The sequence below is a fragment of the Hemitrygon akajei genome, chromosome 4, assembly GCF_048418815.1.
Source record: "Hemitrygon akajei chromosome 4, sHemAka1.3, whole genome shotgun sequence".
Taxonomy (NCBI): Eukaryota; Metazoa; Chordata; class Chondrichthyes; order Myliobatiformes; family Dasyatidae; genus Hemitrygon; species Hemitrygon akajei.
The window spans coordinates 119,205,170-119,493,527 of record NC_133127.1 but is presented as its reverse complement, the minus strand read 5'-3'; the positions used below and the strand labels follow the sequence as shown (position 1 = coordinate 119,493,527).

The 288,358-nt window shown below is 42.9% G+C and overlaps 1 pseudogene; it reads right to left on the bottom strand.

Moving 5' to 3' along the window:
* Window positions 1-107,798: 107,798 nt before the first annotated feature.
* LOC140726012 (uncharacterized) lies at window positions 107,799-242,794 on the bottom strand (annotated as a pseudogene).
* Between the last annotated feature and the right edge of the window lie 45,564 nt (window positions 242,795-288,358).

Here is a 288,358-nt window from a genome sequence, read left to right as displayed (position 1 = left end):
CCTCCAACCTGACAAACAGTTATCCACCACTACTCTCTGGCATCTCCCATCCAGCCACTGTTGAATCCATTTTACTACTTTAATATCAATACCTAACGATTGAACCTTCCTAATTAACCTTCCGTGCGGAACCTTGACAAAAGCCTTAATGAAGTCCATATAGAGAACATCCACTGCTTTACCCTCGTCAACTTTCCTCGTAACTTCTTCAAAAAATTCAATAAGATTTGTCAAACATGACCTTCCACGCACAAATCCATGTTGACTGTTCCTAATCAGACCCTGTCTATCCAGATAATTATATATACCATCTCTAAGAATACTTTCCATTAATTTACCCACCACTGACGTCAAACTGACCGGCCTATAATTGCTAGATTTACTCTTAGAACCCTTTTAAACAATGGAAGGTTCATAAACAATGGAGCATCTCATTTTCCATCTGAGGATGTTGCAGCTTTAGAATGCAATCTTTAACCTCTATATTTCCAGTCTTGATGAAAGGTCTCAGCCTGATACATTGAATGTTCATTTCCCTCTATAGATTCTGCCTGATTTTCTGAGTTTCTCCAACATTTTGTGCATGTTGCCTTTTATTTCAAGTTCTTTTTACACTTTTGTGTCTTTCCATTTGCTTCAAATTGTTTTTTCTCACTTTTCCTCCAAATCCCAGTTTGTAAAATTAAATGTTTGCTTGAAAAATCTCCCCACCGTCACTGTCTGTACAGTTTAAGTGTGCCTGCTCTATCACTTTTCCAGTTTGAATGAATGGTCCATCCTGAAATGGTGGTCTTACTTCTCTCTTTACCAAAGTTGCCTGGCCAGCAGAATGATTCCAGCATTTCCTGCTTTGTTTTGGTTCTTAACTTCCCTGCCACAGCATGTTTTCAAGTGGCTTCAACAGATCTCTGACACATCACCCAGCCATTGCTCACAGCTTCGTCAGACAAGTCACCCTGGCACCTTGTTCATGAAGAAACCATTTCACTGACTTTGATTTCAGTGAGGGACAGGTGGCTGGTCAGGCAGTGGGACAGCAGCAGTTATTGACTGAACTCATCTGGATCCCCATAATAACTCAGATCTTTTTTATAAATGTGAGAGGCTTCAACTCCCTCACTGTGAACCACAAGATGAATTTTCTCATGGTGAATGTCATGTTTCCAAGAACCATACATGTCTCTTTCAACCTGAAGGAGACTGCACGATATGTTCTGTGGGATGGGTCCTGGATTAAGGTCACATTCCACTTTCCTGCATCCACACCCCAGTGTTCTTTTCAGTAACTGCAGTTGAGTGTGAATACAAGAGTAAACACACTCCAGAATAAAGAAGTGGAAAATATAACAAAGATCTCCTAAAGATGAAATTTTCTTTCCAGCATTAGCCCAGAAGCATTTTGTAACTACACTGAAAAACTCCTTCATCATCTATTGCATGCTGTGCAACCTTGCCAATTGGGAACAAAAGTACTGCCAATGACTGAGGGCCATGAAGTCAAACTGGAGGAAGAGCAGGAGGAGGGGGAGACCTGTTCAGAAATCACAGGCTTATTTTCCAGCTAAGCAGTGGAAGCAAGCATTGGCCACACAAAACTTACTAGACAACTAATCAAAAGACAATCTATATGAGGAGCTGATTAAATAAAATTCTCCGATGCATACCAAGTGCTCCTCTCCACCATACAATGCCTAATATTGACTGGACAAAGCATCCAAGGGAGCTCAGATGATGCATAAATCCTCCATATTGGTTGTTCAGGTCCACCTGCATGAATGTAAGACGAAAGTGAGCCAGCACCGCCATTCACTGTGATCATGGCTGATCATCCACAATCGGTACCCCGTTCCTGCCTTCTCCCCATATCCCTTGACTCCACTATCTTTAAGAGCTCTATTTAACTCTTTCTTGAAAGCATCCAGAGAATTGGGCTTCACTGCCTTCTGAGGCAGAGCATTCCATAGATCCACAACTCTCTGGGTGAAAAAGTTTTTCCTCAACGCTGTTCTAAATGGCCAACCCCTTATTCTTAAACTGTGGCCTCTGGTTCTGGACTCCCCCAACATCAGAAACATGTTTCCTGCCTCTAGCGTGTCCAATCCCTTAATAATCTTATATGTTTCAATCAGATTACCTCTCATCCTTCTAAATTCCAGTGTATACAAGCCCAGTCGCTCCAATCTTTCAACATATGACAGTCTTGCCATCCCGGAAATTAACCTCGTGAACCTACTCTGCACTCCCTCAATAGCAAGAATGACCTTCCTCAGATTTGGAGACCAGAACTGAACACAATACTCCAGGTGTGGTCTCACCAGGGCCCTGTACAACTGCAGAAGGACCTCTTTGCTCCTATACTCAACTTCCCTTGTTATGAAGGCCAACATGCCATTAGCTTTCTTCATTGCCTGCTGTACCTGCATGCTTACTTTCAGTGACTGATGTACAAGAACATCTAGATCTCGTTGTACTTCCCCTTTTCCTAACTTGACACCATTCAGATAGTAACCTGCCTTCCTGTGTTTGCCACCAAAGTGGATAACCTCACATTTATTCACATTAAACTGCATCTGCCATGCATCTGCCCACTCACCCAACCTGTCCAAGTCACCCTGCATTCTCCTAACATCCTCCTCATATTTCACACTGCCACCCAACTTTGTGTCATCTGCAAATTTGCTAATGTTACTTTTAATCCCTTCATCTAAATCATTAATGTATATTGTAAATAGCTGTTGTCCCAGCACCGAGCCTTACGGTACCCCACTAGTCACTGCCTGCCATTCTGAAAAGGACCCTTTAATCCCTACTCTTTGTTTCCTGTTTGCCAACCAATTTTCTATCCATGTTAGTACCCTACCCCCAATACCATGTGCTCTAATTTTGCCCACTAATCTCCTATGTGGGACCTTATCAAAGGCTTTCTGAAAGTCCAGGTACACTACATCCACTGGCTCTCCCTTGTCCATTTTCATAGTTACATTCTCAAAACATTCCAGAAGATAGTCAAACATGATTCCCCCTTCGTAAATCCATGCTGACTCAGACCCATCCTGTTACTGCTATCCAAATGTGCCGCTATTTCATCTTTTATAATTGACTCCAGCATCTTCCTACCACTGATGTCAGGCTAACTGGTCTATAATTCCCTGTTTTCTCTCTCCCTCCTTTCTTAAAATGTGGGATAACATTAGCTACCCTCCAATCCTCAGGAACTGGTCCTGAATCTATTGAACATTGGAAATTGATTACCAATGCATCCACGATATCTAGAGTCACCTCCTTAAGTATCCTGTGATGCAGACCATCAGGCCCTGGGGATTTATCAGCCTTCAGTCCCATCAGTCTACCCAACACCATTTTCTGCCTAATGTGAATTTCGTTCAGTTCCTCCTTTACCCTAGGTCCTCTGGGCACTATTACATCCGGGAGATTGTCTGTGTCTTCTCTAGTGAAGACAGATCCAAAGTACCTGTTCAACTCATCTGCCATTTCCTTGTTCCCCATAATAAACTCACACGTTTCTGCCTTCAAGGGCCCAACTTCGGTCTTAACTAATTTTTTCCTCTTCACATACCTAAAGAAGCTTTTACTACCCTCCTTTATATTCTTGGCTAGCTTACCTTTGTACCTCATCTTTTCTCCCCATATAGCCTTTTTAGTTATCTTCTGTTGCTCTTTAAAATTTTCCCAATCCTCTGGCTTCCCGCTCATCTTTGCTATGTTATACTTCTCTTTTATTTTTATACTGTCCTTGACTTCCCTTGTTAGCCACGGTCGCCCCCTACTCTCCTTAGAATCTTTCTTCCTCTTTGGAATGAACTGATCCTGCACCTTCTGTATTATTCCCAGAAACACCTACCATTGTTGTTCCACTGTTATCCCTGCTAGGGTATCCTTCCAGTCAACTTTGGCTAGTTCCTCTCTCATGGCTCCATAGTCCCCTTTGTTCAACTGTAATACTGACACTTCCAATTTTCCCTTCTCTCTCTCAAATTGTAGATTAAAACTTATCATATTATGGTCACTACCTCCTAATGGCTCCTTTACCTCGAGTTCCCTTATCAAATCTGATTCATTACACAACACTAGATCCAGAATTGCCTTCTCCCTGGAAGGCTCCAGTACAAGCTACTCTAAGAATCCATCTCGGAGGCACTCCACAAACTCCTTTTCTTGGGGTCCAACAGGCAGACCCTTCAGTCCGACTCATCTATGCTAAACAAGTTGCCTCTCTCAGTTAATCCCTTTTCCCTGCACTTGGCCAAAATCTCTCTAAAACTTTTCTATCCATGAACCTGCACTTAAAAATATGTTATACCTTCACAGTAACATAACTCACGCTTCAGCTAACAACCTAATATAGGGGGTGATAACCCCCAGCCTGGCTAAACTTAAGAAATCTCGTTTGGGCGGATGCTGTGTGATGTGACCCCTGTTACAAATCAGTACCCTGAAATAACAAACAGTACACAATATGCGATTAAACGATTGTGCCTTTTAATTCTTATTTTGACTATATGGTTAGTAAAGAAACAAAATAAAAGAAAAAAAGGGCCCAATCTTATTAAACAGTCTGTTGTGCAAAGTTGGAGCTCACCGATAAGCCAATCGTTCACCATTGACCTCCTCCAATTGTCGCTGCCCTTCGGACCCTCACTCCAAGTCCACCCCATCCGGCGGTCTACCAACTCTCTCCATTCCCATCTTCTCTCCTCATCTCTCTGGCAAAAGCCTGTGAAAAAACTCCTTACAGATTCACGAGACAGGACAACAAATTCCTGATTGGCTAACATGCATACCACAGTCTGTTATCTCCAGCCATAACCCAAACATTGCTGCTACAGAGAAACCATTACCTCAGCAGTGAAACATTACAGAGAAGCCATTACAGCATGTTGCACTAAGAAATACTGAAGTGATACAATTCTCAGTGTATTTTGTGAACTTCCAGTCAAAACGGCACCAGTATACAATGCTCCCTCATCAACATCTCCCAGGTAGCTCAGGAAAATGTTTTTTTTAACTTCTTTTATGTCTGTTTTTCAACTTACATGTGTTACTGGGACTATTATAGCCCACGCTTTACAGTTTGGAAATCGTTTGAGTGGTTCAGCACTTGGCTGGTGTTGAGAAGATTCTGGGAAGCAAGAATGTACTCAGATAGCCTTGATATGAAGAAACTTCAAGATGGGGTGTGAGCCAATGTTTGACTCCATTTTGTTGGCTAAAGCATCCATTAAAGCTTCGAGACAATACCCTTCTTCAGGACTGGAAAGGAAGGGGGAATATGCCAGAATAAAAGGATCGGGAGAGGGGAAGAAGGATAGCTAGAAGGTGATAGGTGAAGCCAGGTAAGTGGGAAAGGTAAAGGGATGGAGAGGAAGGAATCTGGTAGGAGAGGAGAGTGGGTCATAGGAGAAAGGGAAGGAGAAGGGGATCCAGGAGGGGATGATAGGCAGGTGAGAAGAGGTAAGAGGACAGAGTGGGAGATAGAAGAATAGGGGAGGGGGAGGGAGAAACTTTTTTTACCACAAGGAGAAATTGGCACAAAGGAAGTCCTGGACAAACATGTCGGAATGGGAATGGGAATCGTAATCAAAATGTTTGGCCACTGGGGAACTCCGCTTTTGGTGGATAGAGTGGGGGTACTCAATGGAGTGTATCACATTTACGAAAGATCTCACCTATGCAGGAGAGGTGGAGCGAAGTGATGTTGGCGCTAAACGTAACTCCTTTGCTTGCATCTTCAGAAGCAGCTCTTTTTCATTGTTAATAGTTTTCCTTTTCAGGGTTCTTTTGAAGACCCTGACCTGGAGTTACACGCTGTCTGGGACCCGCTCTCAGGGTTTCAGCACGCCAAGGGCTCGGGGTAAGAGTTCAGCTCAGTATTGGAGGCCTAGGATCTCGGGGCTCTGGAGACGAGTGGATCGAAGGTCGGTGTCTTGGATCGGTGTGTCGTGGGAGCTGGAACTTCCTTGGCTGTGTGGCCAGACCTGAGATCTTTGGGCACAGAGCTCAAAGAAAGCAAGACAACGGACTTTTAACATCATAAACCAGTGAGTTGTTTGTTATGTCTCCCCTCTCGCTGTGAAACAGAGACACCTCTTTCTCTGTTACTAAGGAGAGAGAGCGCCTGTGGTATGTTGAATGCCGGGTGAACACTGTAGTCTTTGGAGTGTTGCTTTTGCTGCACGCTTGAGTGTTTGGTGATTGGTGCCGACACTTTTTTTGCCTGGGGGGGGGGGGGGGGGTGAGGGGAATCATGCTTGCTGCTGCTTACACACGGGAGGGAGGGGAGCTGGGGGGGGGAATTTTAAGGTTCTAACATTCAACTGTCGTTCATTCTTTAGGGGCACTCCTCTGTTTTCATGGATGGTTGTGAAGAAAAAGCATTTCAGGATGTATATTGTATACATTTCTCTGACATTAAATGTACCTATGTAGAGGAGAACACAACAGGAGCATCAGACACAGCATATTCAGTACCCAGAATGGAGGGGTGAGGGAGGAGGTGAATGAGCAGGTGCAGTACTTTGGCTGCTTGCAAGGATAAGTGCCAGGAGGGAGTTAGTGGAGAGAGACAAATGGATAAGGGAATGACAGATCCCTGGAGAAAGTGGTAGGAGAGTGTGTGGGGAGTAAAGATATGTTTGGTAATAGGATCTCTTCCAAGGTGGCAGAAGTTAGAGAGGATAATGTGTTGAATGCAAAGGCTGAAGGGGTGGTAAGTATGGTCAAGAGGAACTCTATCATTATTAAGGCTGTGGGAAGATGGGCTGAGCACAGATGTTCAGGAAATGGGGAGATGCGAGTGAAGGCAGCATCTATGGTGGAGGAAGAGAACTCCCGTTCTTTGAAGAAGGAGGACATCTTGCAAAGAGGTATAGTCGAGATAACTGTGGGAATCAGTAAGTTTATATAAGATGCTGTTTTGCAGACAGAGAGATTGAGAATGGGGAGAGATGGGTCAGAAATGGACCAAGTGAATTTAAGGGCAGGGTTGAAGTTGATGAAATTCACAAGCTCAAGATAGGTGCATGAAACAGCACTGATGTAGTGGAGGAAGAGCTGGGCAGCATTACCAGGGACGGTTTGAAACATGGACTGTTCTATACAGCCAACAAAGAGGCAGACATTGCTGGGGTTCATCCAGATGCCCATGGCTACCCCTTGAGTCTGGAGAAAGTGGAACGAACTAAAGGAAAATGATTTTAACTCTGATTCCCATTCTGACATGTCAATCCATGGCCTCCTCTTGTGTAAAATGAGGCCACTCTCAGGGTGCAGGAAGTACACCTTTTACTCCCTTTGGCTAGTCTCCAACCTGGTAGCATGAACATTGATTACTTCTTCCAGTTAAAAAGAATTCACTCCACCTGAATTCTTTTTCTATTCCCCACTCTTGCCTCTTGCCTCTTCTCACCTACTTGTCCCCTCCTCCTTCCCTTTCTCCTGTTGGTCCACTCCCCTCTCCTATCAGATTCCTTCCTCTCCAGCCCGTTATCTTTCCTACCCACCCAGCTTCACCTATCACCTAGTTTTCTCTTTCCTCTTCCCCCCACCTTTTTGTTCCGGCATATTCCCCCTTCCTTTCCAGTCCTGAAGAAAGAGTTCAACCAAAACATCAACTATTTTATTCATTTCCATAGGTGCTGTTTGATCTGCTGAGTTCCTCCAGCATTTTGTGCTTGTTGCTTTTAATTAGTTAATCTGTAACATTAATTGTCCAGTTGAGCCACTGAACAGAAAGGCATTTACACCTTCTTTAAAACATGGAGAAATGAATATACACATTTGAAAACCACTGACAGAATCAGTGCAGTTTCTCTGCAAACCACTTGCTTTTTGGACGTGAATTGTCTCTGTTTGCCTAAAATACGGTGATAGTTACTATCATCATCTTCTTTGTCAAAACCAATTGTTTAAGAAAGTATAACACAAAATCATCTAGCTAACTATCAAACAATCAATCAGAGAACATGAGTTGTAGCGTCTTTGAAAGTGAATCCATAGGTAGTGGATTCAGTTCAGAGTTGAGGTGAGTGAAGTAATCCACACTGGTTCAGGAGCTTGGTGATTGAAGAATAATAACTGTTCTTCAACTTGGTGGTGTGGGGCCTGAGGCTCCTCTATCTTCTTCCCGATGACAGCATGGCCTGGATGGTGGAGGTACTTGATGATGGATCCTGCTTTCTTGTGGCTGTGCTCCTTGTGGATATTCTCCATAGTGGGCATAGCATTTTCTGTGATGGACTTGGCTGCATCGATTTTTGTAGGCTTTTCCATTCAAGGTCACTGGTGTCTCCATACCGGGCCCTGATGCCACCAGTTAGGGTACTCCATGGTGTCATCAGAAACCTTAAATAGGGCAATGCAGCATTAGTTAGCCACAGAGACATGGGCACTGGGGGGGCCTGTTGTAGAGAAGCACATGCGGGGGAGAGGGGAGAGAGGCAGGAGAGGGGGGACAGGGGGAGAGGGATAGGAGAGGGGGAGGGGGAAGGGAGGAGGAGGGGGAGGGGAGACTCTCAGAATCCTAACATACTTGATTGGGAAGTATGTATTTCACTAATATTCTGTACTGGTAAATGTATGTTTATATTGTACAAATATTATGACAATTCATTTCCTGATTTACATACTGTCACACCTCACTATATGTGGGTAACTGCGCCTGACGAGGCTCGCTACATGAAAAAAACACAGAGGATAAGCCGGAACAACACGTTAGTACAAGGGGTTTGATTCAGTGTCAGCTGAAAAAAGTACAAAAGCTGCCCAAAAATTGTGAAAAAAAAGTATTTACAAAAAGCCAATAAAAACAAACATGTATGTACAACATGTCTGTACAAAAGTTTGTAAATATACAGAGACTTTCTTTGTGACATACTTTGACTTTAATTTTCTGATATAACTATTCACCAACGATCAAATCCAACCACATCTCTCCAGCAAAGCCCTCGCCTGGCCAAGAAGGTCCAGGAAATTCTACTGTTGGTCTGGTGAGGGGGATAACCTTGTGACCAGACCATAATAATTATTTCAGGTGCAGAACTGAAGCATTTTAAACAGGGGTTCTAACATCCTAATAGTTTAATTCCAGAACAAATTCCTTAGTTAAACCCATAGTCCAGCCCCCCACCAGTGGTGTTCCCTGTGTAGCGTGGAGTGCACCTGCTCCCACTAACCCAGGCATTATTGTAGGACACCTCAAACTGTCCCTCGGGTCTTTTGGGGCCGTTCTGCTGTCTACAAACTGATGTAATGGGCTGAGAGCACGTTAACTGAAGGGATTGCTTTGATTAGCCAAGCTAACGATTGTTTTACTGTTGAGGTGTGTAAGTGGTGAACTCCTAGGAACTACAGAACAGGAAGGCAAAGTGTGTGAACTACTGGGGAAACTAGGCCGGGTTTAGCACATGGAGGAATAACTAACAGAGCAAAGGGGCAAGGTTAGCGGGAGAATCAGTGTTACCAACCTGTTCTGTCTCATCACCCCCTACCTCCTCCGGATTGCACAAGGAGGGCAATCGGGAGAGATACTCTGCCATGCCGTTGTGCTGCCGTGCCTTATGACGGATGTTGAAATGGAGCATTTGTAGAGCCAGGTATCATCTCATGATGCATGCATTCCAGTCTTTCATGGAGTGAATCCAGGTGAGTGAACATAAGAAATAGGAGCAGGAGTAGGCCATCGAGCCTGCTCCACCATTCAATAAGATCATGGCTGATCTGGCCATGGATTCATCTCCACCTACCTGCCTTTTCCCCATAACCCTTAATTCCCCTACTATGCAAAAATCTATCCAACCTCTTCCGAGGTAATTTACTGAGGTAGCCTCCACGGCTTCATTAGGCAGAAAATTCGACAGATGCATCACTCTTTGGGAAAAGTAGTTCCTCCTCATCTCTGTCCTAAATTTATTCCCCCAAATCTTAAGGCTATGTCTCCTAGCTCTAGTCTCACCCACCAGTGGGAACAACTTTCCTGCCTGTCTTACCTATCTTTTTCATAATCTTGCAGACTAGACAGCATCTATGGAAAAAAGTTTGGTTGGCATTTTGGGCTGAGACCCTTTGACAGGACTTGTACTTCTTTCCATAGATGCTGAGTTCCTCCAACATTTTATGTGCATTGCTTGGATTTCCAGCATCTGCAGATTCTCTAGTTTGCCTTTCATAATTTTATGTACCTATATGATCTATCATTCATCTGAATTCCAACAAGTACAGTCCCTGTAAACTCAATCTCTCCTCATAGTCTAACCCCCTCATCTCTGGAACTGACCTGGTGAATGTCCTCTGCACAGCCTCCAAAGCCAGTACATTCTTCCTCAAATATGGAGACCAGAACTGCACACAGTACTCCAGATGCAGCCTCACAAGTACCATGTACACTTGCAGTATAATCTCCCTGCTCTTAAATTCAATCTCTCTAGCAATGAAGGCCAGCATTCCATTTGCCTTCATGATAACCTGCTGCACCTGCAAACCAACCTTTTGTGATTCATGTACAAGCACTCCCAAATCCCTCTGTACAGCAGCATACTGCAATCTTTCACTATTTAAATAATAATCTGCCCTTTCATTGTTCCTTCCAAAGTGGATGACCTCGCATTTACCAACATTATACTTCATCTGCCAGGCCCTTACCCACTCACTTAACCTATCTATACTGTATCTCTCTGTAGACTCTCCGTATCCTCTGCATAATTTTCTTTTCCACTCAGTTTAGTATGATCAGCAAATTTAGATACACTATACACCTTCCGCTCTTCCAGATCATTAATATATATCATGAACAGTTGCAGGCCCAGCACCGACCCCTGCGACACACCTTTCGCCAGAGAAACACTCACGTATCCCTACTCTCTGCATTCTATTAGTAACCAATCCTCTATCCATACTAACACATCACACCCAAATCTACGCATCCTTATGTGACTTCTAGTGAGTGCTCTCTGCCCAGCAGGTAATACCAGAGGCTCTCCAAGGCCCATTTTATAGGAAGAGTTTCTTTCTTAACAGTTGAATGTCTTGTCTCCCATGGTAAAAACTTCTAACTAAGGTACAAAACCAGCTGTTCTTCTCCTTCTTTCCCCTGGGCCCATCCCCACTACTAAGGCGTCGACTAGGATGGTGAAGTTTGGGCAGCTGAGGACCGGCTGGGAACACAAAGCCTCCTTCAGAGGCACCAAGGCTTTCTCACATTCTTTAGTTCACTGGACCAGATTCTTTGCAAACTTTAGCATCAGTTCTGTTTTTGGGACTGCCAAGGGGGCAAACTGAGGGATAAAATGGTGATACCACCTGATTAACCCCAGGAAGGACCAGACCTGTCTCTTCGTGCAGGGCTGGGGACTATTTCTGATGCCCTCAACCTTGTCGACCAGTGGCTAAACTTGTCCTTTCCCTAGCTGATAGCCCAGGTATCGTGCTTCAGTGCAGGGCCACTGTCACATACCCCGTGACTGAGTTACCAAACCAGCAGAAATGGAATGATACGTTGGACTCTGGTGGTACTGTAACTAAGGGTGTTTATTAGTAAACTAAGTAATACAGTATCAAAATGCAAATATACATATAAAACAGGTTAGCAACGATATATACAGAAGTGTAGGAATAAGAATCAAAACCGAGCTCATCGTAGTCTAGGGGTAAATGAATAGTCTTAAGATAATGCAGAGTTCAGTTCAATTCAGTTTGGGTTGAGGTAGTTGCTGTTGTGACATTGGGGGGGGTGGAGAGAGAGAGAGAGAGAGAGAGAGAGAGAGAGAGATGAGCAGCTGCAGTAGGCAAACCTTCCATTGTCTTCTTGTTCCGTTGTACTGTTGTGGTCATCGATTATGACCCTTCCGTTCCCGGCTAGACAGTTCTTCAGTGGTGGACTCATCACCCAGACGAGGATGGATACACACACAAGCCCCCACCGGCCTGCCTTCACACACTGTGAGCCTCGGACAGGTTTCCCCGAATCGATCCTCCAAGCCCCCACCTTCCTGTGGGTGCACAACACTCATTCAGTGTCCAGTGGCGTGTCTGCCTGTGTCTCAGCAGACTCGTCTTTTATCTCCCCAGCCGGGGTACCAGCCATCCATTAACTGAACATGTCCATCAAACTGGGCCACTCCCTCCTGTCTCAGCAGGCACCTGGCACCCACTCTGCTGTGTCAGCAAGGATTCACACAAGCAGGCAGAGTCCTTGGAAGTAAAGTCAACAATCAACGAAGAAGCCATAATTTTAAATCCTTGTGTCTCTCTCATTATCAGTATGTGCAGCATGGCGCCTCTCCCCTCTTTATCTCTCTCTCTCGTTAGCAGCATAGTTCAACTCTGGACCTCATCCCCCCATGGTTTTCTCATCACACATAACACCACTCACACTTCGGCATGTTCAATGTCAAGCCAGTGGCTGAAAACTTCCTCCAGGTGCTTCAGGTGGTGCTGAGGATGACTACATCATCCAGGTCGGCTGCACAATGCTTCCTACATCCCCTCGGCACATGGTCAATCAGCCGTTGGAAGGTTGCTGGGGCTCAATGCAGCCCAAACGGCATGGCAGTGAAATGGAAGAGGTCAAGGGGAATGCTGAATGTAGTGTACTCATAAGGGTCCTTTGCCAGCAGGATTTCCCAATAACCCTTGAAGAGGACAAGGGTTGTTATAAACTTGGCTGGCCAAACCTTTCCAGCAGCTCATCAATCCACAGCCTGGAGATGGCATTGATTTTTCAGAAGTCCTCAGGGACCCATCAGGCTTTGGCACACTCACCACAGGGCTGCGCCACTCACTCTCAGAGGGCTCAATCACTCCCAGGTCCAGCATGGTGCGGATCCCAGCGTTGAGTGTTTCCACCAACCTCCCTGGACTCTAATGTCACTGCCAGATGCGGGCGTTGTCCTTCAAGTGAATGGTGTGCGCTGCCATTGTCATTCGGCCAGGACGGGACTGGAATAGAGAGGGGGTACTGCTGGAAGACTTGGTTCAGCCGCTCCTGTTGTTGAGGGGTCAGATGGCCCAGGTTGGGGTTTGGAGAAGCACTGCAAGACAGCAGGTCTTCAGTCATCTCTCCCCCATTATCCTCCACCTGTTGGACCATCAAGGAAAGCTTTGGGCCCTGCTTTTCCTTCCACTCCCTCAGCAGGTTGATATGATATATCTGAGAAACCTTTGCTTTCCCTGGATGGAGCACTTCATGGGTGACTGGGCCTTGCTTCCTAAAGACCTCAAAGGCCCCTTTTGCTTGGCCACAAGCTTGTTGCTGTAAGTGGGAAGTAGCAGAAGGACCTTCTGACCCAGGATGAACACATTGCCATGCCTTACGGTCATACCAACTCTTCTGGTTCTGCTGAGCCCCCTCCAGATGACACCCAGCCTCATCATATGATAATGTAGAAAAAAATAAATAAGTATATCAATTGGAGTAAATATAATATATGTATATTCAATAGTTAAATTTAAGAAGCGAAGCGCAAAACAGACATAATAAAAGCGAGGTGGTGTTTATGGGTTCAATGTCCATTTAGGAATCAGATGGCTGAACGGAAGAAGCTGTTCCTGAATCACTGAGTGAGTGCCTTCAGGCTTCCGTACCCCTTTCCTCATGGTACCAATGAGAAGAGGGCATGCCCTGGGAGCTGGGGATCCTTAATGTTGGACACCTCCACTCCTTGAAAATGTCTAGAATATTATGGAGACTTATACCCAAGATGGAGCTAACTAATTCTACAACCTTCTGTAGCTTCTTTCGATCATAAATCATAGCGAGATCATAGATCAGTTAATTACGAATTAGATTCAGTTTGACCAGAACTAGAAATATCAAAGGACAAAATAACAGTTATTGTTAATTTTTATGGGCACCCAGATGATAATGTTAATGTGAGGGCATAATATAATTCAGGAAATTAGAAGAGCATGTAACAAGGGTAATATATTGAGCTATCAACACTTAGACTTGGTAAATCAAAGAACTGTTTGTAGCACAGAAGGGCATTTGAAGAAATTAAATGAAATAGTGTCCTTCATTAGCATACTGAGGAACACATAAGAGAAAAAGGATATTTTAAATATTCTAATGTACAGTAGGAAAAGGTTAATTAGTAAACTGTACATAAGAGGCCTTAAGGAAAGAATGATCATAATATAATACAATTTTACCCAGAGATTGAAAATGATTTAGTTCATTCCATTCCACACTCTCACAGCCCTCCGAGTGAAGAAATTTCCTCTCATGTTCCCCTTAAACTTTTCACCTTTCACCCTTAAGCCATGACCTCTGGTTGTAGTCCCACCCAACTTCAGTGGAAAAAGCCTGCTTGCATTTACCCTAACTGTACCCTTCATAATTCTGTATAACTCTATCAAATCTCCCTTCAGTCTTCTATGTTCCAATGAATAAAGTCTTTCAATCTTTCCTTATTACTCAGTTCTTCCAGTCCTAGCAACAGCCTTGTAAATTTTCTCTGTACTCTTTCAACCTTATTTACATCTTTCTTGTAGGTAGGTGACCAAAACCGTACACAATACTCCAAATTATGCCTTAATACAACTTCAAAAAAATCATCCCATCTCCAATACTCAATACTTTGATTTATGAAGGCCAATATGCCAAAAGCTTTCTTTATGACCCTATCCACCAGTGCTGCCACTTACAACAAATTATGGACTTGTATTCCCAGATCCCTTTGTTCTACAATACTCTATACTACCCTACCGTTCACTGTGTAAGACCTACCCTGGTTGACCCACTTAAATGCAACACTTGTTACTTTCCATCTGTCATTTTTCAGCCCATTTTTCCAGCTGGTCCGGATCCCGCTGGAAGCTCTGATAGTCTTCCTCACTGTCCACTACACACCTGATCTTGGTTTAATCTGCAAATTTGCTGATTCAGTTAACCACATTATCATCCAGATCATTAATATAGATGACAAACAACAGGACCCAGCACCGCGGTATCCCTGTGGCACTCCACTCGTCACGGGCCTCCAGTCAGAAAGTGACTGCTCTTAGATCAAAATGAGACATGAATGGTCCATTGTGGTTTAGAAAACTAATTTAAAAGGATACAAGCTAAAAGTAATGACCAACATTGAAGACCTAATACATTGTTTACACCTTTAATGCATAGAGGCCCTACAGGAAAAGCAGTCCAGCCACATCTATCAAGGGAATTAGAACAAAGGGAAAGGATTATAATGTTGCCAAAAAAGCAATAAGCCTGAGGGCTCAGAGCATTTCAGAATTCAGCAAAAGACAAGTGATACATTGATGCAGAAAGAAAATGTAGAATATCTCTACAGAGAAATATAAAAAGCAACATAAAATCTTCTAAACCTATGTTAAAACAAAAAGGTTAACTGAAGTTAATGTGCCTTATGGACTGAGGCACGAAAAATACTTAAGAAAAAAAAGCGAAGACATTAAACAAATATTTTGCAGGTTTTAAGAGACCAGAACACAAAAACCTTCCCAGAAATTCTCCTTAGTGAAAGAGTGGCTGAAAGAAATCAGAATTAGAGGAAAGGAATATTGAAGACATTATTGGACTGAAAGCTGAAAAATCCCTTGAATGTGATAATCTGCATTCCAAAGTTTTCAAAGGGAGGACAATGGAGAATTGCAATGTTCTGCTTATCATCCAAAATTCTGTAGATTTTAGAGTGGTTCCCATAGGGTTGAAGGAAACAAATTCAAAGATGAATTTGAGTAACTATGAACTAGTCAGCCTGACATCAATAGTAGGGAAACTACTAGAATCTGTTATTAACAAAGTGGTAACAGGTATTTAGAAAGTAACGGCACAATTGGGCACAATGTGAAAGGAAAAACATGTTTACCAAAGTGATTTCTGAATAATAGTGATGAGAGCTACAATAAATGAGATAAATAGGATTAGTGTAGATAGATATGGATGAGGTGTGACATAACAGTTACAGTATATGGTTTTGTGAAAGTTCCACACAAGAGGTAATTAAACCAAGCTACACTGCATGGGATTGGGAGAATTTGATTGAGAATTAGTTCACAGAAAGCAGAGAAGGGATAAACGCGTCCTCGGTCTTAAATGGGAGATGGTGACTATTTAAGTTCTGCAGTGATTATCGAGTCCCTGCTGGCCTCTATCCATATCAATGATTTGCATGATGAGATTACGTGTATTATCTCTCTGTTGATGATACACTGTTGGACAAAAATTTGGTTCTGAGAAGGGAACAGAGAGGATTCAGGAAAATATAAATTGGCTAAATCGATTGCCAAAGACAAGGCAAATGGAACAATATGTGAAAAAATGTGAAGCCAGCACATTTACAAAAAAGTAGAAGAATGGAGTATTTTATTTTAAATGGTAATAGTTTGAAAGGAGAATCCAGATGAACTTAGTTATCCTTTTACACCAATCACTGAACATTAACATGTAAGTTCTGCCAGCAGTTAAGAAAGGAAATGACATGTTCATATTTACCAGAGAAGAATTTAAGTAGAAAAGTTAAATCATCTTACTAAAAATGGAACATGCCTGAATCAGGCTGCACATTGAATACTTTGTACGTCAAGTCTTCTGACCTGAGGAGGGGTATGCTTGTGATAGAAGTACAACGAAGGTCCATTGATTTCATTAAAACAAGTACAATTCTTAATAGGAATTGACAGCTAGATGTGAGGATCATGTTTCTCCTGGCTCTGATAGCCAGGATTCACAGTCCCAATATAATAATATCCTGACGAAGGGTCTTGATCCAAAACGTTGACTGCTTCTTTCAATGGATGCTGCCCAACCTGCTGAGTTCATCCAGCTTTTAGAACTGAGGTGAGAGGAAAGTTCTTACCAAGTAAGTAGTGAATCTTTGGAACTTACTACATACAAGGGATGTAAAAGCTCAGTAGCTGAATAGCCTAATGGCTAGTACATCATTTTACAGGACTATTCTTCACCAATCATGGTTCAGTTTCTGCTGCTGCCCGGAACAGAGTTTACATGTTCTTCCTGCCACCCAGTGGCTTTCCACCCTCATTCCCAAAGATATACTGCTTGAGTTAGTGAGTTGTGGGTATGCTACATTGGTGCTGGAAACATGGCAGTGCTTGCAGTCTGCCCAGCACAATCTTTGCTGATTTGATCTGATGCAATTTCACTGCATGTTTCGATGTTTCGACATACGTGTGACAAACAAAACTAATGAAGTTAATCTCTTCATATTCAATCAGAGTCATTTGGATATTAAAAAGAATGAGAAGGTATGAGCTTTGTGCAGGAAGGTTACCCTGAGATAGAAGTTTAGCCGTGGTCTTACCAGACGTTAATATGGGACATGCAGAGCTGATTGCCCTACTCAAACATCTATTATTATGTTCTCACTCAATGCCTTATAATTCTTTTCATGTAGCCGATTATTCTTATTTGTCTTCAAGTGCACCAAGAAACTATATGGAAAATTCTCTTCTGGGAAATTTGAATCATCGTCTCATCCATATTTTTTTTGTCATTCACTTATGCCTTCAGCCTTGCAACAAGCATTAGATAGATACAGAGCAAGGCTAGAACCAAGTGAAGGATCTATCCCAAACAAATGGAACAAGTCAAATGAAAGAGTTAGGGAGCTGCTAATCCAATTTGAGGTACTACCTGACATTTTGGAAATCCTGCAGTTTGCTAATTGACTCATTGGGTGCTGATTCTTACACTTACTTTAAACTCACTTGGACTCTGTTCCCTCATTCCCTCTACACTGATGCTCCAGTTCCCCTGCACCCTTTAAATTCATCAAGCCCTGGTTCTAGCACTCACTGGAAACTCATCAGGCCCCAGTTAACTTGAAGCTGGTATGAGAACCAGGTTTTGTTTCTGAGTTCAGAATTAATCAATTTGCAATTAGCTTTTTGAAAAGTTTTGAGGTTGTGCAAGAAGCTACACAATGGAAGATCTTTCATTAAATATTATCTTCCAAAGCCAACTCCTAACGTTTAGTAACCGATTAATGTAGCTGCAGGAAAAAAGAAACTGGTAGAGGATCTCGGTGGTTCATGCACCACCTATGGAGGCGACGGAATCGTCAACCCTTCAGCTCTTGAAATATCGACTATCCCATTGCCTCCACAGATGCTGCTCTACCCACTGAGTTTCTCCACCGGTTTGATTTTTGCTGACTCCTGACTTGCTAATTTACGTGTCTGTTTTATTCAATAAACTGTGCTGACCTTGCTGTATATTTTAATGTTGTATTTGTACACAAAGCATGCCACTTATGTCGATTGAATTCACCTTTTAAGTAATCCTAAAATGTTGCTTACATTTCAAGTTAAAAAGGTTATTTTGTTTTTTGGGAATACATTGGCGTCTGAGTTTAGTTCCAGCTATTTACCATTGTCACGCTGCAGGACATGCTGTAGAGCTGATAACACAGGAGGATTTCAGTGGAGCCTGATTGGTTCAATCCTGACCTCCAGTGTAAAGGAACAGATGCTTTCTCCTCCCCAGCTGGCAACAGGGGCTGCATTCTGCTGGGCGAAAGCAGACACAAACTGCTACCTGTCATTATCTACTTCGGTCTCCAATCCACTCCATTCTTCAATGGCAGAGTGAGACCTGCTGATTGCCTGCACCTCGACAGCACACAGATCAATGCATACCAAACGGATCCATAAGCAGACTCGTCTACTAAGTGAGAGCAGTTCAGTACAATCTGCAAACATACGTCTAAATGGTTAGAAAGGAGAAGAATTTGCTGCAAAAAGGTAGTATCTATTATGTACTATATAATATAATATTATGTACTATATTATAGTATCTATTACGTGCAATAGGGTAACATTATATGGTCGCAATGATTTTCAAAGTTTATATTCATGTTTCTGAGGGAGTTATTCCAAAATTTGCAGAAAACTCAACAAATGTTTAAATATAAGAAATAAAAGAATTTGTAATTAATAGAAATTCCATCGAACTGAAATAAGTGGTATCAAAGTAGCTAAAGACACCCTAAGTAATACATCCTTCCCTTACCTATCAGACAATCAGTCTGAAGTCTTTGCCACAGTTAATCACGTTCTCCTTCAACATCACACCTTTCAAAATTCAAAGTAAATTTATTATCAGAGTACAGATATGTCATCATATTCTCTCTTGAGATTCTTTTTTTTAGAAACATAGAAAACCTACAGCACAATACAGGCCCTTCGGCCCACAAAGCTGTTATGAACATTTCCTTACCTTAGAACTACCTAGGCTTTACCCATAGCCTTCTATTTTTCTGAGCTCCATGTACCTATCCAGGAGCCTCTTAAAAGACCCTATTGTATCCACCTCCACCACTGCCGGCAGCCCATTCCATGCAATCATCACTCTCTGCGTAAAAACTTTACCCCTGACATCTCCTCTGTACCTACTTCCAAGCATCTTAAAACTATGCCCTCTTGTTCTAGCCATTACAGCCCTGGGAAAAAGCTTCTGACTGTCCACACAATCAATGCGTCTCATTATCTTGTACATCTCTATCAGGTCACCTCTCATCCTCCATCACTCCAAGGAGAAAACACCGAGTTCACTCAACTTATTCTCATAAGGCATGCTCCCCAATCCAGGCAACATCATTGTAAATCTCCTCTGCACCCTGTCTATGGCTTCCATGTCCTTCCTGTAGTGAGGCGACCAGAATTGAGCACAGTACTCCAAGTGGGGTCTGACCAGCGTCTTATGTAGCTGCAACATTACCTCTCAGCTCTTAAACTCAATCCCACGATTGATGAAGGCCAATGTACCATATGCCTTCTTAACCACAAAGTCAACCTGCTTTGTCAGAGTCAACAGCTGCTTTGAGTGTCCTATGGACTCGGACCCCAAGATCCCTCGGATCCTCCACACTGCCAGGAGTCTTACCATTAATATTATATTCTGCCATCATATTTGACCTACCAAAATAAACCACCACACACTTATCTGGGTTGAACTCCACCTGCCACTTCTCAGCCAGTTTTGCATTCTATCAATGTCACACTGTAACCTCTGATAGACCTCCACACTATCCACAACACCTCTAACCTTGGTGTCATCAGCAAATTTACTAACCCATCCCTCCACTTCATCATCCAGGTCATTTATAAAAATCACAAAGAGTAAGGATCCCAGAACATTCACAGCAGAACAGAGAAATCCAACAGAATCAGTGAGAAACTACACACACCGAAGAATGACAAACAACTAATGTGTAAAAGATAGATGGACAGATACTTTATTCATTCTGAAGGAACTTACTGTGTCACAGTAGCATTACAAGTGCACAGATACATAAATATTACAAGAGATGTAAGAAAGAATTTAAAATAAGTTACTTCAAGCAGTTCAACAGGAGGGAGCCATCACTTCCCCAGCTATAGGTTGACTCATTATAGAGCCTAATGGCCAAGGGTAGGAATGACCTCATATGGTACTCCTTGGAGCAGCACAGTTGTCTTAGGATACGTATTACTAAAAGTGCTCCTCTGTTCAGCCAAGTTGGCATGCAGAGGGTGAGAAACATTGTCCAGAATTGCCAGGATTTTTTGTAGGCTCCTTTGTTCTGCCACAGTCTCCAGTGTGTCCAGTTTGACTCCTATAACAGAGCCAGCCTTTCTAATCAGTTTATTGAGCCTGTTGGCATCAAACATGTTGATACCATTACCAAAACACACCACCACATAGACGATTCTACTGGTGACAGCAGACTGGTGGCACATGTGAAGGAGAGGCCTGTATACTCCAAAGGACCTCAGTCTCCTCAGGAAGTAGAGGCAACTCTGGCCCTTCTTGTACACAGCCTCTGTGTTGGTGCTTCACTCAAGTCTGTCATCCAGGTACACCCCTAGGTACTTAGAGGTCCTCACCGCATTCACGTCCTCACCATCAATAGTGACAGGGAGCAATGCAGGCTTAGTCTTCCTAAAGTCCATCACCATCTTCTTTGTCTTACTGATGTTGAGCTGCAGATGATTCAGTCTGCACCATTTGACAAAGTCCTGCACCAGGGCCCTGTATTCATATTTTCATCCTCTTTTTATACACCCAACTATTGCTGAGTCTTCAGAGAATTTCTGCAGATGGCATGACTCAGTGTTATAGAAGACAAACTGTACAAATAAAACAAATAAATAAATAATACATGAGCTGTAGATTTCTTGCAAGTGAGTCCATAAGTTGTAGAATCCATTCGGTGTTGAGGTGAGTGAAGTTATCTACAATGATTCAGGAGCCTGTTGGTTGAAGGGTAATAACTATTCCTGAACTTGGTAGTGTGGGACATATGGGTTCTATGCCTCCTTCCTGATGGCAGCAGCAAGAAGTGAGTATGACCTGAATGGTGAGGGTCCTTGATGATGGATGTTGCTTTCTTCTGACAGCACTTTCAGACGTGCTTAATGGTGGGAGGTTTTTGCCTGTGATGGATTGGTTGGGTGTTGACCACTCTCTGTAGGCTTTTCCACTCATGAGCATTTGTGTTCATATCAGGCCGTGATGCAACCCGTCAGGATACTCTCCACTATAGAAGTTCATCAATGTTATAGATGACATGCCAAATCTGTGCAAACTGCTCAGATAGTAGAAGTGTTATTGTGCCTTCTTTATGTTGGTACTTCGGTCCCAGGGCAGATCCTCCAATATGATCCTCTGATATGCACATCCAGCATGTTAGAAAACAAACTTCTGATTTCATTTTAACTAATCATAGCATGTGTGCTGAACCCTTATCCTGTGATTCTATCATCCCTATTCTGATTTTCAGTAACATCATCTGAAAACACACTTTATTGTGATATCCAGCTCTGTTTCATCATTATCCATGTCGCTGTGCCCATTGACTTGCAGCATGAATGGGTAATAAGGTTGGATATATTGTAGTACTGGGATGAGCAAAATTCGTTTCATTGACATGTCAAATTCCAATCCTTATTCAAATTCATTGATCCTTATCACAGATTAACTTTATCTCTCTTCCTGCCAATAGTCTATGTACGCTTGTAAATAAGGGTGTATGCAGTCTTTGGTGAGTTATTTTGTGCTGTGAAATGTCTTTGATAACATACCCATGAGGATTTCTATCTCCATTAGATTGCCTGATCCTGCTACTGAAACTCCCATTTGATTTTCTTACTTCCAAACCGCTTTAATCAATTGCAGCCTTGATTTGCTACCCATGTTCTACCCGCAACAAATTTCAACTGCTCCAAAACATCTCTGACTGTGTCCATAGGGAACAGGACAAAAATAATCTGGCTATTTACTGCCCAATTTGTCAGTTGTCAATTATCAGAAAATTAAATGTAAAACAAAAGCACTTGTTCACCAGTAACATGCTCATTGTTTCTTTGTTTAGATTACAAAAGAAACCAACCTGCTTCAGGAGAACACAGCTTTGATCTAAATGTGGATAAAAGATCTAAAATGTACAGGAGATGTGAGAACAACCGTTCATGACATTAGCACAGCAGTTAACCCAGTGAGACATTAAGGACATCCGGCAAAGCTGAAGTTAATGGGCAGCAAGAGGTGAAATGAGAGGTTTTAAAATTTATTCTTCAGGATAAGAGTAGTGCTGGGAAGGCCATTTTTTCTGTTTTGGTCAACAAGTTGGTGACAAGTTCTTCTGGCGAAGTCACTTCAACAGTGTTGCTACATGGTGAGTTCCTGGGCTTAGACTTGATAACAATGAGGGATTATGAAATATTGTTCTTTTTGTTGCCAAAGTTTGCCGGTTTTGGAGTTGTTGGAATGGTCTAGATGAGAAGTAAGTGAAAGTTTAGAGCAGTGTATGGCCAGAGAAGACAGAAAAAAGTCTAACTTGGATGGTGTTGAGTTTTTTGAGGGATGTCGTAGCTACATTCATCCATGTGAGTGGAAAGTATTCCATCACTGCTGCTTTGAAAATGGCAGAATGATGTTCTAAGGAGTAGAGATGGCAGGTTCTGGTGTGGATACTACAGTTGCCCCTCCCTGATGGGAGTGGGGCAAGTAGTGCATGAGCAGGGTGGGTGGGATCCTTCATGATGTTTCTGGCACTTTTCTGTATACACGCCCTTGATAGCTAGTGCTGGTGATGCGCCAGGCAGTTTTGACACTCCTGTCTGCTGCATTGCTGCTTCTGTACCAAGCCATGATGCAGCGTATCAGGATGCTCTGTACTGTGCATCTGTAGAATGATGCTGTCCTGAAGATGATAGCCTTCGTCTTGTCGAGGCTATCCGCTGTTCAAAGCACTACATGATGATTGGCATCAGTACCACTGTGTCTTAGATGATACAGGAGACGACTCCAAAGGATCCGCAGGTGAAGTGATGCCTCACCTGGAAGGATTGCTCAGGGCCTTGAATGGAGGTGAGGGAGGAGTTGAAAGGGCAGGTGTAGTACTTCCACTTGCACACACATTTCACTTGCAGTGCTAAGTGCCAGGAGGGAGATTAGTGGGGAGGGATGAATGGACAAGGGAGTCGTGGAGAGAGTGATCCCTGCAGAAAGTAGATAGTGGGGGAGGGGGGAGGTAAACATGTGCTTCATGGGAGGGTCCTTTTTGAAGATGGCGGAAGTTGTCGAGAATGATGTGTTGGATGCGAAGCCATAAGGGGTGGTAGGTAAAGAGAAGAGGAACTCTATTCCAGCGGGAAGATGGGGTGAGGATGGTTGTTCAGGAAATGGAAAAGATGTGGGATGAAGAAACACTTGAAGAAAAGTATAACCTGTATTATGTCATTGAATGGTCCCAGTCATGATTCAAATGATAGATAGATTTAGAATTTCCAGCAAAGACCTGAATCAAAGATGGAAAGACACATTGATGAAGTTTTCCCCAAACGGACATGTATGGACATGCCTTCAGTTATTCCCAAATTGCATGGTATTATCATCAACAGACAAAAAAAAATCAGCCCTTAACAATGTTCATGATATTTTCAAAAATATTAAAGTAGATCTTTATTGACAGTGTTTACTCTCTCACAGATGACGCTACTGAAGAGTACGTACACAACGCTGGAAGAACTCAGCAGGCCAGGCAGCATCCATGAGAAAAGAGTAGCCAATGTTTCGGGCCGAGACCCTTCATTAGGAATGGGGGGGGGGAAGAGAGGGCCGAAGCCCAGTAATAGAGATAGGGGAGGGGGTAGGGCCTAGAGGCGCCAGGTGGAAAACCAATCAGAGGAAAGATAAAGGGGGAGGGGGAGGGGATAAGCATGAAAGAACTGTAGAGATAAAGAAGCAGAAAGTTGAAAGGGAGAGAGGCAGAGAGGGACATGGGATAGGGGAAGGGGGAGGGGGAGGGAATTACCGGAAATTGGAGAATTCAATGTTCATACCACCAGGCTGGAGGCTACCCAGATGGTAGATGAGTTGTTGCTCCTCCAACCTGAGTTTGGCCTCATCATGGCAGTAAAGGAGGCCATGTATGGACATATCTAGATGGGAATGAGAGGCAGAGTTGAAGTGGGTGGCAACCGGAAGATCCTGTCTGTTGTGACGGACGGAGCGTAGGTGCTCGACGAAGCAGTCCCCCAATCTGCGTCGGGTCTTGCCGATGTAGAGGAGGCTGCACCGGGAGCACCGGATGCAATAGACGACTCCAGCAGACTCGCAGGTGAAGTGTTGCCTCACCTGGAAGGACTGTCTGGGGCCCAGAATAGTGGTAAGGGGGGGAGGTGTGGGGACTGGTGTAACATTTGCGCTTGCAGGGATAAGTGCCAGATGGGAGTTCTGTAGGGAGGGACGTGTGGACCAGGTAGTTGCAGAGGGAACGATCCCTCGAAAAGCTGAGAGAGGTAGGGAGGGAAAGATGTGCTGGGTGGTGGGGTCCTGTTGAAGGTGGCGGAAGTTGCAGAGGATAATGTGTTGGATCCGGAGGCTGGTGGGGTGGTAGGTGAGGACAAGGGGAACCCTGTCCCTGTTGTGGTGACGGGAGGATGGGTTAAGGGCTGATGTGTCGGAAGTGGAGGAGATGCGGTTGAGGGCATCTTTGATGACGCCAGAAGGGAAACCACGATCCTGAAAGAAAGAGACATTTGAGAAGTCCTGGAACGGAAAGCCTCAGCCTGGGAGCAGATGCGGCGGAGACGGAGGAACTGGGAATAGGGAATGACATTTTTGCATTGGGCAGGGTGGGAAGAGGTATAGTCAAGATAGTTATGGGAGTCAGTGGGTTTGTAGAAGATGTCGGTGGATAGTCTGTCTCCAGAGATGGAGACCAAGAGATCAAGAAAGGAGAGAGAAGTGTCCGAGATGGACCAAGTGAATTTAAGGGCTGGATGAAAGTTAGAAGCAAAATTGATGAAGTTGACGAGCTCAGCATGGGTGCAGGAAGCAGCACCAATGTAGTCGTCAATGTAGCGGAGGAAAAGTTGGGGAGTGGTGCCAGTATAGATTTGGAGCATAGACTGTTCCACATAACCCACAAAGAGGCAGGCATAGTTGGGGCCCATGCGAGTGCCCATGGCTACGCCCTTGATCTGGAGAAAGTGGGAAGAACCAAAGGAGAAGTTATTGAGGGTTAGAACAAGCTCCGCCAACCGGAGGAGTGTGGTGGTGCTGGGGAACTGGTGGAATCTGTTATCCAAAAAGTAGCGGAGGGCTTTGAGGCCTTCTTGATGGGGGATGGAAGTGTATAAGGATTGAACATCCATGGTAAAAATGAAGTGGTCGGGGCCAGGGAATTGGAAGTTATTGAAGAGGTGAAGGGCATGGGATGTATCCTGGATGTAGATGGGGAGAGACTGAACTATGGGGGATAAAATGGAGTCCAGGTAGGCAGACACAAGTTCAGTGGGGCAGGAGCAGGCTGAAACTATGGGTCTGCCGGGACAGTCAGGCTTGTGGATCTTGGGGAGGAGGTAAAACTGAGCTGTGCAGGGTGTGGGAATTATGAGTTTTTTGGCTGAGGGAGGAAGGTGTCTGGAGATGGTGCAGGAGACGGTGGATTGATGTTTTTTGGTGGGGTCCTGTGGCAGGGGTAAGTACGAGGAGGTGTCGGAGAGCTGCCGTTTGGCCTCAGTGAGGTAGAGGTCCGTCCGCTAGACTACTACGGCACCACCTTTGTCTGCAGGTTTGATGGTGAGGTTGGGGTTAGTGCGGAGAGGGTGGAGGATGCTACTGAATATCTGTTTCAGCTTCTGGTAGTCAAAACGCTAAGAAATCTGACCAAAAACATCACTAAAATACCTTTTCTGAGGTAAATTGTGTTAAATTATCACCACAAATGGCAAGGCGAATTCGGGGGATGAGCTGAGAAACTGTGTTGCAGAATCACTGCAGATGGAGTTCTGATGCCCGTACAGTTGGATGGATGGATCACTCTGGATGCTGAAAGAAGAAATCGCAGCCCGGGCAGAGAAGTTCCAATGCACATTCAAATAGCCCGGGTGCCAAGGTTGGCTCACTCTGGGCACCGAAAGGAGAAGTTGGGGCCCGGGTGCAAGGCTGGCTCACTCTGGGCACCGAAAGGAGAAGTTGGGGCCCGGGTGCAAGGCTGGCTCACTCTGGGCACCGAAAGGAGAAGTTGGGGCCCGGGTGTGAGCTTGGATAAGTCTGGGCGCCCAAAAGCGAAGTTGGGACCCAGGCAGAGGAGATTCAGTGCCCGTACAACTGGCCCTGGTGCAAGGTTAATCGCTCTGGGCACCGAGCTGATATGAAGAGCTTGAGAATGGCTTTGGTCTGGGCCTAGAGCAATTTGCTGGGCAGCATGGTCTAGGCTCGAAGATTTTCACACTGGCTGGGTCCTAGTGCAAGGTTCAATTCTTGTTTAGGCAATTTAAATGCTGGCCCAAATCACAGGTGAGAGACGATTTTGCTCGCTCTCTGTTATCTCCACTCATCTCTTCAGGGTAGTGGAACATTTTGCTGTTCCGTTGTTTGCTTAATTTAAATGCCAACCCAGATAGACTGAAAAGTCAGGGTGTCGGTTGGGACGACAGCCGACTTCGCTCGTTTTCCGCGATGGTCTCCATGGCACTGAGGCTACGAAGACTGCCCCGGTTGCTGTGCTCTATGCCCACTAATACAGTGAAATGATCAGTAAGGCTTTGGGCCTAGTCTGGGCTGCTCTGGAGTTTGGATCTGAGGGCTCAGTCTTGGTTCAGAATGTTGTTCGCTTCAATTGTTTGCATGATTTTTATTTTTTATTCTTTTTTATCTTATTTTATTCTTTTTGGGTTTCTTGCTTTATGGCTCCCTTTGAGCAAGCAAATCTCAAGGTTGTATATTTTATACATTCTTTTAAAATAAATGTACTTGGATGTATGAAGTTGTCCTTCAGTTCACTCAGAAAGTTGAACTAGCTACACCATTAAACAAGCTCCAGTACAGTTATAACACTAACATTTATCTAGCATTGTGGAAAATGGTCTGGTATGTTCCATTTGCAAACAAAATACAAATCCAATCTGATGGATAATAAACCCACTCCCTAATCAGTTTATTCTCACTCAATCTAAAAATGATGAAAGGTGTTGTTGATGATGTAATCAAGTGGCATCAACTTTCCAATAACCTGCTTACTGTTATCTGTATTGTGTTCTTCCAGGATTCACATGCCACAGACTCAATACCGGAGATAAGATGAATGTTACTGCTCTTGGCAGCAAAGCAGCATTTGACCTGGAGTTGCATGGCGAAGCTGGAATTGATGTTCAATGAAGGGAAAGCATCTCAGTATTCACTGTCATCCTTTGCAGAAAGCAGATGGTTGTGATTGTTCTCTCAATCCGTCATGTCGCAGGACATCATTAAAGAAGTTCATCAGTCCAGTGTTCTGCGAGTCTTCTGAGAAGATTGCTTTGTTGGACAATTGAAGACTCTAGAAGATTAAAGAGATGAGTTATAAGTCCCCAAGTTAGAACATTTTGGATTGTCTTTATGCACTAACGATTTACAAATGAGCAATCACCGACTTCTATCATCTTTGTGCCATATCATCTGTGGGCCCCAATCATCCATCTCATTTATGCTACTTGTCTGGTTTTCCTCAGTGCCTCTTTGCAGCTCTGACAGCAGGATAACGTTTCTCTGTCTCCTGCTGCTGTCTCCTTCTCACTTTCTCCTACAAGATGGGAAGCAAGAGAGACAAGAGTGAGCACGGAGGAACGTGCTGGAACAGTGTGCAGTATGCTGAGAGTAACTAAAATGGAACAGAGATAGAGGGAGTGTACAGTGGTAAATGAACTGGTCAAATGTGTGGAAGTGCAAACATAATGTTTTACGTAAACTTGAAAGATGAGTTGCTGTGAGTAGAATTAAGTGAGAAGTTTCAGGGAGTTGGAGTAGTTTGCAGATGATATTTGAGTGTACGAGTCAGTGATTTTACTGACTTTATTGGCCTAATTAATTATTAGACCACTCTCAGCATGAATATACAAATGTGGTAATTCAGAACCCCTTGTTAATCTTCGACACCTTCTCAAGTCACAATTTATTGATCATTACAGAATGCCTCTCTGGTGCTTCCCGCTCCCTCCTCTCTGCCTTGCCCTTTTTTTAACCATAATACCTCTTTCCCTGCCTCTTCCCACTCTCAGTCCACAATTCCAATAAGAAATATATACATAGAATTTAATTAAGTAAGTAGTTCAAAAAGAGCAAAACAAAGTGAAGTAGTGTTCATGGGTTCTTTGGCCAACATGCAGACCAGATGCAGTTGCATCAGTTGTTGGTTTGGTTATAGTATGAATTCTGTAGGAAACATCCAGTAGTCCTATTAGTCCTCCAAGTTTAGTACAACCTTGGGCAAGCTATTGTAAAGACTCTACAGCTACTTCTATTGTTTGTTTAATCCTGTATATCTGCAGGACGTCAGGATGCTCCCTCCTGCACATCTGTAGAATGCTGTGAAAGTAGATGAGCACATCAGGAAATAGAGGTGTTGGCCATCTTGCTTGACTGTGTAGATTGAGTTCTGAGACAATGAAAGGTTGTGTGTGAGGTGCACTCCCAGGAGTTTGAAATTGCTTACAGATTCCACTGCTGTGCAGCTGACAGAAAGAGAGGTGTGAGTGCTGTGAGTTCTCCTGAGGTCGAGAACCATCTCCTTTGCGTTTTTGTCATTAAGGAAAAGGTTATTTGTCTGGCATCAGGCCTCGAGCTCTTGTACCTCCTCTTTGTAGGCCATCTCATTGTTGGTTAGTGATGAGCCCCACCACTGTCATATCGTTGCTGAACTTGATGATGTGATTGCTTGGGTGCTTGGCTCTGCAAGTATATGTGCTTTAACTCCTGAGGTTACCACTTGGTGCACATTTAATTAATTCATTCTCCTGTTTATAATACATTATGTTATTAATTCAAGTTCAGTTAAATTTGCGATAACTGGCTGAGAATGTGGAATATAATATGCTACTCAAGAGAGAGTAGTGTTTGTATTGTGAAATATCACACAAATGGGGTGTTTGGGGTATTCAGGGAGGTGTAGCACCTCTGGTGAAGGGGGTGTATCATGTCCATTCCAGGACAGCTCACTCATCTTTGGTTCCCACTGGACACTCAGCTCTCACCTGTGGCTCCAAGTAGCTGTTTGCATGCGGCAGCGGCCATATGCTGGTGCACTGCTCTGGCAGGCAGCTGAGGGTAGCTGGTGGCCTTATACCCCAGTAAGATAGGGACACGCCTGTCCTAGCATGCAAAGTCAGCTCCGGCGGACTGGGCAGATGAGATCTACAGTGAAGCCCATTGGCCAGGAAGGAGGTTCTGCAACACTCCGTGGAGAGTGAAGGGCAGGGCAGGGCAAGGCACAGAAGATGCCATGGTCATCCACTACAAACCAAGCAATACTATGATGCCTGATCGTACCACTGAAGCCAGACTTCTAAGGTTGAGAGTGTGTAACTGCCCCAGTCCAACTAATACTTTTGGTATAACATGACCATTTTGAGCGCCAACTGTGATGGTTATTGGGTTTGCTGACTGCAAAGTTCTAAACTCAATTGAATATATTAAACACTAACCAATATAGATAGCTAAGGCAGGTTATACTGTAAATACCCAAACTTCAAAGGCTTCCCTGCTTAGCCTCCAAGGTGAGTTTAGCTGCCAGTACCCACTATTTGATTTGTGAGTCCTTCCTCCCTACCAAAGTGAAGATACTTACAGCTAACAAAGTGGTTTAAACACAGTCCATTTATTTTTAGTAATGCATGTTTAAATCCAGATAAAATTCTTAAAACATATTTAAAACTCTCAGTAATTTTCTATCTTATAATAAATGTCCAAATTACACACAGTTTCTAAACATACAGTAAAGGATATCTTCAGTGTCCTGCCTAAATGACTACCATCCCATTACACTTACATCCATCATCATGAAGTGTTTCGAGAGGCTCGTCATGAGGCATATCAAGACCCTGCTGCCCCCCTCACTGGACCCCCTGCAGTTTGCGTACCATCCCAACCGCTCAACAGATGATGCCATTGCCATCACCCTCCACCTGGCCTTAACCCACCTGGACAAAAAAGACACATACGTTCGGATGCTGTTCATAGACCTCAGTTCAGCATTCAACACAATCATCCCTCAGAAACTGATTGGAAAGCTGATCCTATTGGGCCTGAACACCCCCCTCTGCAACTGGATCCTAGACCTCCTGACTGGGAGACCTCAGTCAGTCCGGATCGGGAGCAGCATCTCCAACACCATCACAGTGAGCACAGGGGCCCCCCAGGGCTGTGTGCTCTGTCCACTGCTGTTCACTCTGCTGACCTACGACTGTGCTGCAACACACAGCTCGAACCACATCATCAAGTTTGCCGATGACACGACCGTGGTGGGTCTCATCAGCAAGAACGACGAGTCAGCTTACAAAGAGGAGGTGCAGTGGCTAACGGACTGGTGCAGAGCCAACAACCTGTCTCTTAATGTGAACAAAACAAAAGAGATGGCTGTTGACTTCAGGAGGACACGGAGCAACCACTCCCCGCTGAACATCGACGGCTCCTCGGTAGAGATCGTTAAGAGCACCAAATTTCTTGGTGTTTACCTGGTGGAGAATCTCACCTGGTCCCTCAACACCAGCTCCATAGCAAAGAAAGCCCAGCAGCGTCTCTACTTTCTGCGAAGGCTGAGGGAAGTCCATCTCCCACCCTCCATCCTCATCACATTCTATAGGGGTTGTATTGAGAGCATCCTGAGCAACTGCATCACTGCCTGGTTTGGAAATTGCACCATCTCGGATCGCAAGACCCTGCAGCGGATAGTGAGGTCAGCTGAGAAGATCATCGGGGTCTCTCTTCCTGCCATCAAGGATATTTACACTACATGCTGCATCCGCAAAGGAAACAGCATTATGAAGGACCCCATGCACCCCTCATACAATCTCTTCTCCCTCCTGCCGTCTGGGAAAAAGCACCAAAGCATTTGGGCTCTCACGACCAGACTATGTAACAGTTTCTTCCCCCAAGCTATCAGACTCCTCAATACCCAGAGCCTGGACTGACACCTTGCCCTATTGTCCTGTTTATTATTTACTGTAATGCCTGCACTGTTTTTGTGCACTTTACGCAGTCCTGTGTAGGTCTGTAGTCTAGTGTAGCTTTCTCTGTGTTGTTTTTTTTACGTAGTTCAGTCTCGTTTTTGTACTGTGTCATGTAACACCATGGTCCTGAAAAATGTTGTCTCATTTTTACTATGTACTGTACCAGCAGTTATGGTCGAAATGACAATAAAAGTGACTCGACTTGACTTGATATCCAAAATACAGGTACAATTCCTATAAGTGAAAAAGACATACCAATGAATAAATCATCCATCATAGAAATCAGAGACAGAAGAGTGGATTTTAGTTCACCTGGTGTTTCTGTCACTCTTCTCAACTTGGGTGACTTTGCATGCATATGTTATTTTTCCAGATACCTTTTTAAACAAGTGGTCTAACAGCTTCTGGAGACAGAGTTCCCAAGCACCCACAATTAATGCTGTGAAGTAACTCCCTGAGTATAGAAGCATTCCAACTATTAAGACATCAGCTATTTGATGTGCTAACTGACATTATCAATCTGGCCTCCAAGCTTCCTTGAACTAAATAACATAACCACATTGTCTGGTTTGAAAGAAGCCCAATTAAATAACCACATTGTCTTACACTGCATCTCCGCGGGCCTCCAATCTGCTCTATAGACTGTGCTTGTTTGCACAGATGTTGTTTTAACTTCAAACTTGTTATTGCTTGCAATTTACATTAAAAATGAAAACTAGCTCCCGTTTATGACAAGAAGCTCAACAAAGAGTACTAATTGGAAGTTTATCTCACTCAAAAGCAAACCTTTGATCTCTAGACATTTTAGTTGCTATATTAGAAAGCAAAGCTTGCAAGAAAGAAAGGAGCCCTAATCCTGGAGAGTGAATATCCATTGAAATATTAAGCTATAATTTATTTATAACAGCACTTAGGGAAATACAATCATGGAAACATTTTAATATTTTTCATTCACATGCCACATCAGTCATTTCAATATGCATTTTAGGTCCTATTAGAAAAATAAAACAACACAATATGAGACATAAGGTGTACTGTAACATGCGTCAAAATCAATATCAGACAACAATTTGTTCCTTTTATGTTTACACCCCATTAGGATAATTTCTTCTTACTAACTGTTGGCTAATGTTGCAAAAGGTTTTAGGGAGTTAGATCTTCTGGAATCTGTTGGAAAGCAAAGATGGCAGCTGGATTCTTGAATGATGTGGCCTTCAGTTTAAATTGCCAATTTTTTATAATATCTTGGATTGTGAATGAGGAAGCTACTAAGACACAATGTCAGAAATGATAAAATTCTGAAATTTTAGGTGAATGAGAATACTAAATGCCCTGGCATGATTCCCCTCACTGTGATAAGGCATTGTTGTGCACTGAGAGATGGTGAGCTGTTTAATTCAATTAGGTTTGGGGTAACTGAAAGTGTCCCAGCCAGTGGATATCCACAATGAGACATAAGGCTATGGACAAAAGACTTTGAGTATTGAGCTATGGTAGATAAACCAGAGCAGATGAAAGGAGAGATATTAGTTTACCTAATTGCACACAAAAGAAATCACATGCCCTATAAAAGAAAATGCTAACCTTGGTCAGTTCTTCAAAGCTAAGCAGGGCAATGCCTTCATAGTATGACTAAGGGATGTTTGCAGATTATTGCAATTTTGTACATTTGAAAGACTCACTCATCAGAGACTGAATTACAATAGACAATAGACAATAGGTGCAGGAGTAAGCCATTTGGCCCTTCTAGCCAGCACTGCCATTCACTGTGATCATGGCTGATCATACACAATCAGTACCCCATTCCTGCCCTTTCCCCATATCCCTTGACCCCATAATTATGTGCAGAATTTAAGAGACCAGATGGAAGAAACAACTGCATGCAAGACCAAATTAACTACAGTAAAGTGTTAGTAGATTTGCTGAATTGCAGAGCTAGCCAGAGGCAGATTGGACACATTGAATCACCAACAGAAGGAAGTGTAAGTAGTCACGAGTACACCAAGAGACAGAAAGGAAAAAGGGATTCAAAGTGTCCGAGAATTTGCAATGTTTGTGTTTGGCAACATGAGTAGCCAAGCATTAAATGTCTTGACAATGAGAAAGAATTTGCACAAAATTTCTATGAGCAGTACAAGAGAAGTAAACATTAAAAGACTTTTTTTTTAGCTGAAGTGCACTATGGTCATATACAGAACAAGAATTGTCAAACAATGTAACTTGGGTTACATCAGGTCAATTTTACGAAAGGAATACCCATCAGGTGCATCTCTACCAAAATGTTGAGTGTGGACAGTCAATGACATACAACCAAGACTGGACCAACATATACTGTCCTCCTGAACTGACCTATCAATCTTGGGGTGGTGTTGTTGGAATTGATGAGTCATGTATCTTTGCAATACAGCAGGTTATTGGGAGATGTTCACTGAAGGGGGTGAACCCAAGGATGTAGATGTTACGTTGGACTAGAAAATGTCTCATCTATACTCAGAAATTGGACAGTGCAGTGGATCGGGTTATGTTGAACTTAAAATTTTAGGTTAAGTTCCCAATGAACTCACAACTAACACTCTTTCAGCAAATTCTTGTAAAATGCATCTTCATATGGATGCAAAGCTGTGATAATAAACTCAAGGGTTTGCTCTGAATTTTGTTCAATCAGTGGAAAGGATAGAAAAAGATAGAATGCAAAATGGGAACATACACATCTTTTGGTGACATTTCCCAAAAGTCATTCCATGATTATTTTGTACTGTGCGTATGCCTGTGCTTCTAAATAAGATTCCAGAAAGTTCTGGTCTGTTATATTTATAAGTTTCTCTAACAAGGAAGCATTTATAAAGAAGATGTGACAGCCAGTTCATCTCTTTCTCCCTCACTCCCCAAATGTATTAATAATCTGGTGGATAAATTAACACATTCCCAGAGCTTTGTCAGAGAAGATGTGCAGTTGTAACTTGATGAAATTCAGAGGGAAATAGTTGTCAATTGTGATAATGTGTGAATGAATATATCTGAAAATTAGGTTTTCCCAAAATTGACATGGTTGCTTCTCTGTGGATTAGTGCTGCTTGTTTCTGCTCTTACTTGCTGTAAGGACCAAGGGCGACGCATCAGCAGAGCCAAGCCTAGAAAATCCTGACAGCTTGGTTTCCTTACTTACTTAGTGATACTGCATGGAGTAGGCCCTTCTGCCCCTTTAAGCCATGTTGCCCCAGAAACCCCTGACAACCCTGATTTAACCCTAAACTAGTCACGGGACAATTTACAATGACCAATTAACCTATCCAGTGCATCTTTGGAGGAAACGGGAGGATTCAGGGAAAACCTACACATTTCACAGTCTGGATGTACAGAGACTCCTTACAGAACGGTGCCAGAATTGAACACTGAACTCTGGAACACCCTGAGCTGTAATAGCATCATGCTAACTGCTATACTACCATGGTATATGTTTCATCAGCCACTCTGGGCCTTTTACTTCAGCACTAGAAGCGAACAATGTACTTCTATGTGATGATTTATACATAACAAAATTCATATCCCTCATTACCACCTGAACAACTGTACTTTAAATTAAGTATCTTCTCACATAATCTCCTGTCCAGTTAGCTGGGGCAAAATTCTTTTCCTTTTCTTTGTTTTTGATTTCACCATCATCATTTTTGGAACGCATACCGAAACATTTTATTCATTTGATAGTCTTTCTAGAATTTGGAGGAAGTGCCTTCTCCTGTTTACTTTCACTATTTTGTTATACTTGTGGGAACTTCTACAAATTGTTTATAAGTTCCTCTTTAGCTCACTCTCATGCTCAGTTTTCTCCCTCACTATAAGCTCATTTTTTTCTCCAATTGCCTTCAATTCCCACCCTCCATCCCTACTTACCTCCACCCCCAATACAACACTGCCTCAAAGCCACTGCTCATTTAACCTGCTGTTGTGCCGAACTGCTTAGAAATTCATCCCTGCTTGCTAGTGTTAAATGTATCACATGGTAGCAGCATTGCATTGTCCTCTATATCTTCAAAATATAGTTCCCTCAACCTCAATGGTGTTAAATTTCAGAAATTAAATACAACAAAATGACACTGTTACCCAGCAGATATACCGAATAGGGTTGAATTTCTAAGGAAACAACTCTGTACAATTATGCAACTGAAAAAATACTCCTCAGATCTAAGTAAAGCTTTTTTGGGCTTACTTCATCAAGCACCTTCATTCTGTTTGCTTCAAAAGGTAGGCTGTCTGGTGGCCACCCATTTCAACTTGACTTCCCATTCCCACACCAAAAATTCTGTCCATGGTTTCCTCTTCTGCCACAAAGAGGCCAAATGCAGGTTGGAGGAACAATATCTCAAATTCCATCTGGGAAGGCTCCAACCTAATGGTATGAACATCCATTTCTCTAACTCACAGTAACCACTGTCCTTTTTACCCCCACCCCAACTTTTAGTTTCTCCATTCTAGTGTTCCTCTCACCCCTTTTCCCTCACCCACATTCTTACCTGACCATCACCACTCTTTGGTTCCTCTCCTCCTTCCCTTTACTCCGTTATCCTCTTCTATCAGATACCTTCTTCCTCAGTCCTCTAACACTTGTCTTGTCACATCATTCCCCTCCTCCTCTACACACACACCTTCTCCATTTTAGTGAACCTCCTTTGAACTCTCTCCAATATCAGCAGATAGTTCAAAGGAGGTTCACTAAAATGATTCTGGAATTGAAAGGCTTACCACATGAGGAGTGTTTGATGGCTCTGGGCATGTATTCACTAGAATTCAGAAAAATGAGGGGTGACCGCATTGAAATCTATCAAATGGTGAAAGGCCTTGATAGAGTGGATCTGGAGAGGATGTTCCCCATGATGGGAGAGTCTAAGACTAGAGGATACAGTCTCAAAATAGAGGGATGCCATTTTAGAGTGGAGGTAAGGAGGAATTTCTTTCACCAGAGAGTAGTGAATCTGTGGAATTTGTTGGCACAGACAGCTGTGGAGGCCAAGTTATTTAAAGCAGAGGTTGATAGATTCTTGATTAGTCCGGGATACGGGGAGAAGACAAGAGATTGGGACTGAGAGGGAAAATGGATCAGTCATGATGAAAAGATGGAACAGACTCAAAGGGCACAATGGCCTAATTATGCTCCTATATCTCATGGTCCAATATTTCAAATGAAAATTGAAAAATCACGTATTTTTTATTTTATTTATTAATTGAAAAGTATAATGGAATACAACAATTGAAATCTCTTGTAAATCTTGTAAACTTTTTGTTGTCTTTTTTTTACAAATCTATTGCCTATTAACACTGTACAGATCTATTTTGCATACAGATGAAAGGTACATTTTATTCCTCATTAGATCATCCAGGTGTTCTATTTTAGTCTGTTTCTGGGATTACGTGATTGGATTCATAAGACTGAATCCACATTCGCAGTCAGAACTAGAAATCTGAAATGTTCCAATGATGTCAACAAGAATTGCCAGTTCTTCAAATTTTTTGTTTCTAAGCATGTAGTTGAACATATCAGTGAATGTCTTAATTGAACCAATCTTAACTTTTCAGAAATAACAAATTTGAAATCACTGTGTTGCTGCAATACTTTTGAGGCAATGCTTTCGTTGTAGTTCATAACAGTAGCTGAGTATTTTTTTTGTCAGTCATATATCATTCTCTTCACCAAATTCATAACTTGTTGTGTTTGCAATAGTAACAAGATCAAAAGCTTGTCATTCTCTCATCATCAGGGAACCTATCATCCAAGTGATTACACACATGTTGAATGGATCACAGACTAAGCACAGTAACAACGTTAAAAATTATAGATGCAGTAAGACCTTTCACTTTGTCACTCTAAGAAATGGTATTGCCAAGGTACTGTGAACATACCATGTTAATTTTTGCTTTTACATTCTGCAGTACTTTAATTGTATTCAAACAGCCTTTCTGATGGAAGATTTGGCAGATGGCAGATTTTCTAAACCTTCATTAATGCTACTCGATATTGTAGATTGGTTAAGATCTTCAACCAGCTGTTGCTGATTGGATCACTACATTCATTAACATGGTCTTTGCAATATGGGATCAAAACTTTGTAGTTCCTCATTAAAGCAGTAACGTCAAAATGACTTGCCAGCCATCTTACTTTGTTTAGTAGTCTAAATGACACATCACATTCTGTGATATTAGCTACAGTAATTCTTCTAGCTTTCAATTTTAACCAGTGACCTGCTGAACATTGTATATACATCACTACAGTGTTTCTTTATCAATAGACAATAGGCGCAGGAGGAGGCCATTCGGCCCTTGGAGCCAGCAGCACCATTCAATGTAATCATGGCTGATCATCCACAATCAGTACCCCGTTCCTGCCCTCTCCCCATATCCCTTGACTCTGCTATCTTTAAGAGCTCTATCTAACTCTTTCTTGAAAGCATCCAGAGAATTGGCCTCCACTGCCTTCTGAGGCAGAGCATTCCAATGATCCACAACTCTCTGGATGAAAAAGTTTTTCCTGAACTCCGTTCTAAATGGCCTAACCCTTATTCTTAAACTGTGGCCTCTGGTTCTGGACTCCCCCAACATCGGGAACATGTTTCTTGCCTCTAGCATGTCCAATCCCTTAATTATCTTACATGTTTCAATCAGATCCCCTCTCATCCTTCTAAATTCCAGTGTATACAAGCCCAATCGCTCCAATCTTTCAACATATGTCAATCCTGCCATCCCAGAAATTAACCTCGTGAACCTATGCTGCACTTCTTCAATAGCAAGAAAGTCCTTCCTCAAATTTGGAGACCAAAACTGAACACAATACTCCAGGTGTGGCCTCACCAGGGCCCTGTACAACTGCAGAAGGACCTCTTTGCTCCTATACTCAACTCCCCTTGTTATGAAGGCCAACATGCCATTAGCTTTCTTCATTGCCTGCTGTACCTGCATGCTTACTTTCAGTGACTGATGTACAAGAACATCTAGATCTCATTGTACTTCCCCTTTTCCTAACTTGACACCATTCAGATAGTAATCTGCCTTCCTGTGTTTGCCACCAAAGTGGATAATCTCACATTTATCCACATTAAACTGCATCTGCCATGCATCTGCCCACTCACCCAACCTGTCCAAGTCACCCTGCATTCTCCTAACATCCTCCTCATATTTCACACTGCCACCCAACTTTGTGTCATCTGCAAATTTGCTAATGTTACTATAAATCCCTTCATCTAAATCATTAATGTATATTGTAAATAGCTGCGGTCCCAGCACCGAGCCTTGCAGTACCCACTAGTCACTGCCTGCCATTCTGAAAAGGACCCTTTAATCCCTACTCTTTGTTTCCTGTCTGCCAACCAATTTTCTATCCATGTTAGTACCCTACCCCCAATACCATGTGCTCTAATTTTGCCCACTAATCTCCTATGTGGGACCTTATCAAAGGCTTTCTGAAAGTCCAGGTACACTACATCCACTGGCTCTCCCTTATCCATTTTCATAGTTACATCCTCAAAACATTGTAGAAGATTAGTCAAACATGATTTCCCCTTCATAAATCCATGCTGACTCAGACCCATCCTGTTACTGCTATCCAAATGTGCTGCTATTTTATCTTTTATAATTGACTCCAGCATCTTCCCCACCGCTGATGTTAGGCTAACTGGTCTATAATTCCCTGTTTTCTCTATCATGCATAATGGATACTTTTTTTCATATAAAAAACACAAAATGCTGGCAGAACTCAGCAGGCCTGTCAGCATCAATGGGAGGAGGTAATAACGAAGTTTCAGGCCGAAACCCTTCATTGGGAGGGTTCTCCTAATGAAGGGTTTCGGCTCGAAACGTCGTTATTATCTCCTCCCATAGATGCTGTCTGGCCTGCTGAGTTCTGCCAGCAATTTGTGTTTTTTATTTATTTCCAGCATCTGCAGATTCACTCGTATTGACTTTTTTTCATATGTTGTCTAATTTCAGATGCTTTACTTCTCATCGAAGAATTGCTGCCACACCAGCATTCTTTCCAAGATTAAAGTTTGGCCCATCTGATGTAAATATCACCATCTTTGAATATCAAGGTTATTCTTGATACAAGTTTCATTTTACCTTATCAATAGTGATACTGTCACATGCATTTAGTTTCAAAATACCCAGATAGTCTTACAAGAAGTTCATTTTCCAGTCAAAACTTAAAATACAAGATTAACATTTTCTGTACAGAAGTGCATATATTTTCATCAGTATTTAGTGTATGAAAGCAGATTGTCCACATTTCTTTCATTTTCTTTCTCTGTAGCACAAAGCTGATGTACTTAATGGATTCAAATGCAGAGTTCTTGCTGCGCCAACTCTCCGGTATATTTACATATTTGGCCACATACGCATGAATTTTTTTGCACGGAATGCACAGAAGCATAAATTATAATTGCTAAGACAATGTTATCAATTACCACTTTGACCATATCAGAGTTAGACTTCTTTCATGCGTCTTGTTTCACTCTTGCTTCACGTTTATTTTTTAGAGTTTCAGTTAACATGAGTAAAATTCCACATTTCTTCTGTTTGTGTCATTTGGTAACTGCATTTATACAAATTCTCTGGTTAAATGGTGATTTAGGTTATCTAACTTATGTTCCCCATTTTCTCCCCACTACTGAACTTGCTCCAACTTTTGCTTGTGCACAAATGGTACATACAACATCACCAGTATCTTGAAAAGTAAAAATATTGCAAATATTTAATTTTTGTTTTGGATGCGAAGATGGTAGTTCAGAATCTGAGTTACAAAATCTATTCTACTTTAAATTTTGTACAAGCTTTGTTCTTCAAAGCATTCAACTCTTCTGCTTTTCTTTTTCACATCCTTAGGATACTAAAGATAAATTATTATTATTTGCAAAATTTAACAAGGTTAAGTCAAAAATTATAATTTTAATAAAATAACCAGTCTTGCAAACCAACTTAATAGAAACAAATTTTTACCTTATTCTAACACTTTTAATTTAAAAAATCTTGTTAGATTATGATTCTTTGAAAGGTTACTTACCAAGAGTTCAAATACAAAGGTTTTCACATCAAACACAAACTACAACTGACCTCACAAGTAAATGATGCCATGCCATTAAAACAACCGACAGGCACAAAGGTGAAAATAAAATGTTTTGACTAGATGAAATCAGCACTCACTGGGCCAGTGGTTAGTAACAATGAACTACCAACTTCCATTCTGTACTTACTGTTATAATTTGTAACAGGGTTATAACGTGAAGCACTGACAGTGTAAATACATTGAAGCTCTAAAATGTTTCAAAGCAAAGGTTACGGTACATTTATTATTTAGAAAATGAATAGATTACATTTATTAACAGAATTATGGGGTATTACACAATTATATTAAAATATAATTCAAAATTAAATTAACATTCTATAAAAGAAAATTCCAGTTATGCGGCAACAAAGGCTATGTACATGGGAGCATTTCATTAACCACGTGGTCATGCACCCGCATAGCTTAGAGGGAACAGTGGTTGAGGCATTTGAATTTTCCCATCATCCCACCTTATGTAAGTAGGGCATGGGAACGTTTTCACCTGACTACATGCTGCTTCCACCAACCTCAGAGTTGGTGAAGGCTCAGTGGAGATGCTGTTGTTGAGAAGATGTCAAGGTCAGCTTGGAAATGCACCTTCTGTAATTTTTTTTTGGCTGGAGTAAGGACGCCCATTCAAGCTTGTAAATGAGTCGAAGATGGATAAAGACAGGATATCCCCCCACTTTTACGGAATCCTTGAGGGCATGTGCATGAGTATTACCCTCCAGGCCTCATAAACCAGTAGAATGCACCTTCCAGACTTGGTGGAGTTCTCAGATGAGTTGCTTCCACTCCAGCAGTGTGGATCATGGAGGTGGCTGATGAACCCAACGTGAAGGCCACCAACTTTGCCACAAGAGGGGTAGGTGGGGTTTTGTGGGGCAAAATGTATAGTAAGTAATGAACCTTGTCCAGTGTTTATGTGACCTTCTTCATTTCCCCAAAGAATAAAAAGGACTATTGGTGTCATAATGAGGAGGAGGCAAAAAGAGGATATTAAAATGATCAGCCATCACTGTACCAAATGGTAGAATAGGTTCCAGGGCTAAATCACCTATTCCTGATGCTATTTTCTAGTTTCTACTTTTCATCCTGGATGCTTCTTTATCATGGACCTAAGTTTACCATGAGTTTGTGATAGTGTTACATTTTTCAAACAAGTTTGAGAATGTGTCTGTCCACAGTTTCCTCTACAGCCAAGTTAAGGCTAGATGAAGATTAGAGGTAGATACATCTTTGTTGGTCATGGCAGTCACCAACCTAACAGCATTAATACCAATTTCTTTAGCTTCCAGTAACCATGTCTCTCTGTTCTTTCCCTCCCCTTTGTTTCCCCCTTAGCTCATGTCCCCATTATTCTTCTCTTTCCCCTCTTCTGCCATCACAAGCTGCCCATCATCCACACCTTCCTCCCTCTCGTTCCCCAGCTCCTACACTTTATTCCACGGTCTGCTGTCCTCTCCCACCAGATGCCATCTTGTTCAGTCCTTTGTCTCTTTCACTTATCACCTACCAGCTTAACTCATTCCCACTTCCACCTTCCTCCATCTATCTACTTTCCCCCTGACTTGGATTCATCTACCATCTGCCAGTTTTTACTCCTCCCCTCCCCCTGCCCTTTTATTCTAGCTTCTGCCCTCTTTGTTCCAGTCCTAAGATGGTCTTTACCCAAAATATTGACTCTTCTTTTCCCTCTATAGATGCTGCCTGACCTATTGAGTTTCTTCAGCATTTTATGTGTTTTGTTCAACAGCAACCTGTCTTCCTACTGAGCTCTTACCATGATGAAGTTGGAAGCACAGAAGCAATTACAGGAGTCTGACAGTGAGCATGCAAGTCATGTGATTGCACCAACAGCAGCCTCGATGCTGGGGATACTGGCCTGCAAGGAACTACTGAAACTGGTTTTCGTATTCCACCAAAGGACTTCTCAAATTTTGCAGGTGTAGCAGATCTCACTAATATTGTAGGTAATCCGTATTTCAAAAGCACACAGGAATGAGGTGATCACTGTTACTTGGTGGAGAATAGACTTGATGTCATGTTTAATCTTTTCATCTTCAAATGCACTCTTCCTCTGCTAGGCAAGGGTTAGCAAACTGGAGTCAGTAGTTGATTTCATCAGTAATGCCTACCTTACCTGGTGGGTGGCTCTCAACATGTTTTGGATTCCAGTGAAGGACATTTGTTGTTGGGGTTTGGGGTGAATAATTGTCATCTGGAGTGCAATCATTGTAGTCTTGAATGTACTCAACCTTTGAACATCCTTTGCCCCTTAGAGGTGGAAGCTTCCAAAGTTTTTCCACCTTTTGGGTGAAGAAATTTCTTCCTAGCCCAGCTGTAAATGGTTGACTTGTAACCCTGAGGCTGTGTAGTCTAATTGCTCTGCTTTAAGAAAAAGAGTCTTGGAATTTCCTTTGTCAGTCCTTATTTCAAAGATGTCACTTCTTATTCTCCCAAACTTCAGTGACATTGGACAATCTTTTTCAATCTTTCTTCACAGGACTTCTCATGCCCCAAAGCAATCTGGGGAATTTATTCTGCAGTGACTCCAAGATCAGTATCTCCTTTTTACGTGCATGGTTCAATGGTAGGGCATTGATGAATGCAGTAGAACAGAGTGATCTAGGAATAATGGTGCATCGTTCCCTGAAGGTGGAATCTCATGTGGACAGGGTGGTGAAGAAAGCTTTCAGTATGCTGGCCTTTATAAATCAGAGCATTGAGTATAGGAGTTGGTATGTAATGTTAAAATTGTACAAGGCATTGGGGAGGCCAAATTTGGAGTATTGTGTACAGTTCTGGTCACCAAATTATAGGAAAGTTGTCAACAAAATAAAGAGTACAGAGAAGATTTACAGACAGACAGACAGACTTTATTGATCCCGAGGGAAATTGGGTTTCGTTACAGTCGCACCAACCAAGAATAGTGTAGAAATATAGCAATATAAAACCATAAATAATTAAATAATAATAAGTAAATTATGCCAAGTGGAAATTAGTCCAGGACCAGCCTATTGGTTCAGGGTGTCTGACACTCCGAGGGAGGAGTTGTAAAGTTTGATGGCCACAGGCAGGAATGACTTCCTATGACGCTCAGTGTTGCATCTCGGTGGAATGAGTCTCTGGCTGAATGTACTCCTGTGCCTAACCAGTACATTATGGAGTGGATGGGAGTCATTGTCCAAGATGACATGCAACTTGGACAGCATCCTCTTTTCAGACACCACCGTCAGAGAGTCCAGTTCCACCCCCACAACATCACTGGCCTTACGAATGAGTTTGTTGATTCTGTTGGTGTCTGCTACCCTCAGCCTGCTGCCCCAGCACATAACAGCAAACATGATAGCACTGGCCATCACAAACTCGTAGAACATCCTTAGCATCGTCCAGCAGATGTTAAAGGACCTCAGTCTCCTCAGGAAATAGAGACGGCTCTGACCCTTCTTGTAGACAGCCTCAGTGTACTTTGACATGTCCAGTTTATTGTCAATTCATATCCCTAGGTATTTGTAATCCTCCACCATGTCCACACTGACCCCTTGGATGGAAACAGGGGTCACCGGTGCCTTAGCCCTCCTCAGGTCCACCACCAGCTCCTTAGTCTTTTTCACATTAAGCTGCAGATGATTCTGCTCACACCATGTGACAAAGTTTCCCACCGTAGCCCTGTACTCAGCCTCATCTCCCTTGCTGATGCATCCAACTATGGCAGAGTCATCAGAAAACTTCTGAAGGTGGCAAGACTCTGTGTTGTTGTTGAAGTCCGAGGTGTAGATGGTGAAGAGAAAGGGAGACAGGACAGTCCCCTGTGGAGCCCCAGTGCTGCTGACCACTCTGTCTGACACACAGTGTTGCAAGCACACGTACTGTGGTCTGCCAGTCAGGTAATCAATAATCCATGACACCAGGGAAGCATCCACCTGCATCACTGTCAGCTTCTCACCCAGCAGAGCAGGGCGGATGGTGTTGAACGCACTGGAGAAGTCAAAAAACATGACCCTCACAGTGCTCGCCGGCTTGTCCAGGTGGGCATAGACACGGTTCAGCAGGTAGACAATGGCATCCTCAACTCCTTGTTGGGGCTGATAGGCGAACTGGAGGGGGTCTAAGTGTGGCCTAACCATAGGCCAGAGCGTCTCTAGAACAAGTCTCTCCAGGGTCTTCATGATGTGGGAGGTCAATGCCACTGGTCTGTAGTCATTGGAGCCACTGGGGCGCGGCGTCTTCGGTACAGGGACGAGGCAGGACGTCTTCCACAGCACAGGAACCCTCTGGAGACTCAAGCTCATGTTGAAGACATGGTGAAGTACTCCATATAGCTGGGGGGGGGGGGGCTCAGACTTTGAGCACCCTGGGGCTGACACCATCTGGCCCTGCAGCCTTGCTTGGGTGGAGATGTTTCAGCTGTCTTCTCACCTGTTCAGCTATGAAGCCCACCATGGTGGTTTCAGGTGGGGGAGGGGTGTAGTCATGAGAGCAGCGTGGGGGGGCTGTGAGGAGGGGTAGGAGGGGAGAGTGGAGTATGTGTTGGTTGGGGGCTGACAACAAATGAATCATGTGGGGGATGGGCAGGGGCCACAGTGTCAAATCTGTTGAAGAACAGGTTAAGTTCGTTGGCCCTATCCACACTGCTTTCAGCTCCTCTGTTGCTAGTTTGCCGGAACCCAGTGATGGTCCTTATCACACTCCAGACCTCTCTCATGTTGTTCTGCTGGAGTTTCCACTCAAGCTTCCTCCTATACCTGTCTTTAGCCTCCCTGATCTTGGCTTTCAGGTCCCTCTGTATTGTCCTCAGCTCCTCCCTATTTCCATCTCTAAACACCCTCTTTTAGCGTTCAGGATGTCCTTAATGTCCTTTGTTACCCATGGCTTGTTATTTGAATAACAAAGGACAGTTCTTGCTGGAACATTGCAGTCCACACAGAAGTTGATGTAACCAGTGATGCACTCAGTGAGCCCATCAATGTCCTCTCCATGTGGCTTACAGAGTGCCTGCCAGTCTGTCAGCTCAAAACAACCCTGGAGTGCCTCATAAGCCTTCCCCGACCATTCCTCACTGTCCTCGAGGTTGCAGGTTTACTCTTCACCAGAGGCACGTAGCAGGGTTTGGGATGCACCAGGTTGTGATCTGACCTTCCCAGTGGGGGGAGGGGAGAGGAGCTGTATGCATCCTTAACGTTAGCATACATCAAGTCCAGGATGTTACCTGGGACTAGAATGATACCTGGGTTTCAGCACCTAAGTTACAGAGGAAGGTTGAACAAGTTAAGTCTTTATTCTTTAGAGTGTAGAAGGTTGAGGGGGGACTTGATAGAGGTATTTAAAATTATGAGGGGGATAGATAGAGTCGACGTTGATAGGCTTTTTCCATTGAGAGTAGGGGAGATTCAAGCAAGAGGACATGAGTTGAGAGTTTGTGGTGAACTACATATACCTGTCTGGACACGCCCCCCCCGCCCCCCCCGCTGACTGCTCCTGTGGCTCCTCCCACGGACCCCGGTATAAAGCCGATTGGAGACACCGCCCTGGCCTCAGTCTTCAGGATGCAGTGTGGTGGTCAATTGCTGCTTGTTCTTTCTTCCAGCCAATAAAAGCCTATATCTTGCCTCACGTCTCCGAGAGTTATTGATGGTGCATCAGAGTTAGGGGGCAAAAGTTTAGGGGTAACACAAGGGGACATTTCTTTACTCAGAGAGTGGTAGCTGTGTGGAACGAGCTTCCAGTAGAAGTGCTAGAGGCAGGTTCGATATTGTCATTTAAGGTAAAATTGGATAGATATATGGACAGGAAAGGAATGGAGGGTTACAGGATGAGTGCAGGTTGGTGGGACTAGGTGAGAGTAAGCGTTCGGCATGGACTAGAAGGGCCGAGATGGCCTGTTTCCGTGCTGTAATTGTTATATGGTTATATAGACCAAAATTTCAAGCATACTTCTGAATGATATTGTGTCAACATTATATAATTTTTTGCAAGAATGTTACATTATTACAATTAGGATAAACATATTATTTAGCTTCCTAATTACTTCCCTTTATGCTATTTATTTTTTGTATACAAAACATTTTAAACAGTATGGAATTTTGGAAGATGCACTCAACATCAGAGTCCCTATTTCATGAACCATTAAAAACCAAAATCCATTTATACACTGATATTTGCAAGTGCTTGTTGTTTCAAGCACAATCTGTTTTTCTATTCTTCCTGTCAAGCAAACATCTCATAATATTGCAAAGGATGTTTTCAAAGATTGATTGTTTTACACAGGTCCCATTCTTGAGGAATGACCTGTAAATTCTAAATTAAAATGTTAGAAAATAAATTGAGACTGTGTTTAACTATACCATTTAATTTCAAACCAAATCCAAAAATCAAAAAAGTGAACAGATTTTCTGCATTTAGGAAGACTGAACTTCACATTTTAAATCTGAGCCAGTTACTGTAAATGAGCATATTCCCCCAATTTGATCCAAACACATTTTGTGTCATAGCTCTTGAGCATTAATACAAAACAATGTTTATTTAATTTGTTAGGATCTGTGATCACTCTAGTTCTGCTTCAGAATGGCATACTAACAAGAGATTAGTGTTTTTTTAAATAAATTGAGCGTTGTGGGATTTAGGAGGTGCTGTCTGCAGCAATGGAATATCCTGGTGTTTTATCATTAGCTTTCTTCCCATGCATTTTGTCTCTCTCTGTCTGCAAGTACCACCTCAGTTCCCGCTGCTCACCATGGTAACAAGGGCAACTAGGGAAGTGAGTCTTCAATTACAGGAAACCAATCACATTTCATCTAAAAATTTTCTGGGAGGGTGCAATGAATTCTACTAGAAAGATGAAAGAGGCAGAACATCATGCTTAAGCAAATTGGTGATTAGATGTGAGAAGTTCCAGGTATTTGTTATTATGTAAAATTAAACTTGTGAGATTAAAAAACAACTCTCAATTTCTTGCATTGCAAACTGATATGTTGTTTAAAGCCATTCTTATGGTTGAATCTTTTTTTTCTTACAGGCTTTTTTCAGGAATAATGGATGTTTGGAAATGGTTGAAATTTAGACATTGAATTTACTGATGGTTTATTACATTTCCGGAGATTGTTTTGAACACTGTCAACCTATTACCAGCTGGATATCTTGCTAGAGATTTCCACCATTAATATAATGACATAGAACAGGAGAAATTCTCAAAATGGTTACAGTGAGGTAGAGGGGAGAAGAGTGGGAAGGGGCTGTAATGTGGAATGGAGTGTGATGGTAGATAAGATGTTTAGTTTTCTGTGATTTAGTTTATTATTGCCACATACAAGGTACAGTGAAAAGATTTTGATTGTATGCCACAGTCTGATTATTCCATACATACTGTAAGTACATCAAAGTAGTAAAAGAAACAGAATGCAGAATGTACTGTAGTGTCTGCAAAACATGGTGCAGGTAAACAAATAAAGCACAAAATTTGGAGATCAAGAATTCATCTTTAACATATTAGCAGTCTGTTCAAGTGTTCAATAGCAACAGGATAGAAGCCAAACACAAGAGTTTCTGCAGATGCTGGAAATCCAGAGCAACACACACAAAATACTGGAGGAACTCAGCAAGTCAAGCAGCATCTATGGAAATGAATAAACCATTGAAGTTTCAGACCAAGACCCTTCAAAAGATAGAAGTTGTCTTTGATTCTGGTGGTATGTGCTTCTAATCTTCTGCCTGACAAGTGGAATCACTGGAGGGGACATTGGTTTGAGTGATGGATTTAGCTACATTCCCAACTCTGCAATTTTTTGCAGTTTTAGGCAGAGCAGTTGCCATACTAAGCTGTGGTGTATTTGAATAGGATGGTTTCTATGATGCATCTGTAAAAATTTGTAATAGTCAAAGGACACATGCCAATTTTTTTTAGCCTTCAGAGGAAGTAGAGGTGTTGCTTCGGTCTAACCACAGTGTCAACTTGGATGGACAAAGACAAATGATTGGTAATATATACTGTACCTCCGAGCTTGAAGCTTTCCGTCATCTCCACTTCAATACTGATACTTGCAGGGCATATACTCCACTCTGCTTCCTGAAGTCAATAACCATTTCCTTAAAGTTTGGAATTTGTAACCCTCCTAGATCAAATTTCCATGTCAATTTTTCCAACGATATTCTTGACATCTTACCTTTCCAAAGGAACTTCCTCACATATTTATTTAACTCTTGAAAAAACTTCTGGGGTAGTTGTATTGGTAGTGATTGGAATAAGTATTGTAATCTAAGGAATATATTCATTTTTACGGCATTTACTCTACCTACTAATGTTATTGGTAATATCATCCATTTATCAAGATCTTCTTGAATTTTTTTCAATAATGGTAAATAACTTAATTTATATAAGTTCTTTATATCATTATCAACTCTTATACCTAAATATTTTATACCATTTATCGGCCATCTAAATTGAGTTATTAATCGACATTGACTATAATCCCCTTTAGTAAGAGGTAGAATTTCACTTTTATCCCAATTTATTTTGTAGCATGATATTTTCCCATATTCTTCCAATCTAGAAGATAATTTACGCAGCGAGTACAATGGGTTTGTTAAATAAAGCAGAACATCATCAGCAAATAAGTTAATCTTGTATTCCTCCTGGTTAACTCTGAAACCCTTAATATCTGGGTCCAGTCTAATTAATTCAGCTAATGGTTCTATCGCCAACACAAATAAAGCAGGTGATAATGGACAACCTTGCCTAGTTGACCTTGTTAACTGAAATGGTGTTGAAATTTGACCATTTGTCACTACTTTAGCTTTGGGATTAGTATTTAAGGTTTTAATCCATTTTATAAAGGATACTCCTAATCCATATTTTTCCAATACCTTAAATAAAACATCCCATTCCAATCTATCAAATGTTTTTTCTGCATCTAAAGCAACTGCCACACTCATTTCCTCCCTCTTTTGTGCCAAATGAATTATGCTAAGTAACCGGGTTACATTATCTGCCGATTGTCTGTTTTTGATAAATCCTGTTTGATCCATATGTATTAATTTTGGTAAGTATTTAGATAATCTGCTAGATAAAATTTTTGCTATTATTTTATAGTCAGTGTTTAACAAAGAAATAGGTCTATATGATGTTGGCTTTAAAAGATCTCTATCTTTTTTTGGCAATACTATTAAGATAGCTGTCGAAAAAGATTCTGTAAGTCTATGCGTTCTTTCTGCTTGATATATTAACTCCATAAAAGGAGGAATTAGTAAATCTTTAAACTTTTTGTAAAATTCAGGCGGAAAACCATCTTCTCCTGGGGATTTATTACTTTGAAGTGATCCTAGAGCTTCTTCGACCTCTTTTAATGTAAAAGGCATATCTAATCCCTTCTGTTCTTCCAAATTCAATTTTGGAAGAGTTATTTGTGATAAAAACCTTTCTATCTTGACATTATCATTTTGTGATTCTGATTGATACAGTTCAGAATAAAAATTCTTAAAAGTTTCATTAATTTCTGAAGGTTTGTAAGTAATTTTATTTACTCTTGTTCTAATTGCATTTATCGTTTTAGAAGTCTGGTCTGTTTTTAACTGCCAAGCAAGAGCCTTATGTGATCTTTCACCTAGTTCATAATATCTCTGTTTAGTTCTCATAATTGCTTTTTCTGTTCGATATGTCTGAAATGTATAACCCAACATTATTTTTACTAGGCGATATTGAAGGGATAAAACCGAAACCCAAATTGAATAAATATCAGAAAGAATTCATAAAAATTGCATTGGCAGTAGCCAAAAAGGCTATTGCAGTTACTTGGAAATCGAATTCATACTTAAGTATAGATCGTTGGAAGAACGAAATTTTCAGCTGTATTCCACTTGAAAAAATTACTTATAATTTAAGAGATAAATATGAAACATTTCTGAAAATTTGGCGCCCTTATTTACAAAAGACAGGATTAAATATATAGGTGCTCTGAAGATAAAATAATTGGTTATTTGGGGAAAGAAATAAATATATATACTAAGGTTATTATGAACTCCGTGGAGCATGTGGAGATCTTCTGATATCCAGGCTTTCTTTCTTTCTTTCTTTCTTTCTTTCTTTCTTTCTTTCTTTCTTTCTTTCTTTCTTTCTTTCTTTCTTTCTTTCTTTCTTTCTTTCTTCCTTCCTTCCTTCCTTCCTTCCTTCCTTCCTTTCTTCCTTTCTTTCTTTCTTTCTTTCTTTCTTTCTTTCTTTCTTTCTTTCTTTCTTTCTTTCTTTCTTTCTTCCTTTCTTTCTTCTTTCTTTCTTTCTTTCTTTCTTTCTTTCTTTCTTTCTTTCTTTCTTTCTTTCTTTCTTTCTTCCTTTCTTTCTTTCTTCTTTTCTTTCTTTTTCTTTCCTTCTATAGGGATATGTTAGGGGAGGGGTTAAGGGGGGGGGGAGGGTTGATAATTTTTTTTCTTCTTTCTGTAATCATTTGAAAACTCAATAAAAAATAAATAAATAACCATTTCCTGTATTTTATTGACATCAGGTGAAGGTTGTTGTTTTAACACTCTGCCACTATGCTCTTTATCTCCTTTCCATACACTGTCTCAGTCTTGTTTAAGATCAACTTGTAAAACTTCTAAAAAGTTAGAGCAGAATTTGGCCACACAGTCATACAAATATGGCAAGTCTGAAAAAGCAGTTTTGTGGGGCATTGGAAAAGGTGGTTTTGCCTATACTTACTGATTGCAGTTTGTTGGTCAAGAAGTCAGTGATCCAGTTGCAGAGGCAGGTGTAGTGTCCTATATCTTGCACTTTGGAGCTGAGTTTGTTAGGAAATGTAGTGTTAAAGGAAATGATCTAGTCAATAAATAGGAGACTGATACAGGCGTCTTTCGTATCCAAATGTTCATCAGATGACTGAAAAGACAAGGAGGTGGTATCCGCTATGGAGTTGTTTCAGAAGTAAATGAATTACAGATATCGAGGTTGTCTGGGATCCTAGAGTTAATATGTGTCTCTTCAGCTTTGTGATCTTCTGTGGAGAGGAAGGAGGTGGAGATATACAACAAGATATTTGAAAGAGCAGCATTTGTAAACTAGTCTGGGCATGTAAGAAAGATATTGATTTTCATGTCACTGCATTGAGGAACATTCAGTAAGAGGAAAGTCAGCAAGGATGCAGAATACAATTGAGCTCTACTTAGTGCAGGATGTGGTTGCCAGAGGTTATGGTATTGGAATTGAGAGTGACGGAGCCCTAATGAATAGAAAAGGGAATAGTGAAGTTCAATCCTTGAAGTGATGAACACAGAAGAGTGGCTTTCAGTGGGTCTAGATTGAAGGTAAGGGCCAAGGTGGATGATATAAGGTAAGGACGAGTGCAGAGAGTATAGATTACATAAATGATTCAAAGGTCAGTAATACACCCCGAAGGATACCAAGACAACACAGCATTCATTTAATGGTGACATTAGGAGCTAAAATATGAAGTTTATGAAAGAATGTGAGGTGACGATTTTGATCTCAGTGAAATTGCTAGGATACTAATGACTGATAAGAAAAAAAAAAGATCAGGGAAGTGGGTCTGTTAAAATGATTAGTTGTCATTTCAGAAAGAGAAATGATATTGAGATCAAAGGTACTGGAAGCTGTGTAAAAGTCAAGGAAGGCAAAAACAAAATTAACAAAGTGATACGTTTCTCCATTCTCCATGGCCACTTTATTAGATACACTGTATGGTAATTCAAATATCTATCACCAATCATGTGGCAGCAACTCAATGCATAAAAACATCATCAAAGAGTTCAGTTGGGGAAGAAATGTGATCTACAAATCTTTTACTGTGGAATGATTGTTCATGCCAAACAGATTTGAGTACCTCAGAAACTGCTGATCTCCTGGAAAGTTCATGTGTAACAGTCTCCAGAACTTACAGAGTGTGAAGTGAGAAACAAAAAAAAAACAGTCCAGTGAGCAGCAGGTCTGCAGGTGAAAACACTTTGTTAATGAGCGGTGTTCGAGAATGACCCGACTGGTTCAAGCTGAGAAGAAGGCAAGAGTAGCTCAAATAGCCATGCATAGGTAGATCAGGTGGAGGGGCAGGCAGTGCTGAGGAAGCAGGGAGTCTACAGAAGGACTTAGACAGATTGAAAGAAGGGACAAAGTAGTGGCAGATGAAATATAGTGTAGGGAAGTGTATGGTCATGCACTTTGGTAGAAGGGCTAATGGCATAGAATATTTTGTAAACAGGGAGAAAATTCAAAAATCAGAGGTGCAAGGGGACTTGGGAATACTTAAGCAAAATTTTCCAAAGTTTAACTTGCAGGTTGAGTTTAACTTGCTAAGGAAGGCAAATGCAATGTTAGCATTCATTTTGAGAGAACTCAAATATAAGAGAAAGGATGTAATGCTGAGTCTTGTAAGGCATTGGACAGACTACACTTGGAGTACTGTGAATATAGTTTTGCGCCCCATCTAAGAAGAGAGGTGCTGGCATTGGAAAGGGTCTAAAGGAGGTTCATGAAAATGATTCTGGAAATGAAAGGGTTCACGTAGGAGCACCATTGGGTAGCTCTGGGCCTCTACTCACTGGAATTTAGAAGAATGAGGTGGGGGAGAATCTCGTTGAAACATATTGCACGTTGAAAGACATAGATAGAGCAGATGTGGGGAGGATATTTCCTATGGTGGGCATTACACACCTACAGTGTTGTAATGATATATTATAACAGTGGTGTGCAGAAGAGCATCTCTGAATGCACATATCGAACCTTAAAGTGGATGGGCAACAGGAACAGAAGACCACAAACACAGGCTCAGTGGCCACTTCATTAAGTTCAGCAGGTGGCCACTGAGTATTTTCCTTCAGCAATTTGATTACTAAACCAGCTGGCAAAGCTCTAATCACTATAGTTTAACAACTAAAATGGACTTTGTTTTTGTTTGTTTTCTTGTAAATTTTATGTTTGTTTTTTTCTTTTGAAAACTGCTTTTAATATTACCCTATGTGCCCACGATCCTGCTGAAATTAAGTTTTTCGTTGCTCCTGAGCATACTTGTGCTTATGGCAATAAATTTGACTTTGAAATATTACAGTGATATATATGTTGAATATACGATTTAGGAACAGAAGTTGCTCACAATATTTCCCCACAAGAGGAAACATCTTTCACTATATTATAGTGAAAACTCCTGAAAGTTGTATGCATTTCAATCAAATTCACTCTCACAAATCTAAACTGCAATATCCAACCTTTGTTCAGAATACAACCTGCTCAATCCAGGTACTAGTTGATTAACCCTTCTGTCATCTGCTTCCAATGTACCTCCTTGAATGTTCATTTATATGCACTTGCCCTAATCCAGAGGTTCCCAATCTTTTTTTAATGCCATGGACATTTAAGCAAGGTATCTGTGAACCCCAGGCTGGGAACCCCTGCCCTTATAGAAGTTCAATGGCCTGCACCATTAATAATCTTGCAAGAGAAAATTGCTGACATTTTCTCAAGAGAAAATCAGAACGAATGCTACAAGATGTATAGCTACCATGCAGTCAAATAGGCCAGCTTAATCCTGATTCAACATTTTGACTTGAAACATCAACAATTGCTTCCCCCCTACAGTGGCTACTTGACCATCTGAGTTCCTGTTGCAGATTGATCACAGCATTTGCAGTCTTGTGTGTCCTTTTATTTGCGCTTCATTTCATTAATTTCACACTTAGCAGTTCAAACAGTCACTTAGTCACGTTGTTTGAAATGTGATGTGATTCATATGTGATGCTCGGTGTCTGGAGATTCTTGGTGGAGCGATTAAAATCAGTGATGGGGGCATATTGAGAGGAGCAGTGATATTTTAAGAAGTTATAAGCAGATTGGAGAAATAGGTAGGAAGGCTTTCAAAACAGGGGTGAACATTTAAAAATTGAGATGTTTCTTAGTCGGGTAAGTGTTTGTAATTGAGTGGACGGGGAAGGATACTATTTCAGGTATGGACAGAGTGACCGATGAGCAGACACTAACACTGGATGGAAGGCATTAAGAACCATCTGGAATGCATTGGAATAATTGTCACTGATGTTAAAGATTCAGAAATATGAAGTACAAATGTAGATATATGGTCAGAACTCTTCAGAACAATACAATGTAATTATCTCTTTCACTCTGAAATGATTGCCAGAAAGAGGGACAAAATCAATGGCTAGGGCATTGCATCTGTGGTGGGATTGAAAGCAAAAGCTTTTTACTTAACCATTACTGGATGTCAGACAGTGTGATAATTTGGAGATAACAGAGGGGTTTAGTTTTGGTTGTGTTAATATAAATGAAATTTAGTGTATTTTCAGAAAAAGTAACTGAAGTTTAAGTGAGCCAAGGTAGAGACTCATTGTCTTAATGTGCACTAAATCACAAAACACAAACCAGAATGAATTGCAGCAGTGATATAAATGATCAAATGTTTAATTTGTTCATAGATCATTCTTGATTGTTTGACTTTATCACAGAAACCAAAGTGTTATACTTTGTGTAACAGTGAGTGTCATCACTTAATTTTTTGGATTTTTTTCCACATTGTCTGTCAGGCTATTTATTGGCTTTGTCTCTTTGCTATTTTTCACAATGTTTGACAAATACTGTTTTAACAAGTGTCACATTGAATGAACTGCTTATACCTCCATAAAAATTTGTGAAATGCAGCAGCAAACATCACCGTAGCTATAGCTTAATGGTAATACTCTCATCCTTAAACTGAAGATCGGGAGCGGGTGGGGGGGGGGGGGTGGAATTAAATTCCTTTACAACTAGACTATCGTATAATGAAGTATTTAAAAAAGTTGCATTGTCATAAGTGCTGAGTTTTCAACAAGATTTTAAAATGAATATCACCAGTAAAAGAGTTTATGACACCAAATAGGTGAGTTCATATCAATTTTCTTTATTCATTCAGGCAACATCTCTAAAGCAGATTAATTAATTACTCATAATTTATTTGTGGTTTTTTGGTAAATATTTGACTAATAAACAATATTGCTTCTGCCCTGAAACTAACACATTATTTTGAAAACATTTGACTACAGGAGTGTAATATTGCCATATAAGCACAGTCTTTGTATAATCGTCATCTTAATGTGCAGAGTGAGACAATTGGTCATTTATGACTGTGCCTAACATGCCTATAGATGTTGCCTAGACTGCTGTGTTCCTCCAGCATTTTGTGTGTATTGCTCAAGATTTCCAGCTTCTGCAGAATCTCTGGTGTATCTGAAAAGTCTAGTTAATTCATCTTACACACCTATTTACCAAAACAACCATTCCATAGTTTCTTCAGCAAGTTATACAGCTTCTTTTCATTAGTCCTGTTGTATGTACATAACAAAACTATTATATTCCACCTCCTCTGCACTAATTTGATGAAAGGCATTTGATTTGACACATTAACTGAAGATGTATCTGGTGGTGACATCATTGAGAAAGAATCAGAAGTTATAGAATATTGTTGAATGTGGAGACAAAAACTCATTTTTACCAAAATCTATTGTTTTCTCCCCATATTTTAATTAACCTCCACTCCAAATGCTATCACACTAGGAACAATTTACAGTGGCTATCTAACCCGTCAATTCATGTTTGACATGTGGGAGGAAACCAACGCTGTTATGGTCCAGTCCGGAGCCCGCATTCCGGGTCTTCATCTGGTCCGTGGACTCTGGACTCCGGGTCTTGCAGCCATCCCTCCTGTCACCCTTAAGCCAATGTTACGTACCCCGTAACTGGGTGTCTAACCAGCAGAGAAAGAAGAATCCGTTGGAGTCTGGTGGTACCAAACTAAAGGTGTTTATTAATAAAAATAAGCAAAACCATATCAATAATGCAAATATACATATAAAACAACTTAGCAGTAATAAACCTAAAAGTGTAGGGATAATAATAATCAATAATAAACAAGCTCTATCGATGTCTAGGGGTAAATGAATTGTCATAGAAAAGTATAAAGTTCAGTTCAGTTCATGAGTGCTGATGTAGTTATGGTTGTTGTATTGTAATTGTTGGAGAGAGAGAGAGAGAGAGAGAGCGAGCGAGATGTAACAGCTACAGCAGCCAAACCTTCCTTTGCTTTCTTAATCCGTCATATCGTTGTTGTCATTCAGTTATGACCTCTCCGTCTGCTAGACCGTTCTGCTAGACCGTTCTTCTGTGGTGGACTTGTCACTCTGGCATGAGTGGACACGCACACTAGCCCCCACTGGCCCTGCTTTTACACTGATAGCCTTACTGACCGACCTCCTGGTTCGGTCTTCGAATCCCCCACCTTTCTTGTGGGTTCCAACACACAACCAGTGTCCACTGACGTCTCTGGAGGGTGTCTCTCCAGACCTGTCTTTTTATCCCTACTAACGGGGTCTCAGCTATCCATCAATTCTGAATGACTGTGTCCATAAAATCAGGCCACTCCTGCAGTCCACTGAGGAATGTTATTGAGCAAACTATTGTCTTTGCCACGAAACAGTAAATAATTCAAAAGGAGTCACAATACAGTTAATCAGCAATTTCCCCCTCTCTCTTATCTGTCGCAGATGTTCTTACCGGTTTTTCGTCTCTCTTTCTCATGGTCAGCATAACAACAGTAATAGTTCGTGGTTCTCAGGAGGGGGAGTTGGGAATGGTTAACCCTTCACCCCATTGTTCATCAGGTCTGTTCATCACTCATAACACCAAATAAGATCATCTTGGCTTAAGAAGGTGCACCTGTTGCTTATCAGCTGGCAGGTGGATATAAGGGACTCTGGGACTGAGCCTAGTTGGGGGGTTGTCCTGCTCTGAACATGTTTTGTCCTGTTTGCCTTGTATGAGCTGGTTTGCCATGTTCTGAGGTGTTTCATCTGATTGGCTCTGTTTGTTCTGGTCGTCCTGGCTTGGAGGGCCCATGGCTTCGTCCCCAAGTTCTGTGAGTCAGCTTTGGAGTCACCCCGGACCAAGTTTCCTCCCGTTCCCTTGCCTCTGTTGGGTAGCAGGCCGGACTGCTGTTACCTGGTGGGGGGACTCTATCCCCTTCCTACCCCTCACCTCTGATGGGTTGTGCCCGCTACCTGCCCAGGTGTCCCGTGTCTTGCCCGGGCCTCTGTGTTCCCGCCTGGGAGGCGGCCCTGACCAGGAGATATGCGGCCGCCCAGGGGGCTCTCCAGCTGAGCAATGGACTCCGGGATCCAGTCAAGCCACGAACTCTCTCTGAACCCCAGGATTACCTAGCACGCCCTGGTCTCCACATCTGGTTCTATCCTTTAGTTATTCCTGTCCTGCCCCTAGTACTTCAGTGCCTGTGTCCTGCACTTGGGTCCAGTCTCCTGTCCCCTTGTGACAAATGCAGTCTCAGGAAAAACATGCAACTGCACACAGACGGCACTGAAGGTCAGTATTGGAGTTGTGTGGAAGCAACCACACCACTCTGCTGTTTGCTAAAGATAATCAGAAGTAATATCAATACAGTCAAATATATGTGGGGAAAAAGATGTCCAAAATCAAAGTAAATTTATTATCACAGTACATATATCTTAGGATTCATTTTCTTGCAGGCATTTACAGAAAAATGAAGAAATACAATGGAATTTATTAAAATTATACATAAAGACTGATAAACAGCCAATGTGCTAAAGAAGAAAGTGCATATAAAAATAATTACAATATTAATGTAATAAATAATACTGAGAAAATGAATTAAGAGTCCTTGAAAGTGAGTCTGTAGATTATGGAATTAGTTCATTGTCGAGATGATTTAAACTATCCATGCTGGTTCAGCAGCTTCCTGAACCTAGTAGTGTGGGAGCCAAGGTTTCTGTCCCTCCTTCCTGAAGGCAGCAGTTATAAGAGAGCACAGCCTGGATGGTAGGGGCCCTTTCTGATGATTGCTGCTTTCTTGTGACAGTGCTCCTTCCAATGTGTCCAATGGTGGGGTTGCTTGTGATGGTCTGGGTTGTATCCAAACCCACCACCTTCTGCAAATGTTTCCATTCCATGGGTTAGTGGAAAGATCAGGGTGGCAAAAAATGTGTTCAATGTGACAGCAAGTTCAGCTACTGTTTATATTGCCTGTCAGCACTTGCTGAAAATTCCTAACTTCACCATTTGGTTCCTCTCCAATATCTGGTTTGGGGGGGGGGGGGGGGGGGGGAGAAGATGTGACAACTTAAACAACTGACAACTTGTATTTTCATAGACTTGTGGGTGGGGTGGGGGGGGGTGGGGGGGGGGGTAGGAATTACAAGCTGTTTGCCAGTGTGGAAGTTGGGTCAGATATCAAAATGAGAATTACAGACAATGATATAAAGGATTTATCCTTTTCAAAGCACCTGTATTTTGACAATTGGGTTAATTCAGTTCTACTTGTAACTTGCTGGAAAGTTATGTTTAAAAAGTTTTTTATTCTTTGGATTGTTACTCAGTGACAAAACATAGCAGCAAGACACGTCAAAAAACACATTCCAAAACTTCCTGCTTAGAGACTTGGATGTTGTGTAAAATAAAATTATAACAGAGAAACAAGCGAATAACTTGTATGACAGAGCAGGTTAGCAATGCTAATTCTGTCGCTAAGCTTGCCCCTTTGCCCGGGTAGTCACTCCTCCTTGTCCTGTCCCCGGTTGTTCACACTTCAGCCTCCCTGGGAGTTCCCCATCTACACACCCCACAGTAAAACAACCGTTAATCAATACAATCCCTTCAGTTACCGTGCTCTATGGGTTTATAACATAAAAATGAGGATCTAGACACCAACTTTCCCAACACTTCCATTTATTTTCACTCACCCCTTTACATCGGTTTGCAGACAGAACGGCCCCGAAAGACCCAAGGGACAGTTTGAGATGTCCTAAAATAATGCCTGAATTGGTGGGAGCAGGCGCACCACAGCCTACACAGGTAACACCACTGGTGGGGGGGACATCATTCTGTTATATTCATCTGAGCATGTGGGCACTGATCTATGGGTTTAACTAAGGCACTTGGTGTGGAACAAAAGTATAGCATATTAGAATCCCAATTTAAAATATTCCAATTCTGCATAATTATTATGGTCTGGTCATGTGATTATTCTCCCCCTCCCCCCCCAGACCAATAGCAGAATGCCCCGGTCCCTCTGGGCTGGGTGGAGGCAGATTTAATCCCTCAGTATGGCTGGAGAGGCGTGGAGGTTGGATTTAACGGTTGGTGAATGGTCATAGTGGGAAATTAAAGCCAAAGTGTGTCGTGAAGAAAGTGTCTGTATATTTGTAATTATTTGTACGTTCATGTTTGTTTTCATTTGTCTATTTGTAAATATTTTTCTTCACAACCTTTGGGCAGCTTTTGTGTTTTATTTTCACCTGGTACTGAACTAAACCCCCTATAACAGATGAGCAGAATTAGGCCATTCAGCCCATCGAGTCCGTTCTGCTATTTCCTCATGGCTGATCCCGGATCCCATTCAAATCCATACACCTGCCCTGTCACCATATCTCTTGATGTCCCGACCAATCAGGAAGCTATCAACATCCGCTTTGAATATACCCACGGACTTGGCCTCTTGTACTAACGTGCTGCTGCGGCTTACCATCAGGCACACTTACTCGCATCTGATAGCGAGGTGTGACATAGGGCTTTGATAACCTCATGATATCTCAATATAATTATAGACAGCTAGGCAATTTTGTTGCATTTACTGCTATGTAGGAGATGTGGCAACCAAGGTTTGTCTGCAATATACTGCAACATTTATACAATAACCTGTTGGCTGCGGGACTGATGGGAAACTTCTTGCCATTGTTTTGTTCATTTATTTTAAGAATGCAAGCATTATCGAGAAGACCAACATTTATTGCCTATCCATAATTACCCTTTGCTGGTTGTGGGATGTCTTCTTGTACTGCTGCAGTCCCTTGTTCAAGTTATCAGTCCCATAATGCTGCAAGACAATTCTAGATGGAGGCTCAGCAGCCCTGCCCTGCATTTTATCTCATCTTTGCTGCATGCATACATGGACTGCTTTTTTTAATGAGGAACTGTGAATAAAATTTAATTTATAAAGAAAATTTTAAAGAGAGAACTGAATCTAGCATTACAATCTTTATTTATGAGGAAGTAGATATATAATTTGCATAATGATAGCAATGGCAAGAACAATAGCAAAGGCCACTGTTAATAGAAACATAGAAAACCACAAAGCTGTGTCGAACATGTCCTTACCTGAGAAATTACCCAGGGTTATTTTCCTGAGCTGTACGTACCTGTCCAGGAGCCTCTTAAAAGACCCTATTGTATCCGCCTCCAACATTGTTGCCAGCAGCCCATTCCACGCACTCACCACTCTCTGCATCAAAAAACTTACCCCTGATATCTCCTCTGTACCTACTTCCAAGCACCTTAATGAAAAATACTAAAGATATCCACTTGATGCAGGTATTAAACCTCAACAATAATGATCAGTTAGGCACAGAGAGAATCTGTATGAACCGACAAATATTGTTTTTGGTTCAGTTAAAATCAAACAAAGAAACTTGACACTCCTTGAATAGTCAAAGAATAGAAAAGTTAATACCTAGGAACAGGACTCTAGTCAGGTATTCCTCCTGAACCTGATGAAAACACTCTTTAAGGAAGGAGGAATGCAGCAGAAAGGATACAGACCAGTTAGCCTGACCTTAGTAGTTGGGAAGATGTTAGAATCAATTGTTAAGGAAGAGGTGATGGAGTATTTGGTGACACATGACAAGATAGTACGAAGTCACCATGGTGTCCTTCAGGGAAAATCCTGCCTGACAAACCTGTTGGAATTACAAGTAGGATAGATAAAGGGGATGCAGTGGATGTTGTACAAGGTGCCACACAAGAGGCTGCTTACCAAGTTAAGAGCCCATGGTATTACAGGAAAATTACTAACATGGTTTGAGCGTTGGCTGATTGGTAGGAGGCAGTGAGTAGGAATAAAAGGATCCTTTTCTGGTTGGCTGCCAATAATGAGTGGTGTTTCGCAGGGTTTGATGTTGGGACCACTTCTTTTTATGCTGTATATAAATGATTTGGATGATGGAATAGATGGCTTTGTTGTCAAGTTTGCAGATGATGCAAAGATTGGTGGAGGGGCAGCTAATGTTGAGGAAACAGGTAGGATGCAGAAGGCCTTAGACAGATTAGGAGAATAGGCAAGAAAGTGGCAAATCTCTCTTCTTGATCATTGTCTCCATCTCTGGAGACAAACTGTCCACTGACATCTTTTATAAACCTGCCAATTCCCATGGCTATCTTGATTATACCTCTCCTTATCCTGTCTCCTGTAAAAATGCCATTCACTTTCCTCTGTTCCTTTGTCTCCACTGCATCTGTTCCTATGATGAAGCTTTCCTTTCCAGGACATCAGAGATGTTCTCCTTCTTCAGAAACAGGGTTTTTCTTCCTCCGTTGATGCTGCCCTTACCTACATTTTCTCCATTTCCCAGATATCTGCACTCACTCCATCTTCCCACTGCCTTAACAGGAAAAGAATTCCATTTGTCCTCACCATTCCATGAACATTTGCATCCAACATATCATTGTCCTCAACTTCAGCTAACTTTAACAGAGCCTTACCACCAAACACATCCTTATCTCCCCAAACCTACTCTCCGCTTTCTGCAGGGAAGCTTCTATGTTGTCTATGCTGCTCCCATTAACTGTGGTGATCGAATCCAAGAGCTGGGACAACAGAAGTGCCCTTTCTTGCTCAGCACATCAGCTAATAGGGCTCACTCTTTGATTCTCTTGTCCAATCGTCTCTCCCATTAATGTCCCTCCTGACACCTATCCCTGCAAGTGGCAAAAGTGCTACTCCTGTCCATTCACCTCCTCCCTCACCTCCATTCAGAGCCCCAAACAGTCCTTCCAGGTGAGTCAACACTTCAGCTGCAAACCTGTTGGGGCCATCTTCGGTATCCGTTGCTCCCGATGTGGCATCCTCTACAAGTGTAGGTTGAGGGACCACTTTGCCAAATACCTCAGCTCCATTCACAAAAAGTGGTATTTCCTGATGGTCAACCAATTTAATTCATATCCTCATTCCCATTCTGACATGTTGGTTTGTTCTTCTTCTACAAAGATGAGGCTATTCTCAGGTTAGGTGGGCAACACCTCATATTCCTTCTTTGTAGCCTCCAACCTGATGGTATGAACATAAATTTCTCTAATTCCCCCTTCCCTCTTCTCCATATCCCTATTCTGGTCTCTAGGCTCTTCTCCTCACGTGGCTATCACCTCCCCTTGGTGCTCCTTCTCCTTCTCTTTCCCCATGACCATTCTCCTCTCCTTTCACATTATTTTTTCTCTAGCCCTTTGCCTTTTCCACTTACTAACTCCCAGTTTCTTATTCTATCCATCCCCCACCTACTTGGCTACATCTATCACCTTCCAGCTTGTCCTCCTCCCTCCTCCCCCCAACCTTCTTATTCTGGCATCTTCCCCCTTCATTTCCAGTCCTGATAAAGGATTTCGGCCTGACTCGTCGACTAATAATTTATTTCCATAGATGCTGGCTGCCTTGCTGAGTTCCTCCAACATTTTTTGTGTGTTGAACTTGTTGAGGGTGAGGACCAGTTCTGCCAGATGGAGGAGGGTGGTAGTGTAATGGAACTGGACAGGTCTGTTGTCAAGAAAGAAGCAGAGAGCTTTAGGACTTTCTTGATGAGGTATAAAGTCTACAGGATTAGACATTCATGTTGAAAATGAGGCGATCAGGGTATAAATAAAACGAATGGTCTCCTTTTCCCAGGACAGAGTCTAAACAGAGAAGACATAGATCTAAAGAGAGGGAGGAGAGATTTAAAATGAAAATGACAGGTACATTTTTCACATGGAGGATAGTAGGTACAAGCTGCCAGAGGTAATGATAGAGGTGAGTACAATTATGGTGGTGAAAGTCTTCTGGACAGGTACATGCAGAGGAAAGGTTTAGAAAGAAATGGACCAAAAACAAACAAATGAAAGTAAACATTTTGGTTGGCATAACCCAATCAGGCAGAAGAGCCTATATAACTTTATACAGGTTACATAGTTTATGTTGATTATATAAAGTTATACAATGCTATATGATTTTATGACTCTATACTATGGCCTTGTTAGACAAAGCCCCAAAATTAAACCACTCAGCCAATTGGGTCTGCTCCAGCGTTCAATCATGGCTGATTTATTATCCCTCTCAACCCCATTCTCCTGCCTTCTCCCCGCAACCTTTCATGCCCTGACTAACCAAGAACCTATCAACCTCCAATTTAAATATACTCAATGACTTGGCCTCCACTGCTATCTGTGGCAATGAAATTTACAGATTCACCATCCTCTAGCTAAAGATAGTCCTTCTTTAAAGAAATGGATGTCACTGTATTCTGAATCTGCCCTCTGGTCCTTGTCTCACTCATTATAGGAAATATCCTCTCCACGTCCAAACTATCGAGACCTTTCAATATTTAAAAGTTTTCATTGAGATACCCCATTCTTCTAAACACCAGTGAATACAGACCCAGAGCCATCAAAGTCTCCTCATACTTTTAACCCTTTCATTCCCAGCATCATTCTAGTGAACGTCATCTGGACCCTCTCCAATGCCAGCACATCTTTTCTTAGACAAAGAGTCCAAAACTGCTCGCAGTACTCCAAGTGCTCTCTGACCAATGCCTTAAAAAGACTCAGCATCACATCCTTGCTTTTAGATTCTAGTCCTCTTGAAATGAAAGCAAACATTGTATTTGCCTTCCTTACCACTAACTCAACCTGCAATATAATCTTAAAAGAATCCTGTACAAGGACTCCCAAATACTTTTGGACCTCCGATTTTTGAGTTTTCTCCTTGTTTAGAAAGCAGTTTTTTTTCCTTCTACCAAAGTACATGGCCATACATTTCCTTATATTCCATCAGCTGCTTCTTTGCCCATTTTCCCAACCTCTCTCTTATGCCTCTGTAGTTCCCTTTACTCCATTGTAATACCTATACAGCTGCCTTTGGCTTCTTCCTCTAAAACTGTAGGGTGAATGTCTCCTAAAGGTTCCTTTACCTTAAGCTCCCTTATCAAATCTGGTTAATTCCATAATACCCAGTCTGAAGATGCCTTTCTCCTATTGGGCTCAACAACAAGCCATCTCATAGACATTCTACGAATTCCCTCCCTAGGCACTAACCCAATTTTCCCAATTTACCTGCATATTGAAGTCACCCATATCTATAGTAACATAGCCCTTATTACATGTCTTTTCTATTTCCTGTTCAAATTTATATCTCACATTCTGGCTACTGTTCGGGGGTCAGTATAGCACTCCCATCAGGGATTTTTTTTTTACCATTGCGGTTCCTCAACTCAACCCACAGGGATTCTACACCTGATCCTATGTCACTTTTTTCTAAAGATGTAATTTCATTTTTTACCAAGACAGCTACCCACCTTCTTTGCTTACCTGCCTGTCCTTTAGATGCAAGGTGTATCCTTAGACATTAAGCTCCCAACTATGATCTTCTTTCAGCCATAAGTTAGTGATGCCCACAACATCATACCTAGCAATCTCTAACTGTGCTACAAGATCATCTACCTTACTCTATATACTTTGTGCAGTCAAATATAACACCTTCAGTTCTGTATTCATCACTCTTTACAATTTTGCCCCCATTTTATACTTCAACTCATCCTACTAACTGTAGTTGTGCTCTATCACCTGTCTGTTCTACCTTCCAGTCTCACTACACAATGCATCGACTTGTATCATCCTCAGCCATATCACTCCGGTTCCCATCCCTCTGTCAGTTTAGTTTAATCCCTCCACAACAGTTTTCGTAAACCTGCCTGCAAGGATATTAGTCCCCATTAGGTTCAGTTATAATCTATTCTTTTTGAACATGTCATACCTTCCCCAGGAGAAATCCTAGTGATTCAGAAATGCACAGAACTTCTTTCCCTCTTTTGCCTTGCTCCCTACTGCCAATATGTACCATGACCTCTGGCCACTCACCCTCCCTCTTGAGTATCTTCTGCAGCTGCTTTGAGACATCTTGGATCCTAGCAACTGGAAGATAATACCATCTTCATGATGTACCTTTAACTGGAAGAAGATAATGCTCTGTCATTTCTGTGTCATCCTTCTGGGATGTAAACGTCTTATGATCTTATAGCTGTCTCTGAAGCAGACCAAACCTAAGTTCAAAGTAAATTTATTATCAGAGTGCATACATGTCACCACATACAACCCTGCAATTCTTTTCGTGCGATCATACTTAGTATTTCTATAGAACAGTAACTGTAAACATCAGGAACTAAACTGTAAACAAACTGTGCAAATGCAGATATAAATAAATAGCAATAAATAATGAGCATGAAATAACAATATAACAGGGTCCTTAAATAGGTGTAGCTATCTCCTTTTGCGTGACTCATCTTCCGGTGTCATTCTCATATATCTCTGGTTACTTTTATTCATAGGGTTTTCTTGGCAAATTACTGGAGAAGGTTGTCATTTCCTTCTCCAGAGGAATGCTGGTCTAGAGGACTTAAACATTGGAATCAAAATTGCTGGACAAAATATTAACAACCTCAGTATTGCAGGTGATACTACTCTAATGGCTGAAAGTGAGGAGGATCTGAGGAAGCTTCTAATCAAAGTGAAAGAAGAAAGCCCTACTAACTCCATGGTGATAAATGGAAAGGAAGTGGAAGCAGTGACGGATATTGTCTTCCTCAGTTCAAAGATTTCTATAGATGGTAATTGCAGCCACAAAATTAAACAGCGCTTACTTCTGAGGAGGGCAGAAATGGCAAATTTAGATAAAATACTGAAGAGCAGAGACATAACATTGTCTACGAAGATCCGTATAGTCAAGTCTATGGTATTTCCAGTTGTGATGTATGGCTGTGAGAGCTGGACTGTTAGTAAGGTTGAATACAAAAGAATCGATGCCTTTGAACTTGGATGCTGGAGGAAAGTGTTAAAGAGTTTGTTGGACAGCAAGAAGATCCATCAAGACAATACTTGAAGAAATACAGCCAGACTGCTCAGTAGGAGGCTTGATTATGAGACAAAAGCTCAAATATTTTGGCCACATCATGAGAAGACAGGATTCCTTGGAGAAGACTCTCACGTTAGGTTGGGGCAGTTTTACCTGTGATGTACTGGGCCGAATCCACTACCTTTTGTAGGATTTTCTGCTCAAAGGTGTTCCCATACCAGGCTGTAATGCAGCCAGTCAGCACACTTTCCACCACACATCTATAGACATTTGCCAAGGTTCTCGATGGTATGCTGAACCTCCACAGACTCTTGAGGAAGTGAAGACACTGTTATACTTCCTTCACAATGATATTTATATGTGTCCAGGACAGGTCCTCTGATAGTGGCATTCAGGAATTTAAAGTTACTGACCATCTCCACCTCTGATCCTCCGATGATTACTGGCTCATGCACTTCTGATTTCCCTCTCCTTAAGCCAACAATCAGCTCCTTGGTCTTATTGACATTGAGTGAGAGGTTGTTGCTATTACACTACTCAGAAAAAATTTTTAATCTCTAGTATAACACCATAAGAACATAAGATATAGGAGCAGAATTAGGCCATTTGGCCCATCGAGTCTGCTCTTCTATTTCATCATGACTGATCCAATTTTCCTCTCAGACCCAATCTCCTGCCCTCTCCCTGTATCCCATCATGCTCTGACCAATCAAGAATCTATCAGCCTCTGCCTTAAACATACATAAAGACTTGACTTCCACAGCTGCCTGTGGCAAAGAATTCCACAGATTCACCACCCTCTGGCTAAAGAAATTCCTCCTCATCTCTATTCTAAAGGATGTCCCTCTATTCTGAGGCTGTGTCCTCTTGTTTTAGACTGTCTCACCATAGGAAACATCCTCTCCACATTCACTCTATCAAAGCCTTTCACTGTTTGATAGATTTCAATGAGGTCATGCCTCATTCTTCTGAATCCTACTGTATACAGGCCCAGAGCCATCAGATGCTCTTCATATGACAAACGACTCAACCCTGGAATTATTTTTGTGATCTTCTTTTGAACCTTCTCCAGTTTCTAAGATAACGGGCCCAACCCTGCTCACAATACCCCAGGAGAGGCCTCACCACTGCTTTATAAAGTTTCAACATTATATCTTTGCTTTTATATTCTATTCCTCTTGAAATGAATGCCAACGTTGCATTTGCCTTCCTCACCATGGACTCAACCTGCAAAATAACCTTTAGAGAATCCTGCATAAGTACTCCCACATCCCTTTGTGTCTCAGTTTTTTGTATTTTCTCTCCATTTAGAAAATAGTCAACCCTTTCATTTCTTCTACCAAAATGCATGACCATGCACTTCCCTACACTGTATTCTATCTGTTATTTCTTTGCCCATTCTCCTAATCTGTCTAAGTCCTTCTGTAGCCTCTCTACTTCCTCAAAACTACCTCTTCTTCCACCCATCTTCATATCATCTGCAAACTTTTTATCAAAGCCATCAATTCCACCATCCAAATTATTGACATATAACATAAAAAGAATCAGTGCAAACACAGATCCCTGTGGAACACCACTAGTGTCCAGCAGCCAGTCAGATAAGGATCCCATTATTCCCAACCTTTGCCTCCTGCCAATCAACCACTGTTAGAATCCTTCCTGTAGTCCCATGGGCTCGTAGCTTGTTAAGCAGCCTCATGTGTAGCACCTCGTCAAAAGTATTCTGAAAATCCAAGAACACAACGTCAAGCAAATTCTCCTTAGTCTATCCTGCTTGTTACTTCTTCAAAGAATTCCAACAGATTTGTCAGGCAAGATCTTTCCTTGAAGAAACCATGCTGACTATGGCCTATTTTATCATGTGCCTCCAAATACCTTGAGACCTCATCCTTAATAATTGACTCCAACATCATCACTGAGGTCAGACTAATTGGCCTGTAGTTTCCTTTCTTCCGTCTCTTTCCTTTCTTGAAGAGTGGAGTGACATTTGCAATTTTACTGTTTTCCTGAACCATTGCAGAATCTAGTGATTCTTGAAAGATTATGATCTTTTCAGCCACCTCTTTCAGAACTCTAGGCTGTACACCGTCTGGTCCAGGTGAGTTATCTACCTTCAGACCTTTCAGTTTCCCTTCTCTCTAGTTATAGAAACTTCACACAGCCCAGCGCATCTGTAGTTGTGAACTTCCCATGATTCAGGATATTTACAGAGACAATACGAGGAAATCTGTAGAAGCTGGAAATTCAAACAACACACACAAAATACTGGTGGAACACAGCAGGCCAGGCAGCAGCTATAAGGAGAAGCACTGTCGACGTTTCAGTCCGAGACCCTTCGTAGGACCTGACGAAGGGTCTCGGCCCGAAACGTCGACAGTGCTTCTCCTTATAGATGCTGCCTGGCCTGCTGTGTTCCACCAGCATTTTGTGTGTGTTATTTACAGAGACAGGTGTGTAAAAAGGGCCCTTAGGATCACTGGGGACCCAAGTCATCCCAACTGCAATCTATTCTAGCTGCACCATCTGCTACCAGGACCAACAGGCTCCGGGACAGCTTCTTCCACCAGGCCATCAGACTGATGAACTCACACTGATTTGAGTGTACTCTATATTACATTGACTGTTCTATTTTTTATAAATTACAATGATTGCACATGAAACATTTAGATGGAGACATAACATAAAGATTTTTACTCCTCATGTATGTGAAGGATGTAAGAAATAAAGTCAATTCAGTTCAATTCATGTCCCCTGACACCTGGAACTTCTACCATACTGCTAGTGTCTTCAACAGTGAAGACTGATTCAAAATACTTATTCAGTTTGTCTGCTATTCATTGCCCCCATTACTATCTCTCCAGCATCATTTTCCAGTGGTCCAATATCTATCTTTTACACTTTATGTATCTTAAGAAGCTTCTGGTATACTTTTTAATATTATTGTCTAGCTTACTTCTGTATTCTATTTTTTTCCTTCTTAATGAGTTAATTAGTTGCCTTCTGTTGTTTTTTGAAAGCTTCCCAATCCTCTAACTTTGCACTAATCCTTGCTCTATCATATGCCTGCTCTTTGGCTTTTATGTTGGCTTTTACTTCTCTTGTTAGCCACAGTTGTGTCATCTTTCCTTTAGAATATTTCTTCCTCTTTGGGATGTATATATGCTGTGCCTTCCAAATTGCTTCCAGAAATTCCAGCCATTGCTGCTCTGCCGTCATCCCTGTCGGTGTTCCTTTCCAATCAATTCTAGCCAGCTCCTCTCTCATGTCCCTATAATTCCCTTTGTCACAGTGTGTCACTGTAATACTGACACATCTAACTTTATGCTGATTTGTCACCGCTCTTGATACAGCCCACAGAAGTTATGTTGTTAGCAAACTTGTATCTGGTTTTGGAGCTGTACTTAGCCACACAGTCATAGGTGTAAAGCGAGTAGAGCAGAGAGATAAGTACACATCCCTGTGGCGCTCCTGTGCTGATAAAGATTGTGGAGGAGATGTTTTTGCCAATCTGAACTGACTGGGGTCTACAAATGAGGAAATTAAGGACCCAATTGCACAAGAGGGTATTGAGGCACAGGTCTTGGAGTTCACTGATTAGTTTTGAGGGGATGATAGTGTTAAATACTGAGCTGTAATTGATACAGAGCATCCTATGTATGCATATTTGCTGTCCAGATATTCCAGGGTTGTGTGAAGAGCCAATGAGGTGGCATCTGCTGTGAACAAGAGCAGATATGCTTTAACACCGGTCTCTCAAAACACATCATCACTGTAGATGTAAGTGCCACTGGGTGATAGTCATTTAGACTGGTTATCACGCTCTTCTTGGGCACTAGTAAAATTGAAGCAAGTTTGAAGCAGGTGGGGTTTGCGCTATTCACACTGCCAGAGTAAGAGGTTGAAGATATCCATGAACACACCAGCTAGTTGGTCAGCACAGGTCTTCAGTACTCAGTCAGGTACTCCATCCAGACCAAATTCTTTCCTTGGATTCACTCACTTGAGGGCAGCCTGCACGTCATTTTCAGATACTGAGACCAAAGGATCATCCGGAGACATGGGGTGCACGATGGTTCCTCCCTGTTCTGGTGGTCAAAGTGAGCATAGAAAGCATTGAGCTGATCTGGAAGCAAAGCTCTGCTGTCCCCTTTGTCACAAGATTTAATTTTGTAGGAGGTTATGGCATTCAAACCCTGCCACAGCTGTTGAGCATCCCTGGTTGATTCCAGTCTCGTCTGGAATCTCCATTTTGCACAAGAGATGGCTTTCCTGAGATCATAACTGCACCTCTTGTAGCATTCTTGATCTCCAGACTTGAATGCCTTTCATCTGGCTCTCAGCAGGTTCTGGATTTCCACCTTCAGAATACATTACAGTTACTCACCTGCACCACTGCAAATGCACCACTCTACTCCATGTATTCCATCTGTAAGAAGACAAAGCTGACAGGCAAATGGGAATGCCACCACCTACAGGACTTCCTGCAACTCTCTGGGCATCCCAATGTGCAAATTTACTTAGTTCCTTGATCACTGGTGAGTCAATTCTAGAACTTCCCACTAGGTAGCTCAGTCAGTGTACAGTCAACAGAGAGCGGCAGAAACCCTCATCTCTTTTTATTGGCAATTAGGGATGAGAAATAAATACTGGCCTGGCCTTTGCATTCCCTTATCCAAAAAAATAAATAAACAAATCTGATACAGGTGCAGTTTCTTTGATCCTCTTAACCTATCAATATTATAGTATTTGTCTTACAATATTTGGTATTGAATATAAATGTTGATATGTACTGAGCTATATGATTTTTTTTAGGACTTAATGTACTGAGCCCTCTGATAATGTAACAGCACACACTGAGTGCCATTTAAGTTCAATTTTTAGCAGCAGGATATGTCAGTTAATCACATTATCTCTTTTCTTAGTTGGTATCATTGTCTTCTCTGTGTCAGAAAGTTGTAGGTTGAAACCTTATTATCAATGTCTTTTTTGGACACTACTCTGAGGCTATGCATCATAATATTACATGTTACTACCAGAGTGCTAATTGAGAAAGATTCACTACAAATGTAGCATTTGAAAAATGATCTCTCATAACACATCATGGGACATCAACATCATAAGAATTCTGGGCTTGTAACATGGCTATGTTATGATACCAGCCCCCTCCTTCCTGAGAATCACCAGATCGCTATTAATTCGGGCCTTGGACTCAGGAAATGAGAGACAATGCAACGGATTTTGACCATTGTTCTTAGAGACACCTGTGTGGATTGCGACTCTATACTACGTGCCAGCTATCATGGCTACATGGACACCCTCGGGCACTGTGGGGTGGGGATTGTATCACCCTACCTTGATTGACATCTACAACTCTGCAAGTCATGATAAAAAGGGGACTGCAGGAGGCAGTACCCCAGCGACGCACCAGAAGAAGACACCATTGCTCATCACTCCCGTGATGACGGGAAGCTGTTCGGGAGCCACGTGTGGTTCGGTTCCCCTAGCCTGGGGAACCAGTGGCTGATAACACCGAAAAGGACTTTGAACTTACAACGGGGAACCCACGTTCCCGATCCAACGATTTGAGTCCAAAAGGCTGGCAAGTTTATTTTCTCACCAAAATTCTTTCTCTCTCCAACCAGTGAAAACCCAGCGGTCCCCAAACGGCTAAAAGCCTGTATGAACTGGCGAGACTTTTATATTTCCATCAGACAATATTTTTACCCCTAGACAAAACGATAGAGCCACTTCTTATGGTTGATTATTACTATACCCGCGCTTTAGATTGAGTATTGACGACGTATATTATCTGAATGTTTGTATTAACCTTACTTTTGTGCCCCTTTATAAATAAAAACGTTTAAAAATAGTACCATCAGACTTCAGCGGACCTCCCTATCTTTGCTGGTAAGTGACCCAGTTACGGGGATCGTAACAGCTATAAGCCAGGAGATGAACACTGGTTCTAAGAAGGATGTATTGGATCACAGAGCAGCAAGAGCTGATTTCCCTAAAGGTGACGAGGCAACCCACTGTAGTTACATCACAACACCACATGCAATATAAACATTAGAAGCAATTTGTGCAAAGAATTCCCATAACCCATCGATCATTTCACAGCTCTGGAATCCAGCCATCTCCATTTATCAAAGTGGAGGCAGAGGCAGCAATTATAACCAATTGATAGTAGAATGCTGTGTTGATGATCTTACTTGAGCTTCTCCTGAAGTCGTCAGCATCACTGATGCCAGGCTTCAGGGAACCCTATTCATACCATGCAATATGATGCAATTGCAGAGTTCAGTAGATCAAAAATGAGCTACACAATTTGGCAATATCCCAGTGGCCCATGGCATTGATAAGCCATTTCTCTGAAGGCTATGATAGAAGTTGGAAAGAAGGAGAAGGAGGACCTCCTCTTGCTGGAAACAGATCTGCCAATCTTTAAGTGAAGAGGATGGTGACCCATCAAGATCTCAGCAAATACCTGTATTGGCAACAAGGGCTATCTTGAAGGGTTGGAGCAGTAGATGCAACACAGGAATGGCAAGGAGACACCTGCATGGGTTGTGTTTTATTTGCAGGTAGCCTGGCTGCTGGGCTCAAAGATGCCCTTGGTGCCAAGGCAACTTTGAAAACAGTCAGCTCCCGCCTCCACCACCACCTGTGCAGTGGACTACACAGTTTACTGTAAATCATCCACTTGGGCAACATTCCCGGCCTCCACAGCAGAGGTGCCATGACAAAATCCGACCACTTGTAAAGATTTCTGAGCCTGCTATTCCTTTGACTGTAGATCGATGACAATTAGACTCCTTGATTGATATTGAGCCACTCTTTCTATAATCTGTGCTTCCAATCGGCCACAAGCACCTCTAAGTGATGAATCAGTAAATGTTGTAGTACACATGGAACAGCAAGTTTCTCTACCCCTTTCCTGTAAGGTCACTTCTCAGCTTCTGGACATGAAGGGGAATGAACATCAGTTCTATTAGCACCAGAATTACCTATTAATTTATTTGTCTGGGCCCTTCTTTGTAAGTTGGGATGAATATTAGTATGGTCCCTAAGAAGGCTTATCCAATTGTTTGTTCTTTATTGGAAGACTCTTCGAAAATGACCAGAGGTCTGATAGTGGAATTTCACTGATTAATTCTTTGATTGTTAATACATTAAGCAACTGTTGGAACTTTCAAAGGCCCATACAGTACTAGAGAAATATCTACACATGACATCAGAGTGGAGCACACCTGTCTGCTGTGTGGCACATTATTCCACAGAGGGTGCAGACCAACTATACGAGAAAATAGCGATACAATTGCTCCAAGATGGTAACAGCAATCTATCGCTTGCTCACTCAAGTATCAGAAACACTGCTAGCAAAATGAAGTAATGATGCCCTCCCATGCAAGCCTCGGTATCCCTTGAACCCAGAGGCAGAGAAAGGCATTAAGCCTGTATTAGAAGTAGTCCTATAAAAGAGAATTGTCATTGCAACAGTAAGGCCATGTGATAAGCTTATATTGCCAGTGCAGAAGCCAGGAAATGACACCTGATTTTTTTATCCAAGATCTGGGGGCTGTTAACAAATCTGTAACCAACCTATCCCAGAGTTCTGAACTCAGCTACGATCTTCAGTGTAGTCCCACAAACACTGTATATTATACCTTTGTTAATTTATGTGGGGCGGTTTTTCAATCCCAATTCATCCAGATTCCAATATTTGTTCACTTTTACCTACCAAGGCAAACAACAGCACACAACAACCTGCCTACTTTCTGACAGGAGGTTGAGAGTCATTGTCAGTTTTCCTAAACCAGTCATCAAGAAGGACTTGCCCACTTCCAGGGTATGACGGGGCATTGCCGAGTGGATTCAGAACCTCATTTCACCATCAGCTCCAGAACAATTGAAGTAGTTGACTGAAGCCAACATGTCTTTTACAGCTCTCAAGATAGCTCTCATGTCTGTACCAACTCTTGGACTCCCAGATTATGGTAAGCCTTTCCATCTGTTTGTACACAAAATCAGAAGTTTTTCACAAGTGATACTTATTCAATGACATGGTCGTGCCTATTGCCCAGTAGCTTATTACAGTACTCACCTGAACCCTACAGTCAAAATTATCTTGATTGCCTGAAAGCTGCAGCTGACTATGCAATAAATTTATCTCACAATCTGCTCTTGGGTTACCTAGTTGTGCTACATGTGCCTCATGTTGTCTCCACTTCTCTTAATCATTCAACTACCTGGTATTTAAGAACTGCCTGAGTGACTCGTTACAAGACTGCTTTGCTGTCTGACCACTCTATTACTATCGTCTGTTGTGCAATGTTGAACCTGGCCACAGTCTTGCTGACTGAAGATGATGAGGAAACCCACAATTGTGAAGCAGTGATGAAAATCACCACCCTCTCTATGAGTGGAAATGAATCTGAAACCTCAGAGTCTTTATGAATTTGTAACTTTTTAAAATGTGATGTGACAAAATGGAACCTGTGAGATCCCAGAGTGCTTTGCTGGTTTGGATGGAGGCTTATAGAAACCTCTGTGTGTGTGCTCTATCATGGTGTGTTTTGTGATGGGGGTGTGTGTTTATGGCAGGAATGTTTTGAGAACAGAGGAAAACAGGACTGTTCTCTGTAAAACATATAAAAGTGGTCTGTAAGATAATGTGTGAATGCAGTTTCCCTTGTAAGTAAAATAATTCATTTCATAGCATGTCGCACCAGGCAGTCAGCCATTCTTGTCTGGCATGTAGTGTCAGGATTGGTCTCCATTCAGATTAACCGGGTCACGGTATGAACGTTCCTGACTCGACCCTTGTTTTTTATGAGGCCAGGTGGCTAGCTCAACACTCAACCCAGCACGGATGGAAAGTAATAAAATGTGTCCATAATTTGATCCGCTCTGAATTTGTTGTTGTTTGTTACTGTATATTAGAAGACCGAGCTGAAGAGCACTTGACAGAATTTGGAGATTCCACAGAGATTCACGTGTCTAGATGTGACAGCGACACAGGGAATTCTGAAGACAGAACTGCCTAGGGGAATCTCCTTGTGAGTAGTGGTTGCCAAAGAAAAAGTAAGTTTCTTGTTTCTGTGGATTTTCATCCCTGGCAGTAAGAATTCAGTTTTGTCTTGATTTCACCCAATACACTGCAGTCAGAGCTGGGGGGTGGGGGGGGGGGGAGGGAGGGAGAGAGAGAGGGAGAGTGAGAGTGATTTGATGCAATCAGAGTTTTGTTATGTAAATTGCAAATGGAAGAAGGGCGCTACTTTAATACAGCACCTAGATCACCTCTTGGTGACCTTCCCAAGCAAGAAATCTTGTGAGCAGGACTCCCTCTAACTTTTATATAAACTAGGTGAAAAGGTTCAGAGAGTATCAAAACAGAAACTATAGTTCATATAACCAGAACAAACTTATCTGGGACACACCCTATCCCAGGATACAATGACTTGGATTGAAGCAATAGTTAAAGTCCCACAGCTAACAACACTGAGGTGAAAGGAAGCATTTCCTGGGGCTGACTAGGTATTGTGGGCAGTGGATTTTAGATCATGCAGTTATTGTTAGGCCCTTCCTGAATACATCTCTTCCCAGTCAACCATATCTGTTATGCTGGACCCTGGAAGCTGAGAAGGCATTTGAATGTAATAAAGAACCACAGATAACCCCCAACTTTGGGTCATCCAGACTATAGTAAGGAATTTCACCTTTTCGTTCACCACGAATGGTTTTGTTCAGATCGTTTTGACTTTGGACCACAGGGAAAGACAAAGACTGGTTGTTTATTTCCATTCTCAGTTAGACCCTGGGTTGCCTTCCAGTAGCAGCAGTCTCTTGCCTTACTGTTCACACACACTGTTCTGACTCTTAATCATTTTACTCATGGCCATGTCCCACATTCAGTGGAAATGATACTGACTCACTGTATCACGTAACACCTTACCCCTGCTAGACAAACTAAGTACAAAATTGAGTCTTTAGTAAACCTGAACGTTGGAATTACTCACTTTGCAACTTTTAATCCGGACACTCTTCATCGCATAGAGGAAGATGGCAATCCATACTGCCAAGAAACTATTACACAAGAATTAATAAAAGCCCGTGTGGACTTACTGATACTCCAACTGCTTAATTTTCTTTGTTGACGGTTCGGCTTCACGTAATGATATGGGAAAACTCTGAGCAGGACTTGCAATTGTTTCCCTCACTCATGTTGTGGAGGTAGTGGCACTCCCCATGCGGAATTCAGCACAACAAGTGAGCTCTTTGAGCTTATTAGATTTTATATACTTGCTAAAGGCCAGCCAGCCAATATTTATACTGACTCACACTAGGCCTTTGAAGTAGCGCATGGTTACGAACAGACTGGGAAATTATGGTTATTTTTCACATTGGGGCAGCAATTAGGCCCACTCTTGTGCCAGAAACACAGTCCCTGAAGCAGCTGGCCTGGATGATAACTCCCACTTTGGAGGGTGTTCGAGTATACTAGTCCGCTGCTCCATGGACCGAAAGGGTGAAGTGGAAAGGCTGGGTTGTAAGCCACACGGTGGTATGTGGCTTCACCCTAATGGACGCACTGTGGCCCCAGGTAAACTGGTATTGTGGATTGCCTGACGTGTTCACAAGTTCACACGTGCAGGCAAGAGGAGAATGATTAATTAAATACACCAAACTTGGTATGACCCTGGAGTATCTCAAGTTGCAGAACAAATCTGTAGACAATGCATGATCTGTGTCCTACAGAACCTGGGAAAACTAGTGCAAGTAACTGGGGTTCATACGCTGCCGTGATATGGGCCTTTTGTATGATTACAGATGGACATTAGTGAATTGTCTTAATGTAAAGGGTATAAATATGTGTTATCATTTCCTTGTAGAAAGAATGATGCAGCTACAGTAGCAAAACGTTTGTTGAAGGAAGTACTCCTGCAATTTGGGATCCACTAGAAAATATCTAGCAACTACGGTACCCGATTCACTGGTAGAGTAACTGAAAAAGTATGCACAACCTTACAGGTGGATCATCATTTCCATTGTAGCTACCACCTTCAGCCAGCAGGCCTAGTGGAAAGGATGAACGGAACAATTCAAGAGAAAACCTAGCAAAATGTGTGAGGAAACTGGACGAAAGTGGAAACAGGCTCTTCTTTTGGTTCTGATGAATATTTAAGCCACCGCTAATAGAACCATTGGCTTGTCCCTACATGAAATCATAATGGGACGGCCCCTGCATGTTCCATCAGATGCGCCACTGGGAGTTAAGCAGATGGGTGTACATACCCTGGGTGAGAGTATTCTGAACCATTGTAGTGCCCTAAAAACAAAAGCACGACCAAATATCATCAGCAGGTAAAGGAAGCCCAGCAACGAGCAGTAGACACTAAGTGCCACAACATCGAGCCCGGAGATTATGTGGTGGTGCGGACATTTAACAGAAAATATTGTTTGGAACTCAATTTGAAGGACCATTTCAGGTATTGCTGGTTACTAATACAGCCATCAAGGTAAGAGAAAAGCCTTCGAGGGTTCACGCCTCTCACTGTAAGTAGGTGCCTAAATGACATGAAAAAAATAAAACCACTGGGAGTCCCAATGACAGTGCTTGCATTAGCCCTTGACTTTTCGCAGACAGATGTAACTGCCACAAACAGTTTCTTATGAATGACTTATGAACATGCAAACAGCACCAATGTCACAAGCTGCAGAATTTGTATGGCTGTCCAGGCACATGCATGTTCCTTTCACCCGTACCCTTTAATGATGAGTCTAAGAAACATAAAACCCCTTCCACCCTTTATCAGAATAGCCAGAATATCACTGGGGAAAGATGGGAATATAAATTTGGAAACAATAAATGTTTTGAAGGATGGTATATACCTCTGTAAGATAATACTAACCCCAGAGTAAAATCCCTTAGTGTTGTCCTTGCCGAAGGTAACACTTGCCAATGGAACTGGTAAAGCAGCACGGGAAGTGATTAACATGACATCTGCATTGGAAAAGTTAGCAAATGAAACTGCATATAGTTTTGATCAAACCCAAGAAGCAATATAGTGCCTATAAAATGTATTCACCCCCTTTTGGAAGTTTTCCTGTTTTATTGTTTTACAACATTGAATCATAGCGGATTTAATTTGGCTTTTTTGACACTGATGAACTGAAAAAGACTCTTTTGTGTCAAAGTCAAAATAGATCTCTACAAATTGCTTTAAATTAATTAAAAATATAAACACATAATAATTGATAACATAAGTATCCACCCCCTTTAATACGACTCCCATTAATACAACACACCAAATCATTACAACCAGCCAATTAGATTTACAAGTCACATAATTAGTTAAATGGAGATCTGTTTTTGTAGACCTCTATACAGTCAAGGTGTTTCAATTTTCTGGACTAACAATACACCTGTATCTGGAAGGTCCAACTGCTGATGAATCAGTATCCTGACAAAAACCACACCAGGAAGACAAAAGAACAGTCCAAGCAATTCTACGAAAAGGTTATTGAAAAGCATAAGTCAGGAGATGGATACAAGAAAATTTCAAAGTCACTGAATATCCCTTGGAGTACAGTTAAGTTAGTCATCACGAAATGGAGACAATATGGCACAGCTGTAAATCTGCCTGGAGCAGGCTGTCCTCAAAAACGGAGTGTCCGTGCATGAAGGTAACCAGTGAGGGAGGCCACCAGGAGACCTATGACAACTCTGGAGGAGTTACAAGCTTCATTGGCTGAGATGGGAGAGACTGCGCATACAACAACTGTTGCCCGGATGCTTCACCAGTCACAGCTTTATGGGAGAGTGGCAAAGAGAAAGCCACTGTTGAAAAAACTGACAGGAAATCTCAGCCAGAGTTTACTAGAAGACATTTTGGAGACTCTGAAGTTAGCTGGAAGAAGGTTCGATGATCTGATGAAAGCAAATTTGAGCTTTTTGCCATCAGACTAAACACTACGTTAGGGTTAAGTCAAACACTGTACATTATCAAAAACACACCATCCCTACCCTGAAGCATGGTGGTGGCTGCATCATGCTGTGGGGCTGCTTCACTGCAGCAGGCCCTGGAAGGCTTGTGAAGGCAGAGGGTAAAATGAATGCAGCAAGATACAGGGAAATCCTGGAGGAAATTCTGCAAGACAACTGTGAATTGAGAGATTTGTTTTCCAGCAAGACAATGATCCTAAGCATAAAGCCAAAGCTACACAGGAATGGCTTAAAAACAACAAAGTTTACATCCTGGAATGGCCAAATGAGAATTTGTGGCTGGACTTGAAAGGGCTGTTCACTCACAATCCTTGTGCAATCTGACAGATCTTGAGCAATTTTGTAAAGAACGATGGGGGAAAACTGCAGTATCCAGATGTGCAAAGCTGATAGAGACCTATCCACACAGACTCAAGGCTGTAATTGCTGCCAAAGGTGCATCTACTGTACTTGATGGGGGTGAATACTTATGCAATCAATTATTTTAAGTTTTATATTTGTAATTAATTTAGATAATTTTGTAGAGACATATTTTCATTTTGACGCGAAAGAGTCTTTTTCTGTTGATCAGTAACAAGATATATATAGGCACTGTATCTAAATTATTAGCAGAATTTGTGGTAGTTGGTACGGTAGCATTGTAAAACCAAATGGTTTTGGACTTTGTTTTATCCAAGAAAGGAGGTGTATGTGCCCTGACTGGCCAAGAATGTTGTATTTACAAACCCGATGAATCCAAAGACATAACTTGATTTGCGCATCATATCTGAGAGGCCACCAGAAAGATTAAGCAAGTGGGAGATCAATTTCACAATTATAACACTCCAGGAAGAGGATGTTCAGCGCCAATCCTACATCACAGTATAATAATTAGCTTAATAATGATAATAATAGCTGTTATGATTTTACAATTTTTGTTCAGTATAGTAGAGCCAAGAAGAAGGTATTGAAAATCAGTATCTGTTGATACAGAGTAGAAAAAAAGAGGATATTGTTCAACAAAAGTTCTGAAACTCAATCATTGTTTGAAATCACTTTGAATATTATTCTTATACCTTTAACAATTGTGTTTTGATAATAATGGTGTTGTCATGAAATGACAAAAAGGAGGGAATGTGGAAATATATTAGTAACCCTGAAGAGTGCCATACTGACCAGCAGGGAGATTGGGTACAGTGTACAACTGTAGAGTGCCTTACCGACCAGAAGGGAGATTGGGTACAGTGTACAACTGCAGAGTGCCAGACTGACCAGCAGGGAGATTGGGTACAGTGTACAACTATAGAGTGCCTTACCGACCAGAAGGGAGATTGGGTACAGTGTACAACTGCAGAGTGTCATACCGACCAGCAGGGAGATTCGGTACAGTGTACAACTATAGAGTGTCATACCGACCAGAAGGGAGATTGGGTACAGTGTACAACTATAGAGTGCCATACTGACCAGCAGGGAGATTGGGTACAGTGTACATCTGCAGAGTGTCATACTGTCCAGCAGGGAGATTGGGTACAGTGTACAACTATAGAGTGCCATACTGACCAGCAGGGAGATTGGGTACAGTGTACAACTATAGGATGCTATACCGACCAGCAGGGAGACTGGGTACAGTGTACAACTATAGAGTGCCATACTGACCAGCAGGGAGATTGGGTACAGTGTCCAACTATAGAGTGCCATACTGACCAGCAGGGAGATTGGGTACAGTGTCCAACTATAGAGTGCCTTACCGACCAGCAGGGAGATTGGGTACAGTGTACAACTGCAGAGTGCCATACTGACCAGCAGGGAGATTGGGTACAGTGTACAACTGCAGAGTGTCATACTGACCAGCAGGGAGATTGGGTACAGTGTACAACTATAGAGTGCCTTACCGACCAGCAGGGAGATTGGGTATAGTGTACAATTATAGAGTGTCATACGGACCAGCAGGGAGATTGGGTACAGTGTACAACTATAGAGTGCCATACTGACCAGCAGGGAGATTGGGTACAGTGTACAACTATAGAGTGTCATATTGACCAGCAGGGAGATTGGGTACAGTGTACAACTGTAGAGTGCCATACTGACCAGCAGGGAGATTGGGTACAGTGTCCAACTATAGAGTGCCTTACCGACCAGCAGGGAGATTGGGTACAGTGTACAACTATAGAGTGTCATACTGACCAGCAGGGAGATTGGGTACAGTGTCCAACTATAGATTGACTTAACGACCAGCAGGGAGATTGGGTACAGTGTACAATTGTAGAGTGCCTTACCGACCAGCAGGGAGATTGGGTACAGTGCACAACTGTAGAGTGTCATACTGACCAGCAGGGAGATTGGGTACAGTGTCCAACTATAGAGTGCCTTACCGACCAGCAGGGAGATTGGGTACAGTGTACAACTATAGAGTGTCATACTGACCAGCAGGGAGATTGGGTACAGTCTCCAACTATAGAGTGCCTTACCGACCAGCAGGGAGATTGGGTACAGTGTCCAACTATAGAGTGCCATACTGACCAGCAGGGAGATTGGGTACAGTGTCCAACTATAGAGTGCCATACTGGCCAGCAGGGAGATTGGGTACAGTGTCCAACTATAGAGTGCCTTACCGACCAGCAGGGAGATTGGGTACAGTGTACAACTATAGAGTGCCTTACCGACCAGAAGGGAGATTGGGTAAAGTGTACAACTATAGAGTGTCATACTGACCAGCAGGGAGATTGGGTACAGTGTCCAACTATAGAGTGTCATACTGACCAGCAGGGACATTGGGTACAGTGTACAACTGCAGAGTGCCATACTGACCAGCAGGGAGACTGGGTACAGTGTCCAACTATAGAGTGCCATACTGACCAGCAGGGGGACTGGGTACAGTGTCCAACTATAGAGTGCCTTACCGACCAGCAGGGAGATTGTGTACAGTGTACAACTGTAGAGTGCCATACTGACCAGCAGGGAGATTGGGTACAGTGTACAACTGTAGAGTGCCATACTGACCAGCAGGGAGATTGGCTACAGTGTCCAACTATAGAGTGCCTTACCGACCAGCAGGGAGATTGGGTACAGTGTACAACTATAGAGTGTCATACTGACCAGCAGGGAGATTGGGTACAGTGTCCAACTATAGAGTGCCATACTGACCAGCAGGGAGATTGGGTACAGTGTCCAACTATAGAGTGCCTTACCGACCAGCAGGGAGATTGGGTACAGTGTACAACTATAGAGTGTCATACTGACCAGCAGGGAGATTGGGTACAGTGTCCAACTATAGAGTGCCATACTGACCAGCAGGGAGATTGGGTACAGTGTCCAACTATAGAGTGCCATACTGACCAGCAGGGAGATTGGGTACAGTCTTCAATTGTAGAGTGCCTTACCGACCAGCAGTGAGATTGGGTACAGTGTACAACTGTAGAGTGTCATACCGACCAGCAGGGAGATTGGGTACAGTGTACAACTGCAGAGTGCCATACTGACCAGCAGGGAGATTGGGTACAGTGTACAACTGTAGAGTGTCATACCGACCAGAAGGGAGATTGGGTACACTGTACAACTGTAGAGTGCCATACTGACCAGCAGGGAGATTGGGTACAGTGTACAACTGCAGAGTGCCTTATCGACCAGCAGGGAGTTTGGGTACAGTGCCCAACTATAGATTGCCTTACCGACCAGCAGGGAGATTGGGTACAGTGTACAACTGTAGAGTGCCTTACCGACCAGCAGGGAGATTGGGTACAGTGTACAACTGTAGAGTGCCTTACCGACCAGCAGGGAGATTGGGTACAGTGTCCAACTATAGAGTGCCATAGTGACCAGCAGGGAGAATGGGTACAGTGTACAACTATAGAGTGCCTTACCGACCAGCAGGGAGATTGGGTACAGTGTACAACTATAGAGTGCCTTACCGACCAGCAGGGAGATTGGGTACAGTGTACAACTACAGAGTGCAATACCGACCAGCAGGGAGATTGGGTACAGTGTCCAACTGTAGAGTGCCATACCTACCAGCAGGGAGATTGCGTACAGTGTACAACTATAGAGTGCCATACCGACCAGCAGGGAGATTGGGTACAGTGTACAACTATAGAGTGCCATACCGACCAGCAGGGAGATTGGGTACAGTGTCCAACTGTAGAGTGCCATACCGACCAGCAGGGAGATTGCGTACAGTGTACAACTATAGAGTGCCATACTGACCAGCAGGGAGATTGCGTACAGTGTACAACTATAGAGTGCCATACCGACCAGCAGGGAGATTGGGTACAGTGTCCAACTGTAGAGTGCCATACCTACCAGCAGGGAGATTGGGTACAGTGTACAACTGCAGAGTGCCAGACTGACCAGCAGGGAGATTGGGTACAGTGTACAACTGCAGAGTGCCATACTGACCAGCAGGGAGATTGGGTACAGTGTCCAACTATAGAGTGCCTTACCGACCAGCAGGGAGATTGTGTATAATGTACAACTATAGAGTGTCATATTGACCAGCAGGGAGATTGGGTACAGTGTCCAACTATAGAGTGCCTTACCGACCAGCAGTGAGATTGGGTACAGTGTACAACTGCAGAGTGTCATACTGACCAGCAGGGAGATTGGGTACAGTGTCCAACTATAGAGTGCCTTACCGACCAGCAGGGAGATTGTGTATAATGTACAACTATAGAGTGTCATATTGACCAGCAGGGAGATTGGGTACAGTGTCCAACTAGAGAGTGCCTTACCAACCAGCAGGGAGATTGGGTACAGTGTACAACTATAGGATGCTATACCGACCAGCAGGGAGACTGGGTACAGTGTACAACTATAGAGTGTCATACTGACCAGCAGGGAGATTGGGTACAGTGTCCAACTATAGAGTGTCATACTGACCAGCAGGGAGATTGGGTACAGTGTACAACTATAGAGTGTCATACTGACCAGCAGGGAGACTGGGTACAGTGTACAACTATAGAGTGTCATACTGACCAGCAGGGAGATTGGGTACAGTGTCCAACTATAGAGTGTCATACTGACCAGCAGGGAGATTGGGTACAGTGTACAACTATAGAGTGCCATACTGACCAGCAGGGAGACTGGGTACAGTGTGCAACTATAGAGTGCCATACCGACCAGCAGGGAGATTGCGTACAGTGTACAACTATAGAGTGCCTTACCGACCAGCAGGGAGATTGTGTATAATGTACAACTATAGAGTGTCATATTGACCAGCAGGGAGATTGGGTACAGTGTACAACTATAGAGTGCCTTACCGACCAGCAGGGAGATTGTGTATAATGTACAACTATAGAGTGTCATATTGACCAGCAGGGAGATTGGGTACAGTGTACAATTATAGAGTGCCTTACCGACCAGCAGGGAGATTGTGTATAATGTACAACTATAGAGTGTCATATTGACCAGCAGGGAGATTGGGTACAGTGTACAACTATAGAGTGCCTTACCGACCAGCAGGGAGATTGTGTATAATGTACAACTATAGAGTGTCATACTGACCAGCAGGGAGATTGGGTACAGTGTCCAACTATAGAGTGCCTTACCAACCAGCAGGAAGATTGTGTATAATGTACAACTATAGAGTGTCATATTGACCAGCAGGGAGATTGGGTACAGTGTACAACTATAGAGTGCCTTACCGACCAGCAGGGTGATTGTGTATAATGTACAACTATAGAGTGTCATACTGACCAGCAGGGAGATTGGGTACAGTGTCCAACTATAGAGTGCCTTACCGACCAGCAGGGAGATTGTGTATAATGTACAACTATAGAGTGTCATATTGACCAGCAGGGAGATTGGGTACAGTGTACAACTATAGAGTGCCTTACCGACCAGCAGGGAGATTGTGTATAATGTACAACTATAGTGTGTCATATTGACCAGCAGGGAGATTGGGTACAGTGTACAACTATAGAGTGCCTTACCGACCAGCAGGGAGATTGTGTATAATGTACAACTATAGAGTGTCATAATGACCAGCAGGGAGATTGGGTACAGTGTCCAACTATAGAGTGCCTTACCAACCAGCAGGAAGATTGTGTATAATGTACAACTATAGAGTGTCATATTGACCAGCAGGGAGATTGGGTACAGTGTACAACTATAGAGTGCCTTACCGACCAGCAGGGAGATTGTGTATAATGTACAACTATAGAGTGTCATACTGACCAGCAGGGAGATTGGGTACAGTGTCCAACTATAGAGTGTCATATTGACCAGCAGGGAGATTGGGTACAGTGTCCAACTATAGGGTGCCTTACCGACCAGCAGGGAGATTGGGTACAGTGTACAACTGCAGAGTGTCATACTGACCAGCAGGGAGATTGGATACAGTGTCCAACTATAGAGTGCCTTATCGACCAGCAGGGAGATTGTGTATAATGTACAACTATAGAGTGTCATATTGACCAGCAGGGAGATTGGGTACAGTGTCCAACTATAGAGTGCCTTACCAACCAGCAGGGAGATTGGGTACAGTGTACAACTATAGGATGCTATACCGACCAGCAGGGAGACTGGGTACAGTGTACAACTATAGAGTGTCATATTGACCAGCAGGGAGATTGGGTACAGTGTCCAACTATAGGGTGCCATACTGACCAGCAGGGAGATTGGGTACAGTGTCCAACTATAGAGTGCCTTACCGACCAGCAGGGAGATTGTGTATAATGTACAACTATAGAGTGTCATATTGACCAGCAGGGAGATTGGGTACAGTGTCCAACTATAGAGTGCCTTACCAACCAGCAGGGAGATTGGGTACAGTGTACAACTATAGGATGCTATACCGACCAGCAGGGAGACTGGGTACAGTGTACAACTATAGAGTGTCATACTGACCAGCAGGGAGATTGGGTACAGTGTCCAACTATAGAGTGTCATACTGACCAGCAGGGAGATTGGGTACAGTGTACAACTATAGAGTGTCATACTGACCAGCAGGGAGACTGGGTACAGTGTACAACTATAGAGTGTCATACTGACCAGCAGGGAGATTGGGTACAGTGTCCAACTATAGAGTGTCATACTGACCAGCAGGGAGATTGGGTACAGTGTACAACTATAGAGTGCCATACTGACCAGCAGGGAGACTGGGTACAGTGTCCAACTATAGAGTGCCATACTGACCAGCAGGGAGATTGGGTACAGTGTCCAACTATAGAGTGCCTTACCGACCAGCAGGGAGATTGGGTACAGTGTCCAACTAAAGTGTGCCTTACCGACCAGCAGGGAGATTGTGTATAATGTACAACTATAGAGTGTCTTATTGACCAGCAGGGAGATTGGGTACCGTGTCCAACTATAGAGTGCCTTACCAACCAGCAGGGAGATTGGGTACAGTGTACAACTATAGAGTGTCATACTGACCAGCAGGGAGATTGGGTACAGTGTCCAACTATAGAGTGTCATACTGACCAGCAGGGAGATTGGGTACAGTGTCCAACTATAGAGTGTCATACTGACCAGCAGGGAGATTGGGTACAGTGTCCAACTATAGAGTGTCATACTGACCAGCAGGGAGATTGGGTACAGTGTACAACTATAGAGTGCCATACTGACCAGCAGGGAGACTGGGTACAGTGTCCAACTATAGAGTGCCATACTGACCAGCAGGGAGATTGGGTACAGTGTCCAACTATAGAGTGCCTTACCGACCAGCAGGGAGATTGGGTACAGTGTCCAACTAAAGTGTGCCTTACCGACCAGCAGGGAGATTGTGTATAATGTACAACTATAGAGTGTCTTATTGACCAGCAGGGAGATTGGGTACCGTGTCCAACTATAGAGTGCCTTACCAACCAGCAGGGAGATTGGGTACAGTGTACAACTATAGAGTGTCATACTGACCAGCAGGGAGATTGGGTACAGTGTCCAACTATAGAGTGTAATACTGACCAGCAGGGAGATTGGGTACAGTGTCCAACTATAGAGTGTCATACTGACCAGCAGGGAGATTGGGTACAGTGTACAACTATAGAGTGCCATACTGACCAGCAGGGAGATTGGGTACAGTGTACAACTGCAGAGTGCCAGACTGACCAGCAGGGAGACTGGGTACAGTGTACAACTATAGAGTGCCTTACTGACCAGCAGGGAGATTGGGTACAGTGTACATCTGCAGAGTGCCAGACTGACCAGCAGGGAGATTGGGTACAGTGTACAACTATAGGATGCTATACCGACCAGCAGGGAGACTGGGTACAGTGTACAACTATAGAGTGCCTTACTGACCAGCAGGGAGATTGGGTACAGTGTCCAACTATAGAGTGCCTTACCGTCCAGCAGGGAGATTGGGTACAGTGTACAAATGCAGAGTGCCATACTGACCAGCAGGGAGATTGGGTACAGTGTACAACTATAGAGTGCCATACTGACCAGCAGGGAGATTGGGTACAGTGTCCAACTATAGAGTGCCTTACCGTCCAGCAGGGAGATTGGGTACAGTGTACAAATGCAGAGTGTCATACTGACCAGCAGGGAGACTGGGTACAGTGTACAACTATAGACTGTCATATTGACCAGCAGGGAGATTGGGTACAGTGTACAACTGCAGAGTGCCATACTGACCAGCAGGGACATTGGGTACAGTGTCCAACTATAGAGTGCCTTACCGACCAGCAGGGAGATTGTGTATAATGTACAACTATAGAGTGTCATATTGACCAGCAGGGAGATTGGGTACAGTGTCCAACTATAGAGTGCCTTACCAACCAGCAGGGAGATTGGGTACAGTGTACAACTATAGGATGCTATACCGACCAGCAGGGAGACTGGGTACAGTGTACAACTATAGAGTGTCATACTGACCAGCAGGGAGATTGGGTACAGTGTCCAACTATAGAGTGCCTTACCAACCAGCAGGGAGATTGGGTACAGTGTACAACTATAGGATGCTATACCGACCAGCAGGGAGACTGGGTACAGTGTACAACTATAGAGTGTCATACTGACCAGCAGGGAGATTGGGTACAGTGTCCAACTATAGAGTGCCTTACCGACCAGCAGGGAGATTGGGTACAGTGTCCAACTATAGAGTGCCTTACCGACCAGCAGGGAGATTGTGTATAATGTACAACTATAGAGTGTCATATTGACCAGCAGGGAGATTGGGTACCGTGTCCAACTATAGAGTGCCTTACCAACCAGCAGGGAGATTGGGTACAGTGTACAACTATAGGATGCTATACCGACCAGCAGGGAGACTGGGTACAGTGTACAACTATAGAGTGTCATACTGACCAGCAGGGAGATTGTGTACAGTGTCCAACTATAGAGTGTCATACTGACCAGCAGGGAGATTGGGTACAGTGTACAACTATAGGTTGTCATACTGACCAGCAGGGAGATTGGGTACAGTGTACAACTGCAGAGTGCCATACTGACCAGCAGGGAGATTGGGTACAGTGTCCAACTATAGAGTGCCTTACCGACCAGCAGGGAGATTGTGTATAATGTACAACTATAGAGTGTCATATTGACCAGCAGGGAGATTGGGTACAGTGTCCAACTATAGAGTGCCTTACCAACCAGCAGGGAGATTGGGTACAGTGTACAACTATAGGATGCTATACCGACCAGCAGGGAGACTGGGTACAGAATACAACTATAGAGTGTCATACTGACCAGCAGGGAGATTGGGTACAGTGTCCAACTATAGAGTGCCTTACCAACCAGCAGGGAGATTGGGTACAGTGTACAACTATAGGATGCTATACCGACCAGCAGGGAGACTGGGTACAGTGTACAACTATAGAGTGTCATACTGACCAGCAGGGAGATTGGGTACAGTGTACAACTGCAGAGTGCCATACTGACCAGCAGGGAGATTGGGTACAGTGTCCAACTATAGAGTGCCTTACCGACCAGCAGGGAGATTGTGTATAATGTACAACTATAGAGTGTCATATTGACCAGCAGGGAGATTGGGTACAGTGTCCAACTATAGGGTGCCTTACCGACCAGCAGGGAGATTGGGTACAGTGTACAACTGCAGAGTGTCATACTGACCAGCAGGGAGATTGGGTACAGTGTCCAACTATAGAGTGCCTTATCGACCAGCAGGGAGATTGTGTATAATGTACAACTATAGAGTGTCATATTGACCAGCAGGGAGATTGGGTACAGTGTCCAACTATAGAGTGCCTTACCAACCAGCAGGGAGATTGGGTACAGTGTACAACTATAGGATGCCTTACCAACCAGCAGGGAGATTGGGTACAGTGTACAACTATAGGATGCTATACCGACCAGCAGGGAGACTGGGTACAGTGTACAACTATAGAGTGTCATACTGACCAGCAGGGAGATTGGGTACAGTGTCCAACTATAGAGTGTCATACTGGCCAGCAGGGAGATTGGGTACAGTGTACAAATGCAGAGTGTCATACTGACCAGCAGGGAGACTGGGTACAGTGTACAACTATAGGTTGTCATACTGACCAGCAGGGAGACTGGGTACAGTGTACAACTATAGGTTGTCATACTGACCAGCAGGGAGATTGGGTACAGTGTCCAACTATAGAGTGTCATACTGACCAGCAGGGAGATTGGGTACAGTGTACAACTATAGAGTGCCTTACCGACCAGCAGGGAGATTGGGTACAGTGTACAACTATAGAGTGCCATACCGACCAGCAGGGAGATTGGGTACAGTGTACAACTGTAGAGTGCCATACTGACCAGCAGGGAGATTGGGTACAGTGTACAACTATAGAGTGCCATACCGACCAGCAGGGAGATTGGGTACAGTGTACAACTGTAGAGTGCCATACTGACCAGCAGGGAGATTGCGTACAGTGTACAACTATAGAGTGCCATACCGACCAGCAGGGAGATTGCGTACAGTGTACAACTATAGAGTGTCATACCGACCAGCAGGGAGATTGGGTACAGTGTACATCTGCAGAGTGCCAGACTGACCAGCAGGGAGATTGGGTACAGTGTACAACTATAGGATGCTATACCGACCAGCAGGGAGATTGGGTACAGTGTACAACTATAGGATGCTATACCGACCAGCAGGGAGATTGGGTACAGTGTACAACTATAGAGTGCCATACCGACCAGCAGGGAGATTGGGTACAGTGTACAACTATAGAGTGCCATACCGACCAGCAGGGAGATTGGGTACAGTGTACAACTATAGGATGCTATACCAACCAGCAGGGAGATTGGGTACAGTGTACAACTATAGAGTGCCATACCGACCAGCAGGGAGATTGGGTACAGTGTACAACTATAGAGTGCCATACCGACCAGCAGGGAGATTGGGTACAGTGTACAACTATAGGATGCTATACCGACCAGCAGGGAGATTGGGTACAGTGTACAACTATAGAGTGCCATACCGACCAGCAGGGAGATTGGGTACAGTGTACAACTATAGGATGCTATACCGACCAGCAGGGAGACTGGGTACAGTGTACAACTATAGAGTGCCTTACCGTCCAGCAGGGAGATTGGGTACAGTGTACAAATGCAGAGTGTCATACTGACCAGCAGGGAGACTGGGTACAGTGTCCAACTATAGAGTGCCTTACCGTCCAGCAGGGAGATTGGGTACAGTGTACAAATGCAGAGTGTCATACTGACCAGCAGGGAGACTGGGTACAGTGTACAACTATAGAGTGTCATACTGACCAGCAGGGAGATTGGGTACAGTGTACAAATGCAGAGTGTCATACTGACCAGCAGGGAGACTGGGTACAGTGTACAACTATAGACTGTCATACTGACCAGCAGGGAGATTGGGTACAGTGTCCAACTATAGAGTGCCTTACCGACCAGCAGGGAGATTGTGTATAATGTACAACTATAGAGTGTCATATTGACCAGCAGGGAGATTGGGTACAGTGTCCAACTATAGAGTGCCTTACCAACCAGCAGGGAGATTGGGTACAGTGTACAACTATAGGATGCTATACCGACCAGCAGGGAGACTGGGTACAGTGTACAACTATAGAGTGTCATACTGACCAGCAGGGAGATTGGGTACAGTGTCCAACTATAGAGTGCCATACTGACCAGCAGGGAGATTGCGTACAGTGTACAACTATAGAGTGTCATATTGACCAGCAGGGAGATTGGGTACAGTGTACAACTATAGAGTGCCATACCGACCAGCAGGGAGATTGGGTACAGTGTACAACTGCAGAGTGCCATACTGACCAGCAGGGAGATTGGGTACAGTGTCCAACTATAGAGTGCCTTACCGTCCAGCAGGGAGATTGGGTACAGTGTACAAATGCAGAGTGTCATACTGACCAGCAGGGAGACTGGGTACAGTGTACAACTATAGACTGTCATACTGACCAGCAGGGAGATTGGGTACAGTGTACAACTGCAGAGTGCCATACTGACCAGCAGGGAGATTGGGTACAGTGTCCAGCTATAGAGTGCCTTACCGACCAGCAGGGAGATTGTGTATAATGTACAACTATAGAGTGTCATATTGACCAGCAGGGAGATTGGGTACAGTGTCCAACTATAGAGTGCCTTACCAACCAGCAGGGAGATTGGGTACAGTGTACAACTATAGGATGCTATACCGACCAGCAGGGAGACTGGGTACAGTGTACAACTATAGAGTGTCATACTGACCAGCAGGGAGATAGGGTACAGTGTCCAACTATAGAGTGTCATACTGACCAGCAGGGAGATTGGGTACAGTGTACAACTATAGAGTGTCATACTGACCAGCAGGGAGACTGGGTACAGTGTACAACTATAGAGTGTCATACTGACCAGCAGGGAGATTGGGTACAGTGTCCAACTATAGAGTGTCATACTGACCAGCAGGGAGATTGGGTACAGTGTACAACTATAGAGTGCCATACTGACCAGCAGGGAGACTGGGTACAGTGTCCAACTATAGAGTGCCTTTCCGACCAGCAGGGAGATTGGGTACAGTGTACAACTGCAGAGTGCCATACTGACCAGCAGGGAGATTGGGTACAGTGTCCAACTATAGAGTGCCTTACCGACCAGCAGGGAGATTGTGTACAATGTACAACTATAGAGTGTCATATTGACCAGCAGGGAGATTGGGTACAGTGTCCAACTATAGAGTGCCTTACCGACCAGCAGGGAGATTGGGTACAATGTACAACTATAGAGTGTCATATTGACCAGCAGGGAGATTGGGTACAGTGTACAACTGCAGTGTGCCATACTGACCAGCAGGGAGATTGGGTACAGTGTCAGGACCTACTGACAAAAGAACTGCCTGAAGCCTCACTGGGAACATCCATTCCAAGTGTTGCTGACTGCATATACCACTTTAAAGGTCTAAGGAATGCCAACATATCTTACACGTCCTGCCAGTGCGCCTACTGACCAGGGAACAAGTGGCTAAAACAGGGGTTCTCAACCTGGGGTCCATGGTCCTCTTGCTTAATGGTATTGGTCCATGGCATAAAAAAGTTTGTTAACCCCTGGGCTAGAAGAACCTTGATGATAAGGACTCTTCAATAAGATGGCGACAAGTTGGATGCAATAGCTTCATGGGGACAGCCAAAGATGTTATTGTCCTTTTTACAATTGCAAGACCCTGCTTGAATTTAAGAACTTAATGTACTGCATGTCTACTCCATCACCAAGATTCTCATTGGCAGAGAAACTGAAGGAGCTGCACTTGGTATAGACCATAATGCTTCCTGTGACAGAGGCATTGGTGTGCAAAGGAATTGTGCAGCCAGTAATCGTCTTAGTCTCTTTTCTGGTGATCTCAATAACCTGTTGGACATTGCTGGTGTGAAATGCTACAAGTCCAGTTCTTTATTTATTAGTGAATTGCGTGGGAGCTCCGTGGTCTCAATCATTGTGAAGCCTGGGCCTCTAGCTGTGAGATCAATTGTTTGCAGCCGCCCAGATGGGGGCGTTGGAGTCAGGCTTCCCACTGGAGTGCTGAAGGTGTATGGAGCAGCGTCCATGCTGGAGTCAGTGCTGCCCCCAGTGTTCACTTAGCAGAAGACAATCTATATTGTGTTTGACTGCAGACTACTGCAACATTCAATAACTCAGAGACCTAAACGACGTTTTTTTTTGTGTGACAGTATTTTACTGATATCTTACATGTGCTATATGTGTCTTGTGCTGTGTATGATTGTAGTATATTGCACCTTGACCCTGGAGTAATACTGTTTCATTTGGCTGTATGCATGGGTGTTCATGTATGGTTGAATGAGAATTAAACTTGAATTTGAACTTGAAGGACAGAAGGACTGAACTCTTGATCTTTGCTATTTTCCACCTTATGTATCCAGTATGCAGTATAAATTTTTGGAACTGTGAACTTATATTTTCTGTCTAAATGCAGATGTATCCCATGACAGTAATAACCCTAACACTTTTGCTTGCCTTACTTATGAATAGGCATTGTGTACTAACCAATGAGGTTCTTGGGTGTGCTCTAGAGATCCATTCAGAAGGTGACTTGCCAGTGCAGCCTATCCCCTTCAATCATACTGAGTATGTTTTACTTTGATAACAGTATTAAAACTGTAAAGAGACCAGAGGAATGATTCTTGCCAATGCAACTGTTTTGAGGGTTGCTATCAACCTGTTTAAAATGGAGAGTGTATCTCTCCCCCCCCCCCCCCCATGCTGAAGTTGCTTCATCTGGGGATTGGGGTGAAATATATTACTGTAACCAGCAGGGATGGGTCTAGACTTAACAGTACTGTATAAGCAACACCTATACCACAGGTGACCCTCCAAATCCTGTTAATGGAACTTCCTGAGTGTGTGGCAATTGATCTTGTGAGTAAGGAATTCAAACAAACAATTTACAATATCCTTAACTGATAAGCCAATTCTGTATAAAAATATAGCAGTTTTCTATACAGACTTCAGAACAGTGTGGATGACAGTGGCCCATGCTGTTCTCCTTGTACACAAGTAAAATAAAGTATGCTTGAGACATGTGATCTGAGCCCAGTTATTTTAGTTAATTTTATTATCAGTGACTGTTACTTTGACACAGAGATTTGTGAAATAAGGAGAAACAGAATGAGACTAATGAGATTCTTCTGCTGTAAACCAACATGGAGCCAATGGATCAAATGGATTCCTTTGCTGTTGTATGTAGAATTGGGTATGTTCCACGTGAAAAGTATAAAGACAGGACTATCACTTTGGTTAGTAGGAATTACTCTCTGAAATTGACATTACACCATTTTTCTAAGAACACATGGAAGCTTTATTCTATGTTCAGCCACTTATTAGAGTTAAAATACAGATCACCCAGAAGAAAAGTGAATGCAGAACAGACCTGGGTGTGGAGAATGGCTCCTGTTTTGCTGTTATCTGGTTGGAAATTCCATAGCATGGATAAACAGATTGAAAAGGATTCAAATTCATCAAATCACCTTGCTTTAAACTGAAGGGCAAAGCACATCTTCACAAAGTAAAGCAGTGTTTACATTAATAGCCACAGAATGTCTACGCAGCAATTGATTTATTTATTTAGTGATACAGTGCAGGATAGGCCAAGCTGCCCCAGCAACCCCACAACCCAAATTAATCCTAACTTTATCACCAGAATTGAATTCCAAACTTGAAATGCCCTGAGCTTTAATAGCGTGGTGCTAACCTCTATGCTACCATGATGCCCATGGAGGTGAATTTCTTCACCAAAATATGTTAAGCTTACCTCAGTGTTCTCCAGTAGAGATTTTATTGTATTGATTATAATTTTTGAATAAACTCAATGTTATGTAATTGTAATATCATTGAAAGGTGGCTGAGTATTAGGAATTTTATTAACACAAAAGTACAAAGCTAAAATAATTTAAGGCTCTAGAACTTATGCTGTTCACTGAGACAGGCAGGATGGGCTTCAGTTGTGCAACCTTGACTCCTTTTGAAGTACTGGAATAATTATTTGGAATATTTGATAAACATTTAAACCATTTTTACCCTCCGTCCACACTAAAACAGCGTTTTCATCCCCCGAAACCGGAGCTTTTCAGTAACGCTCTCCAGGGTGTGTAATTTTGAAAATGCTGCTCGGGCAGATCAGTGTGGACTGGGTAACTGGAGAAATCTGAAAACGCTGTCATGACAGATGGTGACGGCAGCACGCCATTTCATTGTTTTCTTGAACGCAAGCTAACAATTTCAGAACAGACGGCGAGACTGAAGCCAGAAGAGTTAGAAATGTACTCACCAAATACTTTGCCCCATAACTTACTGAATAAATAAGTATACTCACTTTGCCCTATTTTCTGTCCCTGCTTGTATGAAGGTGGTTTACCTATTTATGCAAGTACTTCTCTGACAATAGATATGTAACAGCCTAATGTAAATTTGTATAGAAATACAAGATAATACTGATGCAGACATGTTTTATACATTTAACAAGGGGCTTTATTAATGCAACAGAGTTAGTCAGTTTTTCAATGTGCATTGTCAGCCGGGTCATACTGTCCGAGAACTCCCTGTCTGTTGCCTCCATATGCTTCAGTATTTGTTTTTTTAAAAACTTTTATGTCCTCCTGCGCGAGAGCCAACAGCTTTCCGTCGTTTAAGTTTTTCTAGTCTGTAACTGCACAAACATGCACTGTCTTTCACAGCGAGATTCGACACCAAACATGTCGCTTGTTTTCGGTAGATGTGTCCTGCACATGCGCAGTAGGAGATTCGCCAAAATACCCGTTTCAATGCGGACAGAGATATTTTCAAAATTGCATAGTGTGGACGCCGATTGTTTTTAAGCGAAACTGGCATTTTCAAAATTATCCGGTCTAGTGTGGATGTAGCCTTAGTGTCTAAGCAAATTTTATTCATTTGCATTCAAACAAAAGAACACAGCAGGATAAATTCCTCAGTCGTTAACAATTAGGAACTAATAAACAATTTTACAATACTGTAGAAGAACTGATAGTGTTCTAATTTGTTCTGTATTTAATTTAAATGTGTAATTTGCTACTCAGTTAAATGGTACTTAGTCTTTTTTCTATCTTTTTAACTATTTCCATGAAATTTCAGCTAATTGGAGCAGCTGTTTAATTGGGCCAAAACATACTGGTCTCACTGTGTCCCAATTAACTAGATTCTACTGTATATGCAATTGCTTATATTTGTCCTTAACTGGGGCAAGCTAACTGACACTGTATGTGTATTATTAAAATTTATATACGACAATCTGTAACTTTACTGTACCGCTTCTTTTTAATCAGACTGCTCTTCCTTAAGGGCATCTATTTACTGCTTTTTAAATGATATTTGGTTGTCATCTATGACTCAGTGCTGGCAATGTCAGTTATGCATCATGGATGAAATACATATTCTGGAGATCTGAACATGTTTTCTACACTGGCACTTCAATCCAATACACTGTAAGAATGCTGCCCTGTTGGAGATGCCGATTTTTCTTGTTAAATTAAACACCCTGGGGACTTCCGGTAAGATGGCGATTGCTTAGCTTCTCCGAACTTTTGTTCCGTTATTGTCGTTATCTTTGCACTAAATGTCTCCATTTTTTAAACCTTAGTCAGGAACTTTTTTGGTTTCTTTTTCTTGCCTGTGAACACATCTACCTTACAATGTCTAGCAAGAGTTCTAAATCCGGGAGAAAGGAAGCTCCGGCTCTCTCGGCTGAGACTCTAGCTGCGCTCGAACAGCTCCAAGATGATATTTTAAAGGAATTTAGAACCGCTTTCAAGCAGTTGGAAGCCAAACTGGATCGGATCAACCATAGAGTGGACAAACATGCTGAACACTTATCTTGCATCGATTCGACTTCTGAAGATTTAGAAAGTCGTGTTCGATACTTGGAGACTCTCTGTTCCAGCTTAGAGGAAAAATGTAACAAACTCCTTTCCAAAATGGTGGATCTCAAAAATCACAGCAGACGCTGCAATCTCCGAATTCTTGGGTTGCCAGAGGCCACCGAACAGGGATCAACCGTGAAGTTTTTCGCCGAGTTTCTCTGTGAGATATTCGGGAAAGATTTGCTTCCGAACCCGCCTGAGCTCGAGAGGGCACACAGGGTCTACGTTCCCCCCGGAATTCTGGGCTCTCGCCTGCGACCGGTAATTCTGTGCTTTCATCAATACCAGGTAAAACATCGTCTGATTATGGAGGCACGTCGCAGAGGTACTTTTTCTTTCCAAAATACAATCATTCGCTTTGTGGAAGATTTTGCACCCCAGACCTTAAAGGTGCGCGCTGGGTTTAAAGGCGCAATGAAAGTGCTTTTTGATCGTGGTTTTAAACCCTCTCTTCGCACTCCTGCCGATCTACGAATCAAGCTTAATACTAGAAAATATAAGTGGTTTAAGTCAGTGAAGGAAGCTGAAGCATTTGTGGCAAGTCTTCCGGCTATCCAGTCATCTTCGGAACCCGATTGGACCTCCTAAAATGGTGGATAAGTACTTCTCGTAGTAAAATTACTTTTTCTGGACTCAGACTTTACTTGAATCACTCAGACATTATTCATTGAAACTCTAAGGGCTGTTGACAATCTCTCCCTGGATTTGGTGTGTCTTTTTTAAATAGACATTCTGTGCTTAATGTTTCCCTATGGACATTTAAATAGTACTTGTGTAATCCATTTTATTCTTGTATAACTTTATCTATAGAGTTCTACAACTGACTCTAACTTGTTTTGGAGGTTTGAAGTCTCTAGTGAAGACCTCCCTGTTTGTTGGTTCACAGTTTAATTGTTGATTTATTTTTTCTTTTTTTATATATATTTATTTATTTTTTCTCTTTTCTTCACCCTTTTTTCTAATCTCTGATTTTTTTGTCTCCCCTCTGTAAATGGTTGATAAGTACTCTTCTTGAATTTATAATTTTCCCCTTCCTCCCCTTTTTTTCCATTTCTCTTACTTCATTCTTCTATAATTTTTCGCGGGTAGGTTAGTTTTGGTTTTCTTCCGATTTTCTCTGTATTAAGTTTTAGATAGATAGATAGATAGATAGATAGAAAGATAGACAGATAGATACTTTATTCATCCCCATGGGGAAATTCAACTTTTTTCCAATGTCCCATACACTTGTTGTAGCAAAACTAATTACATACAATACTTAACTCAGTAAAAAATATGATATGCATCTAAATCACTATCTCAAAAAGCATTAATAATAGCTTTTAAAAAGTTCTTAAGTCCTGGCAGTAGAATTGTAAAGCCTAATGGCATTGGGGAGTATTGACCTCTTCATCCTATCTGAGGAGCATTGCATCGATAGTAACCTGTCGCTGAAACTGCTTCTCTGTCTCTGGATGGTGCTATGTAGAGGATGTTCAGAGTTATCCATAATTGACCGTAGCCTACTCAGCGCCCTTCGCTCAGCTACCGATGTTAAACTCTCCAGTACTTTGCCCACGACAGAGCCCGCCTTCCTTACCAGCTTATTAAGACGTGAGGCATCCCTCTTCTTAATGCTTCCTCCCCAACACGCCACCACAAAGAAGAGGGCGCTCTCCACAACTGACCTATAGAACATCTTCAGCATCTCACTACAGACATTGAATGACGCCAACCTTCTTAGGAAGTACAGTCGACTCTGTGCCTTCCTGCACAAGGCATCTGTGTTGGCAGTCCAGTCTAGCTTCTCGTCTAACTGTACTCCCAGATACTTGTAGGTCTTAACCTGCTCCACACATTCTCCATTAATGATCACTGGCTCCATATGAGGCCTAGATCTCCTAAAGTTCACCACCATCTTTCTGATATTTCTGCAGAAGATGTTCTAATTTGTAGTTATGTTTTCTAGTGCATAAACTAGTTACTATTTGCTATAGTATTTATACGGAACTGCTGTTAATGACACAGATCTGGAAGTTGTATTTGGGTTAATTTTTTTGGTAGAGCTAGCTGCTTTTTTTGGTAGCTGTCTAGTTTTGGGTAGTGTGAATGGGGTGGGTTTTCCAGTTCCAACATCACTCACTGTATTTATTGTTTTTCTCTATTGTTCAGGACATGTTTATGTTTTGATTTTACGAATCTATGTTTACATCTCTGCTCCCAGACTGCTATTGTACTGCCTGCTTGACTTTTTATATGCCTGCTGCCTTTTATGCATTAGTAATTGATAATGGCTAGTGCACTTAAATTCGTGAGCTGGAATGTAAAGGGATTGAATCACCCTGTTAAAAGGAGGAAGGTATTCTCACATATCAAACAACTCAAAGCTGACATTGCTTTCCTTCAAGAAACTCATATTCATTGTTTTGATAACTCCCGGCTTCTGTCAAAGTGGGCGGGTCAGCATTTTCATTCATCCTTTGCCGCTAAAGCTAGGGGAGTCTCCATTCTTATTAACTCAAATATTCCTTTTGAACTCCATAATAAAATATCTGATACAAATGGCCGCTTTATTATTGTTTCTGGTAAACTATATAACACTAAAGTTGCACTAGCAAACCTGTATGCTCCCAACTTTGATGATGTTAACTTTTTTGAACGTTTTTTTTCCTCACTACCAGACTTAAACTCATACTCTCTTATACTGGGTGGTGACTTCAACTGTTGGTTGGATCCTAATCTGGATCGATCGTCCTCTGTTACCAGATCACCTACTAAATCTGCCTTAGCTATCCAATCGTTTCTCTCTAATTTTGGTATCTCTGATATATGGCGTTTCCTTCATCCTACTGAGAGAGATTATTCTTTTTTCTCACATGTTCACCATACCTCCACTAAAATTGACTATTTCTTACTCGATAACCAACTTATTCTATTTGCCCACTCTTGTGACTATCAGAGTATACTGATTTCTGACCATGTCCCAATTACTCTCTCTCTGAACTTTCCTGGTCCCCCTCAGTGGAATAAACACTGGCGGTTTGATTCAACTTTATTATCGGATGATGATTTTTAAAAATTTATTAAGGATCAGATAACCTTTTATTTTAACACTAATACATCACCTGAAGTGCCATCCCAGATTGTCTGGGATGCCATGAAAGCATATCTGAGGGGTCAAATAATCTCTTACACAGCAAATCTCAACAGAAGATCCTGTGCAGATCGATTAGACCTCATTAACCAGATTAAAGAATTGGATCAACTATATGCTCAAACTAAGAACCCTGAACTATACAAGAAGTGTTGAACTCCAAACTAAATTTAATCTTCTGTCTACTCAACCTGTCGAACGGCAACTTCTCGAAAGCAAGAGTCGTTTTTACATTCATGGGGATAAGTCTGGTAAATTCCTAGCCAATCAGCTGAGGCGTTCCAAAGCCAAACAACATATTACAAAGATCCAGAAGGAGAATGGAGACTTTACATCGGATCATTTAGAAATTAATGACGCATTTAAACATTTTTTATTCTCGGCTTTATTCCTCTGAATCTTTGAATGACAATATCTCTGTTGATCAATTTTTACAGAATCTGAATATCCCTTCACTTTCATCTGATTTTAAAGCCAAACTCAATGAGCCTATATCATCAGATGAAATATCTTTTGCAATTTCTGCACTGTCCTCAGGGAAATCTCCTGGACCTGATGGGTTCCCTGTAGAATTTTATAAATCATTCTCTTCACTTCTCTCTCCTCAGCTACTTTCAGTATTATCTGACTTGTTTAATTATGGCAAATTGCCACCCTCTTTCAATGAGGCATCTATTATTCTTCTATTAAAAAAGGGCAAAGACCCAACAGAGTGTTCCTCGTATAGGCCGATTTCTTTGCTCAATGTTGATGTAAAGCTCTTAGCTAAAGTTTTGGCTCATAGATTAGAAACCAATATTTCCCTCCATTATCTCTGATGACCAAACAGGTTTTATTAAAAACCGTCTCCCTTTTTTTAACATTCGGCATTTATTTAATATCTTATACTCACCTCCAACTGGGATTCCTGAATGTGTTATTTCCCTCGATGCGGAGAAAGCATTTGATCATATAGAGTGGAACTACCTTTTTGCAGTCTTAGAAAAATTTGACCTCGGTCAAAGTTTCATCTCTTGGATCAAATTGCTGTACATGTGTCCTACTGCTTCTGTTTTAACTAATTTTCAGAAATCCCAAGTATTTAATCTCAAATGTGGCACCTGTCAGGGATGCCCCTTAAGTTCCTTTTTCTTTGATTTGGCTATAGAACCTTTGGCGATTGCATTTCGAAATTGTCCTGAATTGACCGGGATTTGGAGAGGGGGTGTTGAGCATAAAGTTTCTCTTTATGCTGATGACTTATTACTCTTTCTCTCAAATCCGTCTACATCCTTACCGCTAACGTTTTCACTTCTTGACCAGTTTAGCCAGATCTCTGGCTATAAACTTAGTTTACATAAGAGTGAACTTTTCCCAATTAATAAAGAAGCACAAGAACTAACATTTCATGATCTCCCTTTTAAAGTCGTCCATAATCAATTTACTTATCTTGGAATTACAGTCACAAAGAAGTTTAAAGATCTCTTTCGTGAAAACTTTGCCAATCTTTCACCTCTATCTATGTCTTTGGTAGGTCGTATTAATGTTGTTAAAATGTATGTTCTCCCCAAATTTTTATACTTATTTCAATCTATCCCAATTTTTATTCCTATATCTTTTTTTTGATTCCTTAGATTCTATTATTTTGTCATATCTGTGGAAGAATAAGCGCTCTAGAATTAATAAAATCCATCTCCAAAAATCTAAAAAAGAGGGTGGCATGGCTTTACCTAACTTTCGTTTATATTATTGGGCAGCTAATATACGTTGTGCTACCTTTTGGTCTTTCTTCCATGGCCAACCCGAGTGCCCTAATTGGGTGGCAATGGAGCTGAGCTCCACTAAAGAATTATCTATCTCTGTACTTCTTGGCTCTGCACTCCCTAGTAGTCTGTCCAGATCAATAGCTAATCCTCTTATTAGACACACTTTGCGTATATGGGCTCAGTTTAGGAAATGCTATGGTTCCCATGGGTTTTCCGTTTCCAGCCCTGTCGCACACAATAAATCACCTTTTTTTACCTACTACGTATGATTCAGCATTCCATGTTTGGTATAGGAAGGGCATTAGACACTTTGAAGATCTTTTCATTGATAATCGCTTCGCTTCTTTTCAGCAGCTCTCTGTTAAGTTCAATCTGCCCAATGCTCATTTTTTTAGATATCTCCAAATCAGACACTTTATTGCTTCTTTAATTCCTAACTTTCCTGAAATGCCTGCGAAAAATGCTATGGACCTATTTCTTTCCATTAATCCACTAGGTAAAGGTTTAATATCAATTATTCGAGATAAATTAGCAGCCTTACGACGGGCTCCTGTGGATAAAATTAAAATGGCCTGGGAGCAGGATTTAAATACCTCCTTATCCAATGAGAGCAGGGACTCAATTCTCAAATCGGTTAACTCAACCTCTCTTTGTGCTCGCCATTGCCTTTTACAGTTTAAGATTGTTCATAGAGCCCATATGTCTAAATCTAAACTATCTCGATTCTACCCTAACATTAGTCCGCTCTGTGATAAATGCAAAAGGGGCGTTGCCTCTCTGATCCATATGTACTGGTTCTGTCCTAGCTTGGAGAAATTTTGGAAAGATGTCTTCACTACGTTATCGTGTATTCTGAATCAGCACCCAGAACCAAACCCCTTAATTGCTTTGTTCGGTTTTTGGGGCGAGACAGATTTACGTCTGGGTCCAACCAAATGCTGAATATTATCCTTTTCCTCTCTCCTGGCTAGACGCTTGATCCTCCTTAGATGGAGAGATGTTGCCCCGCCCACTCATGCGCAATGGCTTAACGACATTATGGCCTGCTTGGACCTCGAAAAAATTCATTACTCAGTTCTTAATTTGGATCTAAAGTTCCATAAGGTCTGGGGACCTTTTATCGAGTACTTTCATAACCTTCCTCTTGACTAGGGTTTTTTTTTCAGTCCCTTGCTTTCAGCTCCCTTTTTTTTCTGGTAGTAGGCATTATTATCCTCTGTTGCTAAGTGTATTCACAGTCTTGGAGTTTGATTGTCCTGATTTATACTCTCTATATTGTGTTGTGGTTGGTCTGGAGTTGTTGTTGTTTTTTTCTTGCATTGTGGGGCTTGGGGAGGATACTAAGTTTACTTGTCTTCAATTTAGGTGCTTTTTTGTCAAATTCTCTTCCTTTGTAGCATATTGTCATTGTATGCTAATTTTGCACTGTATTAATGTTCCTCATTGGGATTTGGGGTTTTTAATTTGTAAAATGTATAGAAAAAACTAATAAAAAAATAATTAAAAAAAAATTAAACACCCTTCTTCCCTCCAGATTCTGTGAAGATGTACAGGGGAATTTTCCATTTGCAAGCTGACACTTATCCTTCAACAGCAGTACGATAATGCATCACTTGGTGAGTTTCATACTGTAGTTTGTAGAAGCTCAGTATATGTAAAATACATCATTGTCAGCCTTTCATTTGTTATGACCATGATCACAGTTTAAAAATATGAATATGGACAGAACAAGCTGGAAGAGTTGTCAACCAGGCAATATTTGTGGAGAGAGAAATGAGAGTGCTGCAGGTAAAATTACCCGTCATCAGAACAAGCAAATATTAGATATAAAGATGCAGAGAATGAGGGCAGTAAAGAAGGTAGACTGTGATATAATGAAAAGGAGAAATTAGAACACAAGAAAAGAGAATCAGGTGAAGGCCATTTGGCCCTCAGGCCTGCTCTGCCATTCAATAAAACCCCGGCTTTTTTGTACCTCAGAATCACTTTCCTATATCAACTGTATCCCTTGATTTTCTTCAATTGAATACAAAAATAAATTTGAAGCAAGTCAAAAGGAAGTGGGAATGGGGTGAGTATAAAATAGGAGAGATGGGTCCACAGAAGCTGGCAAGGACAGCAGCTGGACCAGACTGATGAAACATTAACTATTTTTTCTCTCTACACACACAGTCTAATTTCCAGCATTTTCTATTTCTAAATCAGATTTCCATCACCTGCAGTATTTTGCAATGGCATTACAGCATTATTCACAGAAATTACTAAATGTAGACTAGGGATTGGAAGGTTGTAGTCTGCCTAGTTGAAATATGAATGTTTTTACCAGGCTGCCTTGAAATATTGGGGAAAAGATGAGGATAGCAAGGTCAGAGTGGGAATTTGATAGAGAAGCAAATCTGAATCAGAATCAGGTTTAAGACTAGCGGTATATGTTGTGAAATTTGTTGGCTTTGTGGCAGCAGTACAATGCAATGCAGAATTGAGAAAAAAATGTGAATTACTGCAAGTATATAAATAAAATAGTTACACTAAGTAGAGCAAAAATAAAATTAAAAAAGTAGTGAGGTAGTCTTTAGATCAGAGCTACGCATAAACTGAACACAGGTGTTTCATAAAGCAGTCCCCTATATATATTTGGTCTCTCTGATGTAAAATTTACCACATTATGAATAGTCAATACAGTGTACTAGAGTAAAGTGCAAGCTAATTGCTACTTCATACCCTTTGGTGCCAGGCATAATGGGAAGACAAGAGGTAACAAAACAGATGTTTCACCTCATGTAGCTGCCTGAGGAATATCTATGGAAAGAAAAATGAACCAGACAACCACAAAGGGAATCGACTCTTTGGAACAATGAAATGAATATAGATTGGTGATGGCATCATGATGGAAGAAACTTAAGTTGAATATAGAGTCTTCATATTGAAGGGGGTATGACTTAATTGTCTATAAAATATCTTGGATAGTCCCAGAATATGGAAGGTATGACATAAATTTGTGGATTTATTGTTTCTTTCATCCGACACTAAGCACTTGAACCTAACAATTATCCATTAGCAGCATCACTAAAATGGATCACCTGCTCAGTTTCCCTGCTTGGGTTGTTTGTTGGACCTTGATGCTCACAGAATTCTTTCTCCTATCAGGTTAGATCTCTGTTTTTGTCCATCGAGAAATGGATTCACAATATTCATAAAATAAACAAGATACAATTACAGGGGTAGATTTCAATTGTCAAACTTACCACTCATTTTGCACGTTATTGTAATTGTTTTAAGTACAATAAATACTCAAATGTATCATATCCTCAAATGCCCAAGTAGAAATTTAGGTTGCTAAGTTGTCATGAAATACTTCAGCCCAAAAATGATAAATGTGCAATATGAATGCTAATTACATAGTGAAAATAATGAAAAACAATGATGATACCGCAGAGATTTAAATCATATTGAGAAGCAGAAAATCAAAGAATGATGTACGTGTGAGTTTCTTCAAAGCAAAAATATACTTCAGCTGAGAACACAGAGAGAAGTGGCTGTCAACCATCGTGATGCATATAGCATACAAACCACTGATAGAAAATCAACAAAATCTTTGCCTTGTTCTTAAGAAACACTGAGGTTATGGCCCAATCCAAGGACATGAATAATCTAACTACAAGTTAGCTGTAGAATCTCAGTTATTTCTGGTAAGTATTCCTTAAATCATTGTAACAATAAGGAGTTATTAACAAGTGAGAATTCATCTAGCACTTCAGACCTTCTCCCTCATTCAAGTGAATGTCAGCTGTGCCTCAATTGTTGGAAGCTCTTGCTATCAGTTAGTTGATTATACGATCGATCTGCACTGTACAATTGTACATGTAATAAAACAGGAACTTTGTTGCGATATTGAGAGAGTGCTATAACATGGCTGTCTTTCTGACATGTCAGACTGATACTATATTAGTCTTTTAAAACAGATGTAGAGGACCCTATAACACTAACTGAGCAAGAGTTCTTGCCAGGGTTCTGGTCAACATGTACTGGTAAACTGAATTATGCCCTCAGGGAAATACTAGCTAGATTTGTGAAAGAGGGAGAGAGAGGGGGGGGGGCAATGTCGATGTATGGAACGCACAGGTCAGGTGTTAAACAACTGATCTCTCAATCTACACTTGACTCAACACTGAGTCCAGGATTTTTCCTCGTCTTACTAAGTGGAGGTACTGGCTTACTTCATGTGGAGGACTATGGCCGGCTGGCTCTGGTTAACACCTTTGTGAAACTATAGAATTGTGTGTCTGTGTTGCTTAATGCTGGGATCAGAAGAAGATCATGGTGCTGCCCTTGGATCTACTGCTGCAACAGCGAGGTTATCCCTGGATTTGCGCTTTAGCCTACTGCACCAGACACAAGATCATGTGGTGTTGCCCTTTAGCCTACTGCTGTTCACCACAAGGCGACGTGGCCTAGCTGTTTTCCCCTCTAGCTTGCTTAGGACACCAAATATGGAAAAGTTGAACAAACCATACCCATTAAAATCAAACATTAAGAGGGTGCATGTACTGACCATAAGCGGAGTCGTTGCTGTTCAGATGGACGGCTCCCTGGTCGCGTAAAGAATCTTCTAACGAATGCCTGGGTCTGAGTCTTGTGTAGGAATGGAAATTCCCTAACAATGTGGCGATGAGGATGGGATCCCTATTTCCGGGATCCAACTGAGCTCCGACCGAGTAATTGGCCCCTCGGAAAGGAATCAAACTGTTTCCCGTGAGACTTCCCTTAAAGACAGGAATCAAGACCAGGGCGAGGGCAAGGCGTGAGGATGGTCGTCCCTGACCGGGCAGGTGACCAGTTCCTGAGTTCTGGTAGGAACAAGAGGGAAACTAGGACAGGGAGCTCTGACCTAATAGGCAAGATATTTTTGTGAAATTTAACGGGACCCAGCTATTCGTATATGGTAATCAGCTGATTAGGAAGCGTAGTTAGTATAGAAAACATAGAATACTAACAAATAAAAATAAAAGTGTATGTTAAAATGGAAAACCAGGCCGGCAAGTCCCTGGTCAAATCAACACGCACAAACACGCTGGATGTCAAGCCATTCCGATCGGAAAAGAACAAGCGTCCTCCCCAGGAACGATGCCCGGCTAATCCGATTACGAAGTCCCCAATGATTAAGGACACGGAGAAGAACACTACGAAATATAAGAGAATAAAGCAATTGTTGGGTTAGTTCCCTCCTATAAGGTTTAGTTGGAAACTGGGGACAGCAGGTACTATGTTACATTTCCCAGTGATGTATATGGAGGTTATTGAAGCGGCAGTGAGATTACAACGAAGACCCCAGGACGGGCAGCCAGCCCAGGCGGTGGCGGCAACGGCTGCTCCCCAGGATTCTTCCGGAACCCCGCCCCTGTGCTCGATGTTTCCGCAGCTTACAGGCTCCGCTCCAGGAGGATCGACTTTCCACCAGACAGAGGAGAAGGGCTACCCGATAGCACCACAAGAGAAGGGACCTCTCAATTCCCCCGGATAATATGTTCTATTTTAAAACCCTGGACCCTGGCTGAGGAACGCAATATGATCGGCGACGCCCGATTCACTAAGAAAATCTTTAGCGTTTCATAACTGGCTTACTCAGACCTGTCAAATACTTAGCCAGCTGCCTGGCGATTTACGGGCGCTCCTCAGTATCCTACACGGAACTTCATGGACTGGGGCGAATGCTCGCCAATGCTGCTCCCGAGGGAGACTGACGACCGGCAATCGGCGCGGATGTCCGACAGGCTATGGGAACGGGGAGCGCGAAATTAAAGCCCTATCGTTGCCGCAACCTGACAACATGGGGACTTCAGAGAAGTTATCGCCACTGACTTGGTAGCTCGATTCAAAGAAACCTGGGAATCAAATGCGGGATTACTCCTGGACCAGCAAAATGCCCGGTTGGCTGAACAAACCTTCCTTAACTGCCTCCGACCTGAGGCCTCCCACGCCTTTAAATCTGAACTGGCAACCCCAACCCTGAACGAAATGGGCTGTTTAAGATCTCGGGAGAAAAGGGACAGTATATACAAAAAGACGGGTAGAGGAATCGTTTGTGATAGACAATAGCTCTCCGGTTAGCCCACTAGGACGCCAGGCTTTGTGAAAACTGAACGCCATAATCCATTGCACTCCCGACGGATTGTACCTCGAGCAGTCCAGTGAAACGGTGTCCGAGCTTCGCTCTATGATGCTCCAAAAAAAAACTCGACCAACAGAAACGCAGACGGCTTTATACGCCCGGGATATAGAGGGGCTCCCCTGGGGAAATTGGCTGTGGCAGGAATACTGGTGATAGTAGGGGATCGGGGATTCTTTGGAGATTTTGCCTGAAAACTGGCAACTGCATTGCACTGTCCCGCCACCTTCCGAGACCCCGATCCCAATAGTGATTGTCGTAAAACGGCTTCCGAATATGGGGGCACATTACGGTCTATTTCCTTTAGTGGGGACATAGGTTTTGACCCAAGGGATGAGCTGCCGAAGTCCATTTAGACCCTGGCCTTCCCGTGTCTCTTGAACTCTGAATCCTCCTTTCACGCAGAAGGACTTGGGGCCCCTGGTGAAGAGTGTAGTGGTCGAGCTGCCCGTATGCCAGGAACCCGGGGTACACTTCCTGAACCCCAAAACAGGCATTATTATGATTAACCCCATGCGAGCTGAAGGGACATTTCCTCCTCATCATCCTCCACCCCAGCCCCAATGGTCAGTGTAATGTATTGTGTGAGTATTCGTAGGTCAGAGTGCATATGACGTCAGAAGGGGGGGGTTAAAGAAAACAACACACACAAAATGCTGGTGGAACACAGCAGGCCAGGCAGCATCTATAGGGAGAAGCGCTGTCGACGTTTCGGGCCGAGACCCTTCGTCAGGACTAAATGAAATGGTGGTCTGTTGAATAAACGTGGTTGTTCAATCTACAGCGGTGTCCGAGTCACATCATCAATACTACAGTCAGGATCTGCCGACATCCACCAAGTGAACCCAGAATTATGGGTTCAGCATAAAAATCACGTTGGCTTTGTCAAGCCAAACCCCGCCCCCCATTAGATGACTTTGAAGCAGACTAGCCCCCTACCTTCCGTTCGACAGATCCGCCTATCGCCAGATGTCCTGCAGGGCACCAGGCCAGTGATCGGGATCCAACTACAACAAGGGGTTCCTCGGCTCACTCAGAGTCCTTGCAAAACACCTATATTGCCAGTCCCTAAACCGAGAAGTCCCGAGGAATGGTGGTTCCTACAGGACTTACGGGCCATTAATCAAATCATCCAACTGACTTCACCTGCTGTGCCGGTCACCGATGTTATACTGGCTTCCATTCGCTCCCAAAGCTGCAGGTGCACGGTAGTCGACCTGTGCTCTATCTGCCCCTGCACGAAGACAGCCTTTACTGACAATTGCCAACAATATCGTCTTGCCCGGGGTACACGGAAACCCCGGCTGTGTATGTCGCTGCGGTCAGAGACGATCTGGCTGATGTACCCCTCTCCGGAGAGCGCTCTGTTCCATCCCACCGGCGACTTCCTCGCGGATACATGGAAAACCCTGCTACAGTTGCAAAGTAAACATAATCTTTCTTTTAGAGAGGGCCAGCCCTAAATCCTTCCACCTCAATGCCACTCCCTGATCCTCCCAAATCCCATGATTGCCTGAAAGTAGCCGAGATAGTCACGCTGCCCCGGCCGGATCTGCTCGCTACCTCCTGGATAATCCCAATTCTACTCTCTTCACGGACGGCTTCTCCTGCAAGCCAAATGCTCATATGATCCAGGCAGACTTTGCGATTGTCACACCCTTCCAGACACTGGAGGTAGCGGCCCTTCTCCTCGGCACACCTGCTCAAGGCAGCTGAGCTATTCGGGTGAATCCGGGCCTATGTCTTGGTCACCGGGAAGAAAGACTACTAATATTTATGCCGTCTCTCATTACACCTTGGGGGAGGGGGCGGTACGCAATTTCAGGGCCCCGTGCAAATATAGGGGATTTATTTCATCTGGGAATCCTATCCAACAGGTCAGTGCCAGTTTGATTGCTAACCTGCTACAGTTGCCAAATAGTGTGTGATGCGCCGCGGATCCCGTATCACAGCGCAACGCGGCAGCAGAGTGGGAAACGTGCACCTGCAGTTTCCCGTCCAAGCTGTGGCTAAGGTTACACCTCCCACGGGACCCACCTTAGAGGGACTAGTAGCGCCCGAAAATCTGCCCCGCCACTGGAAAAAAACTTGAGTGGGACAAGGGCAGATGTGTTCCCGACTCCAAAGTCATTAGAAGTATTTGGAGACCGTGGTAAAAGTATAAAGATGAAGGCCTCGCGCTCGTCAGCGCATTCCACTTTGTGAGCAACGCAGCATGTCAGGCAGCAACTGTGGAGGGAAATATTTTCGTTAATGTTCTGTACCAAGACCCCTCATCAGGACCGGAAAGAAAGGAAATAGAAGCAAGAATGTGTGTGTGTGTGGGGGTGGGGGGGACAGGGGAATGCGCACAAGCTTGCAAATTATAGGCAAGACCAGGTGTGGAGGAAAGTGGGTGGGTGGCAGAGAAGGGCATGAATCAAGAAGCTGGCAGGGGATAGATGGAAGAAATAAAGGGCAGAAAAGAGAAAAAAGGTCATTTTGAAGAAAAGCATGGAAGAAAGGGAAGGAGGCGGGGAACCAGAGGGAGATGATGTCCAAGTGTGGAGAAGAGATCGAGTGAGAGGGTGACCAGAATGGAGAAAGGGTAAAGAGGGAAGGGTGGGGAGGGTAGTAATTACCAGTGGTTAGAGAAATTAATGATCATGCCATTAGATTAGAGGCTACCCAGACAGAATGAGGTGTTGCCTGGTTTGTACTTATTGTGACAGTAGAGGAAGCCATAAACAGATATGTCAGAATGGGAATGGCAGAACTACTCTGTAGTGCACTTTTGCTCTGCCTGCCACAGAGGGCAGAATAGGCCAGTGGCCATCCTGTTAAAGTTTGAGTCCCTGTGTTCTGATGGAATTCAGCACCACCTTTAATCCTCCAGCACAACCCTTTGTGAATCAATCTCAGAACTGTCACAAAACCTATGATCTACCAGGTAGAATTATTTCTGCTCTCTTATCTGCTTCTCAGACGTGAACTGCCCACAGCAGGCATCTGAAGGTACTGGAAGAATGCCACCATAAATTCAAAGGAAGGCCAAGTGAACTGTCGCTGTACCCTCCATGGTCATGATCCCCAGTGATTACCTTAATCACATGCTTGACAGCACACTCCTATAGCAGACCCTGTTTTGAAATCCGTCGTGGGAAGTGATTAGAAGGGAGACAGAGTAAAAGATTCAAGGATATACTCTGTGCCTCTGAGAACTGTAGCACCTCCTCAAATCTGCCCCATAACCTCTCACAGTAGAGAAGGAAGGAGCGCTCAGGATGGTATTGCAAATCTTGAGGCTATGCATTTGGAGTACACTGAGACTCCAAAGACATTCTCATACAAAGCTATTTGCGGAAATGTCTCTGCTTCCCACATTAGTCTTAAAGATACCTTAGAATGAAACAAGTCAACCTTCATCTCAAGAAATTGTCTAAGATGATGAACTTGTGATCTGAAATATCAGTCGAAATTCTGAATTTCCACTCTTCAAACCAGTAAATGGCCATATTTGAATGCCATGCTAAAATTAAATAATTTTAGATGCTCTGTGCTTGGGTATCTCGGCATCTTATGGTAGTTTTATTCAGTGATGAAGTTGGCGATGCTTGGAAACTGAATACCAAAAGTAAGAACCAGTAGAAAAATTTGAATTTGCCATCATTTTTAGTAATTAAGGAATCCTACCTCTAAATAATATCAAACTGAGCATTACTCAACTTCAAACACAGCATGCCAGCGGAAAAAGATTTGCCTAGTTCACAAAAAGAAATTAATTGTTAGAGGCAGGCTGAGAATGACAATGGAATGCTTATAATTTGAACACAGTCTTTTTGCAAGAGTTATTTAAAACAATCATGGTAGCATATACAGGCAGAACTCAAGTCCTCACGTTGCAAAAACTTATATGAAGCTTTACAGAGTAAATCAGAAGTAGTATGTTAATTTCTGGTAACTATACCACACAAAATTATAAATCAAATGGAAAGGGTTTGCATTTATTTAGCACCATTTATGACAGGACAATTCCCTGAAGCGATTTAAAGTCAATAATGTCCATTTTTAAGATATAATGGTTCCTGTAATAAAAAAGAAACATCAAAAGACTGCAGTGAAAACCAAACAAATTGATCCAAATGTAAAAGCAATAAACTTTAAGCAAGAATCACAAAACTATGGGGCAATTTTTAAATACACATGAAATATTAAATGTTATTGATGAAGTAGCTCCATTCCATTATTTCAAAGTATTACCAAAGGGCATTTTAAATCAGTGAAAAGTAAATTTTAAACAAGTATTCAGAATAATGGCTCAAAGGCTCATAAACATTGGGACTAATCTATCAAGAAATATATGAGAATGAATTACCGAGGGAATTCAAAGTGCAGTTGAATACTATCCTGAAGGATTTGGAATCTTGAGCCTTGTCACTGGGTTCGGATATAGCCCAAGTGCCGAGCGAAAGACACTGAAGCGGGTCAATAGTTCACAGACTTTAATGCGACCAGAGTTAGAGGGAAAAGAAAACAATAAATGCTAGGCCAAACAGGGTTGTTAACTAAAACTTTCAAATGGAAAATGAAGTCTTCACTGCGGCTGAAGGGAATAACTAAATATAAAACAAATACTGCTAGTCTTCAGTCAGTTGACTTGACAGTCCAATTTCTCATGCAAGGCCGAATGCAAGCAGGCAGAGAAATGTTGCTGTGCTGTGTCCAAGTCTTGACAAGCACTGCGACGAAAAGAAAGTTAAATACTATCACAATGAAATAATAATTAGCTGACATGTGCACATTCATGAGTGCAATTACCGTATCTGCTGCGCTGCTGAATCCGTGATTATGACAAGCCTATCTTAATAAGTTGATTGGCTCTTTTTGCACCTACCTTTTATACTTCCTTGAATTAACTTGTCTACAGCGATGGACAAACTTATTCAGGTTTTCTCCCTGCTAATTTAGCAAGTATTTCAGACATTTTAATAAAAATGCCTCCATTGTATTCAGGAATTTCGTCAGAGCAGTAGAAGAGTCCTAGTCCTGATTAAAAGGTCTTGGTCCAAAACGAACACTGTTTATGCCCCTCCATAGATGCTGCCTGACATACAGAGTTCCTCCAGCATGTTGTGTGTGTTTCTCCAGATTTCTAGCATCTGCAAAATCTCATGTGTTTATGCCATGCTCATCTATACCTGATGGGGTGAGTATCAGTAAATGAATACTCAGGGCATTTGGAGAGTTTGTAGGTTGGGATGTGATAGTGAATAAGCCTTTCTTCCTCCTGGAGGTGTAAGATATTTGAAAATAAACACCTTCCAAGTCCCAAAAATGGTCGTATGTGAATGATATCATGCTGGACAACACCCTAAACATCTAGTCTTGCCTTGCTCTCACTTGAATTTTAAGAAATCTTCAAAATTTTGAGAACCAGGCAATTACCCCTCTCTGTTGTATTGTTCTTAGAATGATAGAGTCACAGTGAAGTACAGCACAGAAGCAGACCCTTCAGCCCATCTAGTCCATGCTGAACCATTTAAATTGCCTACTGCCATCGACCTACACTGGGACCACAGTGGTGCAGGTCGATGGGAGTAGGCAATTCAAATGGTTCAGCATGGACTAGATGGGCCGAAGGATCTGTTTCTGTGCTTTGCCTCTACCATCCACGTACTTATTCAAACTTTGGTCAAATGTTGAAATTGAGCTCGCATGCACCACTTGTGCTAGCAGCTCTTTCCACACTCTCATAATCCTCTGAGTGATGCAGTAACCCCTCATGCTACCCTTAAACTTTTCACTTTTCACCCTTATCCCATGACCTCTGGTTATAGTCCCACCCAAGCTCAGTGGAAAAAGCCTGCTTCTACTAACCCTATCTATACCCCTCATAATTTTGTAAACCTCATTCTAATCTTCTCTCAATCTTCTACATTCTCAGGAATAAAGTCCTAACCTATTCAATCTTTCCTTATCTCTCAGTTTCTCCAGACCTGGCAAAATCCTAGTAAATTTTATCTGTACTCTTTTGACCTGATTTACTTCTTTCCTGCAGGTAGGTGACCAAAACTGCACACAATACTCCAAATTAGGCCACACCAATGTCTTATACAACTTCAATTTAACTTCCCATCTCCTGTACTCAATATATTGATTTATGAAGGTCAATGTGTCAAAGCTTTCTTTACAACATTGTCTGCCACTTTCAAAGAATTATGTACCTGTATTCCCAGATTCCTTTGTTCTACCACACTCCTCAGTGCTCTGCCATTCACTGTGTAAGACCTTCCCTGCTTGGTCTGCGTGAAATTCCACCTGCCATTTTTCAGCTCATTTTTCCAGCTGATGCAGAGCCCTCTGCAAGCCACGATAGCCTTCCTCACTCGCCACTACAGCCCAATCTTGGTGTCATCCACAAACTTACTGATACAGATGCAGAAAGTTTATTCCAGATCATTGATATAGATGACAAAGAACAAAGGATGAGTCCTAATCCCTGTAGCACTCCACTAGTCACAGGCTTCCTGTCAGAGAAGTAACTGTCTACAACCACTCTCTGGCTTCTCCAACAAAGCCGACTTTCTCATCCAATTTACTATCCCATTTTGAATGCCGAGCATCTGAACTTCCGACCAATCTCCCACGTGGGACCTTATCAAGTGCCATGCTGAAGTCCATGTGGACAACATCCACTGACTTGCCTTCATCCACTTTCCGGGTAACTTCCTCAAAATACTCTGTAAGATTGGTTAAACATGACCTACCATGTGCAAACCCATGCTGACAATCCCCAATCAGTCCATGTCTATCCAAATATTTATATATCTGGTCTCTAAGAATACCTTCCAGTAAATTTCACACTACTGATGTCAAACTCACCAGTCTGCAATTTCCCGGTTTATGTTTAGAGCCTTTCTTAAACAGTGAAACAACATTGGCTGTCCTTTGGTATGTCTCCCGTCGCTAAGGATGGTTTAAATAATCTCTGCTAGGGCCCTGGCAATTTCTGCACTACCCTCCTGAAGGATTCAAGAGGACACCTGGTCAGGCTCTGGGGATTTATCTACTTTGATTTGCCACAGGATAGCAAACACTTCCTCCTCTGTAATCTGTACAGTTCCATGATGTCGCTTTGCTTCTATGTACTCCATATGCATCTACTGAGTAAATACAGATGCAGAAAGTTTATTTCAGATCCCCACATCTGTTTTGACTCCACATATGGATTATCATTCTAATCTTCCAGAGGACCAACTTTGACCCTTGCAATCCTTTTGCTCTAAACATATCTGTAGAAACCCTTTGTTACGAACCCCATAACTGGGGCACTTACCAGCAAAGATAGAGAGGTCCGTTGAAATCTGATGGTACTACCTTTAACAGTATTTATTGGTAAAAATACACAAAAATAATATCAATGCAAACATACAGATAATATACGTTGTCAATACTAAATCTAAAAGTGCGGGTATAATAATAATCAATAAGAAATAAGCTCTATCGTTGTCTAGGGGATAATGTATTGTCCGATGGAAATATAAAAGTCACTCAGTTCATGCAGGCTTCAGCCTTTGGTTGGAGTCAAGAGAGAGATTTTAGAAACTTAGATAGATAGATAGATAGATAGATAGATACTTTATTCATCCCCATGGGGAAATTCAACTTTTTTTCCAATGTCCCATACACTTGTTGTAGCAAAACTAATTACATACAATACTTAACTCAGTAAAAAATATGATATGCATCTAAATCACTATCTCAAAAAGCATTAATAATAGCTTTTAAAAAGTTCTTAAGTCCTGGCGGTAGAATTGTAAAGCCTAATGGCATTGGGGAGTATTGACCTCTTCATCCTGTCTGAGGAGCCAGCTTTTGCTTTTTATGATGTCGATCCTTCGAAATTTCGTTGGTGGCCTCTTCTTTAGCTAAGCCGTTCTTCCGTGGCGAGCCTGCCAATTCCCAGGCGAGGGAAAAGGATGCACGTGAGCCCCACTGGCTGTCGCTATTAAATGCTGTCACGGGATTTCTAGCGTTTCTCCTGGTGCGTCTAAAGGGGTTGTTCCCCAGACCCTCTTTTATCCTTACTCACGGGGTCTCAGATGTCAATCAGGTTGGGATGATGCAATCCCTCAACCAGCCCACTCTGGTCACCCCCTGAGGGCTTCAATGAATAGTACAGTACTCAATACACAATTCCGTCTCCAAGAGACAATGGCCGTTATCAATGGTTCCGCCTTTCTGGGGCCAGGACACATTCCAAAACCTGTGTATTCTGGACGTCTCTCTCTCATTTCCTGGGTCCCAGACCCGAATTAATAGCGATCTTGCGATTCTCGAAAGGAGGGGGCTACTTTGTACCCTTCGGCCCCTCAGAGTTGTGGCACATTCGTAACACCCCCTTCCTTCAAAGCGTGTTTTTAACCATCGGTAAAAACGAAGTAATACAGAGTCTTACAGGATTTTAAATCTAACACAATGCAAAAGGTTTTTTTTCACTCTAGAGTAATACAGTTATATATTCAATTCAGCATCTAAACAGTTAACGATTACATTGTCACTTCCTTTAATATCTTAACATCTTGTACCTTACTAAAGTCTTGTAGCATCAGACTCCAATTTAATAACCACCTATTTTTATTTCTTTCCTTCAGCAAACAAAAACTAAAGAGTTGTGATCTTAGCTTATGTGTATACTACAAAAGTTCATGCAAATACTAATCTTCATTTTACTTTCAACTGAACAGTCAAACTTCTTGGGGGTTGTCTTTATTATTCACATGCTTTGTCGAAATCCCTTCAAACCGGATCTGGTTAGTTAAAATGGCATCCCATCAACCCTCGCCCCTTTTCCAGTTAACTCCCACGTGGTGAGCTTCTTTCATAGGAGTTATTTTATCAACAATGTGTTCCAAACTTAGACCATTTTCCGAATTTCCACACAATTCTTTAATTTTAAGCAAATTGCTAGTTTTCTCTTCAGGACCCTTCAGGCTATTAGTTTTCAGTTTAAACTCTTTGTTCAAACAGCATTTCGAATTCTGCTTTTTCACACCACATTCTTCAATAACAATAGCGTGTGGGGCACCTTTACATTCCAACTCAACCTGTAATTGATTCGCAGGCACCGTGTTACCAAGCCATTGTCTCTGTAGCCTGGTTGCTGCTTCTGACATCAATCCAGACTTTAAAATTTCTTCATTCAATTTAGGAACTACACTTTTCTCTTTTCCTTCAATAATAAGATTCACATCACCACCTTTTATCTCCTCACTAACTTTTAACACACCTTCGAACACAAACAACTGGGAATTCTCATTTCCCACTATTACCAAGGTTAACCCTTTCTTCACTGAACCAAGTCCATCTGACCCATTCCTTTTCAACTGAATCAAATACCTCAGACTTTTTCTGAGCTCCATTACTAGGTTCAGTACCTCGTGCATCTTCATCTTGAACACACTCAAACAGGACATTTGCCTCTTCCAGGCTTTCAATACCCGTACCCTTTTCAAATTCTAAATTCCCCTGATCCTCCCAGCTACTCTCTGGGCAACTCCCTTCCGCAGTAAACTCAACCCCGCGGGCTGAAACAACCTCATCTGCCAACCCAGCAGACTTCTTCAAGGTAATGGCATCCTTTTCATCTAGGACTGCCCTCATTTCATTATTGGGAACACCTTTAGAATTTTCAACTTCTTCAAACAGTTCTGCCAAATTAGACAGATCATCCATGTCCAACTCTGGACCTTTTAACAGCCTTATCTGTTTCTCATCTTTACTTCGTGCCTCTATAAATTTTCTCCTCGCTAAGGGAGATCTACCTCCTTGCCCTTACTCTCTTTCACTTTACTACTCTTCATTTTACCACCCTCTAAACCCTCTTGGTACAGGGTCGGTAAAAACGTCTCGGCCAAATCGATACTGGCCTGATTTAAACTGGTCTCTTTCTCAGCTGCCTTTCTCGACATGCTGCGAGTGATTACGCATGCGGGATAGATCTTGGAATCTAGGGGTGGGACCTCAACATTCACAGGCTGGCTCGTCAGCTTCATTGCTGACCAAACCTTACCACTAGCTAAATCGTTACCCAGAAAGACGTCCACGTCAGTTCTCGGGAATTCTGATCGCACCCCTATTTCAACTGGTCCAGATACCCGATCACAATTCAGATTGATCCTATGCAAGGGCACCACTTCGGTCCCTTTTCCTATTCCTCTCAAAGCTGCCTCTGCAGTCTTACGACCAAAATCCAGTACCTTACTGCTAATCAATGACAGTTCAGTTCCCGTGTCTCTCCAGATCCGCACTGGAACTGGTGTGTCTCCCTCTCTCACAGACACGGTTCCTTTTGAAATACATGTCTCAGACCCTTATCATACTCTGTCTACCTGGGGCTCTCTCATCGATTTTCTGATCACTACAGCACATCCTATAGGGACTGCTGCATTCCATTTTCCTGTCTCCTTCCTAGATGCAATATGTCCCCCCTTTCCACGATTAAAACAGGTCAAGCCAGGACCTCTCCTGCCGTCTTGCCTCTCCTCCTCAATCTTACCACTAGCTCCCAGCGGGATCTCTGCCTCGGCTGGCGGGCTTTCTCTACCATTCCCACGGTCTTTCTGGTAACTCTTATTTGAGGAAAACTTTGTCTTGTGGGTTAGGGCATATTCATCTGCGAACCTAGCAAATTCAGAGATGGACTTATTCGGCTTCTCATTCAAATACATCCAGATATCCTCCGAAACACAACCTTTAAATTCCTCAATCAGAATTAACTCCCTGAGATGCCAAAAATCTTCTTCCACTATTTCTGCTGCACACCAGTGATCCAAGAGCACACCCTTCTCATAGGCAAACTTGGTATACGTCTGATTCCATCCTTTCTTTAAATTTCTGAACTTTTGTCTATAGGCTTCAGGTACCAATTCATAGGTCCAAAGAATGGCCTCCTTTACTTTTTCATAATTCTCAGACTCTTCCTCCTCCATGGACAATGCCGCATATGCCCGTTGTGCCTTCCCTTTTAACACACTTTGTAACAATGCCACCCACTGCTCTTTGGGCCACTTCTGATTCACTGCCACCTTTTCAAAAAGTAAGAAATAACTATCAACATCCGTCTCCTCGAACGGAGGTACTACCCTCAACTCCCGACCAACATTAAACCGCTCCTCTCGGTCTGACCCTTGAACTTTTCGCTCTTGCCTTAACTTCTCCATATCCAAGTCATGTTGCCTCTGTTTCTCCGCCTCCCTCTCCTTCTCGGCTCTTTCCTTTTCTTTCTCAGCTCTGTCCTGCTCTTTTTCAGCTCTTTCCTGCTCTCTTTTCACCTCTAACTCCTTTAGCTGGAGCTCATGCTCCCTCTTCCTCTGTTCTGCGTCCAGCCTCAATTTCTCCAACTCTAACTGAGCCGTCCCACTAACTGGTACCTTTTCAGGGATATTTTCCAATACCTCAGCAGAAAACACATTCTTCACAATATAATACTGAGTTATGGCCCTCTGCACCTCCCACTTTTTCATTGACAACCTCACCTCTGCGAGGTTTAGTCCTTTTGCAATATTTATCAATTCCGACTTTGTGGCCGCCTCTAGCGCCTCCAGAGTCGGGTTTACTATAAATTCATCTACGTCCATCTTTGCTGGTTTCCCATCTGGCTACCCGCGCAACCAGATCCAGGTTTGGACTTACAAGCCCGATTCACTGGCCTTCCAATTTGGTATCAAATCCCAGATGAGCCCCCAAGTTGTTACGAACCCCGTAACTGGGTCACTTACCAGCAAAGATAGAGAGGTCCATTGAAGTCTGATGGTACTATCTTTAACAGTATTTATTGGTAAAAATACCCAAAAGTAATATCAATGCAAACATATAGAAAATATATGTTGTCAATACTAACTCTAAAAGTGTGGGTATAATAATAATCAATAAGAAATAAGCTCTATCGTTGTCTAGGGGATAATGTATTGTCCAATGGAAATATAAAAGTCACTCAGTTCATGCAGGCTTCAGCCTTTGGTTGGAGTCAAGAGAGAGATTTTAGAAACTTGCCAGCTTTTTCCTTTTTATGATGTCGATCCTTCGAAATTTCGTTGGTGGCCTCTTCTTTAGCTAAGCCGTTCTTCCGTGGTGAGCCCGCCAATTCCCAGGTGAGGGGAAAGGATGCACGCGAGCCCCAGTGGCTGTCGCTATTAAACGCTGTCACGGGATTTCTAGCGTTTCTCCTGGTGCGTCTAAAGGGGTTGTTCCCCAGACCCTCTTTTATCCTTACTCATGGGGTCTCAGATTTCAATCAGGTTGGGATGATGCAATCCCTCAACCAGCCCACTCTGGTCATCCCCTGAGGGCTTCAATGAATAGTACAGTACTCAGTATACAATTCCGTCTCCAAGAGACAATGGCCGTTATCAATGGTTCTGCTTTTCTGGGGCCAGGACACATTCCAAAACCTGTGTATTCTGGACGTCTCTCTCTCATTTCCTGGGTCCCAGACCCGAATTAATAGCGATCTTGCGATTCTCGAAAGGAGGGGGCTACTTTGTACCCTTCGGCCCCTCAGAGTTGTGGCACATTCGTAACACCTTAGAATTCTCTTTCTCCTTGTCTGCTAGAGCAACTTTATGCTTTTTTCAGCCTTCCTAATGTCTTCCTTAAGTGTTCTCTTGCATTTCTTAAACTCCATAAGCACCTCATTTGTACCTACCTACCTATACTTGCTATGCATCTCCTTTTTTCTGTTAATCAGGGCCTCAATATCTCTTGAAACCAGGATTCCCTACACTTGTTATCTTTATATCTGATAGGCACATACAAGCTATGTGCTCTCAATTGTTTTTGGAGGCCTCCCACTTTCCAAGTACACCTTTGTCAGATAACAGCCTGTCCCAATCTACACTTGCCAGATCATTTCTGATACTATCAAAATTGGCCTTTCTGCATTTTAGAATCTCAACCCGTGGACTAGACATATCTTTTTTGCATATTTATTTAAAAACCAATGTCATTGGTTTTTTTGCACTGGATGCAAAGTGTTCCCCTACACAAACTTCTGTCACCTGCCCTGTCTCATTCTCTAATAGCAGATCCTGTATTGTATGTCCATCATTGGGACTTCTACATACTGATGAAGGAGTTAAAGTCATTTACTATAACAACTTTATGCCTCTTGCAACAATTAGTGATCTCTCTACAAATTTCTTCCTCTAAATCCCTCGGACAATTGGATGGTCTGTAATATACCCTCATTATCATGGTCATACCTTTCTTATTTCTCAGTTCTACCCATAATGCCTCACTAGATGAGTTTTCCAGCCTGTCCAGACAGCACTGCTGGGACATTTTCCCTGATTAGTAATGCAACTCTCCCCCCCCCCCCCCCCTTTAATCCCTCCACTCTGTCATGTCTAAAACAATGGAACCCTGGAATATTGAGCTGCTAGTCTTGCCCCCTTGCAACCAAGTTTCACTAACGGCTACCATACCATAATTCCAGGTGTTGGTCCATGCCCTGAGCTCATCTGCCTCTCCTACGATACTTCCTGCATTGAAATACATGTAGCTCAGGACACCAGTTGCAGCATGCTCAACCTTTTGATTCCTGACTTTGTCCGATGTCCTACCAACATCTGTCTCCACAACCTCTCCACAAACTTCTGGCACTCTGATTCCCATCCCTGGCAACTCGTGTAGCATTAAGAAACTGTCCCACTTGGATATTAGTCCCCTCCAGTTCAGGTGCAAACTGTCCCTTCTGAACTGGTCCCACCTTTCCTGGAAGAGAGCCCAATGATCCAAAAATCTTATGCCTTCCCCTCCTACACCAACTCATTAGCCACATATTAAACTGTATAATCTTCCTAGTTCTAGTCTCACTAGCATATGGCACAGTAGCAATTCTGAGATCACAACACTGGAGGTCCTGCTCTTTAACTTAACACCCAACTCCCTAAATTCCCTATGCAGAACCTTATCATTTGTCCTGACCATGTGATTGGTACCTACATGGACCACGAGTTTTGGCTGTTTACCCTCCCACTTGAGAATGATGAGGACTCAATTCGAGATGTCCCAAACCCTGGCACCTGGGAGGCAACGTACTGTCTGGGAATCTAGTTCTCATCCACAGAACTGTCCGTTCCCCTGACTAATGAATCCCCTATCACCACAGCTCACCTCTTCTCTCTCCTTCCTGCCTGAGTCACAGAGACAGACCCAGTGCCAGAGACCTAACCACTGTGACTTTCCTATGTTATGTCTTCCCCCCCACAGTATTCAAAGTGATAGACTTGTTGTTAAGGGGGGTGGCAACAGGGATACTCTGCACTGGCTCCTTAACCCTTTCCCCTTCTTGACGGTCACCCAGTTTCCTGTGTTCTACACCTTGGATGTAACTACCTTTCCATATGTCCTATCTATTACCCCCTCAGCCTCCAGATGATCCAGAGTTCATCCAGTTCCAGCTCCAACTCCTTAACGTGGATTGTTAGACGCTGTGGCTGGATGCACTTCTTGCAGTTGTAGTTGCTATGGAGGTGGTCTTCATGCCTTCTCACATCCTGCAACAGGAACATTGCACTATCCTGCCTGGCATTACTACTGTCCAACTGAGCAAATGTAACAAAGGGTGGGGGGAATCCCTCTATGACGAGCTTTTTGTTTTTGCCTTCCCTGACTGAATCCTCAAAGAGCTAAAGCCTCAGAATCTCCACTCTGACTGTCCACTCCAACAAAGGCCGCTCCACTTGCTCATCATGCCTGGGAAGGCAGTCCATCAAAGAGAGGGAAAACTCTGATTTCAAACCTCCGCCGCCTTGCGGCCATACCCACTCATGGCTTGGAGAATAAACCCTGAGGACAAATCTGGAGCTGGAGTCCCTAAGGCAGTCCGACTTTGCCTTCAACCTCATTCTGACAACTCCTTGGATCTGTCTTCACTAGGGAAGACACAAACAATCTCCCAGATGTAATAGTGGCCAAAGGAACTAGGGTAAAGGATGAACTGAAGGAAATTTATATTAGGCTAGAAACGGTGTTGGATAGACTGTTGAGTCTGAAGGCTGATAAGTCCCTGGGACCTGATGGTCTGAATCCCAGGGTACTGAAAGAGGTGGCTCTAGAAATCGTGGATGCATTGGTAATCATTTTCCAATGTTCTATAGATTCAGGAACAGTTCCTGCTGATTGGAGGGTGGCTAATGTTGTCCCACTTTTCAAGAAAGGAGGGAGAGAGAAAACAGGGAATTATAGACCGGTTAGCCTGACGTCAGAGGTGGGAAAGATGCTGGAGTCAATTATAAAAGAGGAAATTACAACACATTTGGATAGCAGTAGAAGGATCAGTCCGAGTCAGCATGGATTTATGAAGGGAAAATCATCCTTGACTAATCTTCTGGAGTTTTTTGAGGATGTAACTATGAAAATGGACAAGGGAGAGCCAGTGGATGTAGTGTACCTGGACTTCCAGAAAGCTTTTGATAAAGTCCCACATAGGAGACTAGTGGGCAAAATTAGGGCACATGGTATTGGGGGCAGAGTACTGACATGGATTGAAAATTAGCTGGCTGACAGGAAACAAAGAGTAGTGATTAACGGGTCCCTTTCGGAATGGCAGGCTGTGACCAGTGGGGTACTGCAAGGTTCGGTGTTGGGACCGCAGCTGTTTACAATATACATTAATGATTTAGATGAAGGGATTAAAAGTAACATTAACAAATTTGCTGATGACACAAAGCTGGGTGGCAGTATGAAATGTCAGGAGGATGTTATGAGAATGCAGGGTGACTTGGACAGTTTGGGTGAGTGAGCAGATGCATGGCAGATGCAGTTTAATGTGGATAAATCAGAATCAGACTTTAATCGCCAAGTAACTATGCACATACAAGGAATTTACTTCCGGCAGATGTTGTCTCTCTGCTCATAACAATAATAATGATAGATATAAATGAAAATATAAATTATACATACAGGTAGTGCAATCCAAGTAATAGTTAGCCGACAGTTAACCGGCAGTTAACTGTTCAGCAAAGTGACCGTAGTAGGGAAAAAACTTCTCCAGTGCCTATTAGTCTTAGTCTGGAGGGATCTGAAGTGCCTACCAGACGGAAGCAGATCAAACAGTCTGTGCGCAGTGTAACGGGGTTTTTTTTCTTTTTCTTTGTTACTGTGTATGTAATCAAAATGGCGTCTTTGTTTTGTTAAAAGTAGGAATGCTGGCGCCTGTGTTAATAGTAGGAATGCTAGCGTCTTTGTTATGATAAGTGCTGGAAGCTTGTTTGGGACTGTAAACTGATTGTTGGCGGGGATTTTGGGGAGTCGGGGCGATGGAGTGAGAGAGAGAGGACGGGATGCTGGAAACTGGGCGACGGTCCCCGGCCCAAGGTTTTCGGTGATGAGACGAGACGGAGACAGAGGAGTGTGGAGCGTCTGGTCGACCACTGTGGGAGGTCCCAGGAGGCGGGTCGAGGAAGTCGGAGGGGATCGAATAGCAGAAGACTTCAGTAATTGAGCTCCAACGGTTGTGCACGAAGTGGTTTGGACTTTGATAAGTTTGGCGCCTTTTCTTTTTTTCTCTTATTCATATATACTGTATCATTAGTAATCGCTTAGTTATAGTAATCTTTATAAATTGTACTCATTTAATCGCATAAGGTGTACTGTCTGTTTTTGGGCGAGGCAGGGACATCACACAGCATCCACACCAGCTGATTACCCAGCTTGGCGGGGCCGAAGGCTGCTCCCCCTAGACGAGAACGAGTTTGAGCGATGCCTGAGGCGACCCAGGGGTTACATTGTGGGGTGCTGGTCCGGGATTGATTTCTGCGGAAGCTGTGTGATCGCCCTCTTTGAATTGTGTCTGCGGCGAAGAGCTGGTGTGCCTTTGTGGGTGTGCGATTGCCGGTTGTCTCTGCATGTGTGTTGGGTGGGGTGGCTGCTGTTGGTAGCCCAGAGGTCGTTGTTCGAGTTCCGACTAGCGCTGACGAAATGGTGGTGGTACCATGGGTTGTCCGTACTGTTTGGAGAGTGAGGAGTGACAGGTTGGGATGTTTCAGCTATGGTGGGCTCCGCCCGGTTGTTGGAATAATGTCCAGCCCTAAAGGGGCGGAGACGTGGGCGGAGCAGACCTCTCAGTTGTTGGGTGAGTGGCAGTGCTTGGCTGAGGGAAAGCGACAGGGATTGGTTGAAAGTTTGAGTAAGCGGGCTGGTAGCGTTGTTAGAACTGTCGGGCGCAATTATCTCGAAGTGACAGCTGCCAGTTCTGGGAAAGTGTGGGAAAATGCATGTGGTTCGACTGGAAGTCAAATGCCGCAGCTGGGGGGCTTATCATATCCGTGGCAGGAGATTGGTGGGAAGTTTTTAGGGTATCCCTTTTGGTTAGGAGGGCAGATAAATTGCTTGCGGAGACAGGGGGATTTGTCGAGGGGATCAGTTGTTCCGTTGATCCGAGAGGTGTCGGGAAACTTAGAGGAGGCCCAGTGGGGGAACGGCTTGGGGTCTCTGGGGGAGCACGTTCCCAGCAATGTACCAAGGAACTCCTGCAAGGAACAGACCCTATTCCTGAAGGCTTAGAGGGACCACGCACTCAGGTGTTGTTACGGATGGATGGAAGTCAAGTTAAAGCCATCCTCGGCACCGGGGCACCGGTTAAGTTGCTGTCCAGTTTGTGTTATAACCGTTTTTGGAAGCCTTTACCCTTGATGACATTGACGGCACTGGAGATTTGGGGTACCAGTGCCGGTGATTATAAAGACGACGGTTGTTGGTCAGTGAAAATGGAGTTCTTAGAGGCAAATGTGGAGGTGACTGAGGTTCGTGAATCGTTAATGCTGATGTGTCCGGACACTGTTGAGACGGGCAGCGTTTCGGTTATGGAGAGAACCAATATCCTGTTGGTGTGCTTGGGGGCCTGCCCGGAGGAGGCGGGTGAGAGCTGTTTGGAGGCATTGTTGATGCACTGAGAGTTTCAAGCTGCTTGTGCGGACGTGTGTAGCAGCATTGGGCCGATACCGAATTCAAACAAGAGCCGTTGGTGGTATGGCCTGGAGGAGTATCTGAGAGTGAGACCCTCTTAGTGGACGCTGCGAAATACCACCAGGGAGGGGAGTTGACTGCTGAAGACACCTCGGTGAGGCAGAGGTTGCGGCGACTGGCCCCTACAGCGTGGCAGACGTAGGCAGCGTGTGTGTGGATTATATTGGGCCGTAGAGGCGATGGCCTATCTGAGTGTTGCGAAGAGGTTTAAGGTGCTGGATCTGAGGAGTGGATGTTGCCAGATCCCGATGAATGAGGCCGCCAAGGAGAAGACGGCGGTTAAAAGTTTCCTAGGAGTCTTTCCGGTCCGAAAAGATACCACAGGGTATCGCCGGAGCCCTTGCAACCTTCCTGCAGGGCATGTGGAAGACCATGGGGGTGTGGAGGCGTTTGGAATTTTGACGTATGTGGATGATCTCCTGGTATTTGGATTTGCCTCAGGAGAATATGAAGTGAGGTCGTTGCAGGAGCGGCTGAGAACTACAGAGTTAAAGTGTTTTCTGGACACGTGCCAGAGCTGGCGAAGGTCGCAGCTCGTGAGTGTCTGTCTCTACGGAATCAAGTTTGAAATGAAGACTGAGAGACCGGAGAGAGTGATCTGGAACCATTTGAAAGACTTACAAGTTGGAGAGAACGAAGAAAGTTGTTTGACTGAGGGCCACAGCAAACAGAGCCTGGAGAAGGGATTTTGCGGAGGTGAAGAAATTGCGGACAAATCTCGGAAGGGGGAAGCGGTAGCTTGAAGGGAACCTGAAGATGACCATCGACAGTTCAAATTAAGTGCAAAACCTGAAGGTTGATCTGGAAGAAGTCATGAGGAGAAAAAAAGCTGGAGAGAAGTGCAGTGAATACTGAACTGGAGGGTGACCAATTTTTAACTGCTGCTTTTCAGGTCGGGGTGGAAGAAGCTGTTGGAGTAACTGCATTCCAGATTGAGATGGCCGGGATGCAGGAGTCCGAACTGCTGAGCCAGGGGTCAGAGAAGATGGCAATCTCAATTGCAGGAAGCTGAAGAGACTGCAGGAGCAGTGCAGGTCACGTGTTTCCGTTTGGAGAAGATCAAACGGCAGCTACCGATCAAAGAAATGAGGAAGAATATGGATTCAAAGGCTGATGTGCTGGATGTGTGGTACATGCTGCCTTTTGCTGACTTTCCCTCGATTGAGGAAGAGACCTTTGGCCCTTCTTCCACTGAGTCAGGTGTAGTGGGGAGGGTTAGCTGTGTGCAGTGTGGGGCATGAGTGAGAGGTTGAAAGAGGAGTTGGTAGTGGACCCAAGGTATCCCCAGCTGTGTCCTAGCCTAAGGGTTTAGGTGAGGGGGGTACGGAGGTCTCAGAAAGGTTTGGGAACGCCCAGATAGTTGGCCTATATAGCGCCTAAGGAACAGGGCGTGATGTTTACTGTGTGGGGAGGAGATGTCACTGCTGGTGTTTGGGTTACGGTGTGTTGGCAGGAAAGGTGACGAGTTATCTAATAGTCATGAGGACATGACTTTTATTTGGTGGGGGGAGAGTATAACGGGGTTTTTTTTCTTTTTCTTTGTTACTGTGTATGTAATCAAAATGGCGTCTTTGTTTTGTTAAAAGTAGGAATGCTGGCGCCTGTGTTAATAGTAGGAATGCTAGCGTCTTTATGATAAGTGCTGGAAGCTTGTTTGGGACTGTAAACTGATTGTTGGCGGGATTTTGGGGAGTCGGGGCGATGGAGTGAGAGAGAGAGGACGGGATGCTGGAAACTGGGCAACGGTCCCCGGCCCAAGGTGTTCGGTGATGAGAGGAGACGGAGACAGAGGAGTGTGGAGCGTCTGGTCGACCACTGTGGGAGGTCCCAGGAGGCGGGTCGAGGAAGTCGGAGGGGATCGAATAGCAGAAGACTTCAGTAATTGAGCTCCAACGGTTGTGCACGAAGTGGTTTGGACTTTGATAAGTTTGGCGCCTTTTCTTTTTTTCTCTTATTCATATATACTGTATCATTAGTAATCGCTTAGTTATAGTAATCTTTATAAATTGTACTCATTTAATCGCATAAGGTGTACTGTCTGTTTGTTGGGCGAGGCGGGGACATCACACAGCATCCACACCAGCTGATTACCCAGTTTGGCGGGGCCGAAGGCTGCTCCCCCTAGACTAGAACGAGTTTGAGCGATGCCTGAGGCGACCCAGGGGTTACAGCAGGATGGGAGGAGTCCTTTATGATGTTCCCCGCCCTCTTCTTCAACCTGGAAGAGTACAGGTCCACAATAGAGGGCAGGGAGGCTCCAATAATGCGCTCGGCAGTCCTCACTGTGCGCTGTAGTCTGGTTCTATCCTGCTTGGTGGCAGCTCCAAACCACACAATGATGGAGGTTATCCACTTTGGTGGCAAGAACAGGAAGGCAGATTACTATCTAAATGGAGTCAAGTTAGGAAAAGGGGAAGTACAACGAGATCTAGGTGTTTTTGTACATCAGTCAATGAAAGCAAGCATGCAGGTACAGCAGGCAGTGAAGAAAGCTAATGGCATGCTGGCTTTTATAACAAGAGGAATTGAGTATAGGAGTAAAGAGGTCCTTCTGCAGCTGTACAGGGCCCTGGTGAGACCACACCTGGAGTATTGTGTGCAGTTTTGATCTCCAAATTTGAGGAAGGACATTCTTGCTATTGAGGGAGTGCAGCATAGGTTCCCAAGTGTAAAGGGGGTTTCTTCTTTTTTCTTTGTTACTGTGTATGTAATCAAAATGGCTTCTTTGTTTTGTTAAAAGCAGGAATGCTTCTTTGTTGTGAGAGAGTGCTGGAAGCTTGTTTGGGTTAAAATTTACTGATAACGAGAATTGTATTCCTTTGTAAACCAATTGGGATTAATGTTGTTCTTTCTTCTGAGTCTGTAAGCTATTGTTGGCGGGCTTTTGGGGAGATCGGCGCGAGGGGTTGAGAGAGAGAGGACGCGATGCTGTAAGCTGGGCGAGGAACGGACCCCAAGCGGGGGTCCAAGGCCAGGAGGTACTCCGAGGAGAGGAGATGAAGATAGATGTGCTTGGTTGACCACTTCGGGTGGTCCTGAGCTGCGAGTCGAGGAGTTCAGAGGGGATTGAATGGTGGCCAGAAGACTTCAGTAATTGAGCTCCAACGGTTGTGCACGAAGTGGTTTGGACTTTGATAAGTTTGGCGCCTTTTCTTTATTGTTTTTTCCTTCATATATACTGTATCGTTATTAATCACTTAGTTATAGTAACCTTTATAAATTGTACTCATTTAATCGCATATGGTGTACTGTCTGTTTGTTGGGTGAGGCGGGGACATCACACAGTATCCACACCAGCTGATTACCCAGTTTGGCAGGGCCGAAGGCTGCTCCCCCTAGACGAGAACGAGCTGAGCGAGCCTGAGGCGACCCAGGGGGTTACACAAGGTTAATTCCCGGAATGGCGGGACTGTCATATGTTGAAAGATTGGAGTGACTGGGCTTGTATACACTGGAATTTAGAAGGATGAGAGGGGATCTGATTGAAACATATAAGATTATTAAGGGATTGGACACACTGGAGGCAGGAAGCATGTTCCCGCTGATGGGTGAGTCCAGAACTAGAGGCCACAGTTTAAGAATAAGGGGTAGGCCATTTAGAACAGAGATGCAGAAAAACATTTTCACCCAGAGAGTGGTGGATATGTGGAATGCTCTGCCCCAAAGGCAGTGGAGGCCAAGTCTCTGGATGCATTCAAGAGAGAGTTAGATAGAGCTCTTATAGATAGCGGGGTCAAGGGATATGGGGAGAGGGCAGGAACGGGGTACTGATTGTGTATGATCACAGTGAATGGCGGTGCTGGCTAGAAGGGCCGAATGGCCTACTCCTGCACCTACTGTCTATTGTCTATCGTCTATTGACCTTGGTGCCGAGCTGTATCAGCTCTCGCCCTTCCCTTGGACAACATCAGTGTTGTGGAGAGGGGAGACTTGTAGCTTGGGCAACTGCTGGTCTTCCAATACAACCTTGCCCAGGCCTGCACCCTGGAGAGGACACTCCAGCATCGCCTCACTGCGATGGCATGACTGAAGCAAGACTTTCCAGGCGCAGATCCACGGTCTCATGAGACTAACGGAATGCACCACATGCCCTCACCTTACTTTAATTTGTTTTTGCTAATCAATCCCAAACACTGATTGGCCACCTGTCAAAGCTCCAGATAACTGGCATGAGTTGTTGCCTTTAATAGTCAATCAGCGAACCTGAGTGAATTCTGTCTTCTCAAGCTTCTGATGACTCCAATAGGTTGCTGGTCAAAAGCTCCAACAAAAATGCAAACTATGAGTTCAAGTTATAAACAATAGTCACTTGATTGAATCTTTTTTTTTTAACAATAACCTTTTTACCTCACCAATTAAACCTCTGTTTGAAATTTATTTGGTTCTGTGGTCTTGAATTCATGCTCTTTGAAACCGTTAGGTTAGGTATATTCTGGTTTTAAAACACCCTGTGATTTACTTTATCTAGTTGCTTTGAAATCATTAAGCAACAATCATTTTACCTTTTAGCCTTCTGTATTTATTGAAAAAATTCCTCAATTCACATTTTCATACCTCAGAATTCCATCACTCCTCGCAATCAATCATCATCCCAGTCGTTCCCATTTATATCCCTTGTTGTGGCAATCAGAATTGCATGCAATATCTTTTGCACCAATAAGTAGTAAAGTGACCAAATTATTACATAGTCTTGTGTGAGTCTTGATAGTTTTATGACATCCTACATGACCATAGATGTTCAGGTATGTTTCCAGTGGCAACACCCTTCCAGCTACCTGAACTGAGTGAGTTGACAACACATCCTCCGACAGTGAATTGAGGAAGCACAGTCTTCAACAACAAGGTAAGTGAAGAAAACTAGGACCGGAACAAACCCATCGTGTGTGATAAAAAAAAACGCAATTATTGAACAGTGTCTCCTTGGCTGGTGAATCACAGGACAGGTGGTGTCTCAGACAGACTTATCAAGAAGCAGCTTGGAAAAGCTGTCTAATTTTGAGCTTCTCACCATGTTCCTAAGATTTTGTGCTGTTTTTAATTTGTCGGCATGGTAGTTGAACAAACCATATGGTTGAGTCCAGAGGGATGCCTGAAAACATGGTCAATAATCTTGTAGAGGAATAAATAGAAGCAACAGAGGCAATCTTAACTGATGGTCTTTGAAAGGTGGTTAATCAACAGAATATGCGTTTACTTCCATGTACATGTCTTGTGAACTGCTGGCAGCAGTCTGGGGGAGCTACTTGTAGACCACATTAGTAAATGTACAAATGCTTTAGATTCCAAAATTCAAAGGAATGTTTTGTAAAAATAATTCTCATCATTTCAATTAGCAGGTTAACATTGAAACCAAGAATTCCTGCGTTTTAATAGTGTGCTTTCATATTGGAAATATAGAAGCACAGAAAACTGCACCGACCTTTTCAAGTCTGCTCCAGAGTTCAGTGAAAGTATTGCTGACCCGCTCTCTCAATACCATGATCCTCTTCTTTCATCATTCTTCTAATCTTTCATGATGCCCTTAATTCTTTCCCTCCTTCTCAAATATATTTGGTGACTTGATCTCCACTGTTTTCTGTGATAGCCAATTCCACAGGTTCACACTCTTCCACGTGATCTTTCTTTCTTCTCAGTCTTAAATTTCTTATCCTGCATCTTGAGACTGTAACCCCTGGCAGAATCTGTATATTTCAAAAGATTCACATTCATTTTTCTAAATTTCAGTGAATATAACAGTTCCAATTTCTCCCGAGCCAGCAATCAGTCTGGTGATCCCCTGCTGCATTCCATCTATGTCATTCATTACTTAGCTAAGGAAACCAAAGCTGTAAACAGTACTCCTGGTGTGGTCTCCAGGCTATGATCAACTGTAACTAAGCATCCTTCTGGTAAGATTGCAGGGGCTTTTATGGGATCAATCAAAGGGGTTATTGGCTTTATTAAACACTTTTTTACAATCACAAGACACCGCTAAACACGAAGAACTTAAAGTACTGCAGGTCTAACCCATCAGCGAGTTACTCATGGGTGGAGAAACTGAAGGATCTGGACGATGTGGATGTGCTGCTGCCTGTGTTAGAGAAGCATCGGAGGAATTGATGCATGAAGGCGGTGTGGAGTCTAACAGCGAGTGATTGTTACTTGTGATGGCTACACCCTGTTGGACATTGTCAGTGTGGGATGCTGCAGGTCCGAGTCATAGCAGGTGAGCTGTGTGGCCTTGGCTGTAGTAAGGACTGGGCCTCAGGCTGCGCAGTTGCCCACTTACAGCCGTAAAGGAGAGAGGAGCCAGAGTCGGTGTTGAGCGGCATCCGTGCTGGAGTCGGTGCTGCCCCCCAGTGTTCACATAGCAGAAAACAAGTTGCACTTGTTTCAACTTGTTTTCACTATTTCTGTTGTTCCTTTTACAACTTTTACAAGAGTTCACAGTCTAGATTTATGTCCTTTTCATCGTTTTACCTGCATATTCAATTTTACCTATTAATTAAATTCATAACCCTTTATAACAACCTCAATCTAATCAACGATCCTGCCACAATTTCAACAATTTTACATATATGCCTCGTCTTTGTATCTGATGCTATACTTTACAATTGGTACTGTTACCTTGTTGCAGGGGAAAGGTAACATTACATTCAGGAGAATTAATACCTTCAGACTGAGCCTTGCTCAGAACCAGTGAGAAGTACTAAACACCAGAGGAACACAGGAGGTCAGGCAACATCTATGGAGGAGGTTAAGCAGTCGATGTTCCAGGCCATAACACTTCACCAGGACTGGAAAGGAAGGGGGAGAAAGCTAGAATAAGAAAGTGGGAGGGAAGGAGGGGGATTGGGAAGGAGTACAAGCTGGCAAGTGACAGATACAACCAAGTGAATAGGAAGATAGCTAGGTTGGGGGGGGGGGTCCGAATTTAAATGAGAAGCTGGGAGGTGATAGGTGGAAGAGGTAAAGGGCTGAAGAACAAATCTGATAGGAGAGGAAAGTAGACCATAGGAAAATGGGAAGGAGTAGGGGCATCAGAGGGAGGCAATGGACAGGTGAGGAGAAGAGCTTCTTTCCCCTTTACAGCTCTGATGAAGGAACTCAGCTGCATAGATGCTGCCTGACCAGCTGAGTTCCTCCAGAATTTTGTGTTTGTTGCTCTGTATTTCCATCATCTGCAGAATTTCATGTGTTTTGGAGAAGTATTGATTTCAGTTCAAAGCAGAGTGGCCCAACAATTGGCATTGGACAATTATATGACAATTCTGCAGTTTGATTTTGGCAAATAAGGGCTTAAGTTATGAGAAAAGTTTACACGAGGTTGGATTTATTCATTTGAATACAGAAGTCAGAGATAAAATTGGAACAATTGTGAAAAAAAATGATCTAGTGCTTTCCCGGTGTATATGATGAATTAACTCTTCTCGGGATTCCTGCCAGGTACTGGTAATGATTTTAAACAACAGTTCGATGATAAACTCTGTCATCTTCACCAGGGGTGATGCCTGAACATGTCTAGTCTGGTGATATATATACCACCATTGTACATCCCTCCTGATTGGTTAGTCCTCATCCAATCAGGTTTCCGCTCTCCCACCTTGTTTACAATTGAATTCCAGTTCTTACTTGGAGCAAGACCTTTGGTTTTGTTAAAATTATTTGCCTCTAGCTTTATTTCAATGACTTCCTTTACCAGGTGGTTCCAAAAGCCAGTGGCATGGCACAATAATTCTGTGCCATTGAAGTCAATCCTATGGCCACTGAGAATGCAATGTTCTGCTACCGCCGATTTCTCTGGGTAACCCGAATGGAGAGACCTGCTGTGCTCCTTGATGTTGGTTTGCAATTCAATTGTCATCAATGTGGGGCTGCAGAAACCTGATTGGATGAGGTCTAAGCAATCAGGAGGGACGGATGACGGGGGTATACCTACCACTGGAGTAGACACGCCCAGGCATCATCCCTGATGAAGATGGCAGAACTTGTCACCGAAAAGCCGGTTAAAATCAATACTGTACCTGGCTGGAAGCCCGAGAAGAGTTCTTTCATGAACAATTGTAACTTTAGAATTCTGATCTGGCCACTGAGGAGTCGATTTGAGGAATTATTTTATGTATAAATCTAGAAATCTCTAACCTGCCAGGCCCTGGATGTTCAGAAATCTTTCCAGGCAGTTATAGGCAGAATCGTGTTGCTGAGAAGTACAAAGGCTACAATACTTTTTTAGTGGTAGAGATTATGTATTTTGGAAGTGTTACTACAATAACTGCATGGGTAACTGCAGTGCAAAGGAAGCAAAAGGCCTCAATTCCAGCATTTTGATGTTATTTCAGAAGCAGGTTTATTATCACTGTCTTATGTTTGTGAAATTTGTAGCTTCGCTGCAGCAATATAGTACAAGACATAAAAATTATAGAAGATGCAAAAATAAGTAAACAGTACAAAATATGAATAGTGATGTAATGTTCATGACTGTAGAGAAGTCTGACGGTGGAGGGGAAGAAGCCATTCCTAAAACATTGAGTGTGAATCTTCAGGTTTCTGTACCTCCTCCCAATGGTAGTAACATGAAGAGAGCATGTACTGGATGGTGTGAGACTTTAAAATAGAGTTCAGCTTCTTGAGTCACTGCCTCTTGAAGATGTCATCAATGGCTGGGTGGGTTGTCTCCATGATGGACCTGTTTGTGTCAACAACCCTCTGCAGCCTCTTGGATTCAATGCAGTGGAAGCTTCGTGCCAGGCTGTGATAAAACTGTCAGAATGCTCTTCACCGTACATCTGCAGAAATTTGCGAGAGTCTTTGGAGACATCTCGTCTCCTCAAAGTCCTAATGAAGTAGAGCCATTGGCATGTCTTCTTTGTGATTACATCAATATGTCAGGTCTAATGTAGATCTTCTGGGGTGTTGACACCCATCTTTAATATCCGTATTTTTCCCTTTCTTTTGGAGACCCTGACCTGGAGTTACACGCTGGCTCTTTGCGGGAATGGGACCCACTTTCAGGGTTTCACAACCGGCCGTTGTCGTTCAGCATACCAAGGGCTTGGCCTAAGTGTCAGGCCTGGCTTTAGAAGCCTAGGATCTTGGGGCTCTGGAGATGGGTGGATCAAAGGTTGGTGTCAGGGCAGGAGACCCACGTGTTGGAATATCTATGACTGCATGCCCAGATCTTTGGGCGCAGAACTAAAAAAAAGCGATGTGGTGGACTTTTAACATTGTAAACCACTGAGTTGTTTGTTATGTCTCCCTGCTTGCTGGGAAAACGGAGACACTCCCTTCTCCATTATTAGGGAGCTTGGTGGCAGGTGCCGGTGCTCTCTCTGCTGGTGGGGGTTGTTGCTTGCTGCCAGTTATGCGCGGGAGGGAGGGGAACTAGGGGAGACTTTGGGGTCCTAACTTTAACTGCCATTCATTCTTTGGAGCACTCCTCTGTTTTCATGGAGGGTTGCAAAGAAAAAGCATTTCAGGATGTATGTTTTATACATTTGTATGACATTAAATGTACCTTTGAAACTTGAAGCTGCAAAACACTTTCCACTACTCATCCCTCAATAAAGATTGGTATGTGTTCTCCTAACTTCCGCTTCCTAAAGTCCACAATCAAATTTGTTTTTGTCTTGTTGATTCTGAGTGTGAGGTTGTTCTTGGGACACCATTCGACCAAGCAAACCATCTCCCTCCTGTACAATGCTCCTTATAAATGTGCTCATTGATGGAGAAGGCTGTACCTGAAATGGATTGGCCTGTGTCCACTGCTTTGTGTAAGCTTTTCTGTTCCTGAGCATTGGTGCTTCCATATTAGGTCATGATGTAAGTAGTCAGGATACTCTCCTCTGTGTACCTTCAGAACTTGTCAATGTTTTTGCAAACTTTTCAGAAAGTAGAAAGGCTGCCATGCCCTCTTTCTAATGGCACAGGGCAGCTCCTCTGTAGTGCTGAGGGATTGAAAGTTACTGCCCATCTCCACCTCAAAGTTCACAGTAAAATTCATTATCAGAGTAAATAATAAATTTATTATGTCACCACGTACAACCCTGAGATTCTTTTTCTGTGGGCATACTTAGCAAATCTATAGGGCAGTAATGGTAAACAGGATCCATAAACTGTAAACATCAGGAACTATGAACTGTAAACAAACTGTGCAAATGCAGATAATAAATAAATAGCAATAAATAATGAGCATGAAATAACAATATAACAGAGTCCTTAAATGAATGTAGTTATCCCCCTTTGTTCAAGAGCCTGATGGTTGAGGGGTAGTAACTGTTCTTGAACCTGGTGGTGTGAGTTCTGATGAGGACCTTGTCACGGACCTCTGGTTTTCCTTCCCTGTAGTCAATAATCGGGTCTTTGGTTTACTAACTTTGAGTAAGATGTTCTTGTTGTGGTACCATTCAGCCAGATTTTCAATGTCTCTCGATATGCTGATTTGTCGCTATCTTTATTTTAGCCAACAACAGTAGCATTGTCAGCAAACTCAAGTATGGCATTGGAGCCGCACATAGACTCAGAATCATAGGTATAAAGTGAGTAGAGCAGGGGGGCTAATCATACAGATTGTGGTGCACCTGTGCTGATGGAGACTGTGATGTTGTTGCCAATCCGAAATGACTGGGGCTTGCAAGTGAGGAAATCGAGGATCCAATTGCACAAGGAGATACCGAAGCCTAGGTCTTGGAGCTTCTGGATTCATCTTGATGGGATAATAGTGTTGAATGCAGAGCTGTAATTGATGAAGAACATATTGATGTATTTATTTTACTGAGATACAGTGTAGAGTATGTCCTTCCATCCCTTTGAGCCATGCTGCCAAGCAAACCCCGATTTAACCCAAACCTAATCATGGGACAATTTACAAAGGCCGATTAACTTACCAACTGGTATATCTTTGGACTGTGGGAGGAAACTGGAGCACTCAGAGGTAACCCACGTGATCGGGAATAATGTACCAACTCCTTACTGGTAGTGGCGGGAATTGAACCCCTGTTGCTGGTACTGTAAAGTGTTGTGCTAACCACTACACTACCATGCCGCCCACCTTCATTAGCCATATGTTCCAGAGTTGAGTGAAGAGCCTATAAAATGGCATCTGCTGTTATCAGTGGTGTCATCAACAAATTTATAGATGACACTTGTGCTGTTTCTAGCCACACAGTCATGGACATAGAGACAGTAGAGCAGTGGACACACCACACACCCTTGAGGTGTGACTGTGTTGATAATCAGCAAGGAGGAGATGCTATTACCAACCATACTGATGGTGGTGTCCCAATCTGAAATTTGAGGATCCAGCAGCAAAGGAATGTATTGATGCGTGTTATTAGTACCGAGGGTTGTTATTGAACACAAAGCTGTAATCAATAAACAACAGCTTGTCATATGTTTTGTTTTATCTAGGTGGTACAAATCTGAGTGCAGAGTAAGTAATATTGTGTCTGCTCTAGCCTTCCACTGCTCCCAATATTGTTCAAATTCAATTCAGTATTTTCAAAATGTACTTTTTGATTTATTTTGGTACACAGAGCAGACAATTTCATAAGAAATGGCAATAAAACATTGGGGAATACTCCCTTTATCTTCAAATAGGTTCATGAAACATTTATGTCTGCTTAAAAGGACAGGTTAAGCATCTTTTTCATATCTTATTTGAAAACTCCATTGTTCTACACTCTGCCTACATGATGTGATCACATAAACCAGCCTCCCTTCTAGGGACTCATCCTCACACCGATCTGACTGCCCTTTAAGGACTCTGTCACTGAGTGCATTTAAGACAGAGATAGATAGGTTCTTGATTAGCCAGGGCATCAAAGAGTATGGAGAGAAGGCAGGGGAGTGGGGATGACTGAAAGAATTGGATCAGGGTGTATCATATTCGGCCCTGGGGATTTATCAATCTTAATGTTTTTAAGAAGATCCAGCACTTCATCTTCTGTAATCACATTGTCCAGCACACAGGCCTGCTCTACTTCGACCTCATCCTGATCAAGATCCTTTTCACTTGTGAATACTGAAGCAAAGTATTCATTTAGGACCTCCCCAACCTCCTCCGCTTCCAAGCACATGTTGCCCTCTTTATCCTTTAGCGGTCCCACCTTCATTCTCGTCACCCTCCTATTCTTCACATATGCATAGAACGCCTTGGGGTTCTCCTTAATCCTACATGCCTAGGCCTTCTCATGCCCCCTTCGAGCTCTCCTAAGTCCTTTCTTTAGCTCCTTCCTGGCTACCCTATATTTCTCATAAGCCCCTCCTACTTCCTGCTTCTTATATCTAACATATGCTTCCTTTTTCCTCTTGATGAGCTGCCTCACATGTTTCGTCAGCCACGGTTCCCCTTTCCTACCATTTTTTCCTTGCCTCAGTGGGACAAACCTATCCTGAACCCAGCTGAAGTGGTCCCTAAACTTCTCCCACATTACTTCTGTGCTTTCCCCTTTGAACATCTGTTTCCAATTTACTCTCACTAGTTCCTGCCTCATCCCTTCAAAGTTAGCCCTTCCCCAGTTAAGCATTTTACCATTTTGTCTGATTTTATCCCTTTCCATAGCTATGCTGAAGCTAAGGGTGTTGTGGTCACTCTCACCAAAATGCTCCCCCACCAAGAGGTCTGTGCAGGTTCATTACCCAGAACTAGATCCAGTATAGCCTCTCCTCTCATCAGCCAGTCCACATACTGTGTCAGGAATCCTTCTTGAACACACCTGACAAATTCAGCCCCATCTATCCCCCTTGCACTCAGGAGGTGCCAGTCAATATGAGGGAAGTTGAAATCACCCATAACGACTACCCTGTATTTCCTGCACCATTCTAAAATCTGCCTGCTTATCTGCTCCTCGGTGTCCCGAGGGCTATTCAGGGGCCTATAGACTACTCCCAGCAGTGATTGATCCCTTCCTTTTTCTGACTTCCACCCAGAATGACTCCGTGGACACTCCTTCTGTAGCGTCCTCCCTTTCTATAGCTGTGATACTATCCCTGACCAGCAATGCCACTTCCCCCCCCCCCCCCCTTTTCTACCTCCCATCCTATTCCTTTTAAAACACCTGAACCCCGGGACCTGCATCATCCAATCCTGCCCTTCCTCCAACCAAGTTTCAGTAACGGCCACAACATCGTAGTTCCATGTACTAATCCATGCTCTAAGTTCATCCTCCTTGTTCCTAATACTCCTAGCATTGAAATAAACACATTTCAACCCCTTTAACTGGCTACAATTATGTTCTGTTCCCTGCCTGTCCTTCCTCATCAACTCAGAACTCTTAGCATCATGCCCTTGTCCTTCTACCTTAATCCCTGCACTCACATTCTGATTCCCATCCCCCTGCCAAACTAGTTTAAACCCTCCCCAACAGCTCTATCAAACCTGCCCGCCAGGATATTGGTCCCCCTGGGATTCAAGTGCAACCCATCCTTTTTGTACAGGTCACCCCTGCCCCAAAAGAGGTCCCAATGATCCAGAAGCCTGAATCCCTGCCCCCCTGCTCCAATCCCTCAGCCACACATTTATCCTCCACCTCATTCTATCCCTATTCTCACTGTTGTGTGGCACAGGCAGTAATCCCGAGATTACTACCTTTGAGGTCCTGCTTTTCAACTTCCTTCCTAACTCCCTGTAGTCTTCTTTCAGGACCTCTTCCTTTTCCTACCTATGTCATTGGTACCAATATGTACCACAACCTCTTGCTGTTCTCCCTCCCACCACAGGATATCTTGGACGTGATCTGATGCACCATCAATAACTCACGCCGAGACTTAGGAAGTGAGATATCGGCTTTTATTGACTGAAGAACAACACTACATCCTGGGAAATGAGGGAGAGCAGCAGGCCACAGTCGCCTTTATACAGGGGTCTGTGGGAGGAGCCACAGGGGCAGTCAGCAGGGTCTTGGGAGGAGCCACAGGAGCAGTCAGACAGGTATATCTAGTTCACCACATGATCAGAAACATCCCGGACCCTGGCACCTGGGAGACAAACTACCATCCAAATTTCTTTCCTGCGTCCACAGAATCACCTGTCTGAACCCCTGACTATAGAGTTCCCTATCACTACTGCCTTCCTCTTCCTTTCCCTACCCTTCTGAGCCACAGGGCCAGACTCTGTGCCAGAGGCACGGCCACTGTCGCTTCCCCCAGGTAGACTGTCCCCCCCAACAGTACTCAAACAGGAGTACTTATTGTCAAGGGGTACAGCCACAGGGGTATTCTCTAGTACCTGACTCTTCCCCTTCCCCTTTCTGACTGTGACCCACTTGTCTGTCTCCTGTGGCCCCGGTGTGACCACCTGCCTATAACTCCTCTCTATCACCTCCTCACTTTCCCTGACCAGAGGAAGGTCATCGAGCTGCAGCTCCAGTTCCTTAACACGGTCCCTTACGAGTTGCATCTCGATGCACCGGGTGCAGATGTGGCCATCCGGGACGCCGGGGGACTCCAGGACCTCCCACATCTGACACCGCCCACAGAAAACACATACTACCTCCTTTTGCAATCAATAACTGCCTTACCTCGTCCCATTACCGCCGAAGCCCGTGGAGCCAAAGCCGTTTCACTCTACTGCCTCTCACTCCACTGCCCACTCCCAACGCTGCCCGCTGGATATGGCTGCCTTCTTTTTAAACTGTTCGCGCTCAACTGGCTGACGTCACACGTCTGCGCAGTCTGGCCTCTCTCTTCCCCTTCCCCTTCCACTTCTTAACAACACTGCCAAACCTTACAGCAATTTTGAATGTCCTAAGGATACAGACCCCAAGATCTCTCAGATCCTCCACACTGCCAAGAATCTTACCATTAATACTATACTCTGTCTTCAAATTTGACCTACCAAAATGAACCACTTCACACGTATCTGATTTGAACTCTATCTGCCACTTCTCAGCCCAGTTCTGCATACTATCAATGTCCCACTGTAACCTCTGACTACCTTCTAGACTATCCACAACACCCCCAACCTTTGGGTCATCAGCAAATTTACTAACCCATCCCTCCACTTCCTCATCCAGGTCATTTATAAAAATCACAAAGAGTAGGGGTCCCAGAACAGATCCCTGAGGCACACCACTGGTGACCGACCTCCATGCAGAATGTGAACCATCTACAACCACCCTTTTCCTTCTGTGGGCAAGCCAATTCTGGATGCAAAAAGCAAGGTCTTCTTGGATCTCATGCCTCAGTACTTTCTGAATGAGCTTTGCATGGGGAACCTTATCAAATGCCTTACTGAAATCCATATACACTGCATCAACTGCTCTACCTTCATCAATGTGTTTTGTTACATCCTCAAAGAATTCAAACAGATTCATAAAGCACAGCCTGCCCTTGACAAAGCAATGCTGACTATCTCTAATTAGATTATGTTTCTCCAAATGTTCATAAATCCTGCTTCTCAGGATCATCTCCAACAACTTTCCCACCACTGCTCTATAAGTTCCTGAGTTATCTCTACTCCCTTTCTTGAACAAGGGAACAACATTTGCAACCCTCCAATCCTCCAATACTTCTCCCATTCCTATTGATGAAACAAAGATCATGGCCAGAGGCTCAGCAATCTCCTCCCTCACTTCCCACAGTAGCTTGGGGTACATCTTGTCTGGTCCTGGCAACTTATCTAACTTCTAGGGGAGGTGGGATCATTACCGTCTGGACGGACTACAACTGGGCAGGGCCAGGATCAATGTCCTAGGGAGATTGTTTGCTAGTGCTGTTGGGGAGGTTTTAAACTAATATGGCAGGGGGATGGGAACCCACACTGAAAAGAAGAGGGAAGTGATGCAGAGACCAAAGCTAGAGTTAGTGAAGAAAAAAGTAAGAGTGTAGTGCATAAAAGTAAAAAGCAAAAATCGCATACGTCACTAGATTCTAAAAGCACAATGAGTATGAGGGCACTTTATCTAAATGCCCGTAGTATTAGAAACAAGGTTAGTGAACTTGTGGCATGGATCTGTACATATGATTTAGTGGCCATTACAGAAACCTGATTGCAAGGAGTAGATGACTGGGAATTAAATATCCAAGGGTATCGGGTAATACAGAAAGATAGGCAGGAAGGCAGAGGAGGTGGGATGGTGCTCTTGATTAGGATGAGATTAGGGCAATTGTGAGAGATGATATAAATCTGCAGAGCAGAATGTTGAGTCCATCTGGGTAGATATTAAGAATAGTAAAGGGAAAGAAATCACTGATGGGAGTTGTCTATAGGCCACTTAATAAAAATATTGCAGTGGCAGAGGTGATTAACCAAAAAATAACTGAGGCTTGTAAGAACGGAACAGCTTTGTCATGGGGAATTTTAACTTCCGCATAGATTGGGTGAATCAGGTTGGTCAAGGAAGGCTTGAGGAGGACTTCATAGAATGTATCCATGATGACTTTCTTGAGCAGCATGTTAGTGAACCTACAAGGGAAAATGCTATCTTAGATCTCGTCCTGTTCAATGACACAGGTAAGATTAATGATCTTGTAGTCAGGGATCCTCTTGGAAAGAGTGATCATGGTATGATTGAGATGGAGGATGAAATAGTTAGATCTAAAACTAGTGTATTACGTTTGAACAAGGGAAACTACAATGGGATGAGGGAGGAGTTGGCTAATGTGGATTGGGAGCACAGGCTGTTCGGTAGGACAGTTCAGGAACAGTGGAATACTTTCAAAGAGCTTTTTCACAGTGCTCAACAAAAGTATATTCCAGTCAAAAGTAAGGACAGTAAGTTTGGGGAGAGCCAGCTTTGGATAACTAAAGAAATAAAGGATAGCATCAAATTAAATACTCATGTGTACGAAGTCGCAAAGAGTAGTGGGAGACTGGAGGATTGGGAAAACTTTAAAAAGCAACAAAGAACAACTAAACAGGAAATAAGGAAAGGGAAGATAGAGTATGAAAGTAAATTAGCACAAATATAAAAACAAATGGCAAGTTTTTATAAATATCTGAAGCAGAAAAGGGTGGCTAAAGTCAACATAGGTCCCTTGAAAGACAAGAAGGGGAAATTGATATTGGGAGATAAGGAAATGGCTGAGGCATTGAATGACTATTTTGTGTCGGTCTTCATGGTGGAAGACACGTCTAATATGCCAAAGAAGGATGTTATGGACAAAATGGGAGGTGAGGACTGTGATAAAATCACTGTTAATAAAGAGATAGTGATGAGCAAACTAAAGGGTCTGAAGGTAGATAAGTCCCTAGTCCTGACGGGATGCATCCCAGGGTGCTGAGGGAATTGGTGGAGGTTATAGTAGACGTGTTGATAATCATTTACCAAAACTCTCTAGACTCTGGGCAGGTACCGGTGGATTGGAAGACAGCAAATGTCACGCCACTATTTAAAAAAGAATGCAGGCAAAAGACGGGCAACTATAGGCCAATTAGCTTAACATCTGTGGTCGGGAAAATGCTTGAAGCTGTCATTAAGGAAGAAATAGCAGAGCAGGTCCTGTTTGACAAACTTACTGGAGTTCTTTGAGGACGTAATGAGTGCAGTGGATAGAGGGGAACAGGTGGATGTTGTACACTTGGATTTCCAGAAGGTGTTTGATAAGGTTCTGCACAAGGGACTTATAAATAGGATACGGATGCATGGAGTCGGAGGAAGTGTATTGGTATGGATAGTGGATTGGTTAACCAGTAGAAGGCAGAGAGTTGGTATAAATGGGTATTTCTCTGGATGGCAGTCAGTGGTGAGTGGGGAGCTGCAGAGGTTGGTGCTGGGCCCGCAGCTGTTTATCATTTACATTGATGATGTGGAAGAAGGGATTGAGTGTAGCGTAGCAAAATTTGCTGACGACACTAAACTGAGTAGAAAAGCAAATTGTACAGAGGATGCAGAGTATCTGCAGAGGGATATAGATAGGTTAAGTGAGTGGGTCAAGGTCTGGCAGAAGGATTACAACATTGGTAAATGAGATCATCCACTTTGGAAGGATTAATAGAAGAGCAGATTATTATTTAAATGGTGAAAGATTGCAGCATGATGTTGTGCAGAGGGACTTGGGAGTGCTTGCTCATGAATCACAAAAAGTTGGCTTGCAGGTACAACAGGTTACTAAGGCGACAAACAGAATGTTGGCCTTCATTGCAAGAAGGATTGAATTCAAGAGCAGGGAGGTCATGCTGCAACTATACAGGGTACTGGTGAGGCCGCACCTGGAGTACTGTGTGCAGTTCTGGTCTCCATACTTGAGGAAGGATATAGTGGCTTTGGAGGCAGTGCAGAGGAGGTTGACCAGGTTGATTCCAGGGATGAAGAGGTTAACCGATGAGGAGAGATTGAGTCACCTGGGACTATACTCTCTGGAATTCAGAGGAATGAGAGGGGATCTTATAGAAGCATACAAAATTTTGAAAGGGATAGTTAAGATAGAAGTAAGAAAGTTGTTTCCATTGGTAGGTGAGACTAGAACTAGGGGACATTGCCTCAAGATTCGGGGAGAAGATTTAGGACAGGGATGAGGAGAAACTGTTTTTCCCAGAGAGTGGTGAATCTGTGGAATTCTCTGCCCAGAGAAGCAGTTGAGGCTTCTTCACTAAATATTTTTAAGAAACAGTTAGATAAGTTTTTACATAGTAGGGAAATTACAGGTTATGGAGAAAAGGCAGGTAGATGGAGCTGAGTTTACGGACAGATCAGCCACGATCTTATTGAATGGCGGGGCAGGCTCAATTGGCCTGACGCCCTACTCCTGTTCCTATTTCATATGTTCTTATGTTCTTATTAATGGTTTTCAAAAGCTCCAGCGCATCCTCTTTCTTAATGTCTATATCCTCAAGCATTTCAGTCTGCTGTAAGTTACCCTTAGAATTGCTAAGGTCCTTTTGCCTGGTGAATACTGAAGCAAAGTATTCATTAAGTACCTCTTCTACATTCTTTGACACACTTTCCTGAGAAGAGGTCCCAAAGATCCAGTAATTTGAATCTCTGCCCTCAGCCACACATTTATCCACTGCCTCACTCTATTCCTATGCTCACTGTTGTATGGGACAGGCAGCAATCCCGAGATTACTACCCTTGAGGTCCTGCTTCTCAGTTTCCTTCCTAGCTTCCCGTATTCTGCATTCAGGACCTCTTCCCGTTTGCTACCTATGTTGTAGTAACAAATATGTACCATGACTTCAGGCTGATCACCCTCCCATCTCAGAAATATCATGAGCCCTGGCACCTGGGAGACAGACTACCATCTATGTTTCTTTCACACACCCACAGAATCGCCTATCTGTCCCCCTAACTATAGTGTCCCCTATTACTGCTGCCATCCTCTTCCGTTCCCTACCCTTCTGAGCTGCAGGGCCAGTCTCAGTGCCAGAGGCTCAGCCACTGTTGCTTTCCCCAGGTAGGTTACCCTCCCCCCAAACAGTACTCAGAATTAAGTACATTCTTAAGTGGGACAGCCACAAGGGTGCTCTCCATTATCTGGCACTCTCCCTTCCCTCTCCTAATGGTCACTCATCTGCCTCTTGTGGCCATGGTGTGACTACCTGCCTGTCACTCCTCTCTATTACCTCCTTACTTCCCCTAACAAGCCGAAGGTCATCGAGCTACAACTCTATTTCCCTAACTTGGTCTCTAAGGAGCTGCAGCTCAATGCACCTGGTGCAGATGTGGCCACCAGAGAGGCTCAAAGTCTCCTGGATATCCCACGTCTGGCACCCAAAGCAGAAAACTGGCCTTGTAGTTATACCTGCTATTCTTAAGTCAGAGGAAAAAGGAGATATGAAAGTAACTTACCTCCTTACCTCACCTAGGCCTGTCCTCACTAAAGCCCTGATAAGCCAAAGCCCCACTACTCTGACTCGTGCTACTCCGATTACCACTCCTTCGATGGCCGCCCAACTAGGCAGTGTCTACCTTTTATCCTGGAACCTGCTCAGCAGCCTTGCACGATGATGAACTACTGTGTCTGCGCAATTGAATCTCGTGGTGAAAGAAACTCCTTGCTATAAGGCATTGCTTCTCCAACCTGAATGTGATCTCATCACAACAGTAAAGGATCTCTCACTTTTCATTCACTATTTCATAGTACTGCTCAATTTATTCAGTATACAATAAGTTATAGAACCATAGAACCATAGAACATTACAGCTCAGAAACAGACCTTTTGGCCCTTCTTGGCTGTTCTGAACCATTTTTCTGCCTAGTCCCACTGACCTGCACCTGGGCCATATCCCTCCATACACCTCTCATCCATGTACCTGTCCAAGTTTTTCATAAATATTAAAAGTGAGCCTGCATTCACCACTTCAACTGGCAGCTCATTCCACACTCCCACTACTCTCTGTGTGAAGAAGCTCCCCCTAATGTTCCCTTTAAACTTGTCCCCCTTCACCCTTAACCCATGTCCTCTGGTTTGTTTTCTCCCCTGGCCTCAGTGGAAAATGCCTACTTGCATTCACTCTATCTGTACCCATCATAATTTTATACACCTCTATCAAATCTCCCCTCATTCTTCTACACTCCAGGGAATAAAGTCCTAACCTATTCAACCTTTCTCTATAACTCAGTTTCTCAAGTCCCAGCAACATTCTTGTAAACGTTCTCTGCACTCTTTCAACCTTATTAATATCCTTCCTGTAATTAGGTGACCAAAACTGCACACAATACTCCAAATTCGGCCTCACCAATGCTTTATACAACCTCACCATAACATTCCAACTCTTATACTCAATACTTTGATTTATAAAGGACAATGTGCCAAAAGCTCTCATTACAAGCCTATCTACCTGTGACGCCACATTTAGATAATTATGTATCTGTACTCCCAGATCCCTCTGTTCTACTGCACTCCTCAGTGTCCTACCATTTACCTTGTATGTTCTACCTTGGTTTTTCCTTCCAAAGTGCAATATCTCGCACTTGTCTGCATTAAACTCCATCTGCCATTTGTCCGCCCATTTTTCGAGCTGGTTCAAATCCCTCTGCAAGCTTTGAAAACCTTCCTCACTGTCCACTACACCTCCAATCTTTGTATCATCAGCAAATTTGCTAATCCAATTTACCATATTATCATCCTGATCATTGATATAGATGACAAATAACAATGGACCCAGCACTGATCCCTGTGGCAACCATTAGTCACAGGCCTCCACTCAGAGAAGCAATCTTCCACTACCGCTCTCTGACTTCTCCCTTTGAGCCAAAGTTTAATCCAATTTACTACCACACCATGTATACCTAGCGACTGAATCTTCCTAACTAACCTCCCATGCGAGACCTTGTCAAAGGCCTTACTGAAGTCCATGTAGACAACATCCACTGCCTTCCCTTCATCCACTTTCCTGGTAACCTCCTTGAAAAACCCTAATAGATTGGTTAAACATGACCTACCACGCACAAAGCCGTGTTGATTCTCCCTAATAAGTCCCTGTCTATCCAAATACTTTTAGATCCTATCTCTTAGTACTCCTTCCAATAAATTACCTACTGCTGACGTCAAACTTACCGGCCTTTAATTTCCCAGATTACTTATAGAGCCTTTTTTAAACAACGGAACAACATGAGCTATCCTCCAATCCTCCAGCACCTCACCCATGAATACTGACATTTTAAATTTATCTGCCAGGACCCCTGCAATTTCAACACTGGTCTCCTTCAAGGTCCAAGGGAATACTCTATCAGGTCTTGGGGATTTATCTACTCTGATTTGCCTCAAGACAGCAAGCACCTCCTCCTCTTTAATCTGCTTAGGTTCCATGACCTCACTACTTGTTTGCCTTATTTCTATAGACTCCTTGCCAGTTTCCTAGTGAATGCAGATGCAAAAAACTTATTTAAGATCTCCCCCATTTCTTTTGGTTCCATACATAGCTGACCACTCTGATCTTCAAGAGGACCAATTTTATTCGTTACTATCCTTTTGCTCTTAATATATCTGTAGAAACTCTTGGGATTATCCTTCACCTTGACTGCCAAAGCAACCTCATGTCTTCTTTTAGCCCTCCTGATTTCTTTCTTAAGTATTTTTTTGCACTTTTTATACTCCTCAAGCACCTTATTTGCTCCTTGTTGTCTATACCTGTCATACATCTCCCTCTTCTTCTTTATCAGATTTCCAATATCCCTCGAAAAATAAGGTTCCTTATTCTTATTCACTTTGCCTTTAATCCTGACAGGAACATACAAACTCTGCACTCTCAAAATTTCTCCTTTGAAGGCCTCCACTTACAAATCACATCCTTGCCAGAGAACAACCTGTCCCAATCCATGCTTTTTGGATCCTTTCTCATTTCTTCAAATTTAGCCTTTTCCAGTTTAGAACCTCAACCCAAGGACCAGATCTATCTTTATCCATGACCAAGTTGAAACTAATGGAGTTATGATCACTAGACCCAAAGTGTTCCCCTGCACACACTTCTGTCACCTGTCCTAACTCATTTCCTAATAGGAGATCTAATAAGCAAACAACAGGCTTACACAGTTTAGCAACTACTGGACTCTCATTGTGTTTGTTGCAAGATACAGTATCACTTAGACTGGGAAGACTATGGCCCAGAGGAAAGATGCTGTGTTCCCTCTCAATTAATCATAGATGTTGATGACAGCCTGATTGCCCTGGGCCTTCAGTTTCTGGCCATGGGAGCGGGTCCTGTCACGAACCCTTTGGACCAGCAGGCAGTGGCAGGTGTCGACACACCTGAACGTCATTTATTTGAGAGTATCAGAGTTATTTAATGGCTACTTTTATCATTAAGCTGTCACGGTGTTTTTGTGATGTTCGTTAAGTGAATTCAGTTTTCTTCTGCTTCTTATTCTTAGAGTGATTAATTTTTGATTTTTTCCTGCATGAATTTCCTGTGTTTTATGTTCTATTTAATGTTACTCTGGACCAGCGCTCATCGCTGAGTCCTGTGTTTGAGCTCTGTGTGAACTACTGTTCTGTGTGCTCGTGTCCTGAGTGAGTGAGCTCAAACATTTGATTATTCCCTGTGTTATTCCCCAAATAAATCTTCATCGTTAATTTCTACTATCTCATTCTGAGTCTACTCCACACCTGGGTCCACTCATTTGAAGATCATTAAAAGGTGAAAGGAGGAGGTAAACCATTTGGAATCAAATGGAACGTGGGTTGGTGTAAATTCTATGTGTGAAGTTGATGGATGGAGTAGGGAGTAAGGAACAAAGATGGGTGAAGGGGTTCTGGGGGGGGGCACGTAACAAAATGTGAGGACCAGAAGATCAGAATGTGTAAGTAGAATAACAGGAAAGAAAAAGGAAAACAAGCAGTGTTATCTAAAATTTTTAAACTTAATATTCATGCTGTATTCAAGGAAGTTGTCATTTACCTTGGTGGGATATAAGATGTTGCTCATCCAGTTTGTGTTGAGCTTCAAACTGGCAGTAGAGAGGCTCGGTGGAGAAGATGGATACATCAGTGGATAGGAGGGGAACTGAAATGGCCTACAAGTGGAGAGCAGGGTAGGCATTATGGACTGAGCCGAATGTAGATGCTCCCGGAAATGGTCGCTGAGTCTGCATTTGGTCTCGCTGGCATAGAGGAGACCACAAACAGGCCAGCTGAAAGTCTTGTGGATGAAATGGAAAGAGGGAGAGTTGCATTGCTATGTCTAAATAATTTTTCTTTTTCAATACTTGGCCATGCAGTGCAGAGGCAGAAAGAAGAAAGTAATAATAAAGTAACCTTATCATTTAATTCAACGTGCAAGCTGCAGTCCAAAGCAGCATGTGTTTTAGCACTCAGTTGCATATGGAGAGACTCCTGTCATATGTTGCCTATAAACGGAACAGGGTGAATGATAGAACAAGTGCCAGATCATCGGAGGGGAAGTTTTCTCCAAAGGTCTCACCCGAGATCTTTGATGAAACAACATGCCAAATAAGGCTTTAGAATATTCATATTAAAATGATTGGGGGGATATGCTGATGCCACTGCCTGAAAATATTGAACTCTACACTTACTTAGACATAAATAACTGTTGGATTGCGGTGATTCAAAAGGCTAGCTCACCACCGTCCCCTTAAAGGAAATTGGGCTTGCTTAGTAAAAGTTGGGCTTGCTTGTGGTCTTATAGTTATGACTAATAATTAAAAAAAACAGCAAAATGTTCCCAATTCCCAGAATCCTTCTCATGAACCTCCTCTGTAACCTTTCCAAAGCACATCCTTTCTTAGATAAGGGGCTCAGAATTGCTCACAATACTCCAAGTGCAGTCTGACCAATGTCTTATAAAGCCTCAGTATTACATCTTTGTTTTTATATTCCATCCCTCTTGAAATGAATGCAAAACATCACACATGCATTCCTTACGACCTGACTCAACCTGCAGATTAACCTTATTCCTGCACAAGGACTTTCAAGTCCTTTGCAACACTGATTCTTGAATATCATATATGTCAAACTCAAGGCCCGCGGTGGAATTATCTTTGGCCCGCGAGATTATATCTAATTACTATTAAAGCTGGCCCCAGTAATCGAAGCGCCTATGGTGTATGATATGACTAATGCTGAGTTTATTCAGGTACCAGGTTTTCAGGGTTTTTAGTGTTTATTCGGCAGTCTTGCTCGGGAGTCTTCTTCATAAGAAACGGAATTTGTAAAGTGAAACACTTTGTAGTTATAGCAGAGACTGAGACACATGAGAGCAGGCTGAAAAAACGGAGGCAACGAAAGCTGCGTTCGCACGCGTCCGACTGATCCGGCCCGCATGAAGCTGCATTTTGCTCAATCCGGCCCGTGACCTAAAATGAGTTTGACACCCCTGTTGAATATGATCTCCATTTAAAAATAGTCTAAGGCGTTTCATTCTACTAAAGTGCATTACGATACTCTTCCCTACACTATATTCCACCTGACTCTTCTTTGCTCATTCATCAAATCTGTCCAAGTCTTTCACAATCAGATTTAATATAGCTGGCATATGTAGTAAAAATTTTCATTTTGCAGCATCAATATATTGTTAGTAAAAAAACAATAAATTACAATAAGATGTGAATATATAAGAAGTTAACTTAGTGCAAAAAGAGCAAAAAATAACATAAAATATTGAGGTAGTGTTCATGGGTCAGTTGACCATTCAGAAAACTGATGGCAGAGGAGAAGAAGCTGTTCCAGAAACACAGAGTGTGTATATTCAGGATGCTGTACCTCCTCCTTGATGGTAGCAATGAGAAGAGTGCATGCCCTGGATGATTTGGGGGGTCCTTAGTAATGGATGCCACATTTTGAGACATCAGCTTTTGAAAATGTCCTCGATGCTGTGGAGAGTAGAACCCATGATGGAGCTGGCTGAGTTTACAACTTTCTGTGGCTTTATTGGATCCTGGGCAGTGGCCCCTCCGTGCTCGATGGTGATGCAACCAGTTAGAATGCTCTCCACGGTACAGCTGCAGAAATTTACAAGTGTCTTTGGTGATATAACAATTCTCCTCGAACATCTTATGAAATACAGCCGTGGTCATGCCTCTTTGTATTTGCATCAATATAGGCATGACAGCAACTATATCTCATTAGGAGTTTGAGGAGACTTGGTATATCACCAAAAACACAGGCAAATTTCCACAGCTTTACTGTGGACAGCGTTCCAACTGGTTGCTTCACCATCTGGTATGAAGAGGCCACTGCACAGGATCCAACAAAGCCCCCCAGGATAGATCTTCAGAGATATTGACACCCATGAACTTGAAACTGCTCACCCTTTCCACTGCTGACTCCCTCAAAGAGGACTAGTGTGTGTTCCCTCGAATTCCCCTTCCCAAAGTCCTCAATCAATTCCTTGGTCTTACAGATGTTAACTGCAAGATTGTAGTTGTGACACCTCTCAACCAGCTGATCTATCTTTTGTCTGTACTCCTTCTTGTCACCATTTGAAATTCTGCCAACAATAGTTGTGTCATTGGGAAATTTATAGATGGTGTTTGAGCTGTGGCTAGCCACACAGTCGTGAGTGTAGAGAGAGTAGATCAGTGAGCTAAGCACACATTCTTCAGGTGCACCAGTGTTGTTTGTCAGTGAGGAGATGTTATTCCCAATCTGCACTGATTGAGGTGTCCCAGTGAGGAAGTCAAGGATCCAGTTGCAGAGGGATGTACAGAGGCCCCAGTTTTGGAGCCTGATTATTAGAACTGAGGGTATGATTGTGTTGAAATTGGGCTGAAATCAATAAACTGTGGCCTATCGTAAATGCTGCTATTATCCAAGTGATCCAAGGCTGAGTGGAGATCCTCTGATTCTGGCCATCACCAATCTCTCAAAGCAGTTCATCACAGTAGATGTGAGTGCAACTGGACAATAGTGATTGAGGCAGCTCACCCTCCTCTTCTTCTACACTGGTATGATTGTTGCCCTTTTGAAACAGGTGTGAACCATCAACCACAGCAGTAGGAAATTGCTGATGTCTGTGAACACTCCTGCCAGTTGGTTGTCACAGGTTTTCAGTACACCATCAGGGTCTGTTGACTTGCGAGCATTCACCCTCTTGAAAGATATTCTGAAATCAGCCTCTGAGACAGAGGTCGCCAGATGCTACAAGATTTTGAACAGGTTGAGTTTTATTCTCCCTTTCAAAGCATGCAAAAAAAGGCACTGAGCTCATCTGGGATGGAAGAATCACAGATGTTAGATTTCACTTTATAGCCTACAAACCCTGTCAGAGCTGGTGTGCATCCAATTCCATCTCTAACTTCTATTAAAATGTTTGTTACACTCTTAAAATAGGCTTCCATAGATTGTCCCTAAACTTCTTGTATAGTTCTAGATCCCCTCCAATGATAGGGAAGGCATTAGGGTGCGCTATTTCATGACAGCTGATGTATTTCTCAGCTCCTCCAGTGCCTGCCTGAGGTGGAATGTACACCGCTACCGGGATGATGGTGGAAAACTCCTTTGGCAGATGAAATGGACGACATTTGATCACAACATGTACCAGGTCAGGTGAGGGGGATTGAGACATGCCTGTGTACCATGATGAGTTAATCATAAAGCATACTCCACCTCCACTACCTTTAAAAGAGCTGTCCTGTCTTTGTGGAGAAGGCTTCAGGTTATACCCCTGCATCTGAAATGACGGGTGTGAGCCACGTATCCATGAAGCAAAGTACACTCAGTCTCTGATGTCCCTCTGGTATTGCAATCTTGCTCTGAGGTCTTCAGTTTTATTTTTATGCACTGTACATTCATTAGTAGGCTAAGCGGGACTGGGGGTCTAAAGTCTCTGCATTTCCATTGTACCATAGACAGGCACGCCTTCCACATTTCTCTGTAAAGAGGAACTGCACTCGCAACTTGAGTCTGCCATCTGGAATCTACTGATATCAATAGAATCTTTAAATATTTGAAATCAGCTGCATAGTGAGCCACCCATGGCTGTGACTATGGATTTCAGCTGTAATGGTCCTAAATAGGAATATTTGATGACTCCTACCAGAGCTGCACACAGAGTTACCACTTATCGGTGCCACCTTGAGGTCAACGCAGGCTCCCTGCTGCCTCAATACTGAATGCCCCTCCACCTACCTTTGTATTATCCACAAGCATGGCCACAAAGCTGTGAATTCTGTCTTCTAGATCAACGACATATAATGTGAAAGTGGACCCAACACTAACCACTGTGGAATACAGCTAATCACCAGCAGCCAACCAAAAAAGGCCCTATTGTCTCACTACTTATTCAAACTCTTTGACTCCTGCCAGTCAGCCAATTTTTTGTCCATGCTGATATTGGTCCTGTAATGCCATGGGCTCTTTTCTTGTTTAAAAGCCTTTTATGCAATACTTTACCAAAAGCCTTCTGAAAATCTAAGTTAACAATATCCACTGACTCTCCTTTCTCTATCCTGCCTATTACTTTCTCAAAGAATTTCAATATATTAGTCTGGCAAGATTTTCCATGAAGGAAACCATGCTGACTTCAGCCTATTTTGTCATGTGCCTCCAAGTTCACAGAAATCTCATCTTTAATAATGGACTCTAACATCTTATGGACAGGAAAGGAATGGAGGGTTATGGGCTGAGGGCGGGTCAGTGGGGCTAGGTGAGAGTAAGCATTCTGCACGGACTAGAAGGGCCGAGATGGCCTGTTTCCGTGCTGTAATTGTTATATGGTTATATAGTTATATCTTGCCAACCACTGAAGTCAGGCTAACTGGCCTACAATTTCCTGTCCTTTGCCACCCTTCCTTCTTAAGGAATAGAGAGACATTTGGAATTTACAATCCTTTAGAATCATTCCAAAATATAGTGCTTTTGAAGGAACATTACTAATGCCTCCACAATCTCTAAAGCTCCTACTTTCAGAACCCTGGGGTGTAGTCCATCTAGTCTAGGTGACTAATTTACTTTCAGTCTTTTTTTTCCTCTCCAGCACTATCTTAGTAATGGCCACAATACTCACTTCTACACTGTGACATTGAATTTTTGACATACGGCTGGTGTCTTCCACAGTGAAGACTGCATCAAAATACCCTTTCAGCATTGTTTTCCAATAGTCCAATATCCACTTTCTCTTTTTCTTTTACTCTTTATATATCTGAAAAAAGACTTCTGGTATCTCTGATACTATATTTTGGCCAGCTTACCCTCGTATTTAATTTTTTTCTAGTTGCTTTTTTAGTTGACTTCTGTTGGTTTTTTAAAAGTTTGCGATCCTCTAGCTTCGCACTGGTTTTTGCTATACTATATGCCCTCTCTTTTGTCTTTATGCTGACTTTGTCACATGGTGTGAGCAGAATCATCTGCAGCTTAATGTGAAAAAGACTAAGGAGCTGGTGATGGACCTGAGGAGGGCTAAGGCACCGGTGACCCCTGTTTCCATCCAAGGGGTCAGTGTGGACATGGTGGAGGATTACAAATACCTGGGGATACGAATGGACAATAAACTAGACTGGTCAAAGAACACTGAGGCTGTCTACAAGAAGGGTCAGAGCCGTCTCTACTTCCTGAGAAGACTGAGGTCCTTTAATATCTGCCGGACGATGCTGAGGATGTTCTACGAGTCTGTGGTGGCCAGTGCTATCATGTTTGCTGTTGTGTGCTGGGGCAGCAGGCTGAGGGTAGCAGAAACCAACAGAATCAACAAACTCATTCGTAAGGCCAGTGATGTTGTGGGGGTGGAGCTGGACTCTCTGACGGTGGTATCGGAAAAGAGGATGCTGTCCATGTTGAATGCCATCTTGGACAATGACTCCCATCCACTCCATAATGTACTGGTTAGGCACAGAAGTACATTAAGCCAGAGACACATTCCACCGAGATGCAATACTGAGTGTCATATGAAGTCATTCCTGCCTGTGGCCATCGAACTTTACAACTCCTCCCTTTAAGGGTCAGACACCCTGAGCTAATAGGCTGGTCCTGGACTTATTTCCACTTGGCATGATTTACTTATGATGATGATGATGAGTATTATTTATTTATTTATTTATTTATTTATTTATTTATTTATTTATTTATTTATTTATTTATTTATTTATTTATGGTTTTATATTGCTATATCTCTACACTATTCTTGGTTGGTGCGACTGTAACGAAACCCAATTTCCCTCGGGATCAATAAAGTATGTCTGTCTGTCTTTAACTTGCCTTGTCAGCCGTGGTTGCCTCATCCGCCCTTTTGAATGCTTCTTTAGGATGAACCAATGCTGCATCTTCCAAATTGCTCCCAGAAACTCTAGCCATTGCCCCTCTTCTGTCATCCCTGCTAGTGTCCCCTTCCAATCAACTTGGCCAACTCCTCTCTCATGCCTCTGTAGTTCACTTTACTCCACTGTAATATTAATGTATCTAATTTTAGCTTTGAGCTCTCAGACTGCAGGGGGAATTTTATCATATTATGATCACTGCTTCTTGAATGTTTCATTACCTTAAGCTCCCTGCACAACCACAGAATGACTGCTGGATGATGGAGGCCATTTGTACATGCTCTGTATAACAAGTGTCCATCCTCCCCACACAACACCCAATCCAAAATTGCCTTTTTAATTGGGCTCGACTGCAAACTGCTCTAAAAAGCAATTTTGTAAGCATTCTTTAAATTCCTTTATTTGGGATCCAACACCAACCTATTTTTCCCAATCTACTTTCATATTGAAATCTACCATGCCGTTCGTAACATAACCATGCCATTTTCTATCTCCCATTGTAAGTTGTAACCTACATCCTGGCTACTGTTTGAAGACCTGTAAGTAACTCCCATCATGGTCATTTTACCCTTGAAGTTTCTTAACTCGGCCTACAAGAATTTTGTATCTTCTTGTCCTATGTCACTTCCATCTAAGGATTTAACTTAATTTTTTACCAAAAGAGCCATTCCACTGCCTCTGCCTACTTGCCTGTCCTTTCAATACCATGTGTATCCTTGGATGTTAAGCTTCTAGCTATGATCTTCTCTCAGCCATCACTCAGTGATGCCCACAACATCATATCTGTCAATTTCTAAATGTGCTACAAGTTTATCTACCTTATTACATATACTACATGTATCCAGGTATAGCACCTTCAGTCCTGCAGTCATAACCATTTTCAATTTGGTTTGCATGTCATCTAAAGTTGAATTATTATCCCTTTCTAAATTTTTGTCTTAATTTTTATTTTGGAGACTTCCATAACATCTCCTGCAGTCTCCTTCCCTTTTACTTTATCCATATTTTTCCAAGCTGTTGAAGTTCCCCCACCTTCACTATTTAGTTTAAAGAGCTGTCCACACCTACGTATGTGATTCACAGGACTCTGGTCTTAGCATGGTCCTCCTCCTTCCCCAGTACTGGTGCCAATGTCCCACCAACTCAGACCCACATCTCCCACTCCAAACTCTGAGCCACATACTTAGCTCTCAGATTGTGTCATTCATGTGCCAATTTGCTCATGGCTCAGGAAATAATCCAGAGATTATTAGCTTTTTGGTTCTATATTTCAATCTAGTCCCTAGCTGCTTATATTCCCCCAGAAGAGAGTCCTTCCTTGTTCATGACAAGTGGATGTTTCCCCATCTACATAAATTCCTCTGCAGATCAGATGAGATGTCCGAAACATGAGTACCAGGCAGACAGCACATCCTTTGAGACCCTTGATCCTTGCCACAGAGAATTGCCTCTATTTCCATGACTATAAAATATTATCCCCAGCTGCATTTCTCTTCTCTCCCACCTCCCTGAAACTCAATCGGGTTGCTTATCCTTCCTGTGCCTCAATTCTCATCCTCACAGGGAGCAACACTCTTAGAGCTGTTGGGCAAGCTCAAGGGCTGAGGCTTCTACAACCCTACCATTTGGATTTCAGGGCCAGCCTGACTCACAGCCACACTCTCTTGTCCTTAGCAACAGATTGAATTTGAAGTAGTTATTCTAATTGAATTTGAGCTAGTTAATTAAAACTGTAGTTAATCTTTGGCAAAGCTAAACAAAAGAAAGACCATCAGTGTGATTTATTTTGTTGGTAATAACACTAAAAAGGACAGTAGTAAACTGACAGCCCATTTTTCAATACGACTGACTTTCTTTTCCAATGGATTCACTGAGACACAAAACAACATGGGTGATACATGGATGGTCACCCATTTTGTGTGACTATCCAATTTCCCTCCTGACAAATACTGAGGACCCACTTTCCGAAATATATATAAAGTACAATGTACTGTGTACTGTGTATGTTAATCAAAATTGCTTCTTTGTTTTGTTAAGAGTAGGAATGCTTCTTTGTATGATAAGTGCTTTCTCTCGCAGTTGTTTAGCTTTAGACTTGCTGATATCGGGATTGCATTCATTTGTTGACCAATGGGGAATGTTATTTTGTCTTGTGAGGCTGGGAGCTTGGGGGCTTTCGCGGTCTTTTCAGGGGAGTTGGGAAGAAGATGCCAAGGAAGGTGGACGTGTGCTGCACAGCTCGGTCGATCACCAGGGTGGTCCCAGGTGCGAGGACGTGGAGGTCGGAGGAAAGTGACGAGGGGTCGAATGGTTCGATGGTTGAGCTCCAACGATGTGCACTAAACTGACTGAACTTTGATAAGTTGGCGCCTTTTACTTTATTTTCTTTTCCTTCATACATACTGTATTGCATAGTACTCTTTTAGTTTTAGTAAAATCTTTAAAGTGTATTCCATATCGGTATCTGGTGTGAGTTTGATATTGTGTGTGTGTGCACGGCATAAACTTGATTCCCACAGCACCTGCGTGTACGGGAGGTGGGGTTGGTATGTGGCTGGATCTCCTTTTCCCCTAGACATATACCAGCCTGTTGGGTAAGTGTTACATTTGTGGGGGCCCGTCCGGGATTGGATTGTCAGGGGCTGTGGAATCGCGCAGGCAGCAGTGCGGAGATGGACAGAGATAAGATTGTTAACTGGTGCGAGTTGGAAGATGTACCGGTGCAGTATGCCTGTGTAGTGAGCCAAGTGGATTTTCGAGTTTCGGGAGACGCGTTAGTGTGGGGGTTAAATTTGGTAAAAGGTATAGGGCAGGTAGAATTGGTAGCTAGACGGTGGGGTAAAGAGGTAGAGTCTAGTAGGGTGTTGGTTCATATGAGTTCTTAGCGGAAATGAGACCCGCTCTTAGGGCCTCGCCTCACGACCGGCAGCTGTTTAATATCTCAAGGACACGGCCTGGAAGACGAGCACGCCTTCAGAGTGCTGGATTTTCGTGGCTCCAGAGACGGGCTGATTCAAGACCGGTGCTGCCGCCTGATGTGTTGTGGGAGACAGAAGATCGTAAGCAGCGAGCTGGCTGCTGGCTGTGGGCCCAGGGCCAAGTTCTTTGAGCACAAAACTTGGAAAAAGCTACGCAACAGATTTTTAACATAATAAATCAGCGAGTTGCTTTGTTAGGTCTCCCCTCTCACTGTGAAATGGGGATATCTTCTTTTGCCTTATTAGGGAGAGAGAGAGAGAGCCTGTGATAATGTTGAATTACCGGGTGAATGAGTAGTCTTTGGGATACTGCAAGTCTGTGTCTTTATTGATGCTTTGCTGCACTCTTGAGTGCTCAGTGGCGGGGGTGGGGGGAGGGCTGCCGATGTGATTTGCTGGTGGGAGAGCAGGGAATCATTGCTTTGCTGCTGCTTGCATGTGAGAGGGGGGAGTTGGGGGGGCTTTGGGGTTCTAACATTTAACTGTCATTCATTCTTGGGGCACTCCTCTGCTTTTGCGGCTGTTTGCGAGAAAATGAATTTCAGGATGTATGTTGTATACATTTCTCTGACATTAAATGCACCCATTGAAACCTATTGAAATGGCACAATTGTTCTTTCCTGTGATTGTAGCTCATGGATAGACATCAACTGGGATGTCGGGTGAGCTTCATTTTTCCTCTTCGACAAAAGGAATGAACAACAGGCCCCTAATTTATCATTTCAATTAGAAGCAAACTGAAATCTTGCATCTTAAACGTTCTGAAATTTCCGTTATCACAGTGATATTTTCTTCTCAATCAAGCCTCAGTCCACAAGTAGGGATGGCATCCTTTCCTCCTGCACTAAATCTGATATTTTAACTGAGGAACAGGGATACTCATTCAGGGCAACTGGCACAATAAAGCAAAGCTTTCCCTTTATCAAAATATTTGTATCACTTCTGAAATTTTACTGCATGAGTTGTGCTTTAGGGCAAGAGCTGGAATCGGAGCCCAGGCGTTTCAGTGCCTTTTTATGGGAATGATGGTTCTGCTGCATTAGCTGCTACACTGTAAAGAGAACCATACAATAGGAGAAGAATGCAGATACATGTTGACAGCTGAACGTGTACAAAATAGTAACACTTGCTTTATTCTTAGATTAAAATTTCTTCCAATAGAAACTTCAGTGATGATCTGCTTAAGCAGAGACCAAAGGATCCAAGCCACGTGGAGAGGGCACAAAGAATGTGAAACCCTTGTGTCTGCATATATTTTCCCCATAACACATTTGTAGTGGGATTTTCACTTTAGGAATAAAACACTAAGCTACTTAACAGTGGAAAGGTGAAAAGCGCACTGGTATCAAGCCGAGAATAACATGCAGAGGAGTGCAGAGACCTCCAGTTTCCCTAGCCACTGTACCTGCAAGAAGTGCATCCAATTGCAGCTTCTGACACTGCATTAAGAAAGTGGAAATGGAAGTGATGAACTCCAGGTCAGTCGGAAGGCTGAGGGGGTGATAGGCAGGACTTAGAGAGAGGTGGTTACACCAAAGGTGCAGGACACAGGAACCTGAGAGACAGTCAGGAAGGGGAAAGGGGTTAAGGGGCAAGTGCCGAGTACCCCTGAGGCCATCCACCTCAGCAACTTTGGATACTGTCGGTGGGATGACCTAGCAGAAGAAAGTCACAGTGGTCAGGTGTCTGTCGTTGAGCCTGGCTCTGTGGCTCAGAAGGGAAGAGGGGAGAAGAGGTGAGCTGTGGTGATAGGGGATTCATTGGTTAGGGGTAAAGAAAGTAGGTTCTGTGAACGAGAACGAGATTCCTGGATGGTATGTTGCCTCCTGGGTGCCAGGGTCTGGCACATCTTGATCGAGTCCTCAGCATTTTTATGTGGGGAGGATGAACAGCTAGAGGTCCATGTAGGTGCCAATAAAACACAGGTAGGAGGGGTGATGAGGTTCTGCAAAGTGAGTTCATGGAGTTAGGTGCTAAGTTAAAGGGCAGGTCCTCCAGGGTTGTGATCTCAGGATTGCTGCCCGTGCCATGTGTTAGTAAGGCCAGAAATAGGAAGATAATACAGCTTAATACATGGCTAAGGAGTTAGCATAGGAAGGAGTGCATTGGAAATTTGGATATTGGGCTCTTTTCCAGGGAATGACCTGTACAGAAGGGATGGTTTGTACCTCAACTGGGAGGGGACTAATATCCTAATGGGAAGGTTTGCCAATGCAGCACCGGGGGGTGTGGGGGGGTTTAAACTAGAGTTACAGGGGTACAAGAACCAAAGTGCCAGATCTGATAGTGGAGAGGTTGTGCAAACTTGTTAAAACCTCAGACAAAGATAGGATCCAGAAGTTTGAACTTGGTGCAACTGGTATCCTGAGCTGCATATATTTCAATGCAAGATGTATCATTGGAAAGGCAGATAAGTTCAGGGCATGAATCATACATGAAATTATGATATAGCAGCCATTAGTGAGACTTGGTTGCAAGAAGGGTGACATTTGCAATTTTCCAGTCCTCTGGCACCATGTCAGAGTCCAGTGATTTTTGAAAGATCATTACTAATTCCTCCACAATCACTACTGCTGCCTCTTTCAGATCCCTAGGGTGCGCTTCATCTGGTCCAGGTGACTTATGTACCCTTAGGTCTTCCAGCCTTTTGAGCACCTTCTCTCTTGTAATAGTAACTGTACTCACTTCTCTTCCCTCACACCCTTCAACATCTGGCATACTGCCAGTGTCTTCCACAGTGAAGACTGATGCAAAATATCATTTATTTCACTTGCTGTTTCCTTGTCCCCCATTATTATTTCTCCAGCCTCACTTTCTAGTGGTCCTATATCCACTCTCATCTCTCCTTTTTTACATACTTGAAAAAGCTTTTTCTATCCACTTTGATATAATTTGCTAGCTTGCTTTTATATTTCATCTTTTCCCTTTTAATAATCCTTTTAGTTGCTCTCTGTAGGGTTTTAAAAGCATCCCAATCCTGTTTTCCGCTCATTTTTTCATTGTTACTTGCCCTCTCTTTTGCTTTTGCAAGAGCTTTGGCTTCCCTTTGGTACTATTCTGCCATTTGAGTATTTATTTTTTTTGTTACAGTCTGTGATTTTAACTTTCCACATATTGACTAGGAATCTCATACTGTAAAAGGACTAGTTGAGATAGAGTTTGTCAAGTGAGTTCATGAAAGTTTCCTTCATCAGTACATAGAAGTCCCAACATGAGAGTACTGGATCTGCTGTTGGGGAATGAGGCAGGGCAGGTGACAGAAGTGTGTATAGGGAAACACTTTGCACCTAGTGATCACAATGCCATTAGTTACAAAGTAAACCTGAAAAGAAGATAGGTCTGGTTTATGGGTTGAGATTCTACATTGGAGAAAGGCCAACTTTGATGGTATCAGAAATGATCTACCAAGTGTGGATTGGGACAGGCTGTTTTCTGGCAAAGGTGTACTTGGTAAGTGAGAGACCTGCAAAAGAGAAATTTTGAAAGTACAAAGCTTGTATGTGCCTGTTAGAATAAAAGTAAAAGATAACAGGTGTAGGGAACCTTGGATTTCAAGAGATATTGAGGCCCTGGTTAAGGAAAAAAGGAGGTGCATAGCAGATAAAGGCAAGTAGGAACAAATAAGGTGCTTATGGAGTACAAGAAATACAAGAGAACACTTAAAAAGTGAATCAGGAGGACTAAAAGAAGGCATGAGGTTGCCCTAGCAGACAAGGTGAAGGAGAATCCCAAGGGATCCTACAGACATGTTAAGAGCAAAAGGATTGCAAGGGACAAATTGGTGCTTTGGAAGACCAGAATGGCAATACAGGTTTGGAGCCAAAAGAGATGGAGGAGATATTAAATGAATTTATTGCATCTGTATTTACTCAGAAGATGGACACAATGTCTATAGAAGTGAAGCAAAGTGGCATCAATTTCATGAACCCTATACAGACTACAGAGGAGGAGGTGTTTGCTGTATTGAGGCAAATTAGAGTGGATAAATCCTTAGGGCCTGACAAGATGTTACTGTGGGAGGCAAATTCAGAAAGCGTCTGGGCTCTAGCTGAAATATTTAAATCATCCTCAGGGACAGCTGAGGTACCAGAGGACTAGAGGATAGCCAAATTTGTTCTGCTGTTTAAAAAAGGCTCTAAAAATAAATGGGGAAATTATAGACTGGTGAACCAGACATCAGTAGTGGGAAAGTTATTGGAAGGTATTCTAAGGGACTGACAGATGAATATTTGGATAGCCAAGGACGATTAGGGACCGTCAGCATGGCTTCGTGTGTGGTAGTTCATGTCCAACCAATCTTATAGAGTATTTTGAAGATGTTACTAGGAAAGTTGATGAAGTAAAGGCAGCAGACGTTGTCTACATGGACTTTAACAAGGAATTTGACATGGTCTCACACGAGAGATTGGTCAAGAATGTTCAGTTGCTAGCATTCAAGATGAGGTAGTAAATTGGATTAAACCAGGGTTTCTCAACAGGGGTTCTGCGAGGGTTTTATAAAATGAACATAGTTTTTTGAACTTTACGCAATGCGACGCTGCTGCTCGCAGTGGTGGGCCGTGACCGAGCAGCCCTGTCAACAATCTCGGTAGAAGTCTCTCAGCCCAGTATGGCAGTGTGTAGTAGGACTGTGTTTATTTTTGTTTGAGTCCATTCTCAATTTTCGTCGTGAGACAAGGGAGACCGTTGATAATTGCTGAGCACTGTATTTATGGAGAGGAGGACGGGAGGGTGATGGTGAGCGCTGAAGGGAGGACAGTACGCTGATGAGGAGTGTGAAGTATGTTTTATGAGCACTGAATGGACTCGCTCAACTTGGGCTGTGATGTCATCCTCTCCCTCCCAAATTACACCCCCACTCCCAACTTCCCCCGACGTGCCGTGACTGATTTATGGAAGCGAACAAACTACAGGTGTAGTAGACAATTAGAGGGACATTTTCATTCTGAATTAGGGATTTTTATGTGCTGTGACTCAGTTGCTAGCCTGTTGCTTTGTTGTTGTAAACATTGCAAAGCAACGTAGGTTAGAAGTGAATTGTACTGTGAAGTTTTTGTATTTTTTGTGATTTTCTTGTTTAGTTATTTATTATGCCGTTCTTTTTTATATATTACAAACATGTCCGTTGGTCACAGTCTTCTATAAAATTGTGTTTTAGACTATAATTTTATTCATATTGCTTTGGCTTATGGTTTTCAGTAACATTGCTATTCAACATTGTCGGTACATTTTCACATTGTAAATAGCATTATGCCAGTTCTTTCACAGACATTTATTATGTTTGCCTTATGAGTTTTAAAAATTCATGAAAGGGAAAGAAAGAGATTAATTTCCAGAAAGGTAAACTAAGCTTAACCACTGGCTTTTTTTCAAGGTTGGATAAAACTTCATTCTCTACTCAAAAGAGAATTGACAATAATTTTTGGATTATTATATCTACAACTTACTGATTATGTTAACATATTGTGAGCTCTAGATATAGTAATTTTTTATGCAGGGGTTCTTTGAGACCTGAAAACTATTTCAAGAGTTCTTCCAGGGCAAAAAGGTTGAGAAAGGCTGGACTAAACATTGGCACTGTAGGGGAAGTCAGAGGGAGGTAGTAAACGGTTGTGTCTCTGACTGGCAGCCTGTGACTCGTGGTGTGTCGCAGGTGTCAGTGCTGGGTCCATTGTTGTTTGTCATCGATATCAATGAATTATAATAAATACAAGCAGGCTTTTTCCGCTGAATTTGGTTGTGACTACAACTAGAGGTCATAGGTTAGGGGTGAAAGGTGCAAAGTTTAAGGTGAACATAAGGGGAAACTTCTTCAGTCAGAGGTTTGTGAGAGTGTGGAATGAGCAGCCTCTGTGATGTGTGCAGGTCAATGGGAGTAGGCAGTTTAAATGGTTAGGCATGAAAAGGATGCTTTTTTACGGTACCTTTCTATGACTCTAGTATTAAAATGAAAACATGTGTTCTCCATGAGATCTTGCAGACTGGTCTGTATCCTACTGCAATTTACTTTTTTTTTGTGAAGTTTTACTGTCACTAAATTTTTTAAATTAATTTTGATTTAAATGTACAAGATCAGTTCTTTTGACCAAGTTGTATAAGAATGGTGGAGTGATTCAAGATAAAAGTGTTTTCCTTGTGAAGTAGTACAGTAAAAAGTAAATTGAGCCGCAATAGTAATCTCTTAATGAAAGCTGAATGAATGACAGAATGAGGTTGGTCAAGCCTGTATTTCAGATACTGTATAAACGTTTCAGGTTTTAACAAGATTTGTGATTCTCAGCTCCAAGAATGTTGTTCACAAGTGATGGGTCCACCAGGAGATGTATATCCCTTTCCTTCTTTCAAATAATTAAAATATATGAGTGATAGAAGTCGCAGTAATTCAAAGGTTTATTTATTATCAAAGTATGTACCTATATACAACTCTGAGATTAGTCTTCTCCAAGTGGTTATAAAACAAAGAAACATGAAAGTCGTTCAGACAGAAACATCAAATGCACCCCACAACCGCCCCCACCCCCCACAAACACACATAAAAAGTACGGCATTTCGATCATCAACCCCCAAACACACAAAATACAACAAGAACATTGACCCCAAAACAACTCCTCCCCCTGCACAAATAGCTAACAGAGTGCAACAAGACCATCAAGCCCCAAACCCCTCCCATCACACAATAGAAAAGTTCTACAAAAAAACAAATGGAAGCATTTATGGGAAATAAAGCAATAGGAAGAGAAGTAAACATAAAAAGCTTATTGCTCAGGTGATATTTTTATTATGCAAGGCAGGTGATCATACTTAAAATGCTGATGGTCACCTTCCAAAAGTGTTTAGGTGATCCTACGTAATTTATAACAAAGTTTTCTGAAAAGTATTCAAGATAAGGATTTAAATTGAAGAAGGAATTTGCTGAAGGATTATCTGGAACATATCTTGTTTGATAATAAGTCAAACTATTGAATGGTAAAAGACTAGAGACTTTTTTCATAAACTTTATTATAAAGTTTATTATTGTTTTATTTTAAGTGTTCTGTAAGTATAGATTATTAAAGTGTTGTCCTCACTGATATTGGTTTCAAATAAATCTTTAGGAAATTTCAGTAAATAAACAAGACCTTTTTCTTTTTCTGACCACTCTGAACAAAGAGTGACCATCAGTACTGTAAAGTGAACAGAAGTGAGAAATCAGAGAGTGAAGGTCTGTGGGCTGAAAGGGAAGGGTAGATGTGAAAAGAAAATTTCAAACATATGGTCAAAGCTTTTGATCCACTTACAGTACTTTTGAACAATGTGGAGAGCTGTGCATTAATCAACAGACTGGATTGTGTCTGCAGTGATTGTCGATTGAGTATTTTAGTTCAATGGATTGGAATGGACAAGACTATGGTTAGATATTGTATGAGTAGAATAGAAATTTCTTCCTCCACTGGGTACAGAGTGAGTAAATGGTGGGTGCTGAGTCCCCATCTGCCTTCAAGGAGAGATGGATTAGGTTTGATTGTGGAAGTGATTGAATCTTACAGAACTTAACTGCTTTTATACCTAATATTGAGTCTTGTAATTTCCTGGAATGATTTTGATTGCTAGCTTTTACCAACACACTTTAATTCAATATTGGCCATGTGCTTTTCTTTGCTTTTATGCCTCCACATGTATCCACTAGTCCATGCTTCTCATTTTGTTCTCTACATATGAAAGTCAACATTCCTTCAGCTTCCATCACCTGCCTCACCAAAATCCAGTCAATACTCTACTAGCGGGGGGGGGGGGGGGGGGGGGGGGGGGGTGTGTGTGTGTGTGTGTGTGTGTGTGTGTGTGTGTGTGTGTGTGTGTGTGTGTGTGTGTGTGTGTGTGTGTGTGTGTGTGTGTGTGTGTGTGATCATACACTCCTATGTCTCCTTGGACCAGGATATTTCCATTTTAACACAATTTAAGCTGCATTGTAATTCATTGCTTTAACTCCAATTTGAACAATCTCATACCACATCCACAACCCGTGTACGTCAGTGTAGCACTTTTACACTGCCAGCAGTCTGCAGTCGGGCTTCTGTTCCTGCTGCTGCTTGTATGTTCTCCCTGTGATTGTGTGGATTTCTCTGGGTGCTCTGGTTTCCTCCCGCATTCCAAGGGTATATGGGCTTGGGATGGTAAGCTGTGGGCATATTATGTTGGTGCTGGAATCATGGCAGAACTTTCAGCATCGTTCAAGTTTAATGTTATTGTCATTCATCTGTACACATGTATACTGCCAAATGAGACAATGTTCCTCCAGACCAAGGTGCACAACACAGTACATAGAAATCACACACATAACACGCAAAGTAATATTACTACAAATAATAATAATAAGCACATGCAATATGAATTAGAAAGTAAACAGTATAACGCTACTGGCACTTCATACATGATGAGACCTGGGTGCTGGAAGGGTTTCAGTAGTATTGTGGCCTGGGGGAAGCCACGTATTCATCCTCCAGAGCATCCTATTCTTACCCTCACTGGCACATGGCACAAGCAGCAATCCTGAAATTACCACCCTCGAGGTCCTGCTTTTTAATTTCCTGCCAAGCTCTCTATATTCACTCTTCAGGACCTCCTCACTCTTCCTTCCTACGTCATTGGTACCAACGTGTATTATGACATCTGGCTGCTCACCCTCCCATTTCAGAATGCTGTGCACGCGATCCGAGACATCCCTGACCCTGGCATTATTATGTTACTATACTGACTTTCTTTGTGATCAACAAACTTACCAAAGTAATTTCATCTCTTAAGTTACTCATAAATAGTGTATACATATTTTTAAGACTCAAACACAGAAACAGTATTTGATGTCTGAGAAGCAAGTCAGAACTTGAGCCCTACCCAGTTTTAATGGAAAAGTGCTCATATCATCTAAAATAACTTATACCTAGGTGCAAGGATAGTTAAACTGGAAATCACAACTTCAGCTTTCCAACATGATTTTATCTGTCCTTTTATCCTGATGTGGGGGCCTTGGGATAAACAATTACACATGCCTGGCTTTGCTGGTGAAGTGTCACTTAGGTAGTTTTGTCACCAGAAAGCTCATCGGAGTTGGAGTGGTTAAGCTGACACCTCAGGCGGGTGAGCAATCAGTACTGGTAGCTTTTTTCCAGCGAGAGGAGTTGCTTCATGGTCACACAGGATTAAGCTATTCTTAATGCCTTTTGGATGATAAAGGATTGAAAATTCATTCCCCTTCACTTCTTGGCTGCCAGGAAGATGTGATTTCTGATTAAAAAGGAACTTGGTGCTGCTTTTAAGAAACTTGCTTGAAGCCGAAAATACTCTGTGAGATATGGTTGCATGCAGCAAGACTAAAATATGCTGCCAATGTTTAATTGCCCTTGAGATATCTTAAACCACTGCAGTTCCACTGTGCTATGGCAAAGAATTTTCCAGATAGCAACCTAGTGACAATAATTTCAATATCCTAGAACCATAAAATGAGAGGGCAGAGAAGAAAGTTATTCATTTCATGGTGCTTTGTGCTGACTCTTGGATTGAGCTACTGCAAGTACCGGTAATTGATTTCTGTATTGTGCTTTTTCCAGTGACACTGTTTCCCCTCTCCTTGCAAGTACTTTTCTGTGGTTCTCTTTTGAATAACAATATTGAATGCAGTTCCATCTTCCTCCCATGCTTCACAATTCGCTACATTAAAAAAGGGTATCCTTTGTCAATCACCTAAAATTTGAAAAAAAAAAGTGACGTACTGCAGATGCTAGACACCTCCCCCCACCTTCTTTATAGGGCCCCTGCCCCCTCCTTCTTCAGTCCTGATGAAGGGCCTCGGCCCGAAACGTTGACTGCTCATTTCCACGGATGCTGCCCAACCTGCTGAGTTCCTCCAGCGTGTTTGTACGTGTTAATCTCCACAAATCCTGACTGACCTGGTGAATATTTCTATCATTTTCTGTTTTATTTCATCTCCAGTCTGTCTTTCTAGGCTACTGGCTCTTCAGTCACTGCAAATCCTTTCTCCTCACTCTCAAAATCATTCACCTAACACAAACCCTCCAATCTCCACGTATCATCATAGCATTTCAGTAAGTGTCTTCTGTCTTCACTCTGGGATGTTTTCCTTGAAGTGTAACATTTGAACACATTAATTCAGTTGGGTTAAAACTTACTTTTATATTGATAGTGAGACAGAGTGGATATAAGTGCCTTGTTGTTGAATTCTTTAATAATTTCAAGGATCTTTTATGCTCATTAATGGCCTTGCCAAAATGTATTACCACCACCAAAGATTGTGGCTTGGACATTCAAACAGATAACAAATATAAACTATAACAATTATTTTATATATTATACAGATACCTAAGCTCCCCCTCTGCTCCTTTTTCTGTCCTCTGATCTGATCAGGTCTGTCTGTCCCTCTCTCCCTCCCCCTCCCCCCCTCACCCTCCCTCCCCCTCTTTCCTCTCCCTCTCTCTGCCTTTCTCTCTCTTCCTCTCCCCGTCACACCTACCAATTAATACTCCCTCACTTGGATCCACCTATTGTTTGCCAGATCCTGCTTCTCCCACCCTTTTCTTCACCTCTTTATTCTTGCTATCTCTGCTGTATGCTTTCAATCCAGATGAAGGGTCTTAATCCAAAACATCGACTGTCCATTTCCTCCACAAATACTACATGACCTACTAAATTTCTCTGGCAGCCACATTTTTTTTGCTTCAGAATTCAGCATCTGCAGTCTGCTACATTAGGTCTCAAGCTATCAGAGATATTACCTTTATTCTCCCTTCCCCCTCTCCACCACTACCACCTTGTTTTTCTCTCTCCCAGCACATTTTGCTTTTATTTAACACTTCCAACATCTGCAGTTTTTTCTTAAGTTTTTATTGATTGAAATCACTGAAGGGTTTAGTGTGTGAATTGGAATCAGCTCCAGATCAGTTGTGTAGTCTGGATGAGGAATAGTCTAAGATGGATAGAATCAGAATCAGAATCAGGTTTATTATCACTGGCATGTGTCGTGAAATTTGTTAACTTAGCAGCAGCAGTTCAATGCAATACATAATAAAGAAGAAAAAAGTAAGTAAATTAATTACAGTATACATATATTGAATAGATTAAAAATCATGCAAAAAACAGAAATAATATATATTAAAAAATGTGAGGTAGTGTCCAAGGGTTCAATGTCCATTTAGGAATCGGAAAGCTGAGGGGAAGAAGCTGTTCCTGAATCACTGAGTGTGTGCCTTCAGGCTTCTGTATCTCCTACCCGATGGTAACAGTGAGAAAAGGACATGTCCTTGGGTGCTGGAGGTCCTTAGTAATGGACGCTGCCTTTCTGAGACACCACTTCTTGAAGACGTCCTGAGTACTTTGTAGGCTAGTACCCAAGATGGAGCCGACTAAATTTACAACCCTCTGCAGCTTCTTTCGGTCCTGTGCATTTGCATCCCTCCCCCATACCAGACAGTGATGCAGCATGGCAGAATGTTCTCCACCGTACACCTATAGAAGTTTTTGAGTGTATTTGTTGACATACCAAATGTCTTCAAACTCCTAATGAAGTATAGTCGCTGTTTTGCCTTCTTATAACTGCATCAATAGGACTAGCACAGCAGTAATACAATGGCCCATGGCTTGGACTGGCATATATCAAGCTGGGACACCTCATGACCTGACGCACTGTGACCTGGTGGAATCCCTGAGGAGATCAGAGTGCGTTAGGTCATGAGTCTCTTTCTCCATTTAACACAATTGAATAAAAGCAGGCAAAAGAAATTCTGCCAAAGCTATTAAAGGAAGTGGGCACTAAAGGGCATTTTGTAGAGTTTGACAGGTAGTGCAGTGAACAGATTTAATAAGGGAGTAAAGTATTTGCTGTTCACATTTAGAAAATGCTGACATGAGGATGAGCGATAAAAACTTAGGGAGTTTAAAGCAGGGGTGTTATATTAGAAGCCAACAGTAAATCACTGAAGGCTCCATCATGTTCACCAACCTACCTTGGGCAAATGATGTGCAGGCACAGTGAGATATTTCATGCAGTTATGGGCACTCCTTTAAACTTCCAATGCTCATGGCCTCTGAGTTACCCATTCAGATTCAAACCTGAATGCAATGTTAATAGTGAAAACTCAGGTTCATGGTACACAACAGATTAATAAGAGCAATTAGCAAGTGCAAGGAGATAGACCGTGCATGCATTTCAGATGCTCAGGACAATCTTAGGCATTAGATGACTGCATCTTCTGCCAGGAGCTCTGTCAGCCTCTGTCTTCCAAGGGTCTGTTGGTAGTCCTATGTCTAACCTCTTGTTTCTGTCTCCTCATGGGGAATCTGGCACCCTCTGCTCTTTAGGTCCAGTCATTGTCAGCACTCCCCATGCCTGAGGTCGTCTTCCTATTCACCCGGGTTGAATTGGTGCCAGCAATTGTCGTGACCGAGAGAGCCCGCCGTTCCTTCGCACTTGGGTTAAGTCCTCCGAGTGCACACCATGACATCTTCAATGACACTGCAGGCATTGCCCAAAATATCAGGAGATCACCTCAAGAAAATCAGCCGTAGCTGGCTCCAAGCAAATTTCAGGACAGGGATATAGGGAAACAGACGACAGTTCAAAATTAAGTAAGAGTGGGGGTATTTGAACCATTCTGTAAAGGGCTCTATTGTGCAACCCAGTCCCAAACTTAAATCAAATGGTTACACATAATTCAAATGGAAGTATCTAAATCTGAAGGAAAACAGAACAAGGGCCCAGCAAGAGTCCTAATGAAGGATCTCAGTCCAAATCATCAACTGTTTATTCCTCTTTGTAGATGCTGCCTGAACTGCTGTTCCTCCAGAACCTTGTGTATGTTTTTCAAGATTTCCAGCATCTGCAGAATCTCTGGTGTTTAATCAGAGAGACTTATTATTAGAAACCTGGCAGGTTGTCAGTCATGGGGTACCACAGGGATCAGTGCTTGGATCTCAGTTGCTCACAATCAATATAAATCATTTGGCCAAGGGGATTAAATGGACCATTTGCAAGTTTTCTCTTAACCCAGAGGCAGGTGGGCATGTGAGCTGTGGTGAGTTTCAATGGGATATAAAGAGGCAGCAAGCATGGCATGAAAATAAAAACACTTTGCAGTTGCTGGAAAACTGAACTAAAAATAGAAAATATCAGGAACATTCTGCAGATCAACCAGCACCTGGGGAAGAGAAAATCATAAACATTTCTGAAATGAGATATTAAAAAAAACAAGTTATTCTGGACAGCAGAGAAGGTGGGACAAAGAGTCAGACCTTTACATGTATATCTCCTGTCTTGGAGTGGCTCATTCAAGGACATGACAAGTTCTAATATTTACTTAAGTAAAGAGCAGGAATGATAACTTTTGAAATAAATAATTATAAAAGTTTTAAAGAGTATTGTTAATGTACTGCAATAACATTGGGTAATTTTATTACCTTGAATAATTGTTTACTTTGTAAAATTTAGAAAAAGTTGTAATTTTCGCAAAGTGATGCTTGGCTTCATTATTAAGTATTCTTGCAGAGATCAATGATTGTAATTAGGATTAGAATTTAATTGTTCCAGAATGTTCATTGGTATGCCTCCATTACATATCAAGCAAGTAAAAGAGAGCCTTGTCTCAACAACATTTCAAGAATAACCAGTAGTTTATAACCTTTCCTGTGCTGAGCTACTGTATTTATCCTGTAGTAGAAGCCAGAGTTCAAAGGGCACTTGACTGTTAGTACCCAGTTTGTTTTGGGTGTATCTCCTTGTAGATGTGCTCAATGATGGGGAGGGTTTTTTTTCTGTGATGGACTGGGCTGTGTCCACTGCTTTTTATAGGCTTTTCCATTCCTGGGAACTGGTGTTTCCGTATCATAGAGTGATGATACAGTCAGGGTGCTCTCCATTGTACATCTTTAGAAGTTTGTCACAGTTTTAGATGACAAGTCAAATCCGTGCAAACTTCTAAGAAAGGAGGGGCACTGACTATTTACTCAGAAAGTAGGGCATCATTCAGGTCCGAGCACTTGGCCTCCAATAAACACGACAACATTTCTTTTAGCCAGTTATTATTTTATCAAATGGAGTGCCCGTATCTTATACCATCACGCACCATCCTAAATTGAAGCTATATAGTCGCATTAATTCTTTATCACTGAAGCTATACAGTATAGCTTTATTTCTATATCAAGTCAAGTCACTTTTTATTGTCATTTCGACCATAACTGCTGGTACAGTACACAGTAAAAACAAGACAACGTTTTTCAGGACCATGGTGCTACATGAAACAGTACAAAAACTACACTGAACTACGTAAAAACAACACAGAGAAAGCTACACTAGACTACAGACCTGCCCAGGACTGCATAAAGCACACAAAACAGTGCAGGCATTACAATAAATAATAAACAAGACAATAGGGCAGTAAATTGGTGTCAGTCCAGGCTCTGGGTATTGAGGAGTCTGATAGCTTGAGGGAAGAAATTGTTACATAGTTTGGTCGTGAGAGCCCGAATGCTATGGTGCCTTTTCCCAGAAGGGAGAAGAGTTTGTATGAGGCGTGCATGGAGTCCTTCATAATGCTGTTTGCTTTGCAGATGTAGCGTGTAGTGTAAATGTCCGTAATAGCGGGAAGAGAGACCCCCGATGATCTTCTCAGCTGACCTCACTATCCACTGCAGGGTCTTGCGATCCGAGATGGTGCAATTTCCGAACCAGGCAGTGATGCAGCTGCTCAGGATGCTCTCAATACAACCCCTGTAGAATGTGATAAGGGTGGGAGGGTAGGAGATGGACTTTCCTCAGACTTCGCAGAAAGTAGAGACACTGCTGGGCTTTCTTTGCTATAGAGCTGGTGTTGAAGAACCAGGTGAGATTCTCCACCAGGTCAACACCAAGAAATTTGGTGCTCTTAATGATCTCTAACGAGGAGCCGTTGATGTTCAATGGGGAGTGGTCACTCTGTGCCCTCCTGAAGTCAACAACCATCTCTTGTTTTGTTCATTGCTGGGCTCACATTTTTCTGGTTAATAGGTCTGTGGAACTGGCTTCATCACAGCAGCTTAAGAATGTGGCTAATTAACAACTTGTCTACACAATTAAGGATAGGTATTAAAAATAGCCTTTGTCAATAGCACCTGCAAGCTATAAATTCATACAAAGACTATACTGTTCTCATCAATTCATGCTGTTATTTCATTCAAGTCAATCAAACAAAATTCCCTTGAACTAATTTATAAAACCTTCATTTACTGGCTCAAATGTTATCTGTGACAAACTTTAATTGAAAACCTAATTGCACAGTATTTCCTGCGTGTTTTCTTCAAGAAATCTTGGCTATGCCATGCAAAAACATAGTGGTGACTGCTCATGGCTAACCACATCCAACAGCAAACAATGCACATCTGGACAATGAGGCATATTTGCGTGCAAATATGTAAATGAGTATATAAGTTAATCATACAGTACATGAGATATAAGTCAATATAATATTTATTGTTAGTTTGCAGCATGCTTTATGAAGTTGTCACTTTTTCAGGATTTAATTAAGATTGTACATACCACCTGCAATTGTGTCTCACAGTACAACTGACAGCAAAGATGGTCGAAACCATCATCACATTTTGGATCAGAGAAATAAAAGGCTTTTGAAAATTCACTTTGAAGCAGCTGATTGGCTCTGATGATCAATCTCATGAATACAGTGAAGCAAGGACACAGCATCTGGGGTAGTCTAAGTGGCTGGAATGTCAACGATTTACTGGGGTATACAACGACACCGTAAAACTACGTCTTGCTTTCATGTAACAGGAATTAAAATGATTGAGGCAGTGAATAGGCCTTGAGAGATGGAGAGACATTGATAACAGGTAACAAAAATGGAAGTTAAACATAGTTGAATGAAGCCTTAAGTGTAGCATTGCCATCAGTGAGGTGGTAATCAGAACAAAATGATAACTTGAGATGATATTGAATGTATAGGTACTATTGACAGGTGAGGCTTTCGAATCATGTATGGGGATAACAGAAAGTTTCTATAATGGTAATAATCTCTCAGGAGTAGTCATGATGCAATAACTGTAAATACTGCTTGAATTCTAATCACAGCTTGTAAGAAGCAAAACAGAATTTACATATTGTCTGAATCCATGGCCATGTGAAATAGTAAAGATTTCCAGGTTTGGTTGTAGAACAGGAGCAGCAATCAGGGACTCTACTGCTGCACTGAAACAGCCATCCACACTTTGGAACTACAGTGAATTGTTAAACCACATGCTGTGGAACTATTTCTCTGCAGGCTAAATGATGAATTAATTCAGTCGAAACTGGAAGGAATATAAAAATGTACATTTCACCTGTCTTGCTAAATTACCGCTTGCAATCATTAGGTACAAAAACACACTCAGGATAGGGAAAGTTCCACTTCTGGACCAAGAAAGAGTGCAGAGAAAATTTACAAGGATGTTGCAGGGTCTGGAGGACCTGAGTTGTGAGGAAGGATTGAATAGATTAGGAATGTATTCTTTAGAATGTAGAATATTGAGAGGAGATTTGATAAAGGTATAAAAAATTATGGGGGGTATAAATAGGGTAAATGCAAACAAACTTTTCCCACTGAGGTTGGGTGGAACTACAACCAGAGGTCATGGGTTAAGGGTGAAAGGTGAGAAGTTTAAGGGGAACATGAGGTGAAATTTCTTCACTCAGAGAAGCATGAGAATGTGGAATGAGCTGCCAGCACAAATGGTCCATGTGAGCTTGATTTCAATGGTTAAGAGAAGTTTGGATAGGTACACGGAGAGTAGGGATATGGAGGGCTAGGGTCCTGGTGCAGGTCAGTGGGAGTAGGCAGTTTAAATGGTTTTGGCATAGAATAGATGGACTGAAGGGCCTGCTTCTGTGTTGTACTTCTCTTTGACTAAAACATATCTCTGAAAATACCATGTCAAGAGCCGAGTATGTCGTATGGCAACCAGCATTGAGAATTACCTATATGTTACCTAGGGAAGGACTGACTGATCACATATTTACAGTCCATGCAAATTTTTATCCAGGTTTTCCAATCACAGCTACAGAAATCACTGAGAACACAGAAAACACAGATATATATATTTCTGAAAGAAGTCCATGAACAAACTCCCAGAGTCGAGGTCAGTACATACTAATGATCAAATGTGCAACTATCATTGAAACAGAAAGTTTAAATTGTCCACTGTAAAAGGATGTCTGATATTCTCAATGTCTAGGAAAAGTGAATCATGACCATGCAGAATATGGGGCTTTGTAAATATGAAGACTATTGCTGGAAACTTCTTATAATGGCTAAGTACTGAAAACATTTGGAAGGTTTAATTCAAAGGTGTGCAATCTGTGAAGAGTACAGAACAAAACTATTAAAAACACCTCTACAAGCACAGATATAGTTGACATGATCATTTCAACAAATCTGTGTTATTTTTTGTCAGAAAGACAATATCTGCCATAAGTGCAGAGTGGGCAACTGTGGAGCTGAGATTGAACTTTGTCATTAATGGTATTCCTGAAGGACTAGAAGCAAAATAACAGACTTCAATCCATATAAATTCTGTCTGAACATGACAAGAGTTAAAAAACTATCAACCATTCACTAATATCATGCAGTTTCTAAAAGAGTTGCTGGAAGATCTATATGTGTCTTAAAGGAAGCCTCCAAGAGATTGGTCTACAAAACTTGATTAAATCTATCCATGATTCACTGACTAACTTTTTAGTCAAGCATTGTAAACTTTACTATACAATTTTTGCCATCGAGCTGATAATGCATAATTTATTTTCACCCAAGGTGGAGAAGAGAAAAAAGGAACAGTAATTGAAAGAAAAGCTAATTTAGAATTCATATCCAATCAACTCATTGGGAAAGGACAAAAAAGAAGCATTTCAAGCAATATGAGGAAGATAAAATACAAATTGACAAAACGTCTGCAGCAAGAGACACAACAGAGTACTGTGGAGAAGAATGTGATATGGAATTTGTTCTATAATTGAATATAAAGCCAACAATTTAAAAGAAGAAATCTCAAAAGCAAATTAAATCAGAGTGTCACACATTCCTCAGATCAAGAAATGGATGGAGTGATGGAGATCCAAATATTGTTACTAAGGTCTAAGCATGGGGCAAAGCCAATCAATAGACCAAAACCACAATTTCTTAAATTGGTTAACAATACTACAAATTGTTAGTCTGTAGAATCGTAAGAAATATGCAAATATGTGATACCAGAGTGATAGCTGTTAGTTTGCATTTAAACATTAATACGTATTCTCAAACTACTGTAATCTCCTAGTGATTATTGGAAATAATTTAGCAGTTTGACAGTAATGCACATTCACATACCACATCCAATACACTAATGACACGCCCTGCAGAGATTCGCTCATCCTTTTACAATCCATTCATGATACTGATAAGCCTACAAAATGCATGTGAGTCCCTTCCTGATCTGAAGAATCATTTATCCTGATTCAACCTGTTCTCAAAAGTTAAGCTTCTAGATTTACTTGAAAGAAAGCTGTGCAGATCCCAGCAATGGGAACCAGCTGCTAATCACAGCCTTAAAGGAAAACACTTAACTATCAACTAACTAGAAAGTGGCCAGTGAATGAGTGGGCCAGTGAAGGAGTGGAGATTTGAGGCTTTGACTCGAGAGGCTTCGACAAGAAGAGGCGGAGGATGAGCTTATTCCCAGTTAGTCTTTACAATGCCTCCTGAGACAGTGATGTGGCAGTCTTGGGGGAACTCCCCCTCTCCCGCAGAGTCACATCTGCCAGAAGTGCTTGCGGCTGGGCGATCTGGAAGACCGTGTGAGGAATCTGGAGCAGCAGCTTCAGATGACCTTCGACTCATAAGGGAGAATGAGGCAGTCATAGATGAGAGCTACAGGGAGGTAGTCACACCTAGGCTGCCGGAAGCAGGTCGTTGGGTGACAGTCCGAGGGGGGAAAGCAAAGGTGAGTAGACAGGTAGTGCAGAGCACCCCTGTAGCCATTCCCCTGAATAATAAGTTTACCGTCCTGGATGCTGTTGGTGAGGACGACCGACCAGGTGTGAGCCATGGTGGCAGGGCCTCTGGCACTGAGTCTGACCCTGTGGGGCAGAAGGATGGGATGGAGAAGAGGAGAGCTGTCGTCATTGGAGACTCTATAGTCAGGGGAGCAGACAGGAGATTTTGTGGATGTGAGAATGACACCCACATGGTTTGTTGCCTCCCGGGTGCCAGGGTCCAGGATGTCTCTGACCAGGTGCATGACATCCTGGTATGAGAGGGAAAGCAACCAGAAGTCATGATACATGTTGGTACCAACGACATAGGCAGGAAGAGGGATGAGGTCCTGAAGTGTGAGTTTCGGGAACTAGGCAGAAGGCTGAAGAACAGGACCTCAAGGGTGGCGTTCTCAGGATTGCTGCCAGTGCTACGTGATAGTGATGGTAAGAATTGGAGGAGATGGCAGTTGAATGCATGGCTGAGGAATTGATGCAGGGGGCAGGGTTTTAGATTTTTGGATCATTGGGATCTCTTCTGGGGAAGGTAGGACCTGTACAGATTGGATCGGTTACACCTGAACTCGAGGGGGAGCAATATCCTTGCAGGTAGGTTTGCTAGCATGGTTCAGGAGGGTTTAAACTAATTTGCAAGGGGGATGGGACTCAGAGCGATAGAGCAGTGAAAGAAGTGCATGGAGTAAAGCCAGATCTAACATATAGAGAGGCTTTGAGGAAAGAGAAGCAGAATAAAGGGTGTAAAGGTAGTAAGGTAGAAGGGCTAAAGTGTGTGTACTTCAATGCAAGAAGCATCAGGAACAAAGGTGATGAACTGAGAGCTTGGATACATACATGGAATTATGATGTAGTGGCCATTACGGAGACTTGGCTGGCACCAGGGCAGGAATGGATTCTCAATATTCCTGGATTTCAGTGCTTTAAAAGGGATAGAGGAGGGGACAAAGGGGAGGAGGGGTGGCATTACTGATCAGGGATACTATTACAGCTGCAGAAAGGGTGGGTAATGTAGCAGGACCCTCTTTTGAGTCAATATGGGTGGAAGTCAGGAACAGGAAGGGAGCAGTTACTCTACTGGGGGTATTCTATAGGCCCCCTGGTAGCAGCAGAGATACTGAGGAGCAGATTGGGAGGCAGATTGTGGAAAGGTGCAAAAATAACAGGGTTGTTATTATGGGTGACTTTAACTTCCCTAATATTGATTGGCACTTGATTAGTTCCAAGGGTTTTGATGGGTCAGAGTTTGTTAAGTGTGTCCAGGATGGATTCCTGTCACAGTATGTTGACAGGCCAACTAGGGGGAATGCCATACTAGATCTAGTATTAGGTAACGAACTGGGTCAGGTCACAGATCTGTCAGTGGGTGAGCATCTGGGGGACAGTGATCACCGCTCCCTGACCTTTAGCATTATCACGGAAAACGGTAGAATCAGAGAGGACAGGAAAATTTTTAATTGGGGAAGGGCAAATTATGAGGCTATAAGGCTAGAACTTGCGGGTGTGAATTGGGATGATGTTTTTGTAGAGAAATGTACTATGGACATGCGGTCAATGTTTAAGGATCTTTTGCAGGATGTTAGGGATAAATTTGTCCCAGTGAGGAAGATAAAGAATGGTAGGGTGAAGGAACCATGGGTGACAAGTGAAGTGGAAAATCTAGTCAGGTGGAAGAAGGCAGCATACATGAGGTTCAGGAAGCAAGGATCAGATGGGTCTATTGAGGAATATAGGGTAGCAAGAAAGGAGCTTAAGAAGGGGCTGAGAAGAGCAAGAAGGGGGCATGAGACAGACAGACAGACAGACAGACATACTTTATTGATCCTGAGGGAAATTGGGTTTTGTTACAGCCGCACCAACCAAGAATAGTGTAGAAATAGAACAATATAAAACCATAAATAATTAAATAATAATAAGTTAATCATGCCAAGTGGAAATAAGTCCATGACCAGCCTATTGGCTCAGGGTGTCTGACACTCCGAGGGAGGAGTTGTAAAGTTTGATGGCCATAGGCAGGAATGACTTCCTATGATGCTCAGTGTTACATCTCGCTGGAATGAGTCTCCGGCTGAATGTACTCCTGTGCCTAACCAGTACATTATGGAGTGGATGGGAGTCATTGTCCAAGATGGCATGCAACTTGGACAAGCATCCTCTTTTCAGATACCATCGTCAGAGAGTCCAGTTCCACTCCCACAACATCACTGGCCATACGAATGAGTTTGTTAAGGCCTTGGCGAGTAGGTAAAGGAAAACCCCAAGGCATTCTTCAATTATGTGAAGAACAAAAGGATGACAGGAGTTAAAGTAGGACTGATTAGAGATAAAAGTGGGAAGATGTGCCTGGAGGCTGTGGAAGTGAGCGAGGTCCTCAATGAATACTTCTCTTCGGTATTCACCAGTAAGGGGGAACTTGATGATGGTGAGGACAATATGAGTGAGGTTGATGTTCTGGAGCATGTTGATATTAAGGGAAAGGAGGTGTTGGAGTTGTTAAAATACATTAGGACGGTTAAGTCCCTGGGGCCTGAAGGAATATTCCCCAGGCTGCTCCACGAGGCGAGAGAAGAGATTGTTGAGCCTCTGGCTAGGATCTTTATGTCTTCATTTTCCACGGGAATGGTACCGGAGGATTGGAGGGAGGCGAATGTTGTGCCCTTGTTCAAAAAAGGTAGTAGGGATAGTCCAGGTAATTATAGACCAGTGAGCCTTACGTCTGTGGTGGGAAAGCTGTTGGAAAAGATTCTTAGAGATAGGATCTATGGGCATTTAGAGAATCATGGTCTGATCAGGGACAGTCAGCATGGCTTTGTGAAGGGCAGATTGTGCACAAAGGTTTTCCCCTCACCAGGGAACCCGCTCCTGTGGATTAACTATGTGACAATCACACTTTCGCATTCCAATGGAATCAAACTCATCCTTACGGACTACTTGGAGAGAGAGTCCAAACAGTGATCTCTTTGACACTAGGTTTCTTCTGTTTCAAACCTTCTCTCTCCCCTCTTCTCTGCAATTGCCTCCAGCTGCAGCAACTGTGAGAGTCATTTATCAATACTCTGGATCGATTTCAACTCACCCCTTTGGGCTACTGAAAGTTTAAACCAGCGACTCCACTCACTGGTGTCTTTCCATGATCAAAACCATCTCGACTCTGACTCTGGGTCTGTGTGTCCTTGTTCTTTTCACTGCAGAGAAATGTAAACACGAGTTGGTCACCATAGCAACCAAGCAATTCTGTAGATAGTAGAAATCCAACAGAACAAAAGTCAGTCTCGATTCTATCGGCATTTTTAAAGTGACAGTCCACAAAAAAAAATGAACCCTGGGGGTATATCACAGGTCTCAAACACATATAGTCATCCACACAGGTCTTGAAGCCAGCAACAACTGGGGTATATTCAGTCTGATATGAAGATAAATCCCTGAATATGGTCCAGTGCATCAATTCAAAGGAGACCTGTAAATGCTCTTTTGCCTTTCTAGACCATACCTTCGCTGTCCTCACCATTGGTGCTGTGGTCCTCAATATCAAGCAGGAGAATTGCAGCCTGTTCAATCAACATGGAGACCCACTCGGAACTGAAGCCATTCTCTATATTTAGTTTCACTGAACACAGTCTAAAAGTAAATGCATTCAATAGAAGTTCATGTGTTAAATAATTACAGCCTGTATTTTATTAATGGTACAGTGATACCTGTCTTGTTTTTATGCTACAATGCAAAGGGTTTAATATTTTAGTCTTCACTCTGAGACCCTCATTAGTTGGGGTAGACCATGCGCGTTGCATCCCTACTGTCTCCATGATGTGCAAGCCAGGGCAGTACGATACGGAGAGCAGCCTGTTGAGGGCATCCTTCACCCCAATGCTTACACAATACTTACTTTTTCTGTATATATGGAAATAGAGAATTAGTAATTCCTTCTTACATCTCTGGAAAGGAAATGTGCAGAGCTATCACGTGTTTTGTAATGCAGATTGGAACAGCTTTGCATGCTTGTCTATCTAGCAGCCACTAGTCAATTGCCTCCTCTTTTTCCATGGGATTGTCACGTCCACAGCCAGTTTATCCAATATAAAACTCATACAAATGAAGCCAAAGATCATGCATTGTCCAAAATGTTTAAAGAGGAATTTAACCACAGTGGTGGAGAAAAAGAGAGTCATTTATCATTTTCGGAGTAAAAGGCTTTTACGAGCCAACTTTACTAAAGGCTAGTTATTCTGAAGATCAATTACTCTTTTTTTCAGAACAATGTGGTTAAAATCCTGTTTAAGGATTTTGCTACTCAGAAAATAATTCTATTTTAAGGCAAAACGCATAACATTTTATCTGACCATTGATAGCTTACACTGCATACTGCTAAGATTAAAGATAACGCCATCAAACATTCTTCATCAACACAACTGATTTATGTCTGGACCACTACTCCTCTTGATAACTTTGATGTGCACAAAGACTTCCAAAATTCTATTTTCACTCAAGGAAATCATGGCCCAGAAGGGCTCACCTACCAGGATTTATATGGAGCCATGATCTTCTCTAGTGCTCTTGAAGGCATTGGTCAGATTGCACTTCAAGTATTGTGGCCAGTTTTGGGTCCTTATCTATGAATGGATGTACTGGCATTGGAGAAGGTCCAGAGGAGATGCACAAGAATAATCCCAGGAATGGAAAGGTTAATATATGAGGATTATATGATGGCTCTGGGCCTGTACTCACTGGAGTTTTGACAAATGAGAGGAGATTTCATTGAAACCTATTGAATATTGAAAGGCTTATCTCTTAAGTTCTTATGGCCTACGCAGCCTATAATTCCAGTCATATTTACCTATCTCTATTCATCACCTCCTAATGTCCTACTTTATAGCCAGCCTACTATTTGATTGTGGAAGAAATCTACTGAAATGACATTGAGGATTATGATGATAAAAGCATTATGTAGATCTTATTATTTATATTAATGTAGATCTTATATTTATATCTTTATACTTAGTTAAGACTAATTCCTGCTGGAGCTATAAGAATAATGATGTGGGCTTGCAGTCAGGGGAAGTGACATCATAGGATGTAGAACAGCACAGGAACGGGCCCGTTGGCTCAGAATGCTGTCCCGAACCAATTAAATTAGTAATCAAATGACCAACTAAACCAAACCTCTTCTGCCTACACAATATTTATATGCTTCCATTTTCCTCACATTCATGTGCCTAACTAATTATCTCTTAGAAATCCCTCGTATATCTGCCTCTAACACCACCCCAGGCAATGCTCTCCAGGCACCCATCACACTCCTGTAAAAAACCTACCCCTCAAATCTCCTTTGAAATCATCCTCTCTCACCTAAATGCATACTGTCTGGTATTACATTTCCAAACGAGGGAAAAAAGATGTTGTCTCTCTATTTTATCTGTGCCTTTCATAATCTTTTAAATCTCTATCAGATATCTCCTCAGCCTCCGCTGCTCCAGAGAAAATAACCCATGTTTGTCCAATCTTTTGTTATAGCACATGCCCTCAAATCCAGACATCATCCTAGTGAAACTCTACTGCACGCTCTCCGAAGCCTTGACATCATTCCTACGATAGGGTGACCAGAACTGTACACAATACTCCAGATGAAGCTTAACTAGAGTTTTATAAGGCTGCAACATAACTTCCTGACTTTTCAACTCAATGCCTAGACTAATAAAGGGAAGCATGTCATAGTCCTTTTTAACCAGCCTATCAAACTGTGTAGCAACTTTCAGGGAACTTGAACCACAAGGTTCCTCTACTTGTCCACATTGTTAAGGGTCTTGTCCTTAATAGTGTACTGTCTCTTTACATTTGACCTTCCAAGGTACACACTTCACATTTGGCCAAGTTAATCTCCATCTGCCATTTCTCTGTCATTGTCTGCCACTGATCTATATCCGCTCTATTCTTTGTCAGTTTTCAATGCTATCCATAACGCCACCATTCTTCATATCCTCTGTGAGCTTACTAACTAATCCAGATCATTTATGTACATCACAAACAGCAGAGGTCCCAATATCCCAGGGATTCCTGCAGAATAACACTAATCATAGATCTCCAGCTATTTGACCTTTTGACTTGGCTGTACTTTCTTTATTGTAATATGTCAACAAGCTATTTCTTTCCCCAGCTTCACAATGCCGGACTGAGCAGGCAAACAATGGTTGTGCCCATGAGAAGGCCACTGGTACAGACCATGTTCCTTTCATTGCACATATGGTGCCTTATGTTGTGAGCGTGACTAACCTGGTAGGTTTAAAGGTCTTTATTCTACCTTCTCTTCATCCTTGTCGTGATCTAGAGGCTCGTGAGTTCCAGAGATCCCTAGAGTGTTGCCATCTGGAAGGTGCTGGTAGGGTCACCCATGGTAGTAAGGTCAGGGGGAGGTTCCGGACAAACAGCGAACCAACCAAGACCTCAACGTTGGAGCTGGTGAAGATGGTGACACATCACAATAGCAGTGAAGGTGGAGGAGGAGAGTCTCCAGTTGTCTTGCATTCCTTGTCCCCCCTCTGTCAAGGACTGTGTGCTGGCTGCCTGTGCATCAGCTTCCCCTCATTAAACAAAGCAGTTTACAGGTGTTCTTCAATAAGGCAGTAACCCCTTGGAAGAACATCATACTCGACTCAAGTGATAACACCACTACTAACTACTGCAACTTCTACTTAATTCAGCACAAGCAGGTCTTTGAAGGAATCTATTTCCCCTCCACTGACACTCAACACTACAGTACTAATTTGTGCTTGGATATCCAGCATCTGCAGGAGTTCTTGTGTGCATTATATTTTGTGTTTTCCAAACACATAGATAACGGTAAACAATTGCAGGGTGGCACAACACTTTACAGTTCCAGTGACTCTAGTTCAATTCCCACCGCTGCCTGTAAGGAGCTTGTGCCTTCTCCCTGTGAACTTGTGGGTTTCCTCCAGGTGCTCTGGTTTCCTCCCACAGCCCAAAGTTGGTAGGTTAATCAGTTACTGTGAATTATCTCATGATTAGGCTCGGATTAAACTAGCAGCACAGCTTGAAGGGCTGGAAGAGTCTGCTCTGCAATGTATCTCAATTGTTACGAACCCCGTAACTGGGTCACTTACCAGCAAAGATAGAGAGGTCCGTTGAAGTCTGATGATACTATTTCTAACAGTATTTATGAGTAAAAATACACAAAAATAATATCAATGCAAATATACAGATAATATACGTCGTCAATACTAAATCTAAAAGTGCGGGTATAATAATAATCAATAAGAAATAAGCTCTATCGTTGTCTAGGGAATAATGTATTGTCTGATGGTAATATAAAGTTCACTCAATTCATGCAGGCTGCAGGCATGGTTGGAGAGAGAGAGAGATTTGGAGAAAAACTTGCCGGCTTTCCTTTTATGATTTTGATCCGTCAGGAGTCTCGTTGTCGTGGCCTTTCACTTGTGGCCTCTCCTTTAGCTAAACCGTTCTTCCGTGGTGAGCTCGCCACCCTGGCAAGGGAGGACGCACACGAGCCCCCACCGGCTTTTGCTATAAAATGCTGTCACTGGATTTCCAGCGTTTCTCCTGGTGCGTCTAAAGGGTTGTTCCCCAGACCCTCTTTTATCCTTACTCATGGGGTCTCAGATGTCAATCAGGTTGGGATGATGCAATCCCTCAACCAGACCACTCTGGTTGTCCCCTGAGGGTTTTCAATGAATAGTACAGTACTCAATACACAATTCCGTCTCCAAGAGACAATGACCGTTATCAGTGGATCTGTTCCGCTGATGTCAGGACACATTCCAAACCTTGTGTATTCTGCGTGTCTCTCTCTTATTTCCTGGGTCCCAGACCCGAATTAATAGCGATCTTGCAATTCTCAAAAAGGAGGGGGCGACTTTGTACCCTTCGGCCCCTCAGAGTTGCTTCACATTCATAACACAATAATAAACACACTCTGTACAGTTCTAACAGTTACAATTATCTACTTTAACAATCTGAGTGTGGACAAGTAACTTGGCAGAACTATGTGTGTACAGTGGAAGCACATCTCAACTGGCAGAACCTTCTTGAATATTCAAATACCAATGGTCAATTTGTTCTGACACCAGACACTCAAAATAGACTAATTTTGTTCTCATGTTGAGGGACAGTTCCCTGGACATACAAAGAGTCAAAATTTTAATGGATGAAACCGTCATGTCCTAAACTGCCTATTGATTAACAGTCATATGTCTTTAGTGATGCGTTAATGGAGTTGAGAGCCACTTAATGACTTCTCTGATCTCATTCTGGGGTTTTAATGAACGCTGATTCAAATAAACATTTATTTATTGTTTATGCTGCGTAGTTACAATGGTGCAAAATCAGGATGTCCAACATTCAATGGATATTTTCAATTACCTTAATATATTAGCAGATGTTGATTGTGAAATAAAACATTATTGTACAAGTGACAACCAAAGCTATTCCCTTATCAGTTTTCAAAGCAGATACCCAGTGATTATTTGGTGTGTAGTGGTTATTTGTCAATCTGCAATCTTAAACAGAAAATGGTTTGGTTACTGAGGGCAGGTTACTTGTATTTCTTTGAAAACTGGGCCCTGTTTAAATTAAATTGACAAAGCTGCCACAGATCACCAGTTCAAAGCATCTTCTGTGGCACAGTGAATATTTAGGCCTGAATTGGGGCCTTGCTAGCATTGATCACGGTAGAGGGCAGTGAGGTTGTCTGCCATTGGGATCAGTTTATGCAACTAGAAGTGACATTACACTGATAAAGCTAGATTAAGATGGTTTCAGTAAGGCTTTCAGAATTTGGTTCTTTTCTATAATTTGATGGCAAACAGTCTATGGGATTGTGTAAGTCACCCAAGAGTCAACAGTGGCAAGAGATGGACCTGGGAATCAGCATCAACAATATGAAACATAGAAAGATGAAGAAAGAAATATTGTTACATTAATGTATCACCATATTAAGATTAGGCAGTTAAAAATCTGATGATTTTCCTGAATATACATAGAAGAATTAAGGGGCTTTCTTTCATTGGCTCTTCACCGAGAGATTTACAGACTGCCCAATGAAATAGAAACATACAGAAGTCACACGTCTGAGAATTCACTATATTCCATAGCTTCAGCAGCACTGCAGGGACACTAAACCGTGTCCTTTATTCTGCCATTTGGGCTGTCACTTTGTCACTGATCAGGACACTGAAACCGTGAGTCAATGAAGCAATATTATCACTGTCAATATAGGAGCATGTTCCATTTCACATCTTTACTGAAACAGTGTATAAAAGTTCTGATTGTCAGGGTCAATTAGAATTTCCTGCTTCTTCTGTAGGTGTAACACAGACTCCAGGTTATTGAGTAGTGCAGCTGGATTGAAATAATCCAACATACTACTTTCTTTGAAGTTGTTATTTTCTTTCTCAGTTAAGAAATATTCTCCCATAAGCACTTCTTGCTTAGTTACCCAGAAATTCTTGGTTTCTCTGCAATTCAGATTTAATAGGGAGAGCTTCCTTTCTTAAAGAAAACACTGCAATTCTTCATTCCAGGACCCAAGTCTCCCAGAGCTTGACTAATTTTGCTTTGTTTTTTGATAGATTAATTTGTCCTGAAGAATTTCTCCCAAAACATTTCATTGCAATCAATTTATTTTCTATGACGTTCCAGGCACAGGTTCAGTTCCTCATTTTTGCAGAGGTATTACTTGTTGCTTGTTATTTTCCAGTAACACACTCTTGCCTTCAACCTTTTTGGGTTGATTTTAAGGTAAAGTTATGACACAAAAGACTTTTTACTTTAGAATCGTGTTTTCTGCATTTCTGGATCAAATGAAAGTTTTAAACTACCAGATTATTTTAAGAATATTCAAATAATAGAATCCATCTCATCTATTTGATCAGTTTGCCAAATTCAGACCGAGCCTTAATTCTAATAGCTGAATCGCCCACTTGTCATCTGCCCTCCAGTTGCTGATAAGTATGTAGCTTCATTGGGCACCATTCAGAGCTTTTTGTCAGTCTTTTTGAAATGTTGACAGCTGGTAAACCATAAATATTAAATAAGCAGTGAAAACAGAGAGCAACAATAGTGTTAATGGGTTTATGGACCATTCAGAAATCTGATGGCAGGGGGGAAGAGGCTGTTCCTTAAACACTGAGCCTGTGTTTTCAGGCTCCTGTACCTCCACCCTGATGGTAATATTGAGAAGAGGGCATGTCCTGGGTGGAGGGAGTCCTTAATGAAGTATTGCCTTTTGAAGATGTTCTCAGTGCATGATGGAGCTGAATAACTTTACAACCCTCTGCAGCTTTTTCTGACCTCGTGCAGAAGCCCCTCCATACCAGACGGCGATGTAACTAGTTTGGTTGTTCTCCACAGTACATCTGTAGAAATTTGCTAGAATCTTCGCTGACATACCAAACCTCCTCATACTCCTAATGAAATATAGCCACATCAATATGCCGTGCCCAGGTTATATAATATATAAAAACAAACAAACAATCCATGGAATATGAACTGCAGTCACCAAAAGTAAGTCCACAGCCTTGGAGCCGGTTCAGAGCTGCTGCAAGTCCAGGAGCCAGTTTCAGTGCTGAGACGAGTGTCAATGACTACAGGCCACAGTTCCGGAGCCAGGTTCAGTGCTGAGGTAGTGACGATGACTACAGGCCACAGTTCCGGAGCCAGGTTCAGTGTTGAGGTAGTGTCGATGACTACAGGCCACAGTTCCGGAGCCAGGTTCAGTGCTGAGGTAGTGTCGATGACTACAGGCCACAGTTCCGGAGCCAGGTTCAGTGCTGAGGTAGTGTCGATGACTACAGGCCACAGTTCCGGAGCCAGGTTCAGTGCTGAGGTAGTGTCGATGACTACAGGCCACAGTTCCGGAGCCAGGTTCAGTGCTGAGGTAGTGTCGATGACTACAGGCCACAGTTCCGGAGCCAGGTTCAGTGCTGAGGTAGTGTCGATGACTACAGGCCACAGTTCCGGAGCCAGGTTCAGTGCTGAGGTAGTGTCGATGACTACAGGCCACAGTTCCGGAGCCAGGTTCAGTGCTGAGGTAGTGTCGATGACTACAGGCCACAGTTCCGGAGCCAGGTTCAGTGCTGAGGTAGTGTCGATGACTACAGGCCACAGTTCCGGAGCCAGGTTCAGTGCTGAGGTAGTGTCGATGACTACAGGCCACAGTTCTGGAGCCAGGTTCAGTGCTGAGGTAGTGTCGATGACTACAGGCCACAGTTCCGGAGCCAGGTTCAGTGCTGAGGTAGTGTCGATGACTACAGGCCACAGTTCCGGAGCCAGGTTCAGTGCTGAGGTAGTGTCGATGACTACAGGCCACAGTTCCGGAGCCAGGTTCAGTGCTGAGGTAGTGTCGATGACTACAGGCCACAGTTCCGGAGCCAGGTTCAGTGCTGAGGTAGTGTCGATGACTACAGGCCACAGTTCCGGAGCCAGGTTCAGTGCTGAGGTAGTGTCGATGACTACAGGCCACAGTTCCGGAGCCAGGTTCAGTGCTGAGGTAGTGTCGATGACTACAGGCCACAGTTCCGGAGCCAGGTTCAGTGCTGAGGTAGTGTCGATGACTACAGGCCACAGTTCCGGAGCCAGGTTCAGTGCTGAGGTAGTGTCGATGACTACAGGCCACAGTTCCGGAGCCAGGTTCAGTGCTGAGGTAGTGTCGATGACTACAGGCCACAGTTCCGGAGCCAGGTTCAGTGCTGAGGTAGTGTCGATGACTACAGGCCACAGTTCCGGAGCCAGGCTCAGTGCTGAGGTAGTGTCGATGACTACAGGCCACAGTTCCGGAGCCAGGCTCAGTGCTGAGGTAGTGTCGATGACTACAGGCCACAGTTCCGGAGCCAGGTTCAGTGCTGAGGTAGTGTCGATGACTACAGGCCACAGTTCCGGAGCCAGGTTCAGTGCTGAGGTAGTGTCGATGACTACAGGCCACAGTTCCGGAGCCAGGTTCAGTGCTGAGGTAGTGTCGATGACTACAGGCCACAGTTCCGGAGCCAGGTTCAGTGCTGAGGTAGTGTCGATGACTACAGGCCACAGTTCCGGAGCCAGGTTCAGTGCTGAGGTAGTGTCGATGACTACAGGCCACAGTTCCGGAGCCAGGTTCAGTGCTGAGGTAGTGTCGATGACTACAGGCCACAGTTCCGGAGCCAGGTTCAGTGCTGAGGTAGTGTCGATGACTACAGGCCACAGTTCCGGAGCCAGGTTCAGTGCTGAGGTAGCGTCAATGCTACATGCCACAGTTCCGTAGCCAGGTTCAGTGCTGAGGTGAGTAAAGACTCTTGGAGTAATGAGCGGAACACCAGTTTGTCCTTCACCCTTGGCAGTGACCCCTTAATATTTTTAATCTGGCTCGATGCTTAAGTCAGCTAAACGTCAGTTGATTATCTGTTCCTGTGTACAGGTCCCACTGCTTCGATCTGGCCTGATGTTTCAGTCTGGCTCCAAGCACTCCAGCAATGGCCATCTTGAAATTCCACTTTGCTGAATCCTTCACAAAAGCACCACACACCTCCCAATGGGAAATAATAGGCTGCGGATTGCAGTGACTTGTGTCCCAGAAAAGTACATTTCATAGAATTGTTTGCTTGGTGCCTACATAGCATTGCTGTGTCTTGCCAGCGCCATCTTCTTCCAGAATTATGCTGGAAAATCTCAATAGGTTGAACAGCATCTGCAATGAAGGAGAAACATTACTGTTCCCTGTAGAAACTTTGGTCTGGGTAGCAGAGAAGGTGGGAAGACAAGGGATGGAGGAAAGGGAATATTGTAGCCATGAACTGAGCTGTTAACCCCCTTTCTCTGTGTTCTGTGTTGCTGATGTTGTGAAATCTAGTTAGTGTTGTACAGTCTGGCCTATTTGTACAGAGCCACCAGACCTGAATATACACATGAATAAAGAACCAGAGAGGAAAGGTGGGCAAGGAGTCCTCCAGGCCACAACATGGAGAGATGGAAGATAAAGTGTTGTGCTTTGAGCTTGCTTCCAGTCTTTCATCTGGGCAATCTGTCACAAGGTTAAGATGGCCCTTTGATGTAGATTGTGTATTGCAGCTGATCAGTTACATACGCTGTATGGTGATGGGAGAGGTTGTGACTATAAATGAACTACTAGGCGACCAGAGCTGGGGATGTAACTAATCTTTATTCAGCACAGGTGAACACACACACAGACCTGGTAGAATAATCTCCTTATTGAATCTCTTGGAACAAGTATATTGAGATTTTATACTCATTACGTGTGGAAGTAACAGCAGTGATTGCATACAACTTCAATATTTATAGCTGCACAGTTCACTTGAATATTTTAGGTGTAGACAAACGGTTCTATTGAATTACATATTTACAATCCAAATACCATTTTGGGGATCAAGTAGTTCACACAGATAATCAAAAAGCTTTTTGAGAATAAATCCAAACATTCAAGACATCTTTTTCTTTGCAAGATCATGTGGTATGGCCGTCTGGATACACCAATTCTGCAAGTATCAATTGGCAGAATAAATATGGCTATAAAAATGTTTGATATGTTAAATAATCAGACTGCGATCTTTCATGGTCTCTGTCATTATGCTGCAAAATTTACTTCAGAATGTCTTATGCCTGGTTTGATGTAGGCCAACTAATGATGCTCTATTTTCTGTAAATTAACCAATGAATTCAAAAATATTTCATGGTCATGCCAGTTTTCAAATCATATCTCTTATCTCTGATCACTGCTATCAGCTGGTAATTTGCTTCCTTCACAGACAGTGCTGTTTGTTTCTGTAAATTCAGAAAAATTAATGATAGTAGGTTATATTTGAAAACAGATTGAAAGTTAGCTGTTGTCCATATTAATGGTTGTGATATTAGAAACATAGAAAACCTACAGCACAATACAGGCCCTTTGGCCCCTGTGCCGAACATGTCCTTACCTTAGAACTACTTAGGCTTACCCATAGCCCTCTATTTTTCTAAACTCCATGTATCCATCCAGGACTCTCTTAAAAGACCCTATCATTTCTGCCTCCGCCACCGCCGCTGGCAGCCCATTCCACACACTCGCCACTCTCTGAGTAAAAAAATTACCCCTGACATCTCCTCTGTACCTACTCCCAAGCACTTTAAAAATATGCCCTCTCGTGCTAGCCATTTCAGCCCTGGGAAAAAGCTCTGACTATCCACATGATCGACGCCTCTCATTATCTTGTACACCTCTATCAGGTCACCTCTCATCCTCCTTCGCTCCAAGGAGAAAAGGCCGAGTTCACTCAACCTAATAAGGCATGCTCCCCAATCCAGGAAACATCCTTGTAAATCTCCTCCGTACCCTTTATATGGTTTCCACATCCTTCCTATAGTGAGGCGACCAGAATTGAGCACAACACTCCATATGGGGTTTGACCAGGGTCCTATAAAGCTGCAACATTACCTCTCAGCTCTTAAATTCAATCCCACGATTGATGAAGGCCAATACACCGTATGCTTTCTTAACCACAGAGTCAACCTGCATAGCAACTTTCAGTGTCCTATGGACTCAGACCCCAAGATCCCTCTGATCCTCCACACTACCAAGAGTCTTACTATTAATGCTATATTCTGCCATAATTGACCTACCAAAATGAACCATCTCACATTTTCAGGGTTGAACTCCATCTGCCACTTCTCAGCCCAGTTTTGCATCCTATCCATGTCCCGTTGTAACCTATGACAGCCCTCCACCACTATCCACAACACCTCCAACCTTTGTGTCATCAGCAAATTTACTAACCCATCCCTCCACTTTCTCATCTAGATCATTCATAAAAATCATATAGAGTAGGGGTCCCAGAACAGATCCTTGAGGTACACCACTGGTCACCGGCCTCCATACAGATTATGACCCGTCTATAACCACTCTTTGCCTTCTGTGGGCAAGCCAGTTCTGGATCCACAAAGCAATGTCCCTTTCGATGCCATGCCTCCTTATTTTCTCAATAAGCCTTGCATGGGGTATCTTATCAAAAGCCTTGCTAAAATCCATATAGTGTACACTATGTCTACAGCTTTACCTTCATCAGTGTGTATAGACACATCCTCAAAAAATTCAGTCAGGCTCGTAAGGCATCATATTATGCCCCTCCAAATGTTCATAATTCCTGCCTCTCAGGATCCTCTCCATCAACTTACCAACCACAGAAGTAAGACTCACTGGTCTATTATTTCCTGGGCTATCCCTACTCCCTTTCTTGAGAAAGGGAACAACATCTGCAACCCTCCATTCCTCCAGAAACTCTCTCATCCTCACTGATGATGCAAAGATCATCGCCAGAGGTTCAGCTTCTCCTCCCTTGCTTCTCACAGTAGCCTGGGGTACATCCCATCCGGTCCCGGTGACTTATCCAACTTGATGCTTTCCAAAAGCTCCAGCACACCCACTTCCTTAATATCTATATTCTCAAGCTTTTCAGTCCACTGTGTTACATACCCCGTAACTGGGTCACTTACCAGCAAAGATAGAGAGGTCCGTTGAAGTCTGATGGAACTATTTTTAAAAGTCTTTATTTATAAAGGGGCACAAAAATAAGATTAATACAAACATTCAGATAATATACGTCGTCAATACTCAATCTAAAAGCGCGGGTATAGTAATAATCATCAATAAGAAATAGCTCTGTCGTTTGTCTAGGGGATAATATATTGTCCGAAGGAAATATAAAAGTCACTCAGTTCCTGCAGGCTTCAGCCTCTGGGGACCGCTGGGTTCTCACTTGTTGGAGAGAGAGAGATTTGTGAGAAAAGAAACTTGCCCGGGTCTTTTGATGAGGCCAATCCGTTGAGTCGGGGGAGTTGGTTCCCCGTTGTTAGTTCAAGAAAATCGTTTCTGTGGTACCAGCCATCGGTTCCCAGGCAAGGGAACCGAACACACGTGGCTTCCTTCAAATGGCTTCCTGCTATTACGGGATCGCTAGCGTTTCTTCTGGTGCGTCTCTACAGCCCCTCTTTTATCTTGACTCGCAGGGTAGTAGATGTCAATCAGGTTGGGGGTGATGCAATCTCTCTCTCAACCAGCCCACTTTGCCCGAGGGCTTGCACGTAGCATAGTCCCCAATCCACAAATGTATCTCCAAGTGACAATGGCCAATGTCGCGTTATTTTGGCATCACCAGGGAACGAGGCATTCGGCACGTCTCTCTCCCATTTCCTGGGTCCACTGACCCAACCTACTAGTGCTCTTGCGATTCTCACAAAGGAGGGGGCTGCGGGCATAACAACTGCAAGTCATCCCTACAATTACCAAGATCCTTTTCGTGGTGAATATTCGTTAAGTACCTCTGCCATCTCCTCTGGTTCCATACACACTTTTCCACTGTCACATCTTATCCTCTTGCTCTTCACATACTTATAGAATGTCTTGGAGTTTTCCTTGATACTGTCCCCCAAGGCCTTCTCATGGCCCCTTCTGTCTCTCCTAATTTCATTCTTAAACTGCTTCCTGCTAGCCTTATAATCTTATAGACCTCTATCATTTACCTAGTTTTTTGAACCTTTTGTAAGCTCTTCTTTTCTTCTTGACTAGATTTACAACAGCACTTGTACACCACGGATCTTGTACCCTACCATCCTTTCCCTGTCTCATTGGAACGTACCTACTCAGAACCCACGCAAATTACCACTGAATATTTGCCACATTTCTTCAGTACATTTCTCTGAGAACATCTGTTCCCAATTTATGCTTCAAAGTTCCTGCCTGATAGCCTCATATTTCCCCTTTCTCCAATTAAACATTTCCCCATATTGTCTGTTCCTATCCCTCTCCAATGCTATGGTAAAGGAAATAGAATTGTGATCACTATCTCCAAAATGTTCTCCCACTGAGAGACCTGACACCTGACCAGGTTCATTTCCCAATACCAGATCAAGTACAACCTCTCCTCTTGTAGGGTACCTACATATTGTGTCAAGAAACCTTCCTGAACACACCTAACAAACTCCACTCCTTCTAAACCCCTCACTCTAGGGAAATGCTAATCAATAGTTGGGAAATTAAAATCTCCCACCGCAATGACCCTGTTATTATTACTCCTTTCCAGAATCTGTCTCCTTATCTGCTCCTCAATGTCCCTGTTACTATTGGATGGTCTATAAAAAACACCCAGTAGAGTTACTGACCCCTTCCTGTTCCTAACTTCCAACTACAGAGACTCCGTAGACAACCCCTCCGTGACTTCCTCCTTTTCTGCAGCTGTGACACTATCTCTGATCAACAGTGCCACACCCCCACCTCTTTTGCCCCCCTCCTTGTCCTTTCTGAAACATCTAAAGCCTGGCACTTGAAGTAGCTATTCCTACCCCTGCACCATCCAAGTCTCTGTAATGGCCACAACATCATAGCTCCAAATGCTGATCCACGCTCTAAGCTCATCTAATTTATTCATATTACTCCTCGCATTAAAATAGACACATCTCAAATCATCGGTTTGAGTACGTCCCTTTTCTATCACCTGCCTATCCTCCCTTTTGCATGTCTCCAAGCTTTTTCTATTTGTGAGCCAACCTCCCTTTCCTCCGTCACTTCAGTTCGGTTCCCACCCCCCTACAATTCTAGTTTAAACTCTCACCAGTAGCCTTTGCAAACCTCTCCACCAGGATATTTGTCCTCCTCAGATTCAAGTGCAATCCCTCATTTTTGTACAGGTCACATCTGTCCCAGAAGAGGTCCCAATGATCCAGAAATCTGAATCCCTGCCCCCTGCTCCAATCCCTCAGTCATGTATTTATCTTCCACCTCACTCTATTCCTATACTCACCGTCACGTGGCACAGGCAGTAATCCCGAGATTACTACCTTTTTGTGGTCCTGCTTCTCAACTTCCTTCCTAACTCCCTGGAGTCTGCTCTCAGGACCTCTTCCCTTTTCCTACCTATGTCATTGGTACCAATATGTACCACAACCTCTGGCTGTTCTCCCTCCCACTTCAGGATATCATGGATGCAATTAGAAACATCCCGGACCCTGGCACCTGGGAGGCAAACTACCATCCGCGTTTCTTTCCTGCGTCCTCAGAATCGCCTGTCTGACCCCCTAACTATAGAGTCCCCTATCACTACTGCCTTCCTCTTCCTTTCCCTACCCTTCTGAGGCACAGGGTGGCTCGACAACTTGCTTCCCCCGGGTAGGCCGTCTCCCCCAACAGTACTCAAGCAGGAGTACTTATTGCTAATACATTGTACAATTTATAATTGAGTATACCCACACTGCTATTAAGGAGTGAATGTCAGGATTTTAATGCAGCGTCCATGAGGAGCGGTGAATTTCTGAGTCAGGATGCGGTGACTCGGTGGTCGTACCCTGCTTTTGCTGCCCTTGCTTCTCTAGTTGGCAAAGTGAGTGAAACACCCTCTCTGCATCACCCTTACTCTGCCCCTTAGGGGCTTGGATATTCTTTTATAAAAGATATTTCTCACTCTTTCAAACCTCAGTGAGTATAAGCCAAGCATATCCAAACTTTTCTGAGAAGACAGCCAATTAGTCTCAGGTATTGAAACTGAATGGCAGAGCAGGATTGGGACTGAATGGCTTGTCCCTGCTTCTACTGTTTATTGATCTATGCTGGATCTGCTTTTGAAGTCCATCTAATCTGCACAGTGAACGCAGGCCAGAAATAAACATGTTTATTTTAGTGGAGAGAAATGGACACAAGTGACAAATTTATTTATTAGTTAAATCTCATTTCTTTTAATTTGTCAATTGTTTTTATGATTACAGCTCAACTTAAGGTTAGAGGTAAGTTTAAAGTTTCTTGTTTCTTTGTAAAATAGATTTTTTCAAGATTTTTGAAGAAAAATGTTCATAAGGAGCTTTTTCTCAGTTTTCAGTGGTAGGGCTTATTCTACACTGAAGCCTTTATTCTGCAGAAGACACTGCTGCCTTGTCATTTAGAATTGTGTCAGCACTTAAAACAACAAGATCACACATCAAGGTAACCTGTTAATTCATAGCATGTCCAGACAATTCATTGTTGGAAGCAGGTTTTATACAATTAATTTTTTTAAATCAAAATACAAACATTTGTAATATTTAAAAGACACAATATCACAGAGTGACAAAACCCTTCATATGGGAGAACTTCCTGTAAATGTATCTAGCTTTCCAAACAATCCCTTGTGAACTTGAATCATCAATGACTTTTCCTCAGTTGATAAATTATTTTCAGCTTGTGTCTAGGCTTGTCAGGATGCAGGATACCTTATAAGAATTTTGTCAAGTTGTGAGTCAATCTAACATTCCATTCTAGTATCTTTGATAGATAGATAGATAGATAGATAGATAAATAACTTTCCTAAAAGTTATATAGATCCATTAATTGTTTTGCAGAGATAAATTATTGTTGCATATTGATAATAATATTTAATAATTTAAGTCATTTAATAATACTTCAGTTAACTGCTGAAAGAATTAGATATTAGCTGCACAAATATGTTTTTCTTCCAATCTTTCCTTTTTTCCTTAAACCTGTAAACCACTAATGTAACTGCATTTTACCCCCTCAATTGTATTTAAGTAAATAAATGATTGCAATAGATAAAAGATGTGTAACAGCTTAATGTAACGTTGTATGGAAATACAAGATAACACTGATGCAGACATGTTTTATACATTTAACAAGGTGCTTTATTAATGCAACAAAGTTAGTCAGTTTTTCAATGTTCGTCATCAGCCTGTTCATCTGTCCGTGAACTCCGTCGGTTGCCTCCATACGCTCCAGTATTTGTTTTTTTTTAGTTTTAAGTTCTCCTGCGCGAGAGCGCAGTTTTAAGTTTTTCATCGTTTTAAGTTTTTCTAATCTGTAACTACACAAACGCGCACTTTTACGGCGAGATTCGACACCGACATGTCGCTTGTTTTCGGTAGGTGTGTCCTGCGCGTGCACAGCAGGAGGAGATTCACTGAAATCTCCGGTTCAGTGTGGATAGAGATATTTTCAAAAACGCATAGTGTGGATGCCTATCATTTTTACGCAAAATCTGCATTTTCAAAATTATCCAGTCTAGTGTGGATGTAGCCTCATTATGGTGGTATTTAGCTCCTTTTCATTGTAGTATTGTTGCGATTTGAGCATGACACAGCAACGTTACGCTACCTGCTTACATTTGGCCTTGCTCTAGAAGGTGGACTATCAAGTCACCTGATGCTGGAGACTGGCAGTAGTCTCATTTTATAATAAGGTGTTCCTTTCAGCCACGGAGTTGGCTTCTGGTTTTCCATTTGATCATTTTAGTGAATGGCCCTGTTTGGCCTGTTACGTATTCAGGCAACAATAAATATATGTGAGTTAGGCAAGGGTTTTTATAACAAATAACACGTTTATTAAACACTGAAAACAAACCCCCCAAAAGTAAACAAACACTAACGTAACCGGAAATCAGCTGCTGTGCGGCAGCTTCACAGTTCTTAAAGCGAAGTTGCAAAAACAGTTGTTTAAAGCGATATTGCCAAAAGTTCAAAATGCTCAGTCCATTTAAAAGGAGAGACTTTTTAAAGCGATTTAAATTCTCTTCCACGTCGTTCTCCTTCGATCCCCGATGTCGAACTCTTCCCACGTAGAATTTTATAAAACGTAACGGCTTAAAGGCACTGACCTTTCCTTCCACACTATTCTCAATCTCCTGCTTTCCCGCAGAGATTAACACGAGAACAGTCAACGAAATCCTTCCGAATGAGGATCACACAAGGTCGAACCCAATCCACCGTCGAAAATCGATTCTCCTCGATCTTTAACTTCCGAACTTTTATCTTCACTCTCCACAGTAAAGAAACTGCTGGCAATGACCTTTTAAACTTTAGGCATTAGATAAAACTTCATCTTTCAACTAAACTGCGTCATCACATTAAATCACGCAGTGGCATGAAGTCAACTTGGCAAATCCAGCCACGAACTGCCCCTCCCCACAGGGTGGGGTCTTCCTTTTGTAACCTGTAAAAAAAACCTGTCACATGACCTCTACTGGCGGGAAAACGACGTCACTCCACCATCACAAGACCATTACCTCAAGTCCAGTATAACTTCAACCCCAGTCACGTGACAAGGGTACCACTGTCACGTGTCACGAGTACGTAACAGACCTAACATTTATTGTTCTTTTCCCCTTAAAATCCTGTGTGCATTAAAGCCTATGACCTATTGACCTGCTTCAGTGTGTCACTCTTCGCCTTGACAATCCTGGTAGTGGTGTACATTACACCTCAGGCCAGTGTCAAACAGGCACTGGAGGAGTTGAGCACCATAATCAGCAGTCACGAAACAGAGCCCACAAATACTTCCCCTATCATTGCAGGGGATTTCAACCAGGCCAGTTTGAAGAAGTCTGAACAATTACCACCAATATATCACCTGTGGAACCAGAGGAGCCAACACACTTGTCCACTGTTATACCACCATCAAAATCACTCAATGTGCTACCACACGCCTACAGCCTACATTTTGGAATGCCCAGTCACCTGGTTGTACCTCTGCTCCCAATGTATAGACAGACAATAAAGACCACTGCACCAGTAGTGAGGACCAAAATGGTCTGGTCAAGGGAGGTGGGGGAGCGCTTACAGGACTGCTTTGAGTCAGTGGACTGGACAATATTCAGGGATTCATCTTGGAATCTGAATTAATACACCATAGTTGTCATCAGCCTCATCAAGACCCTCACCCCCCATCCTCATCACATTCTACAGGGGTTGTATTGAGAGCATCCTGAGCAGCTGCATCACTGCCTGGTTTGGAAATTGCACCATCTTGGATCGCAAGACCCTGCAGCAGATAGTGAGATCAGCTGAGAAGATCATCGAGGTCTCTCTTCCCGCCATCACGGACATTTACACTACACGCTGCATCCACAAAGCGAACAGCATTATGAAGGACCCCACACACCCCTCAAACAATCTCTTCTCCCTCCTGCTGTCTGGGAAAAGGCTCCGAAGCATTCGGGCTCTCACGACCAGACTATATAACAGTTTCTTCCCCCAAGCTATCAGCCTCCTCAATAACCAGAGCCTGGACTGACACCGACACCTTACTGCCCTATTGTCCTGTTTATTATTTATTGTAATGCCTGTGCTGTTTTTGTGCACTTTATCCAGTCCTGGGTAGGTCTGTATTCTAGTGTAGTTGTTTTTTTTTTCTGTGTTGCTTTTTACGTAGTTCAGTCTAGTTTTTGTACTGTGTCATGTAACACCATGGTCCTGAAAAAAACATTGTCTCATTTTTACTATGTACTGTAAGAGCAGTTATGGTCGAAATGACAATAAAAGTGACTTGACTTGACCTGTGAGAATGAATATGTGCCCATGAGAACATACCAGACTTAGCCAAACCAAAAGCCAAAGATGAACCTGGAGATTTGCAGCTTGCTGAGGACTAAATCTGTGACAATCAAGACCAGTGATCCAGAACTATGCAAGAAGTTCAGGTACAACCTATAGAAGGCTACTTTTAAGAGTGAAAAACAAGTCCAATTGAAGTCTGAGATGAAATTGGATGTACGCCAGCTCTGGCAGGGTTTGCAGCCCATTACTTCCCAACAAGCAAAACCTAACATCCTGAATGGCTCCCAGATGAGTTCAACACCTTCTATGCACACTTTGAAAGGGAGAATAATATTACACCAGCGTGGATCCCTGCAGCATCTGGCTATCCTGTGATCTTTGTCTTGGAGGCTGATGTCAGAACATCTTTCAAGAGGGTAACTCTTTCCCAAGGTGTCAGGCCCTGATGGTGTACCTGGTAGGGCTCTGAAGACCTGTGACAACCAACTGGCGGGAGTTTTCAAGGACATCTTCAATCTCTCATTGATGCAATTGGAGGTTCCCACCTGCTTCAAAAGGGCAAAAATCTTACTACTGCCCAAGAAAAGTAGTGTGAGCTGCCTTGATGACTATCACCCAGTTGTACTCACATCTACTGTGATGAAGGTTGATTAACTCCTGCCTAAACAAGGATCTGGACCCGCTGCAATTTGCCTATTGCCACAATAGGTCGACAACAGATGCAATCTCATTGGCTCTCCAACTGGACAAATACAATACCTACGTCAAGCTGCTGTTTTTTGATTATACCTCAGTGTTCAACACAAACATGCCCTCAGTTCTACTCAATAAGCTCTAAAACATGGTCCTGTGTACCTCTCTCTGCAACTGGATCCTTGACTTCCCCACCAGAAGACCACAGTTATTGGGGGTCCGAAATACCATCTCCTTCTCGTTGGCAACTAACATTTGGGCACCTCAAAAATGTGCGCTTATCTCAGTGCTCTACTCTCTCTACACCCCAACTGTCTGGCTGGGCACAGCTCAGAAGTTATCTCTAAATTTACTGATGACACAACTATTGTCAGAATGTCAGATGGTGACGAAGAGATGTACAGGAGTGAGATACTGTAGATCAGCTGGTTGAGTGGAGTTGCAACAACAACTCTGCACTCCATGTCAATAAGACCAAGGCAATTATTCTGGATTTCAGGAAGGAGAAGTTGAGGGAACACACATTAATCCTCATCGAGGGATCAGCACTGGAAAGGGTGAGCAGTTTCAAGTTCATGGGTGTCAACATCTCTGAAGATCTATCCTTGCCGCAACATATTGATGCAATTATGAAGAAGGCATGACAGTGGCTATATTTCATTAGGAGATTGAAGAGAATAGGCATGTCATCAAAGACTTGCAAATTTCAGCATTCTAATTGGTCACATCACTCTCGGTATGGAGGGGCCACTGCACAGGATCAGAAAAAGCTGCAGAAAGTTGTAAACTCAACCACCTCCATCATGGTACAGGCCTCCCAACATCGAGGACACCTTCAAATGTCAAAGCCTCAAATAGGCAGCATCCATCATTAAGGACTCCCATCATCCAGATGTTATGAACCCCATAACTGGGTCACTTACCAGCAAAGATAGAGAGGTCTGCTGAAGTCTGATGGTACTATTTTTAAACGTTTTATACATTTATAAAGGGGCACAAAAGTAAGGTTAATACAAACATTCAGATAATATACATCGTCAATACTCAATCTAAAGCGCGGGCATAGTAATAATCAACAATAAGAAGTAGCTCTATTGTTTGTCTAGGGGTAAAAATATTGTCCGATGGAAATATCAAAGTCTCTGGAGTTCATGCAGGCGTTTAGCCTTTTGGGGACTGCTGGGTTTCATGTGTTGGAGAGAGAGAGAATTTTTGGTGAGAAAATAAACTTGCCAGCCTTTCGGACTCAAATCGTTGAATCGGGAACGTGGGTTCCCTGTTGTCAGTTCGAAGTCCTTTTCGGTGTTATCAGCCACTCGCTCCCCAGGCTAGGGGAACCGAACCACACGTGGCTTCAGAATAGCTTCCCGTCATCACGGGAGCGATGAGCGATGGTGTCTCCTTCTGGTGCGTCGCTAGGGTACTGCCTCCTGCAGCCCCCTTTTTATCTTGCCTTGCAGAGTTGTAGATGTCAATCAAGGTGGGGTGATACAATCCCCACCCCACATTGCCCGAGGGTGTGCGCGCAGCCCTGATCGCTGGCACGTAGCACAGAGTCGCAATCCACACAGGTGTCTCTAAGAACAATGGTCAAAATCCGTTGCTTTGTATTTCTGAGGATTCTCTCTCATTTCCTGGGTCCCAGACCCGAATTAATAGCGATCTTGCGATTCTCAGGAAGGAGGGGGCTGGGTTCATAACACAGAACATGTCCTCTTTGCATTTCTACTATGAATGAGGAGGTACAGGAGTCTGAAGATGCAATCAACATTTCAGGAACAGCTTCCTCCCTTCCACCATCAGATTTCTGAAAGGACAGTGAACCCATGAACATTATCTCACTCTTTTCTTTTGCTCTCTTTATGCACTACTTATTTAATTAATTGTTTTTATATATACTTTTATTGTAATTTGCATTTTCTTATTATGTATTGCAATGTACTGCTGCCACAAAACAACAAATTTGACTATATATGCCAGTGATATTAATCCCGATTCTGATATCTTCATGTCTGTCTTGGCACTCTTAGCATTAGTTCAACCAAAGGGACACTATTACCATTCCAATGATTTCTATCAAAGAGAAACACAACAAACCTTTTAATCCTCCAGCCACATCAGAATACATTACAAGTCAATTCCTTCTTTGTGTCTTGGATGTTTCTTTTGCGATCGCAAGGCCCTGTTAGACATTGACTGATGTAGGCCTGCTTCACTTGTTTGGTGGCGAGACAGGAGAGGCAGCAGTATTGCCTTGGTTGTAGCTGAGATTCGGCCTCACTCCTCTGGTTTGTGTTGTGGCGTGGCATCCAGGTTCGGTTGGGGGTAGCCTCTCCCTGTGGTGCTGTCTTCCTGTGGTGGATTGGCGGAATTACAGACTGGACTGCTGGGAACCATCAATTTGAGGGACTTGTTGCTCAGGGACTCAGACTAAAAATTTGTTTTCTTACGTGACTATGTTCTTTTTTTCCCTTTTTTCATTATTTTGCATGCATGTTCCAGAGGAACGCTGTCTCATTCGGCTGTATCCATGTATGGTTTGAACGACGATTTGATGCGATGCGTGTCCGAGTCCTAAAATTACTGCGCACACGCGTACCAAATTCATGGTGGATATCCATAACTAGGACTTCAGGACAGAGCTAATGACAATATTTTGCAGTCTATAGCAAATATTAGATAAGAAACTGCACAAAAGCTTTCGTTTACAAGCAAGCAGAATTGAACTCTTTCCCCTGTGGAAGAGAGCAGCAGACAAAACCCAGTTTCACAAGACTTTTGGCTTCCCAGTAATATTACAGCCATTGATTGCATTGATCTTATATTGTAGGCACCAAGCATGAACTCTGTGATACACCGCAACTGCAAAGGGTACTACTTCTCTACCTATTTTTACTTCACCAGATTACTTAGCATCTATTTACAATCCGTTCACCCAAGTCAATTATTGCAAATGATAAAACATAGAGTACTCATCCGAAACCCATGTGTCACACTGCATGTCATGGCTTGCCAGCTGGAATATGATCACTTTATGCCTTCTCTCTGCTTCCTGTCAGCTAGCCAATCTTCTAGCTCTGCCAATGTGTTACCTCCTGCACCATCGGCTTTTATTTTTAGCAATGATCTTTGATGATGCACCTTAATCAAACACCTAGAAGTGTAATAATACTGCATCCACCATTTCCCCTTTATTCACACAACATGCTGCTTCTTCAGAGGAATCCAGTAAACTGATCAACCAGAATTTTACTGTTATTAAAACACGTTGACTTTTCCTGATTATCTCAAAATTGTATGTGCCCTGTCATAATGTCTTTAATAATAGCTTCTAGCATTTCCCTATGATAGATGTTATGCTAACTGGCCTGTAGCTTCTTTACTCCCGCTCCATCTGCACCTCCACCCCCTCCTCCCTTTCACTAAAGTAGTTGCACTTGTTGCTTCCAATTTAATAAGATTGAGCATTCCCATAATATTTTCATGCCTGTGGTGAAAAGCAAGATGCAATACAAGACCAAATGATCTTTGTTCCCTACCTAGATCCATCTTGACAGCGATGTTGGCCAGAAGAAACTTCAGTCTGATCAAGGACAGGGGAAACAGCCAAGCCAGTTGTCTGTTCCCCCCCCCCCCCATTTTGTGGACTCTAATCAGTTTCTTGCTCTTGGATAATCTAACCAGAGCAACTGAATGTGAACACTGGAGGCTTCAGGTAATGACCTGCTAAACCTGAGACCATTCTCAAACAAATAGCCATTTGTTATGAGAAGGGAATGGACTCTGAACTGATCCTTGTTCTGGGACAATCTAATCAGAGCGATATACCTGAGAGCATTCTCAGAGGAGTAGCTACTTGTTATGTAAAATGCCAGACCTGCAATCGGTAATCTCGTTAGACTCTGTCTGGGTTGCCTCATTTAACTGGTTTGGACCAGAGTGTAAAGACACAAATATACAGGGCTGGGGTGGGCAGAGCCATGGAACAATGTTGGAAGTAGCCCTGTACAATGAGCAGTAAGAAGGTGACCCAGGTAGGTCAGGTGACCTTGAGCCAATGGGATGGAGATCCAATGGTTCAATTGACGAGGAACCATATAAAATTCAGGAGCTCCAAATACGCAGGGGTGATAACTGTCCAGCAGTTAGAAACCAACCACCGCCGATAAGGAGGATCCCACAGACACGTGGAGATCGGGACCACAAGGAACACCTGGCCAGTTTAGACTCATTTTCTGGGTAATATCTTTTTCTCTTCATTGACTGTTCATGGAGTGTCAGGGTTCTAGTAGGGAGCACACAAGTATACAAGAGTGTGAGCCCACCTGCTTTCTTAGTTGAAATAATAAAAGTTACTTGTCAGTATATACAGGTTCTCTGTGCCTCACTGATCATTATTACAAGGGGTGATTCTTGTTACAGAATTTAAAGGACAAAGCCAATGGTGAGAATTTACTCTGTGACTCATACCATGCATTTCAACAACAGTAGAGATTAATTACAAGTTTACTCTCAACTCAGTGATCATCTTGCATCTCTGGTTATTCCACTGAGGAGTAAACAATGAAAAAGCACAAGTGTCAGGACACTGGAGCAGGGATCCGATCACAGACCCAGTACTGTGCACACAGTGATATTAACTGAGTAACAAATCCCAAGATGCAAACAAAGTTGGCATCAAAGTTCAGGCAGAGATCAAAACATCCAGAGAAATCCAAAAACCAGAATCGGGAAACCGGCAGCAGCGATAATCAGACAGACAAAGTACAAATACAAAGGCTGGCACAATCTGGCAACAAACAGGTGAAACCACAGGACTGAAATACACTGAGCAATAAACAGAGAGGCAGATGATAGGTGGAGCACAGTGAGACACAGGTGGCAGTGATACAGGTAATAATGAAAAACAGATGAGAGATGGAATACTTTACTCCATACTCAGGGGCCGGAGTAGAGAAGGAACGGGGACAGGAGTACATGGGGCATAAAAACAAACAAGAGAACATGGCAATACAAAACCGCAGACTGACAGCTAGGGGGAAAACGCACAAAAGATGGAGTTCAGCTGGAGGTACTGACAACCAGTGAGGATATCACTTGTTTACCTAAAAGAATTCTCTGCATTAAGTAGCCAATAGTTCTAATGTTTTAGACTTTATGAATGAAGAAAACTTTGTAACAGACACATCTGGCAGAAAGTCATGAAGGACAAATCAACTGGTTTCACCTTATGATCTCTAGAGAGAAATGCAATGTTAGAAGTTTCTATGCCGATAGCTTCCTGCTGTTGTCAGTACTGAGAAACAGCAAACACAGTTATTATGCACAGCAAGGCATGAGATGGTGACAGTTCTGCATACTGATAAACTAATGCATCGTATCAGTGTCTGAAACTCTGCTGAACTAGACAAAGAGACAATGCCTAAATCCTTACTAAAATAAAATGCAAATTGCAAAGGAAGCCATTGAACTCTTTGAAAGCAAACACGAAGAAATCTGCAGGTGCTGGAAATTCAAACAACACACACAAAATGCTGGTGGAACACAGCAGGCCAGGCAACATCTATAGGGAGAAGCGCTGTCGACATTTCAGGCCGAGACCCTTCGTCAGGACTAACCGAAAGGAAAGATAGTAAGAGATTTGAAAGTAGTGGGGGGAGGGGGGAATGTAAAATGATAGGAGAAGACCGGAGGGGGTGGGATGAAGCTAAGAGCTGGAAAGGTGATTGGTGAAAGTGATACAGAGCTGGAGAAGGGAAAGGATCATGGGACGGGAGGCCTAGGGAGAAAGAAACACTTTGAAAGACCCAGTCTCCTGTTGAACTAGTGGGGGGGAGGGGAATACCATTAATACACCATCATGCTCCGTATTCATTATTTCTATGGTTTATGAGTTGATTTGCCACAACATCTCAGTGATTGTAAAATTCCTGGGAACAATTTTGCAGCATGCTTTTCTTCAGAAAGGATCGAAATTGTCCAATCCCAAAATGTTAAAGCTCAGGGAGAAATGCCTTTGATGGCTTATTTTGTGTTCCTGATCTTTTTAGAGCAAACTGCCTAAAGATAAATCAAAAAAACAAAATCTTCAAATGCTGGAAATTTTAAATAAAAACAGAAAATGCAGGAAATATCCTGAAGTTCAGGCCACATCTGTGGAAAGAATATACAAGGCAACATTTCAGATTGAAATGAAGGTACAAGAAACTGCAGATGCTGGAAATAGGAGCAACACACAATATGCTGGAGGAAACACCAGATCATGCAGCAGATGCAAAGTCTGAACCCAAAATGTTCACAGTCCATTTCCCTCCACTGATGCTGCCTGGTGCACTGAGTTAGTGCACCATGTTTTGTGTTAAATTCCTTCTTCAGAACTGGGAAAAAGAGAAGTTTGTCCAAGGTTACTTTGGTCACATATTTCAGAAACTTCATTTCCTATTTGTACCAGATCCATTTCCTTAAGGAAATTTCCTGGACCAGAGAAGGAAAGATGGCAGTTTTAAGGCAGGAAGAAATAAGTTTAGTGGAGAAAGAGTGAGTTGTCTAGACATTACTGCTGTGGATCTTGCAGAAAAGGTAAAAGAGCACTATGCAGGTCTTAGGGACTAGAGGCTGTGGAAGGAACATCTCCTGAGGAATTTAGGGCAGTATCTGTTTACAAGATACTTGCCAGTGGTGAGGTCTTGAGGAAAATCTAATGAGTTAATTGAGACTTAACATTTAGCCTCTGTAAGATGGGCCAGCTTGCCAAACCGTATCAGCATCAGTATAGCCAATTGGCCTGATGACAGTATTAGAAACACTTCTTAGTTAATGGAATGCTGTAAAGTGGGATAGCTGACACGAATAAGAGGAAAAGAATATCTGAGATGATCAATGATCAGTTATAAGTTTGTGATGAATAGACATATTGGTAGTAAGAGGCCTGAGGGAGGGGTCGAGATCAGTTTGGAATTCCAGATAAGGGAGAAAGAATCCACCTTGTTGAGTGAAGGGCCCTAACCAGAGAAATGGGCATCGAGATGGAGGAAGTGGAAGCAGAGCTCAATGTCAGGCCAGGCTTGCAACCAGAGGTACAGAACATTATGATGCCTGATAGATGAATTCATTTCTCAGTTATATTTTATGTTCTTTTTAACCTCTTGCCCAGTGTAGTGTGCCCACTACCAATTCTCATTGCCTGTCTTTCCTGCTCACACATATTCCTTCTTCTCTATTTGCAGAGGGCCAGAGAGTTGGATCCCCAAGCCATACTGAATGTATAAAAAATGTTGGACAACAGATTCAGAGTGATCTTGGGTCCACAGATATTTATTTCTTCTGAGGCCCTGTATCTTACCAGAGAAGTTACATTCTTCACCAGTGATTAATTGTGTTAGTTGGATGTACTTCAGTACTGGTATCTTATGAAGTTGTGTTTCAATTTGTGGCTTTAGAATGCTGGTCATCCAAGGCAGTTCAATGTCTTCTATAGAAATTATTTGACTAAGACCCAAGTAGTCTCTGCTATTAAAATTGTTGTTTGCATGGAGGTGTTGAAAGCTAGCTATTTATGAATTAAAAATAAAAAATAGATATTGCTGAAACTACTTTGCAGATTAGTTAGCAAATGTGGAGAGAGAAATTCTGATTAAGCTCTGAGGTCATTGATGTCCTTGAACTGAAACATTAATTCCATTTTTTCTGCACCATTGGAGGTATCATTAAATATTTTTAGCACTACACACCATGTACTGAAGGAGTTCAACAGGCCAGGCAGCATCCATGGATGAGAATAAACAGTTGACGTTTCGGACTGAGACACACTGATGAAGAATCTTGGCTTGAAACATCGACTGTTCATTCCCATTCATAGATGCTGCCTGACCTGCTGAGCTCCTCAGTATATCATGTCTATTGCTCTAGACTTCCAGCATCTCTTGTGTCGATTGAATACTTTCCATTTTTTTCTGGTTTTAGTTCAGACTTTAAGCACTTGCCGTTTTTTTCTTTTAGCTTTCTGCTGCATTTTCTAGTTATCACAATCATTAACTCCCTTAATCCAACAGAAAATTCAAATTCAAGAGAACAATCTGTCCATTTCTGTCTGAAATTGTAATTAATGGTGTCAGATAAAGAGAGGACACATTTACACAGTGATTCTCTCAGCTATTTCACTGTTATCCTTACTGCTCTCAATGTCAATAGTTAATAGTCTTTATGGCTCTGAGAAGTTAGGTTCCTGTCCAACTACTGAAGATCAGCAAAGTCCTTTCATGAGGGAACCACCTTTCTTCTAAAGCTCCATGACAGTGATTGCTTTCACCCAGTTTATGATAACTCCTAAAGTAGTGGTCGCCAAGCCATCGATCGCCATCGGCTGGTCGATCTTTGAGACTTTCCCAGTAGATCCCAAAAAAAAAGAAAAATAAATACGCAAATACTGTTGTTTCCAGGTTGTGGGGTTTTAGTTCCGTTCTTTCTGCCCAGTGCACATACGTGTAGTTCCCCCACCACACACTTGACTACACAGGGTACTTCAGTAGTCCCCAACCACCGGGCCACGAGGAAACGATATGAGTCAACTGCACCTTTCCTCATTCCCTGTCAGCCCACTGTTGAACTTAAATGCACGCGAGGTCATCAGTCACCTAAACACAGTGACACCTTTGTGCGGCCAGCAGGAAGAACCGATGCTGTTGGCCTGGAGCGCGGACAGATGGGCACCGCCTCTAAACCTGTTTACCACACCGACTGTTCGTGGGGAACCCGGTGCTAAAATATTCACAGACGATCTAATTCGGGCTTAGGGTTTCATAAGTAGCAGAGCAGCTACCTCGCTGCAATCTACTGAAGCAAACTTTTGTCGGCCGATAGATCCTACGGTGGGGGGGGGGGGGGGGGGGGAGAGGCGAGCGTGCATCCTGTTGCACTCCCTGCTCAGTCGGCCGTTCTCTCCGGACTGCGACCGCCGCGGCCCCAGCACGGGGACCTCCGGTCCTGACCTTGTCCTCTCAACCCACCCACAACCAGCCGCACCTGGCCATGACGTCTGGCAGTGGGTGGACGGGAGGCTGGAGTTCGGGCCCGGAGGCTGTTTACTGAGGCAATGAAGCCCTCAAAACTGCTTTGGCACCTTGAGTTCAAGCACCCCGCACTTAAAGACAAACCCTTTGAGTTTTTTCAGCTGAAAAAATCCTGAGCAAGCAGGACAGCAGCTGAGAGCCATGAAAACTAAATTGCGGAATAGGCTGGACATAAGGAACCTGCTTTGAGAATCGCTGTATTCCGGTTGTGTTTAACATCCACCCATCAGCTGGTCTGCAAGAATATTGCCAATATTAAACCGGTCCACGCTGCAAAAAAAAGGGTGGGAACCCCTGGTGTTCATACATTATTTCTACTTCCGGGTTGCGGGGTTTTACTTCCGGTCTTTTTCTGCCCCGGTGTGCTTGCGTGTAACTAATCGATTTGGGGTCGATCTCACCTTTCATTAAGGCCAAGGTAGGGGATCTTGGGCTTAAAAAGGTTGGTGATCACTATCCTAAAGCATGCTACAAAGAGTAAAGAACAATACAGCACAGTACAGGCCATTCGGCCCACAATGTTGTGCCGACCCCATATAACCCTCCACCTTAAATTCTTCCATATACATGGGAATTCAAACACAAAGTATACTGCAGAATGCTGTAATCAAATAACGCTTACAATTAAACGGGATGAACTCAACAGGTCGGGCAGCATCCATGACTGCTCCTTTCAACAGATGCTGCCCGACCTGCTGAGCTCATCCAGTTTATTTGTACGTGTTACATGGGAATTCAATTGTGAGGTGGAAATCTAGGACATACCCTCCTTAATATTATGCCAGAAAAGTAATAATGATCACAGTTACAGTGGAAGTAAACTAGAACACATGTGAAGATTACCAGCCATGAGCTTCAACATCTGAAACATTCATAGCAGGTGATGCATTAATGTGGGTGGCCAATTTGTGAAATGCACTAATAAGGAAATCTTGCTTTCTTGTTCTCCTTTCCTTTGAACTCACACTGTAATATTGACTTTCAGCAATGATAAAATGAGGGATTGCTCAGTACAGTTTTAGGTTAAAATTAATGTGTATATTACTGGAAAAATTGACTGTTAAAGGTTTGAGAAGCTGATCTGCATTTGATTGCAGGGTTTCTAATCAGGTGCTTTAAATTCTTGCAAGCAACTGCTGATTGTAAACTGCTATTACCTTTACAAACAACAATCACTATCAAGAGACATTGTGATCAATAGTTGGCAACATCCCACCACAGGGAGCCTCGACTGCCTGTCTTCTCATTACAATAACTCGACTGTGCCTGAATCAGTTTGACCTTGGCAATCTGTGGAATGGAAAACTCAATTCCATCTGAAATGAAAGAAAACCCTACAGATGAACACGTCTGCAGAAATGGCATGATTTATTTTTCTCAGTCGTTTCATTTTTAATACAGTCAAACTGATGGAAAAGATAATTGCCAATTTAAAATAAAAACATTTGTTTTTAAGCTCCTGAATGGTTCTTTAATACCATAACATGTCTCTTGATTTCATAATCTATTGCTTTATGATATCATACTTCATTGTTTGCCTGCACTGCACTTACACTTTACACTTTTTTCTGCAAACTAAACAAACTCTTTCTCCATTTGTCCCCTAACTCTTGCCAGTTAGTTATCCACGGCAAAGTGGGCTGTAATATCTAATTTTACACATCTTGATCATGACGTAACCTTGAATGATAATATCCAAGTTCATTATTTCACCATGCAAATGCAGACTGACTCTATTGTTACTGCCACCTACCTCCACTATGTAGTTGCAACAAGCCTGTCATTTAATAGGCCTTTTAGGGGGAAAAAAATTGTATTCTGATCCCTTGGAAGGATGTGCTGTAGATATTTGCCCAAATTATCCAAAGTGTTGACTTTTCTTGACCTTTGAGAAATCACATTCACTCATGGAAATCATGGATTGATAGCACAAATTAATTAGTCAACAAATCATCTAGTCCTTATAAATTCTATATTTTATCATCTGTTACTGAATGGTGATATACTGTAGATTATTATTCTGTAAATGCAATTTACTACATGTGCAATTCACTTCTTACTAAATTTCCTTCACTGCTCTTGAGACTAAAATGAAGTTTGCCACAATATTAATTGTATTTCTTTTCACAGAATCCTCGTATAAGATCTATTTCAACAGTTAATGACAAATCTCATCTTTCGTAAGATTACTTGCAAAATGCAACAACTTAAAATCATTTTGACTCCATTTTCACTTCTATTTTCTTCAGTAATATAATAGCAATTGACTGGAATTTACAGCAATCATTAAAAAATGACACCCTGAGACAATAAGACACTGGAGGAGAACTAGACTGTTCAGACCATTGAGTCTGTTCTCCCATTCAGTCGTGGGATTTGTTTTATCACTATCCCTCCTGTCTTCTTCCTGTAACATTTGATACCATTACGAAGAACCTATCAATCTCCATGTTAAATATACCAAATGACTTAGCTTTCACAGCATCTGTAGCAATGAATTTCACAGATGCACCACCTTCTAGTTAAAGAAATTCCTCCTCTGCTCTGATCTAAAGGGATGTATTTTCAATCTGAGGCTATGTCCCCAGTCCTAGACTCTCACACTATTGGAAACATCACACAAAATACAGAATGAGCACAGCAGATCAGGCAGTATCTATGGAAAAGAAAAAACAGTCAACATATCAAGTTGAGACCTTTCATCAGGTTTCAGCCCAATACGTCAACTGTTTATTCCTTTCCATAGATGGTGCTTGACCCGCTGAGTTCCTCCAGCATTTTGTGTGTGTTAACTCTGAATTTCCAGCATCTGCAAAATCTCTTCTGTTTGTGGATTGGAAATACCATCTCTACATTCACTGTATCTAGATCTTTCAATATGCAATAGGTTTCAATGAAATCCACCCATCTCCCACCCACCTCTCCCCATTCTTTTAAACTCCCCGGAGCCATCAAACACTCTTCATATCTTAACATTTTCATTCCTGGGATACTGTTTGTGTCAAGTTGCTGATGATAATGGTGAAGTATTATTCTAGTTCCTCGTGATTTATGAACAGGATCTAAAATCATGATTTGCATAATTCAGTCATGTGGAAAGGACAAAATATGTTATTTCTCCGTTATAAACTTTCCTTCTCTGTTCACTTAATCAATGTCTAAGCAATGAGAAGGTCAAGTACTGCAACTTTGTCACAACTAAATCTTATTTCTTTCCTATTTCTTCTGGGGGTTTCATGCATAAGTCAAATGTTGAAGAGGACTATTGCTCAAAGGAATATTTTGTTCTGAGGGAGTGCAAACAAGAAAACTTTTAAAAATAATATTTGTTCACAATAAAAACTATATACAAAAAGAATAAACAGGGCAAAGCTTTATACACCCACAGTCAGATGATTCAGTAATACATCATTTCAATGTTTCCCATCTGACTCAGTCCATCCTTGTGTGGTAGTGGATGCAGCCTATGCCATGCTCCTTCCCCAAAGAACCTTTGCATTGGCTGCACCAGGCTTCACTGCATCCCGCATCATGTTCTCCTGCAACCTGAAATGTGCCAGTAAAGGACATCTCGCTAAGCCCAACAAGGAATCTTCATGAATGCAGAAAGACAAATCTGGACACAAAATTGCTGGGGTTTCCTACTGAAGATATGTGCTACAAGTTATTAAGAGTAGTATTGGCAGTGTGGGTACAGTGCCTATAAAAATATTCACTCCCTCACCCCCCGAAGTTTTCATGCTTTATTGTTTTACAACATTGAATCACAGTGGAATTAATTTGGCTTTTTTGACACTGATCAACTGAAAAAGACTCTACTGAGTCAAAGTGAAAACAGATCTCTACAAAGTGATCTAAATTAGTTACAAATATAAACCACAAAATAATTGATTGTAAAAGTTTTCACGACCTTTAATATGGCACACCAAATCATCACCGCTGCAGCTGATTGGTTTTAGAAGTCACATAATTAGTTAAATGGAGACCTGTATGCAGTCAAGGTGTTTCAATTGATTGCAGTAGAAATACACCTGTATCTGGAAGGTCCAACTACTGGTGAGTTGGTATCCTGGCAAAAACTACACCATGAAGACTAAAGAACACTCCAAGCAACTCTGCCAAAAGGTTATTGAAAAGCACAAGTCAGGAGATGGATACAAGAAAATTTCCAAATCACAAAATATCCCTTGGAGTACAGTTAAGTCAATCATCAAGAAATGGAAAGAATATGATACAGCTGTAAATCTGCCCAGAGCAGGACATCCTCAAAAACTGAGTGACTATTCAAGAAGGGGACTAGTGAGGGAGGCCACCAAAAGAACTATGACAGCTCTGGAGGAGCTACAAGCTTCAGTGGCTGAGATGGGAGAGACTGGACATACAGCAACTGTTGCCCTGGTGCTTCAGCAGTCTCAGCTTTATGGGAGAATGGCAAAGAGAAAGCCACTGTTGGGAAAAAAAAACTCAAATAAAATCTCAGCCAGAGTTTACCAGAAGGCATGTGGGAGACTCGGAAGTCAGCTGGAAGAAGGTTCTATGGTCTGATGAAACCAAAATTGAGCTTTTTGGCATCAGACTAATGCTATGCACTGTGGTGAACTAGATATACCTGTCTGACTGCTCCTTTGGCTCCTCCCACAGACCCCTGTATAAAGGTGACTGTGGGCTGCTGCTCTCCCTCATTTTCCCCAGGATGTAGTGCTGTCAATAAAAGCCGATATCTCACTTCCTAAGTCTCAGCGTGAGTTATTGATGGTGCATCAATTTTATTGACTGGAAGTTACAACATGGAAACCGTTTTACGCCCAGAACGCTTAGATTTGGACCCCCAAGACCCTGAAGCAGCTCTTGCCTTTGAACACTGGCTTGTGTGCTTCCAATCGTACTTGGAGGAGGTTCGTGCCACCGACTCAGCTGTTCGGCTCAGACTTCTCCTCTCGAGGGTCGCCCCAAAAGTTTATTCATTCATCAGGGACCTCTCCACCTACGAGGGGGCGCTTGCCGCCCTCAAAAGACAGTACCTGCGGCCGGTAAACGCAGTTTATGCCCGGCACCGCTTGGCAACACGAAAACAGCGGCCTACGGAGTCGACTGCTGAATTTCTCCGAGCTCTACAGGCACTCGTGTGGACTTGTGACTGCCAAACGCTCACAGCGGAACAGCATACGGAACTCTTGGTCCGAGACGCTTTTGTGACTGGAGTCCGGTCAGTGTATTTACGCCAGCAGCTGCTGGAAAAAGCTGATCTTACCTTACGCTCAGCGATAGAGTCGGCCGATACGTTGGAGGCTGTGCAGCTGTACGCCGAAGCGGTCCAGCCGCGCGATTCCCCGGTTCTGAGCGAATTCGCCAACGCCGCTGCCAGTCGCGGTATCACAAACTCCTCCAATTCGCCGAGTATAAAACTCTGCTACTTTTGTGGGCTTCAGAAACATTCCAGAAACAGCTGTCCGGCTCGCGAAGTGACTTGTTCCAGCTGTGGGAAGAAGGGCCATTTCGCCAAGGTCTGTAAATCTAAACCGCGCCCGGGGTCGAGCAGCGCTGCGTCTGAGACCTGGGGGCCGCCATTTTGCATGTCCGGATGTGGACAACCATCTTTGCCGGTGTCACCATGCCCCGCCCCTACCTACCCGTGTGCGACCTGGGAGCCGCCATCTTGCATGCCCAGATGTGAGCGGCCATCTTTGCTGGCGTCACCAGGCCCCGCCCCCGACTCGCCATCTTGCATGCCCGGATGTGAGCGGCCATCTTTGCCGGCGTCACGAGGCCCCGCCCCCGACTCGCCCCGTTCAACGCTGGCTACCGTGACCCTCGATCAAAGCGCCCCACACCAGTTCGCAAGGTCGATGATGGACATCCTGGTGGAGGGGCACAGGACTAGCTGCCTGTTTGACATGGGCAGCACTGAGAGTTTTATTGACCCGGCCACAGTGAAACGCTGTGGACTCGTGACACGGCCGGCACGTCAGAAGATCACCTTGGCTTCTGGGTCGCATTCCACAGACATCCGGGTGGGTTGTGTAGCGACATTGGTGGTGCAGGGCACAGAATATCGGAACTTTGCGCTACTGGTCATGCCTAAACTGTGCGTGCCTGTGCTATTGGGGCTGGACTTCCCGAGCCACCTCGAAAGTGTGACTATGGCATATGACGGGCCCCTCCCACCACTCACTGTCAGGAATCCTCAGTTTGGTGGGACTTCGCCATATACTCCGTTACCACACGCACATACACACCGACCCACACATCCCGCCCAGCACCATGCTGATAGCTGTGCTACTGACACTACTTGCAGCCTCTCCACCCTCAAGATCCCTCCCCCATCGCTGTTCACCAACCTGACCCCCGACTGTAAACCGGTGGCAACTAAAAGCAGGAGGTACAGCGCGGGGGACAGGGCCTTTATTCATTCAGAGGTGCAGCGGCTGCTCGGGGAGGGGATCATTGAGCCGAGCACAAGCCCATGGCGGTCCCAGGTGGTCGTTGTTCAGACTGGGCAGAAAAATAGGATGGTTGTGGACTATAGCCAGACCATCAATAGATTCACGCAGCTTGACGCGTACCCCCTACCCCGCATCGCGGATATGGTCAACCAGATAGCTCAGTACAAGGTGTACTCGACAATAGATCTGAAATATGCTTATCACCAGCTCCCCATCCACCCGGAGGACCGCCCCTACACCGCCTTCGAGGCGGGTGGCAGGCTCTATCACTTTCTGCGCGTCCCATTTGGTGTCACAAATGGGGTCTCAGTCTTCCAGAGGGAGATGGACCGGATGGTGGACCAGTACAAACTGAAGGCCACATTTCCCTATCTAGATAACATCACCATCTATGGTCGCGACTGGTCGGATCATGACGCCAACCTCCAACGATTTTTCCAAGTGGCCGATGCTTTGAACCTCACTTATAACAAGGACAAGTGTGTGTTCAGAACCACACGACTCGCTATCCTTGGGTATGAAGTGGAGAACGGGGTCATTGGCCCTGACCCCGACCGTATGCGCCCCCTGTTAGAACTCCCTCTTCCCACCACTCTGAAGGCCCTCCGGCGGTGCCTGGGTTTTTTTTCCTATTACGCCCAATGGGTCCCCCATTACGCAGACAAGGCCCGCCCCCTGGTCAAGTCCACCACATTTCCCCTCTCTGCCGAGGCCCGCGCGGCCTTCAGCTGCATTAAAGGGGACATTGCCAAAGCAACGATGCATGCGGTAGACGAGACCATTCCCTTCCAAGTAGAGAGTGACGCCTCTGACGTCGCGCTGGCTGCTACCCTCAATCAGGAAGGCAGACCAGTGGCGTTTTTTTCTCGTACCCTTCAAGGCTCTGAACTTCAGCACTCCGCGGTGGAGAAAGAAGCCCAGGCCATAGCGGAAGCTATTAGGCACTGGAGGCACTATCTCGCCGGGAAAAGGTTCACCTTGCTGACCGACCAGCGCTCGGTTGCGTTCATGTTCAGCAACCAACAGCGGGGCAAAATCAAAAATGATAAAATTTTGCGATGGAGAATAGAACTCTCCACCTACAATTATGATATCCTGTACCGGCCTGGCAGGCTCAATGAACCCTCTGATGCCCTATCCCGGGGAACGTGTGCTAGTGTCCAGCTCGACCAGCTGTATGCCCTTCATGCCCAACTTTGCCATCCGGGGGTCACCTGATTTTACCATTTCATTAAAGCCCGGAACCTGCCGTACTCCCTGGAGGACATCAGGACGATGACCAGGGACTGCCAGATCTGCGCTGAGTGCAAACCGCACTTCTACCGTCCTGACACTGCGCAGCTTGTCAAGGCCACCCGCCCTTTTGAGCAACTGAGTGTTGACTTTAAGGGCCCCCTTCCCTCCACCGACCGCAATGTCTATTTTCTCAGTATTATTGACGAGTACTCGCGATTCCCCTTTGCCGTTCCCTGCCCCGACACTACTACCACGTCGGTCATAAAAGCCCTGCGCCAGCTCTTCACTCTGTTCGGATATCCCTGCTATGTCCACAGTGATAGAGGGTCCTCCTTTATGAGTGACGAGTTGCGCCGGTTCCTGCTAGCTAGGGGCATTGCTACTAGTCGCACCACGAGTTATAATCCCCGGGGGAATGGCCAGGTGAAGAGGGAGAATGCCACAGTGTGGAAGGCCACACTTTTAGCCCTTAAGTCAAAAGGGTTGCCGGTCTCCCGATGGCAGGAGGTCCTCCTCGAGGCACTCCACTCTATCCGCTCCCTGTTATGTACGTCCACTAATGCCACCCCTCACGAACGCCTATTCTCTTTTCCCAGGAAGTCTGTCACTGGGACCACCCTACCAGTTTGGCTGACGTCCCCGGGGCCAGTGCTGCTACGTAAACATGCGAGGAGTAATAAGTACTCACCGCTGGTCGAGAGGGTTCACCTCCTGCATGCTAATCCCCAGTATGCCTACGTGGTCTTGCCTGATGGGCGGGAGGACACGGTCTCTGTCCGCGACCTGGCGCCCGCAGGAGCAGCAGACCACTACCCCGAGCATTCCACGGTAACTATGCACCCTGTACCCGAGGTGACACCACGCACACCGAGCCCTACACAGACTCCTCACGACGCTCATGTACCGGGCATCTCGTACGCGTCTATTCCAGGGACCTCGCTCACACGCGAGGGATCCCTGACACCTCCAGTTGGGACAGAACCAACCCACTCTCCGCCTCCAGTGCAAACATCACCTCCGGCACCTGTGCAATTGCAGCCGGAGCTATGTAGATCGCAGCGAACGATTCGACCACCTGATAGACTTAACCTGTAAATATACTTGGGGATTTTTTTTAAACAAAGGGGGGGTGAATGTGGTGAACTAGATATACCTGTCTGACTGCTCCTGTGGCTCCTCCCACAGACCCCTGTTTAAAGGCGACTGTAGGCTGCTGCTCTCCCTCATTTTCCCCAGGATGTAGTGCTGTTTATTCTTCCAGTCAATAAAAGCCGATATCTCACTTCCTAAGTCTCAGCGTGAGTTATTGATGGTGCATCATGCACCTTAACAAAAACACACCATCCGTACTGTGAAGCATGGTGGTGGCTGCATCATGCTGTGGGGATGCTTCACTGCAGCAGGCCCTGGGAGGCTTGTGAATGAAGAGGGTAAAATGAATGCAGCAAAATACAGGGAAATCCTGGAGGAAATCTGCTGCAGTCTGTGAAAGAGCTGTGACTTGGGAGGAGATTTGTTTTCCAGCAAATCGGATCTGGAGTAGCAGTGATTTTGTTCTCCTTTGCACTTGTGTTTTGAATTGTAAGACTGTGGCGACCCACTTCCCAGCGCATTTGAACCGGCTCACAAAGTGGCGTGCGCTGGCATTGAGGCCAGCCCCAAAAAGGGGGCCAGGCTTTCTTCACCAGCAAGGGGAAAAGCCCGCGCGCGGGACGGGACTGTGAATATGCGCCCCCTACAAAATTCCCACCCGGGGAGGGCGGGAACAGGAAGGCTTTAAAGCGAGGCCGCAAAGTTTGAATAAATCTCTTTTGCAACTGCAACTCACTGACTGCATGTTGTTATTTCAGCACTGTGTGTAGCACATCGCTACAATTGGTGACCCTGATGGCCCAAACAATATTTGGACCGGAGATGAACGACGCCGCATCTGTTCATGCAGTTTCGTTAAAACTGCCAAGCTTCTGGACGCTGCGTATGGTTCCAGCAAGCAGAAGCCCAATTCCACATTCGGCAGATAACCTCGGATGACACACGTTACTACTACGTGGTGAGCTCCCTTAACCAGGAGACAGCCGCCCAGGTTGAGGAGTTCATACAATCGCCCCCAGAGGATGACAAATACACAGAATTCAAAGCCCTGCTTATAAGGACTTTCGGACTCTCATGGCGCGAGCGAGCTGCCCGCTTACTGAACCTGGATGGTTTGGGAGACAGGCCGCCATCGGCGTTGATGAACGAGATGCTGGCCCTGTCTATCGGACACAAGCCCTGCCTCATGTTTGAGCAGGCGTTCCTGGAGCAGCTGCCCGAGGACATACGCCTGCTGCTGTCCGACGCGGATTTCAACGACCCCCGGAAGGTGGCGGCCCGGACGACGTGCTGTGGAAAGCCAAGAAGGAGAGTGGGGCATCCGTCGCACAGATCACCAGGCCACGCTCCCAGCAGCAGACCAGACCAGGCCCGGCAGCAGAGCCCGCTAACCCCAGAGGCAGGGGTGAGGAGACCAATGAACAACAGTGCTTCTACCACCAGCGGTGGGGAGCAGAAGCCTGCCGCTGTAGCCCACCCTGCAAGTTCCCAGGAAACGCCAGGGCCAGCCGCCGCTGATGGCTACGGTGGCTGGCCATCGAGATAGCCTCCTGTATGTGTGGGACAAGCGGTTGGGACTCAGCTTTTTGGTCGACACTGGAGCCGAGATCAGCGTCCTACCTCCAACGAGTTACGACACCCACAACAGAAAACTGGGTCCCACCCTGAGGGCCGCGAACGGCAGCACAGTAAGGACCTACGGCACCCGAACGATGCGGCTACAGTTAGGCTCCAGCCGGTTCACGTGGGACTTCACACTGGCCGCTGTAGCCCAACCGCTCCTGGGAGCAGATTTTTTTGTGAGCTTAAAGCCTACTGGTCGACCTGCAAGGGAGGAGACTGGTCCAGGCCGAGACCTTTCAAACGTTCTCCCTGGGTGAAGCCCAGTTGCCGGCCCCACACCTAGACTCCATCACGCTGTCCGACAACAACTTCACCAGAGTCCTGGCGGATTTCCCATCGGTTCTGGCACCGCAGTTCACGGCAGCCATGCCCAGACACGGAGTAGAGCACCATATTCTGACACAAGGACCACCCCTCCATGCCCGTACTCGAAGGCTTCCCCCGGACAAGCTCCGACTGGCAAAGGAGGAGTTCAAGAGGATGGAGGAATTGGGGATCATATGGCAGTCCGACAGCCCATGGGCCTCCCCCCTGCACATGGTGCACAAAGCAACAGGGGGTTGGAGACCATGCGGCGACTACCGCAGGCTGAACGAGGCTACAACACCGGACCGCTACCCTGTGCCGCACATTCAGGACTTTGCAGCAAACCTGCATGGCGCACGGATCTTCTCCAAGGTAGACCTCATCTGCGGATACCATCAAATCCCGATGCATCCGGACGACGGCCCCAAAACGGCACTCATCACCCCTTTCGGCCTTTTCGAGTTCCTCTGCATGCCGTTCGGCCTGAAGAATGCCGCATAGACGTTTCAGCGGTTAATGGACGCGGTGGGATGTGACCTGGACTTTGCTTTCATCTATTTGGACGACATCCTCATAGCCAGCAGTAGTCGTCAGGAGCATCTGTCCCACCTCCATCAACTCTACGCCCGACTGAATGAATATGGCCTAACAATCGACCCAGCCAAATGCCAGTTCAGGCTCGACACCATCGACTTCCTGGGCCACAGGATTACTAAAGACGGGGCAACCCCTCTGCCCGCCAAGGTAGACGCGGTCCGCCATTTCCCCCGACCCAACACAATCAAAGGCCTTCAAGAATTCATGGGTATGTTGAATTTCTACCACCGCTTCCTCCCTTCAGCTGCCCGAACCATGCGCCCCCTGTTTACCCTGATGTCGGGTAAGGGCAAGGACATTACCTGGGACGAGGAGTCCGCAGCCACTTTCGTTAAAACCAAAGAAGCCTTGGCAAACGCCACGATGCTAGTGCACCCCAGAACGGACGTCCCTACCGCCCTCACAGTGGACGCATCCAACACGGCAGTCGGTGGAGTGCTGGAACAACTTATCGAGGGTCGCTGGCAACCCCTGGCGTTTTTCAGCAAACACCTACGACCACCCAAGCTCAAATACAGTGCTTTCGACTGGGAACTGTTGGCGTTATACCTGGCAATCCGGCATTTCAGGTACTTCTTGGAAGGTAGGCCCTTCACCGCGTTCACGGAACACAAACCGCTTACCTTTGCGTTCACGAAAGCGTCCGACCCCTGGTCGTCCCGCCAGCAGCGACATCTGTCCTACATCTCCGAATACACGACGGATGTCCGGCATGTCCCGGGAAAGGACAATGTCGTGGCGGATGCCCTCTCCCGCCCTAACATCCAAGCCCTGTCCCAGGGGGTAGACTATGAAGCACTGGTGGAGATGCAGCAGGCAGACGAGGAGATCCCTAGTTACAGGACTGCAGTCTCCGGTTTGCAGCTCCAGGACCTCCCCGTAGGTCCAGGTGAGAGGACCTTACTCTGTGATGTAACCACCGGCCAACCCCACCCCATCGTCCCGACAGCCTGGCAGCGCGTTTTCAACTCCATTCACAACTTAGCGCACCCCTCGATCAGGACAACCGTCCGGATGGTCTCCAACAGGTTCATTTGACACGGACTCCGCAAGCAGGTCAGTGAATGGGCCAAAACGTGCATGCACTGCCAAACAGCCAAGGTGCAGCGGCACACCAAAGCTCTGCCGCAGAAGTTCCACCCCACCCGCCGGCGTTTCGACCTCATTCATGTGGATATCGTAGGGCCCCCTGCCAGTGTCGCGAGGAGCGCGGCACCTCCTGACTATCATGGACCGGTTCACAAGATGGCCAGAGGCGGTCCCGCTCAACGACACCACCTCCGAATCCTGCGCCCGGGTACTGATTGCAACCTGGGTATCTCGCTTTGGTGTACCGGCTCACATTACCTGCGACAGACGCGCCCAGTTCACCTCCAGCCTGTGGTCAGCTATGTCCAGCCTTTTGGGGACACAGCTGCACCACACAACTGCCTACCACCCACAGTCGAACGGACTGGTGGAGCGTTTCTACCGTCACCTGAAGTCTGCTCTCATGCCCCGCCACAAAGGGCCTAACTGGGTGGACGAGCTTCCCTGGGTCCTGCTCGGAATCTGCACGGTGCCCAAAGAAGATCTGCACACCTCGTCGGCCGAGTTGGTGTACGGCGCACCCCTGGTCGTCCCAGGAGAGTTCATACCAGCCCCAAGGGGGCAAGAGGAAGAACCTACAGCAGTCCTGGATAGACTACGGGAGAGGCTCGGTAACCTGGCCCCCATACCCACTTCACAGCATGGGCAGAACCCGACCTGCGTACCCAAAGACATGCAGAACTGTAAGTTTGTTTTTGTACGATGGGGCGGACACTGGACACCGCTACAGTGGCCCTACGGGGGCCGTTTACAGTGATCAGAAACAACGGGTCCACATTCGTGCTGGACATTAGGGGAAAAGAGGTTTTCACAGTGGACCGACTCAAACCAGCCCACGTGGACGGTGCAGCCGGTCGAGATTCAGGCACCGCGGCGCAGAGGCAGACCTCCCAAACAGAGTCCGACCCAGACTGTGGACATTGGGGGGTGTATCTCCAGTTCTGGGGGGGGGGGGGGGTTATGTGGTGACCCACTTCCCAGCACACTTGAACCAGCTCACAAAGTGGTGCAGGCCGGGATTGAGGCCGGTCCCAAAAAGGGCGCCAGGCCTTCTTCACCAGCAAGGGGAAAAGCCTGCGTGCGGGACGGGACTGTGAATATGTGGGGAGGGCGGAAATGGGAAGGCTTTAAAGCGAGGCCGTGAAGTTTGAATAAATCTCTTTCGCAACTGCAACTCACCGACTGCGTGTAGCACACCGCTACAAGACCATAGATATAGGAGCAGAAGTAGGCCTTTCGACCCAACAACTCTGCTCTGCCATTCAATCATGGGCTGATCCAATTCTTCCAGTCATCCCCACTCCCCTGCCTTCTCACCATACCCTTTGATGCCCTGGCTAATTAAGAACCTATCTATCTTTGCCTTAAATACATCCAATGACTTGGCCTCCACAGCCGCTTGTGGCAAGAAATTCCACAGATTTACCAACCTCTGATTAAAGTAATTTATCCACATCTGTGTTCTAAATGGATGTCCTTCAAACCTGAAGTAGTGCCCTCTTGTCCTAGACTCCCCTATCATGGGAAAAAACTTTGCCATATCTAATCTGTCCACGTCTTTTAACATTCAGAATGTTTCTATGAGATGCCCCCTCATTCTCCTGAACTCCAGGGAATACAGCCCAAAAGCTGCCAGACATTCCTCATAAGGTAACCCTTTCAGTCCTGGAATCATTCTCATGAATCTTCTCTGAACCCTCTCCAATGTCAGTATATCCTTTCTAAAATAAGGAGCCCAAAACTGCACACAATACTCCAAGTGTGGTCTCACAAGTGCCTTATAGAGCCTCAACATCACATCCCTGCTCTTATATTCTATACCTCTAGAAATAAATGCCAACATTGCATTCACATTCTTCACCACTGACTCAACCTCAAGGTTAACCTTTAGGGTATCTTGCACAAGGATCCCCAAGTCCCTTTGCATCTCTGCATTTTGAATTTTCTTCCCATCTAAATAATAGTCTGCCAGTTTATTTCTTCCACCAAAGTGCATAACCATACACTTTCCAACATTGTATTTCATTTGCCACTTTTTTGCCCATTCCCCTAAACTATCTAAGTCTCTCTGTTTCCTCAACACCACCCACTCCTCCACCTATATTTGTATCATCAGTAAATTTAGTCACAAATCCATTAATCCCATGTTCCAAATCATGGACATACATAGTAAAAAGCAGTGGTCCCAACACCGGCCCCAGTGGAACTTCACTGATAACTGGCAGCCAGACAGAATAAGATCCCTTTATTCCCACTCACTGTTTTCTGCTGATCAGCCAATGTTCCACCCATACTAGTAACTCCCCTGTAATTCCATGGGCTCTTATTTCGCTAAGCAGCCTTATGTGTCGCACCTTGTCAAAGGCCTTCTGAAAATCCAAGTACACCACATCTACTGCATCTCCTTTGTCTACCCTACTTGTAATTTCCTCAAGGAATTGCAGTAGGTTTGTCAGGCAGGATTTTCCTTTCAGGAAACCATGTTGGCTTTGGCCTATCTTGTCATGTGCCTCCAGGTACTCTGTAATCTCATCCCTAATATTCAATTCCAACAACTTCCCAACCACTGATGTCAGGCTAAGAGGTCTGTAGTTTCCTTTCTGCTGCATCCCACCCTTCTTAAATAGCGGAGTAACATTTGCAATTTTCCACTCAACCGGTACAATGCCAGAATCTATTTCTTCTTGAAGGATCATTGTTTAATGCCTCTGCAATTTCTTCAACTACTTCCTCAGAACCCAAGGGTGCATTCCATCAGGTCCAGGAGATTTATCCACCCTCAGACCATTAAGCTTCCTGAGCACCTTCTCAGTCGTAATTTTCACTGCACATACTTCACTTCCCTGACACTCTTGAATGTCTTGTATTCTGCAGATATCTTCCACTGTGAAGACTGATGCAAAATACACATTCAGTTCTTCTGCCATCTCTGCATGTCTTATTACAATATCTCCAGCATCATTTTCTATTGGTCCTATATCTACCCTCAACTCTTTTTTTACCCTTCATATACTTAAAACAGCTTTTAGTATCTACTTTGATATTAGTCGCCAGCTTCCTTTCATAATTCATCTTTTGCTTCCTAATGATTTTCTTAGTTTCCTTCTGCAAGTTTTAAAAAGCTTCCAAATCCTCTATCTTCCCACTAACTTTGGCTTCCTTGTATGCCCTCTCTTTTGATTTCACTTTGCCTCTGATTTCACTTGGCCCCCAAGGTAGTGTCCTTCTTCCATTCAAAAATTTCTTCTTATTTGGAATATATCTGTCTTGCACTTCCCTCATTTTTCACAGAAACTCCAGCCATTGCTGCTCTGCTGTCCTTCCTGCTAGTGTCCCTTTCCAGTCATCCTTGGCCAGTTCCCCTCTCATGCCATTGGAATTTCCTTTATTCCACTGATATACCGATACATTGGAATTTAGTTTCTCCTTCTCAAATTTCAAAGTTAACTCAAACATATTGTGATCTCTGTTTCCTAAGGGTTCCTTAACCTTAAGTTCTCTTATCTCCTCCACATCATTGCACAACACCCAATCCAGCACAGCTGATCCCCTAGTGGGGTCAACAAAAGCTGTTCTAAAAAGGCATCCCTTAGTCATTCTACCAATTCTCTCTTGAGGTCCAGTACTGGCCTGGTTTTCCCAATCTACTTCCATGTTAAAATCCCCAAATGATTATCATGACATTGCCCTTCTGACACGCCTTTTGTATCTCCTACTGTAATTTGTAATCCACATCATGGCTACTGTTTGTGGAGGCCTGTATATAGTTGCCATTAGGGTCCTTTTACCCTTGCCATTTCTTAACTCAACCCATAGAGACTCTACACCTTCAAATCCTGACATCCTTTTCTAATGATTTAATATTATTTCTTATACACAGGGCCACACCACCCCCTCTGCCTACTAACCTATCTTTCTGATACACCATATATCCTTGGACATTCAGCTCCCAATGGCAACTGTCCTTTTAGCCAAGTTTCAGAGATGGCCACAACATCATACTTCCCAATCAGTTGCTGAATTTCAAGATCGTCCATTTTATTCCTTATGTTATGTGCATTCAAATACAATACTCTCGGTCCAGTATTTGTTGCTTTCTGTTTTAACTGCACCATGCTTCTATTGTGCTGTAACTCATCCCACTGGCTGTGATTATGCCTCATATTCTGCCTGTCCTTTCTATCAACTCTGTTACATGCTATTTTTGATTTATTTCTGTTTTCCCCTTCCTCAGCCCTATCACTTTGGTTCTCACTCCCCTGCCAAATTAGTTTAAACCCTCCCTAACAGTTCTATTAAACCTGCCTGCTTGGATATTCAACCCTTTTGTAACATATCATTTTTGTACAGGTCGTACCTCCCCCAGAAGATACCCCAATGATCCAGGAATCTGAAGCCCTGCCCCCTACACCAGTCTCTCAGCCACACATTAATATGCCAGATCATGCTATTCTTGTGCTTATTAGCACATGGCACGGTCAGCAATCCCGAGATTACTACCCTGGAGGTCCTGCTTTTCAGCTTCCTACCCAACTCCCTGAATTCTTTCTTCAGGGCCTTCTCCTTTTTTCTACCTATGTCATTGACACCAACATGTACCAAGTCTTCTGGCTGTTCACCCTCTCCCTTCAGAATACTTTGCACCCAATCCGAGACATCCTGTACTCTGGCACCTGGGAGGCAGCACACCATGCAGATATCTCTATCAGGCTGACAGAACCTCCTGTCTGTTCCTCTCACTATGGAATTCCCTGTGACTACGGCATTCCGCATTTTCTTCTCTCCCTTCTGTGCCACGGAAGTAGGCTCAGTGCCAGAGACCCAGTTGCCATTATCCTCCTCTGTCAGGTCACCCCCCCCCCCCTCAACAGCATCCAAAATGAGATAATGATTACTGAGGCGGATGGCCACAGGGGTGCTCTCTACTATCTGAGCTCTTCCCATCCCTTCCCTGACAGTCACCCACTGATCTAACTCCTGCAGTCTCAGGGTGACCATCTCCCTGTAGCTCCTCTCTATCTCCTGTTCACTCTCCCTAATAAGCTGTAGGTCATCAAGGTCATAAGCAGTTCCAGACCTCTAACACAGAAAACTTTATGACAAAAAACCATCCAGAAACTTGAATCTTCATCTTACATTTCCCTGTATCAAATTTCTGTGGCAGTCAATCTTTAATCTCCCTGCCATCACAGATGCTATCTGACACACTGAGTTTCTCCAGCACATTGTATTTTGTTTATAGCTGCAATCCCTTATGCCTGAAACCATCCTAATAAGTATTTCTACATCATCTCTAGGATCTTCATTCTCCTAAAAGATGGCTCAATTCTCCATTTCTAGCCTAACCAACATTTTGTAAACATTCATCATATTCATCACATCCTCTCTTTTTCAAGATTATGTTTCCACTTTCCTTGTATGTTAAGATGTGCTTCATCTGAATCACCTTTACTTTAAAGTCTACCTGTTGTTTTTTTAAGAGCTTTGTATGCCAACATTTGCTTTCTGTTTATCTTGCGCGGGATCCTCTCAGTTTTATTCCTCCAATTAAGATTTTTATACTGCTCCTCTTTTGTGATCCCAGCATCCCACTATGATAATCATTGTTCCTTAGGTGATCTTATTCCCCAGAACCAGGCCAGCCATGCCTTCTTCCTCAAATGGCTGAAAGAAAATATTGATTAAAAATGTTTTTCTGGACAGTTTTCAGAAATACCTCCTATTGTTAAAGCAGTACTCAAACATCACCCCAATCAACAGTGAAGTAATTGAAGTTCCTCAGTTTTACTTTTCTCCAGTTTTGAAAGTCAATGTAATTTCCTTATAGACTTGCTCGCTATTCCCCTTTCACTATTTGGTAGCCTATTAAATACATCCAGTACCAAAATAATACCCTTTTTTGTTTCTTAACTCCAAACCTTAACCTTTCAATATTATCAGTATTACAGTACCTTCCTTAATAAGTACTTCCACCCAATCTTCTTCCGTCTTCATCTTCTCTGAGCACTTTATATCTAGGAATATTCAGTCAAGTTCTGTATATTATATTCATAAATATCTATTTGTGCATGCAGTTCACCATCCTTGATCACTGCAATTTGTCCATTTACACACAAGCCTATGGTTTTCTTGTAGTCTTTATTTATCTGCTCCAAATTAGTATAGTACTACGTAGTATAGTCCCACTAAAGTTCCGGCTACTCCGACACATTTATGCACCTGATTCCTGCCCACTACCGCTTCATAGTAGAGACCATTGCTATTCCAATCTTGTCTGAACTGTACTGATGTTGCAAAAGTATGTGGCTGTTATTGGAGTGATTTTGCTAATGGTGAGTATTTAGTACAAGCCAGATGATCCCAAACACTGGTGGTTGTGCAGCAAGTTATTTTACAATATAACTTAACAGAGAATGAGGAGAAGTGACAAAGAACGGTGCAAACTGTGAACAGGCGGAGGATGGAGATATGGTGAACATCAATGAGGCCGATAAGAGAGTATTTCTTCTTGCTGGCCATTATGAAGAATAAAATGTCTGTTATTCGATAAAAAAACTACTTAACATTTCCTATATAAAACTCCAACTATAAGCTCACTGCAAGGCATTGCCAATAGATTTAAATGATATCTTGCTCCTTCTGTAATGCTAAAAATATTTGCAACATACTGCTATGAAAAAAATGTAATTTGAATTGGAATTGACAGTCTTACTCTTTGACTTTAATCTTCCAGAAGACAATGGCAGCGTGTGTGAACCTTATGGCGGGCAGCTGTAGGACGGGGCATGAGATGATGTTTAACTCCATTTCGCTGATTAAAGCTTCCATTGTGCGCCGATTAAAGTGATGAGTGAGATTGAAATATTGATGCAAATGAAGCAGGTGAGTGCTGGCTGCCTGCCTTTTGATCTCTCTGCTACCAGAGTGGAGAGATCCTGTCGCTGTGCCCGGAGAATATTACCCAGGTTTTCTGCGTTTTGGATATGGACTTGGACTCTAGACTTCTTTTCAGTCTTATTTCTTTTATATTCTGTGTTTTTCGCCTGATCTTTCTCAGTTTTTTGTGTGGGGAGGAGATTTGGGGGTCAATGTGTCTGTTCCATTTTGTTCATTTATTTGTGCCAGGAGGGGAGATTTGGGGGTTAATGTGCCTATTCCCTTTTTGTTCTTTTTTTGTGCAGGGTGGGGTGGTTTGCAATGATCATTCTGCCTTGTTTTTCTTTCTTGGTTTTGTGGCTACCCAGGGAATTGAAGATTTTCAGAGTTATATAATTTGATAATAAATGAGCCTTTGTCATTTGACTTATAGTGTTTGTTCCATCTCATGTACAGTTCCCTTCACCAACTCCATATATTTTCATTCATTTGATAAATAACCTAGCAATCTCTGCTTGAAGATACTCAACAAATGAGCATCATCCATCTGCGTTATAAAATTCATAAGGCTGATAACGATACAAGTGAAGAAATTTTGGCTCTGCTTTTTCCTACATTCTAAACATACTAAATGCAACCTCTTGGCAGCACCTATTCATTCAAATGCCTGTAGTATTTAGATCCAATGAGAGTGCCTCTTTGTATCTGAGAACTATACTGACACTGGGTTTGAATATACCATTGAGCAGGACCCAGCTGAAATGGGATGGAGGCAGGGTCTGACTGGAAAGGACAAATAGTCAAGTCAAGTCAAGTCAACTTTTATTGTCATTTCGACCATAACTGCTGGTACAGTGCATAGTAAAAATGAGACAACATTTTTCAGGACCATGGTGTTACACGACACAGTACAAAAAACTAGACTGAACTACGTAATAAAAAAAAACACAGAGAAAGCTACACTAGACTACAGACCTACACTGGACTGCATAAAGTGCACAAAAACAGTGCAGGCATTACAATAAATAATAAACAGGACAGTAGGGCAAGGTGTCAGTCCAGGCTCTGGGTATTGAGGAGTCTGATAGCTTGGGGGAAGAAACTGTTATATAGTCTGGTTGTGAGAGCCCGAATGCTTTGGAGCCTTTTCCCAGACAGCAGGAGGGAGAAGAGATTGTATGAGGGGTGCATGGGGTCCTTCATAATGCTGTTTCCTTTGCGGATGCAGCGTGTAGTGTAAATGTCCGTGATGGCAGGAAGAGAGACCCCGATGATCTTCTCAGCTGACCTCACTATCCGCTGCAGGGTCTTGCGGTCCAAGATGGTGCAATTTCTGAACCAGACAGTGATGCAGCTGCTCAGGATGCTCTCAATACAACCCCTGTAGAATGTGATGAGGATGGGGGATGGGAGATGGACTTTCCTCAGCCTTTGCAAAAAGTAGAGACGCTGCTGGGCTTTCTTTGCTATGGAGCATCATATAGAACATCATAATGATTTTAATCTAGTAAATTTCCAAGCATTCAACATTCATAATACTTGTGAAGCATTTAAGAAAGTGGCAATTTAGGTATTTCAGGTAAAAGTTAAAGGGCAATGATAAACTACATTAGAGAAGGGAAATAAGAAATGCATGAGGTAAAGTATTAGGGTGAAAGAACAAATGTGGCCAAAATCAGCTATAAATTAAAGGAAATAAAACTTAAAGGCTTAAAGTTATGTTTGACTAGACTTGACATGGAGATTGTCAGGACTGGGAATAATCATATTGTTCAGTCATTAAATTGAGGCCAACTCTCCGTGACCTCATGGACCATAGGGTTTTCATGGCAAGATACAGATTAGATTTCCAGGCCTTTCTTCTGCTGCCACTGCTGCCCAGGTTGGGACCGGGCTGGGTTTGAACTCAGGACCATCTGCCTTGAAGTCCGGTGCTGATGTCACTACACCACCAGGTGTAATCATATCAAGCTTTACTTTCACAATGGGAATGAAGAAAAGGGAGAGGAGCAAAGGTGACCTTAACAAATAAGGATGAGTGAAGTAATGGATATTTCAGGGGCAGAATTAAGCTATAAATATTTATTGCACTTAGAGATGTTGTCCACAGTGAAAGTTGCCATCTCATTCACACTGGAGGAGGCAAGGAGATAGAAAAGTAGGTGGAGGATCAAGAGGAAGGAAGAAGCATCCATGCACAGGGCTGTAGATCAAGGCATCCATGAACGGAAGCTATCAGTGCAACATTGCTTCAGTCTGTGTTCAGAGCTGCTAGCTATCAGATTTTTAATAAATCCATGTAACATAGGGAGGGACATAAAATAGGAAAATAATTTCCAAAGGGGACACTTCAATCAGTCAAGTTTCATGACTTTCAAAACGATGTAATCCTTGTTGAATCTATGTGTTAATTATAAAGGCCATAAATCACAAAGTTTTGATCCAATTTTAGTTGGTATATAATTAACAAGTGATGCTGATGATGGTATCACGTGAAATATCATTAGAAATAGCACTACACCAGACTCAAGACAATATACAAAGGACACTTCACATTATGGATCATATACAAAAAAATAAAATTGAAGCAATAGTGATAAGCGTGGACGCTGAAAAAGCATTTGATTCGGTTAATTGGATTTTTCTTTACAAAGTTTTACATAGATTTGGTTTCCAAGGCGCAATTATTAAAACTATACAGACGCTATATGACAATCCTACTGCTAGGATTAAAATCAATGGATATTTATCAAATAGTCTTACCCTAGAAAGGGGCACGAGACAGGGTTGTGCATGGTCACCACTACTCTTCGCGCTATATCTGGAAACATTAGCTCAATACATCAGACAAAATGAAGATATCAGGGGAATTACTATTAAAGGGACAGAGCATAAATTGGCTTGTTATGTGGATGACATTTTGATCTATCTAGGGCAACCAACATACTCTTTACCTAAATTGATGCAATCCTTTGAACAATATGGTCAATTATCAGGATACAAGATCAACATAGATAAAACCCAAATACTTTCATATTACTATAGCCCACCAAGAGAAATTGAAAGTCGATACCCCTGGGCATGGCACACAGAGTCTTTCAAATATTTGGGCATCATTATGCCAGAAGTTTTGGCAAAATTATCAGAATGTAATCAGCCTCCATATAAAAAAATTAAGGAAGATGTGGCAAGATGGAGCCTGATTCCTTTTTTCAGTCTCAGTTCAAGGATTGAGTCTATTAAAATGAATATACTGCCCAGACTGTTATATCTCTTTCAGACCCTGCCAATAGAGATTAACCAAAATCAATTCAATGAATGGAACAAGATGCTATCGAGGTATATTTGGCAGGGTAAAAGGCCGAGAGTTCGTCTCAAAACTTTGCAATTAGCAAAGGAAAAGGGGGGATGGGGCTTGCCTTCTCTTAGAGGTTATTATTTTGCAGCACAGTTGAAAGCTGTGATATGTTGGTGCAACCCATCATATGACACTCAATGGAAAAACATTGAGGAGCGAGTACTTCCCATCCCCATACAAGCAATTTTGGCTGATAACAACCTGCAAAGGTACATAAATACTATTGATAACCCATGGGTGAAATTGACTCTTAAATATGGAAACCCACTATAAAAGAATATAATCTAGAGGAAGGTATTGCAATTCTTAAATGGTGTGCATATGACTCTGATTTTACACCAAATAAATTGGATGCTAGATTTAAGGACTGGACTGCTAAAGGAATACCAGTTCTTTGCAACATAATGAAAGAAGGAACACTGTTCAGTTTTGAAATGCTTAAAGAGAAACACTTATTAGAAAAACAAGATTTTTATCGGTATTTACAGATGCAACAATATGTTAATAAGACGCTTAAAAATGTAACCAAGGCAAATACATGCTTGATAGAGCTCTTTAGAAAAACATATACCATAATTCAGATAATGGTAGTAGAATCATTTCAAGCATGTATAAGGGGTTGTCAAATCTTAAAACACATTCGACTTAATACATTAAAACAAAATGGGAGAAGGAAGGAGGGATAATTATATCTGAAGAAGAATGGACAACAATATGGAGATATCAATGGAAGTGTACCAATTCACAGAAATGGAGGGAGTTTGGATAGAAAAATTTGATAAGATATTTTATTACACCCTCTCAGAAATCCCATTATGATTGTAACCTCCCTGTTTGCTGGAGAAATTGTGGAAATCAAAATGCAAATAATTATCACAATTTTTGGGACTGCCCTGTTATCAAAAACTATTGGAGGGGGATACACAATGCCCTACAAGACATCTTTAAATGTGAAATACCCTTGGAGAGTAAGACCATATATTTTGGATATATACCTTAAGAATGGTTGAAAAGAGATGCATATTTAATGAATATACTGTTGGTGGCTGGTAAAAAGACTCTTACTAGGAAATGGTTATCACAGGAGAGCCCAACTTTAAATGCATGGATGGAAATTACAATGGACATTTACAAAATGGAGAAGATAACAGCATCTGTTAATCATAAGCTGGAACAATTTGATTCATACTGGGAAAAATGGTTTAACTACATAATGCCTCATAGGCTTGATTTTATTCTCACAAATCAATGAATCTGTTGTAAAAAAAGATCACTCCCTACTCGTACATAGTTCTTTCCTTTTGCTTGTTCTTTCTTTCCACTCTTTTCTATAAGTGTATACCTCAGATAAATATTTGTGGAGATTTTGTGATATATATGATTATATGATTTATATGTATAATGTCTGAAATACATCTTATGAAAATGTTTGTTTGATGAACTTCAATAAAAAAATAAATTACAAGAAATAGCACTAGTCTTAGGATGGATCACAGCTGGAAATGTCCCGTTGAATGTTCTCATGTCCAATACCATGACGGTAATTTAAGTTTCTCTGTTGAATCCAAATAGCTGATGGAATTACAGTGTGTGCCCCCAGTAGCAAGCTTGGACTGTGCTCAGTAGGTTGTTATTTGAAAACTTGTATTAAGTAGCAAATTTATTTCTCCGAGGCTGAGGTCGTATACTAGTGACTAATGAAGCAGCTCTCTTATGGCAACTGTACAATCAGCTGAAACTAAGGAATTCAGTGTGGTCATTACGAACAGAGGCACTACTCAGTGAAGGACTCAAGCGCTGGAGTTTGCAATCGAAGACATGTTCATGGCTGTTGAGTTAATATAATGATGGATGAATCAAGTCCAAAGTCAAAATGTGAAATGCAAGAATAACCTTCCAGTTTTAAATCTGTAGGTAGCTTCTCCTACAGCTATTCTCCAAGTTCAACCAGAACTCTTCCAATGAGGTAAAACCAGTTACAGCTCAGATGACTCAAAACTCTTTTTTTTTATGAAAAAGAACTCTACATTCTGAACACTGCATTACTTTTTATGTAACTACAGGTCTTTCTCTCTCTAAGCCTGCTCGCTACTTGTTTTAATACCCTTTAAATCAATGTTTTAACTCATTCTTTACCTTTAGATAATTTTAGTCAGAACTCACCGCCGTGACCACTTAGGACATTCTGTCTGTTGTATCCATGCTATCCCTTTTGTACCCACCTTTCTCCTACTGTACTGTTTGATGTTCATTCATCAGAAGTGCCTTGATAGATAGGTTTATCAGCATGAACGTATCCTCGGAAGGGGGGCAGGCATTTGGCCTTGGAAAAGCCCTCGATTTTTCACTGCCTAGACCCATGAATGAACATCTTAACCAGGCCCAGGAGCAAGCCCAGCAGTAGATCCTCCTCCCGACCCGCCCCTCCCGTATCGGGTGCCCGTATATGAGGAGTGCAGGGGTGAAGTGCAACCAGAACTCGAGCAGCCCCTTCAGACACTCAAACAGGGGCTGCAACCTCTCACCCTCCATAACAGCGTGGTACACTGACTCCTCCCAGACACAGAATGGACAGGTGGACGGGGTGTCAGTACCTGTTACATGGTACTGTCCTGTGCAACACCTTCCCCCCCAGGTCACCAGTGTACAGGGGAAAGATGCCTGCATAAAGAGATTTCCACTGGGGACCTCCTCCGCTGCCGGATGGTGAAACAGACCATCAAGGTGAAGCAAGGAAGTGAAAGGTGTGCAGGAGCAGCCCGTACAAGAAACGTTTCGGAGAATCATGGAAGGGCATGGTGGCCATCCCCGAGAGACGGGTCATGTTGTGTGAGACCCTCTCCCATGTGGTATCCCGAGGCCTGGGTCCGACGAGCTCTCCCGGCCCATCAGGTGGTGGTGCAACTGGAACCCCTCCACTTCCCTGAGACCCCTCAACACCCTCCGCCCTCTGCGAGTGCAAGACTCAGGGCCGCAGCAGAGACTCAATGCCTCCTGCTGCCCCAGAATAAGTCTACAGACAGACTGACAGACAGACAAACATACTTTATTGCCCCTTCAGCAGTGGGTGGGCCTAAAGTAATTATTCGATACCATATCTTTACAATGAAAGGTACTTATCAATGGGTTTTACAGGGACTGGTGATCCATGTTGGCCTATTCCATTGTGCCTCATCTGTGGCCATCAAATTACAAATGTAACAATGGCTCCAGCAAAATTGAAAAGACATTAAACTACAAATCATAGAAAACTTACAGGTGAAAGCACTGATTATTTTAAACAACTATTGGCATCTCGAAACAAAAGAGATTAAAGCTTTTGAAAATAAAGTCACAGTCAGTAAAAGGATTCAGGAAGCAAGTTATTTAGTAGCTTTAAGACCAGTTAACTTTATGTTTAAAAAGCCGTGAAAACCTGGACAAGGAGCACACCAGTCTCCTGCTACAGACAGAAATCCGGAGGCTTAGCAACGGAAGTGTTCTCAACAAGGTGTTTGAGCTGGAAGGTGAATTGCAGGAGTACTTTCAAGAAAATTGTTAAATCCTTTTCGCTCCTTATGGAGCGTAGGGCCTCAACAAAAGTCCTCCACTTCCTGCGGTCTCTAGCAGATGTTTTTGCAGTCTCCCAAGTTTGGCCGGCGGCTTTCAGTTCCTCCAAAAGCCTACGCCTCCAGGTTTGCTTTGGGTGACCTCTTCTCTTCCCTTGTGGATTCCATTCGAGTGATTGTCGAGTGACATTCGACTGGCTCTTCCTCAAGGTGTGGCCGACTCATCTCCACTTCCTCCTCCTTATCTGGAATACAATGGGCTCTTGGTTTGCTCTCTTCCATAGGTCTAGGTTTGACACTCTGTCGTACCACTTGAGGCAGAGGATCTGCCGGAGGCATTTGTTGAGAAAGGTCTGGATCTTGTTGCAGCTGGTGTTAGTGATTCTCCATGTTTCGGATTCATATAGCAGGATGGCTTTCACATTGGAGCTGAATATACGGAGCTTAGTTTTGACAGAGATGGCCGCAGGGTTGTGAAGGCATGTTGGGCTTTTCCGATCCTTGCTCTGATGTCCTCATCTGTACCTCCAGATTTACTGATTTTGCTTCCAAGGTAGGTGAATTTGTCTACATCTTCAACTGTTTGTCCTTCAATCCGTAATGGCTCCTCTTGTTTGTTATTAATGCGTAGAACTTTGGTCTTCTCCTGACTGATCTTAAGGCCTACTCACTGTGAGGTCTCTCCCAAGGAATCTACTTTCTTCTGCATATCTTGAAGCTGGTGTGAGAGAAGAGCGAGATCATCTGCAAATGCCAGGTCTTCCATTTTCCCTGTTAACGTCCACTGGATGCCTCTCTCTGAGCCAGCATAGGCTGTTCTTGTAGCCCAGTCGAGTACCACAAGAAAAAGTAGAGGTGACAGCAGGCATCCCTGTCTGACTCCAGTAGTGACCAGGAACTCTTTGGACAGTCTCCCATTGTGGATGACCCTGCTTGAGAAGCCATCATAAAGCTGCTTGATGATATTCACCATCTCTTCTGGTACACCATAGTGTCGTAAAATGCTCCACATTGACTTTCTGTCCAGGCTGTCAAATGCCTTCTCAAAATCAATAAAATACACATAAAGTGGAGTTTGCCATTCTGTTGTCTGCTCCACAATGACTCTAAGTGTAGTTATCTGGTCAATGCATGATCTCTCTTTCCTGAACCCTGCCTGCTCATCTCTAAGTCTCTGGTCAATGGCGTCTTTCATCCGCTCCAAGATGACCATGGTGAGAACTTTGCTAGGAATGGACAACAAGGTGATCCCCCTCCACTTGCCACACAGTGAAAGATCTCCAGATTTTGGCAGCTTCACAAGGAGGCCCTTCTTCCAATCTGATGGGATCTGTCCTGTTCTCCATATCAAATTCAGCAGTATATGCAAATGGTCCACCATAACCTCTCCACCCTCTTTCAATGCTTCTGCAGGAATGTTGTCTTCTCCAGCAGCCTTGCCGTTCTTCAAGCTTTTCAGGGCTTTTCGAATTTCTTGCTTGGTGATTTCACCTATATTGATGTTGAGTGGGTCTCCAGGCTCCAGGTCAGGTGGGTTCTGTGGTGGTCTATTCAATACTTCCTGCAAGTGTTCCTTCCATCTTGCCAGCTGGTCTTCAACCGAAGTGAGCAGATGGCCTGTCTTGTCTCTAACAGGTCTGTTGAAATTGCTTTTCTTCCCTCTCAAAAGTTTAGTTGTCGTGTAGAGTGCCTTGAGTTCCCCTTTACTGGCTGCTGTTTCTGCTTGCTCTGCTATTTCATTGAAGTATGACCTCTTGTCCTTTCTGAGCTGTTTCTTCATCTCCTTGGCCATCACGCTGTACCTGTTGGCGGCGATTTGTTTCTGTTGCCGTGTTCTGGCCTGATTCAACTCCTGTTTGAGCTTTTTCCTCTCCTCCACCTTCTGCCATGTCTCGTCCCTGATCCAAGGTTTACTGTTGACTGGTGGTCTTCCCAGTACTTCTTCGCAGGCTTCTACAGTGGCCTGCTTGAAGGTAATCCAGGCGTGTTCCGCTGTTCTCTCATCTTGTTCCTCTATTTGAAGAGCCCCAAAGTGGTTTTGCAAGGCAATGTGGAAATCTTTCTTGTTCTCTTCCATCTGTAGTTTTCCAACATCAAACTTTATTTGCGTGTTCTGTTGCTTCTTCTTGGCTGACAACTTCATCTTCCGCTTTGCAACAACCAAATGGTGGTCAGATCCAATTATCTGCTCCTCTTTTGGCTCTCACATCTTGCAATGAACCTCCAGCGCTGGCAGACTATGACGTGATCAATCTGGTTCTCTGTTTGATGGTCAGGCGAGACCCAGGTTATCTTGTGGCAGCGTTGGTGGGGAAAGAGGGTACCTCCAATGGTCAGTTCATTGAAGGCACAGAAGTCGGTAAGGAGTTCTCCATTTTCATTCATATTCCCCAAACCATTCTGGCCCATCTCTCTCTCCCTGCCAGTGTTATCGCTGCCTATTTTGGAATTCAGATCTCCCATGACGATCAACATATCTTGCTTAGGTACCTTTCTAACTACTGCTTGAATCTGGGTGTAGAAGAGATCTTTTTCTTCTTCCTCTGCATTGTTAGTTGGGGCGTAGCACAGGATAATGGATACCTTCTGGAATCTGGACTTGAACCTGGCTGTAATGATACGGTCAGACACTGGTTCCCATTCTATCAAACTTCTGGCTGCTTCTTTGGACAACATCAGGGCCACACCAGCCTCATGCGGGTCTTCCTCTTTTTCTTCGCCGGAATAGAGCAGAGTTTCTCCCGTCTGCGGTTTGGTCTCACCAAAAGTATTCCACCTTGCTTCGCACATGCCCAGGCGTGTGAGGTGGTATCGGTTCATTTCCTTCACTGCCTGTGCGCACCTACCTGTCTCCCAAAGCGATCTCACATTCCATGTTCCGATTAGGATAGATTTCTTCTGTGAGAGCAGCTTTGGAACCTCCATTATGGTTTTCCTCGGGTGAAGGAGGGTTGTCAGCCCTGCAGCTTCCTGATGGGTTTGGTTGCAGCGCGTCATCAGCCTCCTGAATGGGACCTTGCTTTTCCCGAGATCTGGGTTAGTGGTTGACAATCTGTTGACAGTTTCTGTAACAATTGCTTGTTTTACGTGAACGGGTTGTTAGCCCATTGCACAACCCCCCAACCTGGAGGACCAGGGGTTTTCTGTCGGGGTCACCTTCCCCTAGGCGATGGCATTTCCATGCTAACGATCTCCACCTGCCCGGGTTTGAAATCAGAGCTTACCCTCTCCTAGATAGGCTGCCATCCAAGGCTAACGAGTCCTATCTACCCGGGTTTGGAATCGGAGTTCCTTCTCCTAGGCTATGTTGGTTCGCGGCATCTTCTTCCATATTATCCAGTGCACCCCTCACACGAGGGATCCCCCATTCACCACCCAGGGGACGCGCCTCAACACCATATAGCCCCAGCGCGAGGTTCAAGAAAATAGTAGGCCAGATTTTGCTAAGTGCTTTGAAGGTGAAGAATGGCTGCAGAAATGAGCCTATTAACAGAAATTTTTCATCATATGAACCAGTTGAACAAGTCTCTGCAAGGCCCTGCAGAAAATGTTTTGACTTTAAGTGACAAGATTCTTGGATTTAAAAGGAAACTGAATCTTCAGAAAAATCATGCTGCAAAATGAAATCTTGAAATGTTTCCACTGCTGCTTGGGCAGGAAGGATATCCGAAAGTTTTGAGTCTTATTGAAAACCACCTGGAAGAACAGCAGAACAAAACTGAACTGTATTTTCCTCCCTTTCAACACAAGTGTATGACTGGGTGAGGGACACTTTGTCTGAATCTTCTGCTCAGCCTGAGAACTTGACTCTGAGAGAAGAGGAAGAACTTTGGGAGCTGCACTCTGATCGTGCACTCAAGATGAGACTTACTGACCTGCTTCTGGACAAGTTCTGGATTTCTGTGAAAGAAGAGTATCCTGCCATTCATAGGAAAGCAATGAACATTTCACTGCAGTTTTCAACTCCTTACATGTGTGAGCAAACTTTTTCTTGTTGATCAAGCATCAAGAGCAAGGATAGAAATCGTCTCTTTTCAGTTGAAGGTGAAATTCATGTGTGTTTATTTCAAGTTCAACCTGGAGTGTGAAATCTATTATGTTTGCTTTATGAGTTTTTAAACTTTATGAAAGACAAAGAAAAAGTAATTTCAAGAAAGGTAAGCTAAGCTTAACAATCTGCTTTTTTTTCCCAAGAAAGGTTGGCTAAAAATTCATTCTCTACTCAAAAGAGAATTGACAATTATTTTTGGATTATTATATCTACAACTTACCGATCACATTAAAGTACCGTGAGCTGTAGATATAGGGGTTGTAGATATATAGCTGTAGCGGTTCCCTGAGGCCTGAAAATTATTTCTAGGGTTCCTCCAGGGCAAAAGGTTTGAGAAAGGCTGGTCTAAACAGTGAAGCTTACCTCACACTAGGTCCCAGGCACCACTGCTGTGAAAGGCACTGGGCCTAGACCATGCTGCCCAGTAACTCACTCCAGGCCCAGATTTTGCCACCCAATCCGAAGCCTCTCTCAAGCACTTCAAATCAGCTCAATGCCCAGATTGATCCGACCTCGCACCTGGGCCAGATGAATAAAGATCGGAACTTCTCTGCCCTGGCTCTAACTTCTCCTTTCTGCACTTAGATCTATCCAAATTTGTACCCAGTGCAGTTGTATGGGCATCGGAACACCATTTGCAATGATTCTGCAATATACCATCTCAGCTCATCCCCCAAACTTGTTCACCCCTTCACACTTTGTGGCAAAAATTAAACACATATTACCTCAGAAAGTGTATTCTTAGCTACGTCAGTTAGAGTAATCTTGGTTCTGAAGTAAAGACAATGGATTTGCAATATCAAATGTACAAACGTACAATATCTGGCCACTGTTCTACATGTTGTCAGAGAGGGGTAGAGAGAGAGAGGTGGAGAGAGGAGGGGGGAGAAAGAGGAGGGGGAGAGAGGGAGAGAGGGGGAGAGGGGGGACAGAGGGGAGGAGAGGGAGAGGAGAGGGACGAGGGGGGAGGAGGGTGAGGAGAGGGGGATGAGAGGGGGAGGGGAGGGGGAGGACAGTGGGGGAGAGGGAGAGGCGAGGAGGGGGAGAGAGTGAGGTGGGGGAGAGAGAGAGGGGAAAGAGATGGGGAGGGGCGAGGGGGAAGAGGTGGGAGGGGAGGAGAAGGGAGGAGGGGAGAGGGGGAGAGAGAGGGGAGTGGGAAGTTTTATAGACAGTAATTGAGATATCCCATTAGAAATTCACTGTCTGAGGAATTCTTTGGTATGTAACCAAGTGTATGGGCCATGTGATTAGAATTTATCTGATTTCTAAGTGCCAACAGATTTTGTTCTGGTGCAGCTTGGTAAATTCTGTCTGACCTGCATTTTCTCAGCAGTTGCTAAGTTGTGCAGTAACAATTGCTGTGCAATGCATGAAAGAGGCCAATTTTGTGATTGTTTTTAACCACAGACATGAAAACTGTGAACAGTTTCAGCTCCAGGACAAAGGAAATTCTTTACTTTGTTTGCTAAAACAGTTGCGTAGACTGCTGTAGAGTTTGGCTCTGAATATTCCTCCAGTGTGGATTAATTCTACATTGACATAAATTCCTATTCTCAAGCCTGTCCCCCAGTTTCTTTTCACCTGCACTTGTATCTTTTCTGATCCCCTAAATTCTCCCTTGATCTTCCCTGTATCATCTGACTAGCTCTCTGCAACTTAATCTTTCCTTCCTGCTCTAATCTCCCTAATCCCTGCAAATCAACTTTCCTACAATTCACCAGTCCTCTCTGATGACTAAAACCTTCTCCTCACTCCTAGTTGTCATCTCTCCTGACAACTCCTGGAATTCCTCTACTATAATCTTCTCCTATTCCTCTGAATTATGCCCTTGAGCAATTTCCCTTTGTGATTTTCTTTACCCTTTATATATCAGGCATCTCTCTCCTACAATTTCAACTCCTCTGTCTCTTCTTTCTCCTCCCCGTGATAGTCTTTCCTCAAGACTTTTACCCTTCTTCTCATGATTTCTACTCATCTACTCATTCCTGGAACACCTTGAGTTTTTAGCCCTGAAGTCAATATTTAATTGTTCATTAAAGGAATATGAACTAATATTGGCCTATTGTTGGTAAATGGAATTGAAGGATCAATTATGTACAGGTGATCCTGTATTACAGCTTTCCAGGTAACCCTAATCCACCTTTATAGTATTCAGAGAAACCAGAAGTATAGTATAAAATTTGCACTTGCAGAATTTGTGACAGAAGGTGAATAAATGAAAAAGAAATCTTTTAACTCATGTGTCTTGACTCATGCAGATACCGTGACTTGGCAAAATGAAAAATAGGTATGCAAAACACATACCCATAACACTGGGTCACCTGTATTCATATTTAGAAATGAATGGTGGGGAAGTTCAAAGGGACGAAATGGTCCATTTTGTTTTCTGGCTCAGTGCTTCATAGTATTTGCTGATATTAAGTAGTGAATAGCAGTCGATCTTGAATGTAATGAAAATCTAACTTGACAAAGTAAAATTGTTGTGTTCAGAATCACTACAATTGAAATTTATACGACTGAATAAAGGAAGATTCTTTCTCTGTAATGTGTGGCCAAACCTGCAATAACAGCCAAGTGTTTTATACAAGTGGATTAGAACACACACTTCTAATGAAAAGTGCTTCCTATTGAGTCTTCTGATGAAGTGTCATCAGCCTGACGGGCCAACTCTTTCTCTCCACAGGTGCTCCTAATCGATTACGTAGTGACAGCATTTTCTCTCTTTTACTTCTCTCATCAACATTTTGCTTTTATAAATGGATTGTGCCAGTTACTTTGCAAAAAAAAAATTCTAACAAACTTGTTCTCATCTCATTTTCATCAACAACACTATTAGTTTACCAGTGACTAATTTCAGGCCACTCCAATTCTCACTGATATAAAGGATTTTAAAAAGAATTAAGGCATGCAGATTAATCTCTATGCAGACAAACTCAGCCACAGATAGCGCTTTGTATCAAGGGGCAGAGTAAATGGGAGATGCCAAGGCTCTGCCACGGAATAGATTCAAGACAGAACTTGATAGATTTCTGGACACTGAGACCTGGTCATCCCTAAACTTACAGAATAATGCTGCAGATACACCTGCAGGCCTCACCGAACACCTATGCCTCAAAGCTGCGCCCCTGGTTCAGGTGGAGTTCCTCAGGGATGCTGAAATGGCAGAGGAGTTCCTTTGTGGTGTGGTAGTGCTCTGGTCCAGGAATGCGTACAACGCTGGCCAATTGATAAAGTAATCCATGGCCACGTGAAACTTGCAGTTCCCGGCATTGGTGCAGGGGAAGGTGCTCAGGATTTCCACCTCTACACGCTCAACTGGTGCCCCTATCAGCTACTGCTGCATTGGCACCCTAGACTGACGGCTCAGACCCTTTTGGCACCCTGAAGATGTGCTAGTCTTCCTGGCCGCATCCTTGGGATATCAAATACGGCCAGTCGTGAGGCCGAGAGCAGGTCCCATTCCTGCAAAGAATTGAAGTTAGAGTGTAACTCCAGGTCAGGGTCTTCAAAAAGAACTTGAAATGGAAAAAAGAGTTATCAAAGATAGAAATAGAGCTGTTTCCGAAGATGAAAGCAAAGGAGTTGCTGTTTAGCGCCATCATCACTTCGCTCCACCCCTCCGAGTGAGTGTTTATGAGCCAGGCTACAGAGATTTGATGCGTGCACGTGTATTTGATGTACTGAACAGCCTGTGTTCAATGACAAGGAGCACCAATTTGGTGTAGAAATTTGTGCAGATGTAGGAGCCCATGCCTTCTGAAATAATGCAAAGCAAGTGCTTCATGGTTTCCAAAAGCCAATGGCACAGCCTCTATTGTAGTGATAAAATCACCCACCAACAAATCCAGACTACTGCAATACAACTCAATTTGTCATATTCTGACTCAATTTTGATGACTTTGAAGCTCTGAATGCGATGGGGGGACCAGAAGCTGATATTCAGTGCTTTCTGGCTAGGAGGAGACAGGAGTGGCTACATGGAGGATTAACTCGCTACTCTGTCAGGACAACATTGTTTCTGCTATGGGTCCTAGTGAGCTGCAGGTTTTCTTGCAGTTGCCTGCTGCCAACCTGCCTGGATTGCAGAAACACACGTTCAGATGGGTGAAGCATGAAGCCAGGTTCTCGAATTGGAGATGAACATCTTTCTGTCACTGTGCTGTTATCATTAAAAGACTAACGTCACAATTACATGGCAGTTATTTGGAGCATCCAAGTATATCCCCCCATCTCAGTTTTGAATGGCTGAGACTAGTCTTGTTAGTTCAATATTCTCCAGTCTGAAGAAACATCTTCTCTGTTTGTCGAAGCCTCTCAGAGCTTTCTACATCAGTTCCATTAAACTCCTGTGAGCTTAGCGCAAACTTCCTCAGTTGCTCTTCAGAGGACAAGTCCCTCAACACAAAAATAATCAATGCAGTAAACAGCCGTTGACTCCCCAAAAATCAGAACAATCTTAGCAAGACTCATCTGTGCTCTTTTTCTCTTCCAACAGAGACCCACATACTATTTACCTTCATAAATTATTTTAATACTTACACATTAACTTCTTGCGTTTCACGAACTACTACATACATATCCCTGAAAATACCAATTTTAATTTTCTTCTCTTTTAAAAATAATATAATCAGAGTTATCATTTCATGGTTTACATGCCCTTCCTGCCTCCTTCTTAGTATCTCACCCACGTGCATCACTGTGCAAGAACCTTTCCTCCTGGAAAGCACAGATACAAACTTATTCCCAACATCCAAGGCATGGATAACAATTGTAAAAATTGAGGCTTCAGCACTGATCCTTTGAGGAAACCAACAGAGAACAGATAACCAAACTGAAAGTAATCTGTTAATTCATAATACATATTTTTTTGTCTTTTAATTAGTCTAAACGCAACAAATGTTTGTGTGGCTGTAAACAAAGTGCCCCCCGAGAGTCCATTGACAACAGGCTCTGGCACTTTGCTGAAAATGAAGAGGAGGCAAACAAGGATAGCATTTGGTCTGTTTTGCATGAGCAGGTCAGGTCACACTGAAGCATGTTTTAATTTTCTGCAGAAGATGCCATTTTTTGTTGGTGTCCTGTCAGATGGAAGAATGGAAAATGATACAGGTAGATACTGCATTTGGAAAGTTGCAGACCAGTCAGTTAAATGACAAATTAACTCTAATAGATACATAAGATATGATGCTCCTTAAAATCGAATTATATACTGAATGTATCCTACAATGTAAAGAACTAGATTGTTTAAGGGGATATAAGGATTTGGAGATGCCTCTGGGAACCAATTCATTAAAAATTACAGCACAGGTCAGCAAAGGAATTGAAAACACTATTTTTGCTTGCTATATAAAATTTAATAGTAGTTATGTCAAACCCACACATTAGACTGGTTAAGACAGAGTGTTGTCATCCGCACTAATAAAACGACTGAAGCACAGCTGAAAGTGTAAACAAAAAAAGGATGAGAGTTTGTATCATTGAGAACGGTCATGACCATCAAGAAAGATTCAATAGGCTGTAGCTGTTTCCTTTAGGATAGAGAAAAAAGACTGGGATGAAAATATAAAAGACTTATTCTTTTTTTTCAGAATATAGTAATCACTAGTATAACCAGCACTTATTTGAGAGGACATGTGTTTGTTGGGGGAGGATTGAGGCAAGGTCCCAAATGAGTATTGTGCATCAGTATTTACTGGGCAGTAATTTCCTTAAGGCTATTATAGCTGGGGGTGGTGACGGGGACAATCTCCTACTACCTATTAAATGCTCCCAGTGATGTGCACCTCAAATAGCCTCTGTTGACCAAGTCCATCCCCTGGCCTTCATATGTGGCTTAGCTACTAAGCGCAGCGAAACCATTTCTACTGAGAGGACAAGGGGAAAGTCAGGTTACTGGCCCCGTAAAACCAGTTGCTTCAGGCAAATGGGGCTTGTCAGCTGTGGTTGGCATCTCAATCTAGGAGAAGGAAAACTATGATCTTAAACCTCCAGTGCTTTGGGGCTATGCTGACTCATGGAGAAAGCTATGGGAAAAATCCAGAGTTGGAGTCCCTAAGGCAGTCCTACATTGAATTCAATGCTGACTGGCAACTCCTGTGACACTGCTGGTACCAAACTGTATCGGTCTCTGCCATCCCTTAGGGTTTATCAGATTTGTGGAGAAGGGAGCTTGCTACATGGACAACAGCTTGTTCTCCATATTGTACTGCCCAGCCTTGTGTATCTAGACAACTAGGACGCAATATCCATGGTCAACTCTGATCGACAGAGGCCCTCACACAAGAATGTTTAGCACTTTATGATCAGTACACAGCATACTAATTATGCTAGAGCATTTTGAAATAAAGAAAGATATAGCATTGGCTCTCTTGAACCACACTGAGGTGGATGGGTCTCCAAGGCCTATACCCTGAATACCCCCAGTTATTAAGAGAGGCAAGAGATGAGATTGCTGGCGTCCTGACCAAAATCTTCGTGTCCTCTCTAGCCAGAGGACTGGTGAGTGGCTGATGTGACTGCATTATTCAGGAAAGGAAATAGGGATAATCCTGGATGTTATAGACTGCTGAATCTTACATCAGTGGTAGGGAAGTTATTAAAGATGCTTCTTAGGGGTAGGATTTATGAGAATTTGGATAACCATGGCCTAATTAAGGAAGACAGGTGGCATTGTGCAGGGTAAGTTACATTTTTTAAAAATTGAGGAAGTTACAAGGACAATTGGTGAAGGTAGAACTGTGGATATTATCTACATGGCTTTTCAGAAGGCATTTGACAAGTTCACTCATGGAAGGCCCACCCAGAAGATTAAGACGCAAGGGATGAATAGTGCCTTGGCTCTCTGGATGTAGAATTGGCTTGCCGATTGAAGACAGAGTTTTAGTGGTGGATGGGACTTATTTTGGCCTGATGATTTTTCACAGGTACCCATACTGAGACATCTACTGTTTGTGATATATACAAAAGACCTGGATGAAAATGTGAATGGGGAAGTTAATAAGTTTGCAGATCATACAAACATTGGTGGCATTGTTGATAGTGTCGAAAATTGAAGAGTGGGATGTAGATCAGTTGCAGATATGGGCCGAGAAATGGCTGCTGGAATTTAATCCGACTAAGCTGCTGCACTTTGGGAGATCAAATGAAAAGAGGCGAGGCACAGCCGGTGGCAGGAAGCATGATGATGTTGTTGTGCAGAGGGATTTTGTCATGCAAGTCCATAGCTCCCTCAAAATGGCTGCACAGCTTGATAGGGTGGTTTAAAAAAAGGCACATTTGTTGAGGAACTGAGTTCGAGAGTCAGGAAATTATGTTACAGCTTTAGAAAACTGGTTAGGCTGCATCTAAAGTTTTGCATTCAGAACTGGTGTCCCCATTGTAAGAAGGATATAAAGGCAATGGAGGGGGTTCTGAAAGAGTCCTTAGAATATATATGTTGTACATCCTGAATGAAACTGTGTAGGTTTCAGGGAAGATTTAATATGCTACTGTCATCTCCACATTCTGAAAGAGCTGTCAGCTGAGAAATTCACCAGTCCTTTGTTTCCAACATCTAATTTTCTTTGAATATCTCCCTCATGTTGATTTAAAAAGAATTTTTTTAAAGATCACAAAAGAGAAATGCTGCTTTCTTTAGCTGTATACGTGTGTATGGTTGAATGACAACAAGTGTGAATGACCCTGAATTTGAAAACTCAACAGCACTGTTCAGAAAGCAATATGTTTCTTTGTACATCAGACTTTATCAGAATCTTTGCATGTCACTGAAAACCTCTGATTGAATACCTTATAGCTGCTGACCTTGAGCCATACAATTGTAACTTCGGTCAACCTGCTTCCTCAGTACTCTTCCCTCAGCTGAATAGCGTGGCTCCTTCACATGCCTGTGCCAATGTTTTGAAGGGCAGCAAGCATGTTTCCTGATTTACTGCTGCTACCATGTGAGAACATCTGATGGTCTAGGACATGGGTGGTGAACCTACGACATGCGCAATGATGGCACACACAAAACATTTATTGGCATGTGGCATGCAGTGCTGCCTCTCAATTCTTTAAACCCACCCATAATAAAAAGACACACAATTATTAACTTCACTGCCAAAGGAAACAGCAAATCTTTTTTTTTAAAACAGCCCAGAGCAAACCCCTCATGCCAGATTGGCACCAGCTAGACACTTGAGAGAACATGTGACTTTGGATGCTGTGTCTTGAAATCCTCACAGACCTGGGGTGCACGCCCATACTTGGAGAGTAAATGTTTGCAATAGCAACACTATTTAGCAAGTATGTTATTTTTCAATTGTCTTTAAACAATAACAGGTTTTCAAAAGTTCTTCATCTATTTCAATATATTTGTTATATTTTTATTAACAGTAAAACAATGATATACATAAATAAGGAAGACTCATTCTTTTTCCTTAAAAGATCTATAATTATTGTTACTAATTCATTAGTCAATAATAATCTATGCTGAAAATTAACATGGTATGCAAGAGAATTTTTTCTAAAAGTTTGTTGCCGTTTTGGGCACACAATCTCCAAAGGCTCGCCACCCCTAGTTTAGGAACTAAGGCCTCTGTCTTCTCTCCTGACATCAGGATCTCTCCTACAGCCTTTACTGTCACTGCACACAAATACCATGAGGTACAGTAGCAGAATTCAGCCCAGTAAGGCTGCTCTGCCATCTCATCATGGCTGATTTATTATCCCTCTTAACCCCAATCCCCTGCCTGCTCCCCGTAACCTTTGACACCCTGAGTAATCAATAACCTATCAACTCGGCATTAAATATACCCAATGACTTGGCTTCCATAGCTGTCTGTGTCAATGGATTTCACAGATTCACCACCCTCCTGCTAAAGAAATTGCTCATCTCTGTTCCAGAGGTTTGTCCTCCTACTCTGAGGCTGTACCCTCTGGTCTAGATTCCCCCACTATAGAAAGCATCCTCTGCATTTCCACCTTATCTAGGCCTTTCGGTATTCGATAGTCATTCTCTGAGTCATTATCCATTATTCAAAAGGCTACAGTTTTCATCTGTATCTTAGAGCCAGACTTCCAAAAGCCAGAAGCACCATGTTTCTGTTCTAGAGTCCCTAAACCTACATTAGAAAACCATAACAAGTACAAGATATTGTGGCAAAAGAAATTTGATTCATGATTTCAGCAGGTTTCATCTGCACCATAAATATTTAGATCCCTTGAAGTAAGTAGTTGACCTATTTGTTTAACTCGTGTTGAATGAAGCAGTTTAATTTACTGACTTGGCGATTTTCATCTTTCAGTACTCAGCCTCATTTAACAACATAAATCAGACAAAAGCATTCTATTCCAACATGAAATGAATGCTTATGAAAATTGCACCTTTGCCTCTTTCTTGTCTGATCCTGGTCCATTATTGAGATCATTCAAGGTAGGGGCTGTATGAGGATAATGCAAGTCACTACATCATAATGCCATCAAGACAATTTCAGAAAACAATTAACACTGCCAGCAGCTGTGTGGTATTATCAGATAGTTACAGCACGGTGCATTTATACTAGGAATGATAATGCTTGCAATTCACATATTTATAAACATGACAATATAAAGACAGGATTTTCACAGAAAGCATACAATTCTAGGGATGATGCCATGAACTGTACAGTACCATGAGCCCCAAGGCCTCTGGAAATTGCCTTAGAGCATTGAGCTGCTAGGGTTCTTAAGCACCTGTATTTACTAATTGTTATCTTAATTAGAGCTGTTAAGCCCTTGTGTGTTCAGTTTAATCTTTTCAAGTTAATTGTGACTGGCAGATGTTTCCCATGTTCTATGGTGATTTGAAGGGGACTCTGGTTCAGTGCCTTAGTGGAGTTGTTGTATTGGAGAGAGTGAATTGTCTTGCGGTGTTGTTCGGTTGGTAATCCTCTTCTTTCTGTCTCCTTCTGGAGATCCTGCTGTTTCTCTGTTTCTGGGTTGAGTTGTGAACCTGCCGTCTACCACACCTGGGTTGAGTTGTGAACCTGCCGTCTACCACACCTGGGTTGAGTTATGAACCTGCCGTCTACCACACCTGGGTTGAGTTGTGAACCTGCCGTCTACCACACCTGGGTTGAGTTATGAACCTGCCATCTACCACACCTGGGTTGAGTTATGAACCTGCCATCTACCACACCTGGGTTGAGTTGTGAACCTGCCGCCTACCACACCTGGGTTGAGTTGTGAACCTGCCGCCTACCACACCTGGGTTGAGTTGTGAACCTGCCGTCTACCACACCTGGGTTGAGTTGTGAACCTGCCGCCTACCACACCTGGGTTGAGTTGTGAACCTGCCGTCTACCACACCTGGGTTGAGTTATGAACCTGCCGTCTACCACACCTGGGTTGAGTTGTGAACCTGCCGCCTACCACACCTGGGTTGAGTTGTGAACCTGCCGCCTACCACACCTGGGTTGAGTCGTGAACCTGCTGCCTACCACACCTGGGTTGAGTTGTGAACCTGCCGTCTGGGTTGAGTTCGGTGCCAGCAACCTCCATGACAGAGAAAGCCCACCATTCCTCCGGTCCTGGGTCCACTCCTCCGAAAGCACACCGTGGCATTCAGTCCCACACCCAGTCAATAAAGAGTTGAGATGATTGTAAGTAATCCTAAGTTAGCTTTTACAGTGATTAGTTTTTGACAGCCACTCTGCTACAAACTGTCTATCACTGACAAGTCATTTGCCAAGAAATCACACCTATTTGTCTTATGATATATGTAGCATGGTGCATTTTACCTCCATTGTTGGAATAAACAGCAGCTTTTGGTAGATATCTCTACCTTGAAAAAGGATCTGGTGCTTTCCCAGAGTATATGATGAATGAACTCTCAGGCTTCCAGCCAGGTACAATTATAACATACATTTCAGTGACAAATTCTGCCTTCTTAATCAGGGATGATGCCCGGTCATGTCTAATCTGTTGGTATTTATACCCCCATAGTTTGTCCCTTCTGATTGGTTAGTCCTCATCCAATCAGGTTTTCGCTCTCCCACCTTGTTTACAATTGAATTCCAGTTCTTACTTAAAGTGAGACCTACTCTTGTTAAAATCCTTTTATCCTTGTTTATTTCAATGGCTTTCTTTACCGGGCCCCCCAGTAAAGGCAAACATCATTGTCATTAAATTCATAGTGATGTAGTAAGTCAGAGAATCTATCCCACTGTCCATAGACCTGGTTGGGGGGGGGGGGGGGAGTGGTGAAGCCCTCCTTGTGTTTCTTAGGGAGACTGTAAAGTCTTGCTGGTACCAGCACCTGAGGCAGAATTGTCTTTCATATGTCTGCTGGCTGTCTGGATTTCTTCAGTAAAGAGGGATCATCCTCACAAACGAATCCGTGGGATCCCACTGTGGAACTCTGTAGGGGGGATTGTCCAGAATTTGTTGGACTTTCCTGTGGTATTGCTCGGAGGACATCAGGACCACTGCATTTCCTTTGTCCGCTGGTTAAATCATGGTGTCTGGGTTTCGCTCTAGTGCCTGGAGAGCTATTCGGTCTTCATTTGTAATGTTCAATTTTGACAAATTGGCTCTATTGAGGGCAATGCAGACCCGTAATCTTACCTCCTCCACGGTATCTGGTGGCAGTTTTCAGATTGCTTGCTCTACTCGGCCCGTGTAGTCCAAGTAATGTGTAGCTCTGGGGACCGGAGCAAAGTTTAGCCCGTAGGTGAGGACCGATCTAGTCACCTTGTCAATGCTTTGCCCAGTTTGATTGATGACAATCCTTTCCGGGTCCAATAGTGGGGTGGCTGCACTCTATTTGGATAGTTTGTTATATTTCCTGACCTGCCTTGCAGTGTACCTTCGTGAAACGAGTTCACCTTGGGCAGCAGTAAACCTGTCGATGCACTCCCAGTCACTAGTAGACAAGAGGGCTGAACAATTCCAGGTGAAGAGATAGTTTTCTGTTTGTGTTGATGTCCAGAGCAGATCTAATGTAATGGTCATTACCTAGTCAATACTTGGCTAACTCATCGTAGAATGTGTTCAGCTGTTGGAGAAACCACTGTGGAACTCAACCTCATGGACTTGGGAATGATGTCCTTGTCCCAGCATCTCCGAAGGAAGGCTAAAGAACAAAGAAGCCTTACCTTCTCTTTACGCAATGACTCAGGCGATGAATATTGGGGTGAACTTCCTCCTCATAGAGGTAAGTTAAAAAGGATCTAGTGCTTTCCTGGTATATAAGATGCAGATTCAATGTCTTGTTCATGTTGTAAAGCATCAGCAAAATATACATCAAACTGTGGTCAATGTTATAATTGAGTAAAAAAATGCAAGATGCTGGAAGTTCTCCAGAGGTCAAACAGCATCTATGAAGGAAGAAACACTCCAATCAGAACTATTAACAACAGTACATGATTGATATGGTGTATGATCTACAATTTTACAATGATTACTTCAAATTGAAATGAGGGCAAGTGAGTGTATTTCTTGGTCAAGTGAGATGATGACCAGATGCAGCGGTTGGGTCAATATGGGACTTCATTAGAGGATAGTATTATCCAATATGTCATATGATGAATCGTGGGAATTGACAGAAACGAAGGAATGGGGGGCATAAGTTGTCCTGAACTTCAGAAAATATTTAATGATTTCAGCTTTCACTTCTAGTCAACATTGCAAAAGGTAACTCTCATTTAGCACCCTTGTCCATTGTCTTTAATCTTCCACTCAAAGAATGTTGTCTCTCTTAACATGTGTATTTTTCCATTTAATTTGTGCTTCCCAAGAATCCCTTGTGACCAAATATAAATAGATTAGATTTGACTTTAAGCTATACTTCCACTGGGTGGTGCTCACTCACATTTTTTGACTTCACAAAACCTCAGTAACAATGGATTGTCCATGACAGTGGAGAATTTCAAAGATTTAGAAAACTCTAAATCCACTTAGTTTTAAATTGTTAACCTATTATCTCATATGTTCCTTGGTTCTAGATTTTGCTGCATAAGGAAATGGTTATATGATGAGGATGTTAGGAGAATTCAGGGTGACTTGGATAGGCTGGGTGAGTGGGCAGATACTTGGCAGATGGTGTTTAATGTGAATAAGTGTGAAGTTATCCACTTTGGGAGTAAGAACAGGAAGGCAGATTATTATCTGAACGGTGTAGAGTTGGGTAAGGGAGAAATACAAAGAGATCTTGGAGTCCTTGTTCATCAGTCACTGAAGGTGAATGAGCAAGTGCAGCAGGCAGTGAAGAAGGCTAATGGAATGTTGGCCTTTATTACAAAGGGAATTGAGTACAAGCGCAAGGAAATCCTCTTGCATTTGTACAGAGCCCTGGTGAGACCACACCTGGAGTATTGTGTACAGTTTTGGTCTCCAGGGTTAAGGAAGGACATCCTGGCTGTAGAGGAAGTGCAGCGTAGATTCACGAGGTTAATTCCTAGGATGTCTGGACTGTCTTACGCAGAGAGGTTAGAGAGACTGGGCTTGTACAAGCTGGAAATAAGGAGATTGAGAGGGGATCTGATTGAAACATATAAGATTATTAAGGGATTGTACAAGATAGAGGCAGGAAATATGTTCCAGATGCTGGGAGAGTCCAGTACCAGAGGGCATGGTTTGAGAATAAGGGGTAGGTCATTTAGGACAGAGTTAAGGAAAAACTTCTTCTCCCAGAGAGTTGTGGGGGTCTGGAATGCACTGCCTTGGAAGGTAGTGGAGGCCAATTCTCTGGATGCTCTCAAAAAGGAGCTAGATAGGTATCTTATGGATAGGGGAATCAAGGGATATGGGGACAAGGCAGGAACCGGGTATTGATAGTGGTTGATCAGCCATGATCTCAAAATGGCGGTGCAGGCTCGAAGGGCCGAATGGTCTACTTCTGCACCTATTGTCTATTGTTATGCAGCATCTCCACTTTCATATTCAATGACCTCACATTCACAATCAATTTATTAATGTATCACACGTACATTGAAACATACAGTGATGTGCGTTGTTTGCATTAACACCCAATACCACCCAAGGTTGTGCAGGGGGCAGGCCTCAACAGTTGTCACCCACTCCAGTGCCAGTATAGCATGTCCACCATGTTCACCAGAACTACAGCAATGAAACATCAGCATCAAAAGTCCCTTTCCTCTCTCCCGTGACACACACAGACATAGACACCTCCAACCCCAGGATTGGCCACCTCCGGGCCTTCAACCTCCACTGGACTTGCAGACACTGGGCCACTATCTTCCCCAGTGGACCCACAGTCTCGCAGACATCTCGATTGCTTTGGCCATCAGGCCTGGACTTCATAGTTTGCAATTATTGTTAAGAAAAATAATCAGTCAACCGCCTTTAATTAACCACGAGCAGATTTCAAACTCTGATTGGTGTTGGAACTATTTCCTTTGATTCTGTCTTGCTTTCCTAACATCTTTGAGGATGAAGAACCTCATGGTATTCTCCTTGATTGCACAGCACCAGTGAGTCAGAAATTCAAAGGGGGGCTCTGGGGTTCCATTGTCTAAGACATAATAGAGGGGGACGTGTTAAAGGGTATCATTGCAAGACAGGGAAATGTCATGGCAGTGCTCAGATAGGACAGAATGTAGAGCTCATCTTTTGAAGCTATATGGAGTATTCAGTATCACACCCTCTCCTCGTAGGCAGGCTTTGCATTTGTATTTACCCTCGAGACAGAAACAAGGTCTACAGAACTGATGCAAAAGACCAGTAAGTTCATGGACTATATCCAGTTACAGAAGAGGAGGAGTTGAGGCAATTTAGGGTAGATGAATCCCCCAGGGCCTGACTACCCTCTCAGATCTTGCAGGAGGCAAGTGCAGAAATTTCCGTGGCTGTGGCAGAGATATTTCAAATGTCAACTTGGCTTTATGTGAGGTAGGTCATGTCTAACCAATCTTACAAAGTTTTTTTTAGGAGATTGCAATGATTATAGATGCTGTCTACATTGACTTAATCAAGGTTTTTGAAAAAGTCCTGCATGAGAGGCTAGTCCAGAAGGTTAAGTTGCTTGGCATTCAGAATGAAGTAGTCAATTACATTCAATAGTGGCTTAGCTGAAGAAGACAGAGAGTGGTAATACATGATTATCTCTTTGACTGGAGGCCTGTGACTAATGATATTCTGCAGGGATCAGTGTTGGGTCCATTGTTATTTATCTTGATTTTAAAGATTTAGATGATAATGTGGTAAATTGGATCAGCAAATTTGTGAATGACACCAAGATTGAGAGCACAGAGGACAGCAAGGAAGGCCATCAAAGCTTGCAACATGATCTGGACCTGCTGGGAACATGGGCTAAAAAACGGCTGATGGAATTTAATGTAGCCAAGTGTGAGGTGTTGCACTTATGGAAGACAACTAGGGTAGGTTTTAAACAGTGAATGGTAGAGCACTGAGGCGTGCAGTAGAACAAAGGCACCTAGGAATGCAGTTTCATAATTCCATGAACATACTGTCACAAGTTGGCACATTGTCTTCATAAGTCAGAACACTCAGTACAGGAGCTGGAACGTTATGTTGAAATTGTATAAAATATTGGTGAGGCCAAATTTGGAGTACTGTGTGCAATTTTGGTCACCAACTTAAAGGAAAAATATTAATAAGCTTGAAAGAATGCAGAGAAAGTTTACAGGAAATTGCTGGTACTTGAAGAGTTGAATTATAGGTAAAGATTGAATAGGTTAGGATTTTATTCATTGGAGCATACAGGTAGGAGAATGAGGGGAGAGTTTAAAGAGGCATAGAAGGTATGAGGATTAATACATGCAAGCTTTTTTCCTCTGAGGTTGGGTGAGATACACTAGAGAAGATAGCTTTTGAGTGAAAGCTGAATTATTAAGGGGAACGTGAGGGAGAGCCTCTTCCACTTGGAGGGTGGTGCAAGTGTGGAACAAGCAGAAGTGGTGGATGAAAGTTCAATTGCAACAATAAGGAGAAGCTTGGAGGGCTATGGACTGGATGTGAATAGATGGAACTAGGCAGAAAGGTAGGTTGGCATGGACTAGATGGGCTGTGATGCTTTATCACTATGACTAAGACTAGCAGATCAAACTATTCATCTTTACTTATACCATTAGTCTGAGTATTCTGTTACATGCTTTGGTACATTCATTTCCAAAGTCTTTAATTTCAGCACTTTCACCATGTTTCTTTGTTTTTATTCTGATTATTAATTCATTTGGTAATGTTGCAGATGTGGGGAGATCGGTTGGGATGTGAGAGGTAGTGTGTCGTTAAACTATTCATGAGTAGAAATAAGCTAGGTGTTGGATCTTCTTCTCATTTCTCTAACACTAATGAGACACTGAAGTGCAATGCTGATTTATGTGGTATGTTCTGAATCTCTGTACGCCTTCCGAAGGGAATAGGCTGGTTCTTGACAGGTGGGAAAGATAACATCACATTAAAAGTAAGTCATTAAATAGTGAATGTCTGCTAACATCAGTTTGAATCCTTGGTCAGTTTTAAATTGCCTTGGGTAGAAAATTTTCTAAGTTTGTTTACTAGCTTGTTTGTCATAAATGCTTTTCTTCATTATTCAGGAGATCGCATTGCTTTAGAAGATAGCAAGTTTGTTTCAAAACTCTAGGTTGTGAGCGTAGGCAGGGCCAGTGGATCAGCTCCAGTGTGTTGGAAAATGCAGTGACATTTGAGGTAAGTTAGGATGAGAATTGAGGAATAGAACAGTGTAAATTTGGCCGCAGGGATGGAAGTTTGGATAGTTAGAATTTGTTGCTAGGATGTCATAGAATTTAAGTTTTGAAGGGAAATAAGACAAACTTTAGAAGTAATGAAACTGACTATAGGATCAACCCAGACAGTGTGAATAATGTTACGAAGATGAAAATAAAAATTAAATATAGAGGCTCATCTCACTGTGAAAGTGAACATTGAGCTTAACTTTAGAGAGCATTGAGACAGAGGATTTAATTTGGATCTATATTGCAGCATGACTTATGAGAACTGAGCAACTGATCACTGCAGTCTTTGCAGAGGGCAAAACCCAAAAACAGGTGTCATGGAGAGGAAGATGCTCACTGTTTCAGTACTTCCTTACTCTGATGAAGAAGACCACTTCAACCCATTGAGCCTGTGCTTGTTTACAGTGCTCCTGAGTCACGTTGCTTTCCCCTGAAAACTATTTTCCCTACATTCGTAACCTAAATTCTACTGCTCACCTGCACACCAACATCAATAAACTGACAACCTTTTAGATATTGTTAAAAAACTAGATCACTTAGAGGAAACCCATGTGGCCTTTGCGAGACCATGCAAACTCCGCACAGATGGTAGCAGAAGCCTGGTCTGAAGCGAAGCAGCAGTTGCACTTGACACTGTTCACCCATCGATTAGGAACTGCTTTGTCCTTACAGACGTGTCCCTGTGGAGTACAGCGTCAGGAACATGGTGAACTATAGAGAAGCTACAAAGGAGAACCATAGCAGGATGGTGTAGTGGAAAGGATACCTGGAGCTAGATGAAACAAAAAATAGTGATGGCATTGTTGAAAAAGAAGAAAGATGATAACAGAAATTAACAGATATTAAGAATGGACTTTCTAAGTAGAAAGCTAACAAAACAATCTCAAACGTGGAGGCTAGACCAGAGGTGAGAATGTAACTGATGCCAGGAATATATGGAATTTGGTTATATTGGAAATTAGTTAGTAGGTGGTGTGGTGAACTACATATAGCTGTCTGGACACGCCCCCTGCTGACTGCTCCTGTGGCCCCTCCCACTGACCGTGGGTCCTCCCACAGACCCCGGTATAAAGGCGATTGAGGCTTGAGCCCGGCCCTCAGTCTCCAGGATGTAGTATGGTGGTCAACTACTGCTTGTTCTTTCTTCCAGTCAATAAAAGCCGATATCTCGCCTTCACGTCTCAGAGAGAGTTATTGATGGTGCATCAGGCGGTTTTCTTGAGGTGATTAAATCAGTTAATACTCAGCATATACTGAATATTCTACTGCTCTGATGGAAGATTTTTAAGGATGGTATTAGAACATACAGCACAGGATCAGACCTTGCAGCCCAAGGTGTCTGTACTGAACACAATGCCAAATTAAACTAAATCTCCTCTCTCTGCACAGGATCCATACCCCTGCATATCCATGTTAAATGAAAACCTCTAAATGCCAGGACCCACCAGTACCCCTGGCACCTACCACTGTCCGTGTAAAAAACGTATCATTAGCACCTCTTTTACAACTCCTCCCCCCCCCCTCCTTTACCCTCAGTATTTAACATTGCTACCAAGGGAAAATTATTCTGACTGTCTGACTGTCAATGTCCCTCACAAATTTTCAATTTTTTAAAAAATCAGGTCTCCCCTCAGTCTCTGGAGTTCTAAAGAAAACAGTGTTAACTTGTTCAAACACTCCTTACAACTCAAGCTCTCCAATCCAGCCAACAACCTGGTAAACCTTTTCTGTACCCGCTCCAAAGCCTCCACATCCTTCCTGCAATGGGGAGACTGGTATTGCACACAATACTCCAGGAATGGCCTAACATACAGCTGCAACGTGACTTCCTTTATCTTATATTTAATGCCCCAACCAACGTAAACCTTCTTTACCACCTTATATCTACTTGCATAGCCACCTTCAGGGAGTTATGGCTATGGACCCCAGGATCCCTCTGTACATCAATACTGTTAAAGGTCCTGCCATTAGCTGCATACTGTCTTTCTACATCTGATCTCCCAAAGTACAACACATCACACTTGCTCAGAACAAACTCCATCTGTCATTTCTCCACCCACAGCAGTAACTGATCTGTATCCTGATTTATCTATCCCTCCACACAATCTACCAATCTGCCAATCATTGTGTCATCTGCAGGCGTACTAACCAACCCAACATTTTCATCCAGTTCATTCATATAGATCACAAAAGAGGCCTGTGAAACAATCCCTCCAGAACATCACTGGTGGCAGGGGGTAAAAAACTGGCAGACAAGGTGAAGCAAAATCCCAATAAATGGCTGGCGAGGCAGAGAATAGATCCTCTTGAGAATCAGCATGACTACTGTGTCTGGAATCAAAGGAAATGGATGATATTTTTAATTAATATTTCTCTTCAGTTTTTACCGTGGAGGAAACCATGGAAATTACAGAAATGGAGGAAGTGAGTGGTGTTGTCTTGGACCATATATGAATTAGCAGGGAGGAGATTATTAGAGGTCTTAAAGAGCATAAATTTGGATGAGTCTCTTGGACCAAAACTGGTGCATTCCCAGAGCATGTGAGAAGTTATAGAGAAATTGTTGAGGCTCCTGGAGAGATTTTTGCTTCATCCCTGGACACAGGTAAGGTTCTGGAGGATGGAGAGTGGCTAATGTGGTACTATTGTTTAAAAGGTAGGAGAAAAAGCCAGGGAACTACTGGCCAGTAGGTTTGACATCAGTGGTGGTTAAGTTGCTGGAAGGTATTGTGAGACAGGGTCTACCAGCTTTTCAAAAGACAGTGTCTGATTCAGGACAATCAGTATGGCAAGTGTCATCTGACAAATCTTGGAGTTCTCCAAAGAGGTAGCCAAGAATATGGATGAGAGTAGGCAGTGGATGTTTCTATATGAACTTTAGCAAGGACTTTGACATCCCTAATGGCAGGCCAGTCTTGAAGGTTAGTTCACATTTCATGGAGGGGAAGATAATGGATTGGTTTCATAATCAGCTCAGTGATAGGAAGCAGAGTGTGATGGTTCTGGGTTGTTTCTTGGACTGGGTTGTTCCTGTGTCTAGTTATATCTAGTTTTGGGACCTTTGCAATTTATGTAAATGATTTGGATGAGAATGGATAGTAAATTTGCAGATGATACTAAAATAAGTGGTGGTAAATAGTACAGAGGTTTCAAAAAGCTTGATCAGCTAGTTATGTGGCTGAAGGTTGAAAATGGCTTTCAATCTAGATAACTGTGAGGAATTTCATTCTGGGAGATCAAACCAGTTTAGGGCATAAGCAGTGAAGCAGTAGGGCCTTGGGAAGTTATGGAACAGAGAGAACCAGGAATGCAAGTGCATAGTTCACTGAAAGTGGTTTCACAGGTAGATAGGGTGATGAATAAAGCCCTCCCAACCACTACACGCGTCCACATGAAAATCTGTCATAAGAAAGCAGCGTCCATCATCAGAGATCCCCTCCACTCAGGCCATGCTTTCTTCTCACTGCTGCCATCAGGTAGAAGGTACAAGAGCCTCATAACTTGCACCATCAGGTTCAAGAGCAGTTACTATCCCTCAACCATCAGGCTCTTGAATAAAAGGGGATAACTATACTCACTTACCCCATCATTGAAATGTTCCCACAACCTTAATCTCACTTTAAGGATTCTTTATCTCATGTTCTCATTATTTATAGCTATTTATTTGCATTTGCAGAGTTTGTTGTTGTCTGCTCTCTGGTTGATCTTTCATTGATCTGTTATAGTTACTATTCTATAGATTTGCTGAGTTTGCCCACAAACGATGAATCTCAGGGTTGTAAATGGTGGCATATATGTACTTTGATAATAAAAATTACTTTGAACATTTAAAATCCATGTGGGTAAGTAAGCAGATAGAAGAGGTCCATAGGTTTGCTGATGCACTTGGGAGAGCTTAAACTGGCTTTGCAGGGGGCTGGGAACCAGGTAAGGGAAGGGTTGGACCAGAAGATAGACGCCAAGGAAAGTACTGAGAAGTAAAATTGAAATAACAGATATGATGGATTGATAGCTTGAAGTATGTATATTTTAATGCTATGAGCATTATGAGTAAGCATGATGAATTTAGAGCATGGATCAGTTCATGGAACTATGATGTTGTAGCCATTACCGAAAATTGGTTGAGAAAGGAGCAGGAATGGGTGATTAATGTACCAGGTTTTCAAAGTTATAGAAAAGATAAAGGAGGAGGTAAAATAGAGCCCGGGGGCAGGGTGTAGTTGCACTACTAATCAGGGATAATATCACAGCTGCACTGAGGGAAGATATAATGGAAGGATCAGACACAGAGTTCATTTGGGTGTAACTCTGGAATAGGAAGGGATTGCCTAATAACTATCAGGAAATTGAGGAACAGTCATGTAATCAGATTAAGGAAATGTATAAAAATAATAGGGTTGTTGTCATGGGGAAATTCAACTTCCCTAATATAAGCTTGGACCTTCTGAGAGTAAGGGGTTTAGATGGGGCAGAACTTGTTAAGTGTACCCAGGTAGGTTTTTTAAAAATCAATATGTTGATGGCCCAATGAAAGTTGAGACCGTACTGGAGCTGGTGTTGGGTAATGAACCTGGCCAGGTGACTGACTTTTCAGTGGGTGAACAGCCTGGGAACAGTGCCCATAACTCCAGCATAGCTATAGATACGGATAGGCATGGTCCTTGTGGGGGAGTAGGGCAAATTATGAGGGCATTAGGTAAGAACTAAATAGAGTTAATTGGGAACACCTTTTTAGTGGCAAGTCCATACCAGTCATGTGGAGGAGATATAAAGGTCAATTGCACAGAGTACAGGAAGGGCATGTTCCTGTTAGAAAGAAGGATGGGGATGGAAAGATAAGAGAACTTTGGATGTTCAGAGAGGTGATGAATTTAGTCAAGAAGAAAAAGGAAAAGTATGTAAAGCTTTGGAAGTTAGGATCAAATGAAACATATGAAGAGTGTAAAGAAGCCAGAAAAGAACTAAAGAAGGAAATTAGGAAAGCCAGGATGGGCCATGAAAAATCCTTGGCAATTAGGATTAACGTGAATCCCAATGCATTCCACACATACATCAAGAACATAAGGATAACTAGAGAGAGTTTAGGACCTTTGCTTGGATGCAGAAAATGTGAGTGAGGTGCTTAATGAGTACTTTGCTTCTGTATTTACCAAGGAAAAGGATATGGAGGACCGGGAGATGAGTGCTAAGTGTATAAATATGATAGGGCATTTAAAGGTCAAGAAGGAGTAAGTTTTGGGCCTCCAAAAGAATATTAAGGTGGATAAGTCTTTAGGCCCTGATGGAATTTATCCCAGGTTATTGAAGGAGGCAAGAGACAACATTGCTGGGCCCTTCAACAGTATCTTTCTGTCCTCTCTAGCTACAGGCAAGGACCTGAAGGGTAGGCAAATGGATAATGTTGTACCTCTGTTTAAGAAGGGAGCAAGGGAAAATCCTGGGAACTATATACCGGTGAATCCCAGGCCAGCTGTACAGAAATTGCTGGTGAAAGTTCTTAGGGATAGTATATATGAGCATTTGGAAACCCGTGACCTAATCAAGGCAAATCAGCATGGCTTTGTGTGTGGCAGGTCATGTCTTATCAACTTGATTGAGTTTTCTGACAAGGTGACAAGACAGATTGCTGAGGGTAGGGCAGTGGATGTTGTCTACATGAATTTTAGAAAGACTTTTGACAAAGTCCCCCATGGGAGATTAATCCAGAAGATTAAGATGCATGCAGTCCGCAGCGAATTGGCTGTTTGGATTCAGAACTGGCTTGCGTATAGAAGACAGAGGGTACTGGCTAAAGGGACTTATTCGAGCTGCACGTCTGTCATTAGTGGAGTTCTGCGAGGATCTGTGGTTTGTGATGTACACAAATGACCTGGATGAAAAAATGTAGCTGGGTGGGTTAGTAAATTTGTGGATGATACCAAGATTAGTGGAGTTACGGATAGTGTAGAAGACTGACAGAGAATACACCACATCATAGATCAGTTGCAGATATGGGCAGATATGGCCAGGCTGCATCACTGCCTGGTTCGAAAATTGTACTATCTCGGATCACAAGACCCTGCAGTGGATAGTGAGGTCAGCTGAGAAGATCATCGGGGTCTCTCTTCCTGCCATCACGGACATTTACACTACAGGTTGCATCCGCAAAGCAAACAGCATTATGAAGGGCCCCACGCACCCTTCATACAAACTCTTCTCCCTCCTGCCGTCTGGGAAAAGGCACCGAAGCATTTGGGCTCTCACGACCAGACTATGTAACAGTTTCTTCCCCCAAGCTATCAGACTCTTCAATACCCAGAGCCTGGACTGACACCTTACTGCCCTATTGTCCTGTTTATTATTTATTGGAATGCCTGCACTGTTTTGTGCACTTTATGCAGTCCTGGGTAGTTCCATAGTCTAGTGTAGTTGTTTTTTTACTCTCTGTGTGTTTTTTTTACGTAGTTCAGTCTAGTTTTTGTACTGTGTCATGTAACACCATGGTCCTGAAAAACGTTGTCTCATTTTTACTATGTACTGTATGTAGCAGTTATGGTCGAAATGAAAAAAAGTAACTTGACTTGAATTGACTTGACTTGAAACGGGAGATGGAATTTAACCCAGATAAATGTGAGACGTTGCACCTTGGAAGGGCAAATGCAAGGAGACAGTACACTGTTTAAGGAAAGGTCCTTAACAGTGTTGCTGAGCAGAGAGATCTTGGGATCCAAGTACATAGCTGGCTACACAGGTCAATAAGGTGGTTAAGAAGGCTTATGAAATGCTTGCTTTTATTAGTCAAAGCACTGAGTTCAGAAGTCAGGAGGTTATGTTGCAACTTTATAAAACTCTGGTTAGGCCACATCTGGAGTATTGCGTACAGTTCTGTCCACTCCACTATCGGAAGGATGTTGAGGCTTTGGAGAGGGTGCAGAAGTGGTTGACTAGGATGCTGTCTGGTTTAGAGGGCATGTGCTATCACCAGAGCCTGGATAAACTTGGGTTGTTTTTTCTGGAGCGCCAGAGGCTGAGAGGAGATCTGACAGAGGTTTACAAGATTATGAGAAGCATAGATAGGGTTGACAGATAGTATTTATTTCCCAGGGTTGAAATGTCTAATACAGAGGGTATGCATTGAAGTTGAGTGGGGGTAGGTTCAAGGGGGATGTGAGGTGTATGTTTTTTACTCAGAGCTGAGGATGCCTGGAATGTATTGCCTAATAAGAAGGTAGAGGCGAACACATTAGAGGCTTTTAAGAGATGTTTGGATAGGCACATGGTTGTAAGGAAGATGGAAGGATATGGACATGGTGTAGGTAGGAGGGATTAGTGTTTGGGTGTTTTTAATTTGCTTTTTAGCTCATTCAGCACAACACTGTGAGCCAAATGGCCTGTTCCTGCCTATACTCTATGTTCTGTAAGATGTCCTCCGTAGAAGTGAAGACAAACACTCTGATAATCACAAGTTCAGGCAGTTAATGGGTTAAATTAATTTAGCAAGCCAGTCAAACATTTAGAATTGAGAAGAATTGATTTAAAGCCATACACTCTGTTGTAAAATCAAAACAATTCCTGGGAAGTTGGCAAAGAAATGTATAAAATCCCAGCTACGTTCATCTAAATACAAGAAATTTTACAAGTTGTAAAAACAAACTCAGGAGTAACTAAAGAGTTAATATTTTAAACGATGCAGTAGTTCTGCAGGTAAAGAATGAATGAGTTTTGTCTGAAACTGAAATATATCTGAGTTGTTTGTACTGACCCTGAATGATAAATTGTTGGGAATGTCATGACCTGGTATGTTTTCTCTGATGTTTATTGGCAACATGGTCATCAGAGGCAGAATAAGCAAAGGCAATCAAATAAATTAGTTTGTGATAGATGAAAGGTGTTTTGCATTATTATGCTGCTTATGTATGATCCTGGAGTTATAAATGGATCCATCACAAAAAAATAGTATTTTTTGAGCTGGTCCAGCTATCTTTAAGAGATGAATAACCACTTGTTTACCCCATCCTCTATCTATTTCAGGATTACTTACATTTTTCTGATCCTTTTCTCAGTTTATTTTACTCATAAACTAAAAGTGGCAAAACCAAAAATTTGTGGAGTGCTCATTACACATGCAACTAGTAGGCAGATTCAAGATCCTGAAGGAACTGAAGAGGTCAGGTGCATGTATAAAGGAAAAGTTACAGTCGACATTCCAGGCTGATACACCAGTAAACAAATTAAATTGCGGTACTTTGCTATTGTTTCATGTGACTTAAAAACGTAACTCAACGATTGGATTTTGTAAACGAAACAGTTGACAGACAGACATACTTAATTGATCCCGAGGGAAATTGGGTTTCGTTACAGTTGCACCAACCAAGAATAGTGTAGAAATATAGCAAAATAAAACCAGAAATAATTAAATAATAATAAGTAAATTATGCCCAGTGGAAATAAGTCCAGGACCAGCCTATTGGTTCAGGGTGACTGACACTCCGAGGGAGGAGTTGTAAAGTTTGATGGCCACAGGCAGGAATGACTTCCTATGAGATGCTTGAGAAATAAAGTCCAAATGATGTTTAGTCTTTGTAAAACAGGTTGCCAGAAGACAGTTTTGACTGCTAAACTATAAATGATAGCCAGTGGTATGAGTATTTTATTTACGTATCAAATAAAAGTCAACATGTATACAATGGGCACAATTGTTCAGTCTCGGAGGTGAGAGAGACTGGGAGCCAGCAGAACAGTCCTCTGCCACGTTTCCTACACAAAACAGAATTGATAGTAGATATCATAAAATCTCAAACAACTCACTGTAAGTCAATAACCAGGCAATTGATGAAGGGAAATTTAGGTACAAGGAATTAGAGAGCACAAGCCAGCCATTATCCCTTTGAATAGCAGAACAGGTTTGAAGGGTTAAGTTGATTTTTTTCCTGTTCCTATAAAGGAGACAAAATTGTGATATTACAGTTTGGACTTTAGTTTTTTGCATTGAAATTCTCAAGTATGGAAAAATATTTGCTGTATATTTGAGGAGCAAAGTATTACATGAAACTTTTAAAGTGACCTTCAAATTTGAATAAAGCTCTAATCATTTTTGCTCTGGGGATTGAAGCATACTCTTAATCAGTTCTGAACCTCCAGCTTAATGCTTTTTGCAATAGCTGTCAATTGCCATCATGACTTGTACAGTATTTATCTCTGGCAGTTTACTGCAAGCCCTTGACAAGATGATGACAAGCACAAATATAATCACCATAACAGCACATCTGTGTTAGCTGAGCATTTGATTGCATGTACATCCCTCTCAAAGTCAGCAGGCTAAAATAGTCTGTGCAAATCTGCTTGGTCATGTGAACTTTTGTATTTGATGTTGGACTTCAGATCACCAGACTGACTTTATTGATGTATCAGTAAGTGTTATGTTTATTCTTGATACAGGACAAACTTCCATGGGTAAAACTAACACATATTTACAGTAAAATGGCTCCATCCTGACACGAGCGCATGCAACTATTTCACCAATGTCATTTCCAGTTCTGGGTGGACTGCCAGCATTGCACACTGGGAACTGCAGTTCTTTATTATGTACACACATAATAATATATCTTCCCCCTTTAAAAGAAAGGCCAAACACAATACTATGTCTTCATAAACCTGTGAGAAACAATAACGTTTTTCAACAAAGATAAGTACATCAACTTCAATTGTAATAAGCGAAAATACAGTCCCTTGTTCAGTCAGTCTCTGAGATAGCTTCATTATCCCTTTTGGTCTGGTATTTGTTTCCACAGATGTCTTGCTTTCATTTGCTGCATTAATATTTGTGTCTTTCTGAGAACAGTGATCAACAAGTTAATTTCTTTCACATCCTGCTGCCAAGATCCTATTGTTTGTCTCTGTTCCCGTTTTTTCCGTGTGACTATAATTCACTCCACGTGCCTCATAATGGAGCTCCAGACTACATCCATCTTTGCACAAGTTCCAACTGAGTCTGTCTCAATTTACAGAGCTCCTTCTGTGGGCTGTGTATCGTAGATAGCAACTTCTGTTGATTTGGGTTGAACTGTTGCTGTTGATCTGACCTTTGGGTCACTGTGGTCTCCCCATCTTACTTTTTACTTTTTCTGTTCAACTTTGGAGACAATCGTGGAGATATGTGACCTCCAGTCTTTAACTGGAAGTCGATGAGAGACAGATTTTGAACTATAGCTCCATGGTGTGGAAGGAAGACTGACGACTTCCTCATCACGATCACTCCATTCAGCACTGCATCCTGACCGTCATGCTGGTGTAGCAGGTATGGATGTCTCTGGAGGGTGCAGTTCTTGTGCTTCTCCTGCAGAACCTCTCTGGAGCTCTCGTGGATGCTGTTACGAGTTTCGAGTTACATCCAGTTAAGATTCTGAGCCCCTCAAAGACATCGGCATACTTTTCCATGTGTGTAGTGTTATCCTTTTTGGTCTCTGAAGCCAATACGAACATGCACTTAGACCTAATATTGGCTGTACTCTCTTTTCTACATCAGTAGCTCTGCATTTAGGTCTTTCCCCTTGTGTTTGAAGGTCACAATACAGCCCCTTTTACTGGAATGTTCTCTCCAGCATAGCCTGTCACTTTTAGCCTCACTGGCTAAACCCTACTTTGAGAGTCTTGTAATGATCCACCGATAACAGATTCACCTGGGCTCCGGTGCCAAGCTTGGATGGAATTACTGTCTCATTCACAGTCACTGGAACAATCCATTCTGTTTACTAGCACCAGTAGACTGTATGAATCTACAAAGACTTCCTCCATTTCCGTAGCAACCATATGCACCTTTCTCTTGGTAAACTCAGCTTTGCAGCACTTTGCAAAATGATTCTTCTTCCCACAATTATCGCAGGACTTTCCGTAAGCAGGACACATCTTTGGGATGTGCCTACCTCCACAGCTGCCACATTTGCTGTTTGAGCTTACCTCTTGGCTTTGCTGTTGCAGTGGCAAACACTTCATGCTCTACTGCTTCTGTTATCATAGCATGCTCTACTGCTTCTGTTATCATAGCATGCTCTACTGCTTCTGTTATCATAGCATGCTCTACTGCTTCTGTTATCATAGCATGCTCTACTGCTTCTGTTATCATAGCATGCTCTACAGCTTCTGTTATCATAGCATGCTCTGCCCTTCTGTTATCATAGCATGCTCTACAGCTTCTGTTATCATAGCATGCTCTACTGCTTCTGTTATCATAGCATGCTCTGCCCTTCTGTTATCATAGCATGCTCTACTGCTTCTGTTATCATAGCATGCTCTACTGCTTCTGTTATCATAGCATGCTCTGCCCTTCTGTTATCATAGCATGCTCTACTGCTTCTGTTATCATAGCATGCTCTGCCCTTCTGTTATCATAGCATGCTCTACTGCTTCTGTTATCATAGCATGCTCTACTGCTTCTGTTATCATAGCATGCTCTACTGCTTCTGTTATCATAGCATGCTCTGCCCTTCTGTTATCATAGCATGCTCTACTGCTTCTGTTATCATAGCATGCTCTACTGCTTCTGTTATCATAGCGTGCTCTGCCCTTCTGTTATCATAGCATGCTCTACTGCTTCTGTTATCATAGCATGCTCTACTGCTTCTGTTATCATAGCATGCTCTGCCCTTCTGTTATCATAGCATGCTCTGCCCTTCTGTTATCATAGCATGCTCTGCCCTTCTGTTATCATAGCATGCTCTACTGCTTCTGTTATCATAGCATGCTCTACTGCTTCTGTTATCATAGCATGCTCTGCCCTTCTGTTATCATAGCATGCTCTACTGCTTCTGTTATCATAGCATGCTCTACTGCTTCTGTTATCATAGCATGCTCTACTGCTTCTGTTATCATAGCATGCTCTGCCCTTCTGTTATCATAGCATGCTCTACTGCTTCTGTTATCATAGCATGCTCTACTGCTTCTGTTATCATAGCATGCTCTGCCCTTCTGTTATCATAGCATGCTCTACTGCTTCTGTTATCATAGCATGCTCTACTGCTTCTGTTATCATAGCATGCTCTACTGCTTCTGTTATCATAGCATGCTCTGCCCTTCTGTTATCATAGCATGCTCTACTGCTTCTGTTATCATAGCATGCTCTACTGCTTCTGTTATCATAGCATGCTCTGCCCTTCTGTTATCATAGCATGCTCTGCCCTTCTGTTATCATAGCATGCTCTGCCCTTCTGTTATCATAGCATGCTCTACTGCTTCTGTTATCATAGCATGCTCTACTGCTTCTGTTATCATAGCATGCTCTACTGCTTCTGTTATCATAGCATGCTCTACTGCTTCTGTTATCATAGCATGCTCTGCCCTTCTGTTATCATAGCATGCTCTGCCCTTCTGTTATCATAGCATGCTCTACTGCTTCTGTTATCATAGCATGCTCTACTGCTTCTGTTATCATAGCATGCTCTGCCCTTCTGTTATCATAGCATGCTCTGCCCTTCTGTTATCATAGCATGCTCTGCGCTTCTGTTATCATAGCATGCTCTGCGCTTCTGTTATCATAGCATGCTCTACTGCTTCTGTTATCATAGCATGCTCTACTGCTTCTGTTATCATAGCATGCTCTGCCCTTCTGTTATCATAGCATGCTCTACTGCTTCTGTTATCATAGCATGCTCTACTGCTTCTGTTATCATAGCATGCTCTACTGCTTCTGTTATCATAGCATGCTCTACTGCTTCTGTTATCATAGCATGCTCTGCCCTTCTGTTATCATAGCATGCTCTGCCCTTCTGTTATCATAGCATGCTCTGCCCTTCTGTTATCATAGCATGCTCTACTGCTTCTGTTATCATAGCATGCTCTGCCCTTCTGTTATCATAGCATGCTCTACTGCTTCTGTTATCATAGCATGCTCTACTGCTTCTGTTATCATAGCATGCTCTGCCCTTCTGTTATCATAGCATGCTCTGCCCTTCTGTTATCATAGCATGCTCTGCGCTTCTGTTATCATAGCATGCTCTGCGCTTCTGTTATCATAGCATGCTCTACTGCTTCTGTTATCATAGCATGCTCTACTCCTCATGTTATCATAGCATGCTCTGCCCTTCTGTTATCATAGCATGCTCTACTGCTTCTGTTATCATAGCATGCTCTGCCCTTCTGTTATCATAGCATGCTCTGCCCTTCTGTTATCATAGCATGCTCTACTGCTTCTGTTATCACAGCATGCTCTGCCCTTCTGTTATCATAGCATGCTCTACTGCTTCTGTTATCATAGCATGCTCTACTGCTTCTGTTATCATAGCATGCTCTGCCCTTCTGTTATCATAGCATGCTCTGCCCTTCTGTTATCATAGCATGCTCTACTGCTTCTGTTATCACAGCATGCTCTACTGCTTCTGTTATCATAGCATGCTCTACTGCTTCTGTTATCGTAGCATGCTCTGCTGCTTCTGTTATCATAGCATGCTCTACTGCTTCTGTTATCATAGCATGCTCTGCCCTTCTGTTATCATAGCATGCTCTACTGCTTCTGATATCACAGCATGCTCTACTGCTTCTGTTATCGTAGCATGCTCTGCTGCTTCTGTTATCATAGCATGCTCTACTGCTTCTGTTATCATAGCATGCTCTGCCCTTCTGTTATCATAGCATGCTCTACTGCTTCTGTTATCACAGCATGCTCTACTGCTTCTGTTATCATAGCATGCTCTACTGCTTCTGTTATCATAGCATGCTCTACAGCTTCTGTTATCATAGCATGCTCTACTGCTTCTGTTATCATAGCATGCTCTACTGCTTCTGTTATCATAGCATGCTCTGCCCTTCTGTTATCATAGCATGCTCTGCCCTTCTGTTATCATAGCATGCTCTACTGCTTCTGTTATCACAGCATGCTCTACTGCTTCTGTTATCATAGCATGCTCTACTGCTTCTGTTATCGTAGCATGCTCTGCTGCTTCTGTTATCATAGCATGCTCTACTGCTTCTGTTATCATAGCATGCTCTACTGCTTCTGTTATCATAGCATGCTCTACTGCTTCTGTTATCATAGCATGCTCTGCCCTTCTGTTATCATAGCATGCTCTACTGCTTTTGTTATCATAGCATGCTCTACTGCTTCTGTTATCATAGCATGCTCTACTGCTTCTGTTATCATAGCATGCTCTACTGCTTCTGTTATCATAGCATGCTCTGCCCTTCTGTTATCATAGCATGCTCTACTGCTTCTGTTATCATAGCATGCTCTACTGCTTCTGTTATCATAGCATGCTCTACTGCTTCTGTTATCATAGCATGCTCTACTGCTTTTGTTATCATAGCATGCTCTACTGCTTCTGTTATCATAGCATGCTCTACTGCTTCTGTTATCATAGCATGCTCTACTGCTTCTGTTATCATAGCATGCTCTGCCCTTCTGTTATCATAGCATGCTCTACTGCTTCTGTTATCATAGCATGCTCTGCCCTTCTGTTATCATAGCATGCTCTACTGCTTTTGTTATCATAGCATGCTCTACTGCTTCTGTTATCATAGCATGCTCTACTGCTACTGTTATCATAGCATGCTCTACTGCTTCTGTTATCATAGCATGCTCTACTGCTTCTGTTATCATAGCATGCTCTACTGCTTCTGTTATCATAGCATGCTCTGCCCTTCTGTTATCATAGCATGCTCTGCCCTTCTGTTATCATAGCATGCTCTACTGCTTCTGTTATCATAGCATGCTCTGCCCTTCTGTTATCATAGCATGCTCTACTGCTTCTGTTATCATAGCATGCTCTACTGCTTCTGTTATCATAGCATGCTCTGCCCTTCTGTTATCATAGCATGCTCTGCCCTTCTGTTATCATAGCATGCTCTGCGCTTCTGTTATCATAGCATGCTCTGCGCTTCTGTTATCATAGCATGCTCTACTGCTTCTGTTATCATAGCATGCTCTACTCCTCATGTTATCATAGCATGCTCTGCCCTTCTGTTATCATAGCATGCTCTACTGCTTCTGTTATCATAGCATGCTCTGCCCTTCTGTTATCATAGCATGCTCTGCCCTTCTGTTATCATAGCATGCTCTACTGCTTCTGTTATCACAGCATGCTCTGCCCTTCTGTTATCATAGCATGCTCTACTGCTTCTGTTATCATAGCATGCTCTACTGCTTCTGTTATCATAGCATGCTCTACTGCTTCTGTTATCACAGCATGCTCTACTGCTTCTGTTATCATAGCATGCTCTACTGCTTCTGTTATCGTAGCATGCTCTGCTGCTTCTGTTATCATAGCATGCTCTACTGCTTCTGTTATCATAGCATGCTCTGCCCTTCTGTTATCATAGCATGCTCTACTGCTTCTGTTATCACAGCATGCTCTACTGCTTCTGTTATCGTAGCATGCTCTGCTGCTTCTGTTATCATAGCATGCTCTACTGCTTCTGTTATCATAGCATGCTCTGCCCTTCTGTTATCATAGCATGCTCTACTGCTTCTGTTATCACAGCATGCTCTACTGCTTCTGTTATCATAGCATGCTCTACTGCTTCTGTTATCATAGCATGCTCTACAGCTTCTGTTATCATAGCATGCTCTACTGCTTCTGTTATCATAGCATGCTCTACTGCTTCTGTTATCATAGCATGCTCTGCCCTTCTGTTATCATAGCATGCTCTGCCCTTCTGTTATCATAGCATGCTCTACTGCTTCTGTTATCACAGCATGCTCTACTGCTTCTGTTATCATAGCATGCTCTACTGCTTCTGTTATCGTAGCATGCTCTGCTGCTTCTGTTATCATAGCATGCTCTACTGCTTCTGTTATCATAGCATGCTCTACTGCTTCTGTTATCATAGCATGCTCTACTGCTTCTGTTATCATAGCATGCTCTGCCCTTCTGTTATCATAGCATGCTCTACTGCTTTTGTTATCATAGCATGCTCTACTGCTTCTGTTATCATAGCATGCTCTACTGCTTCTGTTATCATAGCATGCTCTACTGCTTCTGTTATCATAGCATGCTCTACTGCTTCTGTTATCATAGCATGCTCTGCCCTTCTGTTATCATAGCATGCACTACTGCTTCTGTTATCATAGCATGCTCTACTGCTTCTGTTATCATAGCATGCTCTACTGCTTCTGTTATCATAGCATGCTCTACTGCTTTTGTTATCATAGCATGCTCTACTGCTTCTGTTATCATAGCATGCTCTACTGCTTCTGTTATCATAGCATGCTCTACTGCTTCTGTTATCATAGCATGCTCTGCCCTTCTGTTATCATAGCATGCTCTACTGCTTCTGTTATCATAGCATGCTCTGCCCTTCTGTTATCATAGCATGCTCTACTGCTTTTGTTATCATAGCATGCTCTACTGCTTCTGTTATCATAGCATGCTCTACTGCTACTGTTATCATAGCATGCTCTACTGCTTCTGTTATCATAGCATGCTCTGCCCTTCTGTTATCATAGCATGCTCTGCCCTTCTGTTATCATAGCATGCTCTACTGCTTCTGTTATCACAGCATGCTCTGCCCTTCTGTTATCATAGCATGCTCTACTGCTTCTGTTATCATAGCATGCTCTACTGCTTCTGTTATCATAGCATGCTCTGCCCTTCTGTTATCATAGCATGCTCTGCCCTTCTGTTATCATAGCATGCTCTACTGCTTCTGTTATCACAGCATGCTCTAATGCTTCTGTTATCATAGCATGCTCTACTGCTTCTGTTATCGTAGCATGCTCTGCTGCTTCTGTTATCATAGCATGCTCTACTGCTTCTGTTATCATAGCATGCTCTGCCCTTCTGTTATCATAGCATGCTCTACTGCTTCTGTTATCACAGCATGCTCTACTGCTTCTGTTATCATAGCATGCTCTACTGCTTCTGTTATCATAGCATGCTCTACTGCTTCTGTTATCATAGCATGCTCTGCCCTTCTGTTATCATAGCATGCTCTACTGCTTCTGTTATCACAGCATGCTCTACTGCTTCTGTTATCATAGCATGCTCTACTGCTTCTGTTATCGTAGCATGCTCTGCTGCTTCTGTTATCATAGCATGCTCTACTGCTTCTGTTATCATAGCATGCTCTACTGCTTCTGTTATCATAGCATGCTCTGCCCTTCTGTTATCATAGCATGCTCTGCCCTTCTGTTATCATAGCATGCTCTACTGCTTCTGTTATCATAGCATGCTCTACTGCTTCTGTTATCATAGCATGCTCTGCCCTTCTGTTATCATAGCATGCTCTACTGCTTCTGTTATCATAGCATGCTCTACTGCTTCTGTTATCATAGCATGCTCTGCCCTTCTGTTATCATAGCATGCTCTGCGCTTCTGTTATCATAGCATGCTCTACTGCTTCTGTTATCATAGCATGCTCTACTGCTTCTGTTATCATAGCATGCTCTACTGCTTCTGTTATCATAGCATGCTCTGCCCTTCTGTTATCATAGCATGCTCTGCCCTTCTGTTATCATAGCATGCTCTGCCCTTCTGTTATCATAGCATGCTCTACTGCTTCTGTTATCATAGCATGCTCTGCTGCTTCTGTTATCATAGCATGCTCTACTGCTTCTGTTATCATAGCATGCTCTACTGCTTCTGTTATCATAGCATGCTCTGCCCTTCTGTTATCATAGCATGCTCTACTGCTTCTGTTATCATAGCATGCTCTACTGCTTCTGTTATCATAGCATGCTCTGCCCTTCTGTTATCATAGCATGCTCTGCCCTTCTGTTATCATAGCATGCTCTACTGCTTTTGTTATCATAGCATGCTCTACTGCTTCTGTTATCATAGCATGCTCTACTGCTTCTGTTATCATAGCATGCTCTACTGCTTCTGTTATCATAGCATGCTCTACTGCTTCTGTTATCATAGCATGCTCTGCCCTTCTGTTATCATAGCATGCTCTACTGCTTCTGTTATCATAGCATGCTCTACTGCTTCTGTTATCATAGCATGCTCTACTGCTTCTGTTATCATAGCATGCTCTACTGCTTTTGTTATCATAGCATGCTCTACTGCTTCTGTTATCATAGCATGCTCTACTGCTTCTGTTATCATAGCATGCTCTACTGCTTCTGTTATCATAGCATGCTCTGCCCTTCTGTTATCATAGCATGCTCTACTGCTTCTGTTATCATAGCATGCTCTGCCCTTCTGTTATCATAGCATGCTCTACTGCTTTTGTTATCATAGCATGCTCTACTGCTTCTGTTATCATAGCATGCTCTACTGCTACTGTTATCATAGCATGCTCTACTGCTTCTGTTATCATAGCATGCTCTGCCCTTCTGTTATCATAGCATGCTCTGCCCTTCTGTTATCATAGCATGCTCTACTGCTTCTGTTATCATAGCATGCTCTACTGCTTCTGTTATCACAGCATGCTCTGCCCTTCTGTTATCATAGCATGCTCTACTGCTTCTGTTATCATAGCATGCTCTACTGCTTCTGTTATCATAGCATGCTCTGCCCTTCTGTTATCATAGCATGCTCTGCCCTTCTGTTATCATAGCATGCTCTACTGCTTCTGTTATCACAGCATGCTCTACTGCTTCTGTTATCATAGCATGCTCTACTGCTTCTGTTATCGTAGCATGCTCTGCTGCTTCTGTTATCATAGCATGCTCTACTGCTTCTGTTATCATAGCATGCTCTGCCCTTCTGTTATCATAGCATGCTCTACTGCTTCTGTTATCACAGCATGCTCTACTGCTTCTGTTATCATAGCATGCTCTACTGCTTCTGTTATCATAGCATGCTCTACAGCTTCTGTTATCATAGCATGCTCTACTGCTTCTGTTATCATAGCATGCTCTACTGCTTCTGTTATCATAGCATGCTCTGCCCTTCTGTTATCATAGCATGCTCTACTGCTTCTGTTATCACAGCATGCTCTACTGCTTCTGTTATCATAGCATGCTCTACTGCTTCTGTTATCGTAGCATGCTCTGCTGCTTCTGTTATCATAGCATGCTCTACTGCTTCTGTTATCATAGCATGCTCTACTGCTTCTGTTATCATAGCATGCTCTGCCCTTCTGTTATCATAGCATGCTCTGCCCTTCTGTTATCATAGCATGCTCTACTGCTTCTGTTATCATAGCATGCTCTACTGCTTCTGTTATCATAGCATGCTCTGCCCTTCTGTTATCATAGCATGCTCTACTGCTTCTGTTATCATAGCATGCTCTACTGCTTCTGTTATCATAGCATGCTCTGCCCTTCTGTTATCATAGCATGCTCTGCGCTTCTGTTATCATAGCATGCTCTACTGCTTCTGTTATCATAGCATGCTCTACTGCTTCTGTTATCATAGCATGCTCTACTGCTTCTGTTATCATAGCATGCTCTGCCCTTCTGTTATCATAGCATGCTCTGCCCTTCTGTTATCATAGCATGCTCTACTGCTTCTGTTATCATAGCATGCTCTGCTGCTTCTGTTATCATAGCATGCTCTACTGCTTCTGTTATCATAGCATGCTCTACTGCTTCTGTTATCATAGCATGCTCTGCCCTTCTGTTATCATAGCATGCTCTACTGCTTCTGTTATCATAGCATGCTCTACTGCTTCTGTTATCATAGCATGCTCTGCCCTTCTGTTATCATAGCATGCTCTGCCCTTCTGTTATCATAGCATGCTCTACTGCTTTTGTTATCATAGCATGCTCTACTGCTTCTGTTATCATAGCATGCTCTACTGCTTCTGTTATCATAGCATGCTCTACTGCTTCTGTTATCATAGCATGCTCTACTGCTTCTGTTATCATAGCATGCTCTGCCCTTCTGTTATCATAGCATGCTCTACTGCTTCTGTTATCATAGCATGCTCTGCCCTTCTGTTATCATAGCATGCTCTACTGCTTTTGTTATCATAGCATGCTCTACTGCTTCTGTTATCATAGCATGCTCTACTGCTACTGTTATCATAGCATGCTCTACTGCTTCTGTTATCATAGCATGCTCTGCCCTTCTGTTATCATAGCATGCTCTGCCCTTCTGTTATCATAGCATGCTCTACTGCTTCTGTTATCACAGCATGCTCTGCCCTTCTGTTATCATAGCATGCTCTACTGCTTCTGTTATCATAGCATGCTCTACTGCTTCTGTTATCATAGCATGCTCTGCCCTTCTGTTATCATAGCATGCTCTGCCCTTCTGTTATCATAGCATGCTCTACTGCTTCTGTTATCACAGCATGCTCTACTGCTTCTGTTATCACAGCATGCTCTACTGCTTCTGTTATCGTAGCATGCTCTGCTGCTTCTGTTATCATAGCATGCTCTACTGCTTCTGTTATCATAGCATGCTCTGCCCTTCTGTTATCATAGCATGCTCTACTGCTTCTGTTATCACAGCATGCTCTACTGCTTCTGTTATCATAGCATGCTCTACTGCTTCTGTTATCATAGCATGCTCTACAGCTTCTGTTATCATAGCATGCTCTACTGCTTCTGTTATCATAGCATGCTCTACTGCTTCTGTTATCATAGCATGCTCTGCCCTTCTGTTATCATAGCATGCTCTACTGCTTCTGTTATCACAGCATGCTCTACTGCTTCTGTTATCATAGCATGCTCTACTGCTTCTGTTATCGTAGCATGCTCTGCTGCTTCTGTTATCATAGCATGCTCTACTGCTTCTGTTATCATAGCATGCTCTACTGCTTCTGTTATCATAGCATGCTCTGCCCTTCTGTTATCATAGCATGCTCTGCCCTTCTGTTATCATAGCATGCTCTACTGCTTCTGTTATCATAGCATGCTCTACTGCTTCTGTTATCATAGCATGCTCTGCCCTTCTGTTATCATAGCATGCTCTGCGCTTCTGTTATCATAGCATGCTCTACTGCTTCTGTTATCATAGCATGCTCTACTGCTTCTGTTATCATAGCATGCTCTACTGCTTCTGTTATCATAGCATGCTCTGCCCTTCTGTTATCATAGCATGCTCTGCCCTTCTGTTATCATAGCATGCTCTGCCCTTCTGTTATCATAGCATGCTCTACTGCTTCTGTTATCATAGCATGCTCTGCTGCTTCTGTTATCATAGCATGCTCTACTGCTTCTGTTATCATAGCATGCTCTACTGCTTCTGTTATCATAGCATGCTCTGCCCTTCTGTTATCATAGCATGCTCTACTGCTTCTGTTATCATAGCATGCTCTACTGCTTCTGTTATCATAGCATGCTCTGCCCTTCTGTTATCATAGCATGCTCTGCCCTTCTGTTATCATAGCATGCTCTACTGCTTCTGTTATCATAGCATGCTCTGCCCTTCTGTTATCATAGCATGCTCTACTGCTTCTGTTATCATAGCATGCTCTACTGCTTCTGTTATCATAGCATGCTCTGCTGCTTCTGTTATCATAGCATGCTCTACTGCTTCTGTTATCATAGCATGCTCTACTGCTTCTGTTATCATAGCATGCTCTACTGCTTCTGTTATCATAGCATGCTCTACTGCTTCTGTTATCATAGCATGCTCTGCCCTTCTGTTATCATAGCATGCTCTACTGCTTCTGTTATCATAGCATGCTCTACTGCTTCTGTTATCATAGCATGCTCTGCCCTTCTGTTATCATAGCATGCTCTGCCCTTCTGTTATCATAGCATGCTCTACTGCTTCTGTTATCATAGCATGCTCTGCCCTTCTGTTATCATAGCATGCTCTACTGCTTCTGTTATCATAGCATGCTCTACTGCTTCTGTTATCATAGCATGCTCTGCTGCTTCTGTTATCATAGCATGCTCTACTGCTTCTGTTATCATAGCATGCTCTACTGCTTCTGTTATCATAGCATGCTCTGCCCTTCTGTTATCATAACAGGCTCTGCCCTTCTGTTATCATAGCATGCTCTACTGCTTCTGTTATCATAGCATGCTCTGCCCTTCTGTTATCATAGCATGCTCTACTGCTTCTGTTATCATAGCATGCTCTACTGCTTCTGTTATCATAGCATGCTCTGCTGCTTCTGTTATCATAGCATGCTCTACTGCTTCTGTTATCATAGCATGCTCTACTGCTTCTGTTATCATAGCATGCTCTACTGCTTCTGTTATCATAGCATGCTCTACTGCTTCTGTTATCATAGCATGCTCTGCCCTTCTGTTATCATAGCATGCTCTACTGCTTCTGTTATCATAGCATGCTCTACTGCTTCTGTTATCATAGCATGCTCTGCCCTTCTGTTATCATAGCATGCTCTGCCCTTCTGTTATCATAGCATGCTCTACTGCTTCTGTTATCATAGCATGCTCTGCCCTTCTGTTATCATAGCATGCTCTACTGCTTCTGTTATCATAGCATGCTCTACTGCTTCTGTTATCATAGCATGCTCTGCTGCTTCTGTTATCATAGCATGCTCTACTGCTTCTGTTATCATAGCATGCTCTACTGCTTCTGTTATCATAGCATGCTCTACTGCTTCTGTTATCATAGCATGCTCTACTGCTTCTGTTATCATAGCATGCTCTACTGCTTCTGTTATCATAGCATGCTCTGCCCTTCTGTTATCATAGCATGCTCTACTGCTTCTGTTATCATAGCATGCTCTGCCCTTCTGTTATCATAGCATGCTCTACTGCTTTTGTTATCATAGCATGCTCTACTGCTTCTGTTATCATAGCATGCTCTACTGCTACTGTTATCATAGCATGCTCTACTGCTTCTGTTATCATAGCATGCTCTGCCCTTCTGTTATCATAGCATGCTCTGCCCTTCTGTTATCATAGCATGCTCTACTGCTTCTGTTATCACAGCATGCTCTGCCCTTCTGTTATCATAGCATGCTCTACTGCTTCTGTTATCATAGCATGCTCTACTGCTTCTGTTATCATAGCATGCTCTGCCCTTCTGTTATCATAGCATGCTCTGCCCTTCTGTTATCATAGCATGCTCTACTGCTTCTGTTATCACAGCATGCTCTACTGCTTCTGTTATCATAGCATGCTCTACTGCTTCTGTTATCGTAGCATGCTCTGCTGCTTCTGTTATCATAGCATGCTCTACTGCTTCTGTTATCATAGCATGCTCTGCCCTTCTGTTATCATAGCATGCTCTACTGCTTCTGTTATCACAGCATGCTCTACTGCTTCTGTTATCATAGCATGCTCTACTGCTTCTGTTATCATAGCATGCTCTACAGCTTCTGTTATCATAGCATGCTCTACTGCTTCTGTTATCATAGCATGCTCTACTGCTTCTGTTATCATAGCATGCTCTGCCCTTCTGTTATCATAGCATGCTCTACTGCTTCTGTTATCACAGCATGCTCTACTGCTTCTGTTATCATAGCATGCTCTACTGCTTCTGTTATCGTAGCATGCTCTGCTGCTTCTGTTATCATAGCATGCTCTACTGCTTCTGTTATCATAGCATGCTCTACTGCTTCTGTTATCATAGCATGCTCTGCCCTTCTGTTATCATAGCATGCTCTGCCCTTCTGTTATCATAGCATGCTCTACTGCTTCTGTTATCATAGCATGCTCTACTGCTTCTGTTATCATAGCATGCTCTGCCCTTCTGTTATCATAGCATGCTCTACTGCTTCTGTTATCATAGCATGCTCTACTGCTTCTGTTATCATAGCATGCTCTGCCCTTCTGTTATCATAGCATGCTCTGCGCTTCTGTTATCATAGCATGCTCTACTGCTTCTGTTATCATAGCATGCTCTACTGCTTCTGTTATCATAGCATGCTCTACTGCTTCTGTTATCATAGCATGCTCTGCCCTTCTGTTATCATAGCATGCTCTGCCCTTCTGTTATCATAGCATGCTCTACTGCTTCTGTTATCATAGCATGCTCTGCTGCTTCTGTTATCATAGCATGCTCTACTGCTTCTGTTATCATAGCATGCTCTACTGCTTCTGTTATCATAGCATGCTCTACTGCTTCTGTTATCATAGCATGCTCTGCCCTTCTGTTATCATAGCATGCTCTACTGCTTCTGTTATCATAGCATGCTCTGCCCTTCTGTTATCATAGCATGCTCTACTGCTTCTGTTATCATAGCATGCTCTGCTGCTTCTGTTATCATAGCATGCTCTACTGCTTCTGTTATCATAGCATGCTCTACTGCTTCTGTTATCATAGCATGCTCTACTGCTTCTGTTATCATAGCATGCTCTGCCCTTCTGTTATCATAGCATGCTCTGCCCTTCTGTTATCATAGCATGCTCTACTGCTTCTGTTATCATAGCATGCTCTACTGCTTCTGTTATCATAGCATGCTCTGCCCTTCTGTTATCATAGCATGCTCTACTGCTTCTGTTATCATAGCATGCTCTACTGCTTCTGTTATCATAGCATGCTCTGCTGCTTCTGTTATCATAGCATGCTCTACTGCTTCTGTTATCATAGCATGCTCTACTGCTTCTGTTATCATAGCATGCTCTACTGCTTCTGTTATCATAGCATGCTCTACTGCTTCTGTTATCATAGCATGCTCTGCCCTTCTGTTATCATAGCATGCTCTGCGCTTCTGTTATCATAGCATGCTCTACTGCTTCTGTTATCATAGCATGCTCTACTGCTTCTGTTATCATAGCATGCTCTACTGCTTCTGTTATCATAGCATGCTCTGCCCTTCTGTTATCATAGCATGCTCTGCCCTTCTGTTATCATAGCATGCTCTGCCCTTCTGTTATCATAGCATGCTCTACTGCTTCTGTTATCATAGCATGCTCTACTGCTTCTGTTATCATAGCATGCTCTACTGCTTCTGTTATCATAGCATGCTCTGCCCTTCTGTTATCATAGCATGCTCTGCCCTTCTGTTATCATAGCATGCTCTACTGCTTCTGTTATCATAGCATGCTCTACTGCTTCTGTTATCATAGCATGCTCTGCCCTTCTGTTATCATAGCATGCTCTGCCCTTCTGTTATCATAGCATGCTCTACTGCTTCTGTTATCATAGCATGCTCTACTGCTTCTGTTATCATAGCATGCTCTGCCCTTCTGTTATCATAGCATGCTCTACTGCTTCTGTTATCATAGCATGCTCTACTGCTTCTGTTATCATAGCATGCTCTGCTGCTTCTGTTATCATAGCATGCTCTACTGCTTCTGTTATCATAGCATGCTCTACTGCTTCTGTTATCATAGCATGCTCTACTGCTTCTGTTATCATAGCATGCTCTGCCCTTCTGTTATCATAGCATGCTCTACTGCTTCTGTTATCATAGCATGCTCTACTGCTTCTGTTATCATAGCATGCTCTGCCCTTCTGTTATCATAGCATGCTCTACTGCTTCTGTTATCATAGCATGCTCTACTGCTTCTGTTATAGCATGCTCTACTGCTTCTGTTATCATAGCATGCTCTACTGCTTCTGCCTTGTACAGCTCCTTGGCTTGTTAATGTATGGTCTCTGCTGCCCTGCACATATCCACAGCCTTTTCCAGCAGTAAATCTTTTTCACGGTGTAATCGTTCTCTGAGGCTATTATTTGGAATTCCACAGACTATTTAACGAGTGAGACTCTCAAATCTCCAAACTTACAGGACTTGCTCAGTGAGTGAAGCTCAGCTAAGTATTGGTCAAAGCTGACACTTTGTTTCTGTTTACTGGAAAAGAACTCGTATCTCTCAAACATGATATTTTTACTTGGGACAAAATACTCCTCAAATGTTGTATTCAGAGTCTCTAACGTAAAAACTGTCTCATCAATTTGAAAGCTGGTGTAGATGTCCAAAGCATCTTTGCCAATTACGTTATAAAGATAGACACTTTCAATTTTTCCTCCAACCCTGCTCACTGCTAAATATATATACTGAATTGCTGTTTGAAGCATTTCAAGTTATCAGTTAGATTGCGGGTAAACTGCAGAGATGCAGGAGAACTTAGGTTATCCATTATGGGGATTTTCAGCATCTCTCACCTTAATCTCTTGGTGAATTTGGTGAACTTCTAGAATAATGTGCTAACTTGCCTCACTGGCCAGCTTCTCTGTCACTAGCATCTCCTTCGTAGTTGCCTGTGGTATTCATTTACTCTGGTGCCAGCTTCTGACACCATGTTATGTTTGTTCTTGATAAAAAAAGCAAACTTGCATGGGTAAAACTAACACACATTTATTTACAGTAAAATGGCTTCAGCCCAACATGAGCATGTGCGACCACTTCACCAATGTTACTTCCTCTTCCAGGTGAACTGCCCCCATTGCACACTGGGAACAGCAGTTTGTTATTACATACACACATAATAACACAGTAAGCGCTCTCACACACACACACACACACACACACACACACACACACTACATATACCTGTCTGGACACTGTCTGGACCCTGCTGACTGCTCCTGTGGCTCCTCCCACAGACCCCTGTATAAAGGCGATTGGGGACTCCGCCCCATTTTCAGTCTCCAGGATGCAGTGTGGTGGTCAATTGCTGCTTGTTCTTTCTTCCAGCCAATAAAAGCCTATATCTCGCCTCACGTCTCCAAGAGTTATTGATGGTGCATCACACACACTATTTTTTATTCTGTTTTCTATCCATTAATCAATCCTCAACCTTTGACTTTTCAGCAGTCCACAATCAAGGTGGCATCAGACTAAATCAATAGTGTTGCCTCTTTCTTGGGTGTAATGTTAATGCTTCAGCTTCTAAGTCCAAAGATCATGAGTTCAGAATAACTACATGAGTAAAGGCAAAGGTTTGTCAGGTAGACAAGTATTATATTATTGGAGGAGTTACTGAAACAAAATCCCATCTATCCTTTTAAGTAAAAGGAATTGATCCCATGGAATGATTCAGATAAGAGTAATGGAGTCATTCTGGATTTAGCTCAAAGTGAATGCATGCACAGGTATGTAAAGCAAAACTTACATCATCGAGCATATAACATCCTACAAACAATATTCAGAAAAAATTAAACACGATTCTTTACACAAAAGAACGCAATAGGAACCAAAAAGGAATAAACACAAACTGCTGGAGGAACTCAGCAGGCCAGGCAGCATCGATGGAAAAGAGTACAGTTGACATTTGTAGTGCTGAAGGGTCTCGGCCTGAAATATCAACAGCGGCCGAGTTCTTCCAGGATTTTGTGTGTGTTGCTTGGATTTCCAGCATCTGCAGATTTTGAAAACCGAAACAAAGTCCATTTAATGCAAAATGCTTAAAGTGGTCATAATGTTGGTAAGCTCTAGTGATTAGGATTAGAGTCATTAAGTCATAGAAAACTACAGACCTTCAGTCCATCGAGTCCATGCCAAAGCATTTGGACTGCCTAGTCCCATTCAGCCACACCCAGACCATAGCCTCCATACCACTCCCATCCATGTACATATCCAAACTTCCCTTAAACATTGAAATCAAAATCGCATTCACCACTTGTTCACCACTGGCAGCTTGTTCCACACTCCTATCACCATCTGAGTGACAGAATAATGAAAAAAATGCCATGAATATACATGGATTACTGTCCAAAAATATGGAAGAAGGAAATCCATAGGGAGGTGACAGGCAGGCAAGGAGATAAGTAGAGAGGAAAATGGGAATAGGGAACAGTGAAAAGGAGGTGCGGGGCATTACCGGAAAGTCGAGAAATCAATATTCATGCCATCAGGTTGGAGGTGACCCGGAGGTAATATAAGGTGTTGTTCCTCTAACCTGAGTGTGGCCTCATCGTGACAGTAGAATAGGCCATGGATTAACTTATCAGAATGGGCATGTGAAGTGGAATTAAGATGGGTATTTTAAATCTCCTTCAGATATTTTGTTATGCTTTGTCAAAGTTATGAATTAGGAAGTCTATAATATTCACAGGGACCCAATTCTGTAACTGCCTACTTACATTGTTTCTCTTCATTAATATGCAGACAAACAGAGCTGAGATTTGGTAAAACAACATTCAGGTATCATTGTGAAGGCAATGAAATCCCAAATTCATATTTATAAAATAATCCAAAATATTTCAAAGTAACTAGATAAAAGCTTGCACCAATTGAAATAGGAAGGCATTGGATAACAGTCTTCTCTCACTATTATACTTCTAATTATTCATAGATTTTCTATATACTGTCAATTGCATTTGTGGCAGAGACAAAACAAAGCAGCCACCTTTACAGGGAATCTTGTGTGAGCAACTTAAACACTTCCTTCAATGCATAGATGCATTTATATGTTGCAGAAATGACACCAAGTGCGGTTTACATCTGACTGATGTTAATGGTGCTAGCTCAGGCAAGGCATTCATTTTGCATTATGTACAATACACACATGGAGTTTTGCAACCAAGACCACACTCAGTAGAATTTCAAGGCAGCTGAGTTTAAATCAGGAAGAGCAATTTAGAATACTTAAATAAACTCCTGTATAGAGGTATAATTTAAACTTTGAACAAAATATCCAATTAAATGGAAAAGTGAAATACAGAAAGAAAAAGTAACAAGTTTCATTAAAAATCTTATGATAAGTTTTAAAGGAACACAACTCCAAGTGGAAGAAGTTAATTTTCTGTGCTAGAGAGGTTGTCAAGTAATAAGTAAGAATTCATATGCTGTTTAAAATTCACCTGCAGCTGAGTGTCCAACATTTTTCTGGTACATTGGATCAGTATCTAATTAGGAAGTTCTGCAACTTCCCCTCTAATGAATTTGGATGGTAGGTCTCTTTGTGAGATACTTTCATAGCAGAAGCACAGCAGCATGGAAAGCAATTCCCCTATGTTCAAGTTCAACAGTGTGGGCAGCTGTCACAATTTGCCATGCAATTTACTCAGAGCAGAATTTAACAATGGTATAGGTTGTAGGTGGGAACGTACATTCTCGTAGAGGTGAAAACGTGAACTGGGCTCTGTGTGAATTAGTGTACAAGGAGCAGATTATGAATCGTAAGCAGTGGAAGGGAGGTGGAATTGGCATGGTGCCGGGATGGGATGATTAGTGTTAGTTAAGCTTGAAAGAAATAAAAACAGGGAAGAGAAATTGAACAGTAAGCAGACTCTGCCACTTGTGGAGACTGTAGATTAGATGGTCTTGGTGATGGAGAAAAAATGCAGCTGGAGGCTTGATTGAGAATTATTTAACAGAAAATCATTAACAACCTGTCAAGTCATGATATTGTAGCAAAGTGAGTAAAAAATAGTATCTGAGGATCTTAGGAACTGTTCCTAAGTTCCTAAGCTGAAAGAAAGTCTTATAATATATCTTCCAAGCATTAATACTTTTAAAAGTTTGAGTGAACATCAGCTCCTGAGTCTTTACAGATTTTAAATAATCCTATTTATAGCAGGTGAAAAGTACAATATTCTACTGGCAATTGTGACATCAGTGATTACAGCTGCACACAAAAAATCAATTATTTATCTGATACGAGTTATAGAATTCTGAAAACAATGTTTATAAAGCTTTCTTTAACCAATTAGAAAGTTCAAATAATAATGAAAGTGTAAAGGAAAAAGGAATTTAATTAACACCTTGTTATTATTACAGCTAAATAAAATCTTCGGAGGTGAAAATTAGTGAGAGACCAGAAGGTCATGTTGCTTTGTGTGAGACATCTACACATAAACTATTTTAAAAGTGACAAGTCACTCTAATAAAAAGGCACTTTCTAGACTATTAATGTTTATTTATAATGAATAATTTAACTTAATTAGAAGTGACACATGAATGCCAGATTGTGTTGTAGTTCATGGCTTTATTCCTCAACTTTCAGATAACTTATGACAGAATTAGTGACAGTCTTAAGTACAGACTTAAACTAAATAATATTAAAATTAACATTATCCCTTGGACAAAATTATTTATGAAGGCAAGGACTAGCATGTAAATGCAGGCAAATTGACGTAAGATTTATAATGAAGCAGAAGTTGCTGGAAACGCTCAATAGATCGGGCAGTGCAGATAGATCCATGACCATAAGTGACAATGTACATCTCAGAATTGTAGGAATGGTCACTGGCCTAAAATACAATTCAGTTTTATTGCGGATTTCCAACATATACAGCATGTTGGATCATTTCATTTATGTTTTACACAAAAACATGAAGGCAGGGGTGAGACTTGTCAGACTTGTGGAAGTCTCAAAAAATTTATGGTAGATTATATATATAAATACAATATATACATTTTATACATGTTATTTTATTATATATAAATTTATAAAATATATACATTAAACACACACATATATATATATATATATATATATATATATAAAGTTGAGATATTGGTCAAGTTTAGAGGGCATTGATAGTGGGGATTAACCACAAAAATCAAGACAACGGGAGAGTGGTAAATTAAGTATAGTGACAGAAGAAACAGGTGCTGAAGTTTACATCTTATCCATTTTAGATTCTACCATCCAGCAAGATCAAGGCAGATCCTTTACTTTATTGTCAATTTCCTGCACTAATTTCCGATTCTCAGATTTCATGAATACCCCAAAGTATATTGATCTGTCTGGAATATGCTCAATGACTAACCCTGCAGTGCCTCATGGAAAGAGAATTTATTGAATTGTACAGCATGAAAGCAATTGAATGTCCATTTAGCAAAACTTATGCAGGCCAACTAATGCATATTAGCATTATTGTCCAGGACTCAGTTATAACCCTTTATGCCCATACCCTGATATCCATTAGCAATATGGGAAAACCCTCCTATGCTCTACCCCTGTCTAGGCAATTTTATGCAGGTTATGGGGAGCTTCAATATGCAAGTAGATTTAGAAAATCATGTTCACACTGGAATCCAACAAAAGGCATTTGTAGAAAGGCTGCTAGGGAAAAGGTAATCTTGGATCTGGTGTTTACAATGAACAAACTTGATTAGGGATTTTAAGGTTAAGGTATCCTTAGGAGTCAGTGGTCAGAAAATGATAAAAATTCATAAGACCATATGATTATATAACAGGAGAAGAATTAGGCCATTCAGCCCATCAAGTCTGCTCTACCATTCAATCATGGCTGATCCCAGATCCCACTCAACCTCATACACCTGCCTTGTCACCATATCCTTTGATGTCGTGACTGATCAGGAAACTATCAACTTCCACTTTAAATATACCGATGGACTTGGCATCCACCACAATCTTTAGCAGAGCCTTCCACAGATCCACTACTGTCTAGCTAAAAAAACTCTCCTTACCTCTGTTCTAACAAGTTGGCCCTCGGTTTTGAGGTTGTGCCCTTTAGTTCTGGACACACCCCATCAGAGGGAGCATCCTTTCCACATACACCTTATCTAATCCTTTCAACATTCAATGAGATACCCCTGCATATATTTAAATTCCAATGAAGATGGGCCCAAAGCTGGTAAATGCCCTTCATATGTTAATGCCTTCATTCCTGGAATCATCCTCATGAACCTCCTCTGGACTCTCTCCAATGACAACACATCCTTTCTGAGATATGGGGTCCAAAACTGTTGACAATACTCTAAGTGTGGCCTGACCAGTGTCTTATAAAGCCTCAGTATTATCTCCTTGCTCTTATATTCTATTCCCCTTGAAATAAATGCCAACATCGTATTTGCACTCTTTACCACAAACTCAACCCGTCAATTAACCTTCTGTGAGTCTTGCACAAGGACTCCAAAGTTCCTCTGCACTCTGAT